Source organism: Cynocephalus volans, chromosome 17 (genome assembly GCF_027409185.1).
Source record: "Cynocephalus volans isolate mCynVol1 chromosome 17, mCynVol1.pri, whole genome shotgun sequence".
Taxonomy (NCBI): Eukaryota; Metazoa; Chordata; class Mammalia; order Dermoptera; family Cynocephalidae; genus Cynocephalus; species Cynocephalus volans.
In genome coordinates this window covers 6,398,709-6,682,890 of record NC_084476.1, presented here as the reverse complement: position 1 = coordinate 6,682,890, position 284,182 = coordinate 6,398,709, and the positions used below count along the sequence as shown (strand labels likewise).

General features: G+C 47.4%; 5 protein-coding genes, 3 non-coding genes and 1 pseudogene across 36 annotated transcripts in view; 7 read left to right on the top strand and 2 right to left on the bottom strand.

Moving 5' to 3' along the window:
* Nucleotides 1-63,271, top strand: part of PRRC2B (proline rich coiled-coil 2B) — an 87,084-nt gene extending 23,813 nt beyond the window's left edge. For 2 of the 11 annotated variants that reach the window (XM_063081928.1, XM_063081929.1), the window contains exons 2-32: nt 3,710-3,879; nt 4,707-4,884; nt 7,793-7,895; nt 10,896-10,968; nt 15,274-15,417; nt 17,427-17,668; nt 18,115-18,236; nt 18,692-18,834; nt 23,613-23,703; nt 24,997-25,189; nt 28,173-28,488; nt 29,958-30,178; nt 32,993-33,188; nt 37,754-37,970; nt 38,634-40,715; nt 41,991-42,196; nt 42,755-42,900; nt 43,529-43,670; nt 45,266-45,345; nt 45,864-46,055; nt 46,194-46,391; nt 46,859-46,945; nt 48,067-48,171; nt 48,326-48,518; nt 49,439-49,536; nt 50,528-50,655; nt 51,188-51,428; nt 54,106-54,264; nt 54,961-55,052; nt 57,343-57,424; nt 58,777-63,271. In XM_063081928.1, the coding sequence (XP_062937998.1) occupies nt 3,765-3,879; nt 4,707-4,884; nt 7,793-7,895; nt 10,896-10,968; nt 15,274-15,417; nt 17,427-17,668; nt 18,115-18,236; nt 18,692-18,834; nt 23,613-23,703; nt 24,997-25,189; nt 28,173-28,488; nt 29,958-30,178; nt 32,993-33,188; nt 37,754-37,970; nt 38,634-40,715; nt 41,991-42,196; nt 42,755-42,900; nt 43,529-43,670; nt 45,266-45,345; nt 45,864-46,055; nt 46,194-46,391; nt 46,859-46,945; nt 48,067-48,171; nt 48,326-48,518; nt 49,439-49,536; nt 50,528-50,655; nt 51,188-51,428; nt 54,106-54,264; nt 54,961-55,052; nt 57,343-57,424; nt 58,777-58,911 (6,720 nt within the window). In that variant the 5' untranslated portion in view covers nt 3,710-3,764 and the 3' untranslated portion in view covers nt 58,912-63,271. The remainder of the gene's footprint in view (nt 1-3,709; nt 3,880-4,706; nt 4,885-7,792; nt 7,896-10,895; nt 10,969-15,273; nt 15,418-17,426; nt 17,669-18,114; nt 18,237-18,691; nt 18,835-23,612; nt 23,704-24,996; nt 25,190-28,172; nt 28,489-29,957; nt 30,179-32,992; nt 33,189-37,753; nt 37,971-38,633; nt 40,716-41,990; nt 42,197-42,754; nt 42,901-43,528; nt 43,671-45,265; nt 45,346-45,863; nt 46,056-46,193; nt 46,392-46,858; nt 46,946-48,066; nt 48,172-48,325; nt 48,519-49,438; nt 49,537-50,527; nt 50,656-51,187; nt 51,429-54,105; nt 54,265-54,960; nt 55,053-57,342; nt 57,425-58,776) is intronic. The other 9 variants (XM_063081932.1, XM_063081933.1, XM_063081931.1 and 6 more) reach the window with 9 other exon arrangements.
* Nucleotides 49,037-49,122, top strand: LOC134366315 (small nucleolar RNA SNORD62). Its single transcript, XR_010022293.1, has one exon. It is a non-coding gene; the product is annotated as a small nucleolar RNA SNORD62 (small nucleolar RNA).
* LOC134366316 (small nucleolar RNA SNORD62) lies at nt 53,205-53,290 on the top strand. The gene has a single exon (XR_010022294.1). It is a non-coding gene; the product is annotated as a small nucleolar RNA SNORD62 (small nucleolar RNA).
* A 1,934-nt stretch (nt 63,272-65,205) lies between the features above and the next one.
* On the top strand, nt 65,206-81,645 carry POMT1 (protein O-mannosyltransferase 1). Of its 8 annotated transcripts, none has more exons than XM_063081940.1 (21): nt 65,206-65,260; nt 65,942-66,093; nt 67,373-67,479; nt 67,671-67,721; nt 68,268-68,414; nt 68,843-68,974; nt 69,921-70,032; nt 70,439-70,504; nt 70,594-70,687; nt 70,954-71,109; nt 71,820-71,950; nt 72,379-72,474; nt 73,619-73,711; nt 74,647-74,743; nt 76,445-76,537; nt 76,789-76,909; nt 77,327-77,424; nt 78,063-78,176; nt 78,922-79,048; nt 79,906-80,083; nt 80,743-81,645. In XM_063081940.1, exons 2-21 carry the CDS (start codon nt 65,972-65,974, stop codon nt 80,912-80,914), a joined length of 2,307 nt encoding a protein of 768 aa, XP_062938010.1. In that variant the 5' UTR covers nt 65,206-65,260; nt 65,942-65,971; the 3' UTR covers nt 80,915-81,645. The 8 variants fall into 8 exon arrangements, with proteins under 8 accessions (XP_062938010.1, XP_062938009.1, XP_062938012.1 ...); XM_063081939.1 differs by having other exon boundaries at nt 65,219-65,264; XM_063081941.1 differs by lacking the exon at nt 65,206-65,260 and adding an exon at nt 65,296-65,316.
* Nucleotides 81,646-81,675: 30 nt separating this feature from the next.
* UCK1 (uridine-cytidine kinase 1) lies at nt 81,676-88,317 on the bottom strand. 2 transcript variants are annotated; one of them, XM_063082135.1, is made up of 7 exons: nt 88,161-88,317; nt 87,585-87,744; nt 86,549-86,645; nt 86,162-86,304; nt 85,980-86,074; nt 83,604-83,652; nt 81,676-83,067 (listed from the first exon to the last, which is right to left on the bottom strand). In XM_063082135.1, the coding sequence occupies exons 1-7, from the start codon at nt 88,266-88,268 to the stop codon at nt 82,886-82,888; spliced, it is 834 nt and encodes a 277-aa protein (XP_062938205.1). In that variant the 5' UTR covers nt 88,269-88,317; the 3' UTR covers nt 81,676-82,885. The 2 variants fall into 2 exon arrangements, with proteins under 2 accessions (XP_062938205.1, XP_062938206.1); XM_063082136.1 differs by lacking the exons at nt 81,676-83,067; nt 83,604-83,652 and adding an exon at nt 84,063-84,145.
* Nucleotides 88,318-101,071: 12,754 nt separating this feature from the next.
* Nucleotides 101,072-101,534, top strand: LOC134365522 (coiled-coil-helix-coiled-coil-helix domain-containing protein 2-like; annotated as a pseudogene).
* A 15,014-nt stretch (nt 101,535-116,548) lies between these two features.
* Nucleotides 116,549-120,274, top strand: PRRT1B (proline rich transmembrane protein 1B). Its single transcript, XM_063081647.1, has 4 exons — nt 116,549-116,867; nt 117,198-117,679; nt 118,085-118,225; nt 120,125-120,274. Exons 1-4 carry the CDS (start codon nt 116,549-116,551, stop codon nt 120,272-120,274), a joined length of 1,092 nt encoding a protein of 363 aa, XP_062937717.1.
* A 9,401-nt stretch (nt 120,275-129,675) lies between these two features.
* Nucleotides 129,676-269,959, bottom strand: RAPGEF1 (Rap guanine nucleotide exchange factor 1). 11 transcript variants are annotated; one of them, XM_063081525.1, is made up of 28 exons: nt 269,841-269,959; nt 198,731-198,870; nt 198,044-198,157; nt 191,908-192,086; nt 187,157-187,313; nt 174,222-174,310; nt 173,319-173,471; nt 172,768-172,891; nt 172,171-172,354; nt 170,556-171,056; nt 165,197-165,399; nt 162,596-162,754; nt 150,360-150,617; nt 149,349-149,441; nt 148,295-148,357; nt 147,666-147,754; nt 146,705-146,816; nt 144,967-145,042; nt 141,825-141,909; nt 139,756-139,848; nt 138,651-138,836; nt 137,759-137,843; nt 137,514-137,608; nt 135,876-135,954; nt 135,684-135,785; nt 134,203-134,300; nt 133,004-133,132; nt 129,676-132,433 (listed from the first exon to the last, which is right to left on the bottom strand). In XM_063081525.1, exons 1-28 carry the CDS (start codon nt 269,899-269,901, stop codon nt 132,283-132,285), a joined length of 3,858 nt encoding a protein of 1,285 aa, XP_062937595.1. In that variant the 5' UTR covers nt 269,902-269,959; the 3' UTR covers nt 129,676-132,282. The 11 variants fall into 11 exon arrangements, with proteins under 11 accessions (XP_062937595.1, XP_062937596.1, XP_062937597.1 ...); XM_063081526.1 differs by having other exon boundaries at nt 162,596-162,751; XM_063081527.1 differs by lacking the exon at nt 148,295-148,357.
* Nucleotides 195,191-195,296, top strand: LOC134366305 (U6 spliceosomal RNA). The gene has a single exon (XR_010022285.1). It is a non-coding gene; the product is annotated as a U6 spliceosomal RNA (small nuclear RNA).
* Nucleotides 269,960-284,182: the final 14,223 nt, after the last annotated feature.

Below are 284,182 nucleotides of genomic sequence, written 5' to 3'. Positions count from 1 at the left end.
TGGAAGGACAAAGTTCAAGCAACAGTCATATATTGATTTGCATCTCTTACACACAATTCTAAATTCCCAGGTGAGTGGCTCATGTTTGCCCTGGGTTTTTCTTTATTTTTCTCCGGAGTGCTAGGAGTGGGGCATGGTCAGCTCTGCTAGTGCTCCCTGATGGTGGGGGTGGGAATGGATTGATCTGAGAGAAGCGTGGTATGCACCAGGTAGATGCACCAAGAGCTATCTATGTACACTCTAACCTCTGCCCACAGGTCTGGTCCTGGCTTCTGGTCAGTGCAGAGTCCAAGAAAGGTCAGTTGTGTCAGTGAACTAACTGGCAGAAGCTAGGGGTAGCACATTTTTAAAAGGTTTTTTTAGCACTATCTGTAGAAACAAAAGTATTTTCTGGGTATGTCACATGACATTTGATTTAAGAAATCAGGCATATTAATAAGATTCCATGTTGATTGCTCCCACCCCCAACTGCAACCACTGATCTAACCACAGATTAGTTTTCATTTTCTAGAATTTTCTATAAAGTGAATCATGCAGTATGTACTCTGGCTTCTTTCATTCTGCCTACGTATTTTGAGATTCAGAAATGTTGAGTGCATCGGTTGTCTTCGGCTTGTGGTCCTTCTTCCATCTTCAGAGAGCAGCACCCCAACTTCTGCTCCATTGTCATACCTTTCTGACCCCCACCTCCCTCTTATTAGGACCCTTGTGATTCCAGTGGGCTCACTTAGATAATCCTGGGTAATTTCCCCATCCCAAGATTCTTAACTTAATCACATCTGCACAATCCCTTTTGCTGTGTAAAGGTAATATATTCACAGGTTCTGGGGATTAGGGGACATCAGCATCTTTGTTGAGGGACCGTGTAACGCTCTTTTTACAAACCCATTCAGCCTACCACAACGAGTTTGTAAAAAGAGTTAAAGAGACTGTTCCTAAGTGTCCCTGTCGTAGTCCATGGAATAGTGTCCGACCAGTGTATAAATGGCACAGGTCTGTCCCTCTGCCTGGGCCCTTCCCCCACTGTGGCATTTCCTTTTAGACTCAGGGTTAGCAGGCTTTTTCTGCTTGTGGCTTTGTGGGCCACATGCAGTCTCTGTTGCACAGACTTTGTTTTTTAAAAAAATATCTTAAAAATGTAAAAATAAAGTAATTCTTAGCTTGAGTACTGTACAAAAAGAGGCCATTGGCTGGGGCCCTGGCCATTGTTTGCTGGCTCCTGTTCTAGACTGGAGGCTCTGTAAGGCAGAGGCTGCGGGATACCATCACCATGGTGGCAATTTCAAGGGCTTTTGGTAAAATTGTGTGTGTGTGTGTGTGTATGCATATGCATGCATACGCACACACGAGCACTAGAGTGCTTGGGGTTTCTACCCAAGTGGTTTTTACTTTTCTATTTCCAATTATTGGTTTGATTTGACAGAAATGTCTAAAACCTAGATCTCATCCAATTTTAATGGAGAATTTCAGTTGATTTACACTGGAGATCCTATTAAATACTTTGTCATTCTTTTTTTTATTTTTTTATTTTTTTTTATTTTTTATTTTTATTTTTTTAATACTTTGTCATTCTGAAGCAGATAAGATCCAGTCTCTGTCCTCAGGGGCTTAAGACCAGCCTGGGAGAAGGATGTTAGTATTTATTAGTTATGCCTTTTGGGAGTCAGCTTAGGGAAGGGAGATTTAAAGATAAAGGGGTGTGCCCTGGACCCTAGGGCAAGGAGGCAGCCAGGACTTGAGCACCAGAATCAGAATTTGGACTCTTTGGGCCAGTTCCCACCCTGGTCATTGCCATTCTTTGCTCCTGATACATGAGGCTGACACTGGGGAGGGCTACTAGTGTTGAGTGGCTTCTGACATGTAAACTTTGGAGCATTTTTGCTGGTAGGTTTCTTTATTGTGCCAGATACTCCTACACACTGTAGTACCCTTTAGCATCCCTGGGCTTGGCCACTGTGTGTGAGCTGCACTCCCATCCTCGTGACAGTCAAAAATGCTCCTACACGTTTTCAGACACCCTGCTATTCCTTGGCCCTTGCCTTCTCCTTTGGCAACAGCTGAATGAAGGGGGCATTGAGTGAGGGAAAGGAGTTACTTAACCAGGATGGCTGAAACCATCTGGGGAGAAGTATTTCCCCCAGGAAGGGGTGCTGAGCTGACTACTGGATAAGTGTCCCCTACACACACGTATCCAACTCACAACACCCATCCTTGGCACCCACCTATGTACCGTCTTTATGAGCATTTCCTGATACGAATTGCATGCTTAGCTGTTTCCGCAGTGATTGGCAGGTCTTAGGTATCAGTCAGTATTTGTTAAATGAGTGAGAGGATGGCTGTATACCCAGTTTGTGTAAGAGCACACTTCCTTCACATTTGACACGGCTCTGTGTGGAGGTGTGTGATGTTGGCAGCTCCTGTCTCACTTTTTCTGGGCCCTAGTTTGTAATTGATCTTTGCTCTCTGTTTTATAGTCTTGGATCATAATATAGAGTTTTAAGTTTAAAATCATCTTTTGGGGTGCAAAACGCGTCCCCAGCACAGTGGATGTATTGGCCTGCGTGGCTTCAGAACTGAGTGATGAACTGGCAGGTGTTACTGCCGCAGCTACCAGCAAGTGCCTTTTATTAGTCACTGAAGGTTTTTATAGTTATCGCCAGTAAGTCGTTAAGGATGTACTGTCAGTACATTGATGCTTTAGCTATTTTTTATGTATGTTAATTTCAGTGGGAAATAATGATCACTAAAGGGTTTTGTTGTTGTTTTTGTTTTTGTAATTAAGTTTAAAACCTATAGCCAAGGTTGGGTGTAGAATAAAAGACAATGATGTGAAAACACCAAGGTCAATGGTTTGGATCCCCATACTGTCCACCAGCCAAAAGAAAAAGCATAAAAGGCAGTGGTGTTCTTAGTCCACAGCACTCACCATTGGTGGCCAGTGAGCAAGTGGACACAAACTAATCAGGAAAGAGCTAATGGAGACACCTGTGGAAAATGAGGAAGAGGCAGAGGGAGAAAGCATCTTTCTTGGTTGTCTTTTCAAGGTTTTTCTCTAGGTGGAGACAGTACGGTCCCATGCGGTCCCTCTCTCATCAGCCCTGGGGAGTGCTTGCTTTGTGTTTCCACATGTGCACCTTACAGAGACCTGCTTTTGTTGCCTAAGCAGATGTTTTCTCTCTGGGTGCTAGTTCTTTATTTTGGGAAGTGCATACACCCAACTTTTCCTGAATGCTTTACTTACTTTGGTTGGTTTTGATTTGGTTTTGTTCGTCTGGAGGTGAACAGCCCTGGTAACATAAATGGGTTGTGTACCTCCCCTGTTCTGCCTTCCTTGTGTTTGATGTTACATGATGTGCTCCAAGCAGTGAGCATTTTCCATCTTGAAGAACTGTCCATGACTTGGAGGGAGGACTTGGTGTGTTAAAGTTAACATTTCAGTGTGGCTGATGTGCATAGACTCCAGCCAATTCAGACCAAGTGAGAGTAATTAACGGGTTGGGGGTGGGGGGTCGCCCATGGATCACCTGGGTGTGTCTACAAAACACCTATTAGATGTGAGCAAACAGCCTGTGGGTGGTAAGGGCATTTTTCTAGGGACAGAATCCAAAACTTTCTTCAGATCTTCAAGGAGGTTCGCATCCCCTAAAGAATTCAGTCCACTGGATCAGAGGTTTTGGTGGATTGACACTCTTTTTTTTCCATTTCAAAGGCAGATTGGGAGCGGTGCCGAGAAAAATTTCCTTACTAGATGACATTTCATCGCAATGTCCGATCGTTTGGGGCAAATAACCAAGGGCAAGGATGGGAAAAGCAAGTATTCGACTCTCAGCCTGTTTGATAAGTACAAAGGAAAATCAGTAGACGCGATCAGATCCTCAGGTAAGGCCCGGTGTGGACTGATTCTTTCAGTCCGCCCCCGCCCCCCCCCCCCCCCCCGCCATGAGAATCTTTGCAGCTCCCCACCTGCTCAGATACATGTGTCCATGCAAACTGGTCTTCTGGACATGTGTGGTCACCGGGTAGCTCTGGGGAAGCAGAATCATCCTCTGCTCCTTTGTGAGGTCTTATTTCAGAGCCTTGAATATCCTGACTGTCGTGGACTGGAATTATTTCTCCATTGACTACCTTGTTAAAGCCATGGACATTTTCATCCTGCTGGGTAGAATGGAACTTAATTTGCATTAGCATTATACTTTTTAGGTTTCATGGTTCTGATATTCTGGAACTTGGTGGGAAAAGTCCATGTCGATCCTGTCCACACCCCATGAGGACTTCATGAGTGTTGAAGGGCCCCCTGTGCAGACTTGGTTTGGGTCTAGGCAGAGGCTGTCCCTTCAGGCCTGCTGTAATGAGGCCAGAGCCGTCTCGACTTGCAGAGAGAGGTGGTTGCTCTGTGGGGTGGAGGCTTGTGGGCCTGGCTCCTCACCCATGTCATAAACTCTCCGAGCCTTCTCCTGCCCACTAGTAAACTGGAAGCCTTTGTGCAGATTTCAGCAGCTTCTTTGTCTCTGAAATCCTTGGTGAAGAGCTGCTAAAGTGACTACCAAACACTTACGTTGTCTGCACTGCTGGTCTACCTCTTGTTTTTTGTTGGTTAGCTTTGTCATTATCACTTAGAGTTTGAGAGAGCAGCTGAATGAATCAGGCCTCTTTCCTGCTGTGACTTTTCTTTGCGGTGTCTGTTCCATCCCTCTCTCCTCCTGCAGTTATTCCTAGACATGGCTTACAGAGTCTTGGGAAAGTTGCCACTGCCCGGCGTATGCCACCGCCTGCAAACCTGCCAAGCTTGAAGTCTGAAAACAAAGGAAACGACCCCAACATCGTAATAGTACCCAAGGACGGGACGGGATGGGCAAACAAGCAGGATCAGCAAGACCCAAAGAGGTAAGCAACAGAGCAAGGCAGGTGGTGAGTCGGGGCCCGAGCACCACTGACTGCCCAGCTACGTTCCCTCTGGCAGAGCTAGAGAACTGGGGGAGTACAGCTGAAGCTTCCTCCTCTCTGACTCCTGTTGCTTAGTGTGTTTCTTGCTTCTTGCCTTCATTTTTCCTGGTGTTTCCAGCTGATTTATCAGTGTGTCTGTGAGCAGCGTTGTCCCCCGTGACCGGTGTCCCCCTGTGCCTTATTAGGAAAGGCCTCATCACCCCAGAGGAGCTAATGCAGTGATTCAGAGCCGGTTCCTATAAGAACTGCTGTGGGCAGAGAGGGTGGTTGCACACTTTGTTCTTGGGGGTAGGTGTCCCTTTGTGCTGAGCTCCAGGTGGAACAGAATGCAGCCTCCTCAACGGTAGGCACAGCAGCTTCCCAGACAGAGGTGATTGCTGCTGTTGCTCTAAACAGACCCAGTTATTAGTGAAAACAACACAGAATCCTTATCACCCAGGGTCGCTATAGGCCATCCTCCCTGGGGGCCCACCTCCTGCCAGCACAGCACTTAGAGAAGGCTTAAGAGGCTGAGGGTCTGGCACAGTGTTGTCATTAGAGAAACAAGCAACTGTGGCTGTTGCCGGGTGCCGAAAACACAGGTGCCGGGGTGCACCTGTGTGAGCTCCTCAGGTGTCTGAGCCTTCGTCTCCTTCCCCTGCAAGTCTTCTCTCACTGTTCCACCAGTGATACGGGTGTCCAGGGAAGAGGATTTGTTCTGGGAGGGACTCGGGGAGGGATAGGACCTTGCTGAGTCTGGCAGACAGAAACCTGCTGCTAGGCTTTGCGTCTTGACAATGAAAACAAAAATAGTCCAGTCCCATGGGTCCTTCTGCCCCTGCATCTCTTGTGGTCTGCCAGACAGTAAATGTTACCTGGACGCAGCCTGCCAGCGAGCGACCTTTTCTTTCAAGCCTATTCTGGAAGTGGACATGGCAGCTTTTGTTAAACTGTTGCCTATGGTTGTTCAGACAAGATGTTGAGAGTGAGCAAATAATTCAGCCAGATGATTATAAAGTAGTAATAACCAAAATAGCATCTTATAAATTATTTACAAGTGTTTTCTAATAGTTTGCTTAGGGATCCTATTCATTGGCCACAGCCCTGCCTGTGATTTCCAGCCAGACGATTTATTAGCTTGATGGAACCTGGAGAGTTATTTGAGCCTCAGTGTCCTCCCTTGATGTAGGAATATGTTACCTGGCTCTGGGCTGGATATGAAGAATCAAGGATGAATTGATGGAATAACACAGATTAAGAATTTAGCACAGAGCCTGGCACAGAGAACGGCGTGGCAGATGTCAGCTGTTGCCATTATTCCATCTAGATGGCACCCACTGCAAGCCCTTCAGTGAAACAAATATTGCACATTTCAGTGGAAGCACCGCAATGCCTCTGCTACTGAAAGTTCTAGAGAGAAGAGGACACAGAGTCTCTCCACCTCCTTTTATCCACTCTTACCCAGCGTTGGCATAGAAAGTATCAGGTGACATTAATGAGGGCCGGTCGTGCTACAACACGTCTGCCAGGGAAGAGGTGAAGAGGCAAGTGTTGGAGAAGTCAGAAAACCCCAGGGGTGTTTCTCTGCTGCCTAGGCCATGTCCTCCCTCAGGGGTATCAGGGAGGTGGCGGAGTGGGGTGGGGGTGGGCCCATGGCGGTGAAGAACACAGAAGTGCCACAATCTGGCTTCTACTTTAGGTAGAAGGTGACATGAGAGGATGATCAATGGCCTTCATTTTGTAATAGTCATGAATGGTGAGTTACTTGGGTCAAGTGAACCTTGGAAGAGTGTGTCTGCATAGAATTTGGCTTCGGCTTTCAGTTAAGCCACTGGCATTGGATGGATTCTCGCCAAGTGGATGGCTGCCCTCCTTGAATCTCTTGTTGAGTGGAAAGTTGAATAGAAAGAGTGACTAGAAAGCTGCTGAGTCAGAGCAGAAATCTTTATTCAGAGTCCTTTCTTGTTGCTCTCTCAAAAGATTACTTGTGGAGTATAAATTGACTGGCACAACTTTTTTTGGAGGACAGTTTGGCAATATCTTTTAAACTTCAGAAGATCTTTCAATCCAGCAGTTCTACTTCTAAGATCTTATGCTACTGAATTACTTACAGAAATGTGTGCAAAGATATGTATACAAAAGTGCTGATTGTAGTTTTCTCTGTAATAAAAACCCCAAACTGGAGATTAGTGAAATTATAGCCTATCCAATTGTACTGTGTTGTCGCTGAAAGAAAGAGGTATTATTGTGAAAAGACATTCACAGACATGGAGTAAAAAACAAGGTATGGAATTGTATGTGTGATGTTATCCTACTGGTTTAAAAAAAAACTGTATTAACACATGTATAGAGAAATCTGCCTGGAGTTTCTCTGGAGGATGAGATCGTGACAAATTCTGTTATATATATTTATAAATTTATTTTTACTATGAGCATGTATTTCTTTTATAAGCCAAGAGAAGGTAAAAAGTCTGCTTGTGTTTCAAAGCATTCAGCCAGCTCTCTGAGTGGGTGCGGGCTCTTTGTCAGGAGCAAGGGGCTCGGGCCCCTTCCCTCCCGTGACTTAGTTTCCCTATTGGCAACTCCTCCATCACTTCCATTGTTTACAATGAGCTTTCAGTTTTTGCAGACAGAAAGCTCTACCAGAAGGCAGAGGACTATCTTGTCCTGTAAAATGTCATTGAATAGATTTCAGACATAGTTCAGTTTCTCATTAGTTTTTGCCAGCATAAGTGTCTGCTGGGGAAAGTATTATTTTTACTGGCAGAGGAGGTCTTGCTCCGAGTGAGCAGTGGAGCAGCTGTGGCTCTTGGAAATGCATATGCCTATGCTGCATCTAATGCCCACTGTTTGTCCTGCCTTTGTCTAGTTCCAGTGTGACGGCCTCTCAGCAGCCGGAGTCGCTGCCGCAGCCGGGTTTGCAGAAATCTGTCTCCAATTTGCAGAAGCCGACACAGTCAATCAGTCAGGAGGTAGGTGCTATTTCCTGGGCATTGTAGCCCCTAAAGGTCCTTATCGTTGGGGACTGGTAGGAGTTGTTGCTGAGAAGAATGACCTGTTCATTCCAGAGACATACATGATGAGTGACTTTAGAAAATGAGCATGGGAAATTGTTGTGGTTTGATGAAGAAATTTAATCTGCAACTTTTGGAGAAAGATCCCAGGTCCAGAATAGAATACAGACACCTACTTTGATTCCCGTTGATTTATCTGGAGGTAAAGTCACTCAGGCTAGACAGCAGGCTAACTCAGGGTTTCCCTAAATGTGCTCCATGGAAACTAGTGTTATAAGAAGACAAAAAGTGTTAAGCCACTTTTAAAAAGTTTAAGGGTCAGGTGAATTTGAAAAACAAAATTTATTTTTATTTTTATTTATTTATTTTTTTTAAAAGATGACCGGTAAGGGGATCTTAACCCTTGACTTGGTGTGGTCAGCACCACGCTCACCCAGTGAGCGAACCGGCCATCCGTATATGGGATCCGAACCCGGGGCCTTGGTGTTATCAGCACCGCACTCTCCCGAGTGAGCCACGGGCCGGCCCTGAAAAACAAAATTTAGCGTACTCCTTTACTGCAATACCTCTCAGTGCCTTGAATTTGCTAATGTGTACTATGAATCTATAAGAACGAGACATAATGGACAGCATTCCCCAAAGTTATCTGTCCTAGGATACCTTTCTTAACTGAGAGTCTCTAAGGACTTATGTCTGTCAGAACACATTCTGGAAAATATTGAGTTATAACCCTTAATTTGTTGATACATTTAAAATGTTTCTCCAAACAGAAAGTTATAATTTAACCAAGCAAGAGCTCATAATACACTCAGTTCATCAGAATCTGGCTGTGGGTTTACAGAGATCAGCAGGAGGATGTGCTCTGTTTAGCTAGTAGCTATAAATCTAGATGAGAGGTCCATGAATTTTTTAGAAGACAAAAAGAAATGTAGACATAGACACCTGGTACTCACCAGCTCTCTTTACAATAACTTGAAGTACCGTATTTTGGTTGTGTAGTTCTGTCTGGGCAGTGTGAGGTCTGAAGTGTCATCTGCTCTCTGCTCTAACCACATTTGGGAAAGCATGTGGCTTTGCCCCCACCCAACGCTGACTGTGCTTTTGAAGTTAAGGACAAAGAAGGAAAGAGATCCATGTTCACGTGAGACTCCATATTCATTGGCCTAAACCCACTGGGGCCTGTTGACCAGTCACAGCGGATAGAGTCAAGTTCATTTCTGTTTCCCAGAATTTGAAACTGAGATTATGGAGCCATGGTTTTTCAGCCCTGGCTGTACATCAGACTCTTTTCTGAGCTAGTTAAAAAATGTACATGCCTGGACCCCACCACTGGAGACTGGTATGTCCTGGGCATGTGCTTAAATAATCACTGAAGGGGCTGTGCTGCGATCAGGGTGGAGGAGCCCCAACCTGGTGCTACCACATGGGTCATTTCACCCAGCGCTCAGCTCTTCTTAGCTACCACCTGGTTTTCTCTCAATGCAGAAGGGGGTAAGAAGACGAGAGACCCAATGTTTTGCTTTTAGAACATCTCAGAGGTATTACAGCAGCTCTGCCCTCAGGATAAAGTTTGCCAGAAATATTAGTAGCCCCTTCTTGGTTTTTAGGGATCCTGTCCAGTTAGTGCCTTTGAGTGGAGGAAGGCGAGACATCTTTATGTTTACAGACAGCAAGTGCAGGGCATGGGATCACGTATGAGAGTGGGGAGAGGAGGAGTTGGGTGAGACCAGCCTGAGGACCGCTCTGCATGCTGCTGGGGCTGACAGCTCTCCCAGCTCTCTTGAGAGCCCGTCCAGCCCAGCTGCACCACTGCTGCACATCTCATATGGGATCTCTTGGGAGAGACCTGTAGGCCTTCCAGGCCACCCGTGTAGAGCGTTCAGGGCAACTCTGTGATAAATGCGTGGGTCGTTGTACTGGGTCAGCTCTGCCTTGAAGGCAAGAGGGACTGCTTTGTGTGTGGTTGTGGTAGAAGGTGGACTGGACAGGAGGAGTGGATGGGAAAAGGCAGTTCTTTACTCTGGTGTCTAATCCAGTGAGTGATGGAACCTCATGCTGCATCAGCTTTGTTTTGTGTGTCTTTACCTTTAGTTAGATGGGGAGGCTGTCAGGTTGGATGTTGTTGGGAAAGGCAGATGATCTTAGTGATTAGGGACTCAAAGGGCTTTGGATATAGGTGGGCTGGGGACATGTCCTGGTTCTGCCACTGTAGCTGGGTATCTGAGTCAGTCACTCCTTTCTGAAGGTTAGTTGGGATGTGACTAGAACCTTCCCAGGGTGGCAAGGATTCGGTCAGGCTGGTTGTGCCTGGCATAATGCCTGAGCCCAGGGAGCTTGCAACAAAAGTCACCTGGGGTATAGGGCTGAGTCTGACAGGCAAGTCCAGATGAGTGGAAGAGGAAGGCCCCTCACAGGGGGAGCCATGCCTTGTAGAATAACAGTTATTACAGAAGGTGCTGCCACTGGCCCGTGCAGTGAAAGAGCGGGTGTGTTGGGTTTCCCGTGTTTATGTTCCTTGGTCAGCGGTGGGACACAGTTTATGAGACACGTGCTGGAAGTGGGGTTTGGTCTTTGTCTGTGGAGCAAGACAGAGTAGCTCTGTGTGGGCACAAGAGGCAACCTGACAGAATGTTCCAGAGCGCAGCATGAGGCAGACATGGGTTTCACTCCTGGCTTTGCCGTGTGACTGGCTGTGTGGCTTACAGCCAGTCACTCCCCCGTCCTGTTCCTCTTCTGTACAGTGGCTCAGCAGCCACTGATCCCTGCGGCTGCTGCATGGAGTAGGGTGCCGCACAAAATGCTCACGTAGTTAGATGCTGCTCAGAAAGCAGCCATTGATATATCCAAGTGGGGTTTGAGTCTAAGGGCCGGCCTCTGATCCCCTTAATCTAACATGCTTGGTTATTGGACAGTAGACTTACTAAGCTGGCTCTCTTCTCAATTACTTCCTTTCTGCAGAATACAAATTCAGTGCCAGGTGGACCAAAGTCATGGGCACAGCTGAATGGAAAGCCAGTCGGACACGAAGGTGGTAAGTGTGTACATGTGGCCGTGAATTGGGTGGGTGGGTGGGTGGGAGGGATGAGGACCTTTCCCTGACTATTCTGGTTGGGTCTAGGCACCTGGAAGCTTTGTGGAATCTCTTCCACGAAGGGTTAATGTTCCGGGGAGCCCTTGCCTTTGTTTGCCCCAGTGGCGGGGGTGCCGATTCTGTGAAAGAAGTCGGTTTTCTGATTTCTTTGAATATTATTGCTAAAGACATACCTGTTGGGGTCCAGAGGAGACCTGTGTGCTGGCCCTGCCCTTCTCTAATTGGGCTGTGCTGCTGGTGAAATTAATACCTATTCGGTAGTTTTGCCAACACCACCTACTTCCTCTCTCCTGGGACCTCAAGCAGGAGGTGTTGCATGGTGTGGCTTTAGCTTCAGACTTGGGTTGATAAAAGAGCCAGCCTTGGGGATTGAACTGCTTGCTTTTGGACATTAGCACCAGAGCACTCAGAGAGTTGTGTGGTATTGTTACTATTAGTGTTGTGCCGACACACAGGAAGCTCTCGGGAAACACTGTCTGTTGTGCTGCTTCTGTGAGTAGTGCAGTAGAAGAAAGGTGAAGGAAGATGGACTGAAGGAGAAAGTGTTGAGAGTTTTAAAAAATAAATGCCGAGCAACTGTTTAGAATGGGAATTACAAATTCAGATGCTTCCAAGGCAGGCCCAGAACAGAGAGGTGAAGCGGTTTGCATGAGTCCCGTGCAGAAGGGCAACCAGGCTGTCCTGGAAGAATGTTGGCCCAGGGTCATTAGGTGTTTTAGGGAGAACCAAAGATACAGATTTTTCTACATGAACTCTTAATTTTTCAGCGTTAGCTCAGGTATTTCTAGCACACTGTGCAGACCAAACTAGGCAACACCTCTGTGCTGGAAGGGAGAGACAGTAGGGTGAGTGGTTGCTGCACGTGATGAACTGGCGAAGGCCCCCTCTGCCCTCCTTCTGTAGAGCGGCACTGGCTGCCTTTTTGCACATTTTGCCCAATCCTGGCATTGCCCTCTGCCTCCTGCCCTGTCCCTGACAGCCAAGGTGCTGCCAGACTTGACCTTTTGTCACTTGCCTTAGAAAACCAGCTCCGCATCCTGCCTTCCCTGTATCCCCACCCCCAGACTGCCACACCTGGGAGACATGGCTCTTCTGGGTTGAAATCACTGAGATTGAAGGCTCTTTCCTCAGTATGCAACGGGAAATGACAAATCAGTCAGTGTGCCGAGTAGTTTCAATGCTACAGCTTCTCCCAAGGTGCTGAGGTCATAGTGTGAATGCTCCTGATTTCACACCAGGCGGAGGAAGCTCGGCCCCACGCTGCGAGAGTTTTACCGATTTTCCATGTGGAGAGAGGGGCAGCCACACACCTTTCAGTGACCTCAGGGTTTTGAAAGATGCTTTATAAAGAGCACTCACTAGACTGTTAACTGTTTTCTATATCCTATATACCTGTAAGGTGAGAATTTTTTAAAAGTAAATAGAATGTTAATTTTTATTTAAAAAACTATAGAGATTGAAAAAAAAAAAAACCAGTATGAATAGGGACAATTCACATGGAAGGTAGTTTGGCACTGCCTGTCAAAATATTCATACATATACCCTTTGACCTAGCAGTTCCACTACGAGGAAATCAACCTGTAAATTATGCTTGCCCTGAGTGCAAGGTCATTTACTACAACATCGTAATAACAAAAGGTTGGAAGCAGTCACTCGAAATGTCTATCCGAGTGGAGACTTATGCAACAAATTAGCACAAAAAAAAAGAAAGAAATGTCTATCCGTATGGTACTTCAATGGAATGTGGTTCAGCTATAAGGAAAAATAGTAGTTTTCTGCTGATATGGCAGGATCTCCAGGATTTATTCTTAAGTGAAAGAGGGTACAGAATGGCATGTACAGAGCTCACCATTTGTGCAAAAATTGGGTAGAAAAAAAATACTTTTAAAAAATATTTTGCATGAATTTTTTATTTTTAATCTCTGGAAGGAAATGCAGAGAAAGAAAGGAAGCAGAAAACTACCAGTTTTTTGAGGAGTTAGAAGTGGGCAGATGGGCTTAAGAGTGAGAGGAACGCTTCATTTTATCCCTGTTTATGGCTTTTCACTTTTTTTTTCTTTTTTTTTTTTAATTTAGGAATTGATAGCTTAAAATTTACAGGTCTCTTAATTTTATAAATATGTATGTTCAAGTTATTTTATTAGGAGCATTTTAACTGCCAAGCAAGCACATGTTACTGAGAATCCTGTTAAAATCTGGTAGTTGCTCAATGGGATAAACAACTGCGATGCTGAGCTCTAATCATAAACATGTTCTCGAATTATCACATACATATATATATCATATTCTCTAATCATATACATACTTCTTGAACTATCTCAGCATTCACAGCATCAATTCTTGCTTCAAGCTCAGGGATGGGAGTTCTTCTATTATAGCATAAATTTGCCTACGAATATCTTCACAAATTGGATTTGAATAAATTCCAGACTTTGGAGTGGGGGTGGGGTGGATGGACAGTGGCCGGTTCGGGGATCCAGGCATTTCACTTGTGAACCATGTAACTGTATTATGTATCAGAAACAAAGCTTGATTTAGAAAATGATTCAAAAACACAGTAAAATACTCTGTTGACATGTGACTCAGGCAGAACCCAGAAGCCAGAAAACACACATGCTGGGCACAGGCAGGGCTGAGATAGGAATCAGGCTTCTGGTTCTCCCTCTTGTGCTGGGGCCACATGTGAGTTGATAGACTCTTCCCCTACGGAAGATGGTCTTGTGGTCTGTTTCACCTGAGTTCTGTCACCTGACACAGACCCAGGAGACCTGGTTATGTGGTTCAGGCAGAGGCCAGAGCGCATGGTTTATGGGCTCTGATGCCAGCTACACCCCAGTAGCTCCATCTGTGACCTTAGAAGCAGCCCCCTGACTGTACTGCCTCAGTTTCTCAGAGCAGAGAACATAGTGGGTGAAAAAGCATTGAAACCCTAGGAATTCTAGTGTTTTAGTTTGAGATTTTGAGTTCTACCTTCATCTGTGGAGGGTAAGTTTAACTCATACCTACAATAACACCTTCATGACTGTAGAGGTAAAAAAAAAAAAGGGACATTTGGAACAGCAGTATTGGACATATGCTGGGTTTCTTTCTAGTTTTAAATAATCTGTCATATTTTTAAAACATGACTTTGTATTTCATTCTTGCTAGTGATCTTTTAACATAATGAAGCAACTCTGTGAGTCAAAGTTCCCTTCGCAGAGCAGTAGAGCTCCTTTGTGCCGCTTGGAGATTTTCTCTCAGGTTAGCCGTTGAATGAAGTGTCCAGTTGTCACCCTGACAGGTGTATTTGACCCTGGAACTTTTTACTAAGGGAGATGGGGAATGAATTGCTGCTTTATGCATCTGCAGTAATCCCAGCGGCATCTTTCTGGCAAAGTCTGCCATAGTTAACAGGTCCATGAATTGGTGGTACTAAGAATAATACCTAGGAGAAATTTGGCTTTAACTGTGTAGGGAACAAGGCACACCACAGTGGGACATTGTGGTGTGTGATATTACTATTGTTTTTAGATTGACATGGTGCTCTGCATGTGCTACATATTTCAGGCAAAAGGATCAACTCCCACTCTGAACCTTAAAATGTAGCATTTATTATCTGTTCATCCAAAACGTGGCTAAAGAACTGTTGTGCTAAGTGACGTATATGATAGGAACAAGATTAAGAAAAAGTTTCTCTTAAAGAAGTTTGTAATGTTGAGAGTGAATGAAAGAACAAGAAAGAAGCTGTTCCCAGGATTACAAGAGTAGAATGTTAGGCTTGGTAGGGCTTGAAGAAGTTCATAGAAAATGGTAAACTGAAATGGGCAGAGGAAGGACAGGTGAACGGGGAGGTGCTGGTGCATGTGAGTGCAGGCGGGGGCCCCTTCTGTTGGCAGTGACTCCGCAGGAGAGCACGTGTCTTTCCCAGGCTGACTTTGCTGAAGACCATGCTGGTCTGCCACCCAGGGCATCCAGAAGACCCTTTCTGACTTGTTTTGGGATTGGGGAAGGATGTGGGCTGGGGCTGCTGCGGTGTCCTACCCCATGGCCTTGGTGCCCCTGCGGGTCAGCTGGTAGGGGCATGGTGCTATCTGCGCAGCCTCTCCTTCCACCCTGGGGCCGTCGGCTGCACAGAGGCCTGCTTAGCACTGCTCCCTCCGAAAGAGCCGCTTCAGGGCAGTGTGGCTTCAGTGCATGGAGCTGGGGAGTGGACAGCTGTGGATCTGAGCTCACTTGCTCCATGTGTCTTTCTGGTTATCTCACCAGGTTTAAGGGGCTCAAGCCGACTGTTATCCTTCTCTCCCGAGGAATTTCCGACGCTGAAAGCAGCTGGAGGGCAGGACAAGGCTGGCAAAGAAAAGGGCGTCTTAGATCTGTCGTATGGGCCAGGACCAAGCCTCCGCCCTCAGAGTAAGTGACCGCTGTCTCTGCCTCAGCTCTCGCCAGCGTGGCAGAGTCTCCCCATCTTATCTTTCTGCCTTCTCAGAAGAGGCTACCACTGCGGGGGTGTCAGGCTCCCGAGCGAGGAAGCATGGCTGTTGGCCCCTCACTTGATCTGTGTGTCCGATGGACTTATCCCCCTAGGCTGCTCTAGAGCTCACTTCTGCCCTTCCTGTTCTTTGGGTTGGGCCAGGCCTGTCCCCTTCCCATCTGTCATCCAGTTGTTGGTTTTGCTGTGCTGGGAGGTTGTGGCAAGGACAGACAAAGAGCCAATTAACTCGAGTCCCTGATTGAGGAGCTTGTTTTCCAAACCAGTGGTTCCCAAACCTAGCTGAATCCTGTTAGAATCATTTGGGGAGTTTGTGAAAAAGTCTGAGTTTCAGCACTGCCCTCCCCTTCACCCTGGCCAAATTAGAATCTCTATTTTTAACATGTTCCTCTGGGGGTTGTTGTACAGCCAGCCCCATACCGTGCTTTACTGCCCCTCGTCTCATGTCTGCTGAGGAGATGGCAGGATTGTGTGCTGCTGCTTGCTGGAATACTTTTTTCTTAGAGGCCTTGTGTGGTTTGAGGTGAAGATAGTATGTAAGAATGAGATTTTCTGTCTGTTCTAATCAGGGACTCTGAAGTGGCTCACGTTTTTCAAGGTCTAGATTAGGTCTTGAAATGAGAGGGGCTTTCATTTGCTAGTCTTGATTAATCTCCAAGGCCCTTTCTGTTCATTATACAGATCTCAAGTGAGAACTGATATTCTGTGAATCAAATGATCACTATGAGACTCTACTTAAAGCATAACTGCCTCTCCAGTGGCCCACACAAGGTTATTTAGAATCAAATTCTTTAGGACAAGAATTGTATTTTTCTTGATTAATTAAAATGAGCTGCTTTGGGGCCAGCCCGGGGCTCACTTGGGAGAGTGTGGTGCTGATAACATCAAGGCCACGGGTTTGGATCCCTATATAGGGATGTCCAGTTAGCTCACTGGCTGAGCATGGTGCTGACAACACCATGTCAAGGGTTAAGATCCCCTTACGGTCATCTTTTTAAAAAAAAGCTGCTTTGTGGGACTATAAAAATTTAGAACTAGAAGAAGCTTTTAGGTTCCATCTCATTGAAGTCAGAGAAACAGATGACCGGAGGGGTGACCTCCGTTTGCCCAAAATCACATGGCAGTGGTTGAAGGGCTGGGGGCAGACTCTGGGTCTGTGGCTCTTCTTGATTGTCTTTCTCTAAGGAGTCGCGTGACTCAGGGAGCTTTTATGCTTCAACTCCTAACCAAAAGCTGACTGAAAAGAGAGGTCTTCTAGCTCATTGTATTTCTGGGTGGCTTGTAGTAATTTCTACCAGATCTTACAACATTTGGCAATGGAGAGCACTGTCTTAAAAAGATTGGGCTAGAAGTTTCTGCCTGTGACATGCATGAGTGCCCCTGCCCTCACTGGAATGAGAGCAGCTGTGCTTTATCTGTCTTAGAACTGGGGGATCTCTTTGTAAAAAGGTGCCATTGCTAAACAAAGTTTAAAAACACTGTCAGGAAGTCACTCTCATTTTAACAGGAAGTTCAGTATTGAGCGTCGTGCTGACCCTAGTGGGGCTGGGTCACCATTTGTTGAAAGAATGACCCAAAGCTGTTTTCATCAGGACTGTCTTAATTTCTCTGGGTTATAAGATCTGTGGGTGTATGTGATTTCTGTCAACAGACAAAGCCGTGTCTTTTGTACAGTTGCCTTCTCTCTGATCTCTGAGTAGATATTATTTTGTATTTCTCTTACAATCACACTTCCCTTAGCAAGTTCCTACTCACTGGCCAGGTGTCTGCCCCCAACCTTCCCTGACAGCCTTGACAGTTCTTCACTTTGGGGCTTTTTTTTGTTTGTTTGTTTTGGTGAATGAGGGGGTCCCTTGACCTTCAGAACCTCATACAATCCCACCTTCTCCCTCCTCTTTCCTCTCCCCTTTTGCCCCCTTTCGATTTCCAGATGTGACAAGCTGGAGGGAGGGCGGTGGGCGAAACATAATTTCTGCCACGTCTCTGAGCACCTCCCCAACTGAGCTGGGCAGCAGGAACTCAAGTACGGGAGATGGAGCCCCCTCCTCGGCATGTACCAGCGATTCTAAGGACCCCTCTCTCCGCCCGGCTCAGCCTGTCCGCAAAGGGGCTTCACAGTTCATGGGAAATGTATACCACCCACCTACATACCATGACATGCTTCCTGCCTTTGTAAGTCTTCAGAGTGTACATTGTTCTCCCCCATGAAGTTGGATTGTTCATGTCCAGCAAAACCTAGTGTCCACCTTGGGTTCTCCCTCCCAGTTTCACTCTTTGTCCTGATACTCTGCTTCGGAAGTTTCCATTAGTGTTACGTTCTCTCTCCCCCGCTTTTCAAATCTTAAGGGCTGCCGGCTTCTCTTCCTGGTGATGTGGATATTATTTTAGCCTTTGTTATTAGAAAAAGGAGAGGCAGGTATTCCCTGATACAAGTCCCCAGGTTAACTTACTGACTGCAGGAAAGAAATGAGGGAGATGATGGTAGCATTAATTAGGAAACCCCAAGACATTCCTGTTTCTTTCTCCCATTTTCCACTTTCCAAAACAAATTATACTTTACTGGAACTTGGAATTTGGGCCATTACCAGAATATTCTGTTCATTGATGTTATGTTTCAGATGTGTTCACCACAGTCATCAGAGAACCAGGGTACAGTGGAACGAGGATCTTTTCCCCTTCCTCAGCTCCGCCTTGAACCCCGCGTTCCTTTTAGACAGTTCCAGATGAATGACCAAGATGGGTAAGGCCATTGCTTTATAGTCACCTGTAGCGGTTACTCCTGGTGGTGATGCTGGTCAGGTGTTGGGCTGATGTATTCGAGTGCTTTGTTATCTGAGACAACAGAGAACCTAAAACCCAGCTCATCACCCCAGGGTGTGTGGGGTGGCTGGGATTTGGAGCCGGATGAGAGGTTGAGTAATGATTTCTTGTTCTGGCAGAGTTGAAGTTTTGGCATGTGCTTGCTGCTACCCTAGGCATTAGCAGCGAACACATGAAACTGCAGGATGAGACAAAACTTCTCTCTGGGATGTATTTGTTGTTCATTGTCTATTTCCTTTAAAAGGAAATGATGTAAATCTTAAATCAAACATGAACCTTTGCAATTTAGAACTTATTTTTGGAAAAGTATTTGATTTTGCTTCCATCTGTGTACTTGACATGAGTCCAACATCTTTATTTTCTTTCACTGATCAGAAAAGAAAACAGGCTGGGAATGACTCGCCCGATCCGTCCACTGCGGCAGCTGGTAGAACGGGCACCACGGCCCACCATCATCAATGCGGAAAACCTGAAGGGCCTTGATGATCTGGACACCGATGCTGATGATGGCTGGGCAGGTAGGTTGTTGGGTTTCCCGGTGGGCTTACAATTGATGGCTTAGAAGGGTAGGACTGATGTCCATCTCAGCTTACCAGTGATGGGGACCCTTGAACACCTTGTGTATTTTTTCTTGGCAAGTCAGGAGGGAAGACACGCAGGTGGGGAGCAGCTCTGGTGCACTGCATGTGGATCCTCGTGTGCAGTCACGCAAGTGGTTACTTCCTGAGGAAACCATGTCTTCTTTTGTCTTTGGTCTTAATCTTAGAGCTATGGGAGATTTGCTGTTAACTTTTTTTTGTTTTGTTTTGTTTTTGGTGGCTGGCCAGTAGGGGGAACCAAACCCTTGACCTTGGTGTTGTTACCAGTGCCACGCTCTCCCAAGTAAGCTAACCGGCCAGCCCTGCTGTTAACTTTTTAAAAGAAAACTTTTGATAATGAAAAATTTAAACAAAATAAAACAATGAGCTTCCAACTACCCATCACCCAGCTTCACTAAGTAGCAACCTTTCTGCTGTTCTTATTTCTTTATTTCCACCTGCTCCTTATCCCTCATCCTATTTTCTTTATAATTCTTTTTGTTTGTTTTCAGGTAAATTTTAATTACATCTTAATTGTACCGTTTTGACAAATGGATACCCTTGTATAGCGTACATCCATATCATGATAGAGTATCTCCTTTACCACCCCAGAAAGTTCCTTCTGTCCCTTCCCAGTCAGTCTCCCTCCCCCCTCCGGCTGACTGCCTGATTCTACCTCTCTTCCAATTAATTTTACCATAGATTAGTTTTGCCTATTATAGAACATCAAATGAATGGGGTCCTATAATTTTTACTCTTACATGATGTTTTTGATATTCATTAATGTTGTTAAATATATCAGTAATTGCTTTTAACTGCTGAAATCTGTTCCATTATATCAATATACTGTAATTTGTTTTTTATCCATTCAAAAGTCCCATTATAAGTAATATTTTTATTTCTCTTGGGTAAAGGGTAGGCTCAGAATTCAGTTTATAAGAACCAATCAGACCGTCTTCTGTTGTGGTCCTGCCACTTTACAGTCCCAGCCGTAGTGTGGAATATTTGGTTGTTCTACATCCTCACAGCATTTTCTTGTTCGTCTTTTTAATTTTAGCCATTCTAGTGGGTGTGATACCTCATTGTGCTTTTAATTTGCATTTATTTTGCTGATGACTAATGATGATAAACACTTTCATGTGCTATTTGACTGCTGATGTATCTTCCTTTGTTCAGTGTCTGCAGTTTTCGTTTAAATCGAGCATCAGGGTACAAGTCCTTTATGACTGATAATTTCGCAAGTGTTTTTTTCCCATTGCATCCCTTGTCTATTCATTTTTTTAGCACCGTGTTTTGATGAGAAGGTTTTAATTTTGATGAAGTTCAATTTGTAAGTTTGGTTTTTATGATTATTACTTTTATGCCCCATGTAAAAAAGTTTTTGTCTCCCCTTGGTGGCAAAGATATTCCCTGATGTTTTATAGTTTTAACTATTATTTTTGGGTCTTTGATCCATGTTGGTTTAATTTTTGTGTGTGGTATAAGGTAGGAATCAATATTCATTTTTTTCCTTATTGATACCCAGTTTGTCCACACCATTTGTTGATAAGACTTTCCTTTCCCTATTGAGCTACTTTGGCACCTTTGCTAAAAATCAGTTGACTACATAAGTGTTGGTCTATTTCTGGACGCTCTTCTGTTGATGTGTTTGTTCATTTGTATGGCAATACCACACTGTAGCTTTATAGTAAGTCTTAAATTCAAGTTATGTAAGTTTTCCAGCTTTGTTCTTTTTCAAGATTGTTTGTCTAATCTGAGTTCTTTGCATTTCCATATAAATGGAAAAATCAACCGGTCAGTATTTGCAAAGAGCCTGCAGACATTTTGGTTAGGATTGTGTTGAATCTGTATCAGGATAAGTGACATCTTAATTTTGAATCTTCAGGTCCAGGAACCTAGGTCTTTTCTTTCTCTCAGCAGTGTTTTATAGTTTTCAGTGTAAAGGTCCTGAATGTCTTTTGTTAAATATATTCCCAAGTATTTTATGTTTTTGATACTATTATAATGACATTGATTTTTTAAATATATAATTTCAGTTTTCAGGTGTTTGTTGTCATTATGTAGAAATACAATTGATTTTTGTGTATTGGACACTTTGCTGAACACACTTGTTAGTTTTACTAGTTTTTGTTGACTTATTAGAGTTTTCTATGTAAAACATCATGTTGCCTATAAATTAAGAACAGTTTTACATCTTTTTCAGCTTATGTGCCTTTTATTTCTTGTGTTATTGCACTGTTATTGCACTGTGGTACTTCCACTACAATATTGAATTCCTAGTTCCTGATCATAGGAAGAAAATGTTTAGTGTTTCACCATTAAGTATGATGTTAGCTGAAGGTTTTTCGTTGATCCTCTTTACAGGTTGCACAGATTCCCTTCTATTTCTAGTTTGCTGTGTGTTTTAGTTTTTTGTTTTTTAAATCATGAATGGGAATTTTGTTAAATGCTTTTCCTGCATCTGTGATTATATGATTTTTCTCCTTTATTTTGATAATATGGTAGATTGCATTGATTTTTTTTTTTTTTTAAATGCTTAACCAACCTTGCGTCTATTGACGGAAGTTGGTCTGTAATTTTCTTTTAATATTTTGTTGGGTTTTAGTATCAGGTTTTGCTGGGTCATAAAATGAGTTGGAAAGTATTCCTTTCTTCTCTACTTTCCTAAATAGTTTTTATAAAATTGGTATTATTTCTTTCTTAAACATTTGATAAAATTCACCAGTGAAACAATTTGGCCCTGGAGTTTTCTTTGTGGAAATATTTTCAATAATTTAATTTCTTTCTTTCTTTCTTTTTTTTTTTTAAATGACAGGTAAGAGGATCTTAACCCTTGACTTGGTGTTGTCAGCCCCACGCTCAGCCAGTGAGCCAACCGGCCATCCCTATATGGGATCCGAACCCATGGCCTCGGTGTTATCAGCACCGCACTCTCCCAAGTGAGCCACGGGCCGGCCCTCAATAATTTAATTTCTTTGATTAGTTATGGGGCTGCTCAGATTTTCTCTCTCATTTTGTGTCTGATTTTTTTTTGTGGTAAATTGTGTTTTTCAAGGAACTCGTTCATTTCTTTTGAGTTGTTGAGTTTACTGGCATAACGTTCTTGTTAATATGTCTATATATTTTTGATGTCTGTAGGTTCTGTGGTGATGTACCCTCTTTCATTTCTGGTAATTTATGTCTTCTCTCTTGTTCAGTTCTATCAGGGAATTATTAAGTTTATTAATATTTACATAGAGGCAGTTTTTGGCTTTCTTACTTTTCTCTATTGTATCATTTTCTGTATCTAATGAAGATGATCTTTATGACAGGATATGCTCTCTCTTGGAGAGTATTCCAAGTGCACTTGAAAAGAATGTGTATTCTGCAGGGTTGGATATCATGTTCTGTAAATATCAATTCAGTCAAGGTGGTTTATAGTGTCATTCAGGACTTATTGTATATTTACTGATATTTTTGTCTGGTTCTATCAAATACTGATAGTAAGATGTTAAACTCTCCACTCTAATTTTGGATTTATCTCTGTCTCCCTTTAGTTCTTTTAGTTTCATTTATTTGGAAGCTGTTGATAAGCATACACACATTTATAGCTTTTATGTCTATGGTATTTTGACCTTTTGTATTTTCATATCTCCTTTATTTCTATTAATGTTTCTTGTCTTGCAGTCTACTTTATCCTGTGTTAATACCATTACTAGAGTTATTTGTTGTTTTCATGGTATGTCGTTTTCCATTCTTTTCCTTTCAGCCAGTTTATGTTTGTGTTTAAAGTGGTTAACAGAAAGCATATAGTTGCTACTGGCTTTTTCATCAGTTGCAACTGCTTTTTAGTTGGATTGGGTTTTTGTTGTTACTTTTTCTTTTTTTTAAGATGTGATTCATGTAACAGATTTTCATGTAACATAAAATTCACCCTTTTAAAGTCTACAATGCAGTGGTTTTTAGTATATTCACAAGGTTGTGCAACCATCACCGCTATACAATTACAAAACATTTTCATCACCCCAAAAAGAAACCTCTTACTTGCTAGCAGACACTCCCAATTTCATCATACTTTCCCCCCAAAATCCTTTGGCAACCACAAATCTACTTTCTGTCTCTATGGATTTGTATATTCTGGGCACTTCATGTAAATGTAATCATACGATATGTGGCCTTTTGTGTTTGGCATCTTTCACTTAGCACAATGCTTTCAAGGTTAATCATGTGGTAGCATGGATTTGGAGTCATTCTTTTTTATTGCCAAATAATATTCCATTGTATGGATCTACCACATTTTGTTTACCCACTCATCAGCTGATGGACACTTTTCTGTCACCTGAGCTTCTCGGGGGTTGGGGAGTGCCCTGGACAAAACAGTAACTCACCAATCTCACCGATAACATTTCTGTATTGAGAGGGTAGACTTCTATCTGGTTTCTCCCTGCTTTGCTCACTCTCCTGTGCCTTGATATATATTTTAAAAATATTTTATCCAGATATAAAAATTGTTTTCTATGGGAAAGTTAGTCCAACCAGGCTACTTAGCTCTTGGCAGAAGCAGAACTGTCCTTCCCTGTTCCCGCTCTGCTTGTTCTGCTGGAGGCAGCTGGGTGGCTTGACCCAGCTCCTCGCTTGGGGTGGCATAATCCCTGACTGAAGGAAGCTCTCCCGTGGTGCCCTGAGCACCATTGACATTCTCTTTTTTTCTTTCTTCCTGGGCCCTCCTGCTGTCGTAGGCCTCCATGAAGAAGTGGACTATTCTGAGAAATTGAAGTTCAGTGATGATGAAGAGGAGGAAGAAGTGGTGAAGGATGGCAGGCCGAAGTGGTAAGGCTCCCCCCCCAACACTCCGCCCCTAGCTCTGCTACAGCCTCACCTGCTGCAGCAGTGCGTAAACACATTCATGTTCATTGGTGCTGCCGTGTGCTAGTCTCTGCCAAGGGCACCTCCTCACTGCTACAGCAACCTCTGGGGGTAAATGTTGTTTCCATTTTGCAGATATGGGGTGACAGCTGACCGTATGATCCCTATGCTTAGGACCTCTTAACCACAGGGCCACTATCTCCCTGCGCATGTTATGTAGACTACTTCTTCCGCAGATTGTTTGTGGGTGTCATGCCCAGAAAGTCTTCTTTGGCCAAGCAAGTTTGGGAAGCTACCCTGGGTTCAGCTTCTCTACTCCAACATCTCTCAGATCCTCGAATATGCTAAAGTATGGTGGGGGTGGGGGTGGGAGAAGCAGGGCGTATGCCAGATTTCCCACATTTACTTGACCACTTTAATCTTTTCTCACTTTTTTTGGATCACATTATTGGACTAGTTTTACTCAGTGAGCTTTGGAAAATACCGCATTGTACTCTTGTCCCTCTAGTTTTACCATAATTTCAGTAGCATTGGCTAGTACTTTTTAAATAACACCTGTGGTTGCTGTCATTTGCATTTTTTGAGTACTAACAAGTGCGAATGCTTGCCTTTGTTTCCTTTGTGGAATTGCCTTTTTCTTTGCACATTTATCACTCTGCTTGCCTTCAAAATGTGATTAATGTTTTATATTGTTTAGGTAGTAATGCTTTATGTTGCAAATATTTTTCTTCTTGTCTATTTTCTTGTCAGTAATTGAATGTTTATGTGGTTTAGTCTGCAAGTCTTTTTCTTTGTTATTTCATCTTTCACTTCAAAGCTCCATCTTCTGGAAGGAGCTGGCTGATACACAAAAAATGAACTAGTCGAAGCTTCTGTAATTCATTTTCATGTAGTTTGGTTTCAACCGAAGCATCGGATGCACTTGGTAATATCTATGGGTCAGTTCTTGGAGCACTAAGCTTGGGAGGAGGTATGATCAAGAATTTAAATCAAAGGCAGAGACATGAAGTCTTACTGAATTACTGGAGCAGTAGGACACTTGGTTCCTTATCTCTCTTAGTTGATGTGTATAAGCATGATGTGAAAAATGTTGGTGCTGAATTTTTGAGTTCACACGTAAGGGGCAGAAGAGGGGGTTCTATTCTGATGAAGGAAATTGGTATATGGACAGCTGACTTTTGAACTCCTGAGGGCTGGTGATATCAGACATGCTTGAATTGACTGGGAAAACTTAACACTGACTGCGGTTTGTCCTAGGAACAACTGGGACCCTAGGAGGCAGCGGCAGCTGTCAATGAGCTCTGTGGACAGTGCGGATGTCAAGCGCACCCAGGAGGAAGGAAAGGACTGGGGTGAAGCAGTGGGTGTGTCCCGTGTCGTCCGAAAGGTGCCGGAGCCCCAGCCACCTTCCAGGAAGCTCCACAGCTGGGCATCAGGCCCTGACTACCAGGTACTGTGGCCCTGAGGGTTTTGTGTCTGGCTGATTAGCTGGGATGCACACATGCACACGCACATGCACACACTCTTCAAGTTCTTTTGACCAGAGTCCCAAGACAAAGACTGCAAAATGTTCTCTAGTTGGCTGTTCTATGCATTTGTACATTTCTGAGTCCAGTGGCTGGGTTTCTGAAAAGTCCAAATTTTGTGACAGACGCAAAATTATAGAAAACTTGGAAGTACAATACAGAAGATTTTTTTTCCGAACTGATTGAAGAATAAGTTGCCAGCCAGATCAGGTCCTCTTACCACAGAGCACATTGGTGTCTATTTCATCACTGCTGTCTAATCCTTGTACCCTGGTCAGCTTTTACCAGTTGTCCCATTAATGTTCTTTATACAAAAGAATCTATTTTAGAGTAGCACGTTGCCTTTAGCTGTCATGTCTCTTGGGTAACTTTCAGTCTGAACCAGTTCCTCAGCCTTTCCTTAACTTTCTTGACTTTGACACTTTTGAAGATTACGAGCCGGTGGAACACCCTCAAATTAGGTTTGTCTGGTGCTTCCTCATGGTTACATGCAAGGGTTCTGTCCTCGACAGGAATCTTTGAGACCTGACAGTGACTCTTCTCACTGCCTCCTGCCAGGTGACCCACTCTGGCAATGTGCACTTTGATCTCTTAATTAACATGGTGCCTGCCAGGATTCTTGCTATAGAATTACTCTTTTCCCCATTTGTAATTGATGAGAATTTTATAGCAAAAAACTTTGAGACTGTGAATATCCCATTTCTTATCAAACTTCAATTTACTCATTTATTTATATGAATGGCTTATAATCTGTTAATCCCATTATCTGGTTTGGAGCTCAAATTATCTTTGATTTGGCTATTGAGAGCCTCTTCAGGCTGGTGTTATGTGTCTTTTTTGTCTGTCTCCATCCTTTTTTGAACACTTCTTGCTTTCTGACAGAAGAACCTTTTCCAAACTTAAGCCCTTACTACCTAATGGCCCTTGAGGGTTTTGTGTCTGGCTGGATTAACTGTTCCTGCCCAGTCTGGATCAGCCCTTTCTCTAAGAAGTCCCTGGTTCCTTTTAGTGAAGGATAGTATTTAGATATCAGTATCTGAGCCCCAGGTGTGCTGTGGGGGTATCACTCCTCCTGGGCCTTCTCAGTGGACAGAGGTAGGAAATGTATGTATATGTACAGTTGACCCTTGAACAATGTGGGTCAGCTTATTTGGTCAATCCCTTTATATGTGATCAGTCCCCTGTTTCTGCCACCACCCTCTCTCCCTTGGGCCCTCTCTCCTTCTCATCTCATGCCTCAGGCATCGTCACCTCTGCCCCAGGATGCCCTGAATTTTCCTGTTGGGACATCTCTCCTTACGAATGTCCTCCTCACCCTGCCTGGGCTCTGACCACCCACACACTGAGCCATCACGCCTCCATGCCAGGGCACCAGATGCTTACTTTGCTTCACCACACCTAATGACTGTTGGACTGAATTCTTCAGGAGGGGAAGTCTGGAAAGAGAAAGGCATTATTTTTAATAATTTGGTAATCTTGCCATTTTCAGTGTACTTTGCTATTTAAAGGGCTCTTGTTTCCCATTTTTTTGTAAAATGAAAATGCCCTTTTGTCTTTACTCTTATTTTTGAGTATTTTTTATGTGCCAAGCACTATGCTGGGTACAGGAGACAAAAAAGTGAAACAAAATAGACACAGTGCCACTCCTTCTGGAACTTGTTCTGCAATTACTCTAAATTCTCATTCATGTATTGGGGGTCTTCAGTATTCAGAAGGTTTCACTTTAACCTACTTGTGACAGCACTGTAAATTAACTGAGTGAAGTCAATGATTTTGAAATCTATATAATCAACTTATGCATCCGAAGAGTCTTCTGATAATATTTCTGAAAAGATTGTCTCAGTTCATATATTTTACAGAACGTTTAGTCTATAAAATGATAGCTAATCTTAGGGCAGTGTAAAAAGACACGTCAGAAGTCTTGACAATATACATGTAGACCCTTTGTTTCTTTCTTTCTTTTTTTTTTTTTGGTGGCTGGCCCATACAAGGATCCGAACCCTTGACCTTGTTGTTATGACACTGGGGTGAATGTTGCACATTTCTTTTACTGAGATATAATTAACCTACAAGAAAAGGCATAGATGTTGTTTTTTTTGTTTGATGATTTTTGACAATTCTGTACACCTGTGTAACTGCCATTCAAAACAGGAAGACTTTTTTTTTTTCAAATAGTCCAATCTCACTGGAGTTTCAGCTGCTGGGGTTCAGTTAGCTTGCCCTCCATTTGTGCTGTTGTGTGTTCTGTGTGCAGCTTCACTCCCTGCAGACTAGCAAGAAATCTTCCCCAGATTGAGAGTTTTTCATACTGCATCTTCAGTACCCTGGTTGTCCAGTAACTGGCAACCAGCAAGAGACTCAGAAATGGTCACTTTGAAGGTGTATGTCTGATAGTGAGTTTCATTTTCTCATGGCTCTTTATTCACAGGGGTTTATGCATTTTCCTGGGGCGAGGAGTAGAGCTTTTGTGTCTAGGGCATGTGACTAAGGAATGATGAGTGTGTGGTTTCCTGCTCCTGTTCGTCAGCCATGGAGGCCCTGATCCTGTGTGCATGCGTGTTAGCAGTGGTGAGAGCCTTCATTTACTGTTTGCTATGTGGTGGTCACAGTGTTGAGTGCTTTGCAAACAGTGTTTCCTTTCACCTTCACAATCCCAAGGACTTCCTTTATTATCCCTGTTTTACAAATGAGGAAGGTAAGGTATAGAACGCTGGCACTTGTCCAAATCTCATTCCAAATATAGTAAAGGACAGGGCAGGATTAAAACCCAGATCTGCCCATCTCATAACGGCTACCTCTGAAGATACTTGAGGATCTTGGGAAGGAGAACTGATCCCTGAAGGAGAGTGGCCCCCATCTCCTGGTTTGTGACCCACCATTTCATCAGAGACTTTGTTCTCTTGGCAGAAGCCTTCAGGCAGCAGTGTTTTCCGGCAACAGTCTATTGAGGACAAGGAGGATAAGCCACCCCCGAGGCAGAAGTTCATCCAGTCAGAGATGTCAGAGGCCGTGGAACGAGCCCGAAAGCGCCGGGAAGAGGAGGAGCGCCGAGCCCGGGAAGAGAGGTTGGCTGCCTGTGCAGCTAAACTCAAACAGCTGGACCAAAAGTGTAAGCAGGCCCAGAAGGCGAGCGAGGCCCAGAAGCAGGTGGAGAAGGAAGTCCCCCGGTCTCCAGGCACTGAGAAGGCCTCCCCACAGGAGAACGGCCCTGCTGCCCGCAAAGGTAAGAGGTGGGCCCTCATCCCACCAACTGGAAGCCCTGGGCTTTTGTCATCCGTTTATTTCACCTCCCTTACTTCTTAGCAGAACCTGTGGCTGAATACTTGGTTATGTGGGGGAGCATCAGTTGTCAAGAGTTTAGGTCTGGGGGTGAAAAAAAGGACTGGCCAGTTAGCTCTCTTGGTTTAGAGCATAGCCTTGAAACGTCAAGGTCATGGGTTTGGATCCCCAAATCAGCCAGCCACCAAAAAAACAGAGTGTTAGCCTGATTCTATTTCAACTTCTTGAACTCGCTGATGAGCACCTTATGTCTGTGGAGCCTTTTTCTTCATCTGTAAAATGGGATGAATAGTATGTGCCTGTCAGCATGCTGTGGGACCACGTGAGATGTACATAAAGCACTTTACACAGTTTCTAGCATATAGAAAACATGCATGTGCTTGCTGATCATACTGATTTTTGTCATCATCACAATTATCACTATTATCATCACTACCACTGCTCAACCAAAGATACACATGCTAGAGGACTCTAATAAAAGCACAGGATCCTTTTATGTGGAATGAAAAGAGGCCCGCCTGCTTATTGTAATACATTTTTCCTGGCATGAGTTCTAGAAGAAGTGGGACACCTGGCTGTGAATGACACACTGGACAGTGCTGTGTATTGGAGAGTGTTACAGCTTTTTAAAGGATATGATCAGCTATATTCACTGTAATTTTCTTGAGTCAACTTAAATCAACTCTTGTTAGGAGATAAGGGCCCAGTGTTAGTTCAGTCCCTGAAAATGTCTTAGGTGGGGGTCTGATTGGCCATAAGTGCACTGGTCAGATCACCAAGGACCACAGTGAAGGTCTGAGTGAAGACTGTGCCGGTCTCACGGTACTCACGAGGTGGGGCAGTGGGGGATTGCGTGGAGCTTCTTCTACTTGACAGGAACTGTCTTAAGTACATGACGTGGATTATGTCATCTGATTATCACACAAGCCCTGTGGGGTGGGCACAGCTGTTATCCTGTTTACAGATGAAGCATCGGGAACAAGAGGCTAAACACATGCCCAGGTCACAGAACCTTCGGTGCATTGAATTCATACTGTTCGGATGATGGGTGGGTGAGCCATCACCGAGTTTGTAGCTGCTTTCTGAGTTACCAGAGTCCTTTTTAATAAAACCTGTTCCACCAGGAATCAGATCCAAGCCCTGCCCCTGACTGTGACCTCGGGCAGTTCACCTAATCTCTCATCCCTTAGTTTTCTCATCTCTGAAGTGATGGTAGACAAAGCCTCCTCGCGGCATTGTGTGGGAATCCATGAGCTTGCAAGTGGAGCCTGTGACATGGTGCCAGCGGTCATGGATGTGAAGAGTAGCTGTGGAATGGAAGTGCCAGCAAGAGGAAGCCCTTGCTATTAAGTACTTGGCCAGCTCAGCTTCTGGGAGCTCACTGTGGTGTTTCTCTGCTTGCTTGTTCTCTAGGCTCCCCAGAATTCCCTGTCCAGGAAGACCCCACCACGTTCTCAGAAGAGGCACCCACAGCTTCCCCAGCTGTGGCTCCGAGCAGCAGCAGCAGCAGTGAGGAAGAGGCCAGGGAGGCTGGGTCCCCTGCGCAGGAGTTCAGCAAGTATCAGAAGTCACTCCCTCCCCGATTCCAGCGCCAGCAGCAGCAGCAGCAGCAGCAGCAGCAGCAGCAGCAGCAGGTAAACAGATAAGACATTCAGCAGGTTATTAGGAACAGCCCTGACTCCTGAGCAAATGGTTCTCTCTCCCCTGCCCCCTGCTCCCTGCCCTCTCTGGCTAAAACAAAACAAAGCAAAACACGCTTATGTGTCCCAATCACCAGCAGGGATGTCAGGAATTGCACCTCAAACTTATGACCTTGGCAGTTCAGCATGGCCATTATTTATTTCTCCCGGTGATAGAGGGCCTCTGTGGTTGTGGTTTATTGATATTGTTTTCTAATACTGGTAAGGAAAAGACTTGGTGGTGTGTGCACTGAGCTCTAGTTCAGATGGAAGAGTGGTTTTTCATTTCAGAGCAGCATGCCTTGGACATTTTTTAGACCATAGTGGACCCTGCCCTAGGGTCCTCTCAAAGCATAAGGAAGGCCTGTAAGCTGTAAGCAAGAGATGTGTCCGCTTTGGGTTAAGGATGTAGGTTTGTAGGTGTCAAGTCGGACAGCTGTAGGTTCCCATCATAATGGTGCTACTTTACTATTTGTGTGTGGCCTTAAATAGGTCAGCTGTGCTCCTCAAGCCTGTGTTTCTTCAAGTGTGAACCAGGAAGAAAGGAAGAGCAACCGTCTCTCAGCAAGCAGGGAAGGCTTTATGTGGCAATACTTGTAAACCAGTTCATCTGTATCATCATCACTGGCATTTTATAAACCTTAAACGGGACCTACTTTTTGCCCCAACAAAAGTCATGTGGACAGTGGCTGTGATAATCCCAGTCATATGTAGTCCTGGTAATCTCACCCAGCTGGACGCATGTGTCAGCCATTGTTCTGCTGCTTAGAGTGGTGACGAAGGAGCAGAGTTGGCAGCACTGAGGAATAGTGCATTTTGGTGGGAACCCAAGATGACACACAGACATTACTGAGTGCATGCCCAGCAATAGGCGTATAGTAAGCTATTAATATTAACTGCCCTGCAGAAACAAGCCAAGGTCTTAAGCTTTTTCTCAATATCTTGTTTAATTTCCTTGAAAACTTTTACCCCAGCTTCCTCTTCTTTGGGCTCCTAGGAAACATTCCAGGGGCTCCATTAATTGTGCTTTTATAGCACTGCTGTATAAGTGAGTGCTACACAGTTACTCGTGGGCCAGGTAGAATTACTGATTGGGGAGTTACTGGGGCCAAATACAGCAGTAACAGTTGCTCAGGCTAAGTCCTTGTGGGGGTCAGGGGAGGCAGTGATTCCTCCTGAAGAATAGAAAGGAAGCCTGGAGGCACCAGGGCAGCCTGTCTGGTCAGATTCCCTGGGGACCCAGGCTCTGGACAGGAGGAGGAGCTGTGGGCTGGGGACTAGCAGCCTCTGTGTGGGCTGGGGATGTGAGTGACACATCTGTTGGTTGATGAGTGCTACGTACTGAGTGCTCCTGAAGGTACTATGCAGGCCACTGGAACTGTCTAGGAATCCAGCCCAGGAGGAGCTGCAACTGCCGGGCTGCCTGGCCAGCCTTTTCGTTTGCAGAAGGGAAGTGTGTGTGCGGGAGGCTTCTTAGGAAGGTTGTCCTCAGAACCTGACTCAGCACTTGAGTCCTGTGGGAGGAACGCTGGTCGGGATCACTTATGAAGTCAGCACCAGATGTCACCAGTGGGATGGAGCCAGGTCTGAAATGAACCCACTGTAGTCAAGGCCTTTGTTTTGAATATTTCTTTTTCTTTTTTCTTTTTTTTTTTTAAAGATGACTGGTAAGGGGATCTTAACCCTTGACTTGGTGTTGTCAGCACCACACTCAGCCAGTGAGCGAACCGGCCATCCGTATATGGGATCCGAACCCGGGGCCTTGGTGTTATCAGCACCGCACTCTCCCGAGTGAGCCACGGGCCGGCCCTGTTTTGAATATTTCATTGATGCTTATGTTCATCCGTTCGTGCAGCAGGTGTTCTGTGTACCAAGTTTGGTGCTGGGGGCTAGGAGATCACTGTGAACTAGGTGTGCACAGACTCTTGTGATTCTCCGAGGGAGACCAGCAACAAACTGTTCATTGCTACAGAGGGGAACTAGCAGTTCTATGGGAGCAGGGAACAGGGACCTGGTTTCTTGTAGAGGGTATGACAAGCTCCCCAGAGGAAGTGTTTTTTAAGCTGGAAACGTTGGTTTAGGGATGGAGGGAAGAGGAGCTCACCAGAGGACCCAGTTACCATGGCTTGAAATGGGCAGGCAGGGATATGTGGAGCAGAGAGTAGAGGGCATCGTGTTAGTTGAAGCGGGAGAGGCAGATTGGGCAAGATCCTGCAGGACCCTGTAGGTCACCTGTAGCAGTGTGGGATTCAGACCGTTAGGCAGAGGACAGAGGAGAACCACTGTTGTTTTGAAGAGCTCTTCTGAAGCTCGGGGCCAAACTAATGAGGAGTGTGTGGAGATCACTCCGGTTGAGTGCAGAGAATGTATTTAAAAGGACAGGAGGGAGGAGGGAAAAGATGGTGACCGTCCTCGGGTGGTGGCTATAGAGAAGGAGAAAAGTGGTCGGCGTCCACAGATTCCTTGGGAGGCATGCTGTACCGTTGGTCAGTGCTAAGGGAGTGTTTGATCTAAATGAAAACCTAGCCTGTCTTGAGTAGCACAGGTGCGTGTTGGCCCCTGCTGTGATAATGGCATAACTGTTCATGTATCCTTGGACCAGCCCGAAAGCTGCCATACACCGGGCCTCCCCTTTGAGCTGCTGCCATTCCTTCCCTCCTTGGTGTTCTGTTCTGGGTGGGCTTTCTGCTGGAAAGTGGTACGAGTGTGTATGAGGGTGGCGTCTCTGCCCCGCTGTGCCTGTCTAACCGGGTCTCTCTGCCTGGTCAGGAGCAGCTGTACAAGATGCAGCCCTGGCAGCCGGTGTACCCGCCACCGTCCCACCCGCAGCGCACCTTCTACCCGCACCATCCCCAGATGCTCGGCTTTGATCCCCGGTGGATGATGATGCCTTCCTACATGGACCCACGAATCACAGCCGCTCGGACCCCCGTGGACTTTTACCCCTCAGCCCTCCATCCTTCAGGTAAGAGTGGTGGTCTGGTGGGTACATGCCTGCAGAGCCCAGGATAGCATGGTGGCTGTGCATGTCACCTCAAGAGTTAGACAGGCCCCCCGCATTCCAGTCTGGCCTCTTTTGTCAAATCATATGACTGGCCTGGATTTTCACTTCCTCATTGGCTAAGTGAAGGTACAATAATAGTTCCTGTCATAAAGAATTGTTGGGAAGACTCATTAAGATCATGCATTATAAATTGCATTAATTAATTTTTAGATTTCTGCTGTGTCATTTTGTCCCTCTTTCCATTCTTAACATTCTTTGTGCCTTCTCTCCTCTTTTTTTTCCCTCGTTTATTCTTTCCCAGTGTTTGCCTAATGGCTTTTTTAAAATCAGTTTTGAGGTTTCTTTATCCCTCTGTCCTATTTATTTGGATTTTATTTAATTAGTTTCATTTTTTTCACCTCATTTTTTTCTATTTCATTTGAAATAATTCTGTTCTTGTTCTGACTAATAGTGTTGGATGCTTTCTTCATTAATTTCTGACTTTTAAGATTAAGATTATTTTTATGGTGTTAATTTCTCATGTAGCTGCTTTGCGGTCAGATAATATGGTCTGTACAATATAGACCGGGGTCAGCAAACTTTTTTTATGAAATAGGACAGATAATAAGTAATTTATTTATTTTTTTATTTATTTTTGACCGGTAAGGGGATCGTAACACTTGGCTTGGTGTTGTCCACACCACGCTCAGCCAGTGAGCCAACCGGCCATCCCTATATAGGATCCGAACCCGCGCCGCACTCTCCCGAGTGAGCCATGGGGCCGGCCCCTGATAATAAGTATTTTAGGCTTTGATCAACTACTCTGTTTTGCTGTTGTAGGACAAAAAGAGCTAGGGACAGTAGTAAATGAATGAACATGGTGGTTTTCTTGTAAAATTTTTTCTACAGAAATAAGCGACAGGCCACATTTTGTCCTAGGGCCTTAGTTTGCTGACCAACTCTCAATCTAGATTGCTTGACATTTGTTGAGATTGGCTTTGTAGGCTATTACGTGGTCTTCTCTTTTTAAACATTCTGTATTTGCCTGAAAAGAATGTAGACCATTAAATTGAGCTTGCTAATTGTGTTATGCAAATATCTATATTATTATGATTTTTTATCCACTTGGTTAATTACTGTGTTAAAATCTCCCACTATGGGGCCGAGCCCGTGGCGCACTTGGTAGAGTGCTGCGCTGGGAGCACGGCGACGCTCCCGCCGCGGGTTCGGATCCTATATAGGACTGACCAGTGCACTCACTGGCTGAGTGCCGGTCACGAAAAAAAGACAAAAAAAAAAAAAAAAAAAAAAAAATCTCCCACTATGATTGTAGATTTGTCATATCTTCCTTGTAAGCCGTCAATTTTTGCTTTATATATTTGAAGGCATACAGGTGTGGAATTACTACATCTTGTTCTTTCTATCATTATGTAGTACCCTTGCTATCATTAATAATACTTTTTGTCCTTACAACCTACCTTCTCTGATAGTAATATAATTATTCCAGTTTTCTTTTGATTAGTATTATCTGATATCTTTTGTTTCAGCCTTTTACTGTTATCTTCTCTGAGCCCGTTATTTTTTTGGAATGTATCGTTGTATCTACAAGACGTGTATGGTTTTCCCCACTCTGAATATCACTGAGTTTTAATTGCCAAAGCTAGTCCTTTTAGATTTATTGGGATTCTTATATTTAGAGTTATCCTATTTCATGTATTCTGTTTATCTTTTTTTATGCTTTTGTTTTTCTTTCCTACCTTTTCTTGGGTTAAATTTTCCTGTTCTTTTTGGTTCTGTTTCCCTCTTCTTCATTTTATTTCTGTATATTAGTGGTTACATTAAAATTCTAACACGCACCCTTGACTTAGCAAAGGCTAATCAGTATCTTTTCCCTTCAACTGAACTCTGGTTACCTCCTCCATCAGTCTTACTTTGCGATTTTTGCCTACAATTTCAGTTCTTCCTTGTTTTTATGCCCACCAAATAGGTGATTATTATTTTTGTTGTTTTAGTCAGTCTGTGCTTGTTAAGATTTGCCTGTGTGTTTACCAGTTTCTTTGCTGATTTTTCCTTCTTTTATCCTGTTTCTTCCATTTGGGTTCAGTTAATTCTTCATGAGATACATTCTTCTGTTCTTCAGGAAATTTTTTTGACAGCAGATTATCTTTGTCTAAAAAGTATTTCACCCTTTTGAGTGGTAGTGTAGCTGGGTATAGAAATCTAGATTGGCAGTTATTTTCTTTCAGTACTGTGACGATAGCATTCCATTTTCTTCTTGATCCTAGTGCTGTTAAAAGTGTGATTCATTTCTGGGTAATCTTTGTTTTCTCTGGCTGATTTTAAAATCTTCTCAGTGTTCTATAGTTCTGTCTCAATATGTTATGTCTATATCTGTATTTTATCCTACTTAGAACTCCTTGTGCTTGAATCTAAGGATGTGTATCTTTCATCACTTCTGGATAATTCTCTTCTGACTATACATCAAATATTACCTCTTCCCTCTTTTTTTTAATCCTTTCTTTCTAGGACTTCCACTAGGTTTATTGTTTACCTTCTCATTCTGTCTTCAAGTATCTTAATTGACAGAAAACATGAAAAGAGCTTATCTCTCTTTCCCGTTTACTTTCTCTCTCTGTATCTAATCTGCTTTTTTACTGTCTAGTGGTTTTTAATTTCAGTGACTATATATTTTTATTACTAGAATTTGTCAAATCTGGTTTTTTATTTTCTATTTTCCTCAAATTTTTAATTTGTTCTTTTATGCTTTTAATAATTTTAAACTTAATCTTCTAGTGTTTAACAGATTGTTCTGTTATCTGAAGTTCTTAGGGAGGTATCTAATCCTGAAGACTCATCGTGAACTCATGGTGGATTTCTTTCCATTTCTGGAATTCTGAATTATGAGTTCAGTTTCAATGGAGTTTTATCTGTGGAGATCCAGTATGGTTTGAGTTGAAGGTCTGTCTCTGCAGCGTGGTTTTATATTTTCGTCTGCCAGCCTAGACCCATCTTTTATGTTAAATGGGAGGTTTCTGGACCATTCTGGGAAGTAGAAATCTGAACTCTTCCCCATCCTGGGCAGGCCAAGACAGACAAACTTCGTAGTCAGTTCCCTTGTACTAAAGAGCACATATTTTTCTAACGTGCCTTTGGAGGGTGTAGCCCTCTGAGGGTCTTTATTTTAAGCAGCGTCTCAGTTACAGTTCCCTGCCTTGTACAGAAAGGCCTCATCCCCTGTCCTGAGAGGATGTTAAAGACCAAGTCCACAGGTTTCTACTACTAACAAATGTTCTGTCCTCGCTCCCCTCCAGGGAGACCAGCACACAGACCTGTGGCTGTGCTTTTCACCTGCCAGGGGATTTCCCATTTTCTTATGAACACGGCTCTACAAGAAAAATACTTGATGTATTCTGTCCAGCATTTTCTTGGCAAAAAGTGTTTGTGGCAGGAGGTTTTTTCCGATAATAAGGACTGTCACATTGCCAGAAACAAGGCCCTGTACGTGCCTCAAAATAAACGCTTAATAAATGGCATGTGATTTTAGAGTTCTCAGGGATCCCGGCCACCACCTGAGTCAGACTGACTTCGTATTGTAGTCGTGTGTCAGTAGCTTCTGGACAAAGCATTCTACAGCTACAGGAAGGCATAAAGCCACTGGCCTGGTGTAGAACCATTTTCCCAGCCAGACTATCTCCGCTTAAAAGATGGACACAGCAAAGTTTTTGGCTTCTTACAAGCTTTGTGAAGAGAGTGAGAGTATAGTATTTGAAAAATCAGAACTTTTTCTTCCTGCAGACCTTTAGTATCATCTGCACCAACCCTCGTTTGATAGACATGGAGAGGCCGGGGAGGGGCGTGATCCGTTCAGTTTCCCCAGCTAGTTACATGTATTTGCCCCAAGATGTCACCATATCCTAAACCACTCGGGCAGGTTAACAGTTTATCAGTATTTTTGTGTTGTGCCGCCATCCTACACTCCTCACCCAGTTCCCCCACACAAAAATGTGGTGTGTTGTTGTCAATTTCAGGGTTAGAAATGACAGGAAATAAAACTAAAAGCCCATTCTAAATCTTTCAAGGATTTTGAATGGGGTAAATGCTAACTCATTGTTCCACCTATGCTCTCTGGTGTATAGTTCATCTCCTTTGTGTCTGTGCTAAAATCCTTTCAATCATCTCTTCTTAGACAGAAATTCTCATTGCAAATTGACCAGCCCACTCTAGCCTTCTGGCCGACATTGTTGAACTCCCTAATTTGATATTTCTGGTTTTCATTTGCCGGTTTTATGTACCCTTCAACACAGGGGTTTTTAATCCAAGAACTAAGATTGGACATTAGCAGTCTTTTAACAGGTCACATTGCATACATGTGTGCCTCAAATGTTCTCAGGAAAGACTCAGAACCCCGTGGTGTTTATGTGAGTGGAGAACTGTGTCCATGTGACAGTCAGGGTGACTGTTGTCTGCTATGAGCCTGTGGTTCACCCTGAGATTGCAGCAGGGCTTCCTGAATGACATAACATAGATTAGTTCTGTGCCTTCCTTAGGATTGATGAAACCTATGATGCCCCAAGATTCCCTCAACGGGACTGGCTGTCGCTCTGAGGACCAGAACTGCGTGCCCCCACTCCAAGAAAGAAAAGTGACCACCATCGATCCAGCCCCTGTATGGAGCCCCGAGGGCTACATGGCATTGCAGAGCAAGGGCTACTCTCTCCCCCACCTGAAGTCAAATGACACTTTGGCTGTGGACATGCATGTCAGGTGAGATGCCCTGCCACTGAAGGAAGACCTCCAAGTCCTGAGAAGGCCCTGGAAAGAGGCACTATCCCAGGAGACACTGCCCAGGGCAGATGGGCTCTTTTGAAGGGACTTCCAGTGCCCTCTGGGGAAGGAGAGTTGAGGAGGAATGCTTGGATGCTTTGTGTGAGAGGCTCTTTTCTGATGGTGGGACTGAAGGCAGAGGAGAAATCCCAGGGTTGCTAAACCTCAGACACAGGGCAAAGGGATGGGGGCCTTGCAGGGCAGGTGGGGTCAAGAGTGTAGGTCTTGGCTCATTCTTGCAAAAGTAAACAAAGCTAGTCCTGCCATCCCAGTGCCCCAGATGCTTCCGGACTCCCAGGCTCCACAGCTTGTTCTTTGAACCAGAGGATCGCCCAGCTCCTCTCTGTCTCCAGGGTGGCACGCTGAGTCCACCTGGCAGCCGCCACGTTCTTCACTCTTTCGGACTCCAGGGGCCACAGGCCAATCCATGGCCCAGCAGCTCTCAGACATGTTTACAGATAGAGCAAATGTTGGTGCTTATGTTTTTTCTTTCTTTAAAAAAACTTTTTTTTTTTTAAAAAAAAAAACTAAGCTCTGTGTTCAGCATGGAAACCAGGAACCAGGCTCCAATCACATTGACTGATTTTTCTGGTTCCTTTTCAGGAATGAAAGCTCTTACTCTGCCTCAGCCGGAAGGTCAGGGGGTGTAAGTGCCCAGCGCGATCTCTTTGAGGAGAGAGGGGAGGAGTACTTGAGTGCTTTTGACAAGAAGGCCCAAGCAGACTTTGACAGCTGTATCTCTTCTCAAAGAATAGGCCAGGAGCTTTTGTTTCCACCCCAAGAAAATGTTCAGGAAGCAGGTTCTGCTGGGGGTCACACCCAAAACCTCAGGTGTTCCCCATTGGAGCCTGACTTTGTTCCAGATGAGAAAAAGACAGAATATGGCAATTGGGACATGAGCCATCAGCCAAAGGCCACCAACACAGACAACAGTGTTGAGCAGGAAGCACCCCAGGAGGAGCCGTCCTTTAATGCCTCCTCCTGGGAGAAGGAAGGGAGCCCCAACAAACAGCTGCCCTCGGAGACCGAGTGGACACGTGAGCCACAGAGCTCCAGCAGCCAGCAGCAGGAGCAGCCGAGCAAGACACGGAGGTCGGGGCCTATCAAGAAACCAGTCCTAAAAGCCCTCAAGGTGGAAGATAAGGAGAAGGAGCTAGAAAAGATTAAGCAGGAGCTAGGGGAGGAGAGCACCCGCCTGACCAAGGATAAAGAGCTGATTTGCAAGGCAGAAAAGGACGAGGACGAAGAGAATGATCCCACCCTGGCCAACTCCTCCCCTCCTGCTATGGAAGACAAGGGCTCTGCCCACGCTGGTTTTGGCCATGAGACCAACAAGTTTGAAGAGGACGAGAAGCCTGACAAAGGCTGGGAGACCAGACTGTCACGAGAGTCCAGTGCCATTCCCCCAACAAAGAGAAACAACTGGATCTTTATTGATGAGGAACAGGCCTTTGGGGGCAGAGGGCAGGCCCGGAGTCGGGGCCGTGGTTTCAGAGAGTTTACTTTTCGGGGTCGGCCGGCTGGCGGAAATGGAAGTGGCATGTGTGGCGGGGCGGTCCTTGGGGCCCGCGGCATCTACAGTAGCAGCCAGCGTGGCAGCCGAGCCCGGGGACTGCGAGAGTTCCCCCAGCCGGACGACTGTCCCAGAGCCAAGCCCCGGCGGAGAATTGCCAGCGAGACCCACAGTGAGGGCTCAGAGTATGAAGAACTGCCCAAGCGGCGTCGGCAGCGGGGCTCCGAGAATGGGAATGAGGGCTCACTCCTGGAGAGGGAGGAGAGTGCCCCGAAGAAAGGCGACTTCAAAGATTCCTGGCGGTCCAACAAGGTGTACCCTGAGGACCACAACAGTCTGGATGGGAAGAGCCGAGGCCCTCGGGCCTTTGGGCGAGCCCTGCCGCCCCGCCTAAGCAACTGCGGCTATGGGCGGAGAACCTTCATCTCCAAAGAGTCGCCCCACTGGCAGAACAGGAGTCCAGGCAGCTCCTGGCAGGAGTACGGCTCCCCCGACCTGTGCGGGTCCCGGCGGTCCACGGACAGAGACTATATCCCAGACTCCTACAGACACTCTGACTCGTTTGGTGGCAGGGGCTTCGAGGATAGCCGCTTAGAGGACAAGAGGTCCTTCTTCCAAGATGACCATGTGGCAGATTCTGAAAATGCAGAGAACAGGCCCTTCAGGAGAAGGCGCCCCCCGCGCCAAGATAAGCCCCCTCGCTTCAGGCGACTCCGACAAGAGCGTGAATCCTCGGGCCTGTGGGGACCTGAGGAGGAGCCCCACCTGCTGGCAAGTCAGTGGCCAGGCAGGTCCAAACTCTGTCCTGGGGACAAGAGCGGCGCCATGGGGCGTAGGTCCCCCGAGCTTTCCTACCAGAACTCATCCGATCATGCCAACGAGGAGTGGGAGACGGCCTCTGAGAGCAGTGATTTCAGCGAGCGGCGGGAGCGCCGAGAAGGCCATGTGGCTGAGCCTGACTCCCAGGTGGATGGTGGCCTGTCTGGGGCCAGTTTGGGTGAGAAGAAGGAGCTGGCCAAGAGGAGCTTCTCCAGTCAGAGACCCCTGGTTGACAGACAGAGCCGAAAGCTGGAGCCGGGAGGGTTTGGGGAGAAACCCATTAGGCCAGGTGGTGGTGAAACTTCCCCCCGCTATGAGAGCCAACAGAATGGGACGCCTTTGAAAGCCAAAAGGTAAAGCCAGAGCACCCTCAGGTCCTTGTCGTTGTTGTTGTCCTGTCGTGCAGCAGCACTGATCTCATGCATGCCCGCCTGCCTTTGGCCACCGCGTGGGAGCGTCCCCATCACTCGCTCTTGCATCGCTTGTCTGTTTTCTCTTGTGCTGTTCTGTGGTTGTGTTGTGGCTTGATAAAACTGCAACTAGAGTCCCCCTCAGTGGCCCTCTTGCGGCCGCTGTCCCAGCTCTTGTCCTAAAAGTTTAGCCTCTATGTATCCTTGGAGCCCTGCTGAGGGGCCACTGCAACAAGGGCATTGCCTGGGCGTTGGAGCCTGGCGAGAACTGCTTAGTGCACCAGATTCCCCTGCTCCAGAGCTGCTGCCAGGCAGTGTCTCAGTGCGGCATTGCTGGCCTTCTGGCGGCATGGAGGTGGCCCTTCCCCAAGCGGCTCTGCTTCTTGGTAGTGAAGAGACACCACTGTGGGGGTGGCTGCCTTGTCGTGGCTGGAGCTGGCAGGAGCAAAGGGCAGCAGGCTGCCTGAGGCCCAATGAGCATCTCCTCTCTGGACTTAGAGGCTTTTAGGTGCATGGTATGTGCTCAGTGTCAGCTCACTGCCCACAGGCTGCCCCATATCAGGCAAAGCTTGCATGTTTAGCCAGGGTCTACCAATTGTGCAGAGTCCGTGCCTCAGATAGTGGGGTGTGCTGGGGCCCACCCTGCCCTCAAAGCATCCTGAGAAAGGTTGTGGTTCCCCTCTTTTTCCCCTTAGAATTGGGGCACAGAAACAGCCACTGGAGGACCCAGATTCTTTCAGCTGCCAGTCTAGCCTAGCTCTCCAGGCCCCAGACACTGAGCCCTGGATTTTCTGCTGATTTCTGCCCCCAGAGCCTTGCAGCAGGGTGAGGCCCAGGCCTCCTGTGGTCAGTGTCCTGAGTAAGAACAGAGAGGTCAGCAGCTCTGTTCTAAGTGCATTCCCTCTTCCTCTTACCTTCTGGCAGTCTGCTGCATTTAGCATTCAGTGGGGAGGAACAGAAGTGCTGAGCCTGGGCAGGGGTTGGAAAGAGCAGCTTTCCCCATAAGCAGGTAGGGTCTGCTCAGGCAGTGCTGCTGGGGTGATCTTCCATGTGGGTTAGCACATGATGGCTCTGTTGCTGGTGTCGGTGGAAGGACATGGACCTAGATTAGGGTCCTGTGTTTGTGTGCGGGCTGTGTGCATATGCAGGTGTTTTCTTATCTCTCCTTCCCCAGCCTTTGGTTGTTTCTGAGTTGACAAGATCCTCTTTTCTTTGTAGGTCCCCAGACGAGGCCTTGCCTGGAGGTCTTGGTAGCTGCAGCAGTGGGAGCGGCCACTCACCCTACACCCTGGAGCGGGCAGCCCATGCCAGTGCTGACATTCCTGAAGCTTCCAGTAAGAAGGCAGAGAAGGAGGCCAAGTTGACTGCTCAGCGGGCAAGTGAACAGGGAGAGACCATGAAGCAGTTTGACCTGAACTATGGAAGTGAGTTTGCTCACCTTCACCTGCAGGGGGCATCCGGGCAAAGCAGAGTGCCACAGCAGAGTGCCAGGCCCTTCACAGGATGTGTTAGCTCCTGAGAACTATGCTGGGGCTGCCCTGGGCTAAGCTCTGGGGCTGCAGTGATGAGCAGAAGAGAGGATTCCTGCTTTCGTGCTGCTCACAGCCTTATTGAATCCCTATAGAGCTCTACAGCTTTCTGGTTTTAAGGAGAGGAAGCCTGAGGCCCAGAGAGGTGCAGTGGTATGTCCAAGGTCACACAGCTGGTTAGGAGCAGAGCTGAGATTTAAGTGTGCCGATGCCTCGTTGGTTTGAGACAACGATGTATTAGCTCAGAGAGGGCATGAGAAGGCTGCAGAAATCTTGTCCAGGTTGCTGTAAACCCTGGCGAGTGTGCTGCAGCTCCTTGGCATCGTTGAGCCAGGTGATTCCTAGGCGCTCTGTGCTGAGTCTGTTCTTAGACATCAGGTGCCTATTGAGTTGGGTTATTCTTGCCTTCTGATGAATGGAAACACTATCCCTTCTCGTGAAATCTTGGTTCAGATGCCGTCATTGACAATTGCGGGTCCAGCCCTGGGGAGGAGAGTGAGGTGGGCTCTGTGGTGGGTGAAGGCTTCATCGAAGTCCTGACCAAGAAGCAGCGCCGCCTGCTGGAGGAGGAGAGACGAAAGAAGGAGCAAGCCGCACAGGTAGGGGCGTGAGGCCAGGAGGGAGTGGGGACAGGAGGGCTGCTGCTTCCCAAGGAGCCAGTGCCAGAAGGATGACAGCGTCCTGAGCAAAGCCCAGGCAGAAGAGAGGGGAAAAGGACCATTCACTAAGCAGGCATTACCTCCCAGTGCCTACTGTCACTGTAGCCCTGTGGGAGTTGACACTAGCGTATGGAGGAATAAACTGAGCCACAAAGAAGGTGACTTGTCTAGAGTGAAAGTAGCTAGAATGTGGCCAAGCCAGGATTCAGTCCACTATCAGCCTCCTGAGCCTGAGCCCATCCTCCCTACACCCCGCTCTGGCCTGAGTGGAGTGAGATTCCTCTTGCTGGGGTCGTGCGTGTCAAGACCCTGCACTAAAGCAGAGTTGGGGCTGGTTGCTGCACAGACCACAGTCCACCGGCCTATTAGCTCTCTCCTGGGTGTGGACCAGTTGGCATTGTAGTTCACCCTGTGGTGAGGTCTTGGGAGCCCACGCGAGCCAAGAAGCATCTCTGTAGCAGTTTCAGGTGGTGTGATTTTGGTGCCCAGGATACTTCTCCTGGGGAGAATTTGTCATTCTTTATGCCTCAGGCTAAACTACATCACCTTTTTTTTTTTTCTTCCTTAGGTTCCTGTCAAAGGTCGAGGTCTTTCCTCCCGTATTCCTCCTCGATTTGCTAAAAAGCAAAACAACTTGTGTCTGGAGCAAGGTGACGTGACCGTGCCTGGCAATAGCCTGGGCACCGAGATCTGGGAGAGTAGCAGCCCAGGTGAGAGAGGGTTGTTGGACTCAGCTGCTTGGCCCGAGATTGAATCACAAACCCAGTCTCCGGGGAATATCCTGCTTTTGAGCCGTGTGTATAGATGGAGCAGTGCCTGTATCTTGGGCTCCTCTGCTGAGCCAGAATGTGGAATGCCATCTTAGTGCTGTTTGCTACTGCAGCCCCTGAACATATATAAAATTTTCCTTACCTAAAAGTTGGTGGAAGAGCCAAGTATCCAGTACTCCCAGTGATCACAGGGAAGGGGCAGCCCTGTGAGTTGAGGTCGCTCAGGGGAGTTGGATTGGCACTCTGTCCGTGTCAGGCTTCCTTTCTTCTCACCTTGTGGAAGAGCAGCAAAGAACTGGCAGGAGGCCAGCAGGGCATGGAAGCTCTCTTGCCCTCACTGCGTGCCCTTCCCTGTGCAGGAAGGGGGTTCTGTAAGCTCTTCCCTAAACACTCTCTTAAGCAAACAAGAGAGTAAGGCATACCTTACTTTTTGGAAAATTTATTTCCCTGAAAGAAAATTTATTTTAAATTTTATATTCAATGCCATTTTTCTGGTAACTTTCATTTTAAAATACAAAACCATTTTAATAGAGCAGATTCTTCCTGAATTGCCTACTCTGGATGCGGCCCTGCATTATGAGCCCTCAGATAACATAGAAGAATAAAACGAGGCCATTTGACATCTTGTGGGGGGCAGGGCGGAACCTAGAGAGATCATCTATTTTCAGCTTATTTTTATACAAAGTGAAGTGACTTGATGCTAGGGCCGCATGATAAACACCCAAAAGCTGGGATCTGGGCCTTGGTTATTTCAGTGTTACCACACAGCCTCTGGGCCTTGGTTATTTCAGTGTTACCACACAGCCTGTCCTCATGTTCCTGGTGAAAACCTCGGTTCCAGTACATTGCAAAATAACATTAGACAGCACTCAACTCCGTTTGGTAGAGTATGTGAGTGATGACTGTTGCAGTGTAAACGTTCAGAAGTGCCCTCCTGCCAGATCGGTTTGGCTGTGCGCAGTAGACTGAAGCATATCCTCCTTTTCTCCCAGGATTCTTTGGTTGCTCAGACTAGGGGTCTAGGGATGGTTCAGAAGGCCCCTGGACTATAAAATAGCATGTAAAGTTTGGTGTGCATAGACATTTTTCTGGACTCAGGGTTTTGTTGAATTCTCAGAGCAGTCATGAGCTAACAAGATTTGAGTAATACCCTTTGGATCTTTCAAAGACTTCATAGAAGCTGCCAACTTTGAGGAATAAATAGTTGGCTTAAGTGAAAGAAAGCATCAATACAGCAGGGGTAGATAGAGAATTCAAACAGGTGGGCCAAAAATTGCAGTGTATTTATTATAGCACATAATTGATGACATACTGAGAAATGTGTGTTGTAATCTGTCTGAGGACTTTGGAAAGTTGGGTATAGCTATCAGACCAGCTCCTGTGCATCACATCTGTTCACTAATGTGTCATTTGTGGGGGTGGGGGCAGTTAGGGGAATTGGATTTCTGTAAGCTGTACCTGTGCTTGTTTTTAAAAGCCCATAAATTCAGACTGGTGTTCCTCTTTGCCCTGACTCTGTCTTCTCCCTCTGGCAGCCCTCCCTGTGCAGGCCTCAGCCAGTGACTCCTGGCGGAAAGCCGTCACTGCCTTCAGCACCGAGCCTGGCTCCACCGAGGTGAGTGTGGCCGCCACGTGTGTGCTGCTCAGGCGCTGCATGTGTGGCAGGACCATCTGTGTGGCAGCTGGCCCCAGGCCTCTGCCACAGCAGCCGTTTCCACAGGCGCTGGCTTGTCACTGGTCTTCATTCTTGATTTCTGGTCTGTGTGTGGTGCCTGCATGAGCGGGAGAAAGAAACCCACCCTGGGTTGTGAGAGGGATTGAGTGAGGGCCTCCTCAGGACTGGTCTTGGTGGACGCTCAGTCTGGTTTGGGTCACAAGTGAACTGACTTTGGTAGTCTTGGTCAAGGGCCCACAGAGAAGCTCATGGCCATGAGCTTGAGTAGGGTTGGTGCATTTGGCCATGTGTAAGTTGTCAGGCACCATCAGTAGGTCAGGATCAAGATCAGGACAGGAGTTCGTAAGGGGCAGGTGGTTGGGGGAGATTGTCTTAGTCCCACATGCGATCTCATTTTCTAGAGGATTGCATTTTGGAGTTTGGGGTCAGGGCTCTAACCCATTTTGTGCTCTGCACAGCAGGGTTTTAAGAGCAGCCAGGGAGATAGTGGCGTTGACTTGAGTGCCGAGTCTCGGGAGTCGTCTGCGACCTCCTCCCAGCGCAGCTCCCCATATGGTACTATGAAACCAGAGGAGATGAATGGGCCCGGCCTGGCAGAACCCAAGGCCGACAGCCACAAGGAGCAGGCTCAGAAGCAATCTGAGCAGAAGGTAACCTGGAATTCCCCTCACAGTGGCCAGGGCGGAAGGTGCTGTTGTCTTGTCTTCTCCAATTTCCAGGACACTTAGAAGCTAGAGATGGGGGTCATTCCAGTCTGTGTGTCTCAGCCTCTCTGCTTTTCCATCAAGGATTCAGAACAAGGCTCAGGACAGAACAAGGAACACAGACCAGGACCCATCGGCAATGAGCGTTCTCTGAAAAACAGAAAGGGCTCGGAGGGGGCCGAGCGGCTACAAGGGGCCGTCGTCCCGCCTGTTAACGGGGTAGAGATTCACGTGGACTCCGTGCTGCCTGTGCCACCCATTGAATTTGGAGTCAATCCAAAAGTGAGGCTTTGATTTGTTTCCTTCTTCTTTTGCTTTGTTTTTGTTTTTTTGTTTTGGTGCTTGGAAAGGCAGGGGTTTAGATAGGTTTGTCTCCTAGAAAGAGCAGGAAGATGGGAGCTGAGTGCAGTTCTGGGGCAAGTGCAGAGGCGTGGAGTCACGAATGGGGCAGGTGCTGGTGAATCGCCTATAGATGGCCTTCCTAGCACTGGCCAGGCTTTCAGACCAAGCGGGCCAGTGATCTTCCCTGTCTCAATCTGACCACTAGGGGCAGTGGGCAGGGACAGAGGAGCGAGGATGGATTCCGTCCTTGTGTGCCATCAGGAAACATCTGGCCACCTTGCTCAGGTGTGGCTCTGGTGAACGCTGCTTAGTAGAGTTTTGAGTCTCGGGGACTGATCACATTAATGTGTGCCTCTGGGGAAAGGTGACCAGGAGGATGTCAGTGGTCTGTGTGCCCTTTTTTTCAGGACTCCGATTTCAGCTTGCCGCCTGGTTCTGCCCCAGGTCCTGCAGGGAATCCAGTTGTCAAACTCCAGGACGCCTTGGCCAGTAATGTAAGTCTGCACTTCCACCTCCAGCTCTGCTTGTCTACCTGTCGCTGGCAGGCCCTGAGTGAAAGGAGAGATGACACATTGTCTGGAGTCAGGGACTCAGGGTGTAAGTTGTGACTCAGTCTTTAGCCAACTCTGTGTCCTTCGGCAAGTTGCTTAAATGTTTCACACTTAGGTTTTGTGACTGCCAGTGGGGAAAATATAATTCCTAAGGTCAAGTTTATTTGGCTTTCTTTTATTCTGCAGTGCTCCTTTGTGCTAGATGCAGGCTGAACCTGGTACAGACTGTCTTTTCTATGGCCAACTGAAGTAGGGGGGCCTCGTCTGAAGGCCCTGCCTGCACCACTTGGAGTTCCTTGCATTCTATGCTCTCAGTCTGTTGTGGTCAGCAGACCTCCTCACCCTTCACCAGGGACTCAAGAGCAGGGAGATGCATCAGTTGTGGGCCACTCCTGGACACAGCCAGGGCTGTCACAGTGACATTTCTGTTCACTGCTCTGTCCTCATAGCCTGGTGGAGTCAGTGCTCAGTAGATAGGCTGAATGAATCATTTGGGTGGCATCTCCCAGAGGGTTTCAAGGAACATCATTGCTGCAGAATGTTGACAGGTATAGAATGAAGAACAAGTCTGTGGTCACATGTGAAAATGGTGGGCTAAATAAGTGGCTTCACTCTGAGATGCCTCAGAGTTGCTGTAATGTGCGTATGGGCACCTGGGTGCAAGAGAGTCTAGCTGTAGCATTTCCAGCCTTTGTTACTAGGGATCTTTTTTTTTTCCCATAGTTTTCTGAGGGGCTGAGTGACAGCCATGGCCTTTCTCTGTCCGGACTTGGGTATCTCCATGCCAGGAGTCAGGTGCCTGCTGAACCAGGTGCTTGCGTGCTGGCAGCCAGTCCATTTTTATGTTGGTGGGACTGACTATCCTGTCTGGAGGGCTCCATGCAGTGTGGGTGTGGAAGGGGCTCTCCATGGACTTCTATAGAGGAAACTGATGAAGGCCACCATATAGAGGATATAAGTTATGGTCTGGAGTACATAGCCAAACATGAAGATGCAACGTGGACAAGCCGTCTGGTTTACCCTGCCCATTTGTGTTCCATGGTTTCCTTTTTCCCCCTCTCCAGGCAGGGTTAACACAGAGTATTCCCATCCTCCGGCGGGATCATCACATCCAGAGGGCCATCGGCCTCTCCCCCATGTCCTTCCCCACTGCTGACCTCACTCTGAAGGTAACACCAGCCCTGAGCTGTCAAGGGCCTGCGCGGTGCTTTAGCTTGTGGAGAGGCAGGAGGGAGGAGTCGCCACCCCCGAAGCTTAGCTTCGTACTGTCCACTGCCACCCTGGGAGTAACTTGTCATCCTTCCCCCTCCCTTGCTTCCAAAGATGGAGTCTGCGCGCAAGGCTTGGGAAAACTCCCCCAGTTTGCCGGAGCAGAGCTCTCCAGGAGGCACTGGCTCAGGCATCCAGCCTCCGTCCTCTGCAGGTGCCTCCAACGGGGTCAACTACAGCTCCTTCGGTGGCGTGTCCATGCCACCCATGCCTGTGGCTTCTGTGGCACCTTCTGCTTCTATGCCAGGTAGAGCATCCCCTGAGCCAAGCCTCAGGGCCTTCTCCATTCATTACTGAGAGAGCATTGGGTTACTGGCCACCTCCATGCCTTGCTGAAGGGGCATGTAGAAGTAGCAATTTGTTTTTAGGCCGGGTGGTCACAGCTTCTCATGTTCCTGCTTCCCTACACTGGGAGTCAGGGCTGTGGGACCGTGGCGAGGCTCTACCACGTCCTAGAGAGAGGAGAGGAGTGAGCACACACTTGGCTTTGAGTCGGACCTGGGTCCCATGCCAGTGCTATGCCACCTCTGCCAGCGAGCTGCTCCCTCTCTGAACTGCACCTTCCTCCTCTGTAAAATAAAACGGGGGTGAAGGTGATGCTCCAGGGGTAGGTGCGCCTGTGGGCGAGCTCTTACCTGGAGGATGCTTTGTATCATCTGAGCCCTCAATGAGTGGTAGCTTTTTGTACCCTTAGTGTCACGTCCTTGCCACTGTGTTGGGGCCCCAAGGGAGAGCATGGGGATTTTGGGGGCCCAGCTGCCAAAGTCTCAGTGATGTAATTCCAATAGATCCTTCTGACCCTCCACTGTGGACTCAATAGCAGGGAGATGAGGAGGATGGTGACTGAGAGACCTAGGCAGCCCTCAGTTCGAGTAGAATACCTCCCCCCTCCTCCTTGCCCGGCCTAGTATCCAGGGCAGTTGGAGAGTGGTTAAGTGGGAAAAGTGGGCCTGATGTGCAGCCTCCCAGCTCCCTGGGGTGCATGCCAGGTGTGCTGGGAGTGGGCACGTGTTGCAGAAGCCAGACACCAAGCAGCCTCTGCACCCACCCTCTTCACCCCCACCAAGTCCCCTGGGAAGAGTGGACGTGTGGAATGTCCCCCTAAAGGGACGTTCAGAAACAGTAAGACTTGATCCTTTTCTACTTCCTCTCGGGTTCTCTTTCCAGGCAACCACCTCCCACCTCTGTACCTGGACGGCCATGTGTTTGCAAGTCAGCCCCGGCTGGTTCCACAAACAATACCTCAGCAGCAGAGTTACCAACAGGTGACAGCAAGCCAGGTGGCCTGGTGTGGGGAGGGGAGGTGCAGCACAAGGCACAATTACTTTTCTTCATTTATTTTGTTCATTGTCTGTCTTGCTTTCTGTATCCTTCACATGCGATGCCCAGCACCTGGCACATAATGGCAGCCAGAAAATATTTACTGAATGAGTAAACAAGAGACAAGGGATAAAAGTGGAGTTAAATGCTCCAGACTCTGCTTAATTTTCCTTTCTCAAAGTTCTCTTTCCTGTATCCTAGCTGGGGAATTAGCTAAAATGGAATTTTCTTTGGTGATCAGGTATCCTTCTGATGAAGAGAAGAAAGGCCTAGACTCCCAGTCATGGATGCATTAGAAAGAGGTAGTTTTAGAAATGAGCAGGCATTTGTTTTTATGCAGGATTGGCGTACTTTCTGTGCTGCAAGGGGATGATTTTTGGATGCTCCCTCCTAAAGCTGGTGCTAGGCCTTCCACATGTTCCAGGCACCCCACAGACCCATGTGGCTGCACCACCTGACAGTGGAGTTCTTAGGCAGAATCTGCTGCTAGTGCAGATTCAGGGTCAGAGGACAGAGGACAAAAGACATAGCCTGTCCTGACTTCTTTTTTAAAATGTATACTTAATTGTTACATTGTTTAGTTTTACAAGATTTTGATCTTCATATAACTGGATCATAGTGCATGTATCCTTCTTTATGTACATTTCTTAATTGAACGTTAGTTTCTGAAAGTAGCCTCTGTTGACACTTGCGGCCAGGATCCACTCTCACTGCTGAGCAGCGTTCCAGTGTAGGATGTAATGTGGTCTGGGTTTGCCGCTGGTCCTTTGCTGTAAGCTTGATCTCAAGAGTAAGGGAAGCCCAGGAAGGACGTGCTGGAATTCGCATTCGGGGCAGTGTCCTGGCTGCCATGTGGAGAGGGGCCAGGGCAGTGGGAGGTGGACACCACTCTGGAGGGCATTGCAGTTACCCTGGTGCCTGTCTTCCCCTTCACAGGCTGCCGCTGCCCAGCAGATCCCAATCTCCCTCCACACGTCTCTGCAGGCTCAAGCTCAGCTTGGACTGAGGGGTGGGCTTCCCGTCTCCCAGTCTCAGGAGATCTTCAGCTCATTACAGCCCTTCAGGTGAGCTCATGTGGGGACTTGGAGCTGGCAACTGGAGGCCATGGCTTCAGACCTTCGTGCTGCCTTTGCCTTGCAGCTACCCCCTACTTCCCTGCTTTGGGGCCAGTGGTGGGGGCAGGGGCTGTAGGAGAGGCCATGGGCCTGGCTTTTAGGTAGTGGGCTTTGTCCTTCCTTTCCCCTGTCATCCTGCCCCTTCCCTTGCTCCCTCCCTCTGTCCCTCCCCTGCCTTTGGTCTGCTCTTTCCATGTGTCTGATGTCCTGTGCTTTGGGCATCATGCAGGTCTTCCTGGATGTGTCCGTTTATTCCAGTGATGCTCAAACTATGGTTCCTATACCAGCAGCTTCAGCACCGTCCAGGAGCCTGTTATAAATGCAGATTCTCAGGCCAATCCCAGACCCTCTGAGTCAAGCTTTAGGGGTAGGGCCGGGGATCTGTGTTCAGCAAGCTTTCTGGGCATTCTGATGCCTGCTGCATGTGAGATTTACCAGAGTGCTCGTCCACCTGACCCTGCTGTCTATCTGGCTTTTGCAGATCTCAGGTGTACATGCACCCCAGCTTGTCACCGCCCAGCACCATGATTCTCTCTGGGGGCACAGCCTTGAAGCCTCCGTACTCAGCGTTCCCTGGCATGCAGCCCTTAGAGATGGTGAAGCCCCAGTCCGGTTCACCCTACCAGCCCGTGAGTGGAAACCAAACCCTGGTCTACGAGGGCCAGCTTGGCCAGGCTGCTGGTCTGGGTGCCTCCCAGATGTTGGACTCCCAGCTCCCACAGGTCAGGAATTCAGCCACTCCCACCCCAGAGCACCAGGCCTTTCCTTTGTCTTTCCTTTGGTGTGTACTCATTTACCATGCTGTCTGTGGTCACTGTGACTATTTCTCAGGCTGCTAGGGCTTAGCCTCTTCTGAACAGTTCCATCGCCTCTTTGTTCCTAAGACCTGCCTTTCCCCCAGAGCGCTGCTTCTCCTGCAGCACCAGGTAGTGGCTGCTTCCTCTTCCTGCACACTCATTGATGCTTCTAGACCCTTCTCCCTCCTTTCTTCCTGAAGCCCACACCATGGACTGTGCCTGGCCAGCCCTCCTTGTTGCTGCAAGTGCCGCGTTACCACGACCCACATTTGATTCTAGTCTTCTTCTCCCCTGACCTGGGGGCAGTATCTGACTGCTGGCTTGCAGTCCACACTCCTGGAGTGGTGATTTTGGTGTTTGCATAGATGACCCTGTCCTCCCAGTTCATCCTTGCCACCTGTTCCCCTGTCCACTTCAGCTCTGTCCACCACACTCCTGCCTCGGCTTGGCCATTGCCAATAGCTGTGCCTCTTCCGTTATCTCAGTTAAGGTCCTGGTCAGTTGTCACCTCTTTCTTAACTCACTCCCTCTAGTGACCCAACTTCAAAATTCTTTGATCCCCTGGGACCTGCCACCCACCGTTCTATCACCCCCTTGGCCTCATTTCCTTCCTCTCCCATCAGCAGATCCACCAGAGCCCCTTCTCTCCAAGCCGGTCCCCACCCTCCCAGAAGCTCTCGCAGACTTGCACTTTTCTCTCAACACCGCCCGCCCCGCCATGACCTTGCTTCCTGTTTCACCCACCCGCCGCGACCTTGCTTCCTGTGTCACCCAAGGAAACAAGCAGTACAGTCCATGAGCCCCCACTGCCGCATCTCTCTGCCCGTGTGGGCCGCTGCCTGGGGAAGGCCCTGCCCACTCAGGGCTGCTGCCGCAGCCAGTCTCCTTCTCCTTCTGACATAAGATGGCCTTTCCTGTCAGCACAGAAACGTGCTACAATGCTGCCCTCTTAACGCAGAGTCCTCCTGACTCCATGCCCTGGCCACCCCGTTGTACTGCTCAGCAGCAGCATTTGACCCAGTGACACCCCCAACCCGCCCTTGAATCATGTTCTTCCCTCAGTTTTGAGGACGTGACCCCAGGGTTTCCTCCCTCCCCCTCTTCCTTTACTGTTCCCTCTCCTCTCCAGTCTGTAACTGTTGGTGTGCCCCCGGGCCCTGTCTTTGGGCCTCTTTCTAGTCCCAGGTTCTGATCATTCCCAGATCCACATCTTCAGCCCAGATCTGGCCCCTGGATTTGAATCTCAGATCCAGGACTGCCCAGTTGCGTGGCTTTCATGTCTCGTGGCATCTCAAACTTAAATGTGTCCAACACATGATTTTCCTCCTGGTCTTCCTGTCTGTCCAGTCCACATCGTCCTTGGTCCCCTGCCTCCCCTTGCCCACCCCTCTGATCCTTCCCGGGTCTTGTCACTCCGCCTTTAGAAAGGTTTCAGAATGTAGCCATTGTCGTCAACTCTGCCCACCTGCCATCCAGTCTTCTGAGGATCTCCTCCCTGATCTCTCTGCTTCTGCCTTGGGCTCTGCTGTCCGTCCGCTGTCAACACAGCAGCCAGGGTCATCCTTTAGAGTCTCAGGTCAGGTGGTGCCTCACCTTGAGTCTCGGTGCTCTGACAATGGCAGCATGCCATCTGTACCTTCGTCCTGCACCCTATTGCTGCTCCAAGGAGAAGCACGGCACTCAAGGGTCTGCAACCCTAAGTCTCAGTGATGTAATTCCAATAGATCCTTCTGACTGTCCACTGTGGACTCAATAACAGGGAGATGAGGAGGACAGTGACTGAGAGACAAAAAGTGCTGCCCCCTCTGTCCCTGTCCTGAGTGTCCACCCCTTACCTTCTCATTCTGGGCTGCAGAAGTGGCCACTCAGGCCTTGCAGTGAGCCCTGCTCTTCTGCAAGAACATGCTTCCAAAGACACTGAATCTCAGAGTCCAGTTGGGTCTCAGTTTCCACTACCGCATTGCACAGCAGCAGAATCCTTGTGTGTCCGTGCTGCACGGAGGAAGGCAGGCGCACTTCCCGTGCCGCTGTCCTCTCCTGTGGCTTGGTGGCCATCTCTTCCTAAGCAGCCTTCCTGACTCTCACTCATTCTCTCCTTGCCCACCCTGCCTGGCATATGCATGCACACTCACACAACACACGGGCTCTGTGCCACTCTGAGCATCCAGCAGCTGTCTCCGTGCTGCACGTGCTGCCCTGTCATCACCCTTGCCTGCGTCTGCCGGTGCCCTGCTGTCAGCCTCTTGTGTGCTTTCAGTGAGTACCTGCTGGGTGGAGGCCGAAGGGGCCAAAGACATGTAGGGGGGACGCATATGTGCACCACTGCCTCCTCACCTTAACCCCTGCCTCTTAGTTTCACCCTTATCTCTTCACCACTTACCACATTCCTGCGGGAGGACTTGCCCCTTCCGTCAAGTGTGTAAGATCTAGGGAGATCTCTGCTGTACTGCAGTGGAAGTCTGGAGTCTTTGCTGCTGCGCCTGGGCCTACCTTTGATTCTCTGAAATAGAAATCTGAAGTTTGACATGCAGTTGCCCTCACATGCACGTTTGAGGCTTTCTCCTCAACACCCATCCTCCTCCTGTCTGTCCCTGTCGTCTAGCAGCTGACCATGCCACTGCCTCGGTATGGCTCTGGGCAGCAGCCGCTGATCCTGCCACAGTCCATTCAGCTGCCACCGGGGCAGAGCCTCTCTGTCGGAGCCCCCCGAAGGATTCCTCCACCTGGGTCCCAGCCGCCAATTCTGAACACCAGCAGAGAGGTAAAGATGAGCCCATCTGCCTGTGATCTGGGCATGGAGCCATGTCTTGCCAGCCCTTTCTAGCTAGTTAAGACCTTCTGTGTGGTAGAAAATGCCACTGGCATGGGTTGTGGGCTCCTCACCTCACCAGACCACCTCTTTCCCATGCTGCAAAGTCCTCACAGTCTCAGAGGTCAGGAACTGCTTGGTTGATATGTAAACTGGGAAAGTGAACAAGCTTGGGCAAGGAATGCCAGGTCAGACAGGAAGGTGCATGCGGTTGCTACTAAGGGACAAGACAGCCAAGGAAACACATGTGGGACCTTGCAGATGCAGGTTCCAGAGATTGTGATTGAGTGGGTCTCACCAGCCATCCCCGGGGGTTCTGAGGGAGTGACCTCTGGAGTAGAGGCAAACCTTCACAGCATGGCCAGCCCGTGTGGTCGTGCACAGCTAGCTCTCCCACCCCACTTAGAAAAAAGCCCTCTTTTGAGCCTGAGTTGGAGAGAAAAGAACAAAAATGTTGCAATGGTTCCTGCTTCTAAGAAAAAGTCCTCTTTTGAGCTTGAGTTGGAGAGGAGGGGTTGCAGATTCCTCCAGGAGACTTCTCTGGAAGTTCTCATGGGTCCCCATAAGATCTACGCAGGGTGGTTTACTGAAGGCTAGGCTATCTCCAGGGCCGTCAAATGACAGCTTGTTGCTGCTTGGTCTCTTCAGTCCTCTCAGATGGAGATGAAAGGCTTCCATTTTGCCGACAGTAAACAGAATGTTCCTACAGGAGGTTCCGTACCATCGCCACAAACCTACAGGTAAAGACGCGCCCTGGGGGTTGGATGCCACATAGACAAGCATTCACCTTAGCTGTGATCCAGTGGCTTGGAAGCAGCCGTGGGCCCTGAGGGAGTGGTCAAAGGGCCCCAGGCCCAGTCCTCTTTGTAGGCCGATGTGTAACCGTGAAGCTTCAGTTCTGGAACACGCTCGTGTTTTAGTAAATCATGGGAAAAGGAGAATTGGAAGAGTGGTTTTGTTTTTAATCATACTAAGGTGCTCTGGGTTTGGAGAGTTTTCTGAAAAGGTAGAAAAGGGGCGGCTAATTGATGTTTTCATGTATGTCAGGACCCACCTTGACTATTCACCACTTTCTCACCAGATTTTAGAAACAGGACCCACTGGCTGAGAAAGCCACACCTGGCCAGGGGAGGACAATGGACTTTCCCAGAGTCTCTTTCACCTGAGCTTGCCCTCTGACCCCTGCCAGGGTACTTTTATTGTTGGGCTCTTGGAGCCCTTCCTTCCACACTGCAAGCCGGTCCCCTCTTTTTGCTTCCTCTGTTTCTGTCTCTGCCTCTGGTAGCTGTCCCAACTTCCCTTAGGTGGACTCAGAGGCGGCTCTGTTGGAGCATGGTGGAGAGGCTCTGGTTCAGCTGCCTTTCACCTGTGCAGGGGTGGGGAGCCTGCACTGGCTCTGGGCCCTGAGGGCTTGTGCCGTTGACTCTGTTATGTGTGGGAGATTCTTGGAGATACTTTGTGTCTGCAAATGAACTGAACAGACATATGTGACCTGCAGCACTCCAGGTGCTTCCAGGTCACCCCATGAATATGTGGGCGCTTGCTCGTTTGAAAAGTGCTTGCAAGTGGGAGCCCCGCTGCCCATGAGCCACTCTTGCTGTGGTCACTGCCCCACTGATGCTCCTCGTGTGTCAGGCTCTTCCTCTACATGTCATTCCACACTTCCAACTTCATTTCCAGAGAGAGGGATTTTTGTGAGTTTTTCCCCATTTCATCTTCTTTTCTCTTCTTATTTTCACTCTCTTGGCTTCGTTTATTTTTGTTTGTTAGTATGTTTTGTTTTCCTACCATATCTCTCACATAGGCCAAAACAGCAGAATTGTATCAAAACAATGAGTAGGATTCGGGAGGAAGAAGGATGCTTTGAGTGTGAATAAATGTGGCAGCTCCCCTGCAATCGGAGGCACGTTTCCGCAGCATCCAGCTGCAGAGCCTTCCCCAGAGGCCAAGTCCAGAACATGGAAGCTCACATAACAAGAGTCTCCCGTGTCTATTCAGTTGTAGCAATGGCAGCAGTTTTACTCTTCGGAGAATATTTAGAACTATTAGCCTTAATTACTAGCCTTTGTTTTGATGGAATTTTAGGGAGGTTGGGGAAATTGGAGTCGTTTTTTTTTTTTTTTTTTTTTTTTTTGTCGTTTTTTTCGTGACCGGCACTCAGCCAGTGAGTGCACCGGTCATTCCTATATGGGATCCGAACCCGCGGCGGGAGCGTTGCCGCGCTCCCAGCGCAGCACTCTACCGAGTGCGCCACGGGCTCGGCCCTGGAGTCGTTTTATAGAGCAGTGTTTCCCAAAGTTTTCTGGAAACAGGACTGCGGCAAAATGCCCTGCAAAAAAGGATTCTCTGGTCAGATACTTGGGGGTGTGCTGTGTCTGAGACGGCTCGTTGGGGAGTGGTGTACCAACACTCACCAGCGCAGAGTTGAAGCAGCCCCGCAGGTAGGGGTGCTGTTCAACTCCGTGCACGCAGCACTTATGCTTTTGGGTGACAGAGCCTTTTTTTTCATGGAGTAGCACCTAATTAACATCTCTGGGAACCAGCGGCCAATAGGAGGATATTGTACATTTTTGTCCCCCCCCCCCCCTTTTTTCTAAAAGTAAAGACTGGAAAAGTCCTCAGCACCGTTCTGGCTTAGCACTGGGCTCATAGACCTTCTGTCTGGGGCCCTGCATCATGTTGGTCCAGACCCTCCAAACCCTGAGAAATGGTCAGTGTTTGTCTGCCCATAGTAGGACTGTGTGTGGGCCTCAGCCTCTCCTCTCCTCTCCTCTAGGTGCATCTCCTTGAGCTCTGTCTTGGAGGTGCTATGTTTGAAGTGAAAACTACCCTCTTCCCCTTTCTGCATTCTTGGCTGTCTTAGGTCTATGGCTTTTTCCATCCGAGAGCTCTACGGACTGCCCAGAGCGAGTGCCTCTGGCCCAAGGGCCCTTCCTTCCTCGTGCCTCCTCCTCCTCCGTGTGCTAGGCTTTGACTCCGTTTCCGTGGTGACACGTGTGTATTCTCAACCCCTGCCTTTGGTTTTTTCAGGCCTAGCTCTGCTAGCCCCAGTGGGAAGCCCTCTGGATCAGCAGTTAACATGGGCTCTGTGCAGGGACACTACGTTCAACAGGTAGAAGATGGCTTTCCAGACCCTCCAGCCCTGGCCAGTTAGGCCCGTCTCCAAGCGCCAAAAGAGAAGGGACTTTCCAACCTATTTGCTCCTTTTCTAAAGAGAGACATGCCCTAGCGGTTAGAGCATGGTACCGGGAGCCGGGCAGCCCGAGTTCCTCCTGGCGAAGGCATTTCTCCTCTTGATGGGCGTCTGGATCCTTCCTTGTCCTGCAAAGAAGGGAGGATACTGATTCCTCCGAGGAGGTGACGCCAGAAGGTGTACCATCCCTAGCCATTTGGGGCTGTGAAGGCGCTCTGGGAGGCTTGGTTAGGTCTGCGGGTTAGCTCTAGAAGCCGGGGTGTGTGTGTGTGCGCGTGTGCTAGCTCTAGTTGGTGGTGTGTCTCGTCTTTGTCTGGGCTGGGTGGGCTCACAGGTGGAATTAAGTTTTCCCATTTTATAATAAAAAGGATCTCAGTGTCTTTTCCTACAGGCACTATTTTCTTTGCTACCACCTAAAACCTGTGCGAGGGCTCCAGAGTACAGGCCCCTCAGGCCTGGGTTGTTAATAAAATCAGCATTACTGGCTGGTGGTTGTGGGAGGGCCTTCGCTCTCAATTCACTTCTCCATACTTGGTTCCCCTAGGGTCACTGCTTGAGTTGTACGGAATGAGCTTCTAAAGCTTTCTTCCAGAGTTCAGACCACTGTGTGGGGACAGTGGCCTGGCTGGCCGCCCTGTGACACATTACATTGCAGAGCTGCAGACTAGTGGAACCCTGATAGGGAATCTCGAGGTCAAACTAGAGTCCTGGAGAAAGGGTTTTACAAAGTTGGGGGTCGGGGGAGAGTCTTGACTGAATCATGATCAAAGATCTAGGAGAATCATGTCCTCCTAGAGGGCCCACCCCACCCCTTGGCATACAACTGGGGGCTCCAGGACTTGTAGGATCTACGTGAAGGGGCTGGATCTTTGTGATCCAGGGCACTTGCATCTATGTGAAGGGGCTATTGTGCCTGTGGGGTGTGGGTGCACTGATTGGAAAAGGTCTTTCCAGTAGCCTTGGGGCCAGGAATGCCTCTGCCCCAGATGTGTCCTCACTGAGCTCTTTGTGGAAGACTGGCATCTCCCTGCCTCTCTGAATCACTGCACTCAGTGCCCGTGGCTGTGGTGGGGGGAATAGAGTAGTCCCACACCACGTTCTTACTAGGAAAGGGCCTTCTAGTTCTGGTCCTTCAGCCCAGAAATGGACTGCTTAGCATACATAGCTTTTCTGTGCGACTCGGGAGCAGGAAGGAAGTGGTGGGAACTGTGCATCCAAACAGGTGTTTCTGTGTTGGGGTCACTTTGTGTTTCCCGTTCATCTGTCCAAAGGCAAAACAGCGAGTGGATGAAAAACCCAGCCTGGGAGCCGTGAAGCTGCAGGAGTCCCCCTCAGCCGCCTCCCAGGTGAAACGAACAGGCGCAATCAAGCCTCGGGCGGTCAAAGTGGAGGAGAGTAAGGCCTGAAAGTGTCCAGCTGCCACCTCACCTTGCCCCGATGGGGCAGGTGCCACCACTTGGCCTTGCCAGCCAATCAAGGGAACCTCACCAGATCCACCACCTGGCTCTGACCGAGAGATCTCCTTTCTCTCCTCCACTCCTGAAAGCTCCATTGTCAACCAGCTTGCACTGTGGATATATGGCATTGACCTGCTTGCTTTGATATGGAACAAACGAAACAAACGACTCCTTCATTCTCTTCTTCTCCTTCCCAACATGACTGTGGTGTGACTCGGCCTCTGTGCAGTCCAGATTTGCCTGGCGCCACCCTGTCCTCCTCGCAGCCGAGGAGCCTTCTCTGCAGTGCTTCCGGCCCAGCCTCCCCATCCCCAGGCACAGTGGTTTGGCAGCAGGGTTCTTTTAGTTTGAGGCTTTTTGTTTTAAAAAGCAGCTAAGGTTTTTACAAAGAGGAAAGGAAAACAAAAACGCAAGCTACGTCTGTATAGCAGGACTTCTCTTCGGTCTTCACCATCCTCTCCCTTACCCCTTTTCTGTCTCCTGCAGTTTCCTTTAAGCTCTGTCCTGTTTAATTTGATTTGTCACTGCGATACCTTAAGAGAAGACTCTTAAGAGTGCATCTCCTCCTCCTCCCTCTCAGCTGGTTAACCTTTGAGGCTATTTGCAAAAAGGAATGTGCACTCTGGGGTTCAGCTCCTGCTTTGTAATCGGTGGGGCCAGCAGAGCAGCAGGCAACTTGTTGTCCTGGTCAGGTCCAGCCCCTGGCCTATGGGCAGCCCCGTGAAGTTGGTCATGCTTTGGCGTAAGAATTACACAGAATTTCTGTCCTGGGCTTTCCTAAAGCCAGTGAATTTGCTGACTGCTGGGCAGCAGGGGTGAATCACAGAGACAGAGTCATTGGCGTTTTCCAGATTGGCTGTGTGGCCAAGGTGACCACCACAGGCCCCATTGGTCTGCTCTGCTTCTGGGCTCCACCCCTGCCTCTCGGGCTGCTATGTGTTCCCGCTCACTTCCCTTCCTTGAAGACTTCCGTAATCTGTCATTTTCCTTTCCTCCTCTGCTGGAGCCTCCTGTCTCTCCTCTAGACCTCTGTCTCCACCTCCCATGCCACTCGTCACTAAACCACAGTGACAGGAGTATGTGGACATTTGTTTGATCAAGTCTGTAGCAAGGGCAAGTGGTCCCTACATAGTGCCCATAGGGTTTTTCCTTTTGCTCTTCCTCTTCACTCTCAGCAGCAGACTCAGGTTGCTGGGATGGAGGGACATGAGCTAACCGAGCAGCAGGGGTCATTCTCAGTCGTCTTTGCAGGCCTCCAGGGCAGTGTCCCAGGTGAGAGTGGGTTGCAGGGCTGCCTGTCTTTCTAAAGCAGCCTGGGCAGCCTACAGAAAAAGGACGGCGTCTTAAGTCTGCAGAGCCACCTTTAGTAAAATGTGTTTGGGAACCATTATATGCTGGCCTTCTTTTTAAGTAAGAAACAGAAGGAAATCATCCCAGATTATGTTATGCCAAGGAAAGGGGAGGGGTAGGGTCACTAATCAGCCTTCTACCTGTAGGAGTTGCTGCCTGCCACTGCTGGTGGTTCCAAAGGAGACCTGGCTCAGAGAACATGCAGTAAGTAGGAGGGCGGGATGCACCCCACACAGGGTCAGCAGCCCTCACTGTCACTGTGGTTGTGTCACAGCTGCTCGGGCTCTGAGTTCTAAGCTTTGTTTCTAGAATAGAGCACAGGGGAAAAAGTGTCTTAGGAACCGCTAAAGAAACTTCTTGTTGCTCCTCACCGTTTTATGGAAGTGGGATTCAGCTTCCCAGTAAGCAGTGCCCCGTGTCCTCCCCAGTGCCATCTGGAAAGGGGCAGTTTTATTGAGATGCTTTACTGCTTTCAGCAACTCCCCTTCTTGCCTCCACCCTCAGACCTTATTTCTTGCCAGCTTGTCCTTCCTTCATCCCCGAGTCTCTACTGCAGTCCCTTCTCAAGGGCTGTCCCCCCATGGCGTCCCCGGCCCTCGTATGCCTGTGTCCCTCACCTGTTTTTTCCTGCTCTTTGCCTGCAAGCATCTGCTCGCTGGCCCCTCTATGAGCACTCTGCCCCTGCCCAGCCCACTGCTAGTGTCCCTGGAGGAGTCCTGAGCCTGCTGGAGCTACACACCTTTGTTTCTGCCTGCACACCCACACCTAATGCTGTTGCACGTTATTTGTCAAAAGGAAAAGGTCTTCTCATTTTGAACTTGGACAGAATAGTCCTGGATGGTGTTACAAACTCAAGATTTATCCTTCAGGTGAACCTGCCATCAAAATGACCATACTTCTTTGAGAAAAAATATAAACAGAAGGTCACCTGTTCTCCAGCCCTTTTCTCTTACCCCGTATTTCCCCCTTCCTCTTCCTGTCACCCCAAATAAAAACAAAAAACACTAGAATTTATTTATATGTATTGATGTTGTAGGTCTAGGTGGAAAAAAAAAGTAAACTTTCACTGCTCTATTTATATATAATGTCTGAATAATTCTGTGCAGGAAAGGCCAGGAAATTGCATGTGAAGTTCAGTGTGTTCACACCTGTGTGTGACCTAAGCTTCGGCAGATTTTAAATTAGATCCTACGGGGCAGAGGGCAGGCCTCAGGCCTTCTGATACCCCAGCCCCTTTGGTCTGATTAAATGCAGTTTTTAGAGCAGAGACATTTTTAAGGTGCAATATTTCTCTTCCTTTCGTGTGGTTTTAGAGCCAAGCTCAAGGTAATAGGACTTAGGGTCTTATTTTGGTTTCAAACCCCCATCCTCAGAGCGCCAAGATGCCACAGGGCTTTTGGCAGGAACAGTGAAGACCAGTGCTTACCGTCTCTGCTGCTGTGGTGGGTGGGGGTGGTGGGACCAGAATCCTCCCACTGTTGCCTGCTCAAGTTGCCCTCCTGGTGCTGGTCGCTGTGCCTGGGCCATCGATGGTGCAACCCATTGCTCAGCAGCCAGTGACCTTGCAGTAGCATTTGTCCACTGCCAGCTGCTCAGTGGAGTGAAATCCAGAGTGGGGTGTGTCTGGAATGTGTCGTCTACCCTCTGAAGATTTCTCTGCCAGCTGCATTTGGTCTGGTTTTCTTACCTATCGTTTCCCCTTTTTTATTCACATTATTAATGTTTTCAAACTTGAAATTCATAGAACACTTCTAGCTCTAGGTTCCTTAAGGAGGGAAACAAATGACTTTATTACACATTTGGGAAAATTGGCTCCATTCTAAAGCCCTGGTCATTTCAGCCACTTCTAGGAACATTGGGGTATTTTGTTAAATATTGGCCATCGCCCTCCTGTCTTCTGGATCTGCCTTCTGGATGGTCAGTGCTGAAATTTGTGACTGTTGCTCAGAGTTGAGGAGGCTGAGTGTGCACGTGGGTGCACAGCCATGTTGTGAACTGGCCCAAAGAGGCAGCATGTGGCAAGTCTGGAAAAGCCCCCTTTCTCTGCTGTTTGTTCCCCCTCTGCCAAGTAGCTGCATGTTGGCTCTCAAGTCTTTATTTGTCCCTTTTCTCTTACTGCAGAGCAATCCTGGTTGGAGGGTCTGTTGGAAACGGCCGTTGACAACCAAGGATACTAGGGGGTATGTGCTTTGTCAAGTTCTATGATGAATGGGAAATGCAGACATCCAGAAAGCCAGCTCTCCTCTGAATGTGAGATGGGCCTAAGACAAGTAGGTCATCCAGGATTGGAGTGGCTTGGTGTTGGGGACAGACACTGTCAGTCATCTAGCCATGCTCCCCACCAGGCCACCAGTACATTTGACTGGTGACCTTCCTGGCATATGAGACCTGCTGTTCACCATTTCTCCACCCCAGTTTGGTGGCCTCTAAGATGGCAGTGTCCCAGGGTCCTGTCTTCAGCATGTTACACAGCCTCAGAACGGAAATGCCCATGAAGGCTCTGTGTGGACGATGCTCTTTGATTGTTTAAAGGGGACTCTGTACTTAAAAGCTTTTGACCTCATGCCTTGCATAGTGAAAAGGATTTGGAGGTTTTTGTTTTGTTCTTGAGAGGGTTGTACTTTTGTTTCCTTTTTCTTTTATTTTGGCCTTTCCTCTCTTTGTCTTTTCATGTAGACCAGATATTTGAAAGGGCAGACGATGGCTAAAGGTGATTAATGTGCAGTTTGTTTATATATTATTTTTGGGAAACTTTGACCTTGGATGGGAAACGGAATCATGGATTCCCCAGGCCAGTGCCGGCACTCTCACCCTGCGCCCGTTCCCTCTGGTCCAGCACCTGTTGTTTCTCCTTTCAAATATGTGATTGTACTAGCTCTTTCCGTATGAAAGAATTCTCCTTATTTAAATTTTAAAAAATTAAAAAAAAAATAATAATAAAACTGAACATGCTTTCTCAGCTTGTGTGTCCCTCTTTTCTTAGTCATTTGACTGGAGAGACCCACAGATGGAAGAATTCTAATTTTTTTAATGTAATTTACCCGGAAATTAGGAGTGGCTTGGTTGGAATGCCTTAACTGAAAGCAATACAGAGAGAGAAGGGATTAAAACCTGTGGTTTAGGCATATCTTCAGAATGCGGCAGCATATGGTGGTCCTCACCCTATTCCCTGTGGATGGCCTCGTGGGTGTGCGGGGTACCTGCCTGCCCTCCCCCCACTTCCAATGAGAAGTGGGTTGGTCAGAGGCCAAGCATTTGGTGTGGCATGTGTTGGCACTTCTAGCAGACCTTTTGCAGGAAGTGGGAGAGAATTTTGCTGCACTTTTGTGGGGGAAAGGAACAAGCCAGGCCTGGCGCAGTGAAGAGTTTAGATTGGGGTTCAGGCAGTACTTCTTGGTTCTGCTATCACCTAGTTGTGTGACTTTGGGAAAGATGTTCCACCACTCAGGCACAATTTCCTTAACTGTAAAACATGGATTGTAATGGTATACACATCTTGGGGTAGTGTGGATTCAAGGAGGTCACTGGTAGTATCCAGCATAGTGCCTAGAACTGGGCAAAAAACCTTAGAAATTACCCACAATAAAGTGTAACACTTTCCATGAGGAACCCCAGTTCCTCAGATTTCTTCTGAGCCTCTTGACTATGGAAGGGAATCAGGGACCTGGGCATGGGCATTGCTCAGCTCTGACAGCCACACCCACTGCCCCAAGGGACAGGTGGTTCACAGACCTTCCCAAGGAGCTTGGCCCTGAAGGAGCCATTCCTGAGGTTGAGTGCCCACAGGATGGAGGCTCTGAATCCTGGAGCAACACCACTGCTTATACAATCAAAGCTCAGAGCCCAGCCCCACTTTCTCCTGGGGCCCAGGGAACTCTCTCTGCCTGTGGGTAAGCCAAGAACGAAGTTTCTGTATGTTCTTAACTGGTGTCATCTAATGCTGGGTTGGCCAACGTGCAAAAAAAACCCCTCGCTAACAGTAAAGAACTGTTAGGGTTCGGCAAGACGGAGAAAAGGGAGAGAGAAACCTGAGCTAGGCACCATTTCAGTCAAAAGCTTTATTCCATTAACGTGGAGGGGAGACTGAGCCAGATCAGTTCCCCCGAACTCAGGAAATCAGGAGGCTTATAAGACTTTCAGGGAGGGTTCTGACAGAGTAATGGGCAATTCTGAAATCAGTGGTTTGCAAGGTGACACAGTCCTTGTGGTCAGTTAGGGCACAGGCTCTTGATTAGCCACTTTCTCAGTACCAAGCATTCCAGCCACAAGCCTGCTAGACGCAGCCCACAAGACATTCCCTTGATGTTAACGGTAATATTTACCCCTTCCCAGGGGAGGGAGAGGAAGGGGAAAAGTTGCTTAAGCTGGCTGTGCTGATGTTAAGCCAGCCATGAGGCCTAATAACCATAATCCAGGTTATCAAATCTGCAGTATAGTTTTCGTCCACGTATATTAAATACAAATAGACTACAGGATCGAGAAGGGGCGAGGCTGGTGAGAAGAGTGATCCATCCTCTGGCTCGTGCTGCCGCCGCCTGCTCCTCCGGCTGCCCATCGTTCAGGGAAAACACGTGTGGGCTGTAAGGCAGGCCCTGGGAAAGGCTCTGGACGCTGGGCGGAGGAGCCCGGGAAGGGAGGCGGCGGCCTCGGCTGACCTCCGCCCTCGCTCCGCCAGCAGAGGCCGCGGAAAAGCAAGCTGCAGAACGCGCACGCGAGTCCGCCGTGGTTTTTAAAAGATACGCATGCGCACAGAGGACATAGTGCTCCCAAATCCTAGTTGACGACGCGGTAGGGAGTGGAGGCTGCGCCCCGCCCCTGCCCGCGGGGCCTGCGCCCTCGCCCAGCGCGCACGCGTACCGCTGCCTGTCGGGCCCGGCAGGCGCGGCGAATCGAGCGTCGAGCAGGGCGAGCGGGCGCGGGGTGCGGCTCTGCGGACACTCGGAGAAACGTGAGTACGTTTGGGCGGCGCCGGGGACCAGAGCCAGCCGGGGCTCGGGAGAATCTGTCAGCGCGGGACGGCCGAACCGGGCGCGGGGAGCGGGGAGCGGGGCGGCGGGCTCCGGGACACCTCACGGAGGCACGGAGGGGCCGTCCAGGGAACGTGTGGCCCGGGGGTGGGAAGGGGTGCCGCAGGCCCCGTGCAGCCTCCAGAGAAGCTCCAGGGAAGGCCAGCCTCGGGCAGGGAATGGCGCGTCCGGGGACAGTGCTCCACCCTCCAGGCAAGAAAGGGGGCGCAGGAAGGGAGGAGGGGCGGCCGGCGCGGGGGGCCGCGGTCGCACCCCAGGAGCGGCCGACTCGGCTGGCTACGGCCGCACCGCCCGTCGTGCGTTAACAGCGGCCTCGCGCCCGGGAAGTGCCCGGCAGGCGTTTGTGGGACGAGCTGGTGAAGTGAGGGAATGTCCAGTCTCGAGGTTCCTGAACCCCTCCACCGCCCCGGGTTGACTGCTAGTGCCCCTCCTCCTACCCAAGTGCCTTCACCCCGGCCTTTGTGCGGAAGGCGCAGGAACCTTCCAGGAGGGATGCTCCCTGCGCTGGGGGCCAGGGTGGTTTGGAATCCCGTGTGTAGCCTCTCGTGAGCTCTTCAGGGTTGCCTCCCCTTCTTGATGACAATTCTTTCCTTCCTTCCCAGGGCATCCTCCTAAGCTTGCTTTTGTGCAAGATGTTGGGCTTTTTGAAGCGCCCTGTAGTGGTGACAACTGACATCAACTTGAACCTCGTGGCTCTGACTGGGGTGGGGTTACTGAGCCGACTGTGGCAGCTCACCTCTCCTCGGGCTGTGGTGTAAGCCAAACAACTTCATTTCTGGAGTGAATCCAGAAAAAGTTATCATTTGTGACAGGACGTGCCTTTTTAAACAGCACAAATGGGAGAGTGAAATTCTGGGCTTCTTGGTGATGGATGTTTTTGGCAGTGAGAGGAGAGACCCGTTTATCCTCAGGACAGTCCCTGCAGGATGCACCCTTTAGGTTGCCCCATAGGTTTGTAGCCAGTAAAACTTGGCCCCTTAAACAGGGGATGTAGAGGAAAATGTGGTTACCAGCCTGAGGTAACCATTTTAAAATTTGGAAGGCAGAGCACTGATGGACTTGGAAGTGAGCCGTCCTTGTTTAGAGAGCTCAGTGTGTTATTTTTTCATAACGGGAAATGATTGCTGTTGTTATCGAAGGGCTGTTTATTAACTGATAGATATATATGTTCTTTTTTGTTCAACTTTTTGTTACAGAAAACATCAAACGTGTACAAAAGTAGGGAGAATAGTATAATGATCTCCCACCAACAGAGTATTCATTACCTAGCTTCAACAATTATCAGTTCAGGCTGGCCAGTTAGCTCACTTGGTAGAATGTGGTGCTGGTAACACCAAGGTCAAGGGTTCAGATCCCTGTACCAGCCAGCTGCCAAAAATAAAAATAAAATTATCAGTTCATAGCCAGCCCCCTCCCTGCACTGGGTTACTTTGAACAAATCCTAGACATTATATTTCATTCATTAGTAATTCAGTTTATATTTCTAAAAGATGAAGATTCTTAAAAAGAAACATCACATAACCACTATAGCATCACACCTAAGAACTTGACAGCAGTTCCTCGGTATCATCAGATTTTCTCAATTGTCTGAAAACGTTTTATTGCATATTGTTCCTACATGTCTTCCTTTCACACCTACAACTGTTTATTTGGGTCACCAGGTCTGATTCCGACTTGTAGCCACAGACCCATGCTGGTGGTCCCCAGGGGAGGGCAGTTAGCCCTTCCCATGGAGTATTTCAGTAGATTGGCTGGTAGTGCACACCCTAAATCATCAAAAACTAGTCAGAGAAGTAGAATCTGTATGGGGCAAGCATCCTGAGTGCCAACTGTTCTTGGTGAATTTTCCACCTTGTCCCTATGCATGGAGGATGCCGTACTGATACTGGGGGATGGGATACAGTCGGAGTAAAGATCTGACCTTTGCTGCTCACTCACACGTTTGGAAACACATGTACATTTATCCTTTCAACTTTTGATTACAGTTAAGGTTTCTACTTGAATATAATGTTGGGTTTGTTGTTTTTTCTCAGTTTTGATGAGGTATATTATGGGCAATACATCTCCTTTTACATGAAACGGATCTTCTTTTTGGATGATAGTGGACCACCATTTGGCCACATGCTGCTGGCCTTAGGAGGTAAGATTTGTTAGTAAGAGAAGTGGCCATTGCCTTTCAGGCTGTCACATACATTTAAAACTTACCAGTGAAATTTCTTGAGGGCAGAAACTTTGTCGTATTACTTATCTATCTTGTTTCCTTGTTGCCTGCCACAGGACTCCAGAAATATTTGTTGAATGGGATAGTTATTGATTAATCTTCTATTTTAGGTTATTTAGGAGGATTCGATGGTAACTTTTTATGGAACAGAATTGGAGCAGGTAAAAGATAATTTTCATTTCCCTTATTAATGTGCACATGTTGGAATGGAGAGAGAGTGGCTTTCATAGGGATTAACAACTGCAGTTTATTAATCTGAGTTCAGGGTATGATAAATTATCTGGGTATACATGAAAGACTTTTGAAAAGTCTGGTAAAAATCTTAGTGTTACATTACTTATTTTATTCCTAGTTTTTAGTACATATATTGCATTGCATTGCTATTATCTTTTGTCCATGTAAATTTTATATGTTGCAACACTGTTTTTAGAAATAGTCTGGGTAAATTTATAAATAAGTAAAACATTAATCTCAGAATCCCTAGTCATAATACCTGTGCTTAGTGAGAGCTGGTTCTTCGACTCTGTAAAACTAATTTCAAAGCATTTACCCATAGTTTGCATACTCAGTTGCTGAAGTGGTCCCAGTTTTGTAAATTTGCATGTTAGAGTCTGTGAACACGAAACTCTGTTTGAAAACACACTTGCAGTGTATGAAGATAGTGTGTGCACAGTGCTCTCAGCTCTGCCGTGTGGTTGCTTTTCCAGAATACAGTAGCAATGTGCCTGTGTGGTCCTTGCGCTTGCTGCCTGCACTCGCAGGGGCTTTATCGGTCCCCATGGCCTACCAGATAGTGTCAGAGCTCCACTTTTCACATTGTGCCGCCATGGGAGCAGCTCTGTTGATGCTTATCGGTAAGAACTGGGCCCCTGCCTACTCTTGGTATCCCCTCAGGGAAGAACCTAGTACTGGTCTTTGTTATGTTTCAGAGTGGGGTCCAGGAGAGTACTTGGGTTTACTGAACAGCTGCACTAGGAAGTGCATCCGGTTCATCCAGACTTGACTCTGCGAGTCACCTGCTCCCAGGGTGACCCCATGGCTGTGGCGTGGCTGAACTAGGTGATCGTATGTGATCAGTAGTGGCATTGTGGCCATGTAAAACAGGCTCATGGCCCCCAAGCCGGGGTTGGGGGTGCTGAGGGCCTCAGCCATGCCCCCGCCGCCTGCCCTCCGCAGCCAGGCCAGCAAAGGAGCCTGTGGTGGGCCAGCCCCGACCTCCATCCTCCTATCCCCTGCTCCCCCTCCTACTGCTCCACAATGACATTTTTTTGTGTGTGACTAGTAAGGGGATCGCAACCCTTGGCTTGGTGTCGCCCGCGCCACGCTCAGCCAGTGAGTGCACCGGCCATCCCTACACAGGATTCGAACCCGCGGCCTCGGGCACCGCCGCGCTCCCAGCGCCGCACTCTCCCGAGTGAGCCACAGGTTTGGCCCCACAATGACATTTTTGAATGTAAAAAAATGATGATAACAAGTAAATTTTAAAACTAAATAAATAAATACAATTTTTAAAAAATGGGTGGCTGCCCAGACAGTGCTCCAAGGTATGCTTCCACCGTGAGCACCTCCATCTCCAACCAAGTTTGTCACTAAATAAAAATGTCTCCCCATTCCAGCACTTCCCAGGCCTTGGCCAGTTGAGATGGACTCATAAATTAGTGGATCCTCTTCAGAAAGGATCTTTCATCTCAGGTTTATGAACAGATGAAGTTAAATCAGATGAAAAGTTAGACTGGACAATACAAAGAGATACCCTTTATTGAGTGGCATTTCTGTTTGAGGCCCCATGCTTCTATAATGTTTTAACATTCACGGAGGTCCTACAAAGTTAGTCTTTTGCAAATAAGAAAAATAAAGACTCAGAAGAGTTAAGTGACTTGCCCCAGTTCACACAGTTAGGTGTGGCAGGTGTAATTCAGACCCAAGAGTTTGCCTTCATGGCTCTGGAGATCGTCCCCTGTAGCCACCCCGTTTCTTTCTTTCTTTTTTTTTTTTTTTTTTTTTTTTTTTTTTTTTTAAAGATAACCGGTAAGGGGATCTTAACCCTTGACTTGGTGTTGTCAGCACCATGCTCACACAGTGAGATAACCAGCCATCCCTATATGGGATCCAAACCTGCGGCCTTGGTTTTATCAGCACCGCACTCTCCCGAATGAGCCGCAGGCCTAGCCACCCCGTTTCTAAACTTGCCATCTTCACATCTGTGGCACTCTGGAGTGCTGCTGTGTGTCTTAGTTACATGAGCCTTCCCCTCCTTTCCCTTGGTGTGAGATGAGGACACCTTTTCTGTGAATAATTTTCACTTCCATGCGTTTGCCCTTGCTCCCTTAGCACTGACACGTTTTTCCTCTTTGTAACAGAGAACGCTCTGATCACTCAGTCAAGGCTAATGCTTCTGGAGTCAATGTTAATATTTTTTAATCTATTGGCTGTGTTGTCTTACCTGAAGTTCTTCAACTCCCAGAAACACAGGTATGGAAAATGGGATGTATTCTTCCTACTTAATGAGAAAAAAGATCTTGGAGGGTTCATTGACCTGGGATGGTCTGATACCTTTTTATTTTGAGTTAGTTGTTTGCTAAATATCTTTCGGTCACCGAATATTTTGGGGGTTGGCCCTTGGCTCATGACTTCATAAATACATCCCAGTTTTTCTGTAACTTAAACTAGCTGGAAAAATTTTCTGGACAGATAGAAAAATTCTGCCAGGACCAATATTTTTGGAGGTGGGGATTCTTTTACACTGTACCTGGTGCTCAGTATGACCAGCCAACCCAGAAAGATTTCTATGAGAAATGTTTACCTTCTCTGGCCTTTAGGAAATATTGTGTGAACTGTACCTGTCTGTGTCTGCATTGTTTTTCTGTTGTCATTCTAGTTCTTTCTCTCTGAACTGGTGGCTTTGGCTACTGCTGACAGGGGTGGCTTGTTCCTGCTCAGTTGGGTGAGTTTGACTTGTTCTGGGAGATGTTCTCCTCCTGCTCCCCGTGTTTCCAGCCTCATTTTAACTGTACTTCAATCATGTCTTTTCAGCATCAAATACATGGGTGTTTTCACATACCTGCTCGTGCTTGGCGTCGCAGCTGTCCATGCCTGGCACCTGATCGGAGACCGGACCTTGTCAAATGTAGGTGCTACGTCTGGTGCTGGGCTAGGCTGGCCAGAGTGGGGCAGACAGAAGGGGTTGTCATGGGGGGCATTTGGTGAAAAAATCTGAATCCTCAAAGCTTCAGAAGCAGACAGGCCTTGGCAGTCCTGCCCGTCATCTTGCATGGATGCCTCTGTGGGGAGGTGAAGGTGTCTGTCGCCAACTTTTTCTAAGCCTGCAGCGTCTGGAAATGGGCACGCCTTTCCACATAATGGGAATTGACTTTTCCTTGGATTTTCTGGCAGGTCTGTGTGTTCTGTCACTTACTTGCCAGAGCCGTGGCTTTACTGATCGTCCCGATCGTCCTGTACTTACTGTTCTTCTACGTCCACCTGCTTCTGCTCTTCCGCTCTGGGCCCCATGACCAAATCATGTCTAGTGCCTTCCAAGCCAGCCTGGAGGTGAGAAGTGGATGCCCTGGCCACTTTAGAAAAAGATGATTGTAGCTCAGAGTTTCCTTATATAAACATCAAGTGAGCATTAGAGGAAAAACCACATCAAGAAATGAGGAATCCACATCAGTATTTCTAACCTAATTCTGAATATACTGATGGTGTGGAAATAAAGGAAGTCTGCTGTCAGATTTCCAGTCTGACTCGCTTTAGAACATTTAAAAGTAAAGTCCTACAGACTCAACTCTTTATTCTTTATTCATACTAACTCCGCAAAAATAGTAAAATGTACCAATCGAGGTGATTAGGAATGCAGACTCAAAAGTCAGATGGGCCTGCTCTCCAATCCTGCCCGCCAGGGCCAGTTCTGTGGGTTTGGGTAACTTTCCTGGCTCAGCCCAGTCTTGGTTTTCTCTGCTGTTAAACAGACATCACAATTGCTGTCATCTCAGAGGGTGCTTCTGGGAATGAGGGAGGGTGCAAGCTGTAGGCTTGGCCGAGTGCCTGGCCGGCCCCTGAGGCAGTGCTCACTCAGAGGGAGGGAGCTCCGATGATCATGTATGATATAGTGTGACACGATTATGTGACTGAGAATCGTAACTATTTAACACTAACTGCCACTGCCCCGAATATCACCCCAGACGGAGGAGTGGCCATCAGGAAGACTACTTTGGGTTTGTTTCTCTCTCTCACTTGCTGACTCTTTGCTTTTGCCCAAGGGAGGACTAGCTCGGATCACCCAAGGCCAGCCACTGGAGGTGGCCTTCGGTTCCCAGGTCACTCTGAGGAGCGTCTTTGGCAAACCCGTTCCCTGCTGGCTTCATTCCCACCAGAACACCTACCCCATGATGTAAGGAAAGTGAGCATTTTGATTTGAAGATTATCAGATGTTTTTTCTCACAATTTTGCTTGTGTTAGCAACTTCCACTTTCTATGAAGTTTGCGGGTCAAAAGGAAGTTGAGCTCCTGGGTCCTGATGACCAGTGAGTTTGTCATTTCTGTGTGTGAAACAGTTGGAGACCCTTGGCGAGCAGCAGCCCTGGTGCATTCCGCTGTCAGCTGTGCAGCTCTGCCTGACCTTAGTGCTACTCTGTTCACGTCCTCCGGCTCTGTTAGATTTAGACTCTCCACCTGTTGCATCTTTATTTCCCCAAAACACCTGGCTAGGTAGTATCTGTTGAAACCTGCCCCCCTTTGCAGAAACCTCAGGAGAAAGGCCTGTGGGCCCCTTTGCTGACCCACGTCCACATACATTTCTATGTTGACTTCTTCATGCAGATACGAGAATGGCCGAGGCAGCTCCCACCAGCAGCAGGTGACCTGCTACCCCTTCAAAGATGTCAACAACTGGTGGATCATAAAGGATCCTGGCAGGTGAGTGCGAGTCCCAGGACTGCAAAGCAGAGCTTACCTCTTGGCCTGGCCAGATGGGGTCCTTGGCTGCCCTGAGCCCTCCTCTCTGTCTGTTCCCCCCCAGTGAACTCATTCAAACCCTTGCAGCCTTTAGTACCAGCTCTGTGCAATAAGTCCAAGGTTAGGGGTGTTAGACTGTGAGATCCTCAGTGAACTGCCTGCTCGGTATCTCCTCTTAGGAGTTTTACAGGCATGCTCCAAACTCCTCTCTTCCTACACCCCTCCAGCATCCTCCCCTTTTACAAAAACAAGCAGCCCTCATCTCTCAAAAGTGGCTTCACCTTGCCGAGGCCTCAGGTGGAGGAGGTGTCCCTCGCTTTCTCCCGCAACATCCAGTCCTGTGGATTCTGCCTCTAGATGAGATCTCAACCATCCACGTCCCATATCCCCCCGCCTCCCCTAACGTCTGCTTCCACTCCTGCCCTGCCTGCTCCAGCCTCCGCACCCCCAAGAGAGTGGTCTTTAAAGTGTGACTTACATCAGGTCACTCTCCTGCCCAGCCCCCTCCTGAGCTTCGGTTACCCCTGGGACTGCGTCCCTGCATGCTGTGGCTCCCTCTGCAGCCTGCCTGGTGTGCTCACAGCCAGTGCCCGGGGGGCTCCTCCGCCACCCTCCCCTCTGTCACTGCCCACTGTTGTGCAGTTGCTGAGTCACCACGTGTTTTCCACTTGCTGTGGTACTGTGTGGGCACCAGGTCCCCGTGTGCCTTGTGCAGCCAGATGCGCAGCACCCAGTGCAGGGTCTGGGACCTCACAGGTGCTCCATGTGCAGTTACTGAGTGATTACAGAACCAAGAATCTGTCTGTCAGAAGATGTTCCAGGCAGGCTCGGTACATTTGTCACCATAGCATTCGTAGACAAACACAGAGCAACGTGAGTGTGACAGAGGCAAAAGGAATCTCTTTTGGAAGTATGAAAGATGGAAAGTGACCTCAGCCTTCAGAAAAGAGTTAAATGAAATGTACGTGCTTTGTTTCGTACGGATTCACCTCATTAGGGACAACTGACTGGGAGGCTGCAGAATCCCACACGCCTCTGGTGTGGAGTTCAGAGCTCTAGCCCCTCCCAGTGAGGCTGGGGTCCCCACAGTGCCTTGTCTCCATAGGCACCAGCTGGTGGTGAGTAACCCTCCAAGGCCCGTGCGGCACGGGGACATCGTGCAGCTGGTCCATGGGATGACCACCCGCTTCCTCAACACGTGAGTGCTCCGCGCATCCTCCCTCCTGCTGCGCTCTCCTTCCATGTGCAGAGCAAAACACGGCCACTGCCGTGCCCTGCCGGCACGGGGGAGGGGACCCCGGGGTCCCCCTGGTGACTCCTGACAGCCTCCACCCTGTCACCCTGGTCTCCCTGTGAGCCCCCAAATGACCAAGTGTGTCCCCTCGGGCCTTCACGCTTGCTCCTTCTGCTAGAATGTTCTTGGGCCCAGATCTCTGTATAGCCACTCACTCGTTTATTCAGGTGTCAACCAAGACGTCAGCTCGTTGAGAAGTGTTTCCAGGTGCTTTCCCCCACCCTGTTTGTTTTTACTTGTGGCACTCACATAGCCCGGTGCTCTGCTCTCCCCAAAGGGGTGGGAGGCTTTGTCTTTCTGTCCACTGCTGGGTCTGCAGCTCCAGATGGTGCCTGGTGCACAGTGTGACAAAACGTGATTGCTGAGGGAGGGAAACGGGTGCTGCCGAACATTGAAGTAGACACCGCCAAGGGCAGCCATGTCTTCCAGTGTCACATCGCTGGGTCCCAGGCCAGCTGGGCATGGCACTGTGTCAGGGTGCCACCAGCCAGCCAGCACACGGCTCTGCATCAGGTGGTTCTGGGAGACAAGCAAACTCCATCTCTTATGGTAGTGATCCCATCCCTTGGGGCTTGGTTCCATCGTCCCCACAGTGGAAGGGTGGTACCTCCGGTAAGATTCCTCATCAGTGTGTGCTTTTCCCCTGGAAATGTGATCAATGCAGTTTCTGCCTCTTCAGTGTTTCAGTAGGTGTGACTAATGGGGCCCAGTGTCCTTCCTTCTGGCTGAGCTGGCTTTGTTTCTGAAAAGCGGCATTTCTCCCCGTGAAAGAAACAGTCACTACCTCTCAGAGGACTTGGAAGGATGCCCCCAACGCTCTGTTTTTGTTGGTTGTCCAGGCATGATGTCGCAGCCCCACTGAGCCCGCACTCGCAGGAGGTCTCCTGCTACATTGACTACAACATCTCCATGCCTGCACAGAGCCTCTGGAGACTGGTGAGTGACGCGCTGTGCTGGGTGCTGGGACGGCCAGGGCTGCCAGCCAGGGCTACGTGCTTTCTGACAGAACACACAAAACTGCCCTTCAGAGTAATTCTGATTCAGATGGAAAAGTAGGTAAGTACCTTTCATGAAAAAAGTCCTTGATGTTTCCCATGGAACAAACTGTTCCTTCTCTGCGGAAGCTGGGAATCTGAGTGGCTTCCTGTGTCGGGATTGAGTTACGCAAAGACTAACTGCCTTATGTTTGCTCAGTGTTGGGCTTTGTGTGCTCATGTGGTGGTGCCAGTTGAAGGTTCTCCCTGACTTGTCCCTCTGTTCACCCTCGAGACCAGCTCCCAAGTACGTGGGACGTGAGCTCCAGCCACCCCACACCCCCACAACCTGGGGGAGTCTCTCAGTCAGTGCTCACCTGCACATTAACAAGTTCCCTCTTGTCAGGGTTACCCAGGCAGCTGGGCCTGTGGTTGCTTCTCTTCGGAGTGACCAGGGAACGTGCTCCCCTTACAGAATTGGGCCTCTGGGAAAGGCGGTATGAAGGAAGTATTACCAGGCCACTCACAGGCTGAGTCTAAGGACGAGCACTAAATACAGCCCCTGCCTTGTATGCACAGCAGTTGCCCTGGGGTTATTTCCGTAATGAGAATCACGCTGTCCTTCCAGCTTCTGATTCCAACTTGGTTCTGGATAGCGTGAATGCAGCGTGCTGCCGGCAGCCCTCTCAGCAAGCTAGGGGTCTGCGGGCACTGAGTTTCTATTTTCATCACAGGCCCCTCTGCCCCTTGGCCTTCTCTGTGCCACATGTGTCTGTGTGCATTCTGTTCCATCTGTGTGCATTCTGTTCCATCCTCGCCTTTGTAGTCCAGCCTTGATAGGAGTCCTGTGCACCTGCCCTTAGGGGGAGCCCTCCCTGATGGAAATTCTAGTGAGTCTCACCTGCTCCCAGCCCTGTGCCTGGCTTCCCTTTCTGCCATCTTGCTGGCTGCCTTGCTGATGCCTCTTCTCTCCTCCTCCTCCTCCCCCCCTTCCCCTCCCCTCCCCTCCTCTCCCCATTTCAGCACCAAGGAAAGAGGAGCAGCATGCATCACAGGTCGGCCTGCTGGGTCCTGTTCCACGTCTTAGGTTGTCTGATTTTCATCAATAAAATGGGAAAACAATAGCTATGTGACCTCACAGGGCCATCGTGAGGCTCCAGTGGGTTAGGATGTGATGACGCAAAGTGTTCTTCAGATGTCAGTTAGCTTTCTTATTACCTGGTGTGAGGAGTCCCCTCCCTAGGGTGCGTCTATCAGGGGACAGGGTATAGCCTTCATTGGAGCCATCTTTGTATTTGCCAGATAAGGACTAAGAAGGGCTCACTTTTAGCCAACTGAGCCCTCCCCTCCCAGTGAATAGGCATTGCAGGAAGTCACAGAAGGACATCAGGCTTTTAAGTCTCTGCTGGAAGCATCTCTTGTGCAGCCTTTGAAAGGAGGACAGTGTGCTTGCCACGGGCCCTGGGACCAGTGTGTGCCATGGGTGTCTTGAGGAAGGCCACGGCACCATCCAGGATCAGCCCCGTGTAGCTCCCCTTGCTTGGAGACACATCCTCTTATCTGAGACCCATGTTAATTTCATTGTTTTGGTGACCGTTCTTTAGTTTCACATCTAAGGAAATTTGAAAAGGAATGAAATGATTGACAGGATCTGTTTTTGCAGGAAATTGTAAACAGAGAATCGGATATGGAGTCGTGGAAGACCATCTTGTCCGAGGTTCGCTTTGTGCACGTGAACACTTCCGCTGTCTTGAAGGTGAATGGCACAGCTTTTCTGCCCAGCTTGTCTTAAGCTGTGGACTCACAAAGTCCATTCACTGGACTCATCAGGCTAAACTGGCTCTTACCAGGCAGAAATTTAGATTTAATCACTGCCATGTTTATTTTACAGTGAGGGAGGGAGGTTTCCTAAAGTGAAGATCTGTGAAACAGGGACCGGTGCAGGGCCTGAGCAGGAATGGGAGACAGCTTTCCCATCATGTCCCTTGTCTTCCTCACTTTTGCTAGCTGAGCGGGGCACACCTCCCTGACTGGGGGTTTCGGCAGCTGGAGGTCGTGGGGGAGAAGCTGTCGCGGGGCTACCACCAGAGCCTGGTATGGAACGTGGAGGAACACCGGTATGGCCAAAGTGAGTGTGGCTGCAGCTGGCGCCTGCAGGGGAAAGCTTGTTTCCAGTCGCTTGGGACTTTCCACGTTCTTGTTTGGGTGAGAACTGAGCACAATCACAGTGCTCGATTACAAGTCATCTCCCTCCCTGAGTTCAGCTCAGCTCTAACAACTGAAGGTGTTTGCCCTGAGGTATGGCTGGAAGGCACCTAACTGATCCAGGAGTCAGCTGAGCTCTGTAAGGATCGAAAGATCTTGATGTGGCCGGGCCGCGCTGGGCATGGCAGGCAACATGAAATGGCATGGTGCAGTTTGAGGAAGAGGCGTTGTGGAGTGTTGGAAAAGCCAGGCAGGGAGCTTTTTGCTGAACTGACAGCTCCTGACTGAGCTCCCTGCCCTTACTCCACTTGTGCCTCTGTGTTCTGGTATGTTCCATCAGGCCAGGAGCAGAAGGAGCGGGAATGGGAGCTGCATTCTCCTACTCAGGTTGACATCAGCAGGAACCTCAGCTTCATAGCCAGATTCTCCGAACTGCAGGTGACTCACAGCCCGAGGGAAGCCTGATTCTGCTCGCTGGGCAAGGCTCCTTAGCAAGGACCAGTCTGCAGTCTGTAGGGCTCTTAACTTCACAGCCAGTCTTTGAAACTGGAACCTTGGCCTAACTTGGAGAAGTGTCTCCTCTCTCTCCATTATAAGTGACATGTATGACACTGTTGGCCCCATGCCTTGTGCCTTTGCAGTCAGGAATAGTCAGGAACCAAGGAGGTGACACGGTAGCATTACCAGGGTGCATTAAGACCCTCCCCTCCCCTTTCCTGGGTTGAAATGGGCCATGTGTAACAGATCCCTAAAGAAGTCAGAATCAAGAACTCAGGGGAGTCCCACATCTGAAAGTGACCTCAGAGAGCACTGAGTCAATCACTTACTCTGTGGAGGAGGTGACTGTAGCCCATGGAGTGGAGCGGCCCCCCGAGGCCACAGTGAGTTCGAATTCCAGCCTCCTGACCTCACTTTGCCCATCATGCTGCCTCTGTGGCATGATCCAAGTGCACTTGAGGTGGGACCGTTCCCATGTGAGGGGCAGCAGTTTACTCCAGCTCCTTTGACAAAATCCATGTTTAGCTAGAGAGGTCTCACTCTCCTCTCGCATCTTAGCAGCCTCTGCTTTGTTCCAGTGGAAGATGCTGACGCTGAGAAGTGATGACTCAGAGCACAAGTACAGCTCCACCCCGCTGGAGTGGGTCACCCTGGACACTAACATCGCTTACTGGCTGCACCCCAGGACCAGTGTAAGCAGGCGTTTCTCACAGCTAGCACCATGGATTTGTCTCATTCCCTTAAGAGCAGCCATTGCATCCTGTGAAGTCCTCGGTTTCTCCAAAGCCTTGCCTAGCACAGGCCTATGACTTGCTTTTCTCCAAACTCTTTGGTGGCATGGGGCCAGTGCTCCCACCAGATGCCGAGGAGGAAGGTCCTAGCACATCCACTGTTAAAGGAAACCCAGACTCTATTGCTTTTGTGGGAGCTCATTGTTTCCCTTTTCCTGGCAAAAGTGGTTTTTAAAATATCCCCATTTTGTATTCTGCACAGCACCTGGTGGCTGAGCTTACTAGGGCTTTATGAGCATCGCGTCTTCACCCGGGGGAGTGAAAGCGTCAGGAGCGCTGGCATGTAGTTGGTGCTTGGTACCACTAATGAATGCTAAAAGTGCCCCGTTTTCTCCTCCTCGCTCAGAAGTGGAGTAGAGGATCCGAAGCAGAAGCACATGCAGCAGCCCCAGGGGTCCTTTGTAGCTCATCTACTCCCAGTTTTCAGTTTCAAATTACAAAATTGAGAAAGTTAGCACTTATCCAGGGTTTCATGGGGAACAGGTATGTCCATAGTAGTAGTCAGGGCTAGAGGACCCTAGAACGTGCCTGTGTGTGTCTCTAAGCCTCTACTGAAGTGGAGTGTATATCTGAATTTCTGCAACACAGTCATTTCCCTCTGTGAGCAGAGGGCAGGTGGCTGACTGTGTCTCCCATTCACCTCCAGGCTCAGATCCACCTGCTTGGAAACATCGTGATCTGGGCCTCAGGCAGCCTCGCCATAGCAGCCTATACTCTGCTCTTCTTCTGGTACCTGTTCAGACGGCGAAGACATGTCTGTGACCTCCCCGAGGGTTAGTGCAGCATGCACGTGCCTCATCTCTATGTTACTTCCTTATTCTGATGAGAGTTTTTTGTGCTTCGGGTGACAACCTTAAGGCACCCTCTTTGTTTCTGTGTTGGAGGAACCTATTTTTGTCTACTAGAGACACAATGTTGTTATTAAGATCTCACGTTGACTTAGAGGCTGCTCCAGTGAAGTGCTCTTTAACCTTAGTACCTGCTGCCTGCGTGCTCCAGAAATGGCTGGGTAGAACCAAGTGGCCAGCAGGCATGCTGAGTCAGGGGTGGTGGTGGTTTGCAACTAACAGCAGCCCACTTAAAACTGTCTTGAAACAGAAAAGGAAAAACCACCCAGTGTAGGGCGGGTTTCCCTAGGGCCTAGGCCCAGACCCCGGAGGCTGTCGGGAGAGCAGCAGCACCTTCGTCCTGTCTCTGCTTAGCTCAGCTCTGGGAGCCTGGGCCAGTCCCTCCACCGACTCCCCCTGCTCCACCAGGCTGGTGGACAGATATGCTCTCCCTCCTGCCTCCCCAGCTTCTCCCCAGGGGAGTCGCAAACCCAACCCGAATTCCTAGATGAAAGCAGACAAGCCCAGACTGGGTCAGATCTGCCACAGTGCAGTGACCCGACACCAGCAGGGAATTAGAGAGTAAACACGCAGAGGCTGGACCTGGCTTCAAGGGGGCTGGTGTTTTTCAGAGGAAGGGGTTGTTAGGATCTGGAAGGAAGCTACAAAAGTTTTTATGACACAGTCTATCTTTCCTCCAGAGAGTGTGGGAAGGATTGGGAGAAGTAGAAGTCAGGGACGTATGCATGTGTAGACCCAGCCCGCATTGGCAGCGCTGGCCTGAGATGAGCCCTCCCCTGCAGATGCCTGGCTGCGCTGGGCACTGGCTGGGGCCCTGTGTGCCGGGGGCTGGGCGGTGAACTTCCTGCCCTTCTTCCTGATGGAGAAGACACTCTTCCTCTACCACTACCTGCCCGCGCTCACCTTCCAGATCCTCCTGCTCCCTGTGGTCTTGCAGCACATCAGTGACCACCTATGCAGGTACGGGGGCTTTGCAGACAGCAGCCCTTTGCCAGGTACCAGATGGGGTCCAGGGGGTCATAAATACGGATTCCAGTTTTAACGCAGAATGGGTTCAATTCACAAAGGAGGCACGGACAGGACACTGCAAGAGTGCAGAGGGAGGAGGCATGGCTGGCTGGGAGATGGCAGTAGCTGAGTGGGATGAGAGAGCTGGGGAGGGCACTGTGGCCTGCAGGACACCGGGAGACTTGGTGTTTCTGGAGCAGCCGCTGGTCACTGGCTGGATTGTGCGGGACGTGGTAATGAGATAACCGAGATAAACTGAGAATGCTTAAAACTAGAGTACGTTCCAGAGGCCGGAGCAAAGGGAGTGAACCTCCTGGTATGTGAGGCGGCCACGATGTGATGGCACGGGGGGAGGGGCCACTCCTCTGCATCCGTGTTCAGTGGGCCAGATGCTGTGGAGATTCTGGAAGCAGAGTAAGGACGGTATGCTCAGTGCATCCGGGCAGGAGTGATGCGGGCTGATGGTGAGGTCAAGGTGGCTGGAGAAGCAGAAAGGACAGGGAGGTCTGAGAAACATGCAGGTAACGACAGATGCAAGAGGACAGCCAGGCAGGACAGCTGCAAGGGGGACAAGCCAGGCCTCAGCCTGCTCCGCACCCTGATGTCCGCAGGTCCCAGCTCCAGAGGAGCCTCTTCAGCGCCCTGGTGGTGGCTTGGTTTTCTTCTGCATGTCACGTGTCTAACACGCTGCGCCCACTGACCTATGGGGACAGGTCACTCTCACCAAGTGAACTCAGAGCCCTTCGCTGGAAAGACAGCTGGGACATCTTGATCCGAAAATAATAGCAGAACACAGCAAAGAACATCTGCGCCGAGGTCAGGACAAGATGGACTGTCTTCTACAAACGTATTTGTCTTTAACAAGCAGAATGGCTCTAAGCTCGGAGGAGCCTGGCCGGGGTTGGCAAGACTTTACTAGAATTTACTGTGGTTTCATTCTTGAAACAGTCCTCTGATGAACACTTCGTTTTCAGTTTACTTTTTCCAGTGAAGAACATCCCTCCTCGGGGTCCTCTCACTCCTGAGACACCCCCTAAACTAAGACATGTTGGGTCTTCCAGTGGCCGGTGTAGGACTCACTGAGGAAGGAAGATAGTCATGGGCCAGTGACAGAGCAAGTCACCTCCTAACCAGACCAAGCCCTGGTCTTTGCAAACAGCTGTAGGTTGATGGGCCCGATCTTTCCCCATGAACACCCGCTCAACCTGAGCAGGGTCCTGGCCCTGCCTTCTTGGGCCTTGCAGGACTCACCCTGACAGCTCGGTGTCAAATAAGCTGTTTGAACAATAAGACATTTATGAGGCTTACCTGGGACCCTCTGGTCACTGTACTGAATGACCGTGACCATGCTTCTTGCTGTTGCTGTATTTGGAAAAAACCCTTCTCTGAGATTTTGCTGAGACATGTGCAAGTGGCATCTCCATCTTCACCAGTCCAGGTTTGTGTCATACATGTTGCCTTGTCCTGAATTTGCCTTTTTGTGTAATTAAAAAAGGGACAAACTGGCATCTGTATTTGGTATTATTTATTCATTCGCCCTCCAAAAGGGCATAGGCTTGACAAAACTGTTACATAGTTATCAGAAACCAGCCGCAGAGCTCAACTAACATCACATCTTGTGTAACTACAGTGAGTTACACTCAACAGAACTCAGAAGTGCCCGTGCAATTTAGCTTGTGGCAGTGGCAAAGGATGTTTTCACAGAAGCGGCTGTCACATGGGAGGGAGGACAAGCTTGGACGACACAGACACAGGTGAGCTCTGGAAAGGCATAAAGGAGGCTGGCTGGCTTCAGCGCCATGTTCACTTGCACCTCTATAGCCTAGTGTGTGCCCTGGCTGGAGGCGGCATGCTGTGGACAGGGACATGGACATGGCTACACAGGGGACGGCCTGTCCACAGACAGCACCTTGAGCTCAGGGGGCTCCTACAAGGGTGGGAGAGGCCCTGGCCTGTGCAGGATGTAGTGTGGACACGTTCTAGCCAGAGGAGACCTGACCGCCAGCTGCCTTCTGCCCCACCATGCAGGTGCCAGGAAGGCTCAGCCTTCTGTGCTTGACGCTGGCTAAAAAAATGCTGGTTGTTCCCCAGGATTCCTGCCACACTCTGCCTTTGAGGTCCAGGCAAGAAAGAAGGAAACATCTCTGTAGTTCCTCAGGTCAGGAACCATGCTGGGCCACAACCTGTTGGTGGATCATGAAATTGGGTTTATAGGTCACAACCAGCTATGTGTTATGAAACAATAAAATAGAAAATGTGAGAATGTGTAACATGTACAAAAGGAGAGTATTCTCTCTTAAAACTTTTGTTTCAGTTAAATGTGTGTATTAACCAGATCATACTGGAAAACGTCTCTCTCACTTGTGGGTTCACTGTCAAAAGCACTGGGGCAGCCCCAGTATCCAGGCTGTTTCTTCAGTTTTCCCAAAAATATGTGATTTGCATTCCTTCTAACTGCACATTCTGGGGAATTTCTCAATGACCTAAAGAGATTTTTAAACCTTCTGAAACATGAGGCGGCAGGTGAGAACATCAGGCATGCCCTGTCTATATCCTGTCAAACTGAGTTTGAATAACATATCTGGGTTTCCACTCATAAACGAGGCCTTAATCCTAACGCCACCATGGGACACGCTGAGAGGAAGTGGCGCCTGTGTGGTTAGGGGCAGGTGTGCACCTCCAGGCCCAGTCCCTGAACACACGTGTCTGTTGGGGGCACCTGCCCGGGGGCTCGGAGCAGCACACGACCGCTCCTCAGTGGGGTCTGCTGCTGGACTCCAAGTGCGACCGTTTGCCAGAGGTCAGCACCCCTGGGTGGTCTCCTGGCTCAGAAAAGGTCCTCTTGTAGCTCCGCCCATTGGATCCTCCTCGGTGCCATTTGCAGATGTCACCATTCAGAATGTCCTGGATGTGCTGCACGATCAGATTAATGGCAACTGCAGCATGAGACACGAGAGGCGGGTTAGCTATGTCCATTCTCCATCCCACACAGGACACCAGCATGAGGGCTGCTGCCCCTCACCCAGCTTCAACCTCCCCAGCAGCGGCCCTCAGCCAGCAGTGACAGTGACAATCCCAGCACGACCCACTGGAGCACAGGTCTTTTAAAATACTTCTGCTAGGGCCAGCCCGTGGCTCACTTGGGAGAGTGTGGTGCTCATAACACCAAGGCCATGGGTTCGGATCCCATATAGGGATGGCTGGTTATCTCACTTGGGAGAGTGTGGTGCTGACAACACCAAGTCAAGGGTTAAGATCCCCTTACCAGTCATCTTTTATAAAAAAAAAAAAACTTCTGCTAACAAATGACGAGCCCTATCAAACAGTTTAAAAAATATCTTTAGAGCAGATAAACACTGATAGGCCTCATGTATTTGGGAGTTCTCAGTAACAGCAGCATGACGTAGCCATCCTGCTTCATGGCTCCGGGACGGGGACAGGAGTTGGGCAGCCCATCGGGCCTGTTTCTTACCCATATTGTCAACCCCTCGAGGGATGATCACGTCTGCATACTTCTTTGTCTGCAAGGCACAAAGGAGGTTCTCGTGAGGATTTTTCCTCCCAAGGTAATTTTAAGTTGCTCGGGTCTAGATGCAACAGCAGGGGTGCTCAGAGGTGCTAGGGTCATCGGCAGATGGGAACAGGGACTCAGAGTTATCAACCAGGTAGGAGACAGTCACCCAAGAAGTGAGGCAGAAGATGAAGTGAAGACAACCAAAAGTGCGTGCTACTTGCAGTGTCTGAAATACTCTGTTCCTGTTCTTCCCCGTGAATACCACTGTAGTGGATTCCCTGTGCTGGCATGAGTGTGGCGCCTTGTCACTATGCGTGACATCATTCCCCTGGAATTACGAACCTTTCTGCAAAAACCCTGGAGGGACCAGCAGGACAGGACACAGCGTGCAGAATCCTACGTTAACACGGTTACGCTGCACGGAAAGACACCCAGCAGGACCTGCTCACTTTCCTTCCTTCATCCGTTCATTTGCTCTAATGCCAATTGATACTTAGTCCCTGTCAGATAGAAGAGGAAATGCAGGGCCACTGAGGAGGGAACCCCAGGGAGGAGGATGCTGCTGAGGGGGACACACCTGAATCAATCAGGCAAAGCCGCAGGAGGGAGGGCATTGTCTGGGCCGAGGGATTTGGGTCAAGGAGGCATGTCACAGAGACGAGCTGCAGAGGCAGACAGGGACTGAGTCCCAGGGACAGCTGTGTCTGCAGGCAGCAAGTGGACATCCATCCCAGGAGAAGCATGAGCACAAGAGGGCCAGAGCTGGTTTTGTTTGGTTAGATCATCTGATGGGGTGTGGAGGGGTCAGGGGAGAGGCAGCCCAGAAGCTGCAGAAGTCCAGGAAAGAGCTGAGGAGGATTGTAATTGCCAGCAGGGGTGGGAGAGGGATATGATCAGGAAATATTTATGAGGTCATCTTGGTGGGACCGTACAAGTGGCTAAATGTGCTAGGTGAGGGAAAGGGAGGCTCAAAAATGACTGTGGCTCGGGCCCAGAACAGGGCAGGTGATGGCACGTCCTTGGGGTCACTAGGTCAGATCTGGTGTCCAAGTCTTTACTGCAAACCACCCACTTTGCCAAATGTCTTACTGTGAATAAGAGAAAGACTGTAACATTCAATTTACTTTTCAAATTTTTTTTTTCCAGTGCAGCACACGAAAGAACATGAATGTAAAAGAAAAAAAAACTTATTAAAAAAGTTTTTTCTTTAAATAGCAGCAGGTAGAACTTATATGTTCTAGGGGCCGGCCTGTGGCTCACTTGGGACGGCGTGGTGCTGATAACACCAAGGCCAAGGGTTTGGATCCCCTTACCAGTCATCTTTTTTTTGTTTTTTTTTTTTTGTCTTTTTCATGACCGGCAGGCACTCAGCCAGTGAGTGCACCGGCCATTCCTATATAGGATCCGAACCTGCGGCGGGAGCCTGGCTGCGCTCCCAGCGCCGCACTCTCCCGAGTGCGCCACGGGCTCGGCCCCTTACCAGTCATCTTTAAAAAAAAAAAAAAAAAAAAAAGAAGTTATATGTTCTACTTATCTAAAGCAGGAATCCTGGTTCCAGTATCTTTGTGCTGTACTTTTACCTAAGCAAAATACTGTTACGTTTGTCTCCTTTTTTTTTTTTTGGCAGCTGTCCAGTAAGGGGATCCAAACCCTTGACCTTGGTGTCATCAGCACCACACTCTAACCAAGTGAGCTAACCAACCAAGTTTCTCTTTAAAACACTCAATTTGAGTAGAGCCAAAAGTCCCAGCAAGTTAAAAACAGAAGATGGAAAACAAGACAGGGGGCTGCCCAGCAGCAAATCCTTCTCTCTGCCAGGCAGCAGGGACCTCAGTGCAGCCACAGGCAGCCTGGAGGACACAGTGCCTGAGTGACAGTTCAGAATCGCCTATTACAGGCCAGATAGCATTTTTGGCCATGAACAAAAATCCCTGTCCTTGCAGAGTTTATCACTCTAAGGAGGACTAAGTAAAATACGTGCGTCTGTCAGATGATAAGTGCCCTGGAAAAAGAAAGTGGCAGAGAGGCTGGGGAGGGAGCAGAGGGTGTTCAGAGTGAAGTGGGAGGTCAGTGCAGGGGACAGCTGGGAGATGAGCCTGGGGAGCTGTGGGGGAGGGGCAGGGCTCTTTAGGCAGAGGGAGGAGCAAGTGCAGAGGATGTTTTTAGAGCTGAGGACTATTCCCTGGGCACTTGGCTGTAATAATGAGCTAAATTCTTCTCCATTTATAAATCAGATCACTTTCACCCAGAACTCAGCTCTCTCATAGAACTTGGCACCATGTGTCCTTTTGAAAAGGGAGAAACAGAATTTTCAAATAAGTGAAAGGTGGGTACCGGCAGGCAGAACTCCTCGAAGGCTGGTTTGACGAAGGTGGTGTACTGGGTCAGAATCTGCTCCAGGTCCCTCCCTCGGTGCACGTCCCGGAGAACTGCAGCAACAAGAACAAAGCACAACGTTCAGACCTCGGGACTCGGCCAGCCTTGGCCAGGGGTAGACAGGCCTATAACCGCCATACCTCTTCGAGACAGCCTGACATCAGAGTCTGTGTCCACGAAGAGACGCAGGTGGAACATGTCCCGGATCTCCTGGTTGTAGAACACCAAGATGCCCTCAAACAGCACCACATCTGCAGGGTAGACCACTGTGGTCTCTGGTAACCTGTGAGGTGGAGACAGGAAATGGGTCTTGCTGGAGACACATGGTCTCTGCGGACCTGTGCACAGTCAGCCTCAGTCCCAGAGCCACTGACTCCATGCAGGTGGCACATCGCAGTGAGGTGGGAGGGTGGGGGTTCCACAGAAACCAAGTAGGGCAGGGCCCACCATGGAGTGTCTGTGTAAGCCCCAGAGGGGATGCCCTAACCAGCCCCTCTCCTTGGCCCTCCCAGGAACCACCTACTTACCTGGAGTGGGTCACAAAATCATAGGCTGGGACTTCGACAGTTTTTCCCTCCACAATGTTTTTCAGAGTTCTGTGCATCAAATCATTGTCAAAAGCATCTGCAGGGATGGAGCAAAAGGCAAGATGACCCAGCTGCCTTGTGCAGCAGACGGGAAGAAACTCCCGCTGCCTCAGGGTCAGCACAGCTGGGTGCTGGGAATACCAAGGACCCTAGGAACATTTACACTAGGCGCTGCCCCTACAAGCTTGGTAGCAACAGGGCCCTCTGCAGTCCTGCAAACCACAGGATGAGCCTATCCCTACTGCCCCTTCAGGCAGTGCCACTGCCCAAACTCTGTCCCACCTGGAAGTTGGAACACAGGGATTTTCTGATCAGCCAGTGCTGGGAGGTAGGTAGGTTAGGCCTCTGCTTCTCTCTTTTTCTTGGAATGACCAGAGTTAGACTGCTGCTTCTTAGGCCTACATGTCTTTGAGAAAGCTGAAAATGACAGCCACCCAGAGTGTAATCCTCCAGTAGTGGCAGGTAACTCCCTGTCCCATCTCTCCCTGCTCATCTGGCCCTTAACCAGTCTAGGAAACGAAGCTTCAGGGCCACCCGCTCTAGTTTACCCACTGCTTCCCACATCCATTCTCTCTGAGGACTTTGCCCCAGGACACGTGGGGAAATGAAAGGCCATAGTGGGCAAAGGGTTCCAACAGCAGCAGGGTGGAGACAGGGAAGGTGAATAAACTTCTCCACAACCACAGTTGTGATATGCAGGGGTCTTGAAGGCCCCTCCAGGCCGCACACTTCCTGATTGGCTCCTGCCAAGCTCCTTTGGGGGTACCCAGGGCCCAGAGAGCTCAGCAAAGTCCTCCTGACTTGGCCACGCAGCCCATTCCACCGTGAGCTCCCTGGGTGAGTTCATGGAACCACTCGGGTCTGTCTGCAGCCCATGCCAACCCTGGGCCCAAGCACTAGCTGGTGAGCTGGATGTCCAGTCCGGCAGGCTGCCCTCCTCTCCAAGTCTCCCCTCTGTCAGGCTGTCTAGATTTACCTGGGTGGTCGAAATTGTATTGTCCCTTCAAGGCCTTGGCCTTCTGTTCCGCCGTCAGAACCTTATAGAACCTGTCCTGGCTTAGGATGACCAACTTGCGCTGTCGATGGTCCACTTCGTTCTGTCCCAGCAGCTCCATGATCTTCTCACACACAGTCGACTGGGGATACAGAAACCGGATTCCCCACCTGGAACCTCTCCTGCCTCAGGCACAGGGCCTTTCCTGGGAGTTTCCGCATGGAACCGGCTTCTGGAGACACTGCCTTACCAGCACCCCGGGGGGCTGCCCAGCCGGCCAGCCACAGGTGGGGTTGGTCTCGGCGGGAGGGCCGCGGTGCACGCAGCGGGGCAGCACCGATGGGGCCCGAGGAGGCTGGGGAGGGGGAGCCCGAGGACTGGCGGCCCGCCGCCCCTTGGCCCCTCCCGCCCCTGGGCCCGCGACCCTCCTCTCCCTGCCCTACCCCTGCTGGGATGGTGCACGTGGGCAGCTGGGCTGGGGTTTCTTCTCAGGACCGCGGCCGGATCGGGCCTCCCCGGGGCACAGATAACAGTGGAGGCGCCGGCGCGGCCCCTTACCTTTCCGCTCGCAGTGCCGCCGCTCACCCCGATCAGGAAGGGCCGCTGGTGCGGACGGTCAGCCTCCGGCGCGGCGCCCTCGCAGCCGCCGCCTCCAGCCGAAGCCATCTCCGACTTCCCTTCCCCGCATCGGGTCCTCGCTCCAGCCCCTTCCCCAGACCAGCCAGCGCCCCGCCCCTCGCGCAGAGGTCGGAGACGACCTGAGCGACCACTTCCGGGAGGCGCACACGCGCGCGCGGGGCACGGCGGGAGTTGTAGTCCACGGCGGCGGAGAGCGCCGCGCATGCGTGCAGCTGCCCGGCCTGGGTCCCGGATGTCTCTCGCGCCGACCGTTGGCTGCGGAGGACAAGCGCCGCTTTGCATCGCAGTCGGCGGCAGGAGTCTGCAGGGGCCGACGGCCCGGAAGGTCCCTCGGTCCCCGTCGGGAGTGACCCCGGGGCTGGAGGGCGGGGTGGCAGGGGCGAGGGGCAGCGCCAGGGTGGGCAGGGAGACTCCGCAGCCCGAGGGCCGGGTCCTGTGTCCTCACCCCGAGTGCGCGCCTCCGCCTCTGTCCGCACCAGCTGGGCCGCCGTCACCCTCGCTCTGGCACGGGTGCCCTGACACAGCCACCCACCCCCGCTGCAGCCTTCAGTGGCTCCCCAGTGCCTCCTGAGCAAGAGCGTGGCCGCCGCGGCCTCCGCGGAACGTGGTGGGGAGAAGTCATCCTATGACTTTGTGGGGTTTGCACTAGATGGGCTGTGAGCGCCGAGGGGGCAGAGGCCCTGTGCGTTGGGTTCCACCCCTGCCCCATGCCTGGCACAGAAAAGGTGAGAGACAAATTCTGACGGATTCAAATGTGTATTTCCCCAAGCCACTGAGACTCTCGTTGCAAGTCTAGCTCCTAATGCAGCTGAGCACTCCACAAATATTTGATGATGCTGAAATTTGGTGCAGACAGGACCAAGGTAACATGCAGACGTCAGAGGTCACTGTTTATGTCACATCAAAGGTATTAATCCATCTCGGGGGATTCCAGTGGGAGGGAGTGAGGGGACGCTGGCCTCCTGAGCCCTGTGGACACGGACAGCAGGAAGCTCCCCACAGAGGCAGCTGGATCAGCCTGGCCTGGCTCTGTGGGCACCCAGGCCTGAGAAAGCCACCCCCTGCATGGAAGGGGCACCATGGCAGGGTTAGGAGCCAGGTCTTGATGACAGTGGGTTCAAACCTTACCTCTGCCGAGTGACTGATGTTGGGCGGTGATATGAGCACTCTGGACCTCCATCTTCTCACTTCTAAGTTGGAGGAAATAACACAGTGAGATTTCCCTGCACTAAAGCATACCACGGGCTTGGCAGAGGCCTGGCCCGGAGGAGGCACCTGTCCTGTGTTTTCTTAGATTCTGCATTTATCTTGAGCATTCTTTCATCACAGGGCTGATTATATTAACTGTATCTTCTTATTTTCTGTATTCTTGATGCTGTGACATTTGGGAGCCTTACAGACCAGGGAGAGACTTGCCCTTCTAGGGCTAGGCAATTCTTACAGATAGTAAAGGATTGAGCCAGGAGCATGCTTTTTATACACAAGCCAACCAAACCCAAGTCTATAGCCCCAACCATCTTTTAATTAACTCCCACATTCCATGTCAATATTTCCTCTGCCCTAAATCACCCCAGGACCACAGATGCGGCAACTAGAGACACCTCTCTTTCCCCAGAGCCCCCTGGAATTATTCAAACCAGCCAGTCCTGAGCTGTTCCCTTGTCCTGCCGTGGAAGCCCCAATGAAGAATCTGGCCTTGACTCCCCTTCTCTCTCTCAGGAAATGTAATAAATCTTTTTCAATGGCATTGGCCTCTCTGTGTCACCTCCACACATTAAAACCTCCTGAGTACATAAAAGACAGTCCCTGCCTGCACAGAACTCACAGTGCCCTGTGGGGACAGACGGTAAACAGATACAAGACACTGAAGGATGCCCTAGAGGCATGTGGTATGAGGGAGAGTACGGGACACTGCGAGGCTCTCAGCTGTCCACCTGCTCCGTGGACGTCTGTCCACCTGCCTCCCCAGCGCCTCCTCCCCTGTGTTGTATTGAGCAACCGCCCGTTCCCACTCCCAGCTGCCTGGTCCGTGGCCTCCACTCCCAAGCTTTGCTGGAATTGACACATTTCCTGGGACTGGCCAATTGACATTTTCTGCCCCTGTATCTGCAGTGATTGGCTTGGGGAGAGGTGTGTGACTCGGACTGGGCTACTGAGAGTCCACCACGGGGCCCTTTTTGGATCTGTGGGGAAAGAGACCCTCTTTGTCTGTTGCGGTTGTTTCTTTTTTGTTTTATTTTGGGTGGCTGGCTGGATGCAACCCTGGACCTTGGTGTGATCAGCGCCACGCTCTAACCACCCGAGCTAACCAGCCTTCTGCTGGGGTTGTAAGTGGGCTGGTGACAAGCCTGGGACTGCTGGTACCCAACTCAACCATTTGCCCCATGTAGAGAGAGAGAGAGAGCCGGAGACTAAAGCCAACACGGAGTAGCAAGGCCACTGCTCAGAGCCAGGCTTGGCTGTGGGTGGACCTGGCTGTGTGCCTGGTTTGCTAGTTATGAGCCCCAACAAACTCCGTTTGCTCTAACCAAGCGGAGCTGGGTTTCTGACAGTGAAACCAAGTGTCCTGACCAGTTCAGGGAGCTGCTCCTAGGGGGTGCAGGATTCCCCATAGGAGTGACAGTGAGACGGAGAAGTGAAAGATGACCAGGGATCAGCCAGGTGGAGAGGAGGGGAGAGAACATTCTAGACAGCGGGAGCAGTATATGTGCAGGCCCCAAGGCAGGACGAGCAGTTACCTGTGTGCGTTCCACCACGGCTGTCAACACCTGTGACAAATAACCTTTATGAAACTCCATGACTCTGGTTTACATAATGCCCATTCACAAGGTGCTTTATTGTTGCAAATGTCTTGTCATTTGGTTTGTCGTGACTGATTAAATGTGTGGCTTTGCTCTCACGAACCCCTGACTGCACCTAGTATTCATTCAGTCTAATTTTCTACTTTGCACACAGGATTTTGGGCTTAAAATACCGGCCCCTCTGAGCTCAAGGAAGGGTTGGGGGCAGCTTTGGGAGTGTGGGGAGGTGGGCCTGGGCCAGCGGCCAGTTCTGCCCGGTGATGCGGCTGCCGAGAGAGCTGCGCAGGCCCCTGCTCAGAGCAGCGGCTCACCAGCTGGGAAAGAGAAATGAACTTGTCCATCTTGGGCTTAGCCTTTGACCCGCAGAGGGCTGGAACCGACCGACTGACAGCTCTGGGAACTTGGCCACCACCTATGGCCGCTCTCAGTTCCGAATCAGTGAGCCATGAGGGCGTGCGGGAAGATGGGGACAGGAATCTCTCACAACAGCAACACCCTTTCCTTCTCCCTGCACCTCCTGCAATCACTCGCTTGTTTAATTCACTCATGTGGTTTTGAGCTGCTTCTCTGTATTCCACCTTGGGCCAAGAACAACGAGCAGGAAGCACATTTCCCCACATTTGAACATTCAACATTCGGTTTCCACAATGTTTTGCTATTTAATATTTTTGTTACACAATTTAACTTTGACTCTGCAACTAAGTTATGAACTCTTTGGAGGGAGGAATCAAATGTGCCCATTTTTGTAGAACCCAGCACTGACATAGTGCCTAGCCCTGGTGGGTTCTTCGATTCTTAAATGAGTGACTTGTAATGAACTCTTACCACTCCTGCAAAGGCCCACAGCTGAGCCCCAGAGACCCCATCTGTGGTTCCCATGAGCAGGGCAGGGAGGGGTTGCTGTGTCCCTGATGGGGTTGGGCCCAGGCCTTGGCACAGAGGCTCTGGGCCTCAGGGGACCCTCAGGCTGGACTGGGGTCAAGCTCAGACCTGATCAGAGGGCTCCGGCCGACAAGGGCTACTTGAGTCCCACATGGGGGCAGGGGCAGTGAGTAAAGGAGGGCACAGGCATCAATCCCATACCCTGGCATGGACTACGAGCCTGTGGAGAGCTTTGAATCCCAGGTGGAGTCATTCCCTGGTGTGGAGCCTCTGGGCTGGTAGGAGGGGTCGGGGTCGGGGTGGGGGTGGGGGGAGGCGGGTCACTCCCCAGCTTGGCTGTGGAGGCTGCAGTTAAGGAGGGGGTGCTGTGTCTGGTGGGGGCTCCCAGCTGGCAGAAGTTGTTCAGTCATGATTAGGGTCAGTTCCAGGCCTTGGTGTGAAGCCTCTGGCCCACAGAGTATGCTGAGTCCTGGGTGACGGTCAGGAGGCATCAGTTCCATGTCCCGGGGTGGAAAATCTGGGCCAGCAGGGGGCTCTGTGTCTCAGGTGAGGGGGCATGCCAGGCTCTGGGCAGTGGGAGGCACCGAGTCCTGGGTTGGGGTGTCAGTCCGAGGCCTTGGCCCCACAGCTGAACCTGCAGTGGGGCCAGCCCAGGCCCTGGCGTGGGGACCCCGGGCCGACAGGGGGCGCTGCGTGTCGGGCGCGAGGCTGGAACCAGCTCTGCCGGCAGGCGGCACTGTGGCTGGGACGCTGAGGCAGCAGCAGCGCAGGAGGCACGTGCAGCCTGGGGCTAGTCGGGCTGCTGCCTGGTCCTGCACCCAGGGCCAGGGACACCTGGGGGGAAGTTGGTCCCTGAGATCAGGCCCAGCGCCCAAGAAGCCCGTCATCCAGGAAACCATCAAGTCCTGGGCCCATCATGGGATCCTCCCCTGTCAAGCACCAACAAGCAGAGCCCAGCCTGTCTCCATTCTGTGAAGAAGAGAGACTTTGGAGTAGGAGGAAGGAATTCCTTGTTGGTTCGATTATGTTTGTGTGGCCTGGCGCTGCACAAGACAGCTGGGAGACAGAGAGTGGGGACAGAGGGCAGGACCAAGGAGTCACCTGGAGCAGCTCCTGCCCAGGCCCCCAGCCTGGGATGCCTCCCTGCCCCAGACTGCCCAACCCACTCCTTTGTGGGGCTGACTCTTCCCGGGATCCCTTCCCTAAAGAAGCCCTGGGCCAGGCTGGCTGGTTAGCTCAGTAGGTTAAAGCGTGGTGCTGAAAACACCAAGGTCCGGGATCCATCCCTGTACGCACCAAAGCTGCCAACAACTACAACAAAAAGTCCTGGGCCCTCCCCATCTGGACCAGGCTGACCTCCTCTACTTTCTCAGCAGCCCGCAACATGGCTATGGTCATGGAGTTAAGTCTGCGATTGCTGTGAGTCCAGCTGAACCTCTGTGCCACACACGTAATATTTGTTGTTACTGAACGAGGCAGGGGGTTGAGCAGTAGCCCTGGGGTTTGGGTTTCTCAGAACCGAGTGAGGCAGTACTTGTAAGCGTGACTGGTGTGTCCCCTGTGGGATTTTCTGTCTCATCTTCACCATCCCTCACCCCCTGAAAAATGCAGCTGTGCGTGGCTACCCTCACCCTCATCCCCTCAGCCAGCCCGACCCCCTGCAAAAAAGTCAGCTCATCCCAAACACATCGCTAAGCTGTTATCGAAAACTAGCTGGCTCTCAGCACTTAAAGAGCTGGCCAGGGGCTGGCCCATTAGCTCACTTGGTTAGAGAGCAGCCTTATAACAGCAAGGTCATGGGTTCAGATCCCCACGCTGGCAAGCCACCAGGATAAAAAAAAAAAAAGAAAGAAAGTTGTACTTATTGTGGAAAATGTATGTACACAAGCACACAAATCAAACTGAAACCACCCGTACCACCTCTCTAGGGAAAACGATTTTGGGTTCTGGTGTTTGCCCTTCTGGTCTGATATGGCCATGGACAGATAATGTGAGAGGTTAAACAAGATTTGGTTACATATCTTGAATAGTATCAAAGCCTCACAACAACCCTGTGATGTGGCTACCATTATTACCCCATTTTCCTGATGGGGAAATTGAGGAATAGAGAGATTACAAGGCTCTCCCAAGGCTTGTGCCTGGAAATGGGCTTCCAGTTGAGATGGCTGAGCTAGCAGGTGCAGAAAGCCAACACACACGTTTGCACACATGCACACTGAAAACGCTTCCAAGTCCCATCTCCCTGTTTAAAGACGAGAAAGGGGAATATCACAGCCAGGCCCTCAGAGTGAAGAAGGTTCTCATAGCAAGGGGTTTGAAGCTGAGTTGTCCATAAAGGGACAGGACCAGATCTGTGCCCTCATGGGGGAGGGTGGGAGTAAAAGCCACATCCCCACACACACCAGAAGGGTTCTGGAACTGGCTCTGCATACAGCTGGAGCCTGAAGGAACCACCCTTTTGGGAGACAGAGCAACCATTCCATCAATCAAGCTATGGGTAGAAAGAGTCATCCCTAAGAAAGGGGAGCCATGGGCCTGCACTGCACAGGGGCCGCCCACGTGCTACAGAAAGTGCAAGCTGAGAAACTTACGAAATGGCCCAAAACAGGCAGAACCACAGGGATCCCCAGAGACAAATGCAAAACTATCTCATCCTCCAGGCACAAGTGTGGCACGCACGGGATGCCTTTAGAAGATAGCACCTGCTGAAGATGAACTCACAGGCAAAAATTACAAATCTCCCCCCTTGTGGAATAGTCAGCAAGTAGACCAATCACATCTGAGAAACTAGAGACCAAACAGATTAAAAAGGATTTTAACATGTCTATAAATGTGCTTGAAGTCTGACAACTAACTGTAACACGTGATCCTAGACTGGATCCTGTACTGGAAACGAATATGCTAGAAAATCATATCATTTGATTTTGACAAAATTGTGACATGGACAGGAGATTAGAGTTTGTCTAATTGGGTCAGTGTTAAGTTTAGTGAAGTTGATCATTGTGCTATGGTTTTAGAAGAATATATCTCTCTTTTTAAGAATTACTGTACGTATGCGAGGGTACTTCAAAAAGTTTATGGAAAGATTCGTATTATCTTTTCATTCTATTTTTCCTCATGTGTGAGCACATACGTGTGTGCGTGTGTGTGAAGAGAGGGGGCAATAGAGCGACCAGTGCAAAATGCCAACAACAGATGGGTCTGCGTAAAGGTTACCAGGTGACTAATCTGCTCAGGCTGCCATAACAAAATATCACAGACCGAGTGGCTTAAACACAGAGATTTATTTTCTCATAGGTCTGGAGTCTGGAAGTCCAAGATCAACGTGCCCGTAGGGTTGTTTCCACTGTGGCCTCCCTCCCAGGTCAGCCGCTTCTGTGGTTGTCCCTCTGGGCATGCACACCCCGGGCGTCTCTGCCTCCTCTCAGAGGACACTAGTCCTACCGGATTAGGACCCACCCTATGACCTTAATGACCTCTTTAAAGGCCGTGTCTCCAAATATAGTCACATTCTGAGGTGCTAGGGGTTAGAACTTCAACATATGGATTTGAGGGGGGGCACAATTCAGTTCATAACACAAGGTCACACAGCGGTTCTTTCTACTATTCTTGCAACTTTCTCTATGAGTTTGAAATTGTTTTCAAACAAGAAGTTTTAAAAACCATTTGAAGAGAAAGCAAAACAAAAAACACATGATGAAAAATTGCAAAGTTTTAAAAGAACCAAATGAAAATTTTCTTTATCTATTTATTTTTTGGTGGCTGGCCGGTGCAGAGGTCCAAACATGTGACCTTGGGATTACAAGGCTGCGCCCTAGCCAACCGAGCTAACCAGCCAGCCCCTCAAATGAAAATTCTAATCATGAAAAATAAAGACATCAAAATGTTTTATAGGACGCCCCTCCACAGGGTTTGTCCATGTTTTCTCCTGGTGTGATTGAGCGTACGCGCCGTTGGGAGAGACACACGGATGTGACATGTCCTCTCAGGGCACCATATCAGGGTACGTGATGTGGTTCTGTGTGGCTGGTGATGCCAACCTTGACCACTCGGCTAAGGGGGTGTCTGCCGGGATTCTCCACTGTGAACCTACTGTTTTTCCCTTTGTAATTCCTAAGTATTTTGAGGAAGATACTTTGGAACTACGCAGATATTCTGTTTCTGTTGAAACAGCTTTCACCCACTAGGTTTAGCATCCAGTGGTGGATCTTGCTTGGAGTATTTATTACTGTGATTTTGCTGCTGTTGTTGTTTGACAGCTTTTTATTGAAACATAAATGATTATATATATTTGCGAGGTACAGAGTTGAATATCAGTACATGTGTACAATATGTGGTGATCAAATCAGGATAATAAGCATACTGATATTTACAAAACGTAATCAGTCTTTGTGACCTTTAACTAATTTCTCACTAACCTCCCTCCCTCTTCCGCTTTTCCACCTCTGATAACCACAGTTCTGTTCTCTCTATCTTTTTTTTTTTTTGTAAGTTCAATGTATTATTTCCTTCCTTCCTTCCTTCCTTCCTTCCTTCCTTCCTTCCTTCCTTCCTTCCTTCCTTCCTTCCTTCCTTCCTTCCTTCCTTCCTTCCTTCCTTCCTTCCTTCCTTCCTTCCTTCCTTCCTTCCTTCCTTCCTTCCTTCCTTCCTTCCTTCCTTCCAGCTCCCACTTATGAGTGAGAACATGTGGTATTTCTCTTTCTGTGCCTGGCTTATTTCACTTAATTTTCTCTAAGTTCGTCCATGTTGTTGCAAATCGGAGAATTTCATTTTTTTTTTTTAAGGCAGACAAGTACTCCGTTGAGTATCTATACCCCATCTTCCTTATCCAGTCATCTGTTGATGGACATTTAGGTTGATTCCAGCTCTAGGCTACTGTAAATGGAGCTGTGATAAGCATGGGAGTGCAGGTGTCCCTTCGACATGATTTCCATTCCTTGGGTATGTGCCCAGCAGTGGGATTGCTGGATCATATGGAAGTTCTATCTGCAGTTGTTTGAGAAAACTCTGAATGGATTTCCAAAGTGGTTGTACTAGTTTCCAGTCCCACCAACAGTGTAGTCTGGTTCCCCTACTCTGCATCCTCGCCAGCATTCGTTATTCTCTGTCTTTTGGACAGTAGCCAATCCTAACTGGGGTGAGATGGTATCTCAGTGTGGTTTTGATTTGCATTTCCCAGATGCTGAGTGATGTTGAGCATTTGTTCATGTGTCTGTTGGCCATTTGTATATCTTCATCTGAGAAATGTCTCTTCAGCTCCTTTGCCCATTTTTTAACGGGGTTAGTTGTTTTCTTACTGTTGAGTTGTTTGAGTACTTTGCATATTCTGGATATTAATCCCTTGTCACATGCATGGTTTCCCCCACTCTGTAGGTTGTCTTTTTGCTCTGTTAATTGTTTTGCTGTGCAGAAGCTTTTTTTGTTTTGTTTTCTTTTGTTTTTTTGGCACCTGGCTGGTATGGGGGTCTGAACATTTGACCTTGTGCTATGATGTTTTAATGGGGATTTTCTATTTCTCTCATTCCTTCTACGGTTATTAATTGATTGGAATTCTTCCACAGAAACAGTTATCTCTTCTCTTCCGTTTATTATTTATTCAGTCATTTATTTATATCAGTACAAACTTAGGGATATTTATTTTATTGGGGCATTATAAGGCAATGCTATTGCTATTTTGTCACTTAATTTATTCAGTTTTGCCTGCGGGGAACAATTTCATGTTGGCTCCTGGGTCTTCTTTATTTCATTTACCTTTTTTAGCACTTCCTTATTTTCTTGCACCAGAACATGCTCCAGGCTCATCTTATATTGTCTCTGCCCAGCCCTGGAATCCACCAGTTCTCCAAGGATCCCTGATTCCTTTTATTGGGAAGTGATATTTAGAAACCAAGATCTGGGTGCTACGTGTGTTCATTGCTACTGGGATGTCACTGCTTCTGGTCCCTCTCAGCGGACAGAGCTAGGAAATATATGCCTGTATACTAACTCATGCACACGCGCGCACGCACGCGCGCACACACACACACACTTCTGTATGTATTTATCTGTATATGTATATCTTTTCAAAAGATAATTCAGATTGATCCATCTGACTCTATTCCAGCATCACAAGGTTTATTCTAGTTTTTCTGCCCCAAGTCCTTCAGTGTGGTTATGTGGTTCATTTCCCATCACTGCATTTTATCTCCCCCTCACATCCTGGTTGAATTATTTTTTAATTTACACAGAGTAAAACTTGCTTTTTGTGATGGACAGTTCTATGGGTTTTGAGAAATGCATAGATTCAGGTACCTAAGCACCACAGTTCCATACAAAACAGCCCTCGCTGCTCCTTTATAGTTCTATTATGACTGAGAACAGTTGAAATCTCCAAGCATAGCTGTGAATTTGTCTATTTCTCCTTTAAGTTCTGCTTCATATATGTTGAAGCCCCATTGTTAGGTACCCACAGATTTAAAATTGTTGTCTTTTTGGAGAATTGACCTTTTCATCATTACGTAATGTCTTTTTATCTCTGATAATGTTGTTTGTTCTGCAGCTCACTCTGTCTGGCTACTCTGGCTTTGTTTCAGTTAGTGTTTGCATGGTATATCTTTCTCCATCATTTTACTTTAACCTATGTATGTTTTTATATTTAAGTGGATTTCTTGTAGACAACATTTTATTGGGTCCTTTTTAAAAATTTAATTTGAAAATCTCTGTCTTTTTATGGATGTGTTTAGACTATTCATATTTAATGTGATTCTTGATATGATCTTTCTAGCCGTTTTCCAAGACCAGGACTAGAGAAAGACAAGCAAGGTGTTAGGGTGCAAAATTTTTAAAGATATTTATCCTCAGGCTGAATCGTGCACTTGCATGGCCCTAAAAGTGAGGCCCCTTTAAATTTTGCACCTAAGGGCCTCACTTGCCTCACCTGAGTCTTAGCCTTGTGGTTTTGTATTTATTTTATCTTTACTTTTTTTGATTTTTCCTCTTTTTCTATTTCTTTTTGGATTAATTGAGAACTTTTTATGGTTATATTTATCTCCTTTATTAATTTATTATTTATACCTCTTTTAAAAAAAAGTTTAGTGGTTGCTGTAGGGTTTATAACCTACTTATTTAATTTATCAGTTTACCTTCACATAATATTATGCTGCTTACGTGTAGTGCAGTGTAGTTTACAGCAGTGTATTTCCAATTTCTCCCATCCTTTGTGCTATAGCTGTCACTCACTTTATATTTAAATATGCTATGAACACATCATGTATTGCTACTATTTTTCCTTTAATTTGTCAATTACCTTTCAGCGCAATTAAAAATGAAAATAATTAAATTTTATTTTAATTTCATCTTTCCATTTCCAGTGTTCTTCATTTGCTTATGTAGATCCAGGTTTTAGTTTGATATCATATTTCTTCTACCTAAATGAATTCCGTCAGTTGTTTTTGTTTGTTTGTTTGTTGTTTTGGCTGAGAAAGTCTTTATTTCTCTATCATCAAAATTCTTTTAATCGACTTTATTTTTTAGAGCAATTTTAGGTTCACAGCAAAATTCAGCAAAAAATGCAGAGATCTTCCATCTATCCCTTACCCCCACACATACAAAGCTTCCCACATTATCAACGTCCCAAACTAGATTTGTGCATTTGTTACAATGGATGAACCTGCATTGACACATCATTATCACCTGAAGTCCACGGTTTACATGAGGGTCACTCTTGGTGTTGCACATTCTGTGGGTTTGGACAAATGACATGTGCCCACCATTACAGAATTATATGGGATAGTTTCGTTGCCGTAAAAATCGTCCGTGTTCCACTATTCATCCCTCCCTCCCTCCTAACCCCTGGCAACCACTCGTCTTTTTACTGTCGCCACAGTTTTGCCTTGTCCAGAATGTCCTGTAGTTGGAATCACACAGTCTGCAGCCTTTTCAGACTGGCTTCTTTCACTCAGTACTGTGCATTTAAGATTTTTCATGTCTTTTCATGGCTGTAGCTCAAATAAAACAAATTTCTCTTTTATTTTTTAAAGAGATTTTTACTGGGTGTAGAATTCTGGGTGGATAGGTTTTATGAAAATTATTATTATTATTTAATCATTCCATTGTCTTCTGTCTAGCATGGTTTCTGGCAAGATGTCTGCTTTGTTGCTTTTTTTTTTTTTTACCGTTTGGATATGATATGACAAGGCTGTTTGCTTGCTTGCTTGGATTTGGAATCTGTTAATTTTGGAAAATTCTCCAGGCCTGTGGTGCAGCTGCTGCCTTGGGCGTGTTTTTCTGAGACTTCCCTCAGCAAAGTGCCCTCTCTCCCTCTTCCTGCCTACCATGGCTTCCTGCCTCTTCGTTTACTTCTTTGTTTGGGTGATGCTTCCTGAGAAAAGCAAATGCGGGGTAAAACTTTTCGAGATCTTAGATATTTTTTTTTTTTTTTTTTTTGTCGTTTTTTCGTGACCGGCACTCAGCCAGTGAGTGCACCGGTCAGTCCTATATAGGATCCGAACCCGCAGCGGGAGCGTCGTTGCGCTGCCAGCGCAGCACTCTACCAAGTGCTCCACGGGCTCGGCTTGAGATCTTAGATATTTTAAAAGTCTTTATTTTACACTCAATTTAGTTTGCTCAGATACAGAATTGTAGGTGGGTTTTCTGGTTGTCTATTGTTACAAGTCACCCCCACACTTAGTGGCTTAAAACAACTTATTATCTCTCAATATTAATTATTTATTTATTAATATTTATCATCTCTCAATTATCTATCAATTTATCATTTCGATTTATTATCTTTCTGTGTGTTGACTGGGGTGGCTGCAGTTTCCCCTTGGGGTGTCTCTCATCTGGTTGCAATCAGATAGTGGCTGGGTCTTGGTGACATCTGCAGGCTCAGTAGTACTGCACATCCAGGATGGCTCACTCACATGGCTGGGACTAACGCTATCTGTTGACTGGGAATTCAGCTGGGGCTGTCAACCAGGGTATCTGTAAGCATTCTGGCCATCACCCAAAATGCTTATGGTAGCCTTTTCCTATGACTTGGGATCCCCACAACGTGGTAGCTGAGGCCAAGAGAGTGTCCGTAAGTCTTCCACTCTCATTTCCTGAAGATGACACTGGGGTCTCCATAGAATTTCACACTTCCAGACACCAATCCACCACCCACTTGTGATGCCACATGAAAGCCAAAGTCACAGATCCTGCATGGCCCCTCCAGCCAGCCAGGCAGCTCAGGGGAGAGGTGTGCCTACGTCAGACCAGCAGCCCAGCGGCCCCACCATCTGCAGGTGGCTCAGATGTCACTGCAGCCCAGCAGCCAGGTCTGATGGCCCAGATGGCAACCACTGCATCTGTGTGGCTATGGGCAGATGTCAGGCACACACTGGATCATTCCATCTCTGGGGGCTTCAGTGGAGGAAGTAATGCTGGTCTCAGATACCAGCAGCCTCAGCAGCAGTTTGGTCTTTGCTGCCAAACCAAGATGAGATATTTTTGGGAGTGTTCCCAGAACCAGGGTGACCTCAAGCTTTATGAGGGTTTCAGTGAGGTGCTGAGAGAATACAGATTTGCAAATGGATTTGCCTCATCAAGAAATTTGAATTGCCACTGCCCTGGGGCTCAGCCGGAGTCCTGAGGTATGGAGTCGGGGAAGATGAACCTAGCCACAACCAGGTAAAGAGCACAGCAAAAACACCATTTTCACACAGGTAGCCCACCGTAGCAACTGCAATTGCCATGGCTGCTGCAAAAGTGGCTGGTCTCTATAGCAGCCATCAGAGCCACCATGCAGATGACATGCCAGAATCTCAATTACATTGATACAAGGAGAGGCACCAGCGGTAGACCAAAAAAAAAAAAAAAAAAGAAGAGGTCCTCCTTTTCCACAAAGCACACTCCAGAGTAACAGAAGAAGCATCTGATTTACGATAACAGGGGAGGACTTGATCACACCTGTCTCAGCACTGGACAGATCGTCTAGGCAACAACCAACAGAGGAACAGTGAATCTATCAGGTGGAGAGAACAAACCTATGGCTATTAGTGGGGGAAGGGGGAAGGGGAGAGATTGGATAAGGGGCATAAAGAATAAGTATGATTTGCAACAATGAATATGCTAATAAAAAAGAAAAAAAGAAATTCAAATTGAAGAAATGGAAAATCGGCTCTCAGGACCAAGTTAATTTAGCATAAAAATGTAATTGGTAATGGAAAAACGTAAAACCACCAGTGAAGCTCTCTTCTGCCATTAGTAGCATCCTTGCTTCAGGACTGCAGTGCAAGGGTGTGTTCTCACCACCCCGAGGCCCATCGACATGGTGCACAGCTTGAGGCCGAGCAAATGCTGGTGTGGCCTCCTTACACCAGCCAGTGTGATGTCATTGTTTTTACATTAATTAGAGCAAAGTGACTTTATCCCAAAGAGAGAGCATTCCTAGAGTAAGATGCCAAGGCTTCTCATGACCTGGCCTCAGAAGTCATTTAGGGGACTGGCCGGTTAGCTCAGGTGGGTCGAGCACGGCCTTGTGACATCAACATCAAAGGTTCAGATCCCCGTATCAGCTAGCCACCAAAAAAAAAGTCATTTAGTGTCATTTCTGTCACATTCAAAAGGAACTGGCCACTCCACTTGAAAATTAATTCCCCTGAGACTTTTTTTTTTTTTTTTTTTGGCTGCTGCCCAGAGGGACCCAAGTCCTTGACCTTGGTGTTATAACACTGCGCTCTAACCAGCTGAGCCACTGGCCAGCCCTCTAAATCCTGTCTTTCCCACTTTTCCTCCAATATCGGGCAGATTTCTTCCACTTCTTCCTTCTAACCCTTCTATTGAGTTTTGTTTTGCTTTGTTTTTCTTAATTTATGTCTGCTGTCACGTTTTTAATTCTCAAGAGCTTTCTGTTTTGTTTTATGATGTTCTTTCTTTGCAGCATCTTGTTCTTATTGCATGAATGCCTTTTCTGGGATTATTAAAAAGAGTTTGTTTTTAAAGTTTTCTTCTCCCTGCATCATCTCGATTTCTTCCAAGTTGCTTTTTCCAGTGGTTTGTTTGTTTGTGTCTTTTTCAGGTGAGCTGCTTTCTTCAGATCTATGGTGACAGGACAGATCATTGGCTCTCTGTTGATACTTAAGAGCAGGGGACTGGAAAGATGGTTGAAAACTCTGAGAATGAGAGTGGGGTTTGTTTGACTGCATATTTTCATTGGTGAAATACTGATATTTTTATCTCTTTGGTTTTTCTCTCAGGCTGGCCTTATTCCCTGGAGAGGACTCTTCTAGTCTTCTGCTGGGAGGGTGAAGGCCTGACTGCCAGCTGTAGCCACGGAAATTGTTTAGAGCTTAGACCAACAAAAGATTGTTTTCAGGGAGGAGTATTTTGTCACTGGCGTTGTTTACAATTACTGTCACACGGTGATTTAAAATGGATTAACTTTTACTTGCTTTTATTATTGGCTTTGAGTTCTCCTCAAACCCTGCAGCCCTTGTTGCCTGCACCTGGGCTGGATCACGCCCACCTTCTTGCCCTTGTGTGTCACTTGGTCATCTTCCTCCTTGTATTGAGCTCTGGGGCTGTGTCACTCTCCTGTGTTCGCTTTTGCCTCTGCTTTCGCCTCTACAGCCAGCTCCCTGCTCTAAATTTCCTCTATTTTAAATACTCCAAATGGTTTCTCTTTTCCTGCCTGGATCCTGATCAACGCTGTCACATCTTGCTGCTGCTGTGTCTGCAGACTGTCGCTCATGGTGGACTGCTTCCCGATGTTTTTTGCCTCTAGGGATTGTGAACTCATCTTCAGTGGTGCTTTTTCCATAGGAACCTTGTCAGCTTGGATGGGGATTGTGTCCTACCACAGTAGTTTTATGTTTGCTTTGGATAAATCCCAGAGCTCTTTCCTGGTGCCACTTTTTTTTTTTTTTCCCCCAAAGATGACTGGTAAGGGGATCTTAACCCTTGACTTGGTGTTGTCAGCACCACACTCTCCCAAGTGAGCCACGGGCCGGCCCTCACTTTTTTTTTTTAATGTCAATTTTTACTGTAGGGGTTTCTGGACCACGTGAATAGGCTGCATTTGGACCCCACACCCATGTGAGGAACAGGCCTGTCATTAAACTCCTGGGGAGATTTTATTTCCTTATCCAAATCTCGTCTTCTGCTCACCTCCTCACCCCAGCTCTCCGCTGCACAGACCCCGGCTTCGTCTCCTGTCCACGTCTGGACTTAAAACTCAAGCCCTAGACCCCTGAGACCAGAACCCCCCGAGTACACAGCCCCCAGGCGGGTCCACTGCCTGCCTCCTGGGCGCATCCACTGCTCGCTCTTCATTCTCCTGGGACCTTCCCTCACTAACAGGGAGCTCAGCTATGGATGTAAAAGGCTGGCGAGCTGGTGGGCTTGTCTAGCATCTCCAGGTGTTTGGATTGGGACCTGCCATCAGGTTCTCCAGCCTGGCACATTTCAGGGAACAGAAGTGCCACAAACATTGTTTTAAAATTCAGGAGATTTCCCATGAAAATCTATATTTCTGGCTTCTCCTGAGGGACAAATAGAAAGTTAGACCCAGCCACCATGGTGTGCCGCGGTCCTCGTCGGTCGTAAACACACCCGGCTCCCCCCTGTGGCCCCCGCATGTGGCCCCCGCATGTGGCCCCTGCATGTGGCCCCTGCATGTGGCCCTGGCTCTCCCAGTCGGGCCTGGGCCGCTTCCCTCTCCGTCCCCGGCCCCTGCAGCTCAGCCAGCGCGGCGCAAAGTCTCCACCAGGACGTCCTGCCCTGCGGGGTCCGCGGCGCGCGGGGCCTGGCAGGGCGGGCGAGGGACACCGTTGTGCCCGAGCGCCAGGGCGCGAGGGAGCGACGTGTTGACACAGCCGTCGCCAAACAAGGCGGTCAATTATTAACCGGCCGCGCGGCCGGCACCAGGAAACCCGAGCCGGCGGCGCACGCAGAGCCGGGCCACCGAGGCCGTTGCCACTGGGGCCACCGCCGCCACCGCCGCCACCGCCCCGGCCATGGACGCAGGTGAGCGCCGCGGGCGGCCCGGGGCCCTCGGAGGCCGCTGTGGAAAGTTCAGGAACTTTGACCACGCCCCCCCGGCTCTGGGGCGCCCCCGCGGGACAGCTGGGGAGGGGACAGCCCCCGGGGGGGCGGGGGCAGGTGTCCCGGGCAGCGGCGACGCTTTCTCCACCCGCTCCCGGGCCGCGTCCTGCCGCTGGTGGCTTTGTTCGACCCTCTGGCCAGCCTGGAGTCCTTAGAGCAGGGGCAGGGGCGACTCTGGCAAGGGGGACAGTGGCAGATGGGCGGAACCGAATCAGAGGCGGGGCGTTGGGGACAGACACCGAGCGAGGCGGGGACGGGAGCGGAGCTCGGGAGATGGGCCGAGGGGGCGGGACCGCGCCGAGGCTCGGGCCACCAGCTCCGACCGCCCCCGCGGAGCCAGGCCCGGGAAGGGGGACCGAGACCCGTCCCTGCCCCCGGGAGGGCCCGGCTGGCGACGGTGGCCGCGGGGCCGCTGCAGATTCTGCCCCGTCCCCCCGTCCCCAGCTCAGCCGACCTCGAGAACCCGGGGACGGGCGCGGCCGGGTCCCAGCTGCCGCCGGCTCCGGAGATGCTGGGGCGAAGGGGGCCCGGCCTGGCGCTGACCCCACCCCCCACCGCGGGGTCCCCGCCCCGGACCCCCGAGCGCCCCCTGCCCGGCTGCAGCGTCCCGCGGAGCTCGGGTGTCGGGAACCCGAGAACCCGCGGCCCCGGCTGCCTCCAGCGGGCCGGCTGTTGGCCCGGGCGGGATCCAGGGAGCCCGCGGTCTCCGCTGTGATAACTGGGGCGCGGGCTCGGCGGGGTCGCGGCACCCGTGCGACAGCGCCCCGGGGGCGCCGCCTGATGCCCGGCGTGGGTCTCACTCGCTGGGGCTCAGGTTACCCGCCGGGAGCCTCGGTTCTCTCATCTGTAAAATGGGGTTCATAGGAACAAGGTTACTACGACAAAGCTCTCAGAACAGAGCTTGGTTGGACGTCCACGATTGTTATTCTTAAATGACCGTTACTGTCCTTTATTCTCATTTTACAGATGAGGAAGTGGGGGCGCAGGGAGTTTGAGTCACTGCCTGTGAGGTTCTGTGGGTCACCCGGGAGGTTTGCGGGGCAGAGCTGCTCACTCGGGGCTGGGGCTGGGGACTGGCGGGCTGGCAGCTGGGAGGCCTGGGGCTGCTCCTCCCGGCCTGTCCAACAGGCCAGCTCCGGCTCATTCAAGCAAGAGAGGGCAAGCCCCAAGGTGCCAGGCCTTAAAAAATTTTTTTCTTAATGTTTTAACCTTATTTGAGGTATAGTTCAAGGACACCAAACTGCGTATATTTAAAATGTGCATTTTGATCAGTTGTGAGATATTATGTATCTGTCAAGCTACCACCAATCAAGATAAACATCTTCATCACCTCCCAAAGTTTCCTTGAGCCCTTGATAACCCCTCCCTTCACCCCAGTCCTGGGCAACTATTGATCTGCTGCCACTATTGATTGTATTTTCTAGAATTTAACATGTGGAATCATATGACACATACTCTCTTTTTGACTGATTTCTTTTGCTCAGAATAATGATTTTGAGATTCATCCATGTTGTTGTGTGTATCAAGAGTTCATTCCTGGGCCGGCCCGTGGCTCACTTGGGAGAGCGTGGTGCTGACAACACCAAGTCAAGGGTTAAGATCCCCTTACCGGTCATCTTAAAAAAAAAAAAAAAAAAAAAAAAGTTCATTCCTTTTTATTGATAAGTAGTTGTGCCAGTTATCTATTGTAGCATAACAAATTCCCTCCAAAATTTAGTCTTAAAACAACATTTATTTGCTCAGAGTTGCTGTGGGGCAGGAAAAACCTCAAAAAAGGTTTTTCATGAGGTCACAGTCATGACATCAGCCAGGACTGTGGTCATCTCAGGACTCAGCAGCAGCTGAAGGATCTGCTGCCAAACTCACTTACCCGGATGTTGGCAAGTTTCAGTTCCTCGTGTGCCTGCGCTCCATACGATGCCCAGTGGTCCTCTCCACAGGGCTTCTCACAACATGGTGGCTCTTTTCCTCTTTACCAGAGACAGAAAGAGAGAGAACACTGAGACAGTGAGGGAGCAACTGAGAAGAAGCCACAGTCTTTTAAAAAACCTAATCTCAGAAGAGGTTATTTTCTGCCATATTCTCTTCATTAGCCAGTCCTGAAGTCCAGCATACGTTTGAGGGGAGAGGATTATCCAAAGGTCAATATCAGGAGGCAGGGATTATTAGGGACCATCTTAGAATCTGCCTTCCATAGAAGTATTCTGTCATATGGATATAGCACAATTGACTTATCCATTCATTTTTTTTTTATGGGCATTTGGGTTATTTCCAGTTTAGGGTTATTACAAATAGAACTGCTGTGAACATTTGTGTTCAAGTCTCTGTGTGGTCATTTTTTTTTTTTTTAAAGATGACCGGTAAGGGGATCTTAACCCTTGACTTGATGTTGTCAGCACCACGCTCAGCCAGTGAGCTAACCAGCCATCCCTATACAGGATCCAAACCCGCGGCCTTGGTGTTATCAGCACCACACTCTCCCGAGTGAGCCACGGGCTGGCCCTTGTGTGGTCATATTTTAAAATTTCTTTTGGGTCAATACCTATAAGTGGAATAGCTGGATCAGATGGTAGATGTATGTTTAATTTTTTAAGAGATTGTCAAGCTGTTTTCCAAAGTGGTTGTACTATTTTATGTTCCCACCATCACTGTATGAGAGTTTCAGTGGTGTTACATACTTGCCAGCACTTGCTAAGGTCAGGGGTTTTTTTTGTTTTTAAATTTTAGCTATTCTAATGCATGTGTGGTGATATCTCATTGTGGTTTTAATTAGCATTTCTATGAGCATCTTTTGATGTTCTTATTGGCTATTCATATATCTTTTTTTCCCCCCTTTGATGGCTAGCTGGTACAGGGATCTGAACCCATGACCTTGGTGTTTTAAGGCTGTGCTCTAACCAACTGAGATAACCAGCTAGCCCTCAAATATCTTCTTTGGTGAAGGGTTCACAAATATTTTACCCACTTTCTTATTGGGACATTTTGCTTTTTATATTTTTGAGTTGTAAGACTTCTTCATACATTATTGATATAACTCCTTTGTCTGATAATATGTTGTGAATATTTTCTCCTAGTCTGTGGCTTGCCTTTGTGTTTTCTTAGTGATGTCTTTTGAAGAGTAAACGGTTTTTATTTTGATAAAGTCCAATTTATCAATTTTTTTTCCTCTCATCAATCATGCTTTTGGTGTCATATATAAGAAATATTTGCCTGTCCTAAGGTCACAAAGATATTCTTCTATGTTTTTTGTAGAACTGTTATAGTTTTAAGTTTTACATTTAGGTTTATGATCCATTTCATTAATTTCTGTGTATATTATGAGGTAAGAGTCAGTGTTCAATTTTTCCCATGCATATAACCAGTGATCCTGTACTTATTATTGAAAAGACTTTCTTTTCTCCATTGAATTGCCTTAGAAGCTTTGGCAAAAATTGTTTAAACAAATATGTATGTGTCTATTTCTGTATTCTCATATTACATTCCATTGATCTATGTGTCTATTATTTCATTAATAATGAACTGTCTTCACTATTATAGTCTTGTAGTAATTCTTCAAATCAGGTTAAGTCCTCCAATTTTGTTCTTTTAAAAATTATTTTGGTTACTGTAGGTGCTTTTCATAAAAATTTTATAATTAGGTTGTAACTTTCTATATTTTAAACAAGTCTGTTGGAATTTGATTGTGGTTGCAATGAATCTATACATAAATCTGGGGAGAACTGCCATCTTAATAATATTGAGTGTTCCAATCCATGAACATAGTATATCTTTCCATTTATTTAGGACTTATTTAATTTCTCGCAGCAATACCTCATAGTTTTCCATGTAGATGTCTTGGAGTTCATTGGTTAGATTTTGGGGGGGGCGGGGAGCTGGCTGGTATGAGGATCCAAATCCTTGACCTTGGTGTTATAACACCATGCTCTGGCCAACTGAGCTAACTGGCAGCCCTTCATTAGTTAAATTTTATTCCTAGGTATTTTTCAATTATTTTGGTGCTACTGTAAGTGAGATTTTAATTTTAATTTCACTTTCTAATTGCAGCTAGTACATATGAATACAACCAATTTCTGTATATTAACCTTGTAACCTGAGACCTTACTAAATCCATTTACTAGTTCTAGGAATTCTGGATTTCCTGGGATTTGCTATATAACAATCATATCATCTGCAAACAAGAACGGTTTTACTACTACTTGTTCAAAGTCCATTATTTTTATTTATTTTTCTTGCCTAATCACTATGGATAAGATCACCAGAGCAATATTGAATAGAAATGGTGAAAGTGCACATCTGCCTTAGAATATTCCTGCTGCTATAACAAAATACCTTAGACTGGGTAATTTATAAATAATATAAATTTATTTCTCACAGTTCTGGAGGCTAGGACGTCCAAAGTCCAGGTGCCAGAAGTTTTGTTGTCTGGCAAAGGCTCATTACTCATAGATGGTGCCTTCTCTGTGTCCTCACATGGCCAGAGGAGCAAAAGGGACAGACTCACTTCCTCAAGCCCTTTTATAAGGGCACTAATCCCATCCATGAAGGTGGAGCCCTCTTGACCTAAATCACTTCTGAAAGGTTCCATCTCTGTATACTTTCACCTTGGGGGTTAAGTTCCAACGCATGAATTTTGGGGAGGGGGGCATAAACGTTCAGACCATAGCAGAATCCTTACCTTGTTTCTTATCTTGGCAGGGGGGCTGGGGAGGATTCAGTCTTTTACCATTAAGCCATTATGTATGAAGTTAGCCATAGGTTTTTTCATAGATGCCCCTTATCAATATGAGGACATTCTCTAGTATTCTTAGTTTGCTAAAAGTTTGGTTTTTTTTTTTAACCATTAATGGGAGTTGGATTTTGTCAAATGCCTTTTCTGCATCCATTGAAATGGTAATGTGTTTTTTTCCCCTTTATTCTGTTACTAAGGTGAATTACATTGATTGACTTTTTTTTTTTTTTTTGTCTTTTTGTGACCGGTAAGGGGATCGAAACCCTTGGCGTGGTGTCGCCTGCACCACGCTCAGCCGGTGAGTGCACCAGCCATTCCTATATAGGATCCGAACCCGCAGCGGGAGCGCTGCTGCACTCCCAAGCGCTGCACTCTCCCGAGTGCGCCACAGGGCCGGCCCCATTGATTGACTTTTGAATGTTAAATCAACCTTGCAAATACATCTGATTGTGATGTAATATCTTTTTTATATATTGTCAGATTTGACTTGATAATGTTTTATTAAGAATTTTTTTGTTTATATTCATGAAGGATATTGGTCTGTAATTTTCTTCCTTTTTATTTTTTGCAAATTTTTGGGTTTTGGTATTAGGTTTATGCTGGATTCACAAAATGAGTTAGGCAGTGATCCTACCTGTATTCTTTAAAAAAATCTTTGTAATATTGGTGTTATTTTCTTATGTCAGTGTTTGATAACCTTTAGCATGAAACAATCTGGGCCTAGAATTTCTTTTTGAGCAGATTTTTGATAGCAGATTTAATTTCTGCAATAGACATAGAACCATTTAGATTTCCTATTTATTCTTCTGTTCATTTTTTGCTTGTTTCGGCAGCTGGCTTGTGTGGGAATCCAAACCCTTGACCTTGGTGTTTTAACGCCATGCTCCAACCAACTGAGCTAACTGGCCATCCCTACTTGTGTCCGTTTTTTTCAAAGACTTTTCAAGAAGTTTCTCTGTTTCATATCCGATGTCAGATTTGTTGGCATGAAGTTGTTTATAGCATTCTCTTATTATCCTTTTAATATCTGCAGGATCTGTAATGATAACCCCGTTTTTATTCCTGACATTGGTGATTTGTATTCTCTCTCTCTTTTTTCTTGGGTGATCTAGCTAAAGGTTTGTCTATTTTGATCCAAACCCATGTTATTGGTTTCTAATTTAATTCTATTGTGGTCAGAGAATACAATTTGAATGATTTCAGTCTTTTTAAGTTGAGACTTGTTTCCTGGTTCAGCACATGGTCTATCTTGGTAAATGTACCTTCTGTCTTTGAAAAGACTGTGTATTCTGCAGTTGTTGGAGATAGTGCTCTATAAACATCAATTAGATCAAGATGGTTTATAGTATTGTTCATATCATGAATTTTTTTGTCTAGTTGTTCTATGAATTGCCATGAGAGATATTAAAATCTTCTACAATATTAAGAAAAGAAAATAAAATCTTCTACAATAGTTGCACATTTTGTGTATTTCCCGCTTGAATTCTGTCAGGTTTTGTTTCATGTATATTGAGGCTCTGCTATTAGGCACATGTGCATTTATAATTGTTATGCCTTTCTGGGAATCATCCCCTTAATCACTATGAAGTGTTTCTCTTTATTGCTGGTAATACTCTTTGTCTATTTTGTCTGATATTTAAAAAGCCATTCCAGCCTTTTTTGCTTACTGTGGTATGACATGTCTTTTTCCATCCATTTACTTGAACTTATCTCTGTCTTCACATTTAAAGTGTGTCTATTGTAGGTAGCTTGTAGGTCTTGGTTTTTATTCACTCTGTCAATCTGTGCCTTTTTTTTTTTTTTTTTGTCGTTTTTTCGTGACCGGCACTCAGCCAGTGAGTGCACTGGTCAGTCCTATATAGGATCCGAACCCGCAGCGGGAGCGTCGCCGCGCTCCCAGCGCAGTACTCTACCAAGTGCGCCACGGGCTCGGCCCTCAATCTGTGCCTTTTAATTGGAATGTTTAGACCATCAACATTTAGTGTAATTATTGATATGCTGCATTTAAGGCTATAATTTTATTATTGTTTTCTCCTTGTCTCCTCTGTTTTGTTCCTCTACTCTTCCTCCCTGCTTCTTCCCTTTTTATTGTATTACTTGAATATTTTTTTCAAATACTTTTTAATTATTTGAAATATTAATTTATCTCCAAGTGTTTGGGCTACATAGCTTCATAGATTTTTTTAGTGATTGCTCTAGGGATTACAATACATACCTAACTTCACAGTCTACTTAAAGTTAATGTTGTATCCCTTCTAGTAAACTATAGAAGGCTTGCAGCTTATAGGTCTCTTTCACCTGCCACCACCCCACTAACATTTTTGTTATGGTTTTCATACGTATTACATCTACACACATTAAAACTCACCATAAAATGTTATGATTTTTGCTTTTAGCAATCAATGTATATATTAAAGAACTTAAGAGGAAAACAATATTTTATATTGACCCTGATAATAATACCTATAGCTCTTTCTTCATTCCTGAAGTTTCAAGTTTCCCTCTGATATCACTTTCTTTCAGCTTCAAGAACTTCTTTTAGCATTTATTTTATGGCAGGTCTCTGTCAAGGAATCCTCTGAGTTTTCTTTCATATGGAAAAGGCCTCTATTGTACTTGTGGTAGGCAAAATTCTAAAGATGATCCCTAAGATTTCCATACCTTGGTTATTCAATCAAACACTAATCTGGGAACTGCTGTGAAGGGATTTGGCAGGTATAATTCAAGACTCAAGTCAGTTGATCTTAAAATGCAGAGATTATTTGGGGGGCCTGATCCAGTCAGGTGAGCCCTTTAAAAGCAGAGAGATATCTCCAGCTGGCTCCAGCTGGTAGCAGAAGGGGAAGACAGAATCTGAAAGTATGAGGAAGATTTATGTGCCATTCTTGGCTTTGAAGATGGAGGAGACCACACAGGAAGGAATATGAGCAACCTCTAACAGCAGAGAGTGGCCCCCAGCTGACAGCCAGCAAGGAAACAGGAGCCTCAAGCCTACAGACAGAACTGGATTTTACCAACAACTTGAAAGAAGTTTGAAGTGGATTATTCCCTAGAGCTTTATATACGAGCCCCATCCAACTAACATCTTGATTTTGGCCTAGTAAGACCCTGAGTCAAGCCAGGCTGGATTTTTAACCTACAAAACTTTGGGCTATTAAATGGGTATTGTTTTGAGCCACGATATTTATGGTAATTTGTTAAACAACAATAGAAAACTAATATGTACCTTTATTCCTGAAGGATATTTTCTTTAGATATCGATTTTTGGGTTGACAGTGTTTTTTTTCTCTCAGTACTTTAAGGTGTTGATCCACTGTCTTCTGACCCTTATGGTCTATTGAATATGTATGGGTATACACAGTGGAGTTCCTCTGTATATAATGTGTCCTTTTTCTCTGCTTGTTTTTTGGTGGCTGGCTGGTACAGGGACCCAAGCCCTTGACCTTGGTGGTATAAGGCCAAGCTCCAACCAACTGAGCTAACCAGCCAGCCCTCTCTGCTTGTTTTCAAGGTGTTGGTATTATCTTTAGTTTTGAGAAGTTTTATGATGATGTATCCAGGCATGGTTTTTCCATAGAGTCCCTACTTTGAATTTTCTGAGGGTTATAAATCTGTATATTTGTCTTTCACCAAATCTGGGAAGTTTGCGGCAATTGTTTCTTCAAATATATTTTTCTCCCAAATCTCTCCTGGGACTTATACATTAGACCTTCTGGTATTACCACACAGGTAACTTTGGGAACCCTGAGGCTGTGTTCATTGTCTCTTAAAAATTGTTTTTCTCTCTGTTCTTCCAATCTGTCTTCAAGTTCATTGACTCTTCTTTTCTGTCACTTCCATTTGGCTGTTTAATCAAATTGTGAATTTTAGAATTTCAGATACGTACAGTAGTCCCCTCTTATCCTCTGGGGATACATTCCAAGACCCCTAGTGGATACCTGAAACCACAGATAGTACCAAATTCTATATATACTATTTTTTCTTATATATGCATACCTATGATAAAGTTTAAGCAGTTATCATGCACCATGGCTGTAACTTTTGCAGTTTGAGCTGGGACAACAACATTAACATGAATTTCTTTTTCCTTCTTCACAGTTCATGGATAGATTCATTCTTACCAGAGATCTTAGCAACCTCAGCATACATTTTTTTTCTTTCCTTATTAAGTTGAGAACTTTAACCTTTTCATTTAAAGGAAGCACTTTATGGCTTCTCTTTGGCATATCCAAAGCACATATATTCTTGTACTTTGGGGCCATTATTAAGTAACATGAACACAAGCACTGTAACACTACGACAGTTGATCTGATAACTGAGATGGCTACTAAGTGACTAAGGGGTGAGGTGAGGCTATACTGGACAAAGGGATGATTCAACTCCCAGGCAGGGTGGCATGAGATTTCATCACACTGCTCAGAACACTGTGCAATTTAAAACTTATGAATTGTTTATTTCTGGAATTTCCCTTTTAATATTATTGGATCCCAGTTGACCACAGATAACTGAAACCTTAGAACGTGAAACTGCAGATAAGGGAGGACTACTGTATTATGAGTTTTAGTTCAAAATTTCCACTTGGTTCTTTTTTTTTTTTTTTAACTTTCTAATTTTCTGCTGAGAACTTATTTCTTATTTCAAGTATGTTTATTGTTACCTTGTGGAACATAGTTATAATGGCTGCTTTTTCTGATAATTTCAACATCTGGGTCATCTCAGGGTTGGCATCTTTTGATTGTCTTTTCCCTTGAGGTTTGGTCGCATTTCCACATTGTATGATGAGTGATCTTGGATGGTGTCCTGGATGTTGTGAACATTATGTTGTGTAGATTCTCAGTGCTGTTATTATAATTCCCTGGAAAATGTTGATTTTTTTTTTTTTTTAAGCAGGTTGATTAGTTTCAGACCACAAGTTCTGTTTCACCTTGCATGAGTGGCATTTCCAATCTTGGTTTAGTTTTCAGTCTTTGTTGTGTTAGTCTGAGCTTCTTCCTTGCTCATACAGCTCAGGGGTGAGTCCAAGGCTTGTGTGGATTCATTTCAGGTGACAAACCATCCCAGTTTGTTTGAGACTAAGGGATTACTCAGGATGTGAGACTTTCAATAGTAAATCCAAGCAAGTCCTGGGCAAGCTGAGATGCATTGATCACCTCAGTTCACATGCAGAATTAGAGGATCCCCTTTGTCTTAGCCCATTTTCTGTGGCTTGTAACAAAATTCCTGAAACTGAGTAATTTATAAAGAAATGGAATTTATTTCTTACATTTTTGGAGATGGGAAGTACAAGGTTGAGGGGGCGCATCTGGTGGGGGCTGAGGAGCTGTAGGCCGTCACATGGTGAGAGGGCTGAATGTGTTTACACACTAGCTTGGATTTCCCTTTCTCTTATTATAAAGCCACCAGTTCCACTCCCATGATAACCCATTAACCCATTAATATATGAATCCACGAATGGATTAATTCACCCATGAAGGCAAAGCCCTCACAATCCAATCACCTCCCAAAGGCCCGACTGCTCAACACTGCCATACTGGGGATTAAGCTTCAACATGAGTTTTGGAGGGGACATTCAAACCATAGGACCCTTCTGCCTGTCTTTCCTGTCCTGGTATTTCCCTCACTCTTTCCATTCTGCAGGGGCTCTTTCTGGTTCCTCTGGCCAGATGACAGGGTTTCCACTGGAGTTTTATCCACACATTCTGTCACTCCATCTTGTGGCTCTGGAGCTGGAACCCAAAGCTTTGAGGGACATGAGGAAAAAATGGTCATCCCCTTGAGGGTTGCTTCTCTGAGTTTTGACTCCACTCCACAACCTGCCTGTTTTTGTTCATGTTTCAGTGACCTCAGGTGGTTGCTTTTTGTATTCTTATTTTTATTTTTGGCCGCTGGTGGGTACAGGGATAGAGCTCTGAACTTCGGTGTTATCAGCACCAGGCTCTAACCAGCTGAGCTAACTGGCCTGCTTTTTGCATTTTGTCTATATCTTTAAGTTGTAATCAGCCAGAGAGATAGTCTTTTAAAAATTGTGGTAAAATATGCATAACGTAAAATTTAGCATTTTAACCATTTTGTGTGCAATTTAGTGGCATGGAGCACATTCCCAACGCTGTGCAACCGCCACCTCCGTTCATCTGCGGAATGTTTTCATCATCCCAAACAGAAACTCTATACCCATTAGACATAACTCCCCATCCCTCCCCAGCCCCTGTGAACCTGGAGAGCGTTTTTAAAGCCCCTGTTTGCAGCATGTTTGTAAATATCCCATCGGCCAAAGCAATTCACACGGCCAAGCCCAGATCCAACGGGTGGAGAGACAGAGGGAACGTCACGGGTCAAGTCGTGGAGGACAAACCCCCAGCAGGTGTATAATGAGCAGGGTGCTGGCTGCCGGGAAGGCGGGGAGGGGAAGACCTCAGGGTTCAGTACTCCCTGTCCTTGGGGATCCTTCTGCCGGGATCCCCGGCCTCTGACTGCACCCGCCAGCTCTGGGGTGGGGGTGGGGGAGTAGGCTTCCGAGAGGCTCCTGCCACCCTCACCCGAGATGTCCTGTGTTGTGTTTGTTTTACGTGTCCCTCTGCTTTCTATAACCTTTAAGGACTTAGGAAATGAACTTCCAAAGCCAGATCTTCGGCTCTGGGCTGCCCAGCCCGGCTGTGAGGCCTTGACTGTCCACGCACGTCAGTGGGGTCCTCCCCAGGACTCTCTTCAGGGGCTTCCTCGGGCCCCTGCCTGAAGCCCTCGGGTGCTGAGCCCTTCAGGATGCCCTCAGGAGGTGCAGGGAGCCGTCAGGGTTTGTTGAGACCTGCTCGGGAGCCTCGGAGTTTCTCGTGTGGATGCCGGTGGCCAGGGCAGGTCTTGGACGGCCACTGCCGGACTCCGAGCTCCAGCTTCAAGCTGCCGGCTGGCTTCTCTCCGCCACCGGCCCCAGCCCCACGTGCCAGTTTCCGCTCGCTCTGTGCCTCAGTGGGCCGGCAGTCCTTGGCAACCTCCTGGCTCCTCCGGGTCACTCAGCCGAGGTCTGGCGACTCCTGAGCACTCGGCTCCTCCCCCACAACCTGAAGCCAAGAATCCGATTGTCTCAGGCCTCGCTCCGGCCCAGCCCCCCACTGGAGCCGTATCTCAGGACAGCCAATCAGGGGCTGCCCTGGGCCGGTGCTCCTGTCCTGGTCCAATAGGCTGCACAGCAGGGCCGTGGGGGCGGGAACCGCCTCCCAATCGAGGGAGCCGAGGGCAGGCAGGACAGGGCAGGCCAACAGCCGGGTGCCCTCGGCCGGGCACCTCACCCCCGAGCCTGTCCTCTGGTCCCATCACTGTCGCTTGGGGAAAGGTGCTCTGAGGGCCCAGCTGGAGAGGCCTGAGCACTTGGTGGCTGGGAGGGTGCGGTCAGCACGGGCCTCGGAGGGGCTGGTTTGGGGGGGCAGAGGCGGGGTCCCCCCGCCCACCGGCCTCTTGGGGCTCACGGCTCCTGCCGTTTCTTCCCAGGAGCGGACACGAAAGGGGGCGACAGCCCCGCAGCCCCCGAGGACCCCCGGCGCCCCGAGCGCCCCGCAGCCCCCGAGGACCCCCGGCGCCCCGAGCGCCCCGCAGCCCCCGAGGACCCCCGGCGCCCCGCGCTCCCGCAGCTGCCGCGCCGCCCGCAGCCCCTGGAGGACGACGGAGGCCGCGGCGAGGACGGAGCGGCGGCGGCGGCCGCGGAGGGCAGCGCGCTCGGCCCCCCGGAGCCCCCGGCCCAGGCGCAGGCGGAGCGCGAGGCGGCGCCGGGGCCCAAGGCGGCGGCCGGCGGGCTGCCGGTCCTCGGCTTCGGGGGCGAGCCCCCGCCCTACGCGCCGCCCGACCCCAAGGCCGTGGCCCTGCTCTGCCCGCCCTTCCCGCAGGTGCCCGCGCTCTTCCCGCCCGCGCCCGCGGCCCTGTACCCGCCGCCCGGCCCGCTGTACCCGCCCGCCGCCGCCTTCCCCTTCCCCGCGGTGAGTGCGCCCGCGCGGCCTCCCCAGCACCGAGCGCGGCCCAGGGCCGGGCTCCGCGACGGGCGGGTCGTCGGCAGGACGGGCGCCGGGGCGCGCGGGTGGCCTGGGGACCACGGCGGTTGGCTTGGCTTAGTGGGGAGGGGTCGGCGCGCGGAAGGGGGTCCGGGGGAGGGGCCTCGATTACATTCTGGCCACTTGATCAGATTTTCTTAAAAGACGAAAGGAGCCGACGCCCCGAGCTTAGAGCGCTGTGCTGTGACACCGAGGTCGAGCGCGCAGGTCCCCTTGCGGGCCAGCGCGCAGCCACACAGAGGCTGGCCTTGCCCGGCCCTCGCTGGCTGCGGCCTCACTCCGGGGTCTGGAGGCCGGGCTGGCTCCTTCGCCACTGTGGCTCTGTCCCCACAGTACAACAGCCCCGCGGCTGGCACACCAGCCCCCACCGTGGAGCACAGGCAGCCGCCCAAGGACTACATGATGGAGTCAGTGCTGGTGACCCTCTTCTGCTGCCTGCTCACCGGGCTGGTCGCCGTCGTCTACTCCCACGAGGTAGGTGAGCTGGGGCAGGTCCTGGGTACAGCCCCTCCCAGCACGCAGCTACCGGTGCCCCAGCTGGGGGTCCGCAGAGCCCCCCTCCCAGCAACACGGTCTCTGGTGACTCCCCCTCAGGAAGGGGTGGGGATTGGGAAATCAGGGCCCAGTTGTCTGTGGGAGCCTTGCCTCCCTTGCGTGGGCACCTGTCCTCTCATGTCTCTGCCCTCCACCACTCAGTATCTGCTCTGGAAAGTTCGGCCAAAACAATTCACAGTGAAGGTGTAAGTGATTGATTAGGCCCAATGAGAGAGTCTGCTCATCCATCCATCCACTCATCTCTTCATCTGTCCGTCCACCTCCAACTGTCCCTCTGTCTAGCTACCCTTCGGTCCACTCACCCAGGCCCTTATCCATCCTCCCACCCGTGTTTCCATCCACCCGACTGTCCATCATCCATCCATCCTTCATCCATCCATCCATCCATCCATCATCCATGCATCCATCCATCCAACATCCATGCATCCATCCATCCATGCATGCATCCATCCATGCATCCATGCATCCATGCATCCATCCATCCATCCATCCATCCATCCATCATCCATGCATCCATCCATCCATCATCCATCATCCATCTGCCATCTTTCTGGCTTCCATCCATCTATCATCCATGCATCATCCATCCATCTGTCCATTCACCATCTCTTCATCTGTCCATCCATTTCCATCTGTCCATCTGTCTAGTTACCCTTCTGTCTACTCACCCAGGCCCTTATCCATTCTCCCACCCGTGTTTCCATCCACCCGACTATCCATCATCCGTCCATCCATCATCCATCCATCCATCCATCCATCCATCCATCCATCTGCCATCTTTCTGGCCTCCATCCATCCATCTGTCCATTCACCATCTCTTCATCTGTCCATCCATCTCCATCTGTCCATCTGTCTAGCTACTTATCTATCTATTCACCCACCCACTTATCCATCAACCAGACCCTCCACCATCTCTCTTGCCTCCATCCATCATCCATTATTCATCTATCCACCTACCATCCTTCTAGCATCAATTCATCCGCTTACCCGTCCATCCACTCACCCCTCTACTCCTCTGTCTGCTCATCTCTTCACCCACCTCCCACTCATCCTCTCTAGCCTCCACTCATCCCTTCATCCACCCACTATCTCTTGCCTCCAACTTTACATTCCTCCATCCATCCCTCTATTGATCCATCTCCTAACTCACCCATCCCCCATCTCCCCACCCCCCATGCATTCACCCACCCACCATCTCACTAGAATGCATCTTTCCTCCCTCCCTCCCTCCCTCCTCCTGATGTTATTGACCACATACCAGGCACAGAGTTAGGCCCTGGGGATTCAGTGATGCCAACGCGATGACATTCTAATAGAGACAGAAGTAGGCAAGCCTCTGGGGGCCTGTATTCAAGGCTGACCTAGTCACAGCCCTGGCTTCACTCTGCTGGTCAAGCCCCCCAGTCATAAGTAAACCAGGACTGTGGGGAGAAGGCAGATCTCAACATAGCTCAGACGTGGGACTCTGGAGGCCACTGCTTGCCTGTGAATTCTGGCTCCACCACTAGCCGTGTGGCCCTGGGCAGGTCACTTAACCTCTCTGAGCCTTTGTTCCCTCAGCTACAAAGTGGGGGCAACAACGGTTTGAAACTCAGAGTTGCTGTGAGGATTGTAGATGAGGCTGAGGGTGTCAGTCAGTGGTCATCCTGTGACGAGTGCCCAAGAACTGGTGGCCACCACTGCCATCACTCCTGCTCCCCAACAAGCTATGGGCTTGGCAGGCCCCTGAACTTCTCAGGGTGTCAGTGTTCCAGCGTACATTGGGAGGAGTGGGGGCTCCATGTTTGCTCACCCTCTGCCCTGCCCATCTTGTTGCAGACCCGTGCAGCCCTGGGCAGGGGCGACCTGGCACAGGCCGAGGAGGCATCGCGGAAGGCCCGCTCACTTGTGCTCTTCAGCCTGCTCTTTGGGATCTTCATGTCCACCAGCTGGGTCATCTATGTGGTGGTGGCCCTCTACCTCCCCTGAGGCTGTGGCTCCTGCAGGGATGCCAGGATGCCCAGGGATAACAGGCCTGGCTGGACACTTTCTGTGAACTCTGATCCCCACTGGTGGCCTGCTTTCACCTACAGAGAGGGCCCAGGGGCCAGAACGGTGGGCTTTGCAGCCCTCAGCAGACTGTGGCTGGACCTCATCCCCCATAGGTGGCCCATGGAGGCCTCAGGCAGTGTCCTAATCTGAGAGCCCCAGAGCCCAGACCTGGCCATGGGACAGGATTCACCAGAGCCCCATTCCTAGGTGTCTTCTCCTTGACCTTCCTAGGGCACTTGCCTTCACCTTTACCCCTGGGAGACCCTCAGGAGGACCCAAGCCCTCACTGTCTTCAGAGCTGTCTGGAAGGACACCACAGCTTCCGGCGTCCCCCACCTGCAGCCCAGCTCGGGTGCTGGGCTGCTTGGGTTTGTTTTTCCCTGGGGAGAGTGGAGAGGAGCCGCCTCCTCCTTTCTCCCAGGCAGCTCCTGCTGGTTGTGTCTGCACACCTCCCCATCCCAGTAGGCAGGGTCTCTCATGCTGACCTCACATCCAAAAATCAAGGCCACCATGTCTGGTCAACCAAGAGAAAGTGACCCTGTGCAGAGTGTCACATAGCTGCTTTGGGGACATTGCTACTTCCTGGCTGGTGTGAGGTGCAGCATCTGTCCACAGCTGGGCTCTGGGCTCCCTCACCTGTCCCTCTCTGAGATGCTGTTGGCATACTGGCAGCTCTGGCAAAGGTCTGCTTGTTGCTCACACTCTGTAGCACCACTAAGCTATGATGCTGCCTCTCCCTAGACCCACTCCTCCTGGGGTGGCTTTACTAGAAAATCCTCTCCCCTCCTTACTGCTTCCTGGCTCTACTTACTGCATCTCTCTGTCTGAGCTTTCTGTTCACTCCCTCTGTCTATAACGTTTGCCCAAAGAGGGTGGGTCTGTGCAGTCCCCATTTGGTGAGGACTATCCTGGCTGGAGAGCACTCCTACCCCAGAGCCCCAGGTGCTGCTGGGCAGCCTATAGAGCTGTGCTTGGAGGCCCTGGCATCAGCTACCAGGTTGTGGTCCTGAGAGCGACCCTCCATTTTAACAAGATTCAAAACCATCTGCAGAAAGAGAGAGAGAGGAGGAAAGGGCCTCTGGCTGAGCCATAAAAGATTGACAGTTCAAATGAAATCAGATGCTTTCTGAGAAGCTGCTGTGTGCTGCTCACAGCCCTAGCACTGGGAGCTGAAGCAGGAGAATGACAGGAAGAAGGAAGGTAGTGAAGAGTGGCGTGGAGATCACAAGGCAGCCTCAAGTTCTAGGACACTGGCCTGGTCCACAGTCAGGAAACTGAACACTAAAATGCACGATAGTCACAAAAAGAAGGAGGAAACCATTTTTAGGGATTAGTAGAAGCCAAAAGAGTATTCGATAGAATCCAATAGCCACAGCTATTCTCACAAAACTCTCAAGTAAATAAAAATGGAAGGAAATTATCTAGACCTGTGCTCCTTGGACTTTAAGGTGTAGATGAATCACCTGAGGAATCTAGTTAAAAATGCAGATTCTGATTCAGTAAGTAAGGCCTGAGATTCTTCATTTCTAATGAGTTCTTGGGTGGTGCTGAAGCTAGAACTCAATAGCAAATGACACATTAAGTGGGAAATTATTACAATGATTAAAAGGCATTTAAACCAGAATCATGCCATGGATGCCCCGTAGTGTCTCTATTATTCACCATTGTTGTGAAGTTCCAGCTAATGCAAAAAACAAGGAAGTGAAATTTGTAGAATGAAAACAAAGAGAAAATGATTCCCTAGCTAGAATATCCAAGAGTCAATGGAAAAGAGACTCAGTAAAGTGGTTGGATACAAAATAAATATACAAAAGTCAATAAAAATAAGTGGAAAACTTCGACTCACAATAGCGATAAAAACAGTAAGATTTAGGAATAAATTTAACAAAAAGATCTGAGCTCTAAGTGAAAATGATTTTTAAAAATTGCCAAGACAAACAAAAAAAAAAAAAAAAAAAGAAAGAAAAAGCTGAACAAAATATCTGGATAGAAAGATGTAATATCATAAGATAGCTATTAAATATATTTAATGCAATTCTGATGAGAAAACCAAGCTTTAAAAAAAAGGACAAAAATGATTTAAATTATTATGGAAAGAAAAATAGCAAAAACTGCTAATAATTTCTTTAAATCGTTTAATGAGAAGGAACTTATTTCACCAGATATTAAAATTTACCATAAATCTGCAATAAACAAAATGACATGGCATTGCTACAGAGATTGTTGAAAAATTATAGAAATCTAGAAAACATTCCAAGTATATGTGGGTAGTTAATACCTGATAAAAATGACATTTTGAATGAATCAGAGAGTTCTAGTAGTCAGAGTTGGCTATGTGATTGGAAAAAATTATTCTCATATGTATGGTAAGATAAATTCAAGAGGGATTAAAAAGCTAAGTATAAAATAAAGCTCTAATATAGCACAAGAAAACTTACGAAAATATTTGTATAACTTTAGGATATCAGGACAGTATGGAAAGGGGAAGTCTCTTAAAATCTGGAAAACCATAGAGACTGGTAGATTTGAGTCCAATATATCAGAAAAGTACAGATTTAAACCATGAGATATGATTTTTACCCATCATATTGGGAAAAAATTAGAAAGAGTGAATACCCCCCGAGTTGGAGAGGAACTACTGACCCTCTCATTTATAACTGGTGGGAATGTATGGCCATAATCTTTGTGGAAAGTAGACTGATGGTAAATCAGTTAGTAATGTATGCATGTACATAAAATGTAAGTGGAATTAAAAAATTTTCCACTTGTAAGTTATTACTATTGACTTTTGTATATCTATATGCACATAATGTACCTATAATGTATGCATGTACATATGCATTTAAGTCCAAAGAACAGGGTCTTAGAGTCCTAACTGCTGATAGTGGCTGCCTTGGGGAGGGAATACGATTAGCAGGGATTGTGCAATACGTTGCTGAATTTTAAAATAGGGTGTCTTCAGGCATTGTGTAATTTAAAAATAACTGAAAAAAAATGTGCATGGCTTTTGAAATTCGTTTTAGGATTTATGGTAGTGAAGAAGACAGACAGTATTTTCCTGAAGTTTAGTCCAACATGAGAGACAGAGATTCCTCAGATAACTGTCTGAAAGCCATGCTCAAGTGCCATGAAGGAGCGAGGAGCCAGGGCAAATTTGAAATGTGGCGTTTAACAGAGAAGAAAAAACTGTGATCAAATTAGGGAGTGTCCTGATTTCAGAGATGTTAAATTATGTCTTAGAATCACTCCAATGTGATCTGGGAGAGGGTAAAAAAAAAAAAATGCTTTCTCTGAGCTTAGGTTGTGAACATATTAATGTGAAGGCCCACGGGGATGCCCCCTTTTACATCCCCACAGCAATGTCTGGGGGTTCAGGGGCTCCCGGTCAGTCCTCCACAGCCCCTGCTACCTGTCAGTCTTTTCAGTTTTAACTTTACAGGTGTGCGTGTAGTACAATTTCAGAGTGGTTTTTAAATTTGCATTTCTCTGAATGACTAATGAGGTTGAGCCTTTTATCACGTTTGTCAACTATTTGGATCTCTCTCTACCACGTGCCTGTTCAAATCTCGTGCCTATTTTTATGCTGGATTGTCTTTCCCTGGTTGATTTAGAGGAGTTCTTTATGTTTTCTGGATACAAGTCCTATGTTAGATTTAGTACCGCAAACATCCTTTCCCCCTTTGTAGCTCCCTTTTCACTCTTAACAGTGTCATTTGATGAACAGAAGTCCTCATTTTAATGTAGTTGAACTTATCTTTTCCTATCTTTTACAGATAGTACCTTTTGTGGCTTAAGAGAAATTTCCCTACTCCTAGGTCTTGAAGATACCCTCACAATGTCTTTTACGTCTAGAAGCTTTATCGGCTTATGTTCACACTTCGATCTGCCACTTGCCTGGAACAGATTCCAGAGGTCTTTTTGTCTATTCTTGTGACCCTGTCACACTTCATTATGGGGCTTGATAGTAAGTCTTGGCATTGGGGAGGTCACATTTTTAAGAGTCTTGGCCATTTAAAATCATTTATATTTATAATACATTTTAGGATTAACTGGTCAATTTTCACATACACACAAAGGTTGGGATTTGGGCTGTGATCGCTTTAAATCTCTGGATTAATTTGGGAACAATTGGCATCTTCACAATTGTATTGAGTTTTTCAATAAACATAGTGAATTCTCTTCTTTATTGAGGTCTTTTAGAAGCTCAGTTTCACTGGTTGTACTTTTTAGCTTTCTGTGTAGAAATGTCACGTTTCATTAGTGTTGCTAGGTAGCTGCTTTTTTGATGTTTCTAAATATATTTTTTCTGCTTGATGGTCTACAGAAATACAATTGATTCTTAACTATTGACTTTGTGTCAGCAATCTTTCCAAATTCACTTAATTCTGATAATTTATCTGTAGATTCTGTTGGGTTTCCTATTTACACAATGTTATCATCTACATATTAATTTTTTTCTTCCTTTTCCCCCATGCGTATTTTTCTTGCCTTATTGCAATAGCTGGGACCCCCAGTGCAATGCTGACTATGGGCAACCTTGTCTTTTTCCCAGTTTCAGAAAGGCGGCTTTCAACATTTCACCTTTTTAAAAAGTAGTTTTTTTTCTTGAGATCAAGGAGGCACCATTCTATTTACTCCTAGTTTACTGTTTTTTATATATATATATATATCATGCATGGATATTGAACTTATTAAATTATTTTCATGTATCTACTGAGAAAATGATCACATTTATTCTGTTAACATGTTGACATGTTGATTTTCAAATGTTAAAGTAACTTCATTCCTGGAATAAACTCATCTTGGTCATGAGGTATTATCTTTTTTATGTATCACCTGATTCAATTTGCTAACATTTTGTTTAGGACTTCTGCATCTGCGTTCATGATTGAAATTGGCCTGCAGTTTCCTTTCTCGTGAGGTTCTCGTTATGGTTTTAGTATCAGGGTTATGTTGGTCTCCTCACGAGAGTAGAGAAATGTTTCATTTTCTTTTCTCTTTTTGGAAGTGTTGTGTAAGATTAGATTTATTTCTTAAATGTTCACGAGCGAGGTGTGTTAAAACTTCCCACTAGTATACATCTACACACTTCTCCATGTAGTTCTGTTGGCTTTTGCTTGAGGTATTTTGAGGCTATGTAATCAATTAGATGCATATAAATTTAAGAATTGTTAAGTTTGTTGAGTCTACTTTGTCGTTACAAAGTATCCCTTTGTAAGTCTAGCATTGCTTTTTGCCTTAAAACTTACTTTTCCTGATATTAATGTAGCTATGCTAATGATCTTTGGGGGGACTTTATTTGCAGAATATATTTTTCTCCATTTTACTTTCCACCTTTCTGTATTTTACATAGACGCATCTTGTTAATAGCATCTAAATTAAAAGAAATACAGTCTGACAGCTTGTTTTCAACTGGAGAATTTAGTTGATTTAATAGTTTTTTTGGGGGGGAGGGGGAGTTAAATCTATTTGCTTGCCTCTGGTCCCACTAGCGCCATGCGTCTTTCGCTTGACTTGGACTTTCTTGCCTTCTTTTCCTGCTGATTTTTTTTCTTTTTTTTTTTGTGGCGGTTGGCCAGTGCTGAGTTGGGGGTTATAGGGCTGCGCTCTAACCAACTGAGCTAACCGGCCTTCTTTTCAATGGACTGTTATTATTCCATTTCTTCCCCTCTGTTAGCTTGGCAATTACACGCTCTTCTACTACCTTTTTAGTGGTTCCTTAGAGCTTACAACTTGCATTCTTACCTCCTCAAAATCTAATGTTTTTAGTACTGTTATCTTCTTCCTCGACAATTCAAGAACCAATTCAATACACTAACTCCATCCATCCCCTTCCAGAGTCACATACCACTATTTTAATTCTCTATATTTGAAACCGTAAGACATTTTCTTTGTTGTTTTATGCAGTTAGTGTCCACTTAGACTTCCCCACATTTTCATTCTTTTCGTGTCCTGTCAATTCCTCCTGCGGTTGGGATCACTTCCCTTCCGCCTGAGACACTGTTGCATCTTTTCTTGGTGTGGGTCTGCTGGTGATGAATTTGCTGTTTTTGTTTGTCTGACAATATCTTGATTTTACCTTCATTCTTGAAAGATATTTTCGGTGAGTACAGAACTTTGGATGGTGGTTATTTTCTTTCAGCACTGAAGATATAATTCCACCGTCTTCTGGCCTCAGTTGTTTCTGTTGAGTCTAATTATTGCTCTATTGAAGGAATGTGTCTTTTTCCTTTTCGTCTGGCTGCTTAGATATATATATATATATATATACACATTTTTTTTTTCACGCATATGTGTGTGTGTGTGTGTGTGTGTGTGTGTGTGTGTGTACATATATATTTGGCAGTTGGCTGGTATAAGGATCAAACCCTTGAACCTTTTCTCTTCCTGAATTCTGGCCCAGTAATTGTTCATTCTCTCATTAGCTCTCTCGTGATTTCAGGCTGGACTTATAAATATCTCATACAGCTTTCCTACCAGGAAGGCTGCTGTGAATGACTTAGTCTGCCATCACCAGAGTGGAAATTCTTTCTTATACATTTTAGGATACACTTTGTCAAGGACCATTTAAAATCCTGCTGGGATTTCCTTTGGAATAGTTTTGAATTTATACATTATCTAGGGGAGAATTGACATCTTTAAGAGACTTAACCTTCCTATCCACGAGTAAGTGCATCTCAGTTTATTAAGGTCTTCCTTATAGTTTTTAATAGTCTTATCGTTTTTCCTATAAAAGCCTAAAGCGACACTTATCTCTGCCCCTCACGCCTCACACAAAGGGCTGGCTAGTGCAGTCCCCTGTGTGCCCAGGAAGGAGAGGTGGATCAGACATGTGGAGCAGAAGGTCTAGCATGAGGGGAAGATGACATGCGCTAACTCACTGAGGTCAATCCATCCCTGCATTTCTGAGAAAGCCCAACTTGGCCAGGCACTACTGATTTTCATGCACTACTGATTTTCATGCACTGCTGGTTTGCAGTTGCTAAGATGATTTTATAAGTTTTGCATCAGTATTCATCAATTAGAAGGACATATAATTATTCTGTACTGTCCTGTCTGAATTTGATGTCATGGCTATATTTCATTTATGAAAAGAGTTAAGTGTTTCCCCATTTTCTGTTCTTAGGCGGGTTTGTGTAAGACTGAAGTTACTTGTTTTTTGGGCATAAATGACCTGTTAAACCTGTCTGGACCTGACATTTGTGGGTGGATTTCAAACCAGATTTAATTTCTTTAACGTCAAGTACCACTTCTTTGCAGCACTATCATGGCTGTAATATTTCACTTGTGTGATTTTTTGATTAAGACTGAATGAGGGAAAGCAGCCTCCAAAGTGCTTGGTACCCAGGAAATGCTCACCAGACACTGTCCCAAGTATTAACTCACTGTGACTTCACGAGGTAGAAGCTGTCAGTACCCCTACTTCTAGATGGGGGAACTGGGGAACAGAGAAGGGAACCACCTACCTAAGTTCCTTTAGCTTATCAGCTGCAGAGTCAGGAGGGAGCCCTTTGTAGCCAAGGGTCCAATTACTCCAGCATGTTGCCAGCAAATGCAGGACTCACATGGCCCAATCTCTGCCTTTTTGCATCCTAAATAATGAGTTCCCAGTGAGTGAATGAATGAATGAATGAATGAATGCTGGGTTCTGCCTCTCATCCTGCTGGGGGACACTGAGCAGCCCTCATGCCCAGAAGTCTAGCCTTGCACCAGCAGACCCGGATCGCTGATTCTGAGGTCTGAATGCAGGTGGGCAGCTTGGGAAGCATGGGGCCCTGGCTTGGTCCCTTTGTTGCTGTGGTTCTTGGCTGGAGTGGGCATCTAAGCCTCCTGGGTCATTAAGCATACAGATTCCTAGGCCCAGGGAGGGGACCCTGGGGGGGAAGGGTTGGAACCCAGGTGTCTGTGACCATGACTCTTCCCTCAGTGAACCCTGCTGCCCCCGTCACCAAAGATCAGGGTGGGTTGCAGCAGCTGCTGTTCTGAGCCCTGGTTGGCAGGCTCAGGTCGGAAATCCACATCTCCCAGTCACCTGGGTTGCTGGAGCCAGACAAGGTTCTCGGCATTGTTGGCGGGGGGGGGGATGGGAGTGGAGGACTCAGAGGAGGACTGGCCTCTCTCTGGGCCTCAGTGTGCTCACTGGTCAAATTGGACAACAATAGGTGACGGGGAACCTGTGGCATGCGTGGTTGAATGATCTGCCCAAGGACACAACCAGCAAGGAGAGACCCTGGAAGATTCATCATTCCCCGAGGTGAAGGTGAGACTTCGTGATGAGGCCTGGCCCACACCAGATGCTCAATACACAGCTGAGGGGACAAGAGGGGTCACCAGAAGTGGGGTTCTGTTTGATCCCAACAGTTTGATCAGCCCAGGAATACCCGTCTCCCTCCATATAAAGGGGCAGACAAGCTGCTGCCTTTTGGGGTGGGCAAGGGGAGGCCACCTAAGGTGGGGTCTGAGTGTAGATGCTCCTTCTCCCTGCTGGGTTCCAATCTCCGTCAGCCTCCATGCCCCCAGGTACAGAGGTGTGCACGCAGCCTGTGGCTTTCCCAGTTTGCTCCGTGGCACCTCCCACACAGCTGGAACCTGGGGACTGGGGACCAGGGCAATTGCCAGAGGGCCTTGGCCCATCCCTTGCCACTCCCTAGGTGGCCGGCACCCAGATGCCCAGCTTCACTGCAGTGAAGGTGCTAGGGGAAGGGACTCTGGGGTGTGGTGGGCTAACTGGCATGTGGGATGGCTCTGGGAGGACAGTGAAGAGAGGGAGATGACGTGCATGTGGAAGGGACACAGCCCACCTCAGGGCAGAGGAAAGAACAGAATCCACAGGGTGGCCTCACTGGGTCCCATGCAGGTGCGGATGCGCTACCACAGAGGCTGGGATCAGCCTCTGGGCATGGCCCTCAGGGCTCGAAGGTGGACACCTGCAGAAGGCATTCTTTAAAGCCAGTGCTTTAGGACACTGAGAACCAGCTCTAGACCCCCGTGTCCCAAACCCCACCATAGAAATGTCCCTTTTCACCGGAATACCAGGGTGGGGGTTGCCAGAGTAGTGGCATAGCTCTTGTGCATGAACCCACTTCAAGGGCATGTGTAGTTCTTGTCTATTCAAATGGCACAAGAATTAGGAGGGAAAGTTCTAGAAAGGAGCCGATGCTGGTGATGTCCATTCCACTCAGTGAGAGCCATCCCAACAGCAGCAAGTAGGTCTGGGGACTGAGATGAATGACACTTGCCCCCAGGCCCCGCCTGCGAGAGGTGGCCACAGCAGAGAGGCAGTGTATCCTGTCATTTCAGTTGCGTATGTGCGACACGTGGTGCTGACATGGCAGCAGTCGGCTTTCATCTGTGTTTATTTTTCTTTCATATAAAAGTTACACGTTTGAAATGTCTGCAGGAAGATGCCACTATGAGACGGTTAGTTGGGGGATGTATATTACAATGGAACACTGGGAGGCCGTGGGCAGCCGGAGAGGGAGGCGCTTCTCAGAACTGGAGCCCAGTGCCCCTCCCTGGCTCCACCCACACCTGCAGGTGAGAACGGACCAGAAAGGAACCGAATCATCCATCTCACTTATGTCAAAGATTGATCCCCACAACCCTCCCCTGGGCCCCCGAGAAACAGACAAGCCTCGGCCAGGCTGCAGCACTGAGCACTGGGACCTGGCAACAACCAGAGCCAGGAGGGGGAGCCTATCAGCCAATAAGTTAAAACATGCAGTGCACCCTGCTGTCCCCACGTGGGGAGCCACCTGGCACTGCCACCTGCTGCTTGGGCTCTTCTGCTCGGACTACCAAGGGCTCCCAGGGAGGGACGGGGAGGGCCTGGGGGAAATGCTCGGGCATCCTGGGGATGGGCACAGGGTCTGCTCTGAATTCAGGGAAGGTGTGGAGACCCCTTCTCTGTCCAGCTCATGTCTGAGAGCAAGGCGCACAGGTCCAACTGCAGACACAGATCTGCCTGCTGCTGGGCGTGAGTGGGCTGGTTTCTGAGGCTGCGACACGGCACTGGCCCTTGCCTGTGCCACAGAGGGAGACTCTCAGAGGCTCTAAATGGCACAGGGGTTTTGTTCACACAACTCAAAGACCTTGTGTGCACAGTGGACCCTCCCATACACGCAGCAGCATTCAACAGAGCTGGGCAAAGGATGGGAGCGCGAGGCAAAGGTTGAAATGAAGGGACTCAAAAAGAGGGAACAAACTAAAAACCCAACCCCACACACAATACTGCTAATAAACCAGCGGTTCTACACACACACTCTTTAAATAATAAAGTGACAGTTCCGGCAGCCGCCAGCAGGACTGCTGCCAGAGGCAGCCTCTCTGACGTTCCACAGATTCCCTCCCCTCTCCATACAGGACAAACAAAACACGAAAGAAGAAGAAACACAGCCCAAACTCTTCTTGAGAAAAGCTGCTCACAAACCCAGAAAGGGCTCAAAGTGACATGGTTGTTTAAAAAGTCTAAATAATCAACAGGTGCTGCTTTCTATTTTTTCTTTGTTCTGTTTAAACTGGGCTAAGTAAGCTCAGTCCGACCCTTGATCAAGTCCCGCATCCAGCAGCAGTGAGCACTCGCTTGTACACAGCAGCTGGGAGCCGGGGGGGACATGGGAGGCTCTAGCGGGCACCTGCTTGCTGAAGCACTGCTCCCCCCGCCCCCACAAACCTTGCCCTAGATTGTCAACCTCAGCAGTGAGAGTGGTTTGTAACCAGTAGGACGGAAGAGAACCTGCTCTTGAAGATGCTCCAGCCAAGGAGAAAGCAAGCCCGCCTGGCTGCTCAGCCTCAGGGGCACCTCTGCGGCCAGGCCTCTGACCTCTCCACACCCCAAGGGCCTGCTTGGGCCTCTCAGGGATGCCCTGTCCTTCCCAGGGAACACTGATGGCTCTGGCAGGAAGGTCTGATGAGCCAGAGGAGGAGCCCACTGGCCACTCCAGAATGGGGCAAGATACTGGGAGAGACAGAAGATGGAGCTTAAGGCACACAGCAAGCGAAGGAGGAGGACAGGAGAGCTCCTTTGCTGTCCCTCTCTGAAATCACTCCCCAGGAGCTAAGCTCAGGCCCCAACTCAGACAAGGTAAAAAAGACTCCCAGCGATACAAAGTGCTTCTCTGATGGTGAAGTTCTTCCTCCCTAGTTCAGCCTCCTCTCCCAGCTGCCCAGAGGGACGATGTGGGGAAAGTCTTAGCAGCCTGGGCAGGAGGTAAAGGGGTGACGAAATGACAGGTGCTGCTGCTGCTCGCAGTCCAGCATGGGAGGTCTGTGGGCACAGCCCCCAGCAAGACTGCTCGAGAGCCAGTGCCATGCTAAGGGGTGCCAGCTCCAGGGCTGCGTTAACACCCCCCGTCCTACCTTTCTGGGCCAGATGAAAAGCTCACACCATCCTCCATATTTCAAAAGCAGGGAATGGAGGGCAAAAGGAGCCTCCCCTGGTCTTCTCTGCCTTCTGACCACCCAGCTACACCTGCCTCATTCCAGGCTGTAGGAGGGCAGCCGCCACACAGGGGCCTCTGCCTCCAGGCAGTTGCCGTGTGATTCAGGGACTCTCAAGCTTAGGGAGGGGAGAGGATCTGCCATTCCTTGGTCTGCTGATTCTGGTTCTGTGCTGCTCCCAGGCTGTAGGGGAGAGGGTGGCAGGGTGGGGGGGAAGACAGAAGTGAAAGCAGAAAACTAAACCAAATCAGGAAACCCCCGGGTCACAAATCAGTCCTAAGACCTGCCTGCCAGCTCCACTGCGGGCCACGTGTCTGCTCCTGCGGAGGAGGGAGGCAGGAAGCTGCTGGCGGGCTCCAGGCCCCTGCCCGGCATAGCTGAGGCCTGGCCAGCCTGTGGCTCTGTGGCCGGGGCGCTGGCAGCCCACCTGCCAGGTCCAGAGTCCTCCCTGGGCTTGGAGCTGCCCTCTGCCTCTTGAGCGTTCTCCTTGCTCATGGCACCTGCTCCTAGGTCTTCTCTTCCCGGTCTGTTTTCCTCCGCGTTATGTTCCTGGGTTTAATTTTCAGAGAGAGTTCCCACAGGGCCTCCTCGGCCAGGTGGTCACTAAAATCGTTGAAGAAGTTTATGATGTCGTCGTTTCTCCGGATGTCATAATGCCTAGTGAAGGGAGGGGGCAGTCAGTGGGAGCAGTGTGGGCTGAGCAGCCTGATGACAACCTCTTGGAGGGCACCACATGGACCACCTGATGCCCCTCACTGTGAATGACACATCAGGAGCTACTACCGCCCAATGTGACAAGAGATAGCGCCACTGGCACCAGAAGCTGTGCTCACTCTGCCTCCCTGGGCAGCGCCCCTGTGCTGGCCTGCCCACAGGGAAGGCTCCAGAAGCCCAGCACCCTTTTGCATGCTGACCCGGCCTGCCCCTGCTGCTGGAGTCAGGCAGACCAGGGTCTGTCAGCCCCTCCTCATGGCAAGGGGGCACCAGCCTCCTGGTGTGTGAAATGGGAGGACTAGCTGGCCATGCCATTGGGCTCAGGCCCAGGGCCAGACAAGGAGTTGAGCCTGTTATGTTTGGTTTCCAGAACCACCCTGCCACAAATTGGAAGGAGCAGGCCTTGGATCCCTGTTCAACAGGGATCCCCTGTGCAAGGTCCCTGGGGCTGTCTCTCCGGGCATCTGAGCTAAAGTTCAGATCCCCCCTCACCACCAGGGTGGCAGCACTCACGCCTGCTGGAAACATCGCATGCTGTCGAGGATGTTGAACTGCTGCCACCGCTTGGAAAAGTTCACTTTCCCGTCAATATAGTCTGGGTTTCCCAGGTGGACAAAGGTCAGGTCCTGCAGGATCAGCCCCCTGGGAGGATGGGTAAAGAAGCCCAGTCACTGCTATGAAAGCAACTTGGAAGGCACTGGCTGATTCCCTGTGAGTTAGCTGCACCACCAGGACCAGCCAAGCCTGATGAATGACTCCAGCCCACACCTTTAGGCCGAGTCTGAAAACCTGTCAAAAATCCCAGAGCAAACCAAGGTGCAAGTCTAGGGTGAACTATGGATTCACAACCACCTACTGGGTCCCTTGGAAGCCACTCAGAGCTGGAGGAGCCTGGAATGCCCCGCCTGTCCAAGCCTGTGAGAAACGTTCATGAACTGAGGTGGCAGCAGTGTGTGTGGGCACAGTTGTGGGCTGTTAATGCAAAATTGTTATTTTTTTTATTTGTTTGGAGGGTTCTTGGCTGTAGGACCTGTATCTCTTGGGGGTGAAGGCCTTGAGGGCAGCCTGACCTGAGGGAAGTTTCTTCAAACATTCAGCCCTGGGAGACTGCTCAGTCTTCTGTTCCCCTTTTGGAGATTCCTAATGTCCACTAGTATATGAAAGGCTCTGATAAGTCCTACAACAATGAAACCTGTTTAGCTTTGATTTTTCCACTCTTTCCCTTTTCCATGAGATATGCATTTACTGCATCCTATGGCCCACACTTGGGAAATGTTTTCTGAACTACTTTATACTAAGTGCTCTCAGGGTTCCTGGGGTTGACTGGGTCCTCAGGCTGTTCTAGCGTCCAGCCAAGTTTGAGAACCACTAGAATAGGGCTCGATACCACGTGTGGGAAAAGAAGCTACACATGTGTAGCAAGGTCTGCACACACTCACGGGCAGGTGACAGAAGGAAAGGGGAGCGGGGCTGGGAGACGAGGTAAGAGAACTTCTACTCCTCATCTGATCCTTCTTTTCTGTTTAAACTGTGTTATGAGGAGCATGTTTTACTTTTAAAATAAAATGGAAGTACACACATCTCAGTCGGGAACCCTTCAGTGACGATTTCTCTGTGGAACCCAGTGTGTCTTCCCAGAGCAACTGAGAGGCAGACGCAGGGATGGGGTGGGCTGCCTTCATTCCGGATAAAGGCAGGTGGCTGCTACTCACAGGTATGGTATGCACGGAGGCTCCACCTCGGAGAGGGCAGCCCGGTAGGCTCGGAAGGAGGATGAGCTGTCAATCAGCGTGCAGTACTCAGCCAGGCCCTGGGCAGGACAGAACATGGGGACACAAGTGCTAGGACAATGCTGGGGGACAGAGGTCCAGCCTTCCTCGCTGACCTACTGGTCAACCACCTTCTACCCACACTGACGGTGACCACAATGTGTGAACACTAAGCTGGATCTGGGCCCCCCTGACCAGCAGTGATTCAACTGCTTTTAACAGGGTGGCAGCCAAATTCCCTGGTCACAGGGTGACCTAAGGCCCTTTTGTGGAGAAAGGCCCCACGGTGCTTGCTGTGCCAGGTCAGAATCACTGTCTGGGCAAGCAGTGCCTACTGTGTGTACAAGTCACTGGAAAGCAGGGCCTCTGCTCGGTTCCTGCTCCATCCTGCAGCTCCTGCAATACACATGGAACCGAGTCGCTCTGGCTCAGAGGTGCTTTCACTCCTCACCACACTCCAGGCAGGGTCACCCAGGGACGACAGGTGACCTCGCCTTCCAGCAGGGCTGAACTTGTGGTGTGGAGTCTTGCCTCTGAGACTCAGCCGATCCTGCCCCTTGCCCAGAATGCCATTCTCCTGCCTCTTGTCCTATTAGGTGCCTCCACCCTCAAGTGTCGCTTCCTCCAGGAAGCCCTCCCTGCCTCCTCAGGACCTCTCACGTGTTCCTTTGGCACCTGGTGTGAATCTCCCTTCTCCATATGGCACTGCTTTATGAATGAGTGAGAGGTCCACAGTGGCCCAGGTGAAACTCAGCTCGGGAGCTTTGCCCCCCTGCTCAAGGACCATCTTCCTATACAAGGACAAAGGTTCAAGTCCTCAGGCCCCCTGAGGCCATCGTGACCTAGAGATGGTCCCCTTCCCCAGTGGTGTGGCTGCCCTGGCCTCCACCTTGCTCTTCGAGGGCACCAAACTCCCAGCTGCTCCCAGGCTGTGCACGCCTCTGCCTCCTTTGATGGGAGTTCTCTGTCCTCTTCAGGGGGCCCCTCATCCCCCTTCGGGCCATGATGTGGGTGACACCTCAGGGCCAGCACACCTGCTCACCCAGCACCCCATCCTTTTCCTTTTAGTGCTTACCCTGTAGAAACCCACCCAATAAGATGTCGGTCCTGTTCCATGTCATGTGCCCAGTACCTAATGCAGCACCCAACCCAAAGCAGCCCCCTCAGAAGGGCGGACCGAGGAAGTGTGGAGCAGGTGATGCTGGGACCCAGGCATGGGCTTGTGGCGGCAGGACACCATAATGTGACAGCCTTAGAAGCAACCATGAAGGCCTGCAGAGGCGGGAAATTGAGGAGGGGGCGGACAGCTGTCCCAGCTGCATGGCAGGTTGGTGGCAGAGCAGGGATCCAAGTACTTCCTGCTATACGGCTCGTGGACTCCCACCTGACGGCTTCTCTCCCACCATGCCACCCACGCCACTCACCTCTGAGGTCTGCTTCTGCCACTCCAGCCTGCGGATGGGTGCCGAGTCCAGCGCCGACAGGATGGCCAGGTAGGAGTTGAAGTTGTTTAGCTTCCGCAGGTGCTGCAGGGAAGGGCGCGTTCACTGTGAGGACAGGCACAGGGCAGGCAGGCCCTGAAGGGGAGGCTTGGGGAAAGGCTCAGCCACCATTACCTTCATGATCTTGATGAACTTCAGGAGCAGCCGTTCCCTGTCCTGGGCCTTTTCCTGTAACATGATTATCGACCGGACCCTATAGGGACCACAGGAAAGAGGAGAGAAACAGCTGAGCTGACTGGTCTCCCTGCAGGTAGGCCCCAGGTAGTGCCGGTGCAGACGGGCCGTGAACAAGGCCTGCCCCTGCCTGCCGAGTGCCCTGGGCTCTTCAGGCCCCGGACACAGACCTAGTCTCTGCTCTGCAGGGGCTCACAGCATCCCAGGACGGAGACAAGATGCCACAGAGAGATCTGGGGACTGGTGCCAAATGCCACAAATGGGGACCTCCGATCTGCAGGGACATTTCAGAGGATTGAGGCAGAGACTCTTCTGACAGGTGCCAACCCAAGCACTAGTGGCGCTGGGAGAGCTCCTCCTGTGGCCTCAGCACTGGCTCTGGGAAACCAGCTGGCATTTGGGTAAGAGGCCATGTTTATCTGCAACAGATAGGGAACCTCTCAAAACTTAGTAGCACCCAAAGCCAAATCAAAACCAAAACCAAGACCAGTCTCGTTTGTGCCACATGTGCAGAGGGGACCTCACGGTAGCCTCAACTTCCTGTGCTTTCCCAGGAGCCACTACCAGGGTCACTTGGAGGAGGTGCCACACTCTGTGTTGCCTCTTCTGCCCTGCAGAATGGCACCTGAGCTGAGTACACCTTGAGGACTATGGCTCTGAAGGGGCCTCAGCTGCACCTCCTCCCAGCCAGGCCCCATGGGGTATGTTCCTGAGCTTCCTGTGCCCAGAGAGCAGCTGGGGTCAGAGGCCAGGCTCGACCTGTGTGTGCAACTTCTGCTGCCATAGAAACCACCATATCCCATTGGGCAAAACCCTAAGCTGAGTGTTGGGCTGCTACCTCTAAGCACACGTCACTGAGGTGTGAAGTGCTTCCTGTGGGAGAAAAGTAGGGAAGGGGGAGATGACCCTCTTTTTCTGCAAATAAGCAGTCCTCGGGGCATTTAAAAACAGCCAAGGTGACCGAGGTGGATGTGTAGGGTGGGGCTTGCTGCACAGCTGCCAAGCTCTGCCTGATGCTCTATTGCGTGTGGAGACACTGTGAGCGTGTTTGAGTCACATCCTGCAGAGCCAAGGTTTCTAAATCATAAACACACTGTAGGGTTTCATTTTGGTTTAAAAATTAAAGGCTACATTAAAGTATTAGCAGAGTTCACTCCTTTGCTAACTGCTCTTCTCTGCCAGGCAGTTAGCGTGAGCATCAGCCCTGACGGCCACCTGGCAGTGGAGAGACTGGCAGTGACCAGCACAGAATGGCAAACTGGGCTCCCTCTGCCCCGCTGCCATCCCTGGCAGACATTACTAGTTGATCCTGGCACTCTTCTTCAGCCATCCCTGAGCCTGATGCCTCCTCAAGCAGCCCTTCAGGCAGCCACCTCCAACGAGCCCCATCCTACCCCTTGCTCTCTGCCCACGGGAGGTTCCCGATTAATCCCTGCAGGGCCTCCGAAGGAGCTTGGAGGAGTGAAAGAGGCAGCTCCTTCTCTTCACCGTTCCAGCTCTCTGCAAAGGGTCATGCAGAACCCACCCAGGCATGCCACCGTCCAGAGCAACAGGGCTTGCTGCGGTGGCCCTTCTTACCAGTAGGACATGTTGTTGAAGTGCTCCGTGAACTGGGTCAAGTTGGGGCTCTTCTCCTCATTCTGCTCTTTTGCCCAAAGCAAAACCTCGGGAATCTGCAAAAGGAAATAGACCGGATAGAGGTGGAATCCTCTGGCTTTCCTGTGACAGGGCAGATTCTCTCATCCAGGGAGAACCAACAGCGGCTCTCTGGGGCGGGGACAGCCCACCTCCCCAGCCCACAGCCCCCCTCCTCATCGCCATACCTCTATTTTATAGAAGAGCTCAGCGTCCAGCAGTGTCAGCTGCTCAGCTATTTCATGGCTGTGAAAGTCATGCAAGGTCCCTGGCCTAGAAGACAGAGGCAGGAGCAGAGCGGTCATGGGGGGGTGGGGGTGGGGCAGGAGCTGAGTGGGCGCTGGCTGCATCGCAGGTTCCATAGCATGAGAGGGGAGGCCACTGGCTGGCCAGCACCAAGCTGTTCCTCGGGTCACTCTGGGCCCACTTTTCTTCCCAGGATGACGCTGTCTGCCTTCTTCTCCCACCTCTGCTGGGCGTATCTTGCTGCTTATGGACTCAGAAGACAGAGCTTCCCTCGTGAGCTCATTGGACAGTTCAGATGCCTGTGGACCCTCGCTCACAGCTGGCCCCACTTGCAGAGGCCCATGAGAACAGGGATGGTGCTGTATGAACAAAGGCTAAATGCTCACTAAGAAGGAGCTGACCCATCAACAGGTATCTATAGCTGGAATCGAAACTTACCACTGGGCTGGGGTAGAGGGGTAGGCAACAGATTGGAAGCTTTATAGAGGTTCTTAGGAACATTCAGGATGGCACAGGGGGCTGGACTAGAATTAACTACTGCCATGTTAGTGCTGGAAAGATAATTCAAAACTGACTGCAGCCTGGAACGTATCCCCTACCTGCTGTCCTACTGAGCCCCCACGTGCATGCCCTGCATCCCACTTTCTGGTAAGGAGGTGACTCAGCACACAATATACACCTCCAGGAGAAGAGGCCCAGCCCATGGGGGAACCATGGGGCTGTCCCCGAGGCCCTGTCACAGGGACTGGGCAGAACCAAGATGGGAGGTAGTGGAGGGAGGGTAAACCAAGGAAAGCGGAACAGATGCGGCTACTGCAGAAGTTGGCTCCTCACCTGGCTGCTACCCCCCTGGCTGCCAGGGGCTGGTCGGAGTTGGCACACCGGAGCAGCTTCTTCTGGTCCACCTTGTCCAGGATGTTCTTCCGGAGCACGCGAGCCAGGCTGAGCTCCCCACTGCACACCAGGCGAAAGACCAGTTCCATCAGCAGCTTCAGGATCTCCTCCGTCAACTCCACTAGGCTAATGGGCCAAAGGGTACAAGGTGAGGGGCAGAAACACAAGCCCCAGGAAGAGTATGGAATCCACCTAAGATTCCCATGGGCCACGTGGCAGTGATTGGCACCGAGCTGGGAAACCTCTTGTGGGAAGAGAGAGAGAGAAAAGATGGGGGATAGCTGCCTGCACCCTCAGAAGTGCCAAGAGCAGTCTTACTGGTAACAAGTACTGCCATTCACTCAACAAATGTTTGCTGGCACTGGACAAGTGCCAGAGACTATGCTGGGGACCGGGCTATAGAGACAAATCCCAAACAAATCCTGTCCTGGTCTTGCCAGAGTGACGAGACACCAAGAAGACTTCCCAGCCCAGTAGACTGGATGCTCAAAGGCCACTTGTGGCCTCCCTCCTCAGCACCCTCCACGCACGGCTGTTTCTAGCTTACAGCCACCGCTGATGTGGCCTCCCCGCAGGAGGCATAGGCCCGGAGGCTCGGGGCTCGGTCTGTGTTGTCCAGCCCTGACTCTCCACAGCTGGGAGAGGGGCCTGCTCGGTGTGTACTGGTTAAATAAATGGAAATGCATGTGCTGTGCCTGAGACTCAGACAGACAACCAGGGATATGCTGGGGAGGGTGGGAGAGGCTGCCTCCCCTTGGCCTCCGACCCTGCTGGTAGCTAAAAGCACACCCGCGGTGGACTAGACCTGAGACACCCATGGGAGGGATGGCCTCAGACCCAGGATGGACCCCACGTGGAAATCCAGAGCCTGGGCAGGGGCTGAAGAGGTGCCTCACCCTGGTCTATGGGGGACAAGTCATTCTCTCCAAGGGCCGCATACAGCCAGCTGGAACAAGCTGTGTCTGGAGCTGGCAGCCCGTGCTCTGTGGGCAGGGACCCAGGAGAGGCAGGTGGAGTGTGACGTGCCCGGGGCAGAAGCACTCACCAGAGCTCATCCACCACCCGCACCAGCACGAAGAATGTGTTCTTGCTCACGCGCTTCTTGAACGTGTCAGCAAAGGGAGAGAACTTCTCGTATGTGGAGCACAGGTTAAAGAAACAGCCCACATGGCGGGGAGAGCTGAGAAGAACTGGCTCCCAGCTGCCACTTACTGAGGTGCAAGTAACCAGGGACCCTGAGAGCGAGGCATGAGCACCTGGGAATAAGGCCCAGGATATGTGCCAGCGGCAGAGCTGCAGAACTGGGTACCAGCCCCTACCTGCCTGACCCCTGGCTGCTCTGACTGCCACCTTCTTCTGCCTGTGGGACTGTCCCCATGGCTTGCTCAGGCCTGCCTTCCTGTCGGGGCCAGCCTGAGGTCCCCATGAGCTCACTAATAAGCTGACAGCTGCCTTGCTGGGCCTCAGGTGGAGAAGGGTGGCCAACACCAAGTGCCCTCTCAACCCCAGCTCCCTGGGAGCTGCACGGGCCAGACTCTCTCTTCCACTCTTTCCGAGGGTTTCCATCCTGGGATTGCCTCCTTGGGCTTCATGGTGAGCTCTGGCTTGGATACTCTCCTGGGGAGCTCCAACCTCGGCAACTCTGGGCAGGTCCCCCTCCCTCCTTCCCTGCCCCGGGAGTAGCACCCTCCGCATCTGCTCCCTGCCCCCACAGCAGACCTTTAAACACCTGGCCACCTCATGCTTGGCCCCCAACCCAGGCTCTGCCTTGTGCTGCTACCACTGACTCTCCAGACCCCCTCTGACTCCATTCTGCCTGCCCTCTATCAACCCTTGACCTTCTGTGTTGTGGCACTCAGGACAGAGCCACACCCCAGGGACAGTCTGCTTGACCCGCAGCACAGAGGGGTCACTGGCCCACTGTGCCCTGGGCCTCCATGTTGCAACAATTCCATGAACATGCCTGATGCGGCCGAGCAGGGCAGAGCTAAGAGCCTGGGCACTGGGGAGAGGCAGAGTGGGCTGCCCTCCCACCAAGTAGCCAGGTGGGCCAGCGACTCCACCTCTCTGAACCTCAGTGTCCTCAGTTACGTGAAAGATAATATAATATAATGGCACCACATATGACGTGGTAACTATGTACACAGGACATGGCTCACAGCTGAGTGAGCTCATGCGAGCTGTATGGGCTCCTAACGAGCGTGCCTGACTTTCATGTCCTGGGCCCGGCCTGTGAGCAGGCGCTGAGGAACACGTGAGGCCAGAGGGCCAGGGACTCTAAGGGCAGGGCAAGGAGGGAAGGGGAAGCGAGGGAGGGAGAGGACCCTAGACTGCACCAGGGAAGGCTCAGGGCACCTGGGCAGGGAGGAAGAGCCAGAGGATGCAGAACTGCCTGCTGCCCAGCAGATGGCAGTCATGGGCCACAACGCTGGCAGGTGGCTGAGGAGCAGGGATGTGCCACCCTCCTTTGGAGCGGCAGGTTAGCTTCAGCAGGACAGGCAGATTGGGACTTGAGAAAGAAGCAATGGGCAACAAAAGTGGGTCCTTCCAAACCCCTGGGGTCTTCCTCAGCCGCTGCTGCAGGGAGTGACACTTGGCAAGGGTGAGCCCATGGAGCGGGTCTGTGAGGAGACAAGAGCTGGTTCCAGTCACAGGCATGTGTCTGCTGCGGGTAGAGGTGGCGGTGCTGCCCCGAAAGCTGTCTATGTGAGTCTTGCTTCCCTCCATCCCTGCACACACGGCACTCACCATGCCTGATGCCCCAGGGCTCGGAGAAGCTGCAGACACCTACCACGCAGGCTGCCACTCCAGCATGCTTTTGCTCTTTCTGATTCTTTCTCAGAATTGCCCAGTGATCAGAATTGCCACCGGGCAGCACTCCCGGGCAGCGCCATAGGCACTGCTATTGCCTCACTCAGCCTTTTGACAGAGAAGAACTGGCCTGAGGTCCCAGGGCCAGGACAGGGCAGAGTGGGGGTAAGAACAGTGGTGCATGGGACACCCCAGTGCCACCCAATCACACTGCTGCCCCAAGAACTGCCTGGCTCCCCACGTGAGGCTGCGTGGTGAAGAGGCCTGCAGCGTGAGGCCAGGCAGCAGGGCTGGGAAGGATATCTGTACTGTAGCTTCTTGATGAGCTCCTCCGGCGTGATGAAGGTCCTGTAGGTGGTCAGGAAGGCTTCACAGTACAGCACCAAATCTAGAGGAAAACAACAGGCACTCAGGCAGCACAGAGCACTGCGGGCGGGGGCAGCCCGGAGAAAAGCCCTGGCTCTGAGAGAGGCAGGTGAGGCAGCGGTGGCGGGCCTCTGCCGCCTCCACCTCATGTCCCAAAGAAATTGCCCATCCACTGTCTATCTCTCAAGTGAGAGGGCGGATCAGAGACAGGGAAGGTAAGCAGGTTTCACCTTACAGGTACATTGCTCTCATGACAGTGCTGCCTAGGGAAGGACACTGCACCGGGGGCTGAGGGAGGCCATGCGTGGTCCCAGTGGGAAGAGAACCTCCACTGAGAGGCAATGCCCACCCCAGCTAGGGCTAAAGACTGGCAGCTGCCCGCGCCCAGATGTGCACCCCAGATCAGACATCAAGAGGCTCTCAATTTTGTCCTGAGGCTGGATCATTCAAAGGATCTTAACCAACAGGGGCACAGAGAAAACAATTCGTTCAGACGTGTTAGCAGGATCCTGAAGCTGAAGCACAAAGCAGTACTTTTAGTCGGCAGGGTCCAGTAACTCAAAAATTGGGGGAAATTCCACGTGTAGAGGGTCTTGAGGAAAGGGTGAGGAGGTACAGCTTGGCATGTGCTGGGACCCACCGTGGGCAGCTGAGGTGCCAGGAAGGGCAGGGCCAGCCACGAAGACTGATGCCGCAGTTGGGCAGCAGCACCACCCACCACCTCCCTTTCCCGTTGGAGGGGCTGGTGCCAGCCAGGGACTCCTAGCCCTTCCAGAATCACAGAAGGCCCTGCTTATTTGCTGTTGAGACTCACACTCCCAACCATGCTGTCTCTGACATGAAAGGAAAGAGCAGAACTTTTCAACCGCAGGATCCTGCCTGAGACCCACGCCCTGGCCAGCTCCTCCGGCTGGGGTAAGAAGCGAGCCTGCCATGACCCCAGTCATGCTCTACCGCCAGGCTGGGCACAGATTACCTTCCCCTATCTTCTTTCCCTACCTGCTGGATGCAGGAACCCGAGGAAGATCCTCTTTAGCGAAGTAGCACTCACTGGCTGGGCACAGACACACACAGCTCACTCCCGTCCCCCACCCTTCACTCAGCACCCCCCAGACCAAACAAGAGGAAAACTGACCAATGCCTGCTCCTGCTGCGAGAGGCCATGTGGTGGTGGAGGGGACCAGCTAGGGAGGGAGGCTCACGGCTGGGGATCACAGCAAGCTCCAACCACACCTCACTCTGGTGCATTCCTGGACCTCCAAGCCCACCCTGCTCGCTGTGAAGTTATTTTTGCTCAAGGTGGCTGGGCAGGGAAGCAGAGAATAGATCCAGGTCTATCTATACCTGTCTGCAGGTGCAGCGCTGACAGTAGCTGTGGCAACCTCTGGCCAGACATGTGCTAGGCTCGCTGGTGAGCACCAGCCCGCTCTGCACATACACCACGTCCTTCAACACCCTGAGCAGTCCTACAAGGGCGGGGCCCACTGTCTCCCCACTTGAGAGTCGAGGAACCCAGGCATGTGGCCATCCCACCTGTAGGCAGTGTGGGAGGGTTCACCTGACTCCAGAGCTCTTAACCATCTGCTGTGCCCGGGGCTGTAGTAAACAGGAGCCGCCTAGTTTCTGGGATGGCTACACTTCCTAGTGTCCACTCAGCTCTCTGTACTTCCCAGAGCACTTTCTGTGCCTTGGCTCACCTGATCTTCATGACAGCCCTGGTAGGTGAGGTCTCATCATCTCTAGTTTTCCTCCTGAGGAACTGGAAGCTCGGGGGTTAAGTGACAGGCTCTGGCACATGTGGATACCGGAGAATGGACAGGATCTGGGCTGAGGTCTAAGGCCAAACCCGACCTGATGCTCTCCCTGCTGCTTCTGACATGCACTGCCCAAGAGGAGAGCTGTGCGATGACAAAGTGCCTCCCAGCCCACTGAGCCCTGGCATCTGAGCCACGGGGTACCCTTCGTTGGTGCCACTGGAGCAGTCTCTGGTCTGCAGGAAGCCACCTGCCCGAGCAGCTTGCTTCATTACCTGCCACAGGGCACCTCTCTCTTTCCAATGTGGCCTAAGGCCTCTGCCTCAATTATACCTCCTAGGTATGAACAACTTTGGTTCTGTGGAGCCTCAAAATCCTTCCATTAATAAAATCAAGCAGAAACTCAGCCAGTGGCAGATCCTCCTCTCAACAGGTCCAGCCAGTACAGACCCGAAGGGTCTTGGGTGGCCCTCTGGCCTTGGCCACAGCTGGCTGCACCAGGCAGGATGGTAGAGTTCACTCTGTTGGGTCAAGGCCTGTAGCAAGCTCCCATTCCAGCCCTCCACTTTGGGACAAAAATGAAATGGAAATTGCTCCTTATGCCCAGCTGAGGACGCAGCTCTGAGGTGTCAGGCATGGAGGAGGATTTACTGCAGAGCAGCTGAGCAAGGGCTTTCTTAAAGAGGATTGTGGGGGGATGGCCGGTTAGCTCAGGTGGTTAGAGCATGGCCTTGCAAGTGTTTGGATCCCCATACCAGCCAGTCACAAAAAAAAGAAAAAAAGAAATGAAAAAGAATCATGAATGCTCCCTGAGCACCGCCAATGTGCCAGGTGTGTGCTGTGTTATCTCATTTAATCTGCACAGAGCCGTTCATAAAAATGAAATTGGTTAGGTTAAGGTTTCCAGATTGGGGTGTTTTTATTCCTTCCAACAATTTACTTTAACACGGTTGCTACATCATCTTTTTAATAATTTTTAAAAAGAAAACAAGTGTCTTTGTTTGACACGTCATTATTCCAGGTGCCATCTACCTTCCACCCCCTACCCTCGTCCTCCGGAGGATCCTACAGGCCCCAGGGTCATCACTACCCTTCATCAATGAGGGCCAGACATTAGTGCTCTGTCCCAGTCCCACTGTCTCCAAGGAGAGCTCCCACCCTGACCCAGTGGCACCAGGCCCATGCTCAGGTGTGCTCCGGGATGCCACCAGGAGAGGAGAGGACAGCACAGTGGGGCCAAGCAAGTGACACCTGTGGTGGGACCAGCCCCACCCCAGGGAGGCCAGCAGCACAGACAAAGGCTGCTGCTGCGAGAGCTGCCCTACCTTTCCTGTCGGTCTCAGTAGCATGGACCAGCAAGATGTCTCCAGACCCTCCACGGACATCTGGCCCATCATCACCCTGTAATGAAAACAGCAAAGGCAGGCATGACGCAGAGCATGGCCTTGGAAAAGTCAGGCACTGTGCTGCAGGGACCCCACGACCACTCCCCTCTGCTCCACACGTCCAGGAGCAGTGTGGCCATGCTGTGAGTGCTGGGTGCCCCTCCAGCCCACCTACTGCTCCATGCTTGGCAGACAGGCACAGATGAGAAGGCGTCTGGGAGCTAGATGGCCTGGGGGCTCCCAGACACCATGGGCACATCACTTTTTTTGAGGACACTATTGGGTCAGGGGAACATGATGTCACTGGACCTCCCCCTGCTCAATGACCCACAGGTCAGAGGTGAGGTAGAAGCCCTTACACGCAGAAAATGGTATGATTCCACAGAAGGGCTGGCAGGACTGCCACCAGCCTCTCCCAGGATGCCTGCAGAGGCAGCGGGATGATTCTCAGGAATGTTTATGTTTCTAAAACTGCAGCAAACTGCCCTAGATTGAAATCCATTTCCCCAGGTGGAAGTGGAGTCATTGTTGAAATGTCATAGGTTCTTCCACACAGCCCTTCATTAGAGTGTGAAGTGTCACAAAGACATCCAATGACATCTGACGCTGCTTAGGTGACCAATCCCTGCCTGCCTATTAAGAAGCAAATCTTATTTCCATGTGGGCAAATACAGGCTTAAGCCGCTTGGCCTGGAGCCAAAAAGAGCTGTCACCAGGGCCAGGAATGGAAGCCTGGGCCAAATAGCAACAGGCCTGCCACTCTTCTCCCCCGACTGAGGCTCCAACCTCCTCACCTGTAACTCAGAAGGAGACAGAACCAACACCCCTCGAGTCCCCCCACCACCGCAGCACACACTCTGAGACTCACCTGCCTTTGTAAAAGGGCTTTGGTGTTTTTACTCCCCGACTCCAGAATCTGACAGTGTTTTGGATTTACCTTTGTGAATGGGTGCAGCTGTGCCCATGACATGAGTTTTTAGAGGAGATTTATGGCAAGGGTCACGAAACATTACTTCTCTCTGTCGAAGCACCCCCACCAGCCCTGCCTGCTTCTGGACCGGCCCAAAGTGCCAATGCCTTCCTGGGCTGCTCCCTGCTATGGCTGGAGCTAGCTCAGCCTGGCCCAGCAGTGTGCAAAGGGCACTATGTGCCTTCTCACCCATGTGTGTGTGTGCGTGTCACTGCCATCAAATTAGAGCCCAGAAACATGGCCACCTCCTCAGGAGGGGCCAAGGCTATTCTGTTAAGTTGTTACTTTGTGGTTCTAGAACTGTATGGCAGAGAGGCCAGGCTGCTTCAGCCTGGCTTCTCTGTTTATCGTGACAGGTTTGGGTGTTGTTTTCACTGAGGCTCTGCAGACAAGGCCCAGGATGGAGGTAGCCACAGTGTCCGGGCCTGTATGTACACTGGTGGGGCTTACCACTTATGAAGGTTTCACGCTCACAAGATGCTCAAGTTCACTCTGCGGCAGCATCAGGAGAAGGGGACAGGACACTTCCTCCTGGAACCCACCCCCTCCAGGGGCCACAGCCAAGAGAACCACCAGGAGTATGGAGACTTGGTCTCCCTGTCCAGCTTGGTCTTCCTGCTTGAGACACCTCAGGTCACATTCTCCTCACACCCCCGCACTCTCGCTTTGTGGGTCATGCTGCAAAATCCAGGCCTGTGAAGTCCTCACCTCTTGCTTGAGCGTCAGCCTGGCCATAATTTCATTGTGGTCGATGAGGGACAGCTCGTCTACTTCGTCCTCCAGCTGGGCCGACTCCAGAGCATCTGGTGACTTTGGAGCCCTGGAGGGAGGAGTGGTTTGTGCTGGAAGCATCAGAGAGGCCCCTGGACTCCCTGACACCTGGGGCTGAGGCAACGCTTGCCTGTGCCTGGGTCAGAACTGTGGCCCTGAACAAGCCTGCCCTGAGTTGCAGCCACACGTGAAGCCCAGCAATGGACAGACGCCAGGGCGTGGACTGGATTCCTAGGTCTGCTACTGACCAGCTGTGCAGCCTTAGGATGTTTCCTACTCTCTGTGGATCCCCCACCTGTATGTGGGAGGGATCACGCTGGGAGATTCAAAAGGTTCCATTGGGTTATTAACGTACAATGGTTTCAGCCACTCTGTCAAAGCCCACGGTGTAGACTGTCAGTGTTTAAGGAGAGGAGGAGCAAAGGGCAGGCAGGGTGGGAGGAAAAGCCAGCACCGCTCCAGATGCCATTCCCCAAGGCTTTTCCGGGGGACTGTCTCCCCATCAGGCCTTTGCTTGGCATGAAGAAAATCCATAAACCAAGCAGACATGCTCCCTTGTTCTCAGGGTGCTCAGTCTAGTGGGAGTCAGACTTCAGAACAGTGGTCATCGTAGTGCGGTGACAGGGATGCACAGAAGGGTAATGGCAGGCTCTTACGTTAAGGCCTTTGAAAGGTAGAGTTATTAGCGATTTACCCTGCTTCCTTGCAGTTTTCTGTACTTTTCACAGTTCCTACCTTGAATATGTACTATTTTGAGAATCAGAGGAGTAGGCATAAAGACTCCCACATGTAACGCCTGCAGGCCTGGTGAGCTGGCTGCTGTGGGCCGCTCAGGGAGGCCTCGCTGGCAGTATACACTGCTCTTAGGAGACCTGGCTCCTCTCTGCTCATTTCCTACCTCTCACCACCATCTCTGCTGTCCTTTCCAGGTGCACTGCCAGCTGCCGAGGGATCTCTGGCAGGCCCGTCTTTCCCAGCTGGTGATTCCTGAAAAGAGAAGTGAGTGCTGGGTTTTAGACTGGTGGCCCATGCCAGGGGGCATCTGTCTTCCCAGTATTCTTGCCTGCAAGTGGCTTTGGAGTGCAAGTTCCTATGGAGCAATTTGGATGTGAAGAAGTTAACGATGAATGCAGTTAATTACAGGAAACACAAGCCCTCCTGAGACTAGCATCTTGCCTTTAGAGAGGTTGAAAGGTCAGCAAGGCACCTTTCCTCCTCTGAATCTACTCATGAGCTAACACCAACATCCCACTTCACACACAGAAATGGAGGACAGAAGTGCACGGCCCTGCCCAGGACCACATAGCTTGTAAATGGAAAAGCCTGGATTCAAACCCCGGGCTGTCCACCTCCAAAGCCTGTGCCCTGAACCACAGGGCCCTGCTGTCGTGCAGCAAAACCTTGCTGACTTCCTAGTTAAAGAAAGCTTTCAGGCTGTTCGGCTCAGCCAGTTACGGTCCCAAAGGGCCCCACTGCTCAGGCATGTGACTGTAAACCCTTCCCCTCCTCCTGGGTCTCTGGGCCCACCTTACTCAGCGACAATGTGGCCCTCCAACATCCCTGGTCTGTCACTGGGGCCACAATGGAGAACTAGAGCAACAAGAATACAGAACATCACAACGGGAGTGCTTCAAGGCAAAGAAAAAGCCAGTACTGCAAGTGGCCACTGGTAAAGGGAGAGCCATGGAGAGCCAGCGGGTGTGGACTGCTCCACGTGGGGGCTGAGGTGATGACGCTGGGACACAGGCCACCGGGGAGACAGGGAAGGCAGGGGCCAGCTGAACTCCCACAGGCAGGGCCAGATCCCACAGCAGTAAAACCTCCTCAGTGCTCTGTGACCTGCTAACACCTGAAGCGGGAGGTGCCTTATGTGGGCCTCTAAATACCTGTGAGGATCCCACTGGTGGACCATGCTCTGAATGGCTGGGCTCTGCCCTTTGGTTTGATCACTAGAGAGGACTTGAGTCCTCACGGACCTCCCCTCAAGGAATTTGTCCCACTTGGGCTAGTGGGAAGAGTTACTTTTGAAGCTTTTGAACTTGCTCCTGTTTTGCTGAAACAAAATCAGGGATGCTGATTGTTCAACAGAACTGCTGGACTCAACTGTCACGAGCTGGGAGGGTGACGATGTCAGGTAACTCTGTACTCTCAGGAGGGAGGTGCGCATCCACTCGGCAGGAGCTACCTGCCAGACAAACCCGGGAGTGACGGAGCATGCTGGGGAGGAAGAAGAGCCATGGGACGGAAGGTGGAGCTCCACAGTGGAAGATGTGATAGAGAGAATCCCACAGACAGCACCCGACACGGGCCCGGGGCCTACACCGGTCTGCTCCTGGAGATTTCTAGAAGACCCGTCCATTGGTCAGGCTTTGAGGAGTGCCACACGCACTGAAGCAGGAGTCAAGGGCAGACCTCCACCTGCAAGCCACATCCTCCTCCACGGAGCCTGCGGGGGCCCAGTTTGCTTGTGACCGGGAGGGGCTCAGCCACACAGAAGCGGGTGCAGGGAAGCAGCCCCGGGGCAGCAGGGCCACACCTGCCAGGCCTGGCCACATGCACGAGGCTGCCCGAGGTTACTTACTCCTCGAGAGGGAGCCAGCTCCTCACTGCTCTGGCCAGAGGAGTACAGATTGACGTATTCACCCTCACCAGCGTCCTCGCTGGCGTTTTCACTCTGGGAGAGACAGGATGAGAGGAAAGATACATGGGCCAGGCCCTCTAGCCAGCTCTCACAGCTCAAAGAGGGCAGCCAGCAGGGCTGGCCCCAACCAGGATGCTCCTTCCATGAGAAGAACAGGACAGTGATAGCGTGCACTCTGCTCTCCCTGGGAAGCCTTCTGCAGGGTCAGAGAACAAAGCTGGCCTCTGTGTCAGAGGGAAGCTAAGTTTCCTGCTAGATCTTCTCTGGAGGTGTCAAGGGACATTTGAACAGTCCTGAAAAAGCAGCTCCACCATAGTGGGGACTGCGGAGGACCCCAGTGTGGTGGGAAATGACTATGGAGGGGCAGGAGCAGCACATCAAGACAACATGCCAACGTGACATGTTGGGGAGTCAGTCCCCACTGCCTGTGTTCTCTCTGCCTACCTACTTGTCCACTCCAGTGTGCATGGCAGCTCTTCCCTGTGTTCTGATGGAGACTGTTGATAACTGAAAACCTATGTGATGGGATGGGAACCCTCTGGCCTCGGTACCAAGGGCAACTGAACAGGCACCTGCCTTGGACCTCTGTCACTTCTGTACTTCCAAAGGGGCCTGTACCTTTCTCTAAAGCAAACAACCAAATAGAAAGCTCACAGTATTTTCTATCTTACGCTGTGATACCTTACTGTCTCTAAATGACCACTAGTCCATCTGTGGAAAATCGAATACCTAGTTTGATAGGTGCTTTGTGTAAAAGATTCTGCTCCTGTTCTGTTCTGGAAATAGGAACCATTACACCTTGCTTCGATGCAGTCATGCTGCTGATGGGCACACGCCATCAACAGACTTGACTGCCAGTGACAGGAAGGCGACGTCTTTCATGGGCAGTGGTACTACTTTCTACAAATGTGCAGCCCCGTGTGCAGGTGCGTGCAAGGGTTGAGTTCTCACCGAGTCAGTGAAAGAGGTTTCGGAAGGAAGGCAGACAGTATTCCCATGAAAGCTGTTCTCCTGAGAAGGTGAGAGAGGCCCGTCCATGGTGCTGGGAGGCGGACTGGCCACAGGCGGCACCGCTAAGTCAGAGCTCTGAGGCTGGTGGACAGGTGGGAAATGTGGAGAGGAGGAGGAGGTGGGCGGAGGGAAAGGCTGAATGGAAGCTTGGTGGTGAGGCAGGAAATCCTGGGAGTAGGACCTAAACACAGATTTGTACTACACAATCAAAGTTGAAAACAAATAAACGAGAATATGGGAAAAAGAGAACAGACAGACAAAAGAAAAAGAAGTTAGGTTAACTGTGGCTGAGCACTGATAAGTCATTCACAGCAATTCTAACTAGGGACCACCGATCATGCCAGACAAGACCCTGTGGTCCTCTGGCCTCTGAGGCTCCCCAAGCCCAGTGCCTCCTCCCTTGAGAGGGGCCTGGAGGCTGGAGACTGGCCAGCACTGTTTCCAGAACATCTAAATAGCAGGACAAGGGCAACAGCTCCCCCAAAAGAGAGAAAATCTCATATACCACATCTGTGGCCGCCTGTTCCACTGCAACAGAAAACTAACCCCACACAACCTGGCTGAGCTCCTTATTACCCTTCCAGGAGTGTTACAGCTAAATTCAACGACGCAGTCCTTGCTACTTGTTTTGAATCATTCGGATGAATCTCTTTGGTTTCATCCCTTGAAAGTTAAATACTGCAAACTTGTACGTGTTATAATCCATCTCAAATCCTTTGGGAAGGAACAGGCATAAGCCTTAAAAATGGTTGAAAGAATTATGCTATCAAAATGCTAAAAATTTTGGGCCGGCCCCGTGGCTCACTCGGGAGACCACACCATGCGGAGGGTTATGATCCCCTTACCAGTCAAAAAAAACAACAACAAAAAAACCCCAAATGCTAAAAACTTCTATGAGTTCATTTACCTTCCTACCCAATCTTATCTGTCCTCTTCCCTTTCTTCCTTCTTCTTTTTTTTTTTTTTTTAACTAAACAAAGTAGTGATCTTACAACACCTCCACCTTGGAGCCAGAAAGCTACATTCCCTCAAATTCTCATCAGAGAGAAAAGTCTGAAACCATACTGACATGTGGCATCAAATATCCGGGGCTTCTCAGATCCAATGAGCACCCCCAGGCCGGGGCTCTGCTGCTACAGGACAGAGGAGCTATAGGACCACTGGCCAATGGCCACTGAGCTGAGATCCAACAATGTCATTGCGCCCTGCAAAGACCTGCCAACATGCTAACTGCCCTGGGAGAACACACGTGGACAGGACCATGTCTGGAGTTCTCGCCGGCTCCCTTGCCCACTACAGACACCAGAATTTGATGAAAGTCACCCTCAACACAAATGGGCATACTGCTCACTCAAATTTTCTCTGCATTTGCTGTGGCACAGGATTTTCACAACCCACAGAAACAAGGAAAAAGAGGAAGAAACAAAGTTTTAAACTAACAGGAGGTCAAAGGTACTGAAATCCTTAAGCAGTTCTGCAAAGCTGCCCTTTAACCTAAACAAAGAGCTGCTGCAAGTCAGGGATGACGCAGTCCCTCCCTCCCTCCCAAGTGTGGACAGGCCTGGCCCCTTCTTGGTTGCACTGATCAGAGTTTAAAGCTCCTCCTTCCTCCTCAGTGAGACCAAAACCCTCTTGCTCCCATGAGCTCCTGTGGCTGCTGGTTCACACCAGATCCACGACACCTGCCCTAGGCACGGGTAACTTTTTCTTATTTCCCATCTAATTCACATACTCAAGGCCAGCCCCCGACCACCATCAAATGAATTAGTGGACGTGTCATGCATGTCCTGCCCAAGCAACGCTGAGCACTCTTAGACCTGCTCCAAGTGAATCTCTCTTCAACTCCTTTCTAGAGGAGCTGGGGAGCAGAACTCTGTTTGGCACCCCAGGCTCCCCCGTCCCTCACAGCACGCGCCACACTTCCCTTTAACTTTCCTGTGACCATTAAAGATGTGCTGCAGCCTGGGAACTCAAGCTGGGCCTTCCTGGGATGGCAATACGGTGGAGGATTTGGCTTTCTGGGTTCTCCGTGTCATCTCTGGAGGGGGCTTACCCCATAGTGGGGCTCTCTCACTGGCTGGGGAGGCCCACAGAGAAGACAGAATAGAATGCATTGGCTGAAGGGTGGCATGGCATGGAGCTGGGAGCTGCTCAGAGGGAGCCCCCATGCGACTGTTGGAGGAAGTGGTTTCAGTCTCCGGCAGGAGTGCAGATTCTTAGATCTGTCAGATGCTCATTCCCAACACCCAGGCGCTGTGAGATTTGCTAACAGACATCTCTCTCCTCACCCACAAATCCACTCACGTGTTGCTACCTAGTTTAAGATTCACATTGATTGCCAACTCTGCCTGAGTCTTGACACTTTCCTCATCGATCCCCAAACCCCCGCCCCCACATAAACTCATTAGCACTTAAGCATGCCCTGCAGTAACTGAGCACCTGACTTATATACACACACAACTGGCTTTTGTGTAATCGCAATATCTTATCAGGTTTGAGAAGCATCTTCCTAACTGATCATATGGCGCATTCAGCAGGTTTTGATTTGACGAGCTTAGAGGGCCGACTGCTATGCAGCGTGTGGGGCCTCATCTGGGAGGTGATACGGGGTCACTGCTAAAGGCACATTCTCAAGCCATCTAGACGTGGGCTTGGGTCCTGTGTCATCTCTTTCTGCCTGTGTGACCTCGGGGAAGCGACTTAAGTTCTTGAGCCTCATCTCTAACATTAACACGGGATGAAAGCAATGGTGCTTCTGCCACAGGGTTTCTGTGGATGTTCAGGGAGACAGAGCCACACACGTGCTCAGCACAGTGCTCTCAGTCAATGCTGCTGTCCTCTCCCATCCTCCAAACACCAGTCCAGGAACTGCTCTAAATAACTAAGCAGAGGCATTGAACAGGGGCCCAGTACATATCAGCTGAATGAATGCATACCCAGAAATTGATTCTGCTGTTATTAAAGTACCTAGAATATTGCCTGACTCATAGCAGTGTCTCAGCCTTGAATGCGGAAGGGCAAGAGACAAGCTCTGCCCACTGCCTAGGTTCAGGTCCACTGGTGGCGAGACTGGGGAGGGAGGCTCAGGGATGCCACCAGAGGCATGGACTGCCCAGGAGAGCGGCAACCACCAAGGAGACATGAAGGAGGGCCGGTATCTCTTGGACAAAGGTGTGCCCTGCCCCACCCCCTCCCCTTCCAAGGCAGCCCTGCTCTGGTATTCAAGCTATGCGGTCATGCTGGGCTGACAGCCAAGCTTGAGAAGCACCTTAGAGGGGGAGGGGGATGCACGGGATGCTCCCTAGTCACTGTGAAGACCATTCTGTGCCCCTCTGTGGTGCTGCAGACACGGGAAGCTGTGTCAGGGCGCAGGACCACCCCATTTTCAACAAGTCCCAGTCTCAATGGACTCCCCAGAGAAATATTTCCAGGCCCTTTAAGATCACACTTACCCAAACAGGCAGGGAAAAAGGCAGGCTGGCCGTTCCACAGCAACGCTGCCTCACCACAGCCTAGGGTTTATTTTAGGATCTGGCTGGTGCCTGCCTTTGCTTCTGAAGAGCTGCTGCTCTATGCAGCAGGAATTTTTATTTATAGCCAGAGTAAGACTGTTTGGGCTGAGGATTTTAGAACACGAAGGGCTGTCTGACTGAAACCTGCAAACTTCTGCAGAAGATCTGGTGGTTCCAGAGCAAGCGAGCAGTTAGGAGAGGGGGTGTGCCTGGCCTCCAAGCTTAGCCCTGGTCACACAATCATCAAAATGCCAGCAAGGACTGCTTCCTGTGGATGAGGAGCTAAGGGTTTTGCATAGATCACCTCATTTAATCAACACGAAGTGCTTTTATGATCCTTATTATAATGAAAAAGGTGAGGCTGGTAGGGTGGCCATGCACAGCTGGTAAGAGGTGGCATGGGGATAGCCTATGTCATAGTCAGTTCATGTTTTGTGAAACACTGAGGAGTATTGTGGGCATGTGACAGGCCCTAACCATGAATCCCACAGCTCTGCAGGATGCAGCCCCACTAACTCTGCTCAGAGATCCCCTTAGCTGAGCATAATGCCAGGCATGCAAAAGGCAGTGAGCTGAGGCTTCATATACAAGCCAGGTGTGCAGAGAGCGGTGCAGGGACAGGCAGTGAAAAGATGCAAGCGGCAGCTAGCTGTCTTGGAAAGACATGCCTGAAAAGAACCATTGAGTCTTAGGAATCTAAAAGATAATGGAGATTGATGACCTTATATGTTAGCTCGTGGCCAATTTGTTAAAAGGCAAAGCTACCTGAAGCTGCCCAGGTACCAGTTTTCAGTGACACTTTTTTCCCATTATAGTCCTGGCATGAATATTGGCTAGGCATGGACCCTGTGTTGCCTTGGCAAAAAAGCAGGAAGCAGACCTTTAAATAAAAAATCTCGGGGGGATGGCTGGTTAGCTCAGTTGGTTAGAGCACAGTGTTACAACACCAAGGTCAAGGATTCAGTTCCCTGTACCAATCAGCTGCCAAGAAAGGAAAAAAGAAAAACCCTGGGTCCTCAATATAAGAGCCAGTCCATGTAATTCCCCGATGATCAGGAAGTGCAGGGTGCCAGAGAAGGCAGTCTGTGCATCAGCAGCTGAGGGCCAGAGCCACAGGCCAAGAGACCTCAATCTGAACGGGTGCTTCACTGGGACTTGAGCTCCAAGCCTCAGAGAACTTTCAGCTCCACCAATCACAGGGAAATATGACCATGTACAGGAATGGACTAGCTGCTGTGGTAAAGTGTTTGGGAAGAGAAGTTGCCAGAGATGGGTCATTACTGCACAATCTTGGCTCAAGCAAGGTTTACGACTTTGGTGTTTTTGGATGCTACTTAGCAAAACATGTAAGCTACTGGACAGCAGGTTTTCAGGCTTAAATTCTTATACCTGACTTGTGAGCAAACACCCTCAAAGGGAGCTGTTCTTCTAGTGTGGTCTGGGCTTCCTTCCCCTGAGGAGAATCACCAGGAACCCAAGCTCAGCACTGGCCCTGGGCTCAGAGCACATGTCCCTTCACTCAGGGACTGCCAGCCTCCCCGTGTGGGGCCTCTTATTTATTCTGGAAGGAAGTCAAGCTTCTAGACACTACAATACCCTACACAATTGCCTGGGGAGGCTCTTGTCTGATTTGGTTCTTATTGACATGGGATATGATCTCTCCTAGTACACCAGGAAGGATCCTTGAGTTCTTGTTACTCAATTTGGCAAACTAGAGGGAAGGCTTCTGGCTCTGTCTTGCCTCTCTTTCCTGGTCCTAATGAACTATTAGTTTACAAAAGCCATCCTTTGGGTCTACTTTAGGCCCAGAGGCAACTCCCTTCTTTGATGCCCTTGTGTTAATTTATAACAATAACTACATTTTACATAATGTGCAAAGCCCAGTGGTAGATTCTGAGGCTGATGCCACAAGCACCTGAACTTGAGATCTGTCACAGGCTATTTTGTCTTTGCTCCTGGAAAGGAGGGGCACCTGTGTGGGTCCTAATGGGCGAGTGGTGTGACAGCATTAGTTTGATTAAAGAAAGACAACAGTAGCTTCAGGTCGGGTCCGGAAAGTATCTTCTCCCTTTTGGAACAGACTTTTTCATGAAGTTTATTTTTAAAAACCATTTAAGGGCCAGCCTGTGGCTCACCTGGGAGAGTGTGGTACTGATAACACCAAGACAAGGGTTAAGATCCCCTTACCAGTCATCTTAAAAAAGAAAAAAGAAAAGAAAATTCTAAGAACAAAGAATGTAAAAGAATAAAAATGTTTTGCGTGAGGGAATTTTAGGTAGTAAGATAGGTGAATGTAAAAGTTTATTAAGTTCCTTCTCACCTTGTCACCTGAATCATAACATCTTCCTTGAAAACACTACATCTGGCCAGTGGCTTCATGGCTAATTGCCCTCTTGCAAAAACTCCAATACATTTTAGGATGCTCTGTCCATTTGCTAAGTATCGACCTGAATAGCATCAACTCTTTATAGAAAGAGTTAGTACAGATTAAAAAATGACTCAAACTCAGTTCTAGAAATCTAACTGAACTATTTTTACTCAGTTTGCATTTCAACAGCATGACAGGGGCTCTCTCATTCACACCTATTCTTAGAACTCTACGTAGAGCCTGCAGCCACACTTTGCAATGTGTCAGAACACACAGGACAAACACATGTCTCTCTTTTCTTTTGGCCCAGTCTCACCAGGTCTCCGTTATATTTCTGGCAGCCAAGCAGTTCATAAATGTCACTCTAACCCTGTGTCTTTCCTATCAGGGACCTGGATTCTAACCTTGGGGGGTACCACATTCCATCACTGAGCAGTAGGGAAGGCTCCTGACAAGCAGACAGCAGCTCGACAGGAAAGTGAAGGCGATAGTCACTGCGTGTGGAACAGTGCCCAGAGGGTACATGGCACCACCAGACCTTCACAAGGAATGGGGGTCCTTTTGGTACCTGACCAGTTGGACTGTTGTGGATGGAGTCACATCATGTTCCTGAGAGAATGGATCAGCCACAGTGCCAGGCCATGAACAATAGTCAGGCAGTCTAAAACAAGGGGTGGAAGCAGCTGACTCAGAGCCCTGAAGCAAGGAGCTCTGAGCTCAGTCCTGCTGTGGGGCTCTGAGCAGCCTTGCCTCCCAGCACACTTCTTCTGTCTGCGACAGGTCAGGACAGGCTCACTCCTGGGCTCGGGTGGTCACCATCTCCTTCAGAGCTGGGCTTTCACAAACATGGCTCTCTACTTTCCCCTGAACGTTGTAGAAACCTGGCAGGGGGGCTGGTGTGTGTGTGTGTGCCTCCTTCCACAGGCCGTGCCAAGGCCCAGTGTGGGAGCTAGTCTGGACTCCACACTTCCAAGGCAGCATGGCCCATGGCACCCTGGGTCTTCCAGAAGGGGCAGAAGAGCACAGTGTGAACATGCCACAGTAGCCAACAGCAGACAGGAACTGGCTATGAAACCCTTGCGCCATACATCAGCAGCCAGAGTCTCTTGGGTCAGCAGAGAAGGAAAATGAGGAAGAAAACAGGTTCTCGGCCACAGCCTGGGACCACTGCAGCTGTCCCATAACGAGCCAGCATCAGGCAGCTTCTGGGATGCAGGGAAGATGGACATAATGGTGCGGCCACAGGGAGAGCTAGAGGCCTCCCTGCTCACCCCACGCTGCCTCTGGGTGAATCAAGACGCTCCCAGCCAGCTCAGTGCCACAGAGCACCTGTCACTTGCTTAACTGGGCACCAAGCTGCACACCAAGGCTGCAAGTCTGTAAAAATCCAGTCCCTAACCTCAGAGGACTTGCAACCTTGAGAACAGGAAGCTGAGCACAGCAAAAGGAAGAAACAGCCTGTGTGTGTGATGACAGATCTGGTGATGAAGCCGCCCTTTTTATTCAGTGCTGGCCGTGCATCACACGCCACGTTGCAGCAGTTTCCCTCTGCTCCTTACAACCATCTCACATCCCCACTGGACAGATGATGACATAGAGGCTTTGTAACCTATACTGTGCTGTTAGACCCCCAAGAATGGGGGAAAGTCAAGGAGTCAGCACTTGAAATTATCCAAAGCATCCATGTAGCACATGAACTAGGAGTTCTAGGAGGAACAGGTACCAGGGGGACGGAGAGTCCCTATGGAGGCTTTTCAACCTGGGGACAGCAGCACAGTCCTCGTTTCCCCCAAAAGAGGAACATGCTGAGGCTGACAGTGCAAGGGGACCGCTCTGAGGAAGCCACGGCCCTGGAGGGAGGCAGCTCTGAGCATTCCCCTCCCGGTTCTCCATCTCATTGTGACTAAGCTCTGACCAGGACGGGAGGCTGATAAAGATGAGAGGACATCAGGGAGGAAGAAGGGACACGGGCAAGGATGGCAGGAACTTATTTCTTCCAACAGGTGGCTGGGCGCCTCGCTGGCCAAGCAGCCCGCGGGCCCCGTGGGATTGTCATCCACTTCCCGCGCTATGGGCCTTTCTCCCCCTGCCTCACTCGCTCCCCTCCTTTTCTCTCCTTCTCCTTCATCTTTCCCCTTTCCTGCTTGGCCTTTAGATGAGACAGACAGTGTGCCCATGGACTCTGTGAGTGCTGTTGGGTTAGCTCTCAGGAATGGTTCATGGCCAGCAGGCTGAGGAGGGGGTGGGGAGAGCAAGAGAGAGAGACGCGCTGGTGAAGCTCAAGGACCCGGGCCATGTGTCTCCAGAAGGTGGGCTCTGGCGGTTTCACAGTGAGGGGACGGCCACGGCACGGACACCAAGTGTCTGCACGAAGCTCAGGCCTTCTTTTAAGAGCATATGTGTGATGCACAAAGACCAGGGTCCAACATCTCAGAAAATGACCATTTTGCCCAGAATGGGATGCCAGCTGCTCTATTTACCCTTTTTAAAAAATTGAAGTCCTTATGATGATACACACTTGACTTTCTTTCCCTGAAGATTTAAAAAAAACTAATGACAATTATTACAGGCATTTCAACATAACTTCTTAAACCTGGGTCTGCTAGCAGTTTTACTTATCCAGAATCATTCTGGAAGCCAAGACGGTAAAGAAAATTTCAACAGATCTCTAGCAACCAAATAGATCTTTAGGTGGTAGTAAATATCTATTACTTCAGTTAGCAAAGAAAGGATGCACAAGAAAATAGATTGGGGGATGGGGAAGATGATTTTTTTTAATACCAACATCGCAATACCTGAGGGGCACTGGCAACCCTAATGGTTACTGAGATTCTCTATAATATCTTGGTCGAGGGCAAAAAGAATATGAACCAAATCCAAAAATTTCAGGATTTGCACCATCAGAATTCAGAACCAGAGCACATGTGAGCTGGAGAGGCGACTGCAGAGGAGCTGGCTGTGGGATCAGGTATGGAGGGGAAAGGATGCAGCAGGGGGAAGGTGGTGGCCCCAGCACCATGCCAGGAAGCTTGGATGGCGCTGCTGCTGCCTGGAGGGATGGGAGGCAGCTAGCCCAACACTTACCGCTGCCCTTCCGTGGCAGGCCCGCCGCAGGCCCGATGGCGCCAGGAGCCACAGTGCCAGCCTCTCCCCACCCCATCCTGCCTCTCAGTCACGTGCTCATCTGCCTCAGCACCTTTCTTTCATCAAGCTGGTCTAATGCCTCTGAGACTGTGGAACAGGGTTTAGATGCCTGTCCTTGCAGATGTTCAAGTCTCCTAGGATTACAGCACAGGTCAGGAAGGAAGGAAGTCTGCAGATTGGGAGCTAACACTTCCATCAAACGAGAGCCCAGCAGACCAGGCTGGAGACTGTGAAGAGGGTGAGGGCATTGCCCAGGAACACAAGTAAGAATAAGTTGGGACCATCTCATGGTTGCGGGATCCAGGGAGAAGCCAGGCAACAGCAGAGTGTAGTAGAGGTAGTGTGTGCAGGTGTGGGGGCGACTGGCTTTTCCTGGAGTGGGGTCCTGAGGAGATGTGGGAGTACTGGCACTGGCTACTGCCATCACCCTTCAGATGCTCTGGCATGACCTCAATCCCTGAGCACTCACATCCGAGAAGACCTTCCAGAATGGATGCTGGGCTTTCTGGCCTGCATCGCTTGGGCAAGTCCCTCTGCTTGGAATTCTGTGACTTGCTTCCCCTGCTCTTTATCTCCCTGAAATCCTAACTATCCTTCAAGTCAGTTCAAGTTCCCCTATGCCCCCAGGTGCTGCCTGACCTCATGCTTGCTCTAACCCACGAGGCCACCATGTGCACGCTGCCTCAACGTCAGTCTCTTATGCTGGCCTTCTCCTGCCATCTGAACTGCAGGTCCCTTCTGGGGATGAGTGCCTTCCTCACTCTGGCTCCCTCTTGCAACCTGACCCACGATAACAGATGTCCTGTGCTCACTGAATGAAACTTGTCCCTGGGTCACTGCTTCTGCGTCACCCACTTCAAGAGCCATGGGAGGCATCTTCAGATTTGACAACTGTGGTATTCCCAAGTGGCACCTCTTCTGAATTCCATCCTGGACTGATGACACAGGCCCAGGAACAACGGGATGAAGATGTTTGGGAATATAGGGGTGCTATGACAGTAATCCATAGGGGCTTGTCTGGGGCTTGTCTTAGAACCTAACCAGAGGATATATAAAGAATATGTCGGCATTACACTTTGCTAGGGTTTCAGCGTATCACACGCCAAATATTCCAAACATTTAGGCCATACTAATGGTTCTCAAAGCACTTTCCTTTCAATGAAATAAAGCCCCTTATCTGCTCATTTGCAGAATTGGTGCCAAGAATGTAGTATTATAGATGCAAGATGTCTTAACGCTCCGTTATGTCCCAGAGATGAAGACTGTGGCATATGCACACCCGAACTTAATTAAAACACCCTCCAATTTTCTTTCATTCTGTAGCCAACAATCCAGCTCATTTGCAGTCCTCTAACCCCTAACTGCTCAAAAGAGACATTATAGAAACTCTTAGGATAACTCACACTTACTTTCTGTTTACAGAGAGGGAAAAACAGTTGAGAGCTAGGATTGTCTAAAAGCCAAGTCCTGCAAGATTTGTGAAAGGAGCCTGCTAGATGCACCTCCTGAGGAAACCAAGGGTGCTTATGTGGCTGGGCAGGGGAGGGTGTTCAGCCTTCCCAGCACGTGCGGGATTGCTGAAGCCTCCGAGCAGTTTGGCTGTAGAACCCAAGGGAAGAATGCATTCCAAGGTCCTCGCAACGGTCCTGGACCCTGGATGGCCCTGGGCATGATCTGCCAACCCTGAGCACGGATGGAAAGCAGACAAAACCAAACTGGGAACCTGAGCTTGGATAAGTCTTTAAAAGTCACCCAGTTCTAACTCACCATTTATAGAGGGGAAAGGAAAGCCAAATAGGATAAGCTGCTTGCCCAACTCTCGTGTGGAGAACTAGAAGCAGAACAAGACTAGAATTCAGAACTCTCATCACTAAGGTAGTGAGAGCAAGAACAGTAACAACACACTTTCTAAGCTTATTACCACGTGCCTGGCCGCCTCATATGATTTTTTTTAATCCTCACAATCACAAAATATGAGGCAAGTAAAAGTACAAGTGTTCTTCAAAAAGTTTGTGGAAAAATAGAACTAAAAAGTAATACAAATTTTTCCATGCACTTTTTGGAAGTATCCTTGTACAATCCCAAAGGAATGACACCGAGGCCCGGGGAGAAGTGAATCACCCATAGCCAAACTGATTTCAAGTGGGATCTGAACCTGGCCCTATTCCAGAGAGCTTTCCCCTGATGCTCAGTTTCATTTGAACAGATTAAAGGGAGTGGTGGCTGTTTAGGTTCTTGGGGAGATGTAGATTCCAGCGAGAGACTGCGCCCTTGAGTTTCAGCAGCCCCTAAGCTTCAGTAGTCCACTGTTTACAAAAGTGGCTGCAAGTGTTCCCCTTCCTGGATCTGCGCCCTGTGCAGTGCGGTTTAGTAGCAACTTCCTTTAGGAAGCAGAGTCTACTTTCCTATTCCCAGAATCAGGGCTGGCCTCAACTTAAATGACTGCAATGGAAGTGACATAGTGCCATTTCTGAGCTCAGGCCTTGAAGAGCCTTGCCTGCTTCTACTTGCTTCCTTGGAACCCAGCCAGCTGCCATGTGAATAAGCCCAGGCTAACCTGAAGGAGATGACAGACCATGTGGATCACAGCCAAAGGTTCCAGAGATGTCAGCAAGTCCAGCCCAAACCAGCCATGCCTGGGCCAGGTCAGTACAACCACCCTACCCACCTGTGTCCTAAGCAATGATAAATGGTGACTTGTTTTCAGCCACTAAGTCTCGGGGTGGTTTGTTATGCAGCAAAAACTCACTGATACAGCACTCAAACCCCAACAGTCACACACCTGGTAAGGCTGCACCCCTCAGCCTTGCTTCCTAGGTCAGGGATACTCCTTTTGAAACACAGAAAACTTGGAGTGCTGAGCCAGGGCCCAGTGGGAGACCAGAGTAACAGGGACAGATGGCTCTTCCAGTTTGCGCCACAGTGGTAATGCTCCAGATGTGGCCATTCCCACCTCCCCTACAGACCCCTGACAATCCATGCAGGCCTTGATACCCTGGAGAACTAGCCACTCGTGCCCTTTCCTGTCCATGTTCAGGGATCTGTGGGAGGGCAGTTGGCAATGGGCAGCACACATGTCTGGGAGGCACAGGCTACCAAGGAATTGTCCTGTTCACGCATTTCCACGCAATGAACGGCAGGGGGCAACTCACCGAGGGCACAGGCAAGCTGCCGTGCCGGCTGAGAAAGGAGTTAGAGACGGACACACTGATGCCCTGAGTGGCACTGCCGTCCTCGGGGGTGAAGGCCACTTTAGTTTGCTGGACACAGTAGGAGACAGAGGAGAAGGAAGAAGCAGCATAGGAGGCCTGCTGGACAGAAGGGACGAGAGAGAAGCGGGGAAGGAGGGAGAAAAGCAGAGAACAATCAGGCATGTGCAGGGAAAGGTTAAGGAGGCTGCTGCCTAACTTGGCTCAGGGACATTCTAGAGAGGGATCAAAAATACCTACCCAAGCCTACTGGAAAGAGAGGGTACCCTCCTTTACTTCCTTATGAGATTTAAGTTAACTTTCATACCAACCGTGCCCACTGGAGGCAGGCCAGGCAGAAGGAGGCCATGTCGGCAGGCCTCATGGAGCTGGGTGACTTGGGCCCTGAGCTGCTCCTCTGTGTGAGTACACCCATGTGGCTTATCACACTGCATCAGAGCTCAGACTGGGTTCGTGCTGCCTGGGTTTGAATCTGGACCCTGCTTTTTATCACCTGTCTGGCCGAGGACGTTACTTAAAGATCTCTGTGCCTCAGTCTTCTCATCTGCAAAATGGGGATAATGCTGGTGCCCTGTGCCGGTCTGTCAAGAGGATTAAATAAACTGATGTGTATACAGCACCTGGAATCATGCCTACTATACTGTACGTGGGCCAACAGGCATGAGTAACTATTATTTCCATTTTTGTCTGTAAATATGGGTGACGCCTCCCACATCTGCAAGCAAGGGAGGGTGTGGCCGGCAGCCAGAATAGCCTGTCTCATGGTACACCTGGGCTCTGCTCTCAGATCTACTTCTCCCTGTGGGTTTGGAACAAGTCTCTCTGCCTCTTTCTGCTTCAGTTTACTTACAGTGGGGATGCCAGGAGCTCTGGCAAGGGTCATGGGGAACCACAGGAAAGCTGCAGTGCTTACCTGGGAAGGTGTTCAAGGAGGCCCCTCTTAACAGGCCCCTCACTGGGGCTACCTCTCTACTGGCCTGCCAGCTTGGTGTGAGGGGCCAGAGTGCTCCCTTGGAGCAGGTTCTGATTCCACATGCTCATTAGGGATCTATCTCCAAATATTCAGAAGCCTGCGGCCTGCACAGTATGGAGAAGATGCCCAAGGACAGCCAACAGGCAACAGAAGACACCAGCAGGAGGGACTGAGAATATTTCAAATCTCTCAAATGAAGCCTGGCTCCACAATGGTTTTAATCAAATATCTTAAGATAAAGGTCCCTAGGCCAAATATTTATGTTTCCATGGTGAAATTCCCTTTTCGAAACATCTTTGGAGCAATTTAGATTCGTGCTCAGTGTTGGTGGAGTGGGCAGGACAGGTGAAGCACTGAAACCCTGAACACAGCACTGTGACATCACTAACCAGTGGTAGGACTGGAATCCAGGACTCCCAACTCCAAGCTCAGCCCTACCTCTACTAGACAAAATTGCCTCCAAAGAGGCTGGTCATGGTCTCAAGAGGAAACAAAACAGCCTGCCTGGTCAGCTGGAGCCCACTGATTGTGGGGAGTCATGGGGACTCCTGGGACCAGGCTGAGCCCCAGGCGGCTGCAAGGAGTAATCAAAGGGCATATGTCCTCCAGCTGGTAGCCGCCTCCTGGAAAAGGCAGGGCAGCACCTTCACGTCTTCCCGTGATGGATACAAGATGGCCCAGCTAGCCACACCGGTCCCCTCTCTTGTTTGAAAGCTACCGGACCAGCCAGCATGAGGACACAGCACACGCAGCTCAACACTCAGGAATCCCCTTCTGGATGTGCCCTTCCTGGAGGGCGTGGCTGGACCAGAGGCTCCGATTCTAGCACCTGACTGGAGCCACTGGGTTCTTTAACTGGTAGCAAAGAGAAACAGGCTGGAGGTGCACAGCAGGAACACCACCCTGCCTGCTGGCCTGATGCCCAGTGTGAGCCCCAGTGCCTTGCTGGCTGCCCTCAGTGGGACAGCCGCCTCCTGTGCTGCCCGAGCTTCATCACGCACACGGGAGACCTCTGCACCAGAGCTAGGGTTGTAAAGGAGGAAGCGTGCATGTCTGAAACACAGTGGCTCTGTTTAAAGCCATCTTGCTTCAGTGGAGCTTGTTTTCATCGGGCCCTCCCTGGCCGAGGCTGGGATGTAAGTCACTCTACACAGTCAGGCCCATTATGTACACTGAGTCCCCAGATGGTCACACATAGATGATGCCCTGTGGTCTGACTGAGTCCCTCCTTTCTCGGAGGTCTATGTTGGAGCCAAAGAAGAAAGAAAAACTGCAAGAGACCATCAGCAGAGAAAGCAAACACTCTGAGCACAACGCTGTCCCAGCTGCATGGGGCTGCTCTGGAAGAGAGAGGCCCCACTGCGCCCTGGGCTGGAGACAGTGGAGGGGGTGACAGGAGGAAGTGAAAGCACCCATGTGTTCAGCACCCAAGCCCAGGGCCCTAACATGGACAAGAAGAGAGTTAAACTGCCCCCGGAGAGGATGGTTTTGGTTCCTAGAGGCCTGTTAGGATGGAAAGTCCTGGGCACCAATGACAGTGGCAAGGACGTAAGGCTGGGGGTGCCACTTACCAGCTGCCGCTGCTTGGGAGGGAGGGCAGGTGGAGGGGCCAGCTCCTGCGAGGAGTCTGCTCCGCTGAAGGAGTCATTGAAGCCGTACACCTCCATGAGGAGCTTGTTCTTCTGCTGGTAGATGTGCTCGTTCTGCGGTGTCTGGTAGAACACAGAGGGCTGTGGCTCTGAGTAGTCCTCGAGCAGCTGCATGTAGGCCAGCACTGTGGGACAGAGGGCGTGGGGTGAGCTGATGCAGGTGGGGCTGCTGCACAAGAGAACCCGCACCCCCTCCTCCTCACAGCAGCCGGGGTGACTTCCACCCAAAGTGCACTGAGGAGGGTGAACAGTGGAGCACGGAGGGTTTTCAGGGCAGTGAGACCACTCCACGTGATAGCGCACAGTGGATACACATCATTACACATGCATGCAAACCCACAGGATATACACTACCAAGGGTGAGCCCTGATGTGAACTGCTGACTTTGGGTGATAATGACATGTCAATGTGGGTTCATCAACTGTAACAGATGTTGATCATGGGGGAGGCTGTGTGTGTAGGGGGGCAAGGGGTAAATGGGAAATTCCTGTACTTTCCAAAGTTCCCGTGAATCTAAAACTGCTCTAAAAAATGAATGCTATTTATAAAAAAGCATAATTAGGCACTTCCCTCCCTTGCTGAAAAGCCCTCGGGGTTTCACACTGTCTTCTTCCAGCCCATGGAACACCCTTTGGGATTTTTGCACATGCTGTTCCCAACTAACTTTTGCTTAGAACTCATCAGTCTTCGTCTCAGCCCCAGTTTGAGTCCTTCTTAGTTCTTCCCAGCTTGCACTTAGGTCTCCTCATCCATCCGATTTTTACTGTGTACCTACTACGTGTCTTAGGCACTGACCCAGTGCCGGGCCTACACCAGGGCCTTATGGCGCAAGTGGGGGTCCTCCGGGAGGACTTCTGCATCAGAGAGACAGAACATAGACAAGCATACGGTGTGACAACAGGGGAAATGGGTGCCCTGGAGAAAGTGGGGTGGCTATGGGAGTGCTATTCTAGAATCTGGAAGAGCTGTGAAGCCGAGGAGGAACCTTCCACACCGAGGCTATGGGCAACGTCAAGTCCCAAGGCCAGAAGGAAGGGGGACCAGTGGGCAGAACATATGACAAGGGACAGCAAAAGGAGGCTTGGCTCATTCACCTGTGAGGTCGTGTGGGGCTGTGTCATCAAGACAGGGCAGCAGCTTTATTCTGAACATGGTGGGACCCACTGAAGGACCCACTCCAGGATGTGCATGGAGCTAAGAACCTTTAAATGTCTTGAGAAGATGATTATGGGGCTGCCAGGGCTGTTCTGAAGTGTCACAGTGTGAGTGCTGGAGGTAGTGCAGGAGGGAGAGGTGGTGGTTCCAAACAGGCCTATTTTGAAAATAGAAGCAATAGGATTTACTGCCTTCCGCTCAGAATCTGAGCTCTGGGAAGGCAGGGGCCCCATCTGTCTTGCTTGCTGCTGTCATCAGTGTGCATGCACATCAGTAGAATGAATGAATAAATGGATGAATGAAAGAACAGAACATAGGCCCCCCTGCATGTGGCCCTACTGACTGGCTACACCAGGTTGAGCCCCCGGGTGTGTCCTGTAAAGCAGTCACTGGGAATCCAAGAAACAATAGTAACTAAGATCAGCTCTCTGGGGAGAGGGAGAAATGAGGAGAAAGGAAGTGCTGAGATTGAAACATGCGCCTCCTCCCTCAAAACCGTGCAGAACCCAGCCCTTGCTGTACCTGAACCGACACAGCCACCCAGTTAAGCAGGTCTCCCTCACCTGTGCAGGGTGGCACCACCCGCAGAGCGCCCTGGGCAGAAAACAGCAGCAGGGACCTCACCCGCCTGGGGAGGTGTGAAGTCAGAACAAAGAGGACCACTGTCACCCCTCTGTGATCTCACCTTCCCAGGGAACTTTGATGAGGCAAGTGCACAGCCTGCAGCCCTCCCATGGGGCATCAGTGCACGCTTTATTCCTGATGCCTGGGGCCTACAGAGCCAGAGGGTTCTGGGAGAAGCGAGCTTGTAGCAGAAGCCCCTCCACCGATCTCCACTCCGTGTGTGAACTGGACCCTTCCTAGACACTACCCACAGCAGAGTCAAGGACAAGGCAGGTACTCCCAACACCCATGTCCTGAAGTCCTGCACCATCTTTCCCCTTCTCTAGTCAGTGGAGGAAGCTCCTGGGGATTAAGATATTCTCCATACACATGTATGGGCCAGTGTTACTAGGGAGATAACATTGGGCCCCTGGATACTTGGTTAGAAATGAGTGCTAATTAATTCACTTACAGAGGGAGCTAATGTGATGTCTCGAGCTGGGAAGAAAAAGGGCCAGGTTTGGAAGCAAAGGACCTAAGTCAGCGTGTGGTGGCGCAGGGACAGCAGGTCTCAGCCACCCTGAGCCTGTGCTTTCCCTTCAGGTCATGTCACAAGTGCCATAAACACCTGCCAGGTGGAGGAGATTCAGACACCAAGAGAAAGTCTGCAGTGCTGAATTTGTACCTCATGCAGGGTCCAGGCATATATGAAATGCTCTTGCTCTATTTATGTCTTTCTGGTACCCTTCACTGAAGGAAGGGGTTCAAAGTCACCTTGTTTATTTAAGGTGATAGGCAAGAATTTCTTATTAGGTTCAACAAGCACCAAATGGAACTTGGCTGTAAAAGGCAGGCAGGAAAATAAGGTCGCCTTCTGCTGCTGCTGGAAGAAAAGAGCAGCTTGCAGCCAGCAACACCAAGTACTAGAGGAGGATGATCTCCAGTGCCCACCAACGGCTCCATGAAAAGACTGACACAACCACCTCTGCCTGACATATCAGTAAAACTGATCTTTTCAGGAGGGATGAAGTCCTTGTAGGAACCTGCTACCTGAACACAGAGAAACAACAGTGATGTTCCCAAACTCTAGAAACAACGAAGACCTGGACCATTTCAAAAGTGGCCAGCAATGGCTCTGAGGCCAGGGCAGCCAGCATTGCTGGGACAGCTCAGAGGCCGGTGCTCCAATGGGCACTGGGACTGTGGAGACCCTAGGTGGGCAGTGATCAGGAAGCTCGTCTGGTGCAAGGGGCTCGTGGGGCTGCCCTCGGCAAGAGGAGCTGGGGACCCTCGTGACATCGGTGCATCCCAATGGGCAGGGACACGCTATGACATCATGACCGAGCAGGTAGGAACTTAGTCCAGCGATAGCCATGGAGGGAGGTACTTCAAAACATTCAAGGAAAGATTCATATTATCTTTTAATTTTATTTTTCATGAACATTTTGAAGTACCCTCATGTAAGGGACGAGGACTGTTTTGTTCTTTCCATCAAAGCAATTTTGTGAGGCGCTCCCCAAAGAGTCACAGATTGGAACCCTCTGAAGGGCTCCCCAGGGAGTGAAGAGTGGACTCAGGACTAGGACTGAGCCTCAGAGCGCCTCGAGTTTGGGGTTCTTTCACAGGGCACAGAACAGACTATCCCCTGCATGGGGGTCACTACTGAAAAGTGGACAGGGTCTCAAGGAAAGAGGGCCGTGTTTCTCCTCCTCTGTGTGAGAGAGGTATGATGGGCTGACACACACGGGCCTGGCTCCGAGCCCCAGAGCTGCCCCCACTCGCCTGTCCACCATGGGCATGTGATCAGGCCCTCTGCACTTGCATCTTCATCTACATAACAGGAGTGAGTACACCTCCTTGCCAGGTGGCTGTGAGGACCAAGGTTGACAGGCGGTGGGAAGCTTTAGCCTGGAGTATGCCACGCCTGAAGCTCTGTTTGTGAAGGTTTGCAGGAACAATGCTACAGACATTGATGAATGGGATAAAGCCTCAGAACGGATGCCTAGATTCATAGAAAAATAATTTCAGTCACTTGACACTATTTGAAAGGAAACAACGGCTATCCTTCCTTTCCTTCTCTTCTCTACAGACCCTGCATGAGGACTGCTGCCCACACTTTCTCTAAGAGCTGGAAAGGCAAGGCTCTCTGGTGTCTGCTGCAGTTTGTACGGATGCTCTCCTGCCTCGCTTCTGAGACTGGAGGCTCTGAGGGAAGGCAAGAGGTCAGCCGAGAATGGCATGCTGCTCACGGTGAGCGGAGGGGAGAGGCCAACAGCCCTTTCAATGCCTGCCTGTGCAGAAGGAGAGGCACAGGAGGAAATGTTCCTGGCGCTGTCATTCGCATCCCTTTCCATTAGTGCCCTGGCTTCTAATGAACAAATTTACACAACAGATGGGCATGACATCATTAGCCCTACAGAGCCAGTTCTCCCCGCAGCTCGGAGACCACCCCAGTGAGGCCATCATACAAGCTGGGCAACACAAAGTGGGGAGCTGAGGAACGCCATTGGTGGCCTCCTTCCTCCCCAGACCACCCCATTGGCCCTTGGGATGATCTTTGCTGGTTTTAACGAAGCTAGGTCTTCCCTCTTTTGAGATCGGGACCCAGATCTAGGCTGAGCCAATCAGATGCTCGCAACCGGGAATTTGGAACAGATTCAATTTGTAGTCTGTAGAAGTTCTCTGCTGGAGGCTTTGACTGAAGCCAGGGAATCCTGGGGCTGTGGGGCTGATATGGCCACACGCGCATCAAAATGGTGACAGCTGGTCTGCCGAAGAAAATCGAGGCAGAACTGTGCCAGTGAAGTGGGGACAGTGTGGGGGCAGAGAGTAACAGCAACTCTCTGCAACATGGAGCAGTTAGGGGAGCTGGGAGAAAACAGCAGAACTCTACCTAGTAATTTTATGGCAAATTAACAGTTGGAAAATATTCAAAATACAAACATTCAAAATCTCAGCTCTATCTTGGGCCATAATATTATCATATATTAAAGTGTTTGGTCCAAGAAGTGTCCTTGGCTACTTCTGCCAGGCCACCTCTGGTCCCAAGGCGTTCTGTAAGTGGGCCATCTCCAGTGTCCGCAAACAGTGAACAGCGTGCACCCAGGACACCTCTACACAGGGACCCTCACAAAATCACTGTTTAAAATCCAACGTGCACCTTGCTTTAGGCAGATGTTGCTGCAGTGCTGTCCTGCATGCCATGACACTCATCTCCCTCTGTCACTGTGTTCAAGCCAGGAGGTCAATTGACCACCATCTAATGAGGAGAAGCACACAGCTCCTCAGAGACCAGGCCTGAGCTTCCATGGAGATCATAAAGGAGAGGTCAGCTTATCAGGCTTTCAAAGCAATCATCAGTAATGACAAAACCAGGCTCCCAGAGGTGTCCACATTCCTATAGTCCTATCTTTTATGAAATAATGAGGCCGCTAGCTTGATTTAAGCCTAATGCTTAAATAAAACACACCACCATTTTAGGTTACAAAATGAGCTTCCTGATGACAGCTCAACAAAAGCTTACTGTGTTTGTTTTTCTTCTCTGGTAGAGGAGGTGGCTTTTCTGGGTCACCCGTTGATTCAGGAGCAGTAAAGTCACCCACAAATTCGACAGGGGCTGAGGAACCTCCTTGCTGAAAAGGGAGGATAGCAGCAAAGGCCGTGTAGGGGATGGACTGGACTGGGGCTGAGTTCTGCAGGTCATCTTCAGAGATGTTGTCATACTGCGAGGGGTGCCGCTCGTAGGACACCCTGCAGCCAGAGCTGTCCGTGGTTTGGGAGGCCGCACTCCTGCGCTTCTTCTCTGGAAGAGCAGGTGGCATGTCTGTCTGCTGTCCTGGGGCCAAGGGCCCCTCCGGCTGGGGACAGATGCTAAGAGGCAGCTGGAAAGGATGGCTGAGGAATGGAGACCCAGACTCCCCCGAGGACTCCGGCAACGGGCTAAGGTTACAAGCCACTTGCTGAGGTATCTGGTCCACGTTAGAGAGGTCTTGCTGGAGGAATTCATAGTCGGGATCATAGTGGTCTGCAGTCACAACAGGGACAAAAATGCCTGTTAGCTACAGGGCCCCACAGATACTAACGGCCCCACCTTCTTGCTTTACCCAGTCTCACTCATGAGAGCAAGACGGACATGTCCCCAGTCTCACTACACTGGCTCTCACTTTATTTTATATTCTTCACTCTTTTCTCTGATAAGTAAAACAGGTGGAAATGTGGCTGTTTGCTATACTATTTTTGTACTTTCCTGTATTTTTTGAATTTCTTACTTAAAAAAAAAAAAAAGAAAATGACCACAGCAGAAAACACAGCAAACGATATTGAGAAAATAAAAACCACCCACAATCCCATAATCTAATTACAATCTGTTTACATTTTGATGTATTTCCTTGAAAGTCTTTTTTTTCCCTTCAAGGATTCATTTTTCAATAAACAAGCTGAGAAAACATTATGTACATGGACTTGGATTTTTCCCATTTATCGGTATATCATAAGTGACTTTTAATACTACAGATTATTCCACCAAATGAATGGTATCATAGTTCATCTGATTTCCTACCAACAGGCATTTAGAGTGTTTCCACTTTATCATTATTCCTAATAATGTTGAGATTAATGTCCTCAGACAGAAATCTCGCTATAAATCTCTGATTATAGTCTTAGGATACATTCTCAGGAATCTATTTCACAGGACACTGACAGCTTAATGCTCTTTAAGCACCTGCCTCGCTGCCTCGCAGACTCTGGTCACCCCACGCAGCACACATTCAGTACCAACCAACAAGGTCAGCCCAGGGCTTGCCTGCAACCTCTGCCAAAAGTTGTCAGGGGCTCCCCCACTTTATTTAAAGCCCTGAGCACAGATGGCTTTTAATTTTGGAACAGAGAGTAAAATTACCCACTGACACATTAAGCATAACAACAGTTACTGCTTCAATATCTACTCCGTGGTTTCACATTATTTTATTTAAACTTTCAACCTCCTTGAGAAGCAGATATTGTTATCCTCGGTCTGAGGCTCAGATGCTAAATAACTCGGCCAAGCTCATGGAGCCATTAATTGGTACTCAAACCCGGGACCACATGACCCCTAAGAAGCCACCGAGATAGGGTGAGACAGGAGGAAGCCCGCCACTCACCTAGAGTTTCACAGCTTGTGTTCCGGGAGCACTGTCCACTGTCCCTGTCCAGAGAGGACAGCTGCTCGTCTGACTTGCTGAGCTTGCCTATGCTGCTGCAGGGGGACAGGCGGGGCGACTCTCCGCCATATGAGTGGCTGCCTCCTGACAGTCGCCTCTGTGTGTAACAGTCAACGTCAAAATCCTCATGTGGAAACAAAAACAAACCCAAGTCACCTCTGAGAAATGGTGGCAGAGACCAGGGATGAGGCAATCGGCACATCTACTTAGAGAAGGAAATACCGCCAAGTTCAGAAACCACCTTTGATGTCAGCAATAAAATGACATGCATGGATGAGAAAGAAGTCCTGAGGACTGCCCTGAGTGTGTGGCCAGGGAGGGCCATGGGCCGGGCTCCAACCTCCCCGCCCTGGACCTCCATTATGGGAACTTCCCCCATGTCTTGGAGAGAGAAGGACAACTGAGAAGACGCCGACCCCGCAAGAGAGAGAGTCTCTGGACCTGACCAACACCAGGGCCTGAAGGCCAGGAGATTTCTTTCAGCTACAGGAGCCACACCCCTATCTGCCTTCCCAGAAGGCACGGGGGCTGCGTTACCTGCCTATTAATCCCGACAGGCAGGCTGGAGCCGCTGGTGGCTCGACTCATGGGGGCCACCACAGCCACTCGGGTAGGAGACGGAGCTGACTGCCTTTTCTTGGGTGGCAACGCTGGTGGAGGACTGAAACAGACCAAAACATCCAGGCAAACCAAACGATGCAAACCAAAGCTCTTTAGGATGGCATGAGGGTACAGGCTGTGGGGGTTTTTCACTACTAGCTCTCCACAGCCAATTTTCTTAGTTCAACTCCTGCCCAGTCCCCTCCTGCCAAAATAAATCCTATGAATACCAAAAGAATGAAAATCAGAACAACCCTGCCTTTCCCTTTCAGAATAAATCATACCAGGTCTCATGTGATGGAGGCCGACGGGCAGGCCAGAGGAGAGCTCAGGTGTGGGGAGGGAGGCCTGGGCAGGTGCAGGCATCATCCTGAGGAAGGGGCTGAATGCTGAGCTCTTACCCAGTCTGCGACACCTTCCTCTTTTGCTCCTTCTACCCATTATGTCATAAATAGAGGGGGAAGCTAGGAAAATAGGAAGATAATTACCTATTATCAACCACTCGAATGCCAGGTAAAGGGGGCTTGGGAGGTGCAATCTCCTCATCTATGGAGTCTGGGAGCAGCTCGGTTGACTGCGACATCCCAGTCGTCTTGTTTAGAATCTCCACCTCTCGGTCTGTCAGGGGGAGCTCAGCCTGGCTGGAGAATTGGAAGGAACTCGGGGTTAGAGAAGGTCATTGAAGGGAGCGAAACACACACAGGCCCAGGGAAGGCTAGAATGTGATGGCAGGGGTGTAGGGGGTGGGGCTCTGGGCACTGAGCCTGGGCTCCAAGTTGGAGGTGAGGTCAAGTCCAATTTGATCACTAACAAAATGCTGGGGCTTGGCCACATCCCCCAACTCTGCATCGCAGTCTCCTCCCATAAAAATGGAATCCTTAGACCAGATGACCTAAAGTCTCTCTAAAATGCTCCAAACCTACATTTTCTATTTTTACCCAGGGCTTGAAGTAGAAATTGAGGCAAGGCATTAAAACAGTCCATGTTGCCCTTAGTTTATTCTCTTCATAAAGCTACTATTAAAAAACCAAAAGTGCTCTCAAGTTAAATCCCCCAAATCCAAACCTGTAAAAGTTCTTTCTAATTATTGAAATGACGCTGGCCAGGACAAGCACTAGTGTGTGTCACTGGACACACTCACACGTTCATCCTTAGAAATAGTCAGGTTGAATATTAAACATGAGACAAGGCAATGCTTCAAAACTGTGTGAAACATACACACTTTCACATAACGGGCAGTCACCCAGAACTTCCCATTGAAAAAGGAAGATGGGCCTCCAACAGCCTACCTAACATGCTGCCCACTGCCCAACTGGCTCCCACCCTCTGGCAAGTGCAGACTTTGCTGCCCAATGTGATCACTGTGGCGGGAGGGTTTAGAAAGCACTCACCCATCAGGTTTGCTGGCTGGAGAACTGGGCTTCACTGGGCTTGTTGGAGACGGACGCCCCTGCCTCTCAATGGTAAGTCTGACCAGCTCCTACACCCCACACAAGAGAAAGGCAATGAGCAACGTCCGTTCACTGCTGAGCTCTCACCAGAAGCTAGGCAGTTTGTCTGACCTCCACCGCTGAGTCTTACTTTTCTGCCTACATATTTCCCACACACCATAAATGCAAGGGTTCTTTGCCTTAGGTAATCTGCGACTTCCCAAAATGTCCCCTTCCCTCCAAAAATACCTTCACAGAATGTCAAGAAGTTTCAAATGCTAAAGGCACTTCCTCTTGGAAGCGGGAAATGGTAAACCCCACTGTCTCATAATGACTAAGATTATTACACACGTGAGTACCCAGTACAACAGATTCCTAGTCAGTGTGTGGGGGGAAGAACTACGTTTTCAGTTCTCTAAAGCCACTAATGATCAAACCTCTGCTTTAGGTGGTTTTCCAACGTGAGCTAGCCATGGGTATGGCAGTAGCTGCTACTCTGAGGTGGCTGGTTGGGATCTTTGGCAATGGACAGGGAGTTAAAGGCATACTACGCAGCAGAGAAATGCCTGTCGAACCATTAAAAGAGAAAAAGGAAAAAAAAAAAAAAAGGAATTTCCAAATCATAGCAAAAAGAAAAAAAAAAAAAGGAAGAAAGAAGAGATCAGGCCTATTTGTTTTTGGTTTCTTTCAATTAGAATGCATTTCTCGCAGTTTGACGGGTTTTGAGAATTACATATACCTAAGTAAGCACCACTCAAAAAATACAGAACATGGGCCTGTCAGTTAGCTCAGACGGTTAGAGTGCAGTGTTATAACACCATGGCCAAGGGTTTGGATCCCCATACCGGCCAGCCGCCAAAACAAAACAAAAAACGAAAAGCATTTCCATCACACTTTCCAGTCAATCTACCCCACCCCAGTCACTCATTTACTTCTACTATCTTAGATTACTTTTGCCTGTTCTAGAACTCAATATAAATGGAACCATATACAGTGCAGCATGTACATCTTGTATCCATCTTCTTTTTTTAAACAGCTTTATGGATATATATAATTCACATGACATAATATTCACCCATTTATTTATTTATTTATTTTTTTAGAGGACTTTCTTTTTTATTTTATTTTATTTATTTTTATTTTTTAAATTTTGTTTTGTCGATATACATTGTGGCTGATTATTGCTCCCCATCACCAAAACCTCCCTCCCTTCTCCCTTCCCCCCAACACTGTCCTTTCTGTTTGCTTGTCGTATCAACTTCAAGTAATTGTGGTTGTTATATCTTCTTCCCCACCCCCCCGGTTTTGTGTGTGTGTGTGTGTGTGTGTGTGTGAATTTATATATTAATTTTTAGCTCCCACCAATAAGTGAGAACATGTGGTATTTCTCTTTCTGTGTCTGACTTGTTTCACTTAATATAATTCTCTCAAGGTCCATCCATGTTGTTGCAAATGGCAGTATTTCATTCGTTTTTATAGCTGAGTAGTATTCCATTGTGTAGATGTACCACATTTTCCATATCCACTCATCTGATGATGGGCATTTGGGCTGGTTCCAACTCTTGGCTATTGTAAAGAGTGCTGCGATGAACATTGGGGAACAGGTATACCTTCGACTTGATGATTTCCATTCCTCTGGGTATATTCCCAACAGTGGGATGGCTGGGTCGTATGGTAGATCTATCTGCAATTGTTTGAGGAACCTCCATACCATTTTCCATAGAGGCTGCACCATTTTGCAGTCCCACCAACAATGTATGAGAGTTCCTTTTTCTCCACAACCTCGCCAGCATTTATCGTTCAGAGTCTTTTGGATTTTAGCCATCCTAACTGGGGTTAGATGGTATCTCAGTGTGGTTTTGATTTGCATTTCCCGGATGCTGAGTGATGTTGAGCATTTTTTCATATGTCTGATATTCGCTCATTTAAAGTATACAATTCAATGATTTTAGTCTGTTCATAGTGTTGTGCAACCATCACCACAATCAATCTTAGGACTTTTCATGCCTCTACAAAGAAACTCTGTATCCATCTGTAGTCCCTCCTCATTCCCCCTCAACCCTGCCAGCCTGGGGCAACCAGTAACCTACTTTCTGTCTCCACAGATCTGCCTATTCCGCCCATCTCCTCTTGGCTCAGCAAAAAGCGCCATGTCTGTGTGTGTAGAAGTAGGTTGCTCCTTCTTACTGCTCAGCTGTGTTCCCAGGTTTACCACAATTTCTTTATCCATTCTCCTGCTGATGGGCATCTGCAGGGACCTACTTGTGCTTCACGAGGGCCTTCAGGCTTTCAGCAGGAACATCTACTTCTGAAGTTTTGGAGGAGGCAGCAACGGATGCGAGTGGGGAACACAGCAACATCTCCCTAGATCAGGGACTGCAAAGCCCCTCCAAACTGGAAAAATGCCACACACAAAACTGCAGCAGATGTTGCAAATAAGGTAAAAAAAAAAGTTAATATCCTTCCCAGAGTAATGGCACTTTCAAAAACATAAAAACTAGAAAAAAGATGAACACACCGAAAGAAGTATCAAAGAAGAAATTCACGAATGTAAATATCAATGGTCAATAATCTTAAATTCTCCAGCTTAGACAGTGATAAAATCGAAACTTCCAGACCTGGTGGGTGGGAGTACTGGTTTGGACAGTCTTTCCACAGGATGACTGTATACATATCAGAAGCCTTAAATATTTGCATTGTAAGAATTTTGCCTAAGAAAAATGTCATAACTGTATGCAAAAATTAAGCCACAAAGGATGGACATTACAGCATTATACATAATAGATAAAATTATTCTACTCAATATTCCATAATTAGATATTGGATAATACATACTGATTACATAAGTCATGACAGAACCAAACAATGCACCATTATATTGCCATTAAAAACAAAGTATACCAAGGTCAAGGGTTCAGATCCTCATACTAGTCAGCCATAAGAACAGACAAAAACACAAAGGTGTACCTGCCAGCCACCAGAAAACCCAAAAAACAAAACAAACAAAAAAACCCAAAGGTTACAACAAGTACACGTGATATAGCTTAGAAAGATTGCCCTTGGTGGTATGCTGGTATATACTGTATGTTTTGGAAACAAAAACAACTTGAGAATATATGTAGTAATAGAAAAAATACAGCTATGAAACACCCCCTTATCTTCCTGTTTTTATTTCTTTGTATTTTCTAACTTCTCTAAAATGGACATATTACTTCTGAAATATTAACTGAACAAAACCCCCCTCCAAAACTAAAGGCATATCCATATAACCAGACTGAGTGCCACCCTTCTGCAACAGCTGATGCCTATTCTTGGAGTAATATGGAGAAGTGAGGTCTCTAAGAGTCAAGTATTGGCAGCAGAAAGAAGAACCTTAATACTTTCCTGTTACCACAATTTAGAAGTTAATATTTAAGAAACAGTTTTCTAGCTGGTGCTACAGACAGGACAAGATGGAGGGAGCACAGACCATGTCATCAGAAGACAGCAGAGGAGAGAGGAGAGAATGGAGAGAGTGGAGGTGGCCCCCTCACACCCCAGTGCTTGGAGGAGGTGGGAGAGGCAGCTAATCCCAAAAGCGTGTCACCAGGCCTTGTAGAAGAATGTCACCACCTCAGAGGGAGTCAAAGGGCCCTGCTTTTGGTTCACACTTCTTACAAGCAGAGCAGAAGGGACAGAGAAGCCTGCACATTTGCATCTGCTGTCGCAGGACAAACTCCACCGATTCTTTATGGATTCACAAGCAGTTATAATTAGACTACCATCTTTCTGGAGAGGCAGCTGTGGACTCAACTAATGAATGATGGCAAAAGAATCCTGGAATGACAGGCACACATGTGCAAGTGTGCACCCGAATTCCAGCATGACGTCACGACCGCAGTGCCTCTCCCTTCCACCAGTCTGCTAGTCCAGGCCTGAAGAGTGTGGAAAGGGGCAGGCAGCTTTTATGACTCACCACCAACCTTCTTGCCTAAACAGAAGGTCTCAACCCGTCTTACCCATCACAGACAAGGAGGACCCTAAAAGGCACACACACTTGGCCACCGTGCTAATTGCCTAATCCTGCCGAGAGCTGACCATTTGTAACCTGGCAAGAACCCAATGCCTCCCAATGAAAGCAGAATTTCTGAGAGAGATGTCAGACTTTTTAATTCTCTTAAGGCACAAGTTAGGAAAGACTACAAGAGACTGCACTAGACTAGGTATGTGTCTACAGCCAACTATCAGTTCAACGAAAATCAGTCTTCAAAAGCCAAAAAAGGTATTTGGAAAAGTATCATTCTAAATACCTAATACTGTATTTCTATGTTCAACAAGTCAAAATACAGCTCTGGTGCTTAAGTAAGACAGAAACATGATCCCATCCACCTTCCCACCTTTTCCTTGCTACTGAGAGGAAGCCCCCTCACCCTCAAGAGGGTGTGCACTGCACAAGGAATGCGCTCCCTATGAGGTCCCCATCACCACGCTGGCTCTGTCACAAAGGTCCCCAAGCCTCCAGGACTCATATGAAGGGAAACATAATTTCACTGAGAATACACCCATCTACACCCTGTGGCCCTCCATCCCTGCTCATGTCCCACCTGTCTTTCTTTGTCACTTTCTGGCCCTGTGAATCTCCTGAGTGTGGGAACCAGAGCCCAGGGAGATGTATGTTTACGGACTATGACATAAACCCTCCACAGTTAGTTCTGAAAAGTTCTTCAGATGCCTCAGATGAGTCTGGTCACTAAGTACATGGAATATAGGCCAGTAAGGAGTTTCCTAAAGCTGCACAAGAAAACCACAGGGGTGGCCAGCCCCAGTGGGATTGTATCAGGGCAACAAAAAGGACCTTGCTTGCCCACCTCCCAAGTGGTAATAAGGGGCAGCTTCGGAACAGAGAAGTGCCTTCCTCTCCTCACACACAGTCGAGGAGTGGCAGAGTGCTAAGTGCTCAAGGCACAGGAGTAGACAGGGTGGCAATTAACTCCTGATGTCAGCTCCAGGAAGCTCAGGCCCAGCCTCAGGGCATTGGCTGGCATTCCTCGCACAGCCTAAAAACAAGGAGCCATAGTTGATGCCGAATTCTACCGCAGAAAGTAGGATGCCTCTGAGACTTGCCCAGAAACAGTGCCAGGCCAGGGGTGGGGGTGGGGATGGGGGCTGTGAGGGACGATTTTTAAAACTGGGCACCTTTGTATTCAAAATAATAAAGTAGTTGGGGAAAGAAGCAACAACTCAAATAATAAAAGCTTCTAGGAGTCACTCCCAAAACAGCCTGTAAAGAAGCTTACAGATAATTGAAAGACTTTCTCTTGACTTGTGCAGCTTAGCAGCCAACCAGAACCAGCATGTGTGTCCAGTCAGAGGAACTGCTGCCAAAACTCCTGGCTGGGACGGTGCAGCTCTGCACCCCACTGCCCTCGAGGACTATAACTAATACATGCTTGGTGTAGTGCTTCATGTTAGCAGATTTATTAGAAGATATACTTACTGAACTACTCAGAAAGCAGGTTGGGAAGAGGGTTATTAGAGAAAAGAGAAGGGGCCAGCCGGTTAGCTCAGCTGGTTAGAGTGTGGTGTTAGTAACACCAAGGTCCAGGGTTCAGATCCCCATACCGGCCAGCTGCCAAAACAAAAAGAAGTGAAATAATCCCTGAGTTTATAATGATACTAAAATATAAACCCATTGGGCACCTTTGGAGTTTGCTAGAGAACAATTCATCTATCTGAAAATGGATAAATAAAATGAAATAATTAGGCATTTAACCTGACTTTTCTATTTAAAAAAAACCATACCACACAGAGGAAAGAGAGAGATCTTACTTTAAGCCACACTTAATTATTTTAAAAAACAAAACAAAACAACCCTAAAAATCCTGAGTGTATGAAAGTGAAATATAAGAGTGATGATTTTTTTGACTTATGAAAATATATCCCATTTATTCTTACAGGAAAAACTTCTATGTTATATAATAAATTGGTTCTTTCCCTTTTCTTTTCCCTCTTCCACTCTTTCCTCCTTCTTTTTTCTAAAGCAGCAGAATACTTAAAAACTACTGGCATATAGTAAATACTCAAATATATGTTGAATAAAATGCACCTAGCCATGTAGCCATACAAAAAAGAATTTCAAGTGACTGTAAAATGACTGTACATTCCTACTAGAATAATCCGAAGGACAAAAATACCTTCAAAAAATCTTTAGTCATTTTAAAATAATCATATTGATGGAGGTAGTTGGTAGTATTATTTATTGAGACAGTTTTGTTTCTATTGTGGGAAAAAAGCAAATGAATCATTATGTTAATGTTCTTGAAAACTGGGATTTTCAGTGTGTGGGGAAGAAAATTAAGATATAAGTTTGATGAGGTTATGTAAAAATCCCTGTGGCTGTGCATTGGAAATATCAGTATAAATTCATGATGTGTTTTGTGTTAAAATTAAGCATGTATTTCTGAGCTCTATCCATTGGAGAGAACTAGAAACAGTGACCAACCAGCAGTAAATGAACAACCTTAGCCCTCAGATTGTGGTCTCTAAATACCATTTCCCAATAAGGGGACATCGGAGTCCTTAAAAAACTGTCTGATTCCAGGTCTTTGGTCCTATATGTACAAGCTGACATATAACTCAATAATAAAAAGAAAACAAAAAAACAACAATTAAAAAATGGGCCAAGGACCTGAATAGACATTTCTCCAAAGAAGATATACAAATGGCCAATAAGCATATGCAAAGATGTTCAAAATCATTAGCCACTGGGGAAATGCAAATTAAAACTACAATGAGATACCACTTCAAGCCCACTAGGATGACTATACCAAAAAGACAGATAATAAGTGATGGAGAGGATGTAGAAAAACTGGGAACTCTCATACACTGCTGGTGGGAACAGAATATGGTGTAGCTGCTTTGGAAAATGGTCTGGCAGTTTGTCACAAGATCAAACATAGTTACTACATGACACAGCAATTGCACTCCAAGAGAATTGAAAGCATCCACACAAAAACTTATACATGAGTGTTCATAGCAGCATTATTCATAATAGCCAAAGGGTGGAAACAACCCAAATGTCCATAAATAAATAAATAAAATGTGGTATATCCTCACAATAGAATATTATTTAGCAATAAAAAGAAATGAAGTATTAATATCTGCTTCAACAGGGGTGAAGCTTGAAAATATTATGCTAAGTGATAAAAGCCAGTGATAGAAGCCCACATATTGTATGAGTCCCTGTATACGAAATACCCATAACTGGCAAATCTATAGAAACAGAAAGTAGATTTAGTGGTACCTATGGCTGTGAGGATGGGAAGGAACAGGGTGATGGAGTGACGGGTAAAGGGTGTGGGGTTACTTTTCAGGGTGATGAAAATGCTCTAAAATTAACTAGTGATGGTTGCACAACTGTGAATATACTAAAAATCATGAAATCATACATTTTAAGTGGCTGAATTGTATGGTATGGGAATTACATCTCAATAAAGCTGGTACCAAATCATCTTCCTTCCTCCCCCCCCAGAAAACAGTTATGTATAAGATGAGCCTAGAACATCTTTTCATACCTCAAAGTGAGAAAACATCAGACTTTTAGAGTCACATCAAAATGAACTCAAGGAATGACTTGAAGAAGCTTCCACTGGCCAAAGATGGACCTTGGGCGTCATTAAGAACAATAGCAGCAATGGACTGAAACATTATCAAGTATGTTTAAGTTCACGTGTTCATAATGATAATTTTAAGAAATCCCATGCATTGCTCCTGTTAGAGAAAGCTAGCAAACACTCACTATTTCGAAAATTGGTAAATAAAAGGAAGGAATCAAGTTTTGATCCTGTCTTTCCTCTGAGAATTGTACTTCATAAAGCTGACAAGGGCAAGTCTCTTTTTTAGACATATTCAGGCTAAGTAACGATGAAAGAATGGCAGAAATAATTAAAATGTTATCATTTTGCAAACCCTAATGAATTATGGATCTAGGCGACAATCATCAATCAGCTATTAATATCACAAAGGGAAAGGTACCTCTTGATGAAGCACAGGGCATTACTGAGAAATATCCTCCCAAACACAAAACGCCAGAATCTGATTCAGCCCCGAGGTTTACAGGCAATTTAAGGGACAGAAGAAAATGCTAACCACCACCACATGGGTGCATTCAGCAAAGTGCAGAATGTGAAAGACTTTCAGAAGCAATGACCATTTTAAGGAAACAAATAAGCTGCACGGAGAAGAATGAAGCAGAGGAACTTTACACATGTGCTAACAAATTACACGGTGTCAACTTTATTTCAATCCTGAATCAAAAAACAAACTTTTGAAAAATAGCAAATGACACCCTGCAGGCCAAATAGAGCCCTGGGCTTGTTTCTGTAAGGCCCTCAAAGTAAGAACGGTTTGTAAAAAACAAAGACAAAGAATGTGCAACAGAGAATGTATGTAGCCTAAGAAGCCTAAAATGTTTACTATCGGGCCCTTTACAGAAAAAGCTTGCCTTGTTCTAGAGGTATGTGCAAAGGTATCTGCGGTGGAAGGACAAGATGTCTGGGATTTGTTTCCAAATAATCCGGGGAAGCAGGTTGGGTAGAGAAGAAACAAGACTGGCCACAAGTAGATAACTGAAAGCTAAGTGCTGGGGCTTCATTATTCTCTTTTATCCTCATTATTCTCTTTCTGATCACTATTTACTTTTTTGCAAATGTTTGAAATTTTTTCTGATAAAAAATTTAAAAATAGGTTGGAAAGGAATAAAGCTTCTTTGAAATGTCAGCATGGCAGAGACAGCTAGTCCCCCCACAATATCTGTTCTTCCTGATTTAATAATTTTTTAGCTGGGCACATGATCAAGTTCTGGCCAATGAAATGGAAGTGGAAGTTTTGTGAGGCCTCCTAAAAAGCCTCCTTAAATAGAGAAGGCACACTTCCTACTCTCTCTTCCTTGCTGACTGGAATGCTGTCATGATAGCTGGACACGATGAGGTAGAATCCACGTGCTAAGGATGGCAGGAAAGCCAGATAGGGAAACACATCCTTCACCATTTTTTGAAAATGTCACATTAGCCCCGGACTATCTCTGGAGTTCTTACATATGAAAGAGAAAAAGTTCTATATTTTAAAAGCCACTATTATTTTGGGTTTTCTTGTAGTCAAACCTAACCCAAACTGATATAATTGGGAAAAATTCTTTTCAAAAATGCTCATTACACAAGTTGAGTCTGGTATATGAGCCCAATTTGGGGTGGTGAGGATTAAAGGGCAGACTGCATGTATTCCACAGAGTATCCCCTAAGGTTATCAATGTGAGAAGGCTTAAAAAAATTTTTTTTAATTACAAAAAGTTTGGGGTATATGTGTGATTGGAGGATGGGGAAATGATCTCTAGGCTGGAGACAGGATAGCTGCAAGGAAGCTTGGACATCCCTACAAAGTCTGCAAAGAGAGCATGGCAGAGCCCAAGGTGAAGGGTGAGGAATTATACATCTGAGATCAGAGGGAAAGCCAAAATTTAATAGTAAAACTGGGAAGAGTTAAGTGCTGGTTTCTAAAGGACAGACGGGGGTATCTCTTTGACTGTGAGCAGCTCAGTCCCCCAGGAGCCAAAGCCTATGCTGGGTGTGGTTCCTAGAGAAAAAAATCAAGGGCCTTTAAATTTCTCAGACTTCCTTCCTTCTGAGAGTCACTATCTTTGAGCCACAGGCTCCTACTTGAAAAGCAGCTGCCAGGGCCAGATCAGATAACAGAGGTCTGTCTTTTGACCTGAGATTTGTAAGATTATCTGGAAAATAGCCATGATCACTCAACTGTTCTAGAAATTAACATTTCTATAGTTAACAGTACTTACCCACTATTTACTGGGCACCTAGCACTTACCAGGTACTTTATATACATTATCTTACTTAATCTTTCTTCAAATCTTCAGAGTAAATATTTTAAAACCTACTTGAAACTCAGAGAAGTAACTAGCCCAAGGTTACAGAGTTAACAAGTGGCATTTATGCAGGGGTTCAAATGATAAATGGTACTACCCATTCAGGGACAAGGACAAAGTAATCCTGTTTTAAAACAGTTTTTCAATCCTTAAAAAAAAAAAAAAAAAAAGATTCCCTTTAACAACCGAATGAATTACTTGAAAGACAGTGAGTCAGTTTAAAGGAACGTGCCAACACTTCTCCTCCAAGTGGGATGACTTCATCCTGGTTAATGTATTTTATTCCCACATGGTGCCAGCTTCTCCCAGCCGAGTGAGGCTCTCACAGCACAAGGACGTGGGCTTTTAAGGTGTCCCAGGCCTGATGGGGACAGGGAGAGGCTGGAAGCCAGCTGGCTTGTAGGTGGGAGCACAGAGTATCCTTTGGGCTGGACCCTGAAACTCCCTCCTCATGGGAGGCAGTCGAGGGTGTTAAGTGCACAAGCCTAGGGGCCCAGCAGGCCTGGGAGTCAATCATGGCCTTGCCACTGACTACTGGTCTCCTTGAGCCTCAGTTTCCACACCTGCGAAAGGGACGCTTGTGCCTACCTCAGAGGGTTGTTATGAGTATTGAGTTGGGGTAATGTACACAAAGCCCCCAGTATATGTTAGCTGTCGTTACTATCTGTCATTAATAACAAATGCCAACAACAGTCTCTTGATCATCTTCACTGTCCTGACTGACTCCAGTTATGAAAAGCTTCCAGTAATACAGGCCAGTTCCTGCCTGTCCTTCAGGCGTTGGCCTGTCTCTACCTTGGGGAAGCATCTCTGCCCGTCCTGAAAGGAAGGTCATCTGCATATTCTAACAATACCATGTGCCATTTTTTCTTTGTAGCACTTACTACATAATGGTAAAATTTTGTGTGTGGTCCCCGCCCCCCCTAGATTGTAAGCTCCGCAAGGTCAGGGCCTCAGCCAGTTTTGCTCATCACTATATTTCCAATTCTATCACACTGCCCGGCACACAGAAGGTTCTCGTTAAATGTTTCTTGAATAAAAGAAATAAAAGTGAATTTACAGAGCTTCTCATCTAGAGAATCTTTGTTCTGGCTAAAATATTTTTAAAACAATTGTGGAAGTTATTTGTTCTCAGACATTGACAGGTTCATAATCCACAGGTTTCTCTTCTTTTTTTTTATACTGATCACTTTGAAACATCATAGAAATTTTTCTTTCAGACATACCTTTCAGCCAATTGGTCTTTTAATGATTCCATAAAGGAAATCTACTTGGGAATGTCACAAAACTTTCTGCGTGGAAACTCAATCTCTGTTTTAGCTGTTCTAAACTTGTTTTGAACATCTCATCAGAATCAATCTGGTAGAAGGAAACCTTAACAATGTCATCTGAAAAATAATGATTTTTAATAACAGCATTTCCAGAAGCCTGGACAGGAACAGCAAGGGTGGGTGAGCCAGAACTGCACGACTCTGTTGATGAAGTGCAGCCCCACTAACAACCTACTCTGCCCTGCTGACCTCAGAGAGCTATAGTGAAGATCAAACGGGATAATGTGACTGTACTCCAAATTCTGGAAAGCTAGGTAAGGTCTTATTACAACAGCCATCCTGGACTTACACATCTCACTGGCCAATATAGGTAATGCAGGACATAATAACTTTTTGGGCTAAAGAGAACATGGGAGCTACCAGAGGAAAATATCGATGTCATCTGTCAAACCTCCCTCTAAATGCCCTCAAAGTCCCCAGCAGACACCAGCCTCTACTTAAGCAGTGCTGGGGGTGGGGAGCCACCAAGACTTCCTAGTTAACACATTTCATTCTGGAGCAATGTCTTCTTAGCCTTATCTCTGTAATTTAAACACTTTGGGGGTCCTTATTCTACTCCCTAGAGCTCCTGGGGAATGTAGATCCAAGCAGGCATCTTTAGGAATTTGATAGCCTGGTTGAGTGGGGAAGGAATTTTTTTCATCTGGGTAAGTACCTCAGCTATAATTTTGCATACACAGGTTAAGAAAGGAAGAGGACAGTTTTTACAGGCCAAGAGATCTGTTTACAGAGCATGCACCTAGAACTACATAATTAATAATAAACAGCAGCTAAGGCCTGAGTGCTTAGTATGTGTCAGGCATTGTTCTAAGAGCATTATATGTGTTAACTAATTTAATCCTTCCTACAACCCTGTGATGCACAGAACTATTATTATACCTATTTTACACATGAGTTAACTTAGGTACAGAGCAGCTGATTAAATCGCTCAAGTTCACAAACTACTAAGTGGTGAATCAGCAGGGTGTCCACTTTCCTACTGCCCACAGCCTGGTACTGACCCAAAAGCCCGCACCCATCTCATGCCCTACATTCTGTCTTGCTCCTCCTCCACTAGGACTTATTTTCTCAATTAGGGTTTGTCCCCCAGACCTCAATTCCAGGCCCTCTATGGCTTTTGCTTCCCACCTTAACTATGATTCATAATTTCCTATTATGCTGCTCTGACTTCCCTGGATCGTAAATACACAGACCATGTCATGGATATCAAGTAAATATAGGCAATTTCCTTTCTTACTCAGCTCAATCCTACTTCTGTACCAAGAATCCCAGAAATTCCTAGAATATGAAAAGGTAGCTGTTGACATGCTGGGAGTTTTGCTAAAAGTCCATGCAAAAATATTCTCCATTGCATTTTGTCTAGACAGCAAGCATGCCCAGCTGGAGCTGGGACATAAAGACTTGCTGAAGATTTAATACAATGCCCAGTAAGGGCTGACTGCTTCTGACAGCTTTCCCACCTATCTGGACAAGTTACTCTAGAGGCTTGTAAGAGCCTTCTGTACCAGTCCTGAGAGAATTAAGTAGTTATTGGACAGAGCACATCACGACCAGAGATGCTGGAAGAACTTCATCCTACTGCATTAAGGTTCGGGAGAGTTCTTGTGTGACAGACCCCTGGGAGGACATCTGGCGTGCACGCCTAGTACCTTCACTCCGTCCAGCACGGCCTTGATGACCCCTTTCACAGTTGTTACCATCTCTTTATCTTCTGAGTTCACGCCTTCCAGCATCACTTGGTCAGACCAACGAATGAGGTTGGCAAGACTTTGGTACACTCGGCTGTAGCAGGAGGAGAGGGCTGAGCTAGAGGGAAGAGATTTTTAAAAAGAATGTTAAAAAAATCTAATGCTTGACCATCACTGTAAGATACCTGTTCAGCACAGAACCAGCTTCTCAGTGACTAGGGGGTTTCTCAGTTTTCCTTTGTGTAAAATCCACACCTCCTCTTAATAAACAAACCTTTTCTCCCCTTATCTTTTCTCACATCCAACAAAGATCTTGTGGAGCTTTATATTCTAATCTGTGTTATAAAATTTTTCCATTTCCCAAATACAATGTATAAAAATTCCATCATGATAGTTAATATGCTTTGATTTTGATAACATTTCTCAGGGAGCCCCATCTTCCCCTCCCTCAAGTTGCTAATCATTGAACTAGGTCGAAGCATTGCATATTTCTTGTGATGAATTAGACTAAAACTCATTTTAGGTGTATCCCAAGAAGCCAACAAGTTTATGGAATTTTAACAGGCAGGATCCTTTAAAGGAACAGCCATCAGCTCAGACAGGTCTATAGTTTATTAGGCTTCCCCCAGCATGGGTGCAGCCTCACCATCCTCTGCTCTATAACCAGGGCTGAGGCATCGGAGGACCGCACTAATGCAGACCACTTCAAGAGTAACACATCAGAGGCCAGGGGACTTGTGAAGGTGGAGGAGATATGTCAAGGTAGCGGGGTGTGTGTGCGTGTAAGGTACCAGCTAACAGCTACACTGTGATGCCAACACACAACACAGAAGCCTTGAGTACTCTGGGAGCACTAGTGATTACACGGCAGCTGCCAGAAGGAAGACTTTTTACATATTCCACATATTTTCAAATATCTAAATATGATTTTCCTTAGGAATTCTGGAAAGAATTATTTTTCCATTTCAAACATTATGCATTATAACACAGGAAGAGCAAAAATATACAAAACTTGTGTGCTGCCTCCGTCCCCCTAAAATGTGAGGCAGACATTTAGGAGCTGAAGATATATTTCTGGGAAAAATATATATCATAAGATAAGATTAAAACAGGTTCTAAAAACAAAGCCACTTAAAACAAAAATATGAACCAAATGGTGCTCTAATAAGCAGCTCTTCAGAATTAGGTAAGAAGGAAAAAGTTGTTCCAAGAGATCTAAACTTTCCAGTCAGCCAGTCATTACGCTCAGTGCGTGTTCCAGCAGGAGAGGCGAGTCAGCAAGAACGAGCCAGCTTCTGGAGCCCCACGAGAGGCAGAAACACATTCAAAAAGAGCCCGGAGGAAGCCCAGAGAAAAGCACTTGGTGTTGGAACTGTTCTCTTAGGAAGGAGGACCCGGAGGGGAGAACAAACACCCCACAGTCTTTCCTGGGGGCTGGAGCTTCCAGCAGCGAGGCTCCCTCACTTCTTCCTGGAAGTCAGGTGAGGCCTCATTAAACAAAGCCCACCACCTTCCACAGATGTACCCGTTGGGGAACGCCACCAAAGCATCGCACTGTTAAATGACTAGCAATAATTAGATGAAAAGGGGGAGAAACACTTTTGTTTAATACTTAATTCCCACCTGAGCTGGATGCTAAAGTTTCCTGGAAGGCACTTGGAGAATTTAGTAATGATGTCCACCTTTCACATACTAGCTTAGAAGCAGAATAGTCTTCTGTCAAAGGACTAAGACGTTAGAAAGGAAGGAAGGAGGGCCCGGTACTATGGAAATGCCACCCAGTGGCCCAGCCTATTTCTGCAATGGAGCAAGGCCCCCTGTGTGAAAACAGGCACAGCTCCACATACAGGAGAATCCTCCACTTGCTGCTGTGCTGAAGGGTCAGCTGCTTGTTCAAGGCTGGTCTACCACCATCCTGGGAGCCTAGGTGAGGGCAGCAGAAGAGGCTCTGAGCAGAAGGCAGGAAAATGCCTTTCAGCTTCCAAACTACAAGCAGAAAGGAAGATGACAGAAAGAATCTAACAGGAACATCTAAGGAAGTATTTTCTCATTTCAGGGAGATCAATAAAAATATCACCATTGGCTTTGGAAGAATTTCAGAAGGAAAATCCCTTCAATGGTATTAGCCAAATGAGTACCAAAAAAAAAAAAAAAAACTATTTCACAATTCCTTTAGTCTACAAAAAGCTACCCAGGCACTTCCCTTTTTCCTCTCTAGAAAATGGCTATAGTCATCAAATAATTTTTGTCAACTATAAGAAGCCCCCCCTCCCACTATCATGTGACTTGATCAATTCTTATCCAGTGTTTGCATGTAATCTCCACGCAGAGTTACTGGCTAACACTCCAGGAAGCCACAATCCTGACAGCAAGACACTGTCACATCATTAGCTGTGGGATTTAGCTAAGGTGACTCTATCCTGGACTCTCCCAAAAAGGCTTAGCGCCTGAGGGTAGCAGGGAAGTGACCGTCCTCTTCCCCAGGTCCCCCTGTCAATGCCCTGGAGTGGCACACACTCTTTGCATGTGACTGCGACTCTCTCCTTCCTCCCAGGAACACACCACGCCCAGAGGCCTCAGCTCCTTGTTTCTTGCCATTCCCCTGTTCCCGCAGCCAAGCCAATTCCTGTCTTTCCCTCAGGTCCAGCTGTGGAAATTCCTCCTCCAAGAAGTTTAATGGGACTACCACTCTCTTGTAACTCTCTTTCTTCATACTTCAACAGAGCTTCCACTCTGTCTATACCACATACTTTATCAGATGATGGGGGGAGCTGATTTTTTCAACTAGATTTGAACTCTTTCATTGTATGGACCAGCCATGAGAACTGACATATGGGAGCATTTTATAAAAGCCATCCATTCATCTGACCATAGTATAATGTCAGCCGCATTTCCTCCAAGGGGACCAGTACTGAGCCCTTCCCACACTGGGCACTGGACTGACTGTGGGAAGACAAATCCTTGACTTGGTGTTGTCAGCACCACGCTCTCACCAACCGGCCATTCCTACATAGGAATCCGAACCCGCAGCCCTGGTGCTATCAGCACCACACTCTGACAAGTGAGCCACGGGCTGGCCCTTGAAATTCTAATACATAAACTTTGGGGGGACACAATTCAATCCATAGCACTGTGTATATAAAAGTGGACTGTTTTGACTGCACTGAAAACAATCTAGGTATTCTGTATATATGATATGTCTGGTATCAATATAAAATTTTCTTTTCTCTCTTCTTTCTACAATATTTTTTTAATTAGCTAACCGGCCATCCCTATATAGGGATCCAAACCTGTGGCCTTGGTGTTATCAGCACCACACTCTCCCAAGTGAGCCACGGGCCGGCCCTCATTCTCAAGTTTTGAAAGCAGTTCATAAAAGCTTAGCCTCATGGGCCTGAGCGAACACTAAGCAATCTCAAGGAATCGAAACAGAGATGCATTTATCCTGAACAGGTACCATGTAAGGAAAACAAAAAACCTCTCAAGAAAAAACTCCCACCAGGCTTTCACTTAAGATTACATTTACTGTTGCTTTTCTCTCTGTGCTTAACAATACATATGGGGCAAGCTGCTCACTAACTTTTAGGAGGAGAAGGTGCTCTAGCAATAAAAGCATTACCTAAGAAAAGCTTCCTGGAGCAAAGCCTGACTCCACCCCCCACCCTTCCCACCCTGGTGAACTCCACCGCATCCAGCTGCTGCCCTGGGAGATCCTGGCTTGATACAGTTAAGGGCTTCACTACTCCATGCTCTAATGGGTTCTTCTCTTCCTCTTTTGGTCTAATCATCTAAACAGCTGAGGACTCTAGTAGGCTAGACATTGATAGGACTGAATGAATATGTTAGGTGGCTGAGGGAACTAGGAGAAATGTGCCCAAATCAATGGGATTATTGCCAATGAGCAAACGTAAAGAAATAACCACAGACTTACACCACAGCTACATCCATGGGGAAGGCAGAAATCTGCCTCAGCGTTGAGGCTACAGGAATAACAATGACCTTGCTGGGGCTCAGGACACGCAACCTCAAAATACAAGGGTACTTCAAAAAGTTCATGTAAAGATTTGTATTATCTTTTAATTCTAATTTTCTACAAACTTTTTTGAAGTACCCTCGTATACTTAGGCATATTTTGAGCTAGTTATTCTGAGAAACTGCACACACAGGAGTAGCTCTGAAAAGCTGTCCTTTGTAAATGAAATTTCTATCTACGAAGGAAATCTACATTAGTAAAATATCTATATCAGGAAGAGACAACTTTTATTACATGAGAGACTTCGTCTGTGTCACAAGACAACCAGCACACAACTCCCTTTACCCTCCCATAAAACTGTCACCCCCCATTCTTTTCTGTAGCTCAGGATGCTATATAAGCTTCAATCACCTGACCCTTCTTGGAGTCTTATATTTTGTGGGACTCCTGTGCATATATATGTAATTAAATATGGTTTTTCTCCTGTTAATCTGTTTTATGTTCATTTAATTTGTAGCCCATCCAATGAACGTAGAAGGGTGTAGGGGAGTGATTTTTCCCTCCCCTACACCCTCAGCCTGGGATGGTATCAAGGGATAGCTGGTGGGGAGTTGGTGGTGGGGGGGGGGTCCCTTTTCCTGACTGTTACTAGAAACCTTGCATGTCAAGTGCTCCCAAACCAAGATGCTTCTAAGCTTTCCACTGTTGTGACACAGCCCAAGACCCCCAGGCAACTCACCTGTGCTGAATGCGAGGGTCACTCTGCACCAGGGGTAAGATGGCCTCCAGCACCTTGCTGGCCGACCCTGGAAGCATCTCCAGGACCTTCTTATCAATAGCCATTTTGTCCACAATGGTCTTAAAGTAGCGCAAGGCACTGACAACTTCTTTCTCTTTCTCTTCCAGCCAGCTCAGGTTCTGAAAGGAAACGTTAAGCATAAGGAGGGAGGAGAGAGATTAAAGGGAGCTATCTTGAAAAATAAAATAAAATTTCCTGTAAACTAGTTTGAGATTGATGTGAATGGAAAAGGTTCTTGCTGCAGAAACCAAGCCATTTTTCTAAGGACTGTAAGCAGGTAACAAAGGCTAGACCTAAAGGAAGAGGAAGGGGCATGGACCAAGAAAGGTCACTTAGAAACTCCGGAATTCCCTTCTGCGACCCTGAGGTATTGAAAATCACTTCTCCTCTCTGTCCTAACCAACCACAGAGATACCACTACTGACTCATTAAGTTTGTGAGGACTAATTTACTGATGACTTGGAGAAGCAGGAGTCAAGTCCTGCGGTACATATACATCCTATAAATCAAATCAAGAAACGCAGGCCTTGCTTTCAAAGATCAAGGGGACATGTAAAACTGGTTGGGGGCACTAAGGTTCAAGACCCATTTCCCCTAGGACTCCTCACTAGAATCCCACATTGCTCACCCCAGACCTGCAGCCCCCTCTTAATGAAATGATATGCCACTCCCAAAGGACCTGGAAACCCCCAGGGTTAGAAAGGATGGGAGGCTCTGGGTGAGAAGGTGAAGAAGCCAGAGCAGATGGCAGTGATTCTGTCACTACTTGTGTGATGGCTGCCAACAGCAGTCAGGGTCCCTCTGCTGCCAAGGAAAGCCCAACCCAGAGGAAAAGAAGATACACAAACTACCACCCAATTCTCTTCTTGACAACGGGAGACCCAGGATGCACAGTCAGGGGAGCACACCCTGTGCTCCCTTTCTCCACCCTCCCCCTGCTGACCCTAACGTCAACGACCCAGGTCTCAGTCAAGAGTAATCTACAGAATGGTTAATTCCCAAAATGGATAATCTATTCAAGGACAACCTATTACACATCCAGTATAAAGTAAGAGAAGCACGTATGAGGAAAACTGTCACCCATGGGCTCTGTGACGTCCAGCCAATGTAAAGAAGAGCAACTGAGAGCAAGAAAAAAATTTCTAGAAAATGTTGATTTAAATAATCTGTAAAAATACAAAGATAGAAATATAATAAAAAGTGATTACCATTCTGAATACTAGTTCTTTGCTTGTAAAATGATGGGGAATGTCGCTATAAATTTTAAAAAATTCAATAGTGGAAGCTTTTATTTCATGGGAATGTAAAAATATATATATAAATAAATGGGATCAAGTAAATAGCTTTTTAGTCAGATGGCTTTCAGAGATACAATGTAACTTCTCTCATTGGGCACTTCCCAAAGGTGTTCTGCAGACCACTAAGACACAGTCCCCAAGGGAGAAGCACCCTTCTGATCCCCATCACTAGATCCTTTTCACCCTGGCTTTAGTTTTTCTCTTTTCACAGCCTAACATATTTGTTTATTTACAGTCTGTTTCCAAGAGGCCAGGCACTTGTTTCTCCAGCTCATGAACATGAGGAACCTGAGTGTGAAGGAATCACAGCGCTTGTCGACATCAAATGTGCCTGAAGCCATGGTCAGGCCCGCAGGAGGAAGACTATGACAATAACAGTGCTATCTTAGCGCGTCAGGAGTGAGAAGCCAGCAATGATGAAACTTGGTGAGGGAACAGGAAACATTTTAAGAAAATGTGCCATCAGTTTTGCTAGGAAGAAAGAGGCTAACTGGGGATGGGATGCATTCGAAAGGGACAAGGCACTTCAGAGCAAAATGAAAATTTTCCTGTCATTGCAGAGACAGAACATCAGCCATGTAAAAGCCAGGCTGCCCTAGGCTCCTAATATAGGAACCACAGTTTAGCAGAGTCAGGCTGCTGCCTTGAAAACCCCACTCCCAGAGTAATGGCCTCCGAGTGTTGTGCATTCCGCTAGCCCCTCAACTGTTAAACAGTGGTTTCCTGAAAAGTGCAGCCCTCAGTGAGCAGAGTTTACGAGGACACACCCACACCCAGCACTAGCTAGCACCAGGGACCTGATGCCCTGGCTCTGCTCAAGTTACGTGCTGCACGATCTCAGGCAGGCAGACGCGTGTACCTGCACACCCTCCTGCCGTGGGGCTCAGATACCACCACTGGTCCACATAAGCCTGGAAACTAAATGAGGCTGTCAGTGCCTGGGGAGATCCTAGGTCCAATGCCAACTGTTGGGCTTAGGGAGCAGTGGGCTTCCCTTGTCTGCAGAAGGGAAGAATAATGTCTGCCCTGTGTAACTAAAGAGGCTAATGTGGGGGATCAGATGAGAATGTGTACGGAAGTAGTTCATAAAATTTAACAGACACTATACCAACATCAGAGACTATATATCTGCTAATAAAGCAAAGAAGGAGGAGAAAGGATGTAAAAACCTAAAAGGGAAAGAAAGAGGCCCGATTACAGCTACCACTCCATGGATACTTCAACTTACCCACTGTGCTATGGATTTTACATGCATTGTTTTCTTTAAGGGTTACAACCACTCCATGAAGTAGATACTGTTATTTCACAGGTGAGGAAACTGAGGTCTGGTAGGAAGCGAGAGGAGGTTAAGTAAGCAACCTGCCCAAGGTCATACAGCTGTAGTGATGGAAATGGAATCTGAACTTGGTGTGTCTGAGTCCAGAGACTGGGGAGATGGAAAGGGGGGAAAAAGATTGATCAGGAACAGTGGAAGAAGTAAAGAAATTTACTAGAGACCCTCTGGTCCAAAGCTCTCATTTAATAAACAAGTAAAACGAGGCCGAGATGGCAGAGACAGTCAGAAAACTTAGCTCAGCTGCTACATAAGACAGGCTCTGGAGGAGAAAGAGGTGAGAGAAACTGGCCCTAACGTTCAGATGCTTCTCCCCTCAGCAGAGCAGCATCGGGAGCACCAACTTGCGCCTTCATGCCCTCATCCCATCCGCAGCCCAGATGCCCTCCTCCACACAGTAACTCGTCTTACTCCCAACACTACAGGACAGGGAGCTGTTTAGATCTGAGCTAAGCCTGGTTGGGGGTACGGTGGGAGCAAAGTAGAATCAAGATAATAAGAAACTGGAATCCTGGGAATTTTTAAAGGCACTGCAACATTATTCTTTTCCATTGGACCGGAACAGCAAGGCCCAGTAAGAAGACACTTTTAAGTGCTTGCTTCAGCAGCACGTGTACTAAAATTGGAACGATACAGAAAAGATTAGCATTGCCCTACACAAGGATGACATGCAAATTTGTTAAGCATTCCATATTTAAAAAGAAAAAAGATGTGTTTAACAGAGATCAATTTATAATGAGTACTTCACAGCACCGCCCACCACCAGGCTCTCCGGCAGCGGCATCTCCCTGCTTATACTTCATCATGAGATCTCAAGGGCTGGAAGGAAAATCCTTTCAGCAGTCCACTCAATGGCCCGAGGACCCAACCTCTCTGTCTAAATGCCCACAGAGATGGAGAACTCACACCTCCCAGGCCGCCCAGGCCATTTTTGGACAGTGTTAATTGTGATTATACCTGGACTGTCATCTTTGGATTCCCAGTATGTGGCTAAATTTTCTCTCCTACTTTATTACTCGGCAGCTCACAATTTTTAGGCTTGTTAAAAAGTTGTGAAAGAGTTTATAAATTCATCATGGACTACTCTGAATTTTAAAATTCAACTAAGAAGATAAAAGAGACTACTAATATTTCTAAGTGGAACCAGTCTGGAAAGAGAATAGAAAATAGTGGGGCAAAACAGATTTTGACTAGGAGAACTTGGGCCAGAGCTAACATTGTCTGTTTACTGGGAATAGTAAATGCTTTCCCACATGGCTATGATGAGGAATAAACAAGACAGCATGTGCGAAACCATGCAGGACAGGGTTTGGGCAGAGAGAAACCCTGCGTGAGTGGCATGAGTCTGAATCTGTACTTCTACCTAACCTGTGCTTCAATCTCCTACTTATTTAAGCGGGGAGCGCCATGCATATAACCTGGGATGAAATGAGAATGTGTATGTGACCACTCCCTAAGTGGTAAGAGTGCCAATAAATAATAAATGACAGCAGCAAATGACAGACCTATTATTCTAAGGTTTCTTGGACATCATCCTCTAAGTCCATATATTCTGGCAGATTCCCCGACAGTTCTGGTTCTGTCTGTGGGCCACCAGTGAGCAGTAGAGGTTTGTACTTATTTGTCCCATGCAGGTGACTTGGGGCAGAGCATAGTAATTCAACCCTTTTTAAAGGGCAATGACCAAAAAGGGGATTAACATTCTTCCTTGGGCGAAGATCAGACCTATAGCTCCTTGCTACAGAGCAGGTTTCTCAGCCACAGCACTACTGACATTAAGGGACAGATAATACCTTGCTGTGGGGAAGCTGTCCGGTGTATTGTAGGATGTTCACCAGTATCTCTGGCTCCTACACAGTAGATGCCAGTAGCACCTGCTTCACCATCCTACCATGACAACCAAAAATGTGTCCAGACATTGCCAAATGTCCCCTGCGATTTGCAAGCACCTTACTATGTGAGGGTACTTTAGCATCAGATTTTCCTCCATGACCTCTCTTGGAATAATTAATGAAGAGAGGGAAAATCTAAGAATTGAGTGGTTGAACAGTTTCATATCAGAGCTCACTGGCAGAACATTATTAGTAAGTCATTTTACTCTAATCTGCATAGAGTGGTGTGAGATGATAATTTACACTCTTCTTGGAGTTTAATATTAAACTTAGCTCCAAGAGGTTGCTAAACAGATTGTAATACAAAATAATGTGGCACAGACCAGATCGTCTGCTTTATTACTCTTCTTTAATCTGGAATTTAGATCAATCTGGTAAACGCTGAATATTTCCCTCTTGCTCTTCAGCCTCCTTTTGTTAACAGATGGGACAGGAAAAACTACTATTCAACATAAGACTTTTGGACTTCAAACTTTTATTTTCTCCACTTTTAACTAGAATTTTAAGATATTCTGCTGGCCAACATAAAAACCAAAGGTAGATGAATTGCAAAATTCAAGAATTATGTGTTTAAATAACAGGGCAGTGTTTGCCAGCTGCATTTAAACTGATGGTTGTGGCAACAGTCCTAATAATTATCCTTTGGATAATCACTAGAGGATTGAGGATATTTGTCTACAAGGCTTATTTTTATTTTACATTGCTTAGTTTTATTTTCATGTTAATGACAAATCAGGTTTAGCTTTTTCTTTTTTTAATTTCTTTCTGAGGATCATACTGAAGGGATTAATATTTAGATTTCTGAGATATTAAAAAATAAACTCTGGCTTTCTTTCATGAAGAGGAACTGTAGCATCCTGAGAATTCAGACTCTGACGTCATACAGCCTGCATTCAAATCTTGACTTCATTGCTTTTTTGCTGTGTGACTTTGGCTAAATGCTTAATGTCTCTACAGAATCAGTTTCCTTTTCAGTAAAATAAATTTTTCACGTGTCAGGGCTGTTATGAAGATTAAGTAAGAGAACACATGTAAAGTGCTTAGCAAGGGGCCAAGAAAAGGCTCGATAAATGTTAGCAACACACAGGTGTCCTGGCTCTGGCAGCACTGGGCCATGTGTCAGTCTTACCACACTCCCCAGCCCTGCTGATGTCTCAAAGAGCACCCTAAGGTCCCCCATTCTAAACTATCCAGATCATCTTAGCAATGCAAGGAAAGAACAGCTGGTCTTTGGAGATGAGACTCGCCCACTTTCCCCTAGAAACCGTTGGACCCAAGCAGCACACCCAAGCCAGCCCCAGAAAGGATCCCCAAGCTTTTACTCTGTTTTTTGGAGAGAGTACTGAGCTCTCTCCAAAGACCATGAGAGCCTGGATAAACTCTCCCTTTTATCCAAGGCCCCTTGGACTCTTTCCTGAAGAATTCAGCCCACAGCCGCCACCCAATTGAACACAATTATATTGCAATAGATCTTTTTCCATCCCCAAAACCATGGGCCAGGATTCTGTAGTAGAAGGCAAGGCAAACCCAATTGCTCTTAATGTCACACTGACCTTCTGCCTTTGAGACCTGGAAGCCACAGCACTGGTGGACATAAATTCTACTGCCTGCTGCTCCAGATCCAAGGGGATAGGGTAGCCCTCTGGTAGAAATCTGTCTGTTGCCTCCTGGAAGAGAGGAAACCTGGATTCCTACAGAGCTTAAAATGTCCGTTTTAGGCTGAAGGGAGGGGTTGATGAAAATCAACAGCTGTTTTAACATCTGGCTTGACCAGCCCTGCTGAGGTTGCTAATGCTTGAGAACAACTTTGGCTGGGCTTCAAGGGGTTTGCATGTTTTAGAGCACAGGCCGTAAAGCCGAAAGGTGGACTCCTGAACTTCACAAACTTCCCTGTGTGTGTGTGCACCAGGGCGATGTGGGTACTTCTGGGGCAGGAAGGCAGCATCTTGGGGTATGAACATGATGTACTGAGCTGTTTTTAATGCCCAGAGGATGACACAGCTGGAAAAGGAGAACTGTTCTAGTCAACTGAGCTTAACTCTGATTAACATGACAGAGACTCATAATCCTAAAGGTTCACATTTCACAAGGACACTGAAGGCTCTGTCTGGAACCATCCAAAGCTACAAAACGGCTGTTACCGTACTGAAAGCTCAGTCCACGTGGAGTGAACTGACAAACAGCACAAACTCATATTGCTCCAAGCAAGCAAAGGAAACACCTAGAAACAATCGGCTTACTTTGTTCACAGGCTTCTCCGGAATCTTCACGGACACTTCAGCTGGTTTTCCCTTCTTTGATGGTGTTCTCTTGATTTTGGGTGAGTGGAATTTGTCCATCAGCTTCATGGTGAAGGAGGAGAGGTGAGAACGCTGAGAATCTAAAACAAAGAAGATACTGACTGTCAGAGGGCAGAGTGGGAAGAAGCTGTGGCTCACTAACCTTTTGTGGAAATAAGCAGTGTACCCAAGCCAATCTTTTTTCCTGGATGTTCAGAGTTTCAAAGGAAAGGAAATATAGATCCATTAAAACATCTCTGGGCTGGCCAGATAAAGTTGGTTAGAGCGTGGTGTTGATAACACCAAGGTCAAGGGTTTGGATCCCTGTACCAACCAGGCACCAAAACCAAAACCAAAAAATATCTCTGTTTCAGTTTTTACAATTTCCACCTAGGTTAAGTTGTTCAGAATTGTGGAAGCTGAAGGCAGTCAAAATGGATATCGAAAAAGAACTTGCAAATATTTCCAAGTATCCTTATATTGTTCATATGATGATGTAACCAACATCCAAGGGAACTGGCTAAGAAGAAAGGATACCAAGTAGAATCACAGAAGTGCAGAATGTGAGAATTGGAAAGGAAGGCCTTTTTGAATCAGCCTCTTCATTCTCTGGTTTAGAGAACTGTGACAAATGACATGGGCAAGGCCCCAGAACTGGCAGCAGAGACTGAACTAGAAGTACGGTATCCAAAACCGTCTGGGCCATGGTAAAAGACTCAATAATCTCCTCCTAAGGTCAAGAACAAGACTAGTATGTCCGTTCTTACCACTCCTGTTTGATGTTGTACTGGAACTTCTTGCAGGGCAATTAGGCAAGAAGAAAAGATAAAAGGCATCCAGTTTGAAAAGGGAAGATATAAAACTATCCCTATTTGTGGATGACATAATCTTGTGTATGAAAAATCCCAAACAATCCACTAAAAATCTATTAGTAATAACAAACAGATTCAGTAAGGTCACACAATACAAGATCAACATACAAAAATCAACTGTATTTCTATATAGCAGCAATGAACACTCTGAAGTGAAATTTTAAAAAGCTTCCATTTACAGTATCATCAAAAAGAACAAAATACTTAGGCATAAATTTAACAAAAGAAGTGTAAGACTTATACACTGAAAGCTATAAAACACTGTTGAAAGGAATTAGAGATGATCTAAATAAATGGAAGGACACCCTATGTTCATAGGTCAAAAGGCTTAATATTGTTACCATGGCAACACTCCCTAAATTCATCTACAGATTCAATGTAATCCCTATGAGAATCCCAATTGGCTTTTTTTTTTTTTGCAGAAATTGACAACCTAATCCTACAATTGGCATGGAAATGTAAGAGACCTAGAATAGCCAAAACAATCTCGAAAAATAAAGCTGCAGGACTCACACCTCTCAGTTTAAAAACTTACTACCACAAAGACACACTAATCAAGACAGTACGGTACTGGAATAAGGGTAGGCACATAGATCAATGGAATAGAATTGAGGGTCCAGAAGTAAACCCATGTGTCTATGGCCAACTGATTTTCAACAAGGGTGTCAAGACCATTTGATGGGGGGGGGAAACAGCCTTTTCAACAAATGGTGCTGGGACAACTGGATAGCCACATGCAGAAGAATAAATTTGGGTCCCCATCTCACAGGATATGCAAAAATGAATTCAGAATGGATCAAAGACCTAAATGTAACAGTTACAACTATAAAACTCTTAGTAGAAAACATAGGAGTTTTTGTGACCTTGAATTTGACCACATTTTTCTTAGATATAACACCAAAAGCACAAGCGATAAAAGAAAAAAAATAGATAAATTGGATCTCATCAAAATTAAAAAGTCTTGTGCTGCAAATGATACCATCAAGAAAGTGAAAAGACAACCCATGGGATGGGAGAAAATACTTGCAAATCATATATCTGATAAGGAACTTGTATACAGAAAATAAAAAGAACTCTTACAACTCAGCAATAAAAGACAACCCAATTGAAAATGGGCAAAGACTTTAAATAGATATTTGTCAAAAAAAAGATATATAAATTGGCAATAAGCACATGGAAGGATGGTCAATACCATTAGTCACTAGAGAAATATAAATCGAAACTACAATAAGTTACTATTTCACACCCACTAGGTATAAAAAAAGAGACAGTACCAAGTGCTGGTGAGGACTGGAGAAACGGGAATCCTCACACACTACTGGTGGAAATGTAAAATGGCGAAGATGTTTTGGAAAACACCTAGCAGTTCATCACAAGATCAAACACAAGGTTCCCATATGACCCAGCAATTCCACTCCTAGGTATAGGCCAAAGAGAAATGAAAACATATGTCTATGTGACTTGTACAGGAAAGTTCACAGCAGCATTATTTGGAATAGCCAAAAGGCGGAAACAACTCAAACGTCTTAATGTTCATGAGTAACTGAATAAAATGTGATAAATCCATACAATGAAATATTATTTGACAATAAAAAGAAATTAAGTACTGACACATGCTACAACTTAGACGAATCTTGAAAACAAGCTCACTGAAAGCTGTCAGTCACAAAAGACCACAAATTTTAAGATACCATTTATTTCAAATGTCCAGAATAGGTGAATCTATAAGACAGAAAGTAGATTAGTGGTTGCCTAAGACTGGGGGTGTAGCGGTAGGGGTGGGGGTGGGGGCAGAGAGGAAAGAGGCATGCAGAGTGACCACTAATGAGTGTATGGGGTTTCTTCTGACGGGTGACAAAAATATTCTAAAATCAGAATCTGGTGATTGGTTGCACAACCTAGTGAATAACTTAAAAAAAAACCAAACCATTGAATTGTACACTTTAAATGAGTGAACTGTATGATATGTGAATTACATCTCAAAGCTGTTTTAAAAAAAAAATCAAGATGAAGGCAATCTTCCTTCATTTCACCACTTACCACAATATATTCCAGTGTCTGGAACCATCTTGTTAATTGATTTATCTACATGCTTGTCTCCCTACAAGATCACAACCCCCCTTGCAGGTGTACCTGTCTTGCTCATGCCTATTTTCCCAGGGCTAACATGGTGACTGGCCACAGAAGATGCGCAGTAAACACTCACTCAACACCTGAACACATCAACCAACCAAAAAATGTCCCAGGAAGCCTGCTTCTTTTTGTAACAGCAGAAATTCACAGAAAATACTTGAAATTGGCTGAAAATTATGGAATAAAGCACTATAGTATGCAATGAAAAAATAGATATCTGTCGTTTTAAAAATAAAAAGCACTCCCCCTGCCAATTTTCCCAGCAATTTAGTACTTAAGAAAAAAACCAATAAAAAAACCCCAACTCCAAATAAATGACACAGCACCTTGTACTATATATAAGGCGGTCACTGTGTCTATTATTGTTGCATGTGATTTAATAAGGCCAAAGTTCAATTCCTTTGTCAAAGACCTTCCAAGTGACCAGATAAACTATCTGCCCTTTGTAAATTATCCAGGAGCCCTGTTGCACTCTGTACCAAATTAAAGAGCCAGGGGGCCTGACCCTCATTCACGTGGAGAGTCAAACCAAACACCGCTTCACAGCTATGTGCTGGCCAGAGCTGCAGGAAGTCCTCTTTAGTCCCCAAATGCGGACATAAATCCACAGAAAGCCAATGCACCTGGCTTGCTCACCTGTTAGAGCTCAGGACGGGCAGGAAGGGATCTCAACTCCAACCTTATATGCCCACTTATCCCTGAGATTCGAAGCAGGTAAGCTGGGATGGTGTGATTTCCCTAGCTCACCTCTGCCCTGCCTCTTCTCCCTCCCCACATGAGCAGGGTGGGTCCCATTTACAGTTTATACTTCCTTCTTTATACTTCAAAATTATGTGAACAGTCTAATCATTCATGTGGGGGTTAAAAGAGTGTGCACTGGAGTCAGACTGCTTGGGTTAAAATACTTAGAAATCACCTCTCTAAATCTTTAGTTTCTTTCTTTGGAAAGCGGGGCTGATAACATTATCCTTCTTGAGATGGCTGATACAACATGGATTAAATGAGATACTGCCCATGCATAGTGCAATAAGGTACTTTTCAAAGTGCCTGGCACATGGTACCTGCTTGGTACAGGGAGCTAACCTAACCATCTGGTTTGGATGGGTAGCAAGGTTGACCAAACTCTGAATTCTTAATTCTCAACTCCTGACAGATCTTAGTCAGGTCTGAACATTTAATCATCATCCTGAGTAAGCAAGGGCCTTACAAATGCCCATTCACCTCCTTTTCTAGCACTGAACTGGAAGTCTCAATGTGGCCTTAAGCCTGTTAATCTATTTCCCTCTTTGGTTTAACTTGCCTTCTCCTTATTGATTTTACTGCTGCCCCCCTGCCACCTCTTCTGATGGTGGCCTCACAGCACCCCTAAAAGACACAGCACATCTCTCACCAGGCAGCTTCCCAAGTCAGATGGGATGTGAGAGCAGTTTACTAATCTTGTGACTTCTGCCCTATCAAGTAAGACTGAAAGCAGGGAACGAAAAGCAGACACAAGTTGGGGAAGCCAGGCAGGATGCACGGTTTCTGTGGTTAGCTTTGGTGGTCAAAGATCTTCAGAGACATGAGCTGGGTGAGCCACCTTCTGCCTTCTCCACTGTCTGCTGCCCAGAGTTGCATATGAGCAGGTGTGGGGCTGAGGAGCTGGCCAGATGCACGACTGCCATCATGACCAGGGAGGAACTAGGGTATTCAGGTGAGGTGTGGGTGTCACCAAAAAACCTCTCAGGCTCATGCAAGTGCAGGGCTGGCCTTGATCATGGTCCAGGGACCAACGAAGAGTACCTCCTCCACTTGTGAGCTGCTAACCGAAGGTGGGAAGTGTAGTACAGCACTCTTTCTCTACCTCTGCTCTGCCAGCCATGGCCCACAATGCTGGTCTGTCTTGGGGCATGGCTGGGAAACCATGTCACCATTTAAAGGCAGTGCAATGCATACCATTCTTCTCAGGGTATTTAATAGCCTCAAAACAGCCAGCTCTAGCATGAGACGTGATAAATCAGGCAGAGAAAGAAGATCTTTTGTAATGACAACCAACCTTCTTAAACTCTGAAAATCAAGGAAAGCACTAACTAGGACAGATTCTGACTTGGAGGCTGTCCATTACCCTTGAAACAATGGGTTAGCAGCACAGGTTTCAGGTGATTTTCAAGATCTCTCTAACTATTCCTTTGAGTGCTGATGAAGCACTATAATGCCCAATGGTAGCAGGGTGGATGGAAGCAAGAGGTAGCATTCACATGAACACTGCAGTTCAGGTAATCTTGCCAACAATTCCAGACAGACAGACACATACGTGCACACACACACTCCCCCTGTCCCTCCCTCATGCATATCAACCATCTGGGGTACAGAGAAACGCCAAAGAGATTCTCCCACACTCTTGCAGAGTCTCAGGTAGCTTTACCCACCACTCTCTTGTTATTCCCAGACTTATGAAGTTACATTTCACATTTTGTATATGACTATGTATCTTTTTAGAGATTTGCTAGTACTGAAATTAAAACAACATTTTAAAAGATTCCATACATACATATACAGTTACAGGGAATGAATCCAATCCATGCATCCACTATCCAGCCTATCAAAAAGAACTTTCTGCAATGATGAAATGGTCTGTATCTGTACTAACACAATAGCAATTTGTGCCTATTGAGCACTTACTTGAATGTGGCTAGTGTGACTGAGGAACTAAATTTTTATTTAACCGTACAACTGAAACAGCCAGGCATGGTTGGTGGCTGCCACATTGAACAGTGCGCCCCTAGAAGTACAACGTATCAATTCCAGTGACGTACCACGTGCTCCTTTGTTATCACATCTCTCCTGCCTACGATGGAGTAGCCACCATTCGGACTTTCCTGCTTATCATCCCTTACTTTTTGTGATAGTTTATTTCTGTGTGTATAATTTATCAATTTGTGAACTTTACATAAATGATAGTACAGTGTAAAGATTCTCATGCTCTTGCTTTTCACTCATTGTAGGTCTGACATTTAGCCATGGTGATGTATATATCAGTGCTTTCGTTTTCAGTGCTATGAAATTCCACAGATTCCATAATACCAGTTATACTTATCTGCTCTCCTGTCAGTGGACACTGGGTTGTTTCCAGCTTTCTTGCTTTTATGAACAATGCTGCTAGGAACTTTCTCATACACACCTCCTGGAATAGATGCAAGGGCTCTCTCTGAGTAGAACTGCTGGTCTGTAGGATATGGACCATATTTAAATCTTATGGATATTGAATGATTCTCCAAAGTGGCAATGCTCCATTATAGTTCACTAACAAGTCTTAAACACTAGCAAGGTTACAAGAGTCCCAGTTGCTCCCCACCACTACCAATCCCCGGGGTTGAGAGACTTGCACATTTTTCCATATGGCCATGTCTGACCACAGGAGACAAAAGCCCTCCCTCACATAGAAATGCCATTTGCTGGTATATTTTACTGTGATCCATCAAATCTCTGAAAGCAACTTCAAAGGTCATTGACACAACTTAAGAAAACAAAGCCTCAGCCTATGCTCAGTGTGGCATTTACACCAAGGAATGTCAGACTTCCCAATGACTAATCTGCTAGTTATTTCTTCCAGAGGAAGGATAGCTCACATGAGCTTGCAAACAATGTCTGGATAAATGACCATGATGTTACCAGCAGCCACTTTCTTGGGCAACCATCACAGGCTGCAGATCTGGCTGTCCGATGAATGTCTTTCTCTGCCTAGAGAGAAAGAGATGGGCGAAGGAGAGCACGTAAGCTTGCTCAAGAATCATGTCTCAACAAAAACAAAAAACAAAAAAAACACACCAAAGCCAAACCATTTTCTTCCAAAGTGGTCTGCCAGGTGCCAGGATTTCATTCTTAAATTTTCAACTTGCTCCTCAGCCAGGCCTCACAATGATCTCTGCCTGTGCTGACAAATGTACATATCAACTGGCCTTCTTTCAAATGTCACTTGTAGCAGCAGCTGGGATCCCAACTTAGAAGTGGTTTCTGTCAGAGCTTAATTTTGCCCTGGGATGTGGGGGAGTCTCTAAACATCAACTATATGAGGGACCATAAAGTTAAGGTCATGGTGGAAAACACTCTGAGGCATTTATGAAAGGATGGAGGCCAATTTTGAGATCGCTTACTTAATCCACACCCCTCATTTTTCAAATGTGTAAAAAGGAGAACTGGAGTGGAGAAGTGACTTGAGGACATTAGGAAGAACTTTTTAAAATATAAGGATTTCAGATTTTTCTAAAGTGTGATCACTTGTCTAGGACTTTACAGACTACAATGTAAGGATGAAGACAAGAGGATGGTCTGAGTGGGCTGTGGGTACCGTAGGCAGCACGTGGGCTGTGGGGTCAGGCAGTCGGTGTTAGAACTTGAGTTCGGCCACTTACTTGGACAAACTTTTCACCTCTCTGAGCCTCAGGTTCCTCACCTATAGAAAAGGCATAACCGCAGACCTATTTCCTCCTCAGGCTGCTGTCAGGGTTAAACATGAGCCTGTGTGTAAACCATGCAGCCAAGGACCTGATACACAGCAAATGCTTAATAAATGACAGCCATTATTGCTATCTGATAACATCGCCAGGCCTCTGCCAACACTTTAATAAGGTAAAAGCTAAAAATAATCCCAGTCTACTAGGGTTGAAAGCAATCTGGTGTTTCATTTTTTTCCCCAACACTTCCCACATTAAAAGATCCTCTGTCTTACTTAATACAGAACTATTGATGTTAAAAAACAGAGAAAACAATATTTGGAGTTTTGCAATACCAAAGGCTCTTATGACATGAAAATCTGTTCATATTACCCATTTGTTCAGGAAGTCTACTGACTTATGACACTGATGATGGAAATATTAAGCATATGTTTTTTTCTTTTTCAGCAACAAAGGTAAAACAATCTCATTAGAAAAATCCAAGTACTGCAAAAAATATATAACATAGAAAGTGAAAAATCCCAGAGCTGGCTGGTTAAAACTGCACCTAACCAGCTGAGCTGATAACACCAAGGTCAAGAAAGTGAAAATCCCTCATAACTCCACATATGGCAGAGCTGAAATATTTTTTTAACTTTAACATTTTTTAACTTTACATTGTGGGCATTTTCCCAGGTGAGTACAGTTAACGGTTGAATAATGCTCTGCTGAAAGGCAGACTACGACAAGCGTAAGCCTCCAGTCTCCAGACTACCTTCTGCTCTCTGAAGCGCTGCCCTAATGAGCTCCTCACGCTCACCTCTTGTGCACTCAGATGATGAGAACAGACTCCTAGAAATGGAACTGTCAGGGCAAAGAGGATGAACATCGAAAGCTTGATATGACGCTGTGAAGCTGCCCTGTACTGAACTAGACATGGCCAGCAGTAGTCACCTGCAGTGGCTCTGGGTGATGGCAGAAGAAGTGAGGTGCAGGAAAGCAACTGGCCTGAGGGGCCCTACCACCTAAAGGAGAAATTTGCTTTGCCTTAGGTCTGGGTTCAAAACTGACAGACTCACATTTTCATTTTACTTGCGTAACTGGTAAGGATTAAAGATAGGTTCGGAATTGAACAGACACTTCACAAAAGACAATATCCAAATGGCCAATAAACCATACAAGGTACTCAACTTCATCTGTCATCAGGAAACAATAAATTAGAATAAGAAATACACTACATATATGCTTGAATGGATGAAAACACAGGAAACACTGAACACTGGTGAGGGTGAAGAGCAAGGGGGACCCTCCGTACACTGCTGACTGATGGCTACCTACTGCCGTTGGACATGCCCTTCCTCCACGGCCCCGCAGTTCCACCCGCAGGTACACACTCTGAAGAAGCGCTTGCACGAGCTCATCATAGACACGTGCCAGGATATTCTAAGCAGCACCATCCAAACACCCATGGACCGCAGAACAGGTAAACTGTGGCGCCTTCGCACAATGGAGAACTGTGCAGCAGTGAGAGTGAACAGTCTATAACGACACACACCCACACAGATGAATCTCACGAATGCAGAAAGAAGCCTGACACGGAAAAGCACATTTTGTGTGATTCTATTGATGTAAGTACAAAAACAGACAAAATCAATCTATTGTTTTGGTAGTACTTATGCTTGGGGTGGGGATAGTGGGGCACATTGAGGAACTGAGCTTCTGGGGTGGTGGTTAATGGCCTCTTTCTTGATCTGCGGTTTGGTTACACTGGTATGTTCAACCTGTGAAAAATCTAGAAGCTGCATAATTAACATATACATACTTTTCCGACATGCTGCTGTAGACCGAATATCCCCCTAACCTCATTAAGGCTTAATCCCCACTGTTAACTGTTCAGGGTGGGAAATCCTATTACGGTAATTGAAAGGTGGGGCCTTGAAGAGGTGATTAGACTGTAGGACTGTGCCATAGTGAATGGATTAATAATGGTGGTCACAGGTGTGGTTCTGAGGGCTTTAAAAGGGGAGTGCATGAGGAGCTCTCTCTGCTCTGCTCTCTCTGCTCCGTCATTTTCTACAATGTGATAACCCCACCATCACTGTCGCCACTACCAAGGCCTTCACCAGCTGTGTTCCCTGGACTTTTGACTTCCCAGCCTTAGCAATTGTAGGCAATAAATTTTGTTTTCTTGCAAATTACTCAGTTCTGTGTATTTTGTTATAAGCAACAGAAAAGGACTAATATATATGGTATATTTCGATAAAAATTTATAGTAAACTAGACACAAAGGTCTAAGTTTCTTCTAAAAAAGAACCCATATGTTTTTTACATCGGTCAGATTAACAGTTCATTTACAACATAAGGAAATCCCATTCCCTAAAACAAATGTCTTTAACCATGAATATTTCAGAATGAATATCTTCCCAAAGAACTCTGCATTGAATATCTTAGGAAGCATTTGTTTCATCTTTGTAAAAACAATAAAAGATAGAGCCTAAATAAATGTAAATATTCTTATGATCTTAAATCACTGGTAAATAAATGTTTTCTAATCTCTTCTCTCTTATTGTTTGGAAAATTCAAAGAACTTAATGTAAATACAATTGAATCCTATAAGAACTTTTATTTTTAACCAAGACTGAATCAATGCATTTTTGTTTACTAATAATAGTAGCTATTTCATGAGGTTAGTCAGAATTACAAATGATATTCATTCAATAAATATTTAAGCATCTCATCTGTGCCAGGCCCTGTATCAGCATGAAGGACCCCCCTGACCCAGCCTCCCTACAGACATTACACCAGCAATTCTCGTCTCCCTCTCCATCATCACCAGACCTCCTTCTGCTGTTATCTCACATCAGCATACATACGGTAGATTTCTCTCAATCTAAAAGCTGAAATTCTCTTAACCCCCCATTCTCCTCTAGCTGCTCCCACATTTCTCTGCTTCCTTAAGTAGCAAAACTTCTTGAAAGACTTGGCTAATTCTGTCTACAATTCCTTTCCTCTTACTTTTTATTTCCCCCCGACATTTTATTTTGAAAACATGAAAATCTACAGAAAAGCTGAATATTATAAAACAAACATCTGCATACCCTTGGCCTAGATTCTCCAACTGTTAACACTCTGCCATTCACATTCCCTCCCTTCTTCCCTTTCTCTCTACTATAGATACACGCACATTATTTATTTTTATCTTACCAAACTAGCTGGAAGTTGCAGACATTATAACACTGCATCTCTAAATATGACTAGCTGTCTCTCCTAAGAACAAGAACATTCTCTTATGTAAATAACCACAATGCCATTATCATACCCAAGATATTTAATATTGACATAATATTGGCTCCATAATAAAATTTCCACAATTATGTTCTTCATAGCTTTATTTATTTATTTTTTTGCTGGCTGGCTAGTACGGGGATGAAACCCTGGACATTGGTGTTATCAGTTCCACATTCTAATGAACTGAACTAACAAACCAGCCCCTAGCTTTTTAAAAAAATTTTTTTTATCCAAGATCCAAACTAGAATCACATATTGCATTTGGTTGTCATGTCTCTCTAGTTTCCTTTAATCTAGTTTGGTGGTGGTGGGGTGGGGACTGTCTTTTGGACACTGACATATTTTGAAGAATGCACACGAGTTGTTTTGGTAGGAGGTCTCATAAGCTAAATTTGTTTGATTGTTCCATGTCATTAGATTCAGGTGAAACATGTTTGGTAAGAAAAGTACCAAATGGGTGATGTGTACTTTACACTGTGTCATATCAGTTATCGATAATGCTAAGTTTGATCACTTGGTTACAGTGATATTTGCCAAATTTCTCTATTGCAGTGATACATTTCCCCTTTGAAACTAGTAAGTAATCTGTTGTGCAATTTGAGACTGTAAACATCCTGTTCCCTAATAAATTTTCACCAAACGGTTTTGGGATCCACTGATGATTCTTGAGTGAATCTTTTATTGGTGGTTGCAAGTTGGCGATTTCCTGTCGTTCCTCTACGTTTATTGTCTGACATTATTTTATAAGTAGGAGCTCCCCACCCCTTACTTCTTTTCTGGTATCACTGTGGACTTGGCTGTTCATTCTTTATTTAGTGTATTATAATCCACTATAATCATTCCCTTTGAAATTGTTCCAAAGTTGGCCAGAGAGAGCCCGTTCAAACCAACTCCAGTGTTACTGATGTATATCCATCAATCTTTGAACACTTCTTTGTTTTTTAGTGCAGAAGATGCTCCAGAAGCACCTTGTATTCTCTACCCCATTTCTCAAAGGAAATCAGCCTGGACTCATGCATTTACTAATGAGTCCAGGCTCCTTTGGTGGGGAATGGTACGTAGAAACCAAGATCTGGGCATTAGATGTGCTCGTCTGGGATGTGCCACTGGAATGTCACTGTTCTATGTTCCTTCAGCAGACAAAGTTAGGAAATTATACATATATACATATCTTTGAAAACCAAGAGTTCATACTGACACTGCCCACTGCAACTCAGCACCTGAGGGTCCTTCCTCTTTCCCTGACTCCACATTTGTATCTCCCTTCTACCATAGAGAGAACTGGCTCCCCGCATCAATATATATGACTCATTTGCTTTATCCTACAATAAACACAAAATAGCTCCAGAATTGCTACACCAATTCCATTATCAACAAGAAAACTACTATGTGAAGTTCAAGATTTCTTAGCAATTATTTCAGTCCTTAGAATATACCCTATGAAGGGTATACAATCAGTACTGTGTTTTGAAAGACACTCAAGTTATTTTTTTCTGTGTGGGTCATATTACCATTTTATATATAGTTAGGTTTATTTGCTTCTAATGATGTTCTCTTTCAGAGATCCCTTTAGGGATTTTTTTTGAATTTGTAAAACATTTATACAGTTCAAAAGTCAAAAAACTAACCTCTGGTTTATCCTTCCTTTATTTCTTTTTGCAGAAGTAAGAATATATCTATCCTTAATTCCTCTTCTTTCTTACGAATACTATATTAGACATCCACAGAAGTGTGACTTAGGCAGTTCGATAGATGAGTCGGAGTTAGGGAAGACAGATCAAGGCTGGAGTTACACACTTGGAAACTGTCAGCATATACACGGTGCAGGAAGCCAGGAGACAGATGAGGCCCTTGGGGGACACATGCAGATAGAGAAGACATCCAGGCCACTTTACTGTTGAGTGGTCTCTTTCTACATTCAAGCTCTTGGTGACCCCTGGATGTCTAAGAGGCAACTCAAACACAGTAGGTACAAAACTGTGTTCCTGAAACTCCCTCCTCTTACCTGCTTTTGCCACAACTTGGTAAACAGGAGACTTCACCCTTCCAGGAATTCAGATCAAAATTCTTGACTGCTCTTTCACTCACATCCAATCAATCCTTCAGCAAATCCTGTCAGTTCTACCTTAAATGTAGATTCAGAATCTCACCACTTCTCACCACGTGTGCCTCTGTCACCCTGGCCCAAGCCGTCATCACTTCTCATGTAGATGATGACAACAGCTTTCTAACTGGTCCCCGCTACATGCCCTTCTGTAATCTATTCTCAGCTCAGCAGAGTGACCCTTGCAAATGGAAGTCCGATTATGTCACCCCTCTGCTCAAAACCTGCTGATGGCATCTCTTCTCCCTCAGAGAAAAAAAACAAAGTCCTTCAAAGATCTACAGGCCAGTATCAATCCATTTCTGTTGCTTATAACAGAAATACCAGGAACTGGGTAATTTATTAGAAAACAAAATTTATTGTTTACATTTTCAGAGACTGGGAAGTTCAAAGACCAGGGAACATATTTGGTGAAGGCTTTAGTGGTGGCAACAGTGACCCAGGGGTCTCTCACATGGCAGAAAATGGCGGAGCAGAAAGAGAGAACTTCTCGTGTGCTCTTCTTTTAAAGCCTTCAGAACCACATCCACAACTGCCATTATTAATCCATTCACTATGGCACGGTCCTACAATTTAATCACCTCTTCAAGGCTCCACCTTTCAATAACTGTAATAGGATTTCCCACCCTCTTTACACTGTCACAGTGGGGACTAAGTTTTGGAAGGTCATTCAACCCGAGGTAAGGCCCTACATGATTTGCACCCTGCCATGTGCCACCGCGACCCCCACCCCAACAGTTCCTTACACACACACCTTTGCAAGTAAGCCCCCCACAAGGAACCTGCTCTCAGATGCCCCCCTGAGAGAAGGCCTCACAAGGGCAAAGGAGCTATGACAGGATGGGTGAAGTTAGCCTAATCTTGGGATTCAATATAAGAAGGCTCATTTGGCTCTTAAAGCAAGCTTCATCCTCCAAGCAAGACTTTATCAGAAATCAAGGTAGCATTTTGGTTCCTATCCACCTAATTGTCTTCTTCTCCAACTTTCAGAATTCAGGGGAGAGAAAAAGGGTTCTACTTACTGGTCCCTTGAGACTCCACAAAGGATCAAGTTTCATTCATTTTGGAATCTGGCACTGAGCCCAATAACTGGCACATAGCAAAAATAAATGAGTGCTTATTAGCAAACACATAAACAAAAGAATCAATGAATGAATTCTGTAACAACTAACAACTACCACATTCAATCTGAACCAGAGGGTAATATCTGATTAGAAATGCAGACAGGATAGTTTACACGTATTTTTAATATAATTCTCTAAGCAGGGCCAACACCCAGTGAGTCAGAGACGACTCAGTCAGGGACTTCCCTTGGTGGGTGCTCCAGTCTGGGTGAACTGGGTTAATAGAGGGTTTGTTGATCTCTGGAGGAGGATGGACTCCGGGCCAGTACCATCCAATAGAAACATAATATGAACCACAGGTGCAATTTAAAAATATTTTTAATTAGCCCAATTTACCTAACATGTTATCATTTGAATATGTAATTAATATAAGAACTATAATAAGCTAATTTACCTTCTTTTGCCCTCATACTAGACTAGCATGGACTTTACACTTCTCCTACATCCCCACCTGCGCTGGCCGTATTTTCAGTGCCACTGAACTGGACAGCTCTAGGTCCTCACTGGGACTGCTGACTCTTCTGAACTCTTGAAAAGAAGTGCCTTACGCTGGGTTGGATTTGACTGCTTCAGGGTTGTGCTCTGAGCTCTTTAAGGTGGCTTCATCTCTTCCCAAAGGGGCAGAAAGTGTGCAGCTGCTGAACACAGATGGGTACAGAACACAGTTGTATACTCTCACCCTCCAGCAGGGCTCGAGGACAGCACCTGAGTTGCAGGATTTAAATAGAAGCCAGAGCCTCTGTCAAGTAAACTTTTGCATGTGAGCAAAGCATGGAGATGATCTCCTGGGGAGCCCCTCCCTACCTGCCAGAGATGGCTCTGAATCAATCCACATGAAGAGTTTTCCCCAGACTCAGTCCTTTCATAAAACACACATCACATGACAGACAGACGTCCCATGAGGAAGTGAGAGGGGAACCTCCAGCACCGAGAGCTGCTTCCGTCTGGGAGCCCCATCAAGTGCCTACATCAGCAGCTGCTGTTCCTAAACATGTCCTAGAAGCCAGGCACTGCATGGAGAGTCTCCACATAATACCCCCGATCCTCCTGTTAACACTGGAAGTGTTCTTATTACCAGATCAGGAAACCAAGTCAAGGGGAGCCAAGGACCTTGGCCCAAATCACATGGTTAAGCCTGAACCCCATTTGCACTGACAGGGGGACTGCAGCCCTAACAGGTGTCATGACCACAAAAAGTCAGCCCTTCCCATGGTGCCTACTCCCAGGAAGCGTTTCTCTTCCATTACTGTTTGGAAGTGACCTAGAGATTAAAACCATAGACTTCACAGACTTTCAGAGACAAGAATGTCATTTCTCCAGAGTTTTACTTCCAGGGACAAAATGGAAAAAAAAAAGATGGTAAAATACTATTGTATTCTGAATAAGCCTACCAACCCCACAAAGCAGAAAGTGGGCAGGGCACACAGACTCATAACCCTAAAGTCATGGGTTCGGATCTCTGCACCAGCCAACCACCAAAAGAAAAAAAAAAAAAAAAAGAAAGAAAGAAAGAAAGAGGGCAAGGACAAAGTACATGGCATCATTTGGGATCCCCATGAGACAGGAAGCTAAGTGCATCCTAATCTTGGTCCTTGAGATGGAGCTATTTGGAGCAGCCTCTGTCCCTTGGGAGAGGAATGTGCGTGAGGAGGGTGCCAGGTCTGAGGAGAGCTGGAGGTGACACGCCGTCTCAGAGCTCAGACAAGGCTGCTCAAGGGCGGTGGCAGCCTGTTCTCCAGCCCTGTGCCACCAGCAAAGCAGCCCAATTGGGGGCAGCCAGGCCACAGTGATGGGCAGAGTGGCTGGCAGCACACAGCCATGCTGTCTGCCTCCACTATGCTCAGCCCTGCTAAGGGACCCTGGGAGCGCAGCACTTGCCAGTCTCTGTCGAGGCTTCCAGAGGAAAAACAACATTTTCATTTGTCAGTGAACACATATTCATTTATTTATTTCCTGGGCAACAGGGGAAGGAGCTGGGAACCACAATCCCCAGAAGCTTGGGACACAGCAAAATGAGCTCACAGGACAGAGAAAGAAGAAAGTGAAGGGACAGGCGTCACCTATGAAGTCCCTTCCCTCCCCTGTCACCTCAGGGAAATGTGGCACCAGGTAACGCAGGGCAGTTGCTGTAAGGTGTCCTCACTTGTTCACTCATTCAGTGCCAGCATTTGCAAAGTGCTCAGGTCAAGAGAGCCAGCCCCAGCTTAGGACCCATGCCTCCTTCCTCAGGAATGGCTGAAAAGGCACCAGACTGCCTCCCACAGCCATTTCTCCTCCTCATGAGATCATAGCGACATAGCAGCTAAGTGTATACAGGGCTGGAGTAAAAGGAGGGAGGCCCACTCCAGCGCTGCTGACATACCTCTCTCCGGCTTGAATCCAGTGCTGCTTCCCACATCAGCCGGCAGTCTCCCAATGCAGTGGTGGGAGAAGTGAGCGAGTGCCCTAGGCTCAGTTCCAGTGAGGCAGAACGCAGTCCAGAGAAGGAGGACTCATGTCTGCTTTTGTCCCTGGAGGGATTTTCATATTTCCTCTGGGCCAGAGTTCCTGCTAAGCGCAGGTGCTGTGCAGGACTAGGATCACCACAATCCCATTTCCATCAGCAGCTTCTGACTCAGGTGGCACATCTTGGTGTAGGCATCCTCTTCCCCCTTTTCAAGCCAAAGCCTAGCAAATAAGCTGTTTATTAAATGTGTTTGCACTTTGATCACCAGGGAAGCAAGTCACCACAAGAGCAGAAGAAAAGACATTCTGGCCAGTACCGCTTATAAAGTGAATCATACCCTTATGGAAATGTCCAAGATCAAGATGGCTCATTCACAGCAAGGGCACACCACAGACCTCCCAGCTTTGCTAGCACCCGGGCTAAAATTATTCTTAATATAAAATCTCAGGGACAGTCTCTTGGCCTAAGGGGGAGAAGCCAAAGTTATACTTTGGGTGGGTGGGGTTATCTGTGGAACCAAGACACTATTTTTAAACAACCCCCAAAACAAAGGGTTGGGGAAGAATATATTTCAGTGATGCCTGGAGTTGTCAACGTTTGGCTAGAAAGCAGGGAAGAGGATCTTCTGAAGTTAGAAAGGACTCCCAGTTCTCATTAATATATAACATAATGGCCTCAAAATACTGATTAAAAAGGCTCATCACTGATGTGTTTTTAAAAGACAGCCATCCCCTTTCAAGGATCCTGGACTCAGCCAAATAACTTTCTTTTAAGTCCCTCCAAATTACCTCTCCCATTCAGAACTCTCCAAACACCCACTCCCCATCCAGGGGAGTGAGTACGTGTAGGAAAAATACAGGGGGCAACCCATCTTCAAAAGTCCAGTTGCTTCATTCTAGAATCCTCAGAGCAGGAAACTCTGTGCATTTTCAAGGAGGAATCTCATTTTTCATTGTTCTCCCTCAGCAGCTGTATCCTTTAAGTCTCCTAGAATTGAAGTTCTATTCTAAAGGACCAAATCCTCCCACAGGAGGCAGCCTCCTGCCATCTGCCTGTAGGCTTACATTTCAGCACACCAGGAGGAGCAACAAGCTGCGCCGTATGGTGGAGAAGTGAAGGCAGAGGAGACCTTCTTCTCCAAGCCAGTTATTTGGAATCAAGATGCACTTCCCCATTGAAACAACGTAAAAAACCAAGTTCAGGTCCCAGGTCGGCCCACGCGATTCAGCACAGCTTGGCTGAGCACCTCCAACCAGCCAGACACTGGGCATTTGCTACTACGGTGGTATGAGGTTAAACAGGAACTTAGGCCCTGCCCTCAGGTGGTCAACAAGGAAGTGAGTCATATACCCAGGGCTACAATACACAGCAGAGCAAGTGAAATGCTGAAGACATAAAGGCTTTACTTTTGAGAGATGCAGGAAAAGTTCATGAAGAAGCCCTTGAGCTGAGTCTAGCAGACAGTGCAGGAGCTTGCTGAGAAAAATGCAAGGGGCGGGTGGCTTAGTTGGATGAGAACAGGCACCCCTGTGAGAGAACTGAGCCCCCTGCAGAAATGGCCCTGGCTACACTGGTGGGCGGATGTGTGGGCTATTCCCATTGCTAACGTTTACTATGAGTCACAACCCACTAGCAGGTTCCCAAATCAATTTTGTGGATTAAACATGAAACACAATAGAAAATACCAGAGTGTATTTCATGTAGTAAGGTCAAGTATTGTTTCATGAAACTTATTTCAGTCATAACCAACTTGAACTGTTAAAGACCCTTCTGCCTGGGAACTGTGGGGTGGAGAAACCCCCTCATTGAGATAACAAGGTCCTCCTATGGGTCAGGGGTTGTGTAGAAGTGGTCAAGACTGGAAGTCCAGCCTTTAGCCAAAAAGTTACTAGGACAGTGGTTGAGCTTCCCGCCTGGGTCTGGAACTAAGGACCATGCACAGATGTGAAGGTGGGTCATTTCTTCAAGGGAGAAGTAGCTAAGACAGAGGCTACCAGTGGCTTTCAAACTTTTTTTTCTTTTTGGCAGCTGGCTGGTATGGGGATCCGAACTCTTGATCTTGGTGTTACGAGGCAGTGCTCTAACCAACTGAGCTAACCGGCCATGAACTTTTTTGACCACAGTAAGAAATGTATTTTGTATTACAACCAAGTACACAAAGTATATCAGAAATCTAAGCGATTTAAATTCTGTCTTACTTTTTCATTGCTCACTATTTCACTGAATCAATCTTATGACAAAAGAGTATCTTAATTCTTCCCTTAACTGGGATGGGGAAAGGGCTGGGCTTCAGACAACAGCATCCACATCAGACTGCCAGCTCTCCAGCCCTGACACAAACCTGATGAATCTAACAGATCAAGGTCTCTGGGAAAGTAACTGCTCTAAGGCAGTGATTCTCAAGAGAGGAAGGAGGCGGGTCAGAATGACAGTGTCTGTTCTAAAAAAGCGCACACAAAGCAACCATGCACGTTTGCACTGGCAATCAAAAGAAAGCAAATCTGGACAAAATCTTTTTCTAAGGGGGAGGGACTGGGATGTTAATGTGTCCAAAATTAGGATTGGGTGAAAAGCCACCAAGCTGCTTGGCTAAAGGGCTCAGGAGGAGACCCCAGAGGCGGAGGTTGGGTGCTAATACCACTTTCCTAGTGGAAAATGAAGCATCTTTATTTTTTTTAATATTATTTTTTAATAAAGATGACTGATAAGGGGATCTTAACCCTTGACTTGGTGTTGTTGGCACCACGCTCTCCAAAGTGAGCTAACCAGCCATCCCTATATAGGGATCCAAACCCACAGCCTTGGTGTTATCAACACTATACTCTCCCAAGTGAGCCACAGGCCAGCCCTGAAAATGAAACATCTTTAAAGTCCTTCAAGCACATTTTAAAATGATAACCACATTTTACATTTAAGATGGAAAATTCTGAGTTTTTAAAGAGGAAAACAAAATCAACTGGGAAGGAAAGGAAATCACCAAGGATCCAGCAGCCCAAAGCACAGGTCCTCTCCAGATCTGATAGAATGCAGGACATTCCTATCAACTCAGGAATCCCATCCGGTCTGTGTGTGTGAGGATTACGAAAGCCCTTTCCTTAAGAAAGGAAAGGAGGTGGCAGGGGGAATGTCCAATGGTGTTCAACTAAAAATTTCCAAGAGCCACCAAATGACCTTGAGGAAAAACATGCTACTTCATTTTCTTCCAGGAAAACCGAGCCCCCATGTGTTCACCACAGCTTATGTTTCCTAAAAGACAGTTTTCGCTCTGCAGCTGGTATCTGCCAGTCACCAACTACCAGCACCTGAATAATAAAAATACACAACCCCAAGAGCTAGTAGATATATTTGAAAATGCATGAAAATCTGTGAGCTGAATTTGTAAATCGGTCTGCATTCTGTAAAAAGGAATATTATGGGAGCAGAAAGTTATGCACATTTTTGAGGACACCTTTTAAAGCATTTTTGGTCGCAACTTTCTTTACAAATTGAAGCACTACCACAGAGCAGGGATCAAAATAGTTTCTTTATAATAATATTTTTGTATTCTTTGTGGTGGGGGTTGAGAGTAGTGTTTTAAAATTTCTCATCAAAACAAAAATATTAGCACAGAACTATGTGTCCTGAAGCTCGGTTAGAGTCCAGGCTGCTTCAGTCGAGGCCTGCCACTTTATCTTCAACATTGATTTCTGAGGGCAGTGAACCAAAACCAACGATGGAAAGGCCAGTTCTAAAATGCTGAAATATGTAGCTTCTACACAATCTTGCAGAGCATTGTCTGGCTTCAAAATCCCTATCTCTTACCCAAAGAAGTCAACCTGCTGACGTAAAAATGAGCCCTCGGCCAGTTCCCCAGTGTGTGAGAGGCCACCACTGTGGTCTCTCTCCCCCAAGTACAAAGAAATCTAGATCACCAGACATGATTCAGAAAAAACTTTTCTCTGGCATAACTTTCCCCATCTAGGGCCATAGTTCTAACAGCCTGGAGATGCATGAACCAGTTCATGCCCCCCTGACACTGCTCCCATCTGCCAGGGTTCGATGGCCTTCCCCAGGTCCCAACTGGAGAGGGACTCTATAAGGAAAAGTCCAGTCTGAGCTGGATGTCTGCTAAGGAAAGCCCTGTGTCACATTCCCTCACTCCTGTTCAGAGAAAAAGAAACCTTTTGGACAAAGATGATTGTGCAAGGTGATGATGGCACTCTCTAAGCCCTAAATATTCAGCACCTGGGAGATGGCAGCAAGGCAGACAGACATAGCATTCATACTTAGGAGAAGCAGGGAAGGGAGACCTGAAATAGGTCATTTGAAAGTGACGACCGTGACAAAAGTGTTGCCAAAGACCCCTAAACAAATCTGGGCAATAGTGGGCATAGCCTCCCCCAGGAGAATGCTTAAGCCGTGGCCTGGGTTTCCCCAAAAGCAGACTCCTGGGAAGTAGCTGGCAGGGGAGTGGGACAGTAAGGAAGGGAAGGGAGCCAGAAAGGTGTACTTTAAAGCTGTCTTCCACCATGGGTGGTGGGCGACTGATGCTTAACGCCAGGCGGAAATTAGTTCAAACTGAAGCGTGTGGGATACATTGCAGTTGGCCAGATTTGCACTGTATTTCTGGTGGGGTAGAGTGTGAACTGGGGAAAATGTTCCCAGCAGAGGGAAGAACATACTTGGAAGGCCCTAGGCCAGCGGGTCAGGTGTATCAGGAGACTAAACAGATGGCAGTGTGGTGGACTAAGGGTCTGACAAGAGCCAGCAGGCCCAGGCAGGCTGAGGAGGAAGGTTCTGCTGGATCAGGGAGGACTGACAGCCCTCCTGAGGTTCAATGGGGGTAAGATGTACTATTTCCACCTGCTTTGAGAAAGGGTGAATTCCCAAATCTAAATACAGTACCAAAAAGGCTGAAAAGCCAACCACCCAGAAGCCATCTTCCCCTTAACTAAGAGATTCATTAACTGGTGGTCCTGATGTTTAGACAAAAATGAATTCCCCCAACCTCGTCTTAAAGCAAATTGCCACAAGGCAAAATCCAAAGTGTACACACATGATCACCCTAAAGAAGAGGAATTTTAGGAAAGTGTTAGTCAAGTATTGCCTATAACCCAACCTATTCCACATCAGACTAAAAATAGCACCTAACTTACTGAACACTTACGATGGAAGCCCTGACAGGCAGACAGCTCAGAGAAACAGGCCTGACTCAGACTCTGTTCACTTTGACTACAAGCTAGAGTCTTAATCATGAGGCTAAAATAACTTCCTTAAGTGTAACCAGTGACCATGTCTTTTAGAGTGGGAAGGTGCTGGGGAGGTGGCACTGCGGAGGGTGGGCGCTGACAGCATAACGGGAGGGAAATAAAAGAAAACCATGGACAGGAAATGCCACAATAACCTCCTTCTGCCTGAACTGAACTTCTCCTCTAAGCCTGGGTGCCCACTAGGGGGTCTTCCTGGCTCACCCAAGGGGAAGAAAGAAGGACTGTGAATAAATGAGGGGGCCTATCAAGAGTGCTCCCCTACCCCTACCACAGTGTATCAGAGTCATCTATGTGGGTGGCTGACTCTCCCTCGAGGCAGGTGAACCCCAAGCGCATGGGCTGTGCTAAGATCTCCAAGATGGACAGGAGACTTAGGGAGACAAATGCCAATCAATCAGAAGACTTTACTTGGCTCCCAACCAAATCACTTCTTTTGATGGGTGGCAGATGTCATCTGGTCACAAAGGGTGGCTGGCACAGAGCACGTTTGCAGGCATAACTAACAAATACTGGAACACCACCTCTTGTCCTCTTATTCTGTTCCAACATTGTCAGTTAGCTGGGAATAAATCCCAAGAAAGAAACTGGGGCATGTGGTCACTACCACAGCAGTTTGCCAGTTTGGGGACATCCGAATACATTCCTCCCACCTGAAGCCAGGAAGTGGGAGGAAAGACCTGGCTTTCAATGTTGGTCCTGACAGTAATTAGTTTTGTCAATAAGGTGAAACAATTTTTCCAAGCTGCTTTTCTTGTCTGGAAAATGGAAGGCATTCACCTACATCAGTGGTTCTCAAAGTAGGGTCCTGAACCAGCAGCGGCAGCCTCACCAAGGGGCTTCTTAGAAATGCAAATTCTTGGGCCCTACTCCACACCTACTAAATCAGAAATTCTGGGGGCGGGGCCCGGCAATCTGTTTCAAAAAACCCTCCAAGAGATTCTGACACATGCTAAGTTTGCTATTGACTTCATTTTTCCAACAAATAATTACAAAGTATCTACTATGTGCTAGACACTGGGGACACCTGGGAAACAAATCCAATTCTGCTTTGTGACAGGCATATGTTTAAGCTCTAATCACAATGGATGTGCACACAGCTTGTTCATTGGTTGTTTACTAGGTAAGCAGCACAACTGTATCTTCCAGCAACTTTCCTTGTACTTTTAAAAATAAGGTGCTCTGCATACAAGTAGAGATGCAAAGTGCCAGCAAATAAAATGTTACTATATTGCTGTTGATGAAAGAAATAGATTATGTATGTCTAGTTAAAATAAGCACAGACGATGAACTGGAAAGATTTAGAAAGAAATATAGAAAAAAGTCACACTGATGACATTTCTTTCTCCTAAAACTATTTTAGTGACTCACAGTGCTCACAGGTCGTGAATGTTATTCTAGGCACAAAACAGCAAACACCAAGTGACATTTTTTTTTTTTTTTTTTTAAAAAGATGACCGGTAAGGGGATCTCAACCCTTGGCTTGGTGTTGTCAGCACCACGCTCAGCCAGTGAGCAAACCGGCCATCCCTATATAGGATCCGAACCCGTGGCCTTGGTGTTATCAGCACCGCACTCTACCGAGTGAGCCACGGGCCGGCCCTCACCAAGTGACATTTTTAGCAGTCCATTTTGCTTCAGGAGGTAAACACAGGAAATGCAAAAGCAAAAGCAAAAGCTAAAATGCTCTACTCTAAGTGGAAAGACACAAACTACCATAATATTAAAAACAGGACTAAAATTAGCTTCCTCCCTTACACCTGAGAGTCCTGTCAAAAGCATCTGCCAAGAGCTTTTCCTCCTCTTTCCATAGACCAGGGAGGGCAAATGAAACCTGCCTCACAAGGCAAAGGAGCATCCTGGCTGCTGAAGAGCTTGTCATTAACAAGAGAGTCTGCTGCACCAGTCCCACAAAGGTTCACTCCAGATTAGAACTAAATTCTCCTAGATCAAAACTCTGTCATGGGTTTGACTTCTTTGAGTAGAAACAGAAATCAGAGTTCTTATGCAGAGCACAGGTCAACAAGCGCTTGTCTACATTAAAACAACTTACCTAATAATTAATGTAACTCACAGTTGCTCCTGCTCAGAGCAGGGTCAAAGCAAACCACAGAGCTAATGTACAAAGTTACAAAACAATTCTTCCCCAATGATAGGTATTTATTTAGGTAATGCTAAGCGCATAACAAATAAGACAGTTTAAAAGCAAACAGAATCAGTTTAGAACACAAGATTTACTGCAATTGGGCTGTGGCCATTTGGCTGTAAGTTTCCAAGTGACAAAGGTAAAAAAGTAAATAAGATGGGTTAGTTTGAACTCAACAGAAGAGGGAAACTTCTCCTAGCACAGTATTCTACAAGGAATTTCAAGGAGGATGTAAAGTAACTGTGAATTGGGTCTTCAACTCTGGTTTTACAAGATCTACAACGTTCTTCAAATAACCAGTTAATATCTATACTCTATTAAGAAACCAATAGCCCAATAACTACGTCAGTAGATATTTCTTCAGGAATCTAAACTAATATAGCCCAGTGTGTTGTTTTTAGGAGCTCCAAATTAATACAGAAATAACCCTTAAAGAACTTAACAGAAATATGTTTTGCCCACAGAAATATGTTTTTGCCCACCTATTTTTGGCAGAAGTATGATTAGCAGTCACAACAACATTGAGTTCTAGGGCCTAAACTCAGAGCAGTTAAAGTACTGATGACTAGGGCCTGACACACACCGATACGCACAGGGACTGTCAGCACTGCTAGTACTAGCAGGAACTTAGAGGTGCAAAGGAGAACCCAATCAAATGGCTCCTGGAGTCGGCCCCCCCAACAATGGGCAGGGTGGAAGGGAACACAAACAGCCCTCTTCCTCCTCTGAGCATCTTTCTTCAAAGAATTAGCATTTAAACAGAAGCCAGGATTACACAGGGAGGCTGGGTTTGGTTTTACCATTCATTTCCCCTGCTTTTATGAGGGAAACTGGATACAGTTTAGAAGAGCAGTAGCTGGACAAAATAAACCAGCAGCAACAGGTCAGATCAAAAGGTCAGGAGTTCCTCAGCCTGGAGGTGCTGATGGGAAGGGGTGGAGGAGAATGCCATCGCAAACATGGCCCCAAGTGCTGCAAGGGGGGTCCTCTGAAGCTCCAGGGAAGAAATCGGACCAACAGGGAACTCTTTACTGACACAAGGGGGCATGTAAGCAGCTGTACGAAGGATGGATTGTAAACGTCTCTGGGTGCCACCTGCTTGGAAGCAGAAGCTGACTTCAGAGAGGACAAGCACAAGGGCCAGCCCCTCCCCTGCACGTGTCCCCCAGTAAAAGAACAACAGGCCAACTAGTGCAGGGCAGGCACCCCTCTCCCACTGTGATCACAGAAACATCACTGGCAGGGCATCTCTTATTAGCGTCTTGCCAGAAATACCTTGCAAGTACCACAGAAATGATCTCATTCATTCATTGTGGCGTGTTCCCTTAAATATGTCAGCGAGCAGTTCCTAAGAATAGGGACATTCTTTTATATCACTGCAGTAATCAACTTTATAAATTTCACACTGATGCAATACTTCTACCTAAGCTACCATTCATATTCCAATTTTGTCAAGTGACCTAATAACTTGAGGACAACTTTTAAAGGGGGGAAAACCTATTGCAGATTCCTAGGGTTGGTTTGGATTTTTATAATGTTAAATACATAAACTCCTTAAATGCTTTGTATTAGTTTTCTATTGCTGCATAACAACGTACCACAAATTTAGCAGCTTAAAAAACACACATTTATTATCTCATAGCTTCTGTGGGTCAGGAGTCCCAGCACAGCTTCGCTGGGTGCCCTGCAAGGCTGCAATCAAGTTGCTGCAGGGCTCAGTGCTCATCTGGACGCTCCACAGGGAAGTCCAAGATGCTTACTCAGGGTGTGGGCAGAACCCGGTTCCTTGCAGCTGTAAGATTAAGGGCCTTGGCCTCTTGCTGGTGGTAGTTGGAGGCCACCCTCAGCTCCTTGCTACACAGGCCTCCTACTTCCTCAAATTCAGTAAGGGAGAACGTTTCCGTGCGAGCCTGCTGGGAAGACAGGGTCTCAGATAACGTAACACGACCCTGGGAGTAACAGCGCATCACCTTTGTCATATTCTATTGGTTAGATACAAATCACAGGTCCTGCCCACACTCAAAGGGAAGGGACTCCAACAAAGGTGTGCACACCAGGAGGCAGGAAACATAGGGGTCACCTTAATGTCTGTCTGCCACATGCTTATAGCCCCTTTACAACTATAAAATCAAATCAAATTTATAATTAAGTGCAATAAAACTAACCCCCACCCCTGATTCAGACTAACAATACTCGTTTATGAAAGCTTTCCTTGAGATTGTATCGCCAGTTACAGTGTGAACATGGTGAGCCACAGGACAGTTATCTTTGAGTTCAAGATGCTTAACTGTGTGTCAAGATGGCAACTCATTCTCTTAGCACCTTTTCTACTGAAATCCCATCATTTCAGCCTTTGGTTGGTAGAAATGTGTCAGGCACACATAAGTCTGCCTCTGTTCTTTTCTCATCAGTCCACCCCAAGTGAAGGCGCACAAAGAGTAAACAGGAGACCATGTCAAACTCAGATTGTAACCCTGTTCACTGTTTTTCGGTTTTTATTACCTACCTGGAGAGTGAACTGAATCCTGAATTCTTCTAGTTTCCTCCAATATCTGGCTACAACTTACCAACTAAGAACAAGAACTGCTCTGTTCCTGAACCCCCATCAGCTGGAGCTGGACAAATCCATGCAAATTACAAGGAACAAGTCTCATGCCAGATGTGTGGGCCACACAGAGTTTACCAAAAACCCTGATGTCCTAACGAGAGATATTCAAACTGCAAACCAGGACAAGACGTCGATGACCTCATGCTGTGGATGGCTTATCATGAGACTCATGTCTTTGAATTTTTCCTTGCATTATGCCTCCGTTTTTCACTTGGTGAAATAATGCTATAGTTGGAATTTCACTATCAGTAGCTTCTGTAGATAACTCAACAAAATGTTGGATTTGTCATGCTAAACCCAGTCATGGGGTGTTAGATAACAGAACTGCTACCTACCAGTTGAACAGGGAGGAATCTGTGTAATTGCTAACACTTCTTTTTGCACATGGATAAACATAACAGGCTGCTTGGCTAAAACAGGTAGACTCCCTGTCTGGCTCATTCTTTGATCTAGTTGATTTTAGTTGGTTCAGTTCATGGCTAAGAAGCATATGCTAAACTCCAGGTATTATCCTCCTGATAGTCTTAACAGTAGTCTCCCTGGTATACTGTATCCTCTCAAAAAGTCTTCTGTCTACATGCAACCATCTGCTCAGTGTTACATGGTCTCTCTCTGTCTGGAATGATGTAACATGTGACAACAAGGACACTGTAACCCACGAATGACAAGAGACTGAAAACCCAAAATGATGGTGACCGAGAGTAGCGCTGATGCCCTAAGTTTTAGTCACATTCTCACCAAGGTGAGAGCCTGACCAAAGTGGACAATTGTAATAAATAAAATTTATAGGAGGCCATTGGTTTGAACTGAGCTCCTGCACTAGGCCCAATAGACCAAACCAAATGGAGTTACTCATGCTGAAGTTTCAAGCAACTCAGGGAACTAAAATCTTTACCTGACCTCCTGAGAATTCAGCAGAGAGAAAGAGATAATAGCCAAATCCCCAAACAGGACAGCATGATGATAAACCCCCCACCCCCCACTTTAACCTTTACAAGAAAAGCAACTTTGAAATGACTGATCCACTTTTTGTTTTCTGTTTCTGCTCAGCCCTTTCTATCTATAAAACTTACCTTTCCTGCTCAGCTCATTGGAACACTTATTCTGTTTTACAGAAAGAGGTACACTGCCTGACTCTAGAATTACAAATGAAAGCCAATAAAGATCTTTAAATCTGTTGTAATTTTTTTTTTTTTTTTTTTTTTTTTTGTGGCTGGCCAGTATGGGGATCTGAACTTGATGTTATAAGCACCATACCCTAACCAACTGAGCTAACTGGCCAGCCCAATTTGTTGAAATTCTGTCTTCTGACAATACCCTTCCAAACCTCAGATCCCATCCATTCCCAAGTTCTATTTCTATTTTACCTTCCAAATATCCAGGGAATCTGTCCCACTGCCACCACCCTAATCCAAGTTACCATCATCTGCCTGGAAATCTATCTCACTCAGCCTCTCCAATGCATTCTCCCACTGAAGCCAGAGTAATCTTAAGGGTTGGCCAATTAGTTTGGTTGGTTAGAGTTCTGCCTTGCAACACCAAGGTCAAAGGTTCGGTTCCCCATGCCAGCTGCACCCCAAAAAAATCGGAGTAATCCCATCATCTTTTCAAAGCACAAATCTGATCTCTCAATATCTTTCACAAACACACACACACCACTTAATACACTTTATGGCTATTTAGCTTGTCAGTGCTCCTAAACTAAGAGCTTTGACAGGGCCTACAAGGTACATCCCACCCTGCACCTCTGTCTCACCTTTATCCAGTGTTTTTCCTCATGACAGTGTCCCCTCTCTCCCCAAGGGCCCACCTCACACTTCACCTAGTTAACTCTGATTTATCCTTCAGATCTCAGATCTTTCACAGTATAGCATTTATCAGATTTATCAGTCTGTAACTACGTATCTTGGGGGGGAGAGGGTATTTTTCTTTTCTCAACCAGGCTTCCAACAGGGAATGAAGCCATCTATTAGTATAACGGATTAACTTCTCTCCTATGCATCTAGAATGACACTAAGCTATGTATTATCCCTGGAGGATCGGGGCAAACAGTTACACAATTCTGTGTTCTGTGGTTCAGATGAACCAGATTTATGCCTAAAGGTAGGTAACACATAGTAGGTGCTCAAATGTTTGTTGAGTGAAAATAAAACAAGAAAATAATAAACTACCCACTCAATGTTTCAATTTCTTTCACTGCTGAGCTTTATTTTATGTTTTTTACTAATATTTTAAAAAATTCTACTACGCTGTTGTGGAGCAGTTGGGAGGGATGGGGAGAGAGGAACAGGGAAGGAAATGAGACGGAAGGAGGAGGAAGGAGGAGAGGCGGGATTGAGGCCTGTGGCACCCCCCTCATTCCCACAGGGGAGACAAGGGGGCTTCCAGTGTTGGCTCAGTCATTGCTGGGCTGGGTGCAGATGTCAGGGAGGTGTGGCAAAAGCTCTTGCCCCGCTCCACCCCACCTCGGGAACCCAGGGCCCTTCTTGTTGCAGCTCAGTGGTTGTAGCTGGGCTGGTTGCCGGTGTCGAGGGGGACATGGCAGAGGCTCTCGGCCCCCCACCTCCCAAGCTTAGGAGAGCCCGGGGTGCTTCCTGCAGCAGCTCGGTGGTCATTGCTGAAGTGGTTGTGCAAGTCATGGGGGGTGTAACAGAGGCCCTCGGCCCCCACCCTTGGGACTGGTTGTGGGTGTCGGGGTGCATGGCTGAGGCCCCCAGCCCTTTCCCCTTCCTAGCTTGGTAGGACATCCAGTCCTTCTAGGTGTTATAGGTGTTCTTTGGTGAAATGAGACCTTTACTAGTTAATATCAAACTTTTGTCTCTAGGTACTTTGTTCTTTCTTTCAGTTATGTGTTGGATTATTTGCTGTTCCCACCACTTAAAGTCTGCACTGGAACTGATTTGTTGTCCTTTGCTTACTTTCAAAATGGGGGAACTTCCTGTGGGGACCAGTACTTGAGCTCTGTGGTTGAGCTAAATTGCTACCTTGTTGCTGATTCCCTGAGGAAGGTTTTTTGTGCTGCTCAGGTTTTAACGGTTGACTTTATAGGTACCTCTGGGTCTAGTGAGTTCTGGTGCACTTGGGTTTGTGTAGAAACTCCAGTCTAGGCCTGAATCTTTTCAACAAACTGCACCCCATGCAATTCTATATTCCTGAATTGTCTCCTCTGAGTGGTCCCACACTGACTGGGGGACAGATCGGCTGTCCTTGCTATGCTGCAGTGTTCCCCCAGTGGGGCCCCCCCCCCACCTATGCTGAAACACATTCCATGGGACGGGACGTGCTCTGGTCCCTTGCAATGACTCACTGGCCTCTGAGTGGCTCCCTTTTTTCAGTTGTTGTGGTTCCTTGCTCCTATGTGGGTCCACAGGAACCCTATTAGTGGTCTTGCTGGCCTGGAGGTCACCAAGGTCCTCCTCTCCCCTGCCACCTCCAAGCAACTTCATCCAAAGGGCACAGCTGTGGCTTTTACCATCTCCTGTTCCATGCACTCAGCAGCTCCAGCCTGGAAGTGGCCGGGATTCAAAATGGTCAGAGCAGTTTTTTCTTTCTTTCGTCGTGGCTTCTCCCACCTTCATGCACTCTGTAGGTCTCTCCTTCTCTTCCCCTGAGCTCTAGAGGCCCCAGCTTGGCTGTTCTTGCTTTTTTATGGTTGTAAATTGGTTGATTTGTGGGAGAGAGTGATGCTGGGGACCATCTATTCTGCCATCTTGACCAGAAGTCAGGACTCCTGAGCTTTAAACTCAAGCCAATGATAGCCCCAGTCTGGGGCCTCGCCCCATCTTCTAACTTCCACCATCTTCTAACTTCTAATTTCAACCACTGAAATTACACTAAACACCACACTCAGCACAGCAGCCACCCATAGCTCAGGAAGGACAATGGGAACCCACACAAGGTACATACTTGTGTGAACTAGAGGGACATGGAGCCAGTGCTAGCTAGGCCAGTTGGTATAATAACCTTGAGCCAATTATTTAACCCCTGACTCTGTTTACTATCTGTAAAGGGGGATGATACTACCATTTCGGCCACAGCTCTTTTGGTAGCAAGGAACAGAAACCCAATGACACGTACTCAAGTAAAAAAGAAGGTTTAAGGTAAGTAAGAATGTAGGAGTCTCCTGGGAATGGAATCCAAGGAAAGCTAAATACTCAGAAGTGAGGAAGAGTGAGAAGGAAGAATGTGGCCTCCAGACCCAGCGCCCGCCATTCCTCCCTGCTTTGCTGCCTCTCTGCACGAGGCTCCATTTTTTTTTTTTTTTCACCAGGCTCCATTTTCAATCAAAGCTTACTCTCTTGGAGAGCTCATCCACTCTTAGGGCGTTAAGTACTATCTTTATGTCAACGCTCTCCAATTTAAACCTCTAGTCCAGATCTTATATACCTAACTGACCACTCAGTATTTCCACTTGGATATCTAAAAGGCACGTCCAAATGAACATGACCAAGTCAAACTCCTGGTCTCCACCCCCCACACTCCTATAGGCCTTCCCAGTCTGAGCTGATGGCAACTGCACCCTTATAGTTAGTTGCCTCAGGCCAGAAACCTTGTAGTCATTGATTCTTCTTCTTCCACAACCCACATCCAATCTGTTGGGAAATCCTGTTGACTCTAATTTTCAAAACATATTTAGATCCACCCACTTTCTAGCATCTCCCACTGTTCCACCTGGATTACTGTATCCGCTTCCAATAGGGCTCCCTGCCTCTGTCCTGGATTCTCTTTGCTCTCAACACAATAGAGTGATCCTTTTAAAACCTGAGTCATTATTTTACTGCTCTACTCAAAACTCTGCACTAACCGTCCACTTCCCTTATCGTAAAAGCCAAAGCCCTTGCAATGGCCCTTAGGGCAGTTACACTCTTGCTCACTCTGTTCCAGTCACCCCAGCTTCCTTGCTAGTCCTTGAACACACCTACATGACCCCCTGCATAGAATGCTTGTGCCCTAGATATCTGCTTGGCCAACTCCCTCACCACCTCCAAGACTTTACACAAACCTCACCTTCTCCATGAGACTACCTTACCCACCATACTTAACTCTGCAACCTGACCCCTTCATCCTTGGAGCTACTGATGCCCCTTATCCTGCTTCTCACAGCACTTATGGCCTTCTCACATACTTTATATATAATTCATTAATGGATCATGTATATAGTCTATTGTCTATTTTCCCCTACCAGAAATGTGAAGTCCCAAGGAGATCTGTAACCTACATTACTAAAACAATGCCTGGCATGCAGTAAGTGCCTAATCAATGTTTGTTAAATAAATGCATAAATATGATCTTCTAGTTACTACTCCGTCTTAATTTGGAAGCACATCATGGCTGCCTGCCTCCAATTCCCTAAGACTCTTTAGCTCAAATGCCCACAAATGATTAGGGTATCTCTGAGTCCCAGTTCAAAATCCTGAGCAAGAACCAAGTGGCCCAGCTCATCTCTCCAAAGTGGGCCACATTACATAGGTCAACGGACAGCTGCCCATGGATTAGCACTGAGTGCAGAAGGTCCTCCAGGCAAACTTGGAAGAGAGCAAAGCCCTCTGGAGCTTAGGTGTGGGAGCAAAAGCTCTCCACAGATCACAAGTACATTGCTATATTCAAGCAGACTGCCGAAGTGACTATCAGTGAAAGCTAAGAAGGGGTCGGGAGCTAGGTGGATCAAAGTAGATGTTTAGCTCCCAATCCTGACCTTAGTGGGAGTTGCTAAGTGGAGTGAGTGGTGTACTCAATGTCTGGCTCACCCAGATGAGCTATGTCATACCCTCAGGTAACTTAACCACCCTCCCATCTCATCCTATCCATAAACAGATTTTTTGACATGTACAACTGGTATAGACAATAAAAGAAAAAAAAAAAAGCAATTACTGTGCAGGGTAGATGGCATTCTTTAGAAATCCTCACTGCTCCCCCTTTCACTGCTGAGGATTTTATAATCACCTGAAAGGCAGGTAATTCTGCTCAGGATCTCAGGAAGCTGCAGTCCAGATACGAGGCTTGACTGAGGCTGGAGGAGCTGCTTCGCTCACCCACATGCTGCTGGCGGGAGGCCTTGATTCCTCACCTTGTGGCCTCTCCTCACAACGTGGCAGCTGGTCTCCCCCAGAGCAGGGGACCCAAGAGAGACTGACAGGAAGGCAGAAGCCACATGTCTGCCATACTCTGCTGGTCACAGGGATCAACCCTGATCCAAGGTGGGAGGGGACTGCACCTGGCCATAAATAACAGGAGGCAGAGACTACTGGGCCACCCTGGAAACTGCCTACTACAATCTGATCATGTAGACCAGGGCTTATTTTTAAAGGGCCCAGAGCTAACAAAAGGTTTTTACATTTTAAAGGGAAGTAAAAAAGAAAATGAAGTATATGTGACAGAGACTGTATGTGATCTGCAAAGCCTAAAATATTGACTATATGGCTCTTTACAAAAAGTTTGATCGTTCCCAATGTAGACTGTATATTACAGATGGTTTAAGAGATTTTTCAAGGGTAATTATGACTCTATGCAATGTTCCCCTTATGCCCTGACTTTAGAATCTAACTCCCAAGTAAGCAACTGTAAAGCTAGACAACTACACTAGTTGTCATGCTGAGGCAATAGCTATGCTATTTGTATTGCTAGGCATTTCATAACTAAAGCCAAAACCTTTCGTTATTTTAGTTATACTAAGTTTCTACTTGTATTGTCAGGGCTAGGGCTCACAGACCCCTCGAGCCCGTTGTACAGACTGGGTCCCCAGACCCCTCACATGCCAGGCTGGGTCCCCAGACCCCTCACACGCAGGTCCATGCTAGGTAATTGGGAAAGACCCTGGGAGCCATTGGCAGATGATGCGAGCTCAGTCCTCAGCAGCAGCAGCAGCTTACAGGTCTGATGGTGGCGGTGGCCTCTCAGAGGGTCCCGGGGGCCCTGACAGCAACAGCTTCAAGCAGCAGTAGTGGCCTCCCCCATGGCCCCCATGGGGGTATCCTGGGGGTGGGGGGCACCATGGATCAGAGCCACCCATCCTTTATATTTAAGTCCATAACTCAGTATACCCGGGTACACATGCACAATTACATTAGACAATAACCAAGGAACACCTGGGCACACGTGCATATTTACATCAAATGCTCGGCAAGATTCTGAACATCTGAGGGGCCCTGAACATTTTCCTATATTTTCCCAATAGCAGCTCTATTGAAGTGGTGCTCAGCAAACTATAGCTCCGAATATTATAACAGCAACCACTAAGAAATGAATAATTCATCTGCTCAACACCTGAGCAGAAAGAAGATAATCAACAGTTCCTTGATACAAACTCAGTGAATGGATAACTAAATGAATAATAAATAATATAAGGACATATCTTAAAAGTATGGGGCAATCATGAAAGTATGAAAAATCCTGAACCAGCGATTTACAATATAAACATGACAAAATGTGAAGTGTATGTAATAATCATGATCATAGCTGAAATTTAACAAGTGCTGACTGTATGCCAAGTATCGCCAAGCATTCTCTCATTCACGCCCCTCACGCTATGAGGCAGATGTAATTAGCTGCCTTCATTTTACAGATAAGTAAATCGAGGCTGACAGAAATTAAGTGATTTTCCCAAGCTTACAAGATAAATAAGTAGCAGGACTATTTACTCTTATAGCAAACTGTATAAAAAATAAGGACCCACTCTGCATCTTGAATCTCATGCCTGAGCATCAGTTTGCTGATGTGGCCCTGGCTTCTCCTCCAGGGAAGCTCTCCCTCCCTTCCTGCCACTCAGCTTGCTGGGATCCCAATCCAGGGACTTTCAGAAGGGTAAAGCTCCAGGGCTTCCAATACAAGCAACATTATAAAGACTTGAAATGCTTGATTGAACCTAATTACTCACTGATCTGCTCCTTCTACCCAAAGAGGGCTTTAAAACTTATTTTCACCGAGGTCATTACTTTCCAACCTTTACCTTTCCTGAGATTGTGGATTCAGCACCCAGACCAGCCATCTCTCCAGCGGCGTTCCTAATGAGCTAAGTGGCCAACAGCTGCTCTAACCCTGGGGCCAAACAAGGTTTTGACAACTGAATGAGGAAAGGGAAAGAAGAACTGCTGCAGTTCTTGTGTCAAATTGGAGGGATGTCAGATATACACAGAGATCAGGACCCAGGACACACTGCAGCCACTGCACACAGAATAGAACTCTAGGCCAAGAGTTTCCTGTGTGCACATAAACAGACCTCACTCTCCCTGAATAATCTTTGAGATGATGGCTCAACTTGTCCACCCTTCTTGGACTCGTGAACCTTGGGGAAAATACCTTGCCCAAGGCTATACAACCAGTGGCAGAACCAAAGTTCCCTGATGCTAATTCAAATTTTTCCACTTTTTGGATTCTGCTCTTAGAAGGCTTAAAATCCAGTTTGTTGAGGAGACAGATATTGATTATGACAGGTTCTGGAGGGAGGAGAACCTGAGCAGAGGGGGGGCTAATCTTGGACTAGAGGCAGGGTGTCCCTCCCCCCCCAGGTCAGGGACAGAAAGAGAGAGGCAAGGATAAAGGCAGACACAGGAAGTCAGAAGACCTGGAGACAAAGCGGGCTGTGAAGGTGGATTTGTATGACTAACTGGACAGGAGAGTCAGCTGACCAAGGACAAGTGCAAAGACCATCAAAGTGCACTGAGGGACCAGCTGAGACATAAATTTGTGTCAATAAAAGCCCTAATTAAACACACTACTGTAACTTCAATGGGATTCTAATAAATACAGTTGTCCAATCCCCATGCAGTTAACATGCAAGCCACAACAAGATAATCATCCCCTCAGCCCATTCTGATTATGAAATGATAATCACCTACAAAAAAATTATTCCCATGCCTAACAAGAAATAGGCAGCACTCTAGTCTGCTCTTATAAACAGACACTATCAGGAAAGTAGAACAGATAGGAAAGGGATTTGGACATCAGAGACACCAAGGTTTGGCGCCCAACTCTGCCCCTTAAAAGCTGTGTAATCTTGAGCAAGTTATGGACCCTCAGTGCCTCCATTTCCTCATCTGCGAAATGAAGAGAATACTACCTGCCCACGAAGGACTCTCATGAGGGTCAAAAGCAGCATGCTCAGCTCACAGAGAGCTGTGGCAGATCATCTGCAAAAATGGCCAAACCTATTCCCCTCCTTGTATCCACACCTCTTTGCAAGGTAACTTTATACTCTCCCATCAAGAGGTGGGGGGGAATCTCTCTCCGTTCTTGAATCTGGGCTGGTCAGTGACTTGCTTTAACCAGTGAAATGAAGTGGAGATGACACTATGGTAACCTGCCAGCAGCAGATGAGCGACCTGGACTCGCCTGCTGGAGGCACAAGGATGAGCCCTCCTGGCAGCTGACTAGACACTTGAGGGACAGCAGATGACACCAGGAACCTAGTAGCTGAGACATAACTGCCAACTGCCAGAGCATAAACTAAATGCACCACTGTTGTTTAAGCTCACTAAATACTGGGTGATTTGTTAATGATAACTGACTGCTAGAGTGATACTCGAAACACATTAAACGCAGCCATTATAATTATGACTTCTCTTGTCCAGCAATTCTCCTGGTCGACATCGATTTTTCCTTCTCTCCTGGGTCACTCTCATCAGCATTCAATCATGCCGTTATATTACCCTTTATAAAAAACCTTCCCTTTGCTCCACTACCTTGGGCAACTACCACCTTGTGTGTCTTTGCTCCCCTTAAAACAAACTCCTCAAAGAACTGTCTGTGCTCCCTGTGGCTAATTCTTCTCTGCCCTTTCTTTGACACTCTTTTTCACCCCCCACACTCTGCTGACACTTCTTGTCAAGATCCCCAGTGACTGCCATGTTATTGAATCCCAGGTCAAGTCTCAGTCCTCATGTGACTTGACCCAAACTGGCATCATTTCCTACCCCTGCTCCCTCTCTCGCTCCTCCTCAGTAACACTTCCTGAACTTGTCTTCTAGGACACTACAGTTTCCTGCTTTTCCTCCTACCTTCCTGGAAGGTCTTTCTGGGTCTCTGCTGGTTCCCCCTTGTCTCCTCCATCTCCTGATGCTGCAGTGCTTCTGGGCTCAGGCCTTGGCTCCTTATCTCCTCTAACTCACTTCACTGGAAGTCTCACCCAGTCTCATAGCCTTAAAGACCATCTTTATATCACTGACTCTCAAAAAAGCCTAGACTTCTTTTCTGAACTCCAGATTTTTATACTCAATGGCCTAATACCCACCTCCTTGTAAATCTCTGACATCTCAAACTCAATCTGTACCAAACACAGCTCCTGACCATCCCCTGCAATCTGTTTATAATGCCAACCTTCCAGATGCTTAGGCCAAAAACACTCCTCTTTCTCTCTCACACCTCATACCCAATCCCTCAGCAAATCCCACTGGCTTTCCCTTCGGAAGTCCTTACAATCACCTGCAAGGCCTGACCCAATCTGCTATCACCGTCTCCAGTCTAATTTGCCCCAACCACACTGGCCTCACGGGCTTCCTCCAACAAGCTCCCATCTCAGACCCTCTGCACCAGCACCTCCTCCTCCTCCTCAGGTGCTCCTGCTTGGATATCTGCAGCACTCACACTTCCAGTCCTGACTGCTGAGCACCCCTCCCTTTCCACCCTGGGTAAAATTCGCAACCCCTCCACCAGCCCTGGATGACCTAGCCCCTTTACCTCTCTTCTCTATATGATGCCTGCCATCCAAGAGACTACATATTTTACTTGTTTATATAAACTACAAACTGCAACTCCAGAGGGCAGCAATGTTTTATTTTTTTATTAGGTATCTCCCTGTGCCTAGAACAGTGCCAGACATAGGACCTGTTCAATAAGTATTTGTTGAATGAATAAACATTCATCAATTATGAATGAACAAATATAGAAATAACAAATTTTTTAGTAGTGTCCCATTTAATGGTAAAGGAAAACATGTGAAAGCCTCTTATAGTCAATTTTGTCAGGTTCTCCAAACCTTCCATCATCTATTTTCTCCTCATTGTAGTGATCAGGGGGACCATTTTTATAGATGGAGACCTGAATATGTGTGCAGCAGACTAGAAACCAAAGGCTCAGCTGAGCAATCACAACTATAAAAATAAGGCAGCTGGAGGGTGACATTTAAGTCTTCTTCTGGCCTGAAAATTAGAAGATTCTCTGGCCTTCTATAACTGATGAGTGACCTGCCTCTGATTTCCAGAGTAACAATGACCACAGAGAACACCCAAACCAAAAATGCCCTGTAGGTCAGGGATTGGCAAACTTCTGCCCATAGCCCAAATCCTACCAGCCAGCTGTCTGCATATGTATAGGCTGCAAGCAAAGAATAGTTTTCATATTTTTAAATGGTTTCATTTTGAATGGTTAAGTACATAATAGTCTTGATTTTGCTTCTTGGCCCTGCAAAGCCTAAAATATTCACTATCTGCCCTTTAAGTTTATTAAGAAGTTTACTGACCCCTAACAGAGATGAACCATCGCCGAAACAGTCACCCTGGTATTTCAGCATGAACTGACTTCTGAAATCAAGTGCTTTATAAGCATTCACTGAAAAGTAATTTGAAAGGCAGTTAGATATAAAGTGGTCATTGGCCATAGCTATTATCTTAAATAATGGTGACACCCTCTATACAGCTGGAAAAGAAATAGCCAAACACGGAAATGTATTTTACGCATGTTCTCAGGGTAAAGCACATTCTAAAGCCAATGGCTAGGGATAGATATTGTTCTAAATTTGGAGATATCTGATGACAGAGCAGTTTCCTTCCCTTTTCTTACCCACACCCAAAACAACACCCCACATTTCTCATGAGAAAAATTCCTTCACATTTATGGCTTCCATTTCCCACATCTGATCTTTCATGTAATAAACAACCAACTTATGGGAGGCCTGAGTTGCATCAACTGCTCACAAATTGAAGCCCGTAATATATACAGGTCTTTCAGTACCATGCCTAGCACACAGGAAAACACCAGCATTACTGTAATATTATATACCAACATATTATGATTGTATATTGTTACATATAGTGTTGCATCATGTTACATATATGATACAATATACAATGTACTGTATGGACAATGTCTTGAACATATTATATAACATGTAAATGTAAATATAAATATGAATTAATAACAATATATATGATATATTATATGGTTTTATATTGTTATTACAAACATTAGTATATCATTGTCATATTGCTATCCTAACATAGGAGACATGAGGCCACAAACTACCTGTAGGAGTCCAGACAAGTTACTTCACTTATCTAAGCCTCAATTTCTTCACTGGTAAGATTGGGGAATCATTTTAGAAGATTTTGACTGTTCCCTTCTAGCTCAAGATGTCTGTGACTCCAAAAGCAAATTTTTTTTTTTTGTCTTTTTCGTGACCGGCACTCAGCCAGTGAGTGCACCGGCCATTCCTATATAGGATCCGAACCCGCGGCGGGAACGTCGCCGCGCTCCCAGCGCCGCACTCTCCCCAGTGCGCCACGGGCTCGGCCCTCCAAAAGCAAATTTTAATAAAACCTTTTCTCCTACCCTAAACCTATTTATGATTACATCCAAACATAGCTTTGAACCTCACTAATGAACAGACCTGGACGCGGTCTTCGCCCATTATATTTACTCTAACACACTGATGCTCTGCACTTGTTGATTCAAACTGTGCTGGCAGTAAGCTGCTTAATAGCAGTATATCTATTTTAATAACAACTGAGTTGGTGCCCCCATCATATGCAAACAGTCGGGGAAAATGGTAATGTATCGGCCCTCAACAGGAGCAGCGAAGAGGAAGAGTTGGGTCCTTGGTCATGCTGCCTAACAGTAAGCATTATGTGAACACTGTTAATAACACTCCCAAGCTCACGCTGTCTCTTTCATGTGAGAAAATTTAAATATTTATTTATTTATTTATTTATTTATTTATTAAAAAGATGACCGGTAAGGGGATCTTAACCTTTGACTTGGTGTTGTCAGCACCACCCTCTCCCAAGTGGGCTAACTGGCCATCCCTATATAGGGATCCAAACCTGTGGCCTTGGTGTTATCAGCATCACACTCTCCCAAGTGAGCCACGGCCAGCCCTGAAAATTAAAATATTTAATAATCACTGCTCTGTGGGAGGCAGAAGACAAAAAGTTGTGATGGTAAGTGGGTATTCTTAAATAAAGCCTCATGTCTCTTTCCTATGAAACTCAGCACCTCAATGAGAAAAAGTCAAGCCCAAAGTAAAGGACTGTGGGAAATTAGAATTTTTTAACAAAAATCAGTTCTTAGCACTGATAATGACTTTGAACTTATAACTAACTCACTATGGAACTAATAAGTGTAGTTTAAGGGTTACAAGAGAAACAGTTTCAAAATCATAATGTTCAATGTGGATGTGCTTGTGGCTTACTGGTAATTGTATGTATCACTAATGAAAATGTTAACAGACATGTCCTTTTAGAAAATAACATGGCAAGATCCTTAAAGCTACTCCTTTGTTCCTGGCTTGGGAACTTTATGCTGGGAACTTATCCTAAGGAAATCACTGAACAGAATCACAAAACTATATTAATGAGGCTACTTACTGCTGCCTTACCTATAACGGCAAAAAGGGAAATAATTTCAGTATTCAACAGAAGGTGAATGATTTAATAAGTTATGAAACATTAACATGATGAATGTCATAGTCATTACAGCAGCTATGAAGACCACACAGAAGCATGAAGTTAATGGAAAAAAAAATTTGCACTATTACATTTACATGAAAAATACACATGCATGTGTGCAGCAGCTCTGGAGAAGAATAATGGTACCGGCTAACACTTTTGCTCTCTCACCATTTTAGGTCCTTTAGGTTTAGACACTCAACAAAGATTTTCTTCTTTGCATTTTGTCAATTTTTTCCAATTTTTTCTTTAAAAATGTAACATCACTCCAACTAAAATAAAATGTAACTTTTCCATATTTGATCTAAAAATAACAATAAACATTTGCTGCATGCCAGACACTGTTCACAGCATTTTACATGTAAAACTCCTTCTCCTCATGCCATCCTATGGGGTAGGTGCTAATTGCAGGTGAGAAAACTGAGGCCCAGAAGTTAACTTGTCCAAGGCCTGCCAACTAGAAAGTGGAAGAACAAGGACTCCACCCTGGCACCTGGGCTCCAAGAGTTCATGCTCTTAACCATTATAGGATTATGAAAAAAAATATTTCAACACCGCAGTGCCCAGAGTACAGCAAAATAAATTGCCCTGGTTAGTTTAAAATTCTTGTTAACTAAGAGTAACTCACCTGTGGCTAGTCCACTTTCAAAGAAATTCAACACTATAAAAAGCACTCCTGTGACCACTGAGCTCACTGGACTGATGCTTTCTAACTGGGTACCTAATGTTCCCGGAACTTGCAGATATGGACGGCAGTGACCAGTGCTGATGGTCACTGACTCACAGCCCTCAAGACACAACCTTTAAGACCATCAGGCATGAGATCTATTCAACTGAGAGAAGGAACAGGTAGAGAATCATCTAAACTCACACAACTAGTTGGGAATTGGACAGAGCCAGGCCTATGATCCATGTCCATAGACCTGGTAAATCTAGGGTTCTTTCTATTATGCAATTTGTGATAACAAGAATTACTGTTATTCATTAAATATTTACTGTATGCTAACGCTATAATCCTTTTACATGAATCATCTCATTTAACGCTCAACAGTCCTTCGAAGTAGGCATAATTATTAATCTCCTTGAGAGATCAGGAAGCAGGCTTGGAAATATGAAGTAATTCGTCTTGCCTTACTTAGCTAGAAGGCACTAAGCTGGGGGGTTGGAGGGCAGCACCCAGCCCTTGTGCAATCTGGATCAATATGAATTACCTGGCACACGGGCATCTGGCTGTTCCAGATGCTTCTTCGCTACCTAGCATGTAGAGGCAAGTCTAAACTCCTTTGCTGACTGGAATCCAAATATTTCTATAGAGGAGGGGACAGGAGTATGTAGAACTGATGCAAATCCTCAGCCCTGCCCCACCCCCAGTCCCACCTGGGCCTGCCAATCTCTCTCCCAGCACAGCAAACCCCACAGTCAGCCCAGGCGGTGGGCTGAAGCTGTTTACAGTCCGCTCTTCCACCAAGGGTGTTAATTTCATTCGCTCACACCCACACTGTGTACAAACATGCAAATCATTAACATTTCCATTTACCAGGCTGGTAGGGCCTGGAGCTGCTGGGATTTTTGAAAGAGATAACAATTTAATTTGCAATTACTGCTGTAATTTTTAATTCCCAAGGAAAAGTCTAGCCGTGTTGTATTCTCAAGAGCCAAAATGAACACTGTAAGCAACCCTTCAAATTATGTCTGAGGAAGGGAGGGTAGAAGGGAGGGAGGGAAGGAGGGAGGGAAGGAAGGAGGGAGGAAGCAAAAGATTATAGGCCTATTGCAGAGAAGTTCAATTTAGCTCTCAATTTCAAAGTTCCCCCAGGTGTCTGGGTCAGTGAATCAACAACTAGCTGCTGACTTTTCAGAAGGGCCTTTTGTGAAGCAGTATTCTGCAAAGTGAACAATCATAGATAAATTTACTCTTTGTAAATTCATTAATTGCTGTGAGATGGAGGAAGGTGTACCTCTTTTCATTCTCTACTGTCTCTACTTAGGGCACAGAAAGGCTAAGAAGGAACATTTCCAAGTCCCATATAGCACCAATCACGTAAGTGCCAGCACTGGTAGCTGCCATTTACTGCACATCCACAGTGCACGAGGAACCACCAGGCTCCACCTTCAGGAGCCTACCCTCATTTACAGCCATGGTGACCCTGCGGGCCAGGGAGCACTCAGAGAACACACAAGTGTCACATACAGTGCTAGTGCTCTGGACAAGGATGAACCCACAGGATCAAGGATACCGACAGCCCTTGGGTGGTTTATAAGCATCTGGTAAATAGATCATAACATGATAAAACCTCAGTCTTTGGGGAAGGCCATTGTGGATAAGGGCAGTGAGGGAATTTGGTGTTGCAAAATTCATTTGTTCAAGGTCAGATGGCAAGTCAGAGGCAGAAGTCTGGTTGGAACTCTTAGGATCACACTAGAAGCCACTACCTTGCCCTACTTCCCATCATACCTTTCTCTGTACGGGTGCCTGCTAGAACTCACTATGGTAACACAAATGAGTCAAACTTATCAACCATGGGAATCATACATTATTGTAAAAAACAAAAAACATTTTTCTAATGTTTTGGGTCTTGAAAGCTATTAATAAAACAAAAAAATAGAACAGTAAGTCAGAGAGAATGTAATGTTGGTCCCCTCAGTGGGTCCTGCCTGTTTAAAATCATTACAGACAAGTTTCTCTAGTGGGCATGAAACGCTCTCTGGGGCAGCAGCAGGTGGAGTCAGGGAGATTCCTGTCTCTCGCACTGGTGTTCTGCTTGTTTCCATTTTCAACTTTCCAGGTGTATGATTTGCAAGCAAACCTAATGACCTAAATGGCAGATAACAGCTTCCTTCAGCCTTCAGAATGTATTCTGGGCTTGATCTTACTAATTGCAATATAGTCTTTGGCTCTGGTTAAAGTCTGTATTCTTTAGAGAACCTGCCCACACAGAGCAGGGGCCGCCTGGGCTGTCCCAGCTGCCTGTCCAAGATCCACATGAGAATGTGCCTGGGTTTCACTTGCCCCTAAAGTAGACACTGGCCACAGTGCCTGCCCAGGAGCCTGCGGCCATTGGTCATCCACCAGGATTTCACACAGTGTTGCATGTGGACTGGAGAATGCACTCAGATCAGGGTCAGACTGGTGCCTGGGATTCATTAAATCTAACTCCTAAATATTGCTCTGAAGTCCTGTTTCCAAAACATAAACAACCTTTAAAGACAAAGACAAACAGATAAACTATGAAGGACTACTCCACATCCTTGTTACCGCGGCTCCTCAGCAGGCATCATGTAACACAAAAAATGGCTTTCTGAGAAGGAATTTGGAGTGGAGGGACAAACTGCCTTCCCAGGGTCCACTCTGAGCAAATAAACAGACAAAACCGTACATGGAAAAGATGGGCTCTTGGGCAATGGGGTCTGTGAAGACAGAAATCACGGCCATGAGTTGCTCTGGTTTTTATCTTTTATTGTGGATCTTGAAATCCCTATGATCAACAGTTGCTCTACAACTCTTCTCATTTAAATTACTCGACACAACTAAACAAAACATAAACCTTTCTTTAATTTTAACTATGTAAACCCAGTTGCTTCCAATGAAAATTTTAACTCATATTTTTCTAAGGAGAACCAGAGGCAATCCAAAAGTAAGTAAATATATTAAATTCCTGTTATAAAAATGGTACTTCTGAGTTATCGGATCAATGCCAATTCTCCTCTGGGCAGCTGGAGGTACCAGCCCACATGGCCCTGGATTCAGAACTGCTGCATCCCGACCAACCTCAGTAAACACTCACATCTGCTAAGATTCATTCGGAAGACACTGCACTATGGCATCATAGTCAGCAATCGGATTTCCATTATTATTAATTAATTAATTTATTTATTTATTTATTTTTGGCGGCTAGCCGGTACAGGGATCCAAACAACTGGTTTTCTATAACACCAAACAACTGGTTTTTAATTTTTTTTTTTTTAATGTGTAAAAGTAAAGCATAACAAACTTCATATAGCCATTACCTAGATTCTAATACTTGTTAAAACTTATCCTATTTTGCTTTTAGGTCTCCATTTATTTGTACATTATTTTGCTGAACCGTTTTAGAGTAAATTATAGACAGCATAACTCTTAACCCCTAAATGCTTCAGTATGACTATCCAAAAAAGAGCATTCTCTTCACATGGCTCAGGACCATTACCACACATAATAAAATTAACAATTCCCCATTATAATCTACTACCGAGTTCACACTCAAATATCCTGAATTGTCCCCCAAATGTCTCTGATAGCTGTTTTTTTAAACCAGGATCCAATCAAGTATCTTTTCAAAATAACTTGTTAGACAAAAGAAAAACTAATGGAAAGTCAGAAGGGATGGAACTGGCAGTAAATTAGCATCCCACACATTTTCCCTTTTAAAAAGGAAAAAAAAAAAAAAAAAAAAAACTATAATTTGACCACAAATGACAACCTCTGTTAACATTTCCATGCATTTTCTTCCAGTTTATTTTTTATTTTCATGTATAAACACACACCCATACACACAGTTGTGAATGAACTGTCTTGCTACCAATCAAATGCTATTACAAATTTTGTTGGCAAGTAGACACAAAGGCCTAGGGAAGTCCCGCATGTGCCATCTCTGGCATGCCTGGCAATGGCTGGTCTGCTGGGTTAATAACAGAAAAAAAGGCCACTGAGTGCATCAGAAGACTGCACTGCCCTGGGACACTGCTCGAAGATCCCTGGTTCCAGGTGCACCACCGTCCTGCTCTGTGGCCGTGCTGGCCCTCTCTTCCTCCAAGCTGACATAAACACAGGTTCTGGAGAGACAGAGTCAGTGTTAAAAGAGGCTGCTGCTCCACACCATGGGTGTCGAGGATGGATAAACATAAGATTTAAACAGAAGTTACTTTGAACTCTTTGGAAAAAAGGTGCTATTTATATTTAAAAGCTATTAATACTATTCTCTAAACCAAAAATATCACAAAAGACTCAAACTCCTGGATATCAAAACTTTGGCTTGAAATATTTCTTAAAAATTGAAAAATTAAAGACATATCCTGCACTGATTAAAACATCTTAAGCTGAACTAAATTTTCAGCCAAGCCAAGCCATCATATTGAGATATGAATCATTTTATTCTTTAGGAGGCTGTCTGTTAATTTTCTTTAAGCCATGTTGGACTGCAAGTGATTTCTGATTTGCAAGGTGTTTCCCCAAGCAGCTTCAGCTCTGGTGTTGAGCCAAAGTCTCTCAATAGAAGGCTGCCCCCCTGCTTCTTCCTGGAAATGAAGCCCAGGGTACTCTTACCTTGTTTCCAGGGGCACAGATGGCTTCGTTGCAGGGGCTTCTGTTTTTCAACAGCATTGCCCATTCTAAAGCCAGAGGATCACAGGACCCTTCCAAATCCTGGTGTCTTTGTTGAACAGCAAATAAGGACTGAGTCGCTAGCTGAAAGGGGATTCATCTCTCGGACACTCCAAATCATCAGGCAGCAGCGCACCGGCAAACCCTCACAAGGAAAACGAGGAGCTCTACTCTGAAAGGTCTTTGCTTTCTGCCTTTCCAACTCTCTTCAGTCCCAGGGAAGAGATCAGAAGAAAAGCCTTGTTGTTGCCCTGCTGGTGAGTCCCAGCAAGCCATCTATATTCAGGAGCTCTTCCTTCAGCCCTCTTCTGATACTTTATTACTCATCAGCACAGCAGCAGCCTCAGATCATGAGCCACATTTCCAAATACTTTCAATACTACTCTTCCCTCGGGGAGAAGTGGGAAATCAGGTGATCAAAAAGCTTGAAGCCATAAATGGACCAATTCTGTGTGTATCATGAGAAACACTTCCCACAGACCCTTGTGTCACACCTTCTATTTAAGTGTCTCACCCTCAGACCGGCGGGCACCACGTGAGAAGCACTGTCCGAGAAAATAAGCTGATTTCATTAATACTGCGTTTCCAAGGGAACAAAACAACATCAAAACGCAAGCCACACCTCAGTTTCCAAAGAAGACAGGACTATGGGGGACAAACACAGCTAGGAGTTTATAACCTGAAGGTCCAAACTTCTATTCCATCTTGGGAACAATTTTGCTGGAGAGAGTGCTGTTACACCACCTAAATTTTGAACAGGTTTCCTGGAAGAAAAGAAAGGCATGATATCGTATACTCATAAAATGAAGGAAATGTCAAGGTGGATGGAAAGATTTTATTTATTTCAATCCCGGAATATGAGGTTAGAAAAGCTCTTAAAGAATAGGTAAGAATATAGGTTCTGGAGTTCAACAACCTAGGTCCAAATCCTGGCTCTGCCACTTGTCTTTGGAAGCTCAACACAGTTGCCTCAGTTTTCTCATCTGTTAAATGGGTATAATTCCAGTCCCCACTGCCTCAGCTGCAATGAGGATCAAATAAAAGAGAATGTTGAAGTACTTAACATGCTCCAACACTTAGGAAGTCCTTGGCAAATATCATCATTTTTATAATCTTAGACTGTAAAACTATATTAACACAGATGGCAGATTTCTGGCTTCAGTCAATTTAACCAAAGGCACCAAAGTAATTTTGTTGCATGGATGGTATAATGTAGAAGCAGAGTATAGAAAAGAAGTCAAGTTTGAAGACAACATTCCAAAAAAGACACACAAAACCAAAGAAACCAAGTTTAAGGAGCACTTAATGATCTATTACAACTTCTGCCATGGACCTTCAAGTTATACCAGCCCCTGCCTGTCTGAAGGAGGTAGAAACAATCTCGCCAATTTATGCAAAACGAACAAATCCAAATCCAAATCTCTACAAGATCTTGAGGCTTCATATTTTGATCTACCAATACAGAAGTGATTTTTATAAAATCACAGCCTGAGATTCCAAACTTGGCAATGCAAACAGCACATGTCTGTTTCACTTCTCCAGTGACTCAGGCAGGAGAGAGCAAATGGACGAAGGCTCCCTGCGTCCCTCGCAGAGCCATTGAGCTCCTCCCCAATCAAACTGTAGTCACAACCTGGAAAAAAGCCAAGTCCGAAACCCACACAGGACACTAAAAACTAACAGTTGGTAAAATATCCGAGTTAAAGTAGGCACCACCCCCCAGCAATAATCACCCTCCACCTTTTAGATAAGTTCTGAAGAGACTTCATTTATCTCTTATGGCCACTAAATGCCATAAGAATTTTCCTTAGGCAAGTTTTCAAGGTCAGACATATCTGACCTCATTCCTTCCATAAGACTACAATAGATCAAAAAGGCCCTAATTATAAACCTGCATTTTGAATTATGAACCTCTCCTTTCACCTAAAGAAAGTTTTTACTTATTATCATTTGGCAAACAACATACCAAATGCTCTGAATACGTGGCACACAGTAGGTGCTTAATAACGCTTTGTTGAATAAACAGATGGGTGGATAGATGAAGGAATAAACAAATGAGAATTCTAATCCATAAATAAACCCTCCTTTCCTAGCCAGAGTCAGAAGGCATGGGCCAGCTAGAGCCCATGACCCTCAGCTCAGGCAGTTAGCTCCCCTGCCTGGAGAGTCATCCCTGTCTTTCTCTCCACTATTATTAGTCTGTAAAGCCCTTGAAGTCAGGAACCATGTTGTGGCAGTTCTTCAACACGCCTGTGCACACACAGAATGATCACAGTTACGGAAACCTGGGCTCAGGTATGGCTCTGCCATTTCTTAGCTGGGGGGCTGCCACATTCATAACAGAGTTCGTATGAGGTAATGCATTCCAAGTTCCAAACAGCCAATTTGCTGATGAGCCTTTAAAGTGAACTGGAAATTTCCTTGAGAACAGCTTTGAAATGAGGACCTTGTGATTCAAATGCTTATCAAGGTAATCATGGTCCCCAAAATGATTCAAATGTGGACTGTTTAGAGGTGGGGGTGGGAGGACATAAACAGAATAGCTCATTCTTAAAAATTTCTCACTAATTCTGAGATCAGAAAAAGTCTCAGAATCATCCCACAGGTGAATATGCTCACATTCCAAGATGGACAAGTGACCCGTCTCCAGCCCACATCTTGGAGAGACAACAGACGGCACAAATAAAAAACGTAGGGTCACTAGAAATAGAAAGCTCACAGTACAGCTATATAATGTGTTTCCAAGTCTTGCACAAAAACTTTGAGAATGCTGGTGATGTATGTGTTGGTTTCATCAGACCATATTTGACCACGTTATCAAAGTCACTCACTGAGGCATTACTACCATAAGCCCCAAATCACTGACTCAGAAGACTAGGGTCCAAGGAGAATTACAAGATCACCTCCTCCAACAAGCCCCTCCCTTATTTTAGAGATTGCCCACAGAGGGGCAGGGATCAAGGCTACATATTTCATGAGTGCTACCCTCTAAATTTTTATCCTTGGCTAGGAAAACTTCTCCTACCCTTTTCTTCGTTGCCAGAAGAGGTAGGGGGGCAGTGGGAAGGAACAGGCTTTGGAGGACAGATAGCTGGTTTGAATCTCTATGTGAGCACTTCCTAGCTGGGCAACTTTGGGATGGAAACTCTCTGAACCTTATTTTTTTCACATATGTAAAATGTGTATAATTATGCCACCTACCTCATAGGGTAATTTAAAGGTTAAAGAGAATGTTTATAAAGTGCTGGCACATGGCAACTGCTCAAAAGAATAGCTACTGTTGCTGTTTTTATTGTTACTATGTATAAGCCTCTAATCTTTAGATACAACACACTGAAGAAAAATCATTTGCCATCACAAGGGATTTTCCACCCATATCACAGTAAGATCCACTGCAACATTCTGTAAATTCCCGTAGTGCAATTAAAATAAAATTTCACTTACAAACATTTGTACTGTAGGAATAATATTCTGACCGTGGAAAGTGACATAAACCAGAGAGGTAATATTGTGGCTACTGAAGTTTGAAACATTTTAGGGAGAGCCCTCCTCTATGCAAGATACTACTGGATTCAGGAGAAACCAGAGTCAGAGTTCTGCAAAGAGTTGCTCACTTCTTGAGGGAGATTTGGGAAAGGCCAGTGGATCCTTGTAATGTGCACATTCACCCACCCAGAGCCAAAGAAACAGAGCCCAGGCTCTCAGGCAGGTACCTAGTCGCTGATGCGAAGCTGTGTGTATGCAATTTGTCTGCTGGGAGGAAAGTCTGATGTTGGTCACTTCCCTCCTGGAGAAAAATGCAACAATACAAGGAAGCGCCAAGCACTGTGGGAATGTTCCAAGTGGGAGTTCCAGTTCGGTCCAGAACATAAACAAAGGGAACACCAGCCTGGAGGATAGGTCCAGCAGAGCCCTCTCTGGGTCCTCTAGACTCTGCTTTGAAGTGACTTCCCTGCCCAGCCCCGGAGGAGATCATCAAAGGCAAAGGCACATCGTGTGAAGTGTGTCACACTTGCATATCCACAGATCAGTCTCAGAATGTCAAGGCTGGACAGGCCTCAGGGATCTGTTCAACAAATACCAACACAGAGTTTAGGGAGAGTCAGATAACATGCACAAAGATCACTTAGTTACCACTGTGATCAGTGCTAAAAAGTTCAGGGTGGTGGAAGCATGTCTAGCAAGGCAACCTAATTTAATCTGGGAGGTCAGAGAAGAGTGAGACTTGAAGGATGAGCAGGAGCAGACCCAGCAAAGGATGGAGAGCTTTCTGGGAAGAAGGGAGAGCATGTGCAAAGGCCCTGTACATGAATGGCGGGGGGGGGGGGGTGTCAGATGGGACAGGGCCTTACAGTCCAGGGCTTTGTCTCATGGGCTTTGGGTGGTTCCTAAGGTACTGATGAAACCATGTGTGTTCATTTTTTCTGGGAAGAGAAGTCCACAGCTTTCACCAAAGCCTCAAAGAGTTACAAAAGGTTACGAACCACTGAGCTGGTCTGACTCATTACAACAAAAAGGGAAACTGAGAGCCACGGAGGGAGGACATTTCCCCAAGGTTTCATAGATGGAAACACAGCCAGAGAACCCAAGTCACTGACTCCCAGTCTGGTGTTTTTCCATAGCTACCCAGCCTCCTTATTTCTGCAGGGGATGTGTCAACAACAACAAATGCCAGTCCTGCATCCAAACAAGGCTGCTTTGTTTCTCTACCCAGACAGGCCTTCAAGTGCCACTCTACACAAATGAACTGTGGAGTCATTCAGCCTACCTTTCTTAGACTAACCTAGCCTGCAAAGTACAGGGGCTCAGCACCTGACCCTCACCTCTAATTCCAAGGACCCCTGATGAGACGGATTCTGGGTTTTCAAGAACTTTCGTGGATGATACTGGTTCACTACAAAAGGGCAACCAGGGCAGAGCCCTCGCTGTTAACTCAGCCTCCAGCCCCCTGAAGAAGCTGTTTATTATTCTTGTCAAAGTCAGGACTGGGCCATGGAAGCAATCTAGCCCTCGGGACATGAACGAGGGAAATCCCACACCCCAATTTGATCAATTCTATCTGGAATTGAGAGAAAGGCACTATTTTTAAAAAGTGAACAGAAATAGTAAATTTCTCCTCTGTCACTTATTTCATGATATTTGCAACACTCGAGGGAAAGTCTAAATGTGTGGAGGATACACCTTAAACCCTGATGCTTCCTGAAATACCTAAAGGAGTAAGTCTCGAGTGCCTGGACTGGCATTCGAGGACTTTTGTCCCCCGAACTACCTTTGCCACCTTTATCTCTCAACTTCCCCCACACAAAGACTCGGCAGCATGCACAAGCCCACTCCTGCCTGCCCGTCTGCCTGTGCCACATCTCACTTTCTTCCTCTCCAGCTAATCAAATGAAACCTAACAGTCAACCTCCAGCTGGCTCTCAGTGGCAACCGTTAAGGGGTCCCACAACCTCGGCTTTACCTGGACGGACCACGACAGCATTTGAAGAGGCAGTGCCCATGCCAGGAAAGGCTCCAGCCTCTCTCCCCCGCCCCTGGAACTCATCCTGCAGGTTCTGTTGCCTCCTGCCCTTTACTCGTTATTTCCAGGGATAAGAGAATTGCCAAACTCGACAAGCAACAGACTATACGTGGGCCTCTACACTGAGCTGGAAGAGTGTGGAAACCCCGTGCCTGCACTCCAGCTGTGCCCCCAGCTTGTTAGGATGCACACCCCACTCTGTTAAGCAGTCTTAAGCCCACACCCAATGTGTACTTATTATCCACTCATTCAACAAAAATTCTTGATTTTAACTATGACCCAGCCACTGTGTTGGGCTCTGGTGAAATAGCAGCTGACCGGGAGCTTACCTCCTAATGAGGGAGAAGATCACAAAAAAGAAGCAAATACAAGCTATGTTTAAAAAAAAAAAAAAAAAAAAAGGCAGGGGAGAGGGGACAGAAAGTGATGGGAGTGCTACTTCAGATCCAGTGGCCAGGGAAGCCCTCTCAGGGGTGACATTTGAACAGAGACCTGACAGGGCTAGCGAGCAGCATGCACACAAAAGATCTCATGTTTCCTGAGTACTTGTGATCTAAGTAGTTCCCGTTCATGAACTCTCAGCAACCCTGGACCCATTTTATCAATAAGAAACTGGTTTTTGAAAGGAGGAGGGGTGAGCAACTTTCCCCAAATCACATGATCAGCAAATGGCAGAGCAAGCATCTGAACCCAGACTTTTGACCATGGCCTCTTAGAAGGTGTCCCACAATACCTGGGGGATGAACATTCCACATAGAGGAAATAGCAAGTGCAAAGGCTATGAAGCACAACAGGCCAAGGAAAAGCACAAAAGGCTGAGTGGCTGGGGCACATGACAGGGGAGAGTGGTAAGAGATGAGGCTGCGGCAGTCCAGGGTCAGATGGCCAAAGCTGAAGTGAGGAGTCTGCAGAGGAGGTGTTAAGAGTGAGGGAGTGAGGATTTATTAGAAGTAAATTCAAGAGGATTGAGTCGGATGTGTATTGTGAGAGGAGAGTCAAGGATGACACCAAGATTTCCGAGCCTTAACTGGGTCAAAATGGTATTACTGAGATGGGGAACCCGAGAGAAGTCATCGGGCAGAACATATGGTGCAGAAGCAAGAGCTCTGGTTTAGGTATATAAAGTCTGAATGCTTATAAGACATGTATGGTCTGAATGTTCGTGTCCACCCAAAATTCACTAAAAAAATCACCCCCACATGACGGTATTAGGAGGTGGGCCTTTCAGGGGTTGATCATGGGATTACTGCCCTCAGAAAACAGACAGGAGAGAGCTACCTAGCCCCTTCCACCAAGTGAAGACACAGAGGGAAGGCACCAAATATAAACCAGGAGTGCCTTCACCAGACAACAAATCTGCTGGCACTTTGATCTTGAACTTCCCAGCCTCTGTAACTGTGAGAAATAAATGTTTGTTGTTTACAAGCCAACCAGTCTATGTTATTTTGTTACAGCAGCCCAAACAGAGAAAAACAATATCCAAGTGGAGATGTTAAGTAGGCAGTTGATATGTAAGTCTGCAGTTCGCTGGAGACGTAGGAAGTGGAAACATACATTTGGGAAATACCAGTATTTAGATGGCTTTGTGCCATGGGACTAAATTGCCTAGGATGTTCCAAAATGAAAAGTTTGGGAGAGAGAGAGAGGATCCAGAAAAAGAGAGCTGAGACGAAGCCCAAGCTCTCCTTTTACAGAGCACTCATACAATGAAAAAATTCAGAAGATGCTTGTAAACATTTACCACTAGGCTTCTAAAGTACTGATGCATTGTGTGAATTTAAGCTTAATTTAAATTAGAGTTTTGTCTTCAAGTTCTGGATGCTTAGTTTTTAAATGGCTTGCTTATCATGATGACTAATTTATCATCCTAATTAATCAGCTAATATCCCGAGGCACAGTATACATTAAGTGTGAGATTCATCACAGAGTTTCTTCATAATGCTAATCTTTTGGCCATCTTCTTGTCAGAGCTAATTAGATCACTGTTGTTTTTCCCCTCATAATCCTACTGTCAAAAGCCCGCACAAGAGCAGGGTCAACACTGTCATTTTCCTGTTGTTTGCTCGTGCTCATATTATCAGAATCACCTTCAGTCTCTGATGTCTCTTCGGGAATATTTTTAAGCTATGTCTCCATTTATAAGGGTCTGTTTCAGTACCACAAAGTGGCTTCAACCCAGCTCTCCCACATGCCAGCAAGACTAGCCACATAAGCCCTCAGGGCCTCAGTTTCCTCATCATTCTCATCACGATCCCTCTGTGCAGTACTGCTGAGAGGATTCAATAGATGTAGCACAGCTCCTGGTATTAATGCACAGAAGTTGTTTTGTTATTATTACGGCAACCTTCTATTTTTTAGGTCAAATCACTAGGGCCCTTTCTATTCCTTTCTGTACTTTGAGCAGTGATTCCAAAATGTGCCCCTCCCCCCAACCAGCAGCATTAATGTCACCTGGCAACCTGTTAGAAAATGCCAGTTCTCAGCCCAACCCCAGACCAACTGAATCAGAAACTAGGGGCTTTACGCTGCCACTGGGCCTACTCAGGGTCCTGAGGTATGGAGCTGAGGACCGAACCTTCCTTGTACAACTAGGTAAGGAGCACACCAAAAACACCACCATGGCCACCACAATAGCCACGGCTGCTGCAAAAGCTGCTAGACACAAGGACCACCATGCAGATGGTCCACCTGAGTGCACTGACACAAGGAGAGTCACCAGTGGAAACCAAAGAAAAGAAGAGGATGTCTCTTTCCACAAAGCCCAATCCAAAGTGATAGAAGAATTATGCTATGATAATAGTGGGGGACCTGAACACACCTCTCTCAGCACTAGACAACAAATCAATAGAGTAACTACTACTCTTTCAGGAGAGAAGAAATCTAGGGCAATTAGAGGGGGGAGGAGAGAGGGAGAGCGAGATGGGGAGAGATTGGATAAGGGGCATAAGGAATAAGTACGAGTTTTAATAATGTATACACTAATAATATTGATTTGATCAACATATGTCAACACTGAACCCCCCAAATATGTATAATCATCTATGATTCAATAATAAATAAATAAAAATAAAAGATAATATGAACCTTAAAAAAAAAAACAGAAAAGAAACTAGGGGCTTCAGCCCAGCAACCTCCACTGAAGAAGGCAGGCAGCACGCTCAGATACCTAGCAGGTACTCAGGACATGTAGCAACTGGCCCCAGATGATTCTGTCATCAACACCTGCTAATATAACAGGCTGAAAGTTATTAATTAGCTACAAACACAAACCTTCCTACCTGTTTCTGTCTTTCTTGCTCTTTTCTTTAACCCCCAAGTATATCACTTGCATAAAAATGATACTTCCTACAAAAATTCTGTCCCCGGGCTGGCCTGTGGCTCACTTGGGAGAGTGTGGTGCTCATAACACCAAGGCCATGGGTTCGGATCCTTATATAGGGATGGCCGGTTAGCTCACTTGGGAAAGCGTGGTGCTGACAACACCAAGTCAAGGGTTAAGATCCCCTTACCAGTCATCTTTAAAAAAAAAAAAAAAAAAAAAAAAAAAAAATTCTATCCCCATACTCCATTCTATAGCAACAGGAAAAAGCAAACAAAAAAAACCCCTCTGTCCAGCTTAACCCACATTAGTGTCTCTATATAATTATTTTTCCAACTTTCTCTATAAGACTTAAATTGACACAAATACTGATATCATTTCCACCCATTCCAAAGAATATGAATTTAAGATTTGGTTAATTCAACTTTTTTATTTTTGGTTGGCCAGTACAGGGATCCATAATTTAATTTTTATCATAAGGAAAACACGCTCTGGTTGTTGTATGTATGTGTTTATTATTTCTTCAACCAACTGTCCCAGATTTTGATTCTTCCACGAGTTGAGTGATTGGAACACGCAAAGTAGCAGATGCCCACAGGAAGAATGGAACCAAAACCAAATTCCTCTGACCCCTTGTGGACTCTATGGGCTTGATCCTGCAGTGGAACAGGCCATATTTCTGAAATAGTTCTCTCACTGCAAATCCAGATCCTCTCCAACACATATTTGTGAAACTCAGGAGTGGTAAATGATCGCTCCATTGGTGTTTTCCCATCCAAACCAGGACACTTTTGAGAGGTACTCATAATAACTACACCAGGACAGCAGGCGTAAGCTGGGAAATGTGACCATCACCCCATCTGTCATGGTCTACATGAGCACATAATCCTAAAAGTAATTTTCCTCTGGTGTCCAGACATCTAACTGTGAGGCTGGAACAGAGGTACATTTATAAGCAAAAATCCAGAGTCCAACTCTGCAATCAAAGGCTAAGTCTCAGGGCTGGCCAGTTAGCTCAGTTGGTTAGACTGTGGCGCTAATAACACCAAGGTCCAGGGTTCCATCCCTGTACCTGCCAGCTGTCAAAAAAAAAAAAGGCTGAGTCTCACTTGGAGGGGAGAGCCTGGACCCAGTCACAGTGAGCTCCACGAGCCTCGCCTTATTCACCCGCGTCTTCAGCATCCACTGCAACGGACCATACACTGTGGGTGTTCAGGAACTCAGATGGGAAATGCACCAGTGCTTCATACTGGGTCTCCTTGATTCTAAGATACAGATGTTTTCAGTTTAACTGTTGAAATAAAGGTGTGTTGTTTTATAATCCACTCTGCTAATATATTTTCTTTTTTGTTTCCCGAGAAATGTTATTAGAACAATACATCTTACACACATTGGTGTCTTAGTATTTAAAAAAGACACAGTAATTGGTTATCACCCAGATTCATATCGAAATGTGTTAATGATGCTTATGGTACCAGAGATCCTGTCACAGCAATCTCCAGATGGCAACTTACACAAAGAGGCACTGTTCCACCTAACATAGCCTCCATGCCTTGATCTTGCTTCTGCCTAGACCATCCTCTCTCTTCCTCTTCCCCAAGGCAGTGATCCCTTACATAAGAACATGGTCGAGAGCCTGGAATCCTGCCAAATGGTGTGCACTAAATGCCATCTAGGTGTTGTCAACTCAGAGACAGTAAGTGCCGACAATGGTATCCAGGCAGAGTCCTCAGAAGGAAGCCACTGAGGAGCTTGAGACAATCTTTATTAACAGCTAACATGCACTAGAGCACTATGTGCCAGGCTACAACACTCACCAGGGGCTGGCGTTCAACTAGGCACTGGCATTTTTAGCTCATCTGGACTTCCTCCCAGCCCAGATGTAATATATTAATCAAAGGTCATTTTTACCACGAGCACTGTTGCCTAGTAATACAGTTATCACATGTCATCTTTCAAAAAAAGTTTTAATATAATTTATCATATTAAGATTAATGTGATTATATAAATATTGAAAAAATATTTGGTATCCACAGCAATTTCTAAAAATTGTGATAAAATACACATAATATGAAATTTACCATATTAACCTTTTTTTTTTTTTTTTTTTAAAGATGACCAGTAAGGGGATCTTAACCCTTGACTTGGTGTTGTCAGCACCGCGCTCTCCCAAGTGAGCCAACCGGCCATCCCTATATGGGATCCGAACCCGTGGCCTTGGTGTTATCGGCACCGCACTCTCAAGTGAGCCACAGGCTGGCCCTCATATTAACCATTTTTAAGTGCACAATTCAGTGGTAATAAAAACCATTTGTACTGTTGTGCTACCATCACCAGCATCCATCTCCAGAACTTTCTTATCCTGCAAAACTAAAACCTCTGTATCCATTAAATAATAACTTTCCATTCCCTCCCTCTCCCAGCCCCTGGCAACCATCATCTACTTTCTGTCTCTATAATTTTGACTAGTATAAACAACTCACATAACTGGAATCATACGGTATTTGTCTTTTTGTGACAGGCTTATGCCATTTAGCATAATGTCAAGTTTCATCCAGGTTGTAGCGTGTGTCAGAATGCCCTTCCTTTTTAACAGTGAATAATATTCCACTTTACACATAGACCACATTTGCTTATCTACCCATCCATCGATGCACACTTGGGTTGCTCCCCACCTTTTGGCTATTGTGAATTATGCTGCTATGAAGATAGGTATACAGATATCTCTTAACTCCCTGCTTTCATCTCTTTTGGATATACACCCATCAGTGAAATCGGTGGATCATATGGTAGTTCTATTTTTAATTTTTGGAGGAACCACCACACTGTTCTCCCCAGCAGCCGTACCATTTTACATTCCCACCAGCAGGCCACAGGCTTCCGATTTGTCACATCCTCAACAACGCTTGTTATTTTCTGTGTTTTTGAAAGTAGCCATCTTCAAGGATGTGAGCTGGTATCTCTCACTGTGGTTTTGATTTGCATTTCCATAACAATTAGTGATACTGAGCTTGTTTTCATGTGCTTGTTGGCCATTTGTACAACTTCTTTGAAGAAATATCTATTCAAGTCCTTTGCCCATTTTTTAAATTGGGTTGTTTGGTTTTCCCTGTGCCATTTTTATTTATTTCCAGGAAGCAGAGCTAGATGGTTAACCAAAGTCACATTCTCATGCAGGCAAACTGTTATTAGGGCCATACAATGGAGTACTACTCATCAATAAAAAGAATGAACTGGTGAGAGAGTAAAAACATGATGAATCTCCAAGGCAGTATGCAGAGTAAAAGAAGCCCACCTCCACGAGTTACATACTATACAGCTACATTTTATGTGATATCTGGAAAAGGCAAATCTACAGATATAGCTAGAAAACAGACTGATGGTTGCCAGTGGTGGAAGAAAGATTTGACTACAAAGAAGTGGCAAAAAGGAGTTTTTCCAAGGGTGATGGAATTGTCCTGTATCCTGATTGTGGCAGTGGCTACACAAAGCTACCTGTGTTAAAACTCTCAGAACTTTACACCCTCCAAAATGTCAATTTTACTGTACGTAAATTTTTTTCTAATCTCACCCAGAAGGGAAAGGTACACCCTTTTGTCCACATAGGCAGTACACTAAGCAGCTTACAAGCACCATCTCATGGAATCCTTACAAAACTCCCAAGAATGCATAATTATTGACTATCTCCTGAGTGAACTAGAAGAAACTAAGTCCTGGCACTTCCAATCAAGATGATGGAATAGACAGTCCCCAGCATCACCCTCTCCCATAATCAACAAGTTTACAACTATTAAAAAGCAATGACTGCCAAGCTGGGGCCACTAGAGCTCAGGGGAAGAGGAGGAGAGACTTATGGAGTGCACGAAGGCAGGAGAAGCCATGATGAGAGAAAGAAAGGACCAAGCCAACCATTTTGAGCCCTGGATGCTTCAAGGTTGGAGCTGGTGAGTGCATGGAGCAAGAGCTGGCAAAAGCTGCTACTGTGCCCTTCGTATGAAGTTGCTTGAAGGCTGCAGGGGAGAAGAGGGACTTGGTGACCCACAGTCCAGCAAGACCACTAACAGGGTTCCTGTGGACCCACATAGGAATGAGGGGACACAACAACTGAAAAAAGGAGCCACTCAGAGGCCGGTAAGTCAAGGGACCTGCACATGTCCCATCCCATGCAAAGTGTTTAGAGTATGGGGAGTGGGGGAGACAGGCCTACTGGGAGAACACTGGGGCACAGCATGGACAGCTGATATGCCCTCCAATTGGCACAGGACCACTCAGTGGAGACTTGTCAGGAATACAGAACTGCAGGGAGTGCAGTTGGCTGAAAAGACTCAGGCTCCACACAACCCAGGTGTATCAGATCTCACAAGACCCAGAAGTGATCACAAAGTCAACAATTAACCCTGACCTGCACAAAAAGCCTTCCAGAGGGAATCAGCAGCAAAGAAGCAATTTAGCTCAACCACAGGGCTCAAGTGTGGGCTCAAATGAGAAACAGGAAGTTCTTCCATTTTAGAAGTAACCAAAGGACAACATATTAGTTCCAGTGCAGAGTTTAAGTCGAGAGAACAGCGAATAATTCAACACAGAACTGAAAGAAAAAACAAAAAGCCCACAGATCAGAGACAAAGTTCTGATATTAACCAGTAAGGGCCTACCACCACCACAGAACTGCTATAAAACCTATAAGTACCAGAAGCCCCCCAGGCTCCCAAGTTGGGGGCCTCAGCCATACCCCCCACATCCACACCCAGCCCAGTGATGACCACCAAGCTACTGCCGGAAGCACCTTGGGCTCCCGAGCCAGGGTGAGGGGGCCCAGTGCCTCAGCCACCTCTCTGACATCTGCATCCAGCCAAACAAGGACCACCAGGCCACTACCAGAAGCACCCTGGGCTCCCGAGGCAGGGTGGTGGGGAGCCAAGGACCTCAGCCACATGCCCTGTTGTCCACATCCAGCCCAGCGACAACTGAGCCACCACTGGAAGTGCCTCGGGCTCCCAAGCCAGGGTGGTAGGGGTCCGAGCACCTCAGCCACGACTCCCCTCTGAAGTATGCATCCAGCACAGTGACAACTGAGCCACTGCTGGAAGTTCCCTGTGTTCCCGGGGGGGCGGGGCAGGGGGCTTAGCCACACACCCCTGAAGTCTGCATCCACCCCAGCCATGATGGAATCACTGCTGGAAGCTCCCTGGGCTCCCTTGCCAGAATGAGGGGGGTGCCACAGGCCTTGACCATGCCCCGCTTCCTTGCTCCTCCTCCCACCCTATCTCCTGCCCTTCCCCCTCTTCCCCTCTCCCCTAACTGCTCCATAATATCTTACAATGCAAAAAATAATAAAAAATTAATTAATTACAAAAAGAAACTAATTCCTGATCATTTCAGACACCCAAGATTCTATTCCATCTTTCCAAGAACCGAGGGTGTCTGCAAATTGTCATTTATCACATAGTAGCATGAATTTATAGTTGGTAGAAACACATCTGCACATGCCTCCGTAGGGACAGGGTCCGTAGAGCTTCCACTAGATCCTTAGTAGACATATGATCTTAAAAAGCTCAGGAACTACTGCTCCAGTTCAAGGACCTGAATTTATGGAGGAGACCCAGAGGCCCAGGGATGGATCATGGTTTGCCCCAGAGGACAGTGAGTCTGTGGCAGTGCCAGGCCAGTTCTCTCTCCATCGCCCAAAGACACCAGAGTTCCAAGCACTCCTGGTGACAGTGACTCACATAACCCCCATGATGATTTTAGCCCTCATGATTTCTTCAGCAGTGGGTACATTTCTCCTACCATGCTAGGACCTGCGAACTTTGGGCTCCCTGCTACATGGGGCTGAAATGTAGTCTAGTCCCTAGCCCAATTCCTACCTTGTCAAATATAAAAACTTCATTCTACAACCTTGCATATTTAGGGTAATTTATAGAGACAGCTCTTCATGAACAGAAAAAATAGGGACAGATCATGCAGAAAAGCATGCTTTTGATCTGTGCTTTGGTTTTCTGATGAGCTCAGAGAATTAATATGTGTAAGGCGTTCTTGACAAGCTGAGGCAGAAGCACAAATTAGTGTGGTTATGCTAATTGAGAGGTTCTGAAGCTCCAGGACCAAATGATTAAAAAAAGTGAAAAGGGTTGACTGGGCTTTGGGCTCTCTGCAAATAGCGCCATGCTTCACGCTAGCTGCACTGACGAATTTCCAAACAGACTACACACATTTACTTTCACATATCAGAAAAGTCCAGGAGAGCGTGGGTTAAGGAAAACTCACAACAATACAACAGGATTTCTGAATTTATCTTAACTGCGAAAGCTAATCAAGGAAGAAAAAATAAAGGGTATGATATCACCCTGCCTGCTGCGTTCAAGCAATTTGTCAGTTACTTGTACATGAGGACCTTGAATGACTTGTGGTATTTTAACTGTCACAAAACAAAAGCAACACATTATAATCATTTCACCTCCAGAACTGAACAAAGATGGTTTAATTAATCCTGAGAGTCACCCCTGCAACGAGAAACTAAAGTGGTGGCTCTTGGGACAGAGCAAAAATACACCTGTGCTAGCGGATCAGCCCTGCTATGGCTCTGACATAAAGCACAGCCCGCAAGCACAAGCCCATTCCTTCTAGACAGACTTAAGAAATAATAAAATCAGGACTTTTTGATCAACCTGCATACATGGGGGCCACATGTGTATCTGAAATGAAATGCCATCTACTCTACTATAAATGATCTCTTCTCAGGTTTGTTACTTAATTGTGAAAATCTATTCCCTGGAATTCAGCATTCTCAAATGCTGAGAGAGAGACTGAGACACAGAGAGAGAGAAACAGAGAAAGACAGACACACCCACCCACCCACCCATCCACCCACACACACACACACACACACACACACACAGAGAGAGAGAGAGAGAGAGAGAGAGAGAGAGAGAGAGAGAGAGAGAGAGAGAGAGAGAGAGAGACTCTGAAAGGAAATACCTCAATAGCCAAAGACTTCTCTTTCTTCTGTGAATGTTGAGGTCTGAATTTTACTTACCATATTACCATGTTTAAAGAAATGGTCATTTTAAGGGCCAGCCTTGGGAGAGTGCGGTGCTGATAACACCAAGGCCGCGAGTTCAGATCTCTATATAGGGATGGCCGGTTAGTTCACTTGGGAGAGCGTGGTGCGGATGACACCAAGTCAAGGGTTAAGATCCCCTTACCGGTCATCTTTTAAAAAAAAGAAAAAAAAAAAAAAAAAGAAATGGTCATTTTAGAGCAGAAGGGGACCTCAGCTAAGAACAAAAGCTAATGTTTATCGAGCACTTCTTATGTGTCAAGACTCTGCTAAGATGCTTTACTAGCACCATCTCATTTAATTCTCCCTTGACACCACAAGGTAGGCACTGTTATTTTCTCCATTTCACAGCTATGGAACTGAGGCTTGGACAAGGTGAAGTGACTTGCCCAAGACCTCACAACTGTCACATGGAAGAGCTGGGATGCAAGACCACAGCTACAGGACCCAGGAGCCCATGCTCTCAGTCACTGCTTTGTACTGACCGCACTCTCTCACTGTGCAGATGGGGAGACTGAGCGGCACAGATCTGGTGCATCAGCGCAGGTCCAGGGGACACAGGCAGGCCTCCTGCCCCCAGCTCAGGCAAACGCTGCCTCTAATGTGGGTGAGCGAGTGAACACCAAGATCAAAAGTCTCCTGGGCTGGCCAGTTAGCTCAGTTGGTTAGAGCATGGTGCTGATGATACCACGGTCCAGGGTTCAATCCCTGTACCAGCTAGCCGCCCCCCAAAAAAACCCTCCTGTACACAACACAGACTGCCAACTCCCCAAGGGCACCAACACCTCTCGCCCACTCAGTACCATCCACTGCGTTGGCAGGCTGCTTAGCACTCAGTGACACACAGCCAGCAGCGGATGGCTGGGTTGGTGGTGGGGGTGGTGAGGGGATGGAACTGTTTTAACTCATAAGGGTCAGTTCCCACTGTTGCACCATCTGTGGAAGGTTTCTCCAAAGCAGATTCTCAGGCAATTATTTTCAGCAAATGTACTTTTTAAGATACTTCTATAACTGAGAAACCAGAAGCTGCTTCATAAATCTGTAGGCAGATGTGGAGCTGTCTTAACAGTCCTGCAGAGAGGCTGGAAAGCCCCAGGGGAATCCCAGAGCAGGTTGAACAGAGATAGCAACCCCCCCCCCAGCAGGTTCAGGTTCAGGTTCAACCAAGTCAGCCCCCCGCAGCTCTGCAGCTGACCAGCACCAGACCCCAGGTCCAGTCGAGGAGGGGGAGAAAAGTGAAACCCAAGTTCCCATGGTAAGTGACCCTGGCAAGTCACTTCCCCTCTTGCTGCCTCCCTTTCCCCAACTGTCAAATGGGCACAGCACAAGGTACTTCAAAAAGTTCGTGGAAAAATTCCTATTCTCTTCAATTCTAGTTTACACAAAATTTTTGAAGTACTCTCGCACCTGCCATTTCTCTCTTTATAAGAATAGAATGAATTAAATCACACACGTATCTGAGGGTAAAGCTCCCAGCACAGTGCCTGGCACAGAGGAAATACTCAGTACATGTCAGCTGCCACCTTCCTCATCTGGAAAAAATACTGTGTGACACCAACACCTCACGATAAGAAACAAACAAATTAACAAAACCTAAAACAGCAAAGGAACTGATATCCATATAAGTGTTCTGAAAGCTATAAAGGATTATATGTTTTATTCTGATGATGAATAATTAAGTGCCAGGCAACATTTAGTGCTATTAAAAACTATCAACAAAACAACCTTGATACGTCCAACTCCCCCCTTTATGCTGCATTCTCGACTCCCAAAGAATCAGCATTTTTAAGGGCCTCTGAGGTAGGTTTGTCTACCCCAGAAAGTTACGATTTGGCAATTTGCCCAAGGACATCCAGCAAGTAGCAAGGCTTCCTGAGCCCCTGAGAGCTCCAGCAGGAGAGCCAGGAAGATCACTGCCTTCTCAAGCATCCCTCCAGTATTACCCAGAGGCCCTGTTAATACAGCAACCACCCCAGTGGCAGAGGGGTCTCTTGAAATGTGGAGGCTCATTTGTACCCAAGCCACAACAGCCAAGAGAATAACGTTGTCAGAACCAATGAAAATACAGATATGTGGGGAACAGTCACATGGGCTTCAGTCCTAACTCTGCCCAAATCAGTATATGACTATGTGCAAATCTTAGCTATTCCAGATCTCGAAGAAAAGCTCTGTGTCTTGGTTTCCTCCTCTGTACAATGAGAACACTCACAGCACCTCTCTCCTATTAAGAGGATTGAATGAGACCACACATGTAAAATACACAGAACAGAGCCCGGGACTGGCACACAACAAGCACCTCATGAATGTTGGCTACTACTATTATTTTTTATTTATTATTGAAAGGAGGGTTGAGAGTAGCCTGTTCCATGGCCCATGTACAATCACCCATCCATTTATTCACAACCAGTCACTTGAAGGAGGGTGGGCACATGTTGATTACCCACAACTGGAAAATAAATACAACCACTGTTTCCAAGCAGGGGCTTTGTTTGTTTGTTTGCTTGTTTGGGGTCAGCTATTCGGTGCCATCACATTCCACTGGACTTCAGCTGTCCTCTCTCCTCGCTCCATGTCTTTCCTTCCCAAATATTGCCAGCACCACATTCCTGCTCCAGTTTTAACAGTAGAGTGTGCAGCTGGGAGCCACGTCTGTCAGGTCCACACCAATGGCATAAATTTTAAAAATCTTTAAAGTAAATGCCAGAAATCCACCTCTTTGTCCCCAGACCTGAGAAGCACCACACACCTCCCTGTGCTGGACGGCTCCATCACTTTAAAAGTGGGACAGTTTCCTGATCACAAAATTTAATTTGTAGTAAAATGACTGTGTGGTTCTAGCAAGCCAGTGAAGAGCTAAGAGAAAGATCACCTTTAAGGGACTTATGGGAGCAGAAGGTCTAAGCGGTTATGTGATAGTAACAGTGTTTCAGGAAGAAGCAGCCCAGGCCACAGGTAAGGACTGTGGTTCAGAGAACTATCACCTGTCTTTCAAACTACAGCCTGGAAGAAAAAAGGGGGGTAAAGAGAAATTATGACTGTCAGATTTCTAATGGACCCAGGCAAATCTCTACCCTGCAGCTTAGCTCATAGAGGAGGAGGAAGTGGCAAGAGAGACTTCCTATGCCCCTTGACAAAAAAGAAAGGGGAGCCAGAAAAACACCAACAGCCTACCTCCCCTGCCCCTCAGAGACAGCCTGTACTGTACAGTCATTGCATGAACAGAGCTGATGGTGCAGGGAGCTAGTCCTAAATGACATTCAAAGGCCAACTGAAAAAAATAATAGGTAAAGACGGGGACTTCTATTATGGTGCTCCTATGGGCATCAGACTGAGCAGAGTTGGCACATGCCTTGTTTGTAGATGTAAGGCAACATCACAACTGAGCAGAGCTGGTACATGCCTTGGTTTGGAGACATAAGGTAACCACAACTGCTCCATGCTGAAAGTGTACCACCTAAGAGTACCTTTTTCCTGTGCAACCCACAGAATCAACCACAGTTATTACAAATGGAAGCTCAAAGACTGCATGCTGCCTGACGGATGCGGGGACAGGGCTGGGTGGTGGCTCAACCTCCCACAGTGTACTAGAGTTCTCTCAACAGGGTGTTCTGAGAATTTGATCTTAGCCCCATCATCAATTTTCAGAGGACTACAGGAAAACACTAATTATTATATATGGTTAATGCAGAACTGCCAACTAACTGCATACTGCATCCTACTAACTGAATCCTAAGTTCATCCTATGATAATATTAACTAAGTTCACTTGTTCTTTTAATAAACATTTCTGGACATCTGCTGTTTGCTAGGCACAGTGACGTCAACCCAGTGGTGAACAGGCACACTCCCTCCAGGAGCTAATGGTCAATTAAGACTTTGCTGATTTTTAACTCGCAGAAAGCAAACTAGGGCTTTGATTTCTGAATGAGCTAAACAATATCATTCTACCCATGTGTTTATTTGGGGCCTTTCCATGAAATTTATTACCTGCTAGAGGAAGAGAAGGCAGTTAGTTGGTTTTGGTACAGGAGGCTCTGAGAGCATCCAGGAAGTGAGTTTTCACATACTCAGTGGAGGGTCCAAGGAGGAGCTGAGAGGTTATCTCAGCCCATTAGCAGTGATCTAATGGATTTATGGGTAAAAATGAACCCGCTACTTAAAGAAACAAACAGAGAAACACTAAATCTAGGGTCCCACCCCTTCCTGGCACTGATGGAGAAAAGGACACCCAAAGGGAAAGAATCACCCAAGGACACAACATCAGGTCTCACACAGTCTAAAACAAATGACCAGAAACTAAGATGACAGGCCTACTAGATGAAAGATCCCTAAGTAATTCACAAATGTGGGTTTTATTTATTTACTCATAAAACAGCTTTTGGGGCAAGGTGGGTGACAAGTCAGAGAACACCTGTCCCGGCAGTGAGGCGTCCTGGCTGGAGGCACGGCAGGTGGCAGCGTTGCCAGGCCTCTCCACTTTCCAGTGCGTCATCTTATTATGGCAACAGGAAACACATTCAGCTGGACGAGGTAAGACCCAGCCTGGTGTTCAAGGCAATCTCCAGTCCAGGCTAATTTGGGAAATGATTTTTCTGCAAGCTCATACATGACTCATCTTTAAGGCCTCCTATCAGGTCTCTTGGCTACAAGGAATCCCATTCAAACCACCTCTGCCAGCAGCTGCTCAGGAGACTAGGAAGCATTTGGGATGCTGTGGCTGATTTTTTTTTTTTTTTTTAAACACATTTAGCCTGTGTTAGTGCTATTTCTTAGCTCCTTACAGTATTGCTAATGTTATTAGTATTATGAGTATTGTATGCAGCCTAAAGACAGCAGGGGGGCCTACCTTAATTCAACTGGTGGATTATGTTTTCTAAGACCAGAAAAGAAATTTAGAAGCATGAACAAGAATTAAGACAGAAAGCTCCTGTGTCTCCAGTAAAATTGGAGGCATTAAGTAGTGCTCTGTAAAGGCAGAAAGGAGGGACCAGTTCCCCATTTCACTTCCCTAGGGCTGTGATCGTGGGCAAGTAACCAGATTTCCTCAGGCCTTCGCTGCCCTCAGGTGCAAAATGGGGGTATTCAGTCCTTGCCCTCAGGGCTTTGTGAGGATGAAGTCAAATGAGGTAGTCTATAAATGCACTGTGGAAACTGTAGGACGCTGCAGAAATGTTCAAGATCATTTTGATACTACCCCTGGACTGTGTCCTCAGGAGGACCAGGTTCCTGCCTCCTCCTTGCCACCATGAGGTATCCCAGGATGCTTGCCAATAAGGAGGCAGGCACTCAGTGTTCAATGAGTGAGTGAATGAAAGAGAAGCAGGCACCATCAAAATGAGTTTATTCTGACCACAAATATTCTTAACTACGGGGGAAAAAAGGAAGTCAAACTTTGAGGAGTTTAAAATCGATCAAAATACAGTGATTGCCTATCTAAGAAGATGTATTTCTTAGGCTACAAAAATGTGCAGCCCCACATGATACCACTTGTACTCTAGCACAATACTTCAGTATCTGTTCTGAGAAAATACATAATGACAAAAAGTTATTATGAACGCACGTGAAACACATAATGACAAAAAAGTTACTATGAATGCAGGCATTGTAAATTTCTTTTCCATTTACAATAAAAGCATCCTCATGCACGTTGAGCTTGAGACTCCACATCTATTCGGTCCCCAGGCAGTGCTGGATGAGCCTGCTGCTCTTCACCAGCCCCACAGAACCACCCAAGGCCGTGGTAAGTGATGACTGTTCTAGACAGACTGAGGTTTACCGGGAGCACAGAGAGGAAAGGGACTTAAAACAACAACAACAATAAAACCTGCAGAATTTACTTCTTTTGTGGCACCTATTTTTATCATCCGCCCCAGCTAGAAGGTAAGGCCCAGAAGGCAGAGATCTTTGCTGTATCCCAAGGACCAGAACAACTCCAGGCCCTTACGAGATGCTCGATAAATGACTGGATGAGTGAACCGAGTGAAGGAATAAAGGAATAAACGAGCAACTGAAACTCTGATGTGTGCAGCCAGTAAAACAGAAGCGTTTTCTTCCCTCTAGCCGCAGGAGCCTTTCGGTCCCTCCTGCCCCAGTAGTCTAGTCTGGTCCCCTGTCCCCCAACTGTGCCTAGCTAACTTGACTCATCCTGCACATCTCACCTTAGATCTCAGTTCACCATAGAAGTAGTCCCCTGACCTTATCCCCACACTATGAGTCTGGCCCCTTGTTACCTTCCCGGACATCCCCACATGAGCAAGCCGATACCTCTCTTTACAGCAGGCGGCGTGATGTCTGCTGAGTTCCCCACCCACCCATCCCCAGAGCCTCATATAGAGCCCGACAGAGCAGGTGCTCAGTCAGTACTGAAAGAAGGAATCGGAGTAACGAATCAATGAAGGAATGGGGCAAAGATTCCGAAGTCCAGTTCAAAAGCAAGCAAATCCGAATCACTTCTCCAAGGAGGAAGTGAAACTCAAATGTCAACAGTACAAGTGGGTAACGGGAATCGGCGATGTGGCCGGCAGTGGAGTGGTGGGGGCTCCATGGGTGGCTGTCGCCTGGCTCCCACCCACAGCTGCCTTGCAGGTAGGAACAAGGGCTCAGGGTTACCAGAGATTCTCATGTTTCAAGAGAACCAGGAACCTGAGAGTTTTTCAGCAATTTCCTGATTTTCAAATACTGACCATTGATTTCTTTTTCCCTCAAGAACACATGTGGATCAAACACAACCTATCTATGGACTAAATCCAGCCCACAGCTCCAGACTGCACTTAAGCTCCAGAGACATTAGGGTATAAACTCTCTTCATTTGATATCCTTGCTGGAAGAAACATGAGCAGACCACCACAACTGCTTGTACAAAGAGAACCATGTTCATTTGGCCCCAGCACGGCCCCCGGTCCGCTGTGTCCCCACTTCTGAACGACTGCACACATCTCCTGATGGTCTTCCAGAACAAGTCCCTCTTAGTTCCTAAAAAGAGCCTCTTCTCCTTGGCAGGCCTGCCCACAAACTCACCCCAGGAGCTCCCTAATCCGTCTGGCTCAGCTCTACTCAACGCCTCATTTCATCTGGAAGACAGTAAGGAGTTTAGGAAAGCCTCCCCTTTGCCCCAGTCTTCTTCCCGCCCTCCAAATTCAACCCTTCTCCTCTAAGCCTAACTTGGCAGGCCCCAATCAGCCCAGCAAGTTGTGCCTCTGCTGCCCTCTGGAACCCAAACTGCTTTGATTCCCCCATGGCACTTGGGACAGCTGGGTGTGTCCCCATGAACAGTGCGTCCTCTAAGGATGTAGGTAGGTAGGTATGACCCTCCCACAGGCCCCACACAGCCAGGCAATGCTGAATGATTAGCTGAATATATTGAAGAGCAGCCACAAACTCAAAAAGATCTGCGCCAGAGGTTGAAGAGAACCCTGCTCAGCAAAGAGATATCAGGCAAAGCACAAGGAGGCAGGATAAAGAATGAGCAAGAGTTTCGGGCTGTAAGAGACGCGCAAAGGAGTTTTCCTGTTTACTCAAAAAACCCTGGATTCCTTAAACTGTGAGAAGTAAAAATGATGGTCCTTCTGTTTTCAGAGGAGAGATTATGAACACAGTTAAGCAACATTTCTGTTGTTTCAAGTCAACAGAAAGTAGCAAAACTCCAAAAACAACTGTCTGCTGGTCGTCGGGCTCTGTAAGAGACTGGTCACTTGCTAAGAGAAGTCACCACTTCACCTAAGGACCTCTCCTTTGAATCAAACACGCTTCTGGGAATTTAACAGTAGGTCCATTTGGAAAATTCCAACAGAAACCTAACAGGAAATCTCAGCAAACCACAAATGAAGCTCACCTATAACGATCTGCAGAAACCACCAGAAAGGTTAACCCTTGCTCCAGGGCTGTCCCAATTTTCCCTGGCGGTTGTGTATGGATCACAGCAAAAGACCTTTTGCATGAAGGCTGGTCCTCTTGCCAGCTCCACATCTGTGATCCCGAATACACAGGTGAGGTGCCAACCCCGGTCTTGCCAATCTCAGAATTTTCTTACTTTAGCCGCTTCTCACCAAATGCATCTTCCTCCTGCAGCCCCTAGTAAGCCCGTTCACTCTGTTCCATCTCCCCCTCCACCCTGGGTATCCAACCCTCTCTTCAGAAGTAAGCACAAACATTGTCCTCTCCAGAACCTTCCCATTCCCTCAGCTGATGAGGCCTCTCCCTCACCTGTGCCCACAGCAGCACAGTTCACAGGTATCATGAGACAAGCTTCTCTGGGGGAGACACTTGCTGGTTTTTGCATCTCCTACGGTCCCTAGCAGAGAGCGGTGCCCAGAGAAGGCCCAAGGATAAATAAGCTGGCCTTATGCCTTCATCTGGGTAGTAGACAGCTCAAAGGAAGAGTCACCTCACTGAGAGGTCTGAGCTGCTTTTTTGTGGGATGACAGGTAATTTTCATTTTGCTCTTTTGACTTTTCCGTGATTTCCAAGTTTTGGGGAATGAATATATAATAATCTTATAATAAAAAAAAAAACCCAGTTGACGTTCTTTTTAAAATAAATGATCCAAGTTTCCCAATAGTACCATTCTGATGAGACATTATGCAAGGATTCCTGAGAAATGCTGCACAGATGAACTCAAGATATTTCTGGAATGGACATGTTTGGGAAAGCGACTTACAGTCACTGAGCAAGGCCCTGGGGCTGCAGAACAGTGAGAAAAATAGACAAGAAACAGCACCCGAATCCCAGCGCCCTGCCCCTGATTAAGGCACTCTCAGGCTTCGGGTCAGAGGGCAGGCAGAAACACCCACCCGCTGCCCTGTTGCAGGGTGGGCTGCAGGAACTCAATGAACCTGTACAACCCGGACGATATTCCCTCTTATAGAGACTCTGCAAGGATTTAATAAGCAATGCATTTAAGGTGCTAAGCACAGATCTGGATATATAGCATGGTAAGCCCTCAGTAAAAGCTTCCTTCCTGTGTTTAAACCACAACCTACACAAGAGACCCTGCCTTCTGGGTCCACTGCAGAAGTGCATCCCAGAAAAGTCTCCCGAATCAACCCGGGAAATATAAGCAGCTCCCAAAATCAGTGCCACCCACCTCCTTTCCAGCCCCCTGAAAGTCTGCCTTCCATAACGCAGCTGCCGAGCTCGCCTGGTCCCCGGGTGATGACCACCAGATGTGTTTCCAGTCCCGGAGCCCTGGACCCCCCCCCCCGCCCCCACCTAGGACCCAAGGATTCTCCCTGCAAGGTGTCGCCGGCTCATGACGCCCAAGGTCCCATGTGCACGACAATAATTGAATCTTTGGGGACTCTATTCCCAGCACAGGCAAACACCGAGGTAATGGGGCAAGCAACTCCCCAAGATTTCTGGGCGCACACAAAGAGATGGTTTGCGGTTCCCGCGACCCACCCGGCTCCCCGCGGGCCCTGCCTCCGCGGCTGAGCGTGATGCCGGAGGAAGCCGCTGCGCCCCGGGCACGCCCGACAGCCGGCGCGCTGCTCCCGAGCACGCCCCGCGGACGCCGCTGGTTAAATTTAAACTCGAGCCTCCCGGGCGCGACACGTTCCACAGCCAGCTCCGTCCGCCGTCGGGAGCCCGGGCCGGGCAGCGGGCGCGGCGGGGTCCCCTCCTCCGTCAGGCAGGCCCGGCCGGGAGCAGCCGCCGGCGCCCGCGAGGCCGCCACGGCGGGGTCGCCCCGGGGCCGCCGCACACGCAGGGCCGCGCGCCGCCGGGGACAGCCGGCCCGGCCCGGGCCCACGCGCCCGCCCGCGCCCACGCGCCCGCCCGCGCCTCACCTGCTTTCTCGATCTTGCCGGACATTTCCGGGCTGCGCCGGAGGCCGAGGCCGCCGCTCATCGGGCCCGGGCCGGGCCGCTGCGGGGCCACAGGCCGGCGCGCCCGCCGCTCGCCTCGGCCCTGGCTCGCCGCGCCTCAGACCCGCGCCGGCATGGCGGGCTCCGCGCGGCCGCGGCCTGTGCGCTCGGCGACCGCGCTCCAGCCCGCCGGGCCGCGCCGCTCCCGCCGCCGCCGCCGCCGCTCCGCCTCCTGCGCTCCCGCCGCCGCTCCCCGGCCCCCGAGCCGGCCGCAGCGCCGCGCCGCCGCCCGCCGGGCCTCGGCCGCGGCCACAGCCACAGCGCCCCCTGCAGGGCGCTCGCCGGGCCGCCGGCGGCACAGCGCCCCCTGCTGGCCCGGAGCCGGCCCGAGCCTCGCGCACGACACGCTGCGCCCCCTGCCGGCTCGGAGTCTCCACGCCAGGGCTTGGACTGACCCCACCCAGGAAAGCATCCTTTGCCTGAGGACCCGAGTGTCCAGGCCGGGAACTGACACCCAAGTTCAGGACTCGGTGCCTCCCACTGCTCAGAGCCTGACGTGTCCCCTCACCTGAGACACAGAGCCCCCTGCTGGCCTAGATATTCCACCCCCGGACAAGGAACTGATGCCTCCTGACGGTCGTCACCCAGGACTCAGCATACGCTGTGGGCCAGAGGTTCCACACCAAGGCCTGGAACTGACCCTAATCATGACTCAACAACTTCTGCCAGCTGGGAGCCCCCACCAGACACAGCAACCCCTCCTTAACTGCAGCCTCCACAGCCAAGCTGGGGAGTGACCCGCCTCCCCCCACCCCCACCCTGACCCCTCCTACCAGCCCAGAGGCTCCACACCAGGGAATGACTCCACCTGGGATTCAAAGCTCTCCACAGGCTCGTAGTCCATGCCAGGGTATGGGATTGATGCCTGCGCCCTCCTTTACTCACTGCCCCTGCCCCCATGTGGGACTCAAGTAGCCCTTGTCGGCCGGAGCCCTCTGATCAGGTCTGAGCTTGACCCCACTCTAGCCTGAGGGTCCCCTGAGGCCCAGAGCCTCTGTGCCAAGGCCTGGGCCCAACCCCATCAGGGACACAGCAACCCCTCCCTGCCCTGCTCATGGGAACCACAGATGGGGTCTCTGGGGCTCAGCTGTGGGCCTTTGCAGGAGTGGTAAGAGTTCATTACAAGTCACTCATTTAAGAATCGAAGAACCCACCAGGGCTAGGCACTATGTCAGTGCTGGGTTCTACAAAAATGGGCACATTTGATTCCTCCCTCCAAAGAGTTCATAACTTAGTTGCAGAGTCAAAGTTAAATTGTGTAACAAAAGTATTAAATAGCAATACATTGTGGAAACCGAATGTTCAAATGTGGGGACATCTGCTTCCTGCTCGTTGTTCTTGGCCCAAGGTGGAACACAGAGAAGCAGCTCAAAACCACATGAGTGAATTAAACAAGCGAGTGATTGCAGGAGGTGCAGGGAGAAGGAAAGGGTGTTGCTGTTGTGAGAGATTCCTGTCCCCATCTTCCCGCACGCCCTCATGGCTCACTGATTCGGAACTGAGAGCGGCCATAGGTGGTGGCCAAGTTCCCAGAGCTGTCAGTCGGTCGGTTCCAGCCCTCTGCGGGTCAAAGGCTAAGCCCAAGATGGACAAGTTCATTTCTCTTTCCCAGCTGGTGAGCCGCTGCTCTGAGCAGGGGCCTGCGCAGCTCTCTCGGCAGCCGCATCACTGGGCAGAACAGGCCGCTGGCCCAGGCCCACCTCCCCACACTCCCAAAGCTGCCCCCAACCCTTCCTTGAGCTGAGAGGGGCCGGTATTTTAAGCCCAAAATCCTGTGTGCAAAGTAGAAAATTAGACTGAATGAATACTAGGTGCAGTCAGGGGTTCGTGAGAGCAAAGCCACACATTTAATCAGTCACGACAAACCAAATGACAAGACATTTGCAACAATAAAGCACCTTGTGAATGGGCATTATGTAAACCAGAGTCATGGAGTTTCATAAAGGTTATTTGTCACGGGTGTTGACAGCCGTGGTGGAACGCACACAGGTAACTGCTCGTCCTGCCTTGGGGCCTGCACATACGCTGCTCCCGCTGTCTAGAATGTTCTCTCCCCTCCTCTCCACCTGGCTGATCCCTGGTCATCTTTCACTTCTCCGTCTCACTGTCACTCCTATGGGGAATCCTGCACCCCCTAGGAGCAGCTCCCTGAACTGGTCAGGACACTTGGTTTCACTGTCAGAAACCCAGCTCCGCTTGGTTAGAGCAAACGGAGTTTGTTGGGGCTCATAACTAGCAAACCAGGCACACAGCCAGGTCCACCCACAGCCAAGCCTGGCTCTGAGCAGTGGCCTTGCTACTCCGTGTTGGCTTTAGTCTCCGGCTCTCTCTCTCTCTCTCTACACGGGGCAAAGGGTAGAGTTGGGCACCAGCAGTCCCAGGCCTGTCACCAGCCCACTTACAACACCAGCAGAAGGCTGGTTAGCTCGGGTGGTTAGAGCGTGGCGCTGATCACACCAAGGTCCAGGGTTGCATCCCTGTGCCAGCCAGCCACCCAAAATAAAACAAAAAAGAAACAACCGCAACGGACAAAGAGGGTCTCCTTCCCCACAGATCCAAAAAGGGCCCCGTGGTGGACTCTCAGTAGCCCAGTCCGAGTCACACACGTCTCCCCAAGCCAATCACTGCAGATACAGGGGCAGAAAATGTCAATCAGCCAGGCCCAGGAACTGTGTCAATTCCAGCAAAGCTTGGGAGTGGAGGCCACAGACCGGGCAGCTGGGAGTGGGAACGGGCGGTTGCTCAATACAACACGGGGGAGGAGGCGCTGGGGAGGCAGGTGGACAGACGTCCACGGAGCACGTGGACAGCTGAGAGCCTTGCAGTGTCCCGTACTCTCCCTCATGCCACATGCCTCTAGGGCATCCTTCAGTGTCTTGTATCTGTTTACTGTCTGTCCCCGCAGGGCACTGTGAGTTCTGTGCAGGCAGGGACTGTCTTTTATATACTCAGGAGATTTTAATGTATGGAGGTGACACAGAGAGGCCAATGCCATTGAAAAAGATTTATTACATTTCCTGAGAGAGAGAAGGGGGTGCCTCGCCATACAGGGCCCCGTGAGAGCACCAGGTTTGGTCAGGAGGCAGAAGTAGGGGCAGGAGGAGTCAAGGCCAGATTCTTCATTGGGGCTTCCATGGCAGGACAAGGGAACAGCTCAGGACTGGCTGGTTTGAATAATTCCAGTGGGCTTTGGGCTACAGAGGAAGCCTCTAGTTGCCCCATACCTGGCCCCGGGGTGATTTAGGGCAGAAGAAATATTGGCTTCGTGTGCAAGAGTTAAATAAGGAGGTGTTTGGGGCTATAGACTTGGGATTGGTTGGTGTGCATATGAAAACGTGCTCCCTTGGCTTTCTAAGAATCAGCTATCCCTGAGTGGGACAATTTTTCCCCAGGACAGAAAACAAACAACAGTATTAATACAGGGGTGAGGTCTGGCCCATGCACTGCTGCAGCACCTGCTTGGCATAGGGCAGGAGCTCAGCCAACATTTGCAGGGGTGCTGCGAGGCCTCTCCCAACATTCCAGGGAAGAACGAACCCAGCAACCACTCCAGAGGCTCCAGACTCCATGGTGGAAGAAACATTGGGTTTCCTGGGAGTCTGCTCTGCTCACAGAGCCTATTTCAGAGAGGGCCCTTTCTGAAACAAGAGTTGCATCCTTCTGTTGGCATTTGTAGACAACACTCAGCTATTCAGACCACAGGAATTCAGGGAGACCATGTGTAGTGAGGTCTTAGAATTTTATGTTGCCTCAGCATCCATTGGAATATAAGTTGGACTTTCTCATACCAGAAAGAAGCAAGGCTCAGTCACCCTTGACAGAGTCCAGTTCTCTGCCTCTTCCCAGTTCCTCAGTGAGACCAATCCAGACACCTGCCTTATGCAACTGCCTCCTGGTGACCACCTCCCTACAGAACAGCTAGATGCAGCCTGCCCGACTGGCCCTGCCAACCCTCACGCCCCACATGGACTGTGCAGATGTGCCACAGTGACCACCTATCAGTCACAGTGTGACCTCCTGGAACTCGTGCTTGCTTGCTTTAAGCCCACAAATTAAAACTCTGTGGGAAACATGTTTGGATAATGCCCTGGGCCAAATAAAGGCATTGGCCCATAGGTCCCTCTCTCTTTCTTGCTCTCTCTCTATGCATTCCCTGACCTGTGTGTGTGTGTGTGTGTGTGTGTGTGTGTGTGTGTGTGTGTGTGTGTCCTCCAGAAGTGCTGTATATCCCCAAGAACCTGTAAGTAATAAAATCTTTATTTTCATCTGTGTCTCTCCTAATCATTGAAGGGACACTCTCCATCTTAAAGATCCTAAATTACAACATTAGGGTTGAAAACAGCTAGGTGGGCCCCAGGGCTCACCTCAGCTTGGACTATGGGGATCAGGTCACATGCACCTGCCCAACTCCCTGCCTGCCTGCACTGTCGGTTCCCTGCATTACCTCTTCACTGCATACTAGAGGATGAGGTAAAATCCACTACTGGTAGTAGTCATGGTACTGAGGGCTGATACTTCCTGAGGGCTGCCTGTGGCTGGCCTTGCTCAGTGACTGCTTCAACCCTGACAGTAATCCTGGGAGGGTAGGGTGTAGATCAGAGAGTGTTTGCTTGGTCACATGTTATAGGTGCCAACTTAATAATGGCTGGCAAAAAGTGGATCTATTGAAAAACACAGGGGTGTCTCATGGTTAGAATAAAAGGCCAAGAAGTACAACACCTTAGCAGGAGCTGAACTATACACAACAGTCACTTATCCACACATCTGAGGCCACGTTCTCCTGCCTCAGCCCACAGACCAGACCCACAAAGGCTGCTCAATCACAAACCTAAATTCCAGGAGAGATGACCTGATTGGCTCAGCTTCAGTGAGTGGCCCACCCCTAGTCCAATAAGGTGTGGCCAGGTGGGTGGGGTGATGCAGTAGGAGTACACACAGCTGTTAGGGTCTATCCCTGTGGGTCTGATTCTCAAAAAAGGAGCGTATAGGCCAGGCAGACACCCCATTTTCTACAGCTAATATGAACCCCACTTGGCTGAGTGGGAGACACAAAGACACACTTCTAGTAAGTGGTGGAGCTGGAACTCATGCAGGTCAGCCTGCTCCAGGCTCGTGTTTTAACCACTGTGCTACAAATTCTCTAACCCAAACTTATCTTTATGCACCCCATGGTATTTTACATATATGCCCATAGATCTTGCATTCAATTCAATTCAATTCACATAAATTGTATGTCCTTAGTATACGGGGCCTTATGAGAAAAACAAAGATGAACAAGACCTGGGTCCCGGTCTCCAGGAGCTTCCAGAGCTTTGGGGATGAACTCTCAGGTCCCAACCAACTCTTCTATGAGCACAGCTGTGATGAATGTTCCAGCAGGGGTTGCTCACCGTGCTGTCTGGGGATGCAGATATTTTCTTCAATTTGGAGCATGAAGAAAGTCCAAATAGAGGAGGCACATGTTTTGGTGACTTTAAATAGGATTAGTGATTTGGTGTTTTCATTGAGATACTGCTCATTACTTATTATTCAGAACAGGAGCTTCCCACATTTCCCCATGCTCCAAGCCCCCAGACAGCTTCATTCTGATGTGGCGCCAGGATCAGGAAGTTGGGGAAATGTACACATACACCTTTAGAAAGGCCAGGACAGATGTCATCACTGGCATCACTGACAGATGAGTGGGTCACCACTTCACTATCTAAATGTGGAATCTTCCAGACTGACCCTGCTGGCAGAACAGATCAGCTTTGTAGTATTTTTGGCCTTTACTCTCACCAGTGGGGATTCAGGCCCGTTGACAGACATCTTTCTCTGTTCTTTTTTCTCAAAAGCTAATCTGAAACAGACACATTTTCAATAATGACTCATAAGGTAAACACAGCCTTGAGGATCAGGTTAAAGTGAGGTTGTTGAAACATGAAAATGAAATTAAGAAAATAATTCCATTTACAATAACATCAAAAATAATAAAATACTTAGGAATAAACTTAACCAAGAAGGTTAAAGACTTGCTCACTAAAAACTACAAAACTTTTCAGAAAGAAATTAAAGAAGACATAGATAAATGAAAAGACACCCCATGTTCATGGATTAGAAGACTTAATATTGTTAAGATGTCAGTGTTACCCAAAACAATCTACAGATTTAATGCAATCCCTATCAAAATCCATTTTTTTTGCAGAAATAGAAAAACTCATCCTAAAATTCATATTGAATCTCAAAGAACCCTTAATAGCCAAATAATCCTGAAGAAGAACAAAGCTGGAGGACTCACACTCTGATTTGAAAAATTACTACAAAGTTACAGTAATCAAAACAATGTGGTATTGCAATAAAGATAGACATGTAGATTAATGGAATAGAATAGAGATTCCAGAAATAAACTGTCACATTCATGGTCAGATGATTTTTGACAAGGGTGCCAAGACCATTTAATAAGAAAAGACAGTCTTTCAAACAAATGGTGCTGTGAAAACTGGATATTCACATGCAAAAGAATGAAGGTGGACCCTTATCTAACATATATACAAAAATTAACTCAAAATGGATCCATTGCCTAAATGTAAGACATAAAACTCTTAGAAGGTAACACAGGGCAAAAGCTTTATGACACTGTATTTGGCAGTGATATGACACCAAAGGCACAGAGAGCAAAAGAAAAAAATAGACAAACTGGACTTTGTAAAAATTTTTTAAATTTTGTGCATCAAAAGACACTAAAGGTAATCCACAGAATGGGAGGAAATATTTTCAAATCTCATATCTGATAAGAAACTAATATCTAGAATATACAGAGAACTCCTAAAACTCAACACAACCAAAAGAACAAAAACCCAATTCAAACATGGGCAAAAGACTTGAATAGACATTTCTCCAAAGAAGTTATGCAAATGGCCAACAAGCACCTGAAAATATGCTCAGCATCACTGATTATTAGGGAATGTAAGTCAAAACTTCATGAGATACCACCTCATACCCATCATCAGGATGACTATTACTAAAAAAATAACACTGTCATTTAGGATATAGGGAAATTGGGACCTTGTGAGCTGTTGGTGGAAGTGCAAAATGGTGCAGCTGCTGGGGAGAGCAGTGCAGTGGTTCCTCAAAATAAAAATAGAACTACTGTGTGATCCAGCAATTTTACTCAACAGAAATGGAAGCAGGGTCTGGAAAAGATATTTGGACACCCATGTTCATTGCAGCATTATTTGCAACAGCTGAAACATGAAAACAACCCAAGTGCCCATTGATGCGAAATGTGGTATAACCATACAGTAGAATATTATTCAGCCTTAGGAAATTTTTTTTTATGTTGAATTTATTTATTTATTTATCTATGTCCTTTTTTTTTATTGAAGTGTATTGATTATACATGTTTGTGAGGTCAGCCTTAGGAAATTCTGACACATCCTACAACACAAATGAACCTTGAGGACATTACGCTAAGTGAAATAAGCCCTTCACAAAAGAACACATACTGGGTGATTCCACTTATACATGGTACTTAGAGTAGTCAAAATCATAGAGACAGAAAGTAGACTGGTAGTTGCCAAGGGTTGGGGGTAGGGGGAGTGGGGGGTGACTGTTTAGTAGGTACTGAGTTTCAGTTTTACAAGATGTAAAGAGCTCTAGAGATGGTTGCACAACATTAGGTGCTGATGGTTACACAACATTACAAATGTAGTTAATATCTCTGAACTGTACATTTAAAAATGGCTAGGATGGTAAATTTTATGTAATATGTGATAATGTATTTCACTACAATAAAAAAAAAAATGGGGAAGAAAAAAATAGGATTATTGGGCCCACAGCTGAAGCTTGCCAGTGTGAGAGGCCCGGGTGCTACCATTTCCTCAGACAAGTCAGTAAACATTACAGACGGCCTGATGAATGGGGAAATTGTGCAAGAGACCTAGGAAACAGTGATCAGCAAACAGCGCACGCACACGCGCACACGTACCTCTCTTCTGCTCCCCCAGTGAATGTTTCGAATTCTAAATTCCATTTGCAGAAAGTCTAAAGAAAAAAGCAACATACTGTCATTTTACAAATTTTTAAATTGTTAAATCTCACAGAAAACATGGGCTCATCATTTAGAAAATAAAATAATACAGACATAAATTAAAAAGTGAAAGTTCCACTTTCACTCGTGAGAGGTAACAGTACATCCTTCCAGATTTTTCCCTATTAAAAGTATAACTGCACACACATTTATGGTATTTTATATGATTGGGTTTAAATAGTACATACTATATCAGTTTGTATGACAGAGGCTAGCTAAATGCTCACCAAACCCATTTGCTGGGCACCCAGCTAAACAACCTCTCCCAGCCTTTGCAGGTGAGTGTGGCCAGGTCCTCAAATTCTGGACAATAGAATGTGGTAGAAATAATGATTGCCACTCCCACGTGCAGCCCGTAAATATCTCTCACCTAATCTTCTACTCTCTCTTCTCTTTCTGTTTCAATGATATGTGGAAGATGGAAGGAGTCTGGGTCCCTGAGTGATTACCTGGAGCAGGACACTGCACCCTTCCCGTACATCTGCTTGGGACTGTGAGATGAGCAAGAAATAAAGCTTTATTGGATTTGTTATAGAGGTTTGCCTATCCTTTCTAATGCAGTCTACAACTTGCATTTCTCATTAATTATTATATTCGAACATCTTTCATGCCAATACATATAACTCCTCTGGATTTATTTTTTCGGTGGCTGGTCAGTATGGGGATCCAAACTCTTGACCTTGGGGTTGTCAGCACCATGTTCTACCAGATGAGCTAACCAGCCAGCTACTATTGGATATTTTTAAGAGTTGTGTGGTATTTCATCATATGGTTATATCAAAATGTATTTAATCATTCAGTTCTTGATGGACACTTATGTTGTATCCAATTTTTTGATATTATAAACAAAATTGCAGTAAATATTGTGATCAGTGTATCTTATGCATTTGTGCTAATGTTTATCTATAGGGCAAGTTCTTATGCACTATCATTTTAGATAAGGACACACAAAGAAATACCAAAACCTGGGCAGTGAAGAATGACCTGGAATATTGTATTTGGTTATGATTTTCTTTTGGGGAGGTAATAGAATGCAGTGTTTAAGATCCTTGAAGAAAGAAAGAAAGAACCAGGTCCAAAGAAAGAACCTGGCCCCTCTACTTGCTAAGCCATCTTGTACAAATCACTGAACCCTCTAAGCCTCAGTTTATTCATCTGTGAAATGCATCATACTGGTTTTTCATTTGTAAAATGGGGTTAATAACATGGGGATATGAGTACCTACCTCATAAGGTGATCAGGTGATCAAAGTTAAATAGTATAATGCCTGTAAGCACTCAGCATTAGTACTTGGCACAGACTAAACCCTCAAATCTGTAAAGAGAAAACTTAGGTGGGGGCACAAAATGGAGGAGCAGGGACCAGATTTACCCTCCCATCGAAACAATGACAGCAGAAAGATACAGTAAACAATAGTTTTCAAGACACTGGACATCAGGCAATGATGGGAGTGACCCCTGAGGATGGATACAAACAAGGTGACCTTATGATTGCCCCAGCTTAATGCCTGGACAGGGAGGGACCCAGGCATAGCCAGGTGGACTCCTGGAGTTGAGGAGACAGAGCTGAGAGGTGGGGATGCCAAGGTAGCCTGAATTCACAGGACAGAGTGCTGGGAGGAGAGAGCTGCTGGAGCCACCGGGGCCACCGCTGTAAAACTCTGGAAGGAGAGCAGACACCGTGCCCTGGGGCCTGCTCCCAGAGAGGAGAGGAGGGGCCGAGTCACATGCACCCACTTTCTCCTCATACTCGCCAACCAGATGCAGTGACCCCTCCCTGGGGATGTGGGGGACAGAGAGAGACCAGGAGAGTTATGCCCCCGAGCTCCCTCCATCTAGAAGGAAAGGGCAGAGAAGAACGGACAGGAAGCATTTCCCACCCACACCAATGATGTCATCAGCTGCTCACACTTGAAACTCTTTTCTCTTGGCTCTGGGATTTTCTCAGGCTGAGTTCTGGACCCTCTGCTCCTCCACCTGTCTCCATATGCGAGCCCATTCGCTGCTGTCTCGGTTGGCCTCTCTGCCTCCGCGTAGCTCGGGGGTGTAGGGGAGTTGGGGTCAGTGCACTTGGGACATGGGTACTGGCCTCCCAGAGGCAGAAAGCAGAAGCTACCAGGCCAGCGGAGGACCACCCCTGTGACTGGCCCAGCCTTGCTTCCATCCCTGTGTTCTATTGATCCAGGAGATGCAGGGTCCACCCAGATTCAAGGGTGGCCAGGTGCATGCCAAAGAGGACCACGTGGGATAGGAGATTGTGCTATGAGCATCTTTGGAAAATCGGTCCGCCAAGCTGCCACGGTGCCACCCCCGTCCAGTATGCCTCCTCGGGTCTCCAGCTCAGACTTGATCCTGAGCTCCATACCCCACGGCCCACTGAGCAGCTTCCCTGGGCTGTCTTGTAGGCAGCTCAGGCTCAAAATGTCCAAACGTGGACCTAGCATCTCAGCCCCAAATCCTGTTTCTCCTCCAGGACTTCCTACTCAGGAAATGTCATCTCCTTCTACAGGTTGCCCAATTCAGAAGCCTGGGCATGTGGGCATCCGCCTTGCTCTTTCCACCCCAACGCACTCAATTACTAACCCCTCAGGGCCTCTGTCTCCTCATCTGGGTGCCCACCTCTCTGCTTGCCCCCTAACAATTTCTCCTCCACATTTTGGACAGAGAGGTCTTCTCAATGCTGACCTGATGGTGGCATCAACCTCCAGATTAAAAAGCCCGTGGCCAGCCCGCACCGAGTGCAGGGTAAAGTCCAAAGCCCCGTCATCAACCTCACTGCATCCCCCTTCGTCAGCCCCACCAGGCGCACGTTGTTCCATCTGGTCCTTCTCGACTGCCTGAGCCTTCCTGATGTGCTGAGCCTCTCTCCCCACCTCCTCTCTTCCTCCGTCATTGCCTGGATGGCCTCTTCTCTTCCTGTAGGTGTCACTTTAAATGTGACCTTTAAGAAATCTCCCACGTTGTAGTTCATTACTCAACTAAAACAACATTTTATCAAGCAAAGTATAATTTATGCATCCATTTAAAGTATACAACATGATGCATTTTGACAGATGTGCATACCCACGACATTGCCACCGACAATCAAGATACAGAACGTTTCCATTACTCCCAGTGGTCTCTTTGTGTCCTTGCCGGTCTCTCCATGTGTCCACCACCAGCTCCAGACAACCCCTGATCTGCTCTCTATCGCCCTAAATTAGTGTGCATTTTCTAGAATGCTGTGTAATGGAATCATCCAGGTGTGTACTTTTTGGGTCATATGTCAATTTTATAATTTCTTGTTTGCTTTTCGGCATTTCACCCTAACAGAATGTAAGACACAAGGGCAGTGTCTGTCTTCAGTATGTTTGCACTGTGCATGGGGCCTGGCACCTAGTAGGGGCTCAATGAATACTTGTGGAGTGAATCAATAAATACTACAATATCAGTTTCTCTGGGGCTGGAGCTATCTGAATCAGGGAGATCTTGAGTCTCTCTAGCAAGCAAAAAAATATATATATATCTTCTTGGGCATCCCTATTTTGGGAGTCTAGTGAACACCTAGCCTTCGTTGGCAGGCCACTGTCTCCTCCCACACACATCCGCTGTGATAGCACGTAGGCCCACAGTTCTTAGCACGCAAGTGCCTTTTGAAAACCAACTACTTTTTTTAATAAAAAAAGTTTCAATTGTGGTAAAATGCACACAACATAAATTTTACCATCTTAACCATTTTTAAGTGTGCAGTTCAGTGGTGTTAAGTATATTTATATTGTGCAACAGATTTCCAGAACTTTCTCATCTTGCAAAACTGAAACTCTATCCCCATTAAACACTAACTCCCTGTTCCTGCCTGCTCACAGTCCCTGGCAACCACAATTCTACTTTTCGTGTCTATGAATTTGTCTTATCTAGATCCCTCATAGAAGTGAAATCTGACAGTATTTGTCCTTTTGTGACTGGCTTATTTTACTTAGCATAACATCCTCAAAGTTCATCTATGTTGTAGCATGTGTCAGAATTTCATTTCTTTTTAAGGCTGAGTAATATTCCAGAGCGCGCGTGCGTGTGCGTGTGCGTGTGCGTGTGCGTGTGTGTGTGTGTGTGTGTGTGTGTGTGCGCGTGTGTGTGTGTGTGTCACATTTTAGCCATTCATCCATCAATGGACACTTGGGTGCTTCCACCTTCTGGCTATTGTGAATAGTGCTGCTATGACCCTGGGAGGACAAATATCTCTTCAAGACTTTACTGTCAATTCTTTTGGGTACATATGCAGAAGTGGAATTGCTGGATCATATGATAATTCTATTTTTAAGTTTGGAGGAACCACCACACTGTGTTCCACAGCGGCCGCACCACTGTACATCCCACCAGCATTTTCTCCACCCCTCACCAACACTTTCTGTTTTCAGTTTTTTTGATAATAGCCATCTTACTGGATGTGAGGGAAAGTCAATTTCTCAGGATTGGCTTTTTACCTCTTTTCAGAGGAACCTGGTGCCCCAAGACACCCAAATCTCAATCCTGGGAAATCTCAACTCTGTCCCAACGGTGATTCCAGAACCTAAGAATCACCAGTGAAAATCTGAGGAAATTCTGACTTTTCCGTGTCAAATATGTATTCACTCAACCGGTGCGTACTCAGAGCTTGCTCGGGATGGGGCCTGGACCCACGGTGCTGCCTGTGCTGCAGCTCAGGCCTCCGCCCCGCTCACCTGCACCGCGAGGACTTCAGAGCAGCACAGCCCCCCGCCCACCTGGGCCCCCACCCCTGTCCTCCTCTCTTCTTCCATCTGCTTTTCATTTGATGTTATCTTGTCTCATTTTATAAACACTTGTGAGCCATTCTTAATGTTTTTTCCCCCCTCGGAACACGAAGGGTATAAATAAATAAATGAGAAATTGAAAGAGTGGCCCATAGACATGATCAGCAAGTCTCTTCTGCAAGCTCATGAAATCAAAATACTATTCCACGAAATCTCAGAGACATGACAGCCACCAGCCTTACAAGCGACTTCACATGCTGTCTTACTCAGGGCCCCCATGTGGGTGGCATTAGGACTGGCTCTTCCCAGTGTGCTCCCCCCACCCCCACTGCCTCTCTTGTCTGCACAGTGAGGCCCTACTGAGTGTTATGCATGACAAGGCAGCTTTCACCACGCAGCACCATTGAGAGCTGGGCAGATTTTGGTCCCTGTCTCCTCCCCTTCCCTTCTGTCAGCGAGCTGCAGATGCTGTGTATGTTTTCTGCCTTGCCCAACCTCCCAGGCTGCCTTTCCTGCGTCTACATCCCCACACTAGCCCTCTGGTCCTCTTCTGTTCTCCACCCCCACCCTGTCACAGAAACACATGTTACTTATCTTTTTTTCTTTATATAGACATTTGTTGTAAAAAAAAAAAAAATCTTTTTCAGCTAATAGAAGTTAGAAGGAAGAAAGTAAAAACCACCCTAAACCCCACAATTCTGTGATAACTGCTGTTAGCATCTTGGCAGGGAATCTTTCAGACCAGTTTCCCAAAGTGTGTTCCCTTGAACACAAGCCCTGAGAACTGCTCCTTAGGGAAAAGCAAAACGGGGGATTCCACAGTCGAAAGTCCTTGGGCAGAGCTCCTTCCACTCACCAAACATCATAGCTCATTAGCAAGGTCAAGGCACTGAGTCCAGCTTTGCCCAAGTCAAAGTCCCTCCCAGAATCCTCCAGAGCAACCTCTAGGAACACAGTTTGGAAGATGCTATTTCAGGGTCTTTCTTATGAGTTGACCCCATGTGCACACACAAAATCACATTCTTTAAAAAGAAAGTTTTCCAAAAATCAGAATATACCAAATTGCCCTTATGTAAGATTTTTTTTCTACTCAATATACTGATGTTTTTCCATATTAATAAGAACAGCTCTATATCAATATAGCTTTAAAATTATTTTTTGATAGATAGTACAGTACATGCACGTGAATAGAGAACCAGAGAGAGATCCCCACAGTTATGCCCAAGTGAATTTTGACAAAGATGCAAAAAGGATGTGGTGGAGGAAAGAAAGAATTTGCATCAAATAGTGTTGAAGCAATTGGTCACCCACAGGTAAAAATATGAACATATTCCTAGGTTTCATGCTTTATGCAAAAATTAGTCTAAAATGGATCACGGACCTAAATGTAAATTTATAAAACTTTTAGAGGGAACAAAAGGAAAAAAATTTTGGGATCTAATGGCCCTG

What these genes read in the sequence shown, in the direction of transcription:
- POMT1 (XM_063081940.1), top strand. Translation starts at nt 65,972, where the DNA reads ATGTTGGGCTTTTTGAAGCGCCCTGTAGTGGTGACAACTGACATCAAC. An exon ending in AGCTCTGTTGATGCTTATCG is followed by an intron (nt 68,415 to 68,842) that starts GTAAGAACTGGG and finishes GTGTGTGACTAG; the next exon opens with TAAGGGGATCGCAACCCTTG. An exon ending in TGTCTGTGACCTCCCCGAGG is followed by an intron (nt 79,049 to 79,905) that starts GTTAGTGCAGCA and finishes CCTCCCCTGCAG; the next exon opens with ATGCCTGGCTGCGCTGGGCA.
- UCK1 (XM_063082135.1), bottom strand. Translation starts at nt 88,268, where the DNA reads ATGGCTTCGGCTGGAGGCGGCGGCTGCGAGGGCGCCGCGCCGGAGGCT. An exon ending in GCGGCACTGCGAGCGGAAAG is followed by an intron (nt 87,745 to 88,160) that starts GTAAGGGGCCGC and finishes CTGTATCCCCAG; the next exon opens with TCGACTGTGTGTGAGAAGAT. An exon ending in TGTCAGGCTGTCTCGAAGAG is followed by an intron (nt 86,075 to 86,161) that starts GTATGGCGGTTA and finishes TTGTTGCTGCAG; the next exon opens with TTCTCCGGGACGTGCACCGA.
- PRRT1B (XM_063081647.1), top strand. Translation starts at nt 116,549, where the DNA reads ATGCCGGTGGCCAGGGCAGGTCTTGGACGGCCACTGCCGGACTCCGAG. An exon ending in CCGCCTTCCCCTTCCCCGCG is followed by an intron (nt 117,680 to 118,084) that starts GTGAGTGCGCCC and finishes CTGTCCCCACAG; the next exon opens with TACAACAGCCCCGCGGCTGG. An exon ending in CCGTCGTCTACTCCCACGAG is followed by an intron (nt 118,226 to 120,124) that starts GTAGGTGAGCTG and finishes ATCTTGTTGCAG; the next exon opens with ACCCGTGCAGCCCTGGGCAG.
- RAPGEF1 (XM_063081525.1), bottom strand. Translation starts at nt 269,901, where the DNA reads ATGAGCGGCGGCCTCGGCCTCCGGCGCAGCCCGGAAATGTCCGGCAAG. An exon ending in CCACATTGTCGCTGAGTAAG is followed by an intron (nt 147,755 to 148,294) that starts GTGGGCCCAGAG and finishes TTCTCTTTTCAG; the next exon opens with GAATCACCAGCTGGGAAAGA. An exon ending in AGTTCATCAAGATCATGAAG is followed by an intron (nt 135,786 to 135,875) that starts GTAATGGTGGCT and finishes CCTTCCCTGCAG; the next exon opens with CACCTGCGGAAGCTAAACAA.